The 262,609-nt window shown below is 46.5% G+C and overlaps 1 protein-coding gene, 3 long non-coding RNA genes and 1 other non-coding gene across 60 annotated transcripts; 2 read left to right on the forward strand and 3 right to left on the reverse strand.

Annotated features, from left to right (window-relative positions):
• Nucleotides 1-8,479: 8,479 nt before the first annotated feature.
• Nucleotides 8,480-17,799, reverse strand: LOC132346539 (uncharacterized). The gene is made up of 2 exons (XR_009496364.1): nucleotides 12,082-17,799; nucleotides 8,480-10,209 (listed from the first exon to the last, which is right to left on the reverse strand). It is a non-coding gene; the product is annotated as an uncharacterized lncRNA (long non-coding RNA).
• A 537-nt stretch (nucleotides 17,800-18,336) lies between these two features.
• LOC107132901 (uncharacterized) lies at nucleotides 18,337-57,105 on the forward strand. Of its 7 annotated transcripts, XR_009496363.1 has the most exons (7): nucleotides 18,337-19,136; nucleotides 21,461-21,492; nucleotides 21,832-23,593; nucleotides 33,594-33,714; nucleotides 41,723-41,810; nucleotides 47,742-47,915; nucleotides 48,853-57,105. It is a non-coding gene; the product is annotated as an uncharacterized lncRNA (long non-coding RNA). The 7 variants fall into 7 exon arrangements; XR_009496362.1 differs by having other exon boundaries at nucleotides 21,461-23,593; XR_003037090.2 differs by lacking the exons at nucleotides 18,337-19,136; nucleotides 21,461-21,492; nucleotides 21,832-23,593; nucleotides 33,594-33,714 and adding exons at nucleotides 33,721-34,401; nucleotides 43,767-43,914; nucleotides 44,181-44,322 and having other exon boundaries at nucleotides 41,723-41,830.
• A 14,765-nt stretch (nucleotides 57,106-71,870) lies between these two features.
• On the forward strand, nucleotides 71,871-222,329 carry MAP4K4 (mitogen-activated protein kinase kinase kinase kinase 4). 50 transcript variants are annotated; one of them, XM_024999325.2, is made up of 32 exons: nucleotides 71,871-72,197; nucleotides 72,547-72,612; nucleotides 145,347-145,403; nucleotides 168,180-168,305; nucleotides 169,567-169,677; nucleotides 172,295-172,385; nucleotides 172,797-172,927; nucleotides 173,751-173,805; nucleotides 175,574-175,652; nucleotides 179,871-180,046; nucleotides 181,646-181,718; nucleotides 183,404-183,614; nucleotides 187,589-187,750; nucleotides 190,534-190,620; nucleotides 191,179-191,367; nucleotides 192,192-192,353; nucleotides 194,743-194,976; nucleotides 195,931-196,037; nucleotides 197,684-197,835; nucleotides 198,821-198,918; nucleotides 200,822-200,997; nucleotides 201,570-201,690; nucleotides 202,649-202,840; nucleotides 204,887-205,004; nucleotides 205,299-205,469; nucleotides 207,146-207,289; nucleotides 210,464-210,598; nucleotides 213,182-213,282; nucleotides 214,798-214,971; nucleotides 215,487-215,646; nucleotides 217,085-217,224; nucleotides 219,005-222,329. In XM_024999325.2, exons 1-32 carry the CDS (start codon nucleotides 72,141-72,143, stop codon nucleotides 219,086-219,088), a joined length of 4,140 nt encoding a protein of 1,379 aa, XP_024855093.1. In that variant the 5' UTR covers nucleotides 71,871-72,140; the 3' UTR covers nucleotides 219,089-222,329. The 50 variants fall into 50 exon arrangements, with proteins under 50 accessions (XP_024855093.1, XP_059747646.1, XP_059747644.1 ...); XM_059891663.1 differs by having other exon boundaries at nucleotides 214,798-214,947; XM_059891661.1 differs by having other exon boundaries at nucleotides 197,687-197,835.
• On the reverse strand, nucleotides 89,627-89,699 carry TRNAG-UCC (transfer RNA glycine (anticodon UCC)). The gene has a single exon. It is a non-coding gene; the product is annotated as a tRNA-Gly (tRNA).
• A 5,537-nt stretch (nucleotides 222,330-227,866) lies between the features above and the next one.
• On the reverse strand, nucleotides 227,867-241,568 carry LOC112448746 (uncharacterized). The gene is made up of 2 exons (XR_009496365.1): nucleotides 241,324-241,568; nucleotides 227,867-230,145 (listed from the first exon to the last, which is right to left on the reverse strand). It is a non-coding gene; the product is annotated as an uncharacterized lncRNA (long non-coding RNA).
• Nucleotides 241,569-262,609: the final 21,041 nt, after the last annotated feature.

The following is a 262,609-nucleotide window of genomic DNA, read 5'->3' on the forward strand; positions in this document are numbered from 1 at the left end:
AAACCCCCGTCCATCCGCCTCCCTCCTGCCCTCCCCCCTGGCAGCTGCAGGTCTGCTCTCTGTGTTGGTGAGTCTGTTCCTGTTCCGTGGACAGGTTCATCTGCACCATATCTTAGGTTCTGCCTGTGAGTGATATCACATGGTATGAAATGCGGTGTGCTGATAATACCATGTGCTCAGAACAGGCATCTTTTAACCTAGTATTCATTCATTCATTCAACAAGTGTTTACTGAGCATCAAGCATGGTTTCAGGTGCTGTACAGTCCAAAAAAGCTGTAAGATAATTCTTCTCTTTCATTTTAGCCAAGATAAAACATGGGCTTCCCAGCTAGTGGTAAAGAACCCGCCTGCCAATGAAGAAGATGGAAGAGATGCAGGTTTGATCCCTGGGTCGGAAAGATCCCCTAGAGTAGGAAATGGCAACCCACTCTAGTATTCTTACCTGGGGAATCCCATGGACAGAGGAGCCTGGCGGGTTATTGTCCCATGGGGTCACAAAGAGTCAGACACGACTGAACAATTGAACCCATGACACATCTCACATTGAGAGGGAGGTACTGTTATCCCCTTCATGGGCTGAGTGATGCAACAGACCCAGAGAGGTTAAGTAACTTGTTCATAGTCACACAGCTTGTAGGTGCTGGAGCCAGGATTCCAATCCTGGGAGTCTGGCTCCAGTGGACATGCTGTCAACAACCACAGCCATCTTTCTCTTCAAACTCTTTCATCTTTCTGTGGCTTTGGATTGCTTCCTGCTGGCTTCTTCTCTATGGAGACAAATCTATTCATCTCCCCAAACGCAGCTTGAAGGCCACCTTCCTGCAGAGCCTTCCATGGTCTCCTCCTCAAGGCCAGGCTCGCCCTTGATGTTTCCTGGCTTTTGCTAACCCTAACAAGTCCCTGGAAGTCCCTGGAGGCAGAAACGTTGACTCATTTGTCTGTCTGTCTTCTCCAGGATTGGTCACACCTGAGATCATTGGCAACGTTGAACTGGTTCCAAAGAAGAAGGTAAATCCTAAAGAAATGTTGTCAATATTGACAGTCATTAAAGTTAGAAAAAAGGGAGGCTTTTGTAGTCTAAGTAGCTGGGGGAGGTTTCTGAACGTTCAGGGATGAGCAAAAACATGCATGGCTGAGGATGATGGAGGGTGGCCAAGGTGGGAAAGGTGGGTGGACAGGCCTGGAGGCTGCAGTGCACATGTGTCTCTAGCCTTCAAATCCCTCCTTTAAATCTAGCCTTCAAATCTCAGTCTTCAAATCCGCCAGATTGGAGGCTGCAGGCCACGCAATTGAGGCTTGGGAAGCAAGCATATCCAACTTCACTACGAATGCCTACCTATCCCAGTGGGGACTTCCCTGGTTATGACTGCATGCTCCCCATGGGACTTTGGCTGGCATTATGTGGCAGCCTGGATTCATCTGGGGGAGAATGGATACATATATATGTATGGCTGAGTCCCTTCGATATTCACCTGAAACTATCACAGCATTGTTTATTAATTGGCTATACCCCAGTACAAAAAATAAAACGTTTAAAAAAGAAAAAAGGACTTCGTGCTTCCAGTGTAGGGGGCATGGGCTCCATCCCTGTTTGGGGAATTAAGACCCCACATGCTATAGGGCAGGGCCTTAAAAAAATAAAAATACCTACCCTGGGAATTCTCAAAAGGTTCTGCTCCTTAAGTGAATCCAAAAAAACTGGAATACATATAAGTACAAGAGACCTGGGGGGTAGGGAAGACAGATTCCAGTTTAGCCAGATTTAGATGTTTTTTTCATACTTTTTAATTGGATAATGTGGTATACAATTCTTAAATTTTTAAAGAGATGGGAATACCAGACCACCTTACCTGCCTCCTGAGAAACCTGTACGCAGGTCAAGAAGCAACAGAACAGGACATGGAACAACAGACTAGTTCCAAATCGGGAAAGGAGTACGTCAAGGCTGTATATTGTCACCCTGCTTATTTAACTTATATGCAGAGTACATCATGAGAAATGCCAGGCTGGGTGAAGCACAAGCTGCAATCAAGATTGCCGGCAGAAATATCAGTAACCTCAGATATGCAGATGACACCACCCTTATGGCAGAAAGTAAAGAACTAAAGAGCCTCTTGATGAAAGTGAAAAAACTGGCTTATAACTCAATATTCAAAAAACAAAGATCATGGCATCTGGTCCCATCACTTCATGGCAAATAGATGGAGAAACAATGGAAACAGTGACAGACTTTCTTCTCTTGGGCTCCAAAATCACTGCGGATGGTGACTGCAGCCATGAAATTATTATTTTTTTTTGCAGCCATGAAATTAAAAGACACTTCCTCCTTGGAAGAAAAACTATGACGAACCTGGACAGCATATTAAAAAGCAGAGACATTACTTTGCCAACAAAGGTCCATCTAGTCAAAGCTATAATTTTTCCAGTAGTCATGTATGGATGTGAGAGTTGGACTATAAAGAAAGCTGAGCACCAAAGAACTGATGCTTTTGAACTGTGGTGTTGGAGAAGATTCAGTCAATCATAAAGTTAATCCATCCTGAATATTCATTGGAAGGACTGATGCAGAAGCTGCAGCTCCAATACTTTGGCCACCTGATTCAATCAGAGCCAACTCATTGGAAAAGGCCCTGATGCTGGGAAAGATCCTAATGCTGGGAAAGATTGAGGGCAAAAGGAGAAGGGGACAGCAGAGGATGAGATGGTTAGATGGCATCACCAACTCAATGGACATGAATTTAAGCAAACAGAGGAGATAGTGAAGGACAGGGAAGCCTGGCGTGCTGCAGTCCATGGGGTTGCAAAGAGTCGGACATGACTTAGCAACCAAACAGCAACAAGCAAAAGTTTTATCGGTTGATTAAGACTGCCAAGTTACTGAGCCGTGGAGTCAGGGCCCAGCCTAGGACCTGTGTCCAACTCTGTCCCCCGTGAGAGCAAACATATTACAACATAGTCCTGTTCCACAGAACGTATAAATTTTTGCTGTATAATTTCTATAATTCCAATTTGGAGTTTTCTTATACCTTATAAATATTTTCTCATGATTCAAGAGGTTCTATTTTTAGGTAACCACACAGCGTTTAAGTTGAGTAGCAGTTGACTCATTGAGATCACGTTACATTTCGCAGACTCCTAATTAAATTTATTTCAATTTCAACTTTCTTTTTCATATTTAGGAGCCAATACATTTTTTCCAGGTTTGAAATATTGCCATGGGTCCCAGAAAGGTCACAGGGTACTCAATCGAGCATGCCATACGGCAGAAGGAGCCCTGCTGTGGCTTCCGCAGTACTGAGCCCCCAGCACTGAGGTGGGATGTGAGCAGAGGCTTGGAGGCTGAAAAGCAGAAAGCAGGAAAAGGTGGCCGTCGCAGCCTCGGCTGGCAGGCGCAGAAAGAACAGGCTCCAGGGACAAGCTGGCCTTCTAACAGTCACGTCTCTCTCTGTGGATCTTCTCTGGGACACTCTGGTGCCTCCGTTCAGGAACAGGCTCTGCCCTTATGTTAACCAGGCCATTAATCCACAGAGTGAAGCCACCACCCAGAAAAATGTCAAAGATGATCGACTGGAACGTTTATTCTGTTATGTATGTTAGCAGACCTCTCCCTACAACAAACCTCATGGGATTCAGGGACCCTGGTCCAGACTGACCTCCTTACCCCAAAACCCCAAACCCCAGAGAGCACTAGGATTGGAGACAAACTCAGAGCAGAAGGGAGCCCCTTCTTCTGTTGCCATGGAAACACGCAGACCCACCACCACCACTGACCCTGGGAATTCAACGCTGTTTCCATTGCACCTCCCTGGGCCCCGTCCTTGCTTTATAGGCAGCACATTCCCAATAATTCTGAGTAAGCTGAGATTTTGTGAGATCCATTTAAAAAGCACAGGCCAGGGACACCTAGCTATTTAAAGGGACACTGCTTCAAATTTGTTTAGGAAGGAAAAAGAGAGAAATCTTTAATTGTGGAAACTGTCAGTGACTAGATTCACTCTTTGGATGTCCATATTTTTGTATTCTGCAGGGTTTTATGAAATCAGAACACATGGCCACCGCACTTGCTAAAAAACCTACTGCGTCAGGCTTTGAGATTTAGAAAGAAGACCATGACGTTGTTATTTATGCCACATTTCTTCAGTAATTGAAACACATTTGGAAAGAGAGAAGCCTGGGGATCTGGGTGAGGCGCCGGACTCTGTTCTTTCAGTTGCCATGGAGAATAACAGGTTTAAAGGCACCTTCGGATACAGGCAACCCTGAGTGAAACCTCTCTTGTTGAGAGAGAACATGGAGCGGATTAGTGGGGAGACAAGTGTGTCTGGGCTCCAAACAGCAAATGAGCCCAGGAGACACTCCTCAACTTTGTGCTTATTCAGAAGAGGAGCTCATGGGGAGGACAATGCAAGCTCCTGGGGCGGCATACTGGTCAGAACTCAGGGCCTCCCTCTCAGCCTTGGGATCCAGGCTCTGATCCCTGGCTACAAGCGAAAAGCTGGTTCTCTCTGTGTTCACCAGCCTGCATTTACCAGAACTTTTGCTTCTCCCGCCTGTTGTCCTGAGAGTCCTGAGGACACAGTCCACCCTGTCTTATTGCTTGCCAATATTAATAACTCTCTTTGCCCATCTTATACCCTCTCCCTCTCCTTCAAATTTCCCCTGTGATCCCTCATCCCCGGGGGCCTCCTTTGTTCTGTTTACCATAAAGAAGGAGGGGACTAGCTAATCTAGTCCTAATCCTAAGTGGAGGGTCCAGGATGTGCAGAGTCCTCATGAGCTAATCTAATGACAACTATAATCATAATCATATATATCAAAGAACTTCCCTGGCAGTCCAGTGGTTAAGACTCAGTGAGTCCACTGCAGGGGAGTGGGTTCAATCCCTGGTCAGGAAACTAAGATCCTGCATGCCATTCAATGTGGCCAAAAATTTAAAAATAAAAATAAAGTATTATCATTAAAAAAAAATAATAATATACGTCAGTTAACCACCTATGAAGCACCTAAGGCAATGGCATCCCACTCCAGTACTCTTGCCTGGAAAATCCCATGGACGGAGGAGCCTGGTGGGCTGCAGTCCATGGGGTTGCTAGGAGTTGGACATGACTGAGCGACTTCACTTTCACTTTTCACTTTCACACAATGGAGAAGGAAACGGCAACCCACTCCAGTGTTCTTGCCTGGAGAATCCCAGGGACGGCGGGGCCTGGTGGGCTGCCGTCTATGGGGTCGCACAGAGTCGGACACGACTGAGGTGACTTAGCAGCAGCAGTAGAAGCACCTAATGTGGGGTTTTATCCATGGATTTTAAATTTTTTTCCTCACTTTATCTTCCAACAGTCTTAAGATAGATCCTAGCTTGACCCCATTTTACAGAGGAGGAAATAGTCTTAGGAAGTATGACTGCCTTGGCTACACTGTTGACAGCGGCAGAGTTGGAATTCAGCCCACGCTCTCCAACTCTGAAGTCTCCGCTCGTGTAATCTTCCCATCAAATCACTCATTCACTGATGCACCAGTTACTCACTGAGACCTCACTGGGGTCTCAGCTGGTCAGGGTTTATAGCGGTGATTGAGGCAAAAGAGGTTTCCACCCTTATTAGGATTCTTTGACTCCAGTAAGGGGAATTGGACGAGAAATGAGCAAATGAATTAGGAAATTTTGGAGTGATAGGAGCCACAGAGGAAATACATCAAGGAATGGGGGCCAGAGCTGTCCCATCGAACGTACATGAGCTCCCCTGGGGGGCTTTGTCTTTAGTCACTAAGTCGTATCCAATTCTTTGTGACCCCATGGACTGTAGCCCACCAGGCTCCTCCATCCATAGGATTCCCCAGGCAAGAATACTGCAGTGGATTGCCATTTCCTTCTTCACGGGACCCTCCCCACCCAGGGATCAAACCCGAGTCTCCTACATTGGCGTGCAGGTTCTTTACCACCGACTCACCTGGGAAACCAGCTGAGAAGGTCCTTGGGAGGCTTGCTAAATTGAAAACTGCTAGGCTAGCCTTTCAGAGTTCCTGGTCAAGGTTGGCAGTGAGGCTTGGTGATTTGCTTGTCTAACAAGCTCTTAGCTGAGGCTGATGGTGCTGGTCTGAAACCACACTTGAGAACCACTGGGATAGTATATACTGGAGTTGGGGCGAGGGAAACCTCTCCTGGGATGCATGCTTCTGATCCGAGACGTGATGGATGAAAATGAATAAGCCACCCTGAGACGTGAGGAAGAAGGATTCCAAGCGGAGGGTCCAGGATGTGCAGAGTCCTCATGAGCTCAGACATTGAAGGGACAAAACCAAGATGTGCAGGGAGTTAAATGAGGGAAAGGAGAGAGACAGACAAGGGCCAGCTTAGACCCGACCAGCTGCGCCCTATCTTTTCCTTCTGCTCCACTGGGCTGTGTTTTTTTAATGTAAAAACCAGACCATTTCTAACTGACAAAATAGTGGTAGTCAGGTAATTAAAAATACAAAGCTCCCATATAAGATGCAATGTACACTGGCATTGTATATCTTTTCAATGTTGTTGTTCAGTCGCTAAGTTGTGTATGACTCTTTGCGACCCCATGGATTGCAGCACCACCGGCTTCCCTGTCCATCACTATCTCCTAGACTGTGCTCAAACTCATGTCCTTTAAGTCGGTGATGCCATCCGACCATCTCACCCTCTGTCGTCCCCTTCTCTTCCTGCCCTCAATCTTTCCCAGCAACAAGGTCTTTTCCAATGAGTCGGCTCTTCATATCAGGGGACCAAATTACTGGAACTTAAGCTTCAGCATCAGTCCTTCCAATGAATATTCAGGGTTGATTTTCTTTATATTTTAAAAATCTGGCCATTTGTCAAATCTACTAGTTGTTGCAACAACCCACACCTTTTCTTTCCTCATTCTTTTTTTCTTTTGGCCATGCCACACAACGTGTGGGCACTTAGTTCCCTGACCAGGGATTGAACATACGTCCCCAGCATTGGAAGCAGAGTTTTAACCGCTGGACCACCAGGGAAGTCCTTCATCGCTCTTCCACTTTAGTGCTTTCCTAATACAAATGTGCTTAGAACTGAACTCACCTACCAGGAAAGGGACCTTTATGACAGAAAAGTGCTCTGGGTGAAACTTACTCTTGCCAGAAACCCTTGTCCCCACCCTTCCGCCCACCTACCCTGAGGTGCAGGAATGCCAAACTGGGAAAGCATGGGGTCCAGGCTTCTGCTGGGGTCTCTGCCAAGGTGAGCCTGACTGTTGGGATCATTGTCTGCTCTCCATCTCTCAGCAAACACACCTAGAGCGACTTCTGCAACCAGGGTTTCATTAACTTCCTTTGCTTTGATCTGTTCTGATTAAGCCATGATGTTCTGCATGGTTGATAAAGCCTGCCTGTTCATCTCCTTCCTAAAAGAAATCGGGGCAATCTATCAAGCATCGGGGATTTCCCAAACATGGCGCAGTGGATGGTGGGAGCATCCGGAAACTAACCAATGGTGAGTGTAATGGGCTGAATCTTGTCCTCCCCAATGCGTATGTTGAAGTCCTAGCCCTGGGACCTCAGAATGTGACTGCATTCAGGGACTTTCAGGTTAAAGTGGGTAGGTGCAACTAAAGATGCCGCACTTCTGACCTCCAGAAAAGGAGAAAAGGCATTTCTGTTGTTTAAACCTTGTGGTCTGTGGTACTCTGTTGTGGCAGTCGGAGCAAAGTAATATAGGGAGTACTTGTGTCTTAGATTTTTATAGAAACTTTGTTATCATTTTCATGCCATGCTGTAATACTTTTTTTGCCTTTTACAAAATAAAAATTAAGAAAACCATGCGGCTCCTCTGAGCATATCTTGAAGGTTTCAGTTCAGCAGGAAGTCTGTCGGCCAGAATTAGAGTGTGGAACTCCTCTCTCTGAGGCAGTGGTGGAGGGGGGTCTCTTCCTTCTGCTACAGACCAACCTCAAGCTCCAGTGATGCCCAAACTTGCCATTTCCACAGAAGAAAACACTGAAGCTGCGAGGAAGGCACAGCTGAGGGCCCACAGCAGATGGCATTGGGGTTTGCGGATATTTTTTTATGATTTTCTTTATTTATTTTTGGCTGTGCTGGATCTTCCTTGCTGTGAGGGTTTTTCTCTAATTGCAGTGACCGGGCTGCTCTCTAGTTGCAGTGCTCTGGCTTCTGGTTATCGTGGCCTCTCCTGCGGAGCACAGGCTCTAGAGCGCTCCGGCTTCAGTAGTGGCGGCTCTTGGGCTCAATAGTTGGAGCTCCCAGGCTCTAGGCACAGGCTCAGTAGTTGTGACACAGGGGCTTAGTTGCCACATAGCATATGGGATCTTCCCGGATCAGGGATCAAGCCCTTGTCTCCTGCACTGGCATGCGGATTCTTTACCACTGAGCCACCAGGGAAGCCCTGGGGATATTTTTTAAGTTATCATTTGCTGACGCCTCACTGGGTACCAGGTACTGGCTTGCATGTCTCGTGCTCGTTTCATCCTCACAGCCAATCTTTTATAAGCTTTATTCAGATATAGTTGATACACAAAATTGCACACATGTAACACATACATCTTAATGAGTTTCCTCTTTTTTTTTTAAGCTGGATGTCATGAGGGATCATAGTTCCCCCCACCAGGGTTTGAACCTGCGCCCCTGTAGTGAAAGCGAGTCTTAACCACTGGACCCCTAGGCAAGTCCCCTAAAAGCCAATTGTGCAGTAAGTTTTAGTGGCCCCTATTTTATGAATAAGGAAACTGGGATACAGAGAGGTTGAATAACTTGCCAAAAATGACACAGTTAGTAGAGGAGCTCAGATCCAATTTCATTTCATTTAAGCCCAAACTCTTACCCACTTTGGTCTTGGGGCTCAGGCAGCCCTGCTTCTTTCCAGAGCCTCATACACCTCCCTCCACTCACCTACTCCCTCCCACCTGCTCGGGATCAAGATTGACAGGGTCCAGATGGACGCAGGCAGGTCTAATGAGATGTGAAGGGTATTGCTCACAGGGAGCCAAGAGTGGCTGGGAGAGCATCCCAGACTCCCGCATCCCCGCTTGAGATGTCAGGAGCACACAGCACAGCCGTGCATTAAAGATGAGCGTGGCTCCAGAGCCTGCGTTGTCAGGGAAGCTGTCCAGCTCCCATCCCTCCTGCCTCTGCGGTTGGTGTGTCTGGTAAACCAGGCCCCTCAAGCAGCCCCATCATCCTTCTGGGTTTTCAGGACAAGTGACTTAGTTTTTCAATGCTTTCACTGTTTTTCTCCCTTAAAAAAAAAAAAAAAAAACCAACTTGATTTCAAATAAAGGAGTGAAATTGTGCCATTTGCTGAGACTTGGGTGCACCTAGAGACTGTCATACAGAGTGAAGTAAGTCAGAAAGAGAAAATCAAACATTGTATTGTTGTTCAATTGCTAAGTCGTGTCTGACTTTTTGTGACCCCGTGGACTGCAGCATGCCAGGCTCCCCTGTCTTCCACTATCCTTTGGAGCTTGCTCAAACTCATGTCCACTGCATCGGTGATGCCATCCAACCATCTCAGCCTCTATTGTCCCCTTCTCCTCCTGCCCTCAATCTTTCCCAGCATCAGGGTGTTTTCCAATGAGTCAGTTCTTTGCATCAGGTGGCCAAAGTGTTGGAGCTTCCTTCCAATGAATATTCAGGACTGATGTCCTTTAGGATTGACTGGTTTGATTTCCTTGCAGTCCAAGGGACTCTCGAGTCTTCTCCAGCACCGCAGTTGGAAAGCATCAATCCTCTGGTGCTTGTGCAATCTAGAAAAAGGGTGTAGATGATTCTATCAGCAAGTGAGGCCCTCCAGAAGGCCCAGGTATTGACTTTCCCCACCCTTCCTTCCCACATCTCCTCCCCTCTGGGCCTGATGCTGATAATCAGGTTTCCAGGTTGGTCCTGGCTCTGGAAGACTGGCTGAGGCCCCGGGGCATCTGAGCTCATGATCTTCCTTCTTTCTTCATCAGGAAGTTCTGATGAACAATTCAGTGGCCACCTCATCAAGTCCTTACTTCTGAAAGGCAGCCCATGATTGACAGGAGAGCCTGGCAGAGGCCAAGGCCACGGGCTTTTTATGGTGAATGTGACGTTTTTGTCAGGGACACGTTCTGAGGGGTTAACATCTCACTACAAAGGGACTTCCCTGTCCGTCCAGTGGTTAACACTTAATCTTCCAATGCAGGGGGTGCCAGTTCGATCCCTGGTTGGGGAGATGGGATCCCACATGCCTTGAAGCCAAAACAAACAAAAGAGAGAAAAATATTATAACACATTCATTAAAGACTGGTCCACATTTAAAAAAAAAAAAAAAGGAAAGAAATCTTAAAAAAAAAAAAAATTACACCAAAGAAAGAGGTGTGCAGGTCTTAACTCAGGCCCACCAGCTCATGGACAAAGGAGCCTGGCAGGCTACAGCCCGTGTGGTCACAGAATAGTCAAACGTGATTTAAGGACTAAATAGCAACTAGCTCAGAGACTTGAATGCAACACAAAGCAAAGGGGGTTTGGGTTCTAAAAACCGTGTTTGAAATTTTCCTCCTTCAGGGAAAGCCTGAAACGGTGGGTTCTGAAGAGAAAACATCCCAGTAGTGTGTTGGGAGAAATTATGCAGGCACATTATTAGAATGTATCAGTTAAATGTAATTACATTGATAGCTGTTTAGTCACTCAGTTGTGTCCAGCTCTTTGTAACCCCATGCACTGTAGCCCCCGTCAGGCTCCTCTGTCCATGGGATTCTCCAGACAAGAATATTGGAGTGGGTTGCCATGTCTTTCTCCAGGGGATCGTCTTGGCCTGAACCCTGTCTCCTGCATTTGCAAGTGGGTTCTTTACCACTGAGCCACCAGGGGAGCCCCAATCACACTGATACTAGATTTTAAAATGCAATTCAAGTTTCTTGCTGGTAACAATGGCACTGACTCATCCTATATGTCTTGAATAAGAGTTCTATTTCGGAGAACTTTATTTTAAAATCACAGATTTGAGAATCTGACTTCCATTCAGTCACCTAAACAGTACATGTTGCCCAGAAAGAATGAAATTGCGTTGCAGAGATCTACGTGATGCGGTTAGAGCTTATGAGGGGAGTATGTGGGTTTTAATGGCTCCTTCTGATTTCTTGTTTCCTCAGAGTTGCTCCCAATAAGCTATTCCTCAGAGGACACAAAAAGGTTCTTTTTTGTTTCGGGGAAAAAAAAAAAAAGTAACACATTTTATGAAGAATTATTATGGGGAACGTCACTGGTTAAGCCTCTGCCCTTCTACTGCAGGGGCAATGGCTGGGAAGCTAAGATCCCACATGCCACTAGGCCAGAAACAAAAAAAGAATTATTGTGGTGCCAGCAATCAAGCAAACAGAATTGATTTTCTCATGATTTCCTAAAGTCAGTTCAGACTGGTAAGAAGAATAAAACTGTTACCTGAAGAATACATCTGTCAGGTAACATTCACCATACCTAACGTGTGATCAAGCTGTGATCTCTAAGTGAGTCTAACATTTTAAAGATTAAAAAAAAGAACGGTAATTCATAGGTTCTTTCTCCAGGGATTCCTCTGCCTTCGAAGAAATAGTTGTGTATCTTATAGGTTAAATAGAGCTGAGCTTAGAGAAGGAACTTATGGTTACCAGCTGGGAAGAATAGGGGGAAGGGATACTTAGGGAGCATGGGTTGACATGTACACATTGCTATGTTCACAATGGATAACCAATAAGGACCTACTGTAAGCACAGGGAACTCTGCTCAGTGTTAGGTGGCAGCCTGGATGGGAGGGGAGTTGGGGCGAGAACAGATACATGTATATGTATGGCTGAGTACCTTCGCTGTCCACCTGAAACCATCACAACATTGTCAATCAGCTAAGCTGCAATGTAAAATAAAGGTTTAATAAATAAGTAGAGCTGAGAAACAGAGGCATCAGAACACGCCTGGACAAAGCCAATGAGAAAAAGGCTCATGCTCTTGGTGTCCAGCTGAGTGAATCCTCACAAACCCAATGCACCTGCTTAATCAGCATCAGATGAAAGAAACAACTAGAAGTCCTCATTCTCCCTCCCCAGGAGAACCAGCATCCTACTTCTAACACCACTGAAGAATTTCACCTGCATTTGTGCTTCTTGTAAATGGGATCCTGCGGCGTGTTCTCTTGTGTGCCTGCCTTCTTCCACACACGGCATGTCTGTGAGGCTCATCCATGTATTGAGAGCTGAGAGGCGGCTGGCTCTCTTTGTGCCGGAGGGTATTCCATTGTGTGAATGCACCACCATTGATTTCTCCATTCTACAGCTGATGGACATTTGGGTTGCTTCCAGTTCGGGGCTGTTATAAAGAGCCAGCTGCATGGGTTTTCACACTGGTTGCAGTGTGCTGGCCAGTGCCGGTCCCCCTCCTCAAGTGAAAGCTTCGTGAAGCCATTTGGAATGGCACCGGCCCCCGAGCTCCCCAGACAGCATTGTCAGACTCTGGCAGATGCAGATCTTAGAAGAGAAAGGCCGCAGCACTCCACCTGTGAAAACTGCCTCTTGTTTTCATGGAAAAAAAAAAGTTTCTTTAAAAAAAAAAAAAAGATCAGCAACTGAGAACAGAAGTCAGCATTGTTTGCATAATCCCAGAGTCTTGAGCAGCTGGCCATGGGGAATTTGGATGGGAGATAATAAGGTAACTTATCTTATTGAAACAGGATACAGCCTAACAGTTCTTGAACAAGGACCAGGGTGTACCCAGGGAAGTGGGGAAACGTATAAGCTGGGAGAGGAAATGCTGCCAAGAAAGCCTAACTGAACCATCTCATCTCAGTGGGTGAAGGGTCTAAAATGAGGGCCAAAAGCCAAGATTCTTCATGCTAAAAGTTGTGAGCTAAAGTCTTCCCTGACCGAGCAGGTTCACATCACCACCCTGGACCACCTAGAGGATGCTGCCCGAACTTCCCATGAAATTCTGCTTCTCATCGGCAGAGAAGCGGTGATAAGTGCACCCTTCCAGGACTTTATGGTCAAAGAGACACCAGAATGGAAGTACAGGGAGCACTGAATAGAGGCTGATCAAATGCTATGTCCCCCACAGCGCCCATGGGTTGTGACTTAGATGGGACACAAATGTATTTGCTTAAATAGGCTATAAAGTGAGAATTGGGACTTCCAGGTGGCACTAGGGGTAAAGAACCCGCCTGCCAATGCAGAAGACATAAGAAACGCAGATTCAATCCCTGGGTCTGGAAGATCCCCTGGAGGAGGGTATGGCAACCCACTCCAGTATTCTTGCCTGGGGAACCCCATGAACAGAGGAGCCTGGTGGGCTGCGGTCCGTAGGGTTGCAAAGAGTCTGACATAACTGAAGTGACTTGGCATGCACAAAGTGGGAATTAGAGGAAAGTCAGAAGATTGACCGCTTGTTCCTTTCAAATATGCAAAAGCAAATATGTGAAAAGAACACATTGGTGCCAGGCCAGAGTGGAAGGGTGGGAATCTGGGTACCCCTAAGAGAGCAGATGATAGCCAAGAAATAGGATGGGGGGAGGGAGAAGGCTGTGCATGGGGCTGCCGGCCTGTCCATTCCACTTGGCTTCACTCTCTGCCTAGCTGACTCTGGGTACCAAGAGAAAAGCCTCTACCATTATTTGCATCTTTGAGTATTCTCGCCTGTCTGAACAAACCCGCTTACTGAGGCACTTGACCACCTGGTAAGGTTAACAGGCTAAGTCCTGAGGTCTCTGGATTTAGGGCTTCCCAGGTGGTTCAGACAGTAAAGAAGACCTGGGTTTGATCCCCGGGTTGGGAAGATCCCCTAGAGAAGGGAATAGCTACCTACTCCAGTGTTCTTGCCTGAAGAATCCCATGAACAGAGGAGCCTGGCAGGCTGCAATCCATGGAGGCCCAAAGAATCGGATACCACTGAGCAACTAACACTTTCTCAGGATTTTGGTGGCCCCTCCCCAGAGCTTCTCTGTTTGGGCCCTGAGGTGGTGAGTCCAAGACAGCCCTTCATTTTCTGCTGCAATTGGTGACAACAAGTTTGGATTTCATGCAAAAGATGGTGTTATCTTTGGAAATAAATGGCAGGTAGCACAGTGATGCTTTGAGGTCCTGCTGCCTGAAGCATCTCTCCTGCAGCTGTAGCTGGGTTTGGGGATGCCCTGCTGAGGTTTGCAGCTGGGTAGTCATCCTGGCCCATGAGAGGATATGGCAAACAGAAAAAATGAGTGCTCTGGCATCAAGGCGGGAAAGTCACTCAGCTGGTTTCCCTATCCTGTGTGAGCCTGAGGATGGAATTCCAGCCCCAGTCATAACAATCCTTCATATTCACTCATGGATATGATAATGCTTCCTGGTCCTCAAAGCTACTAATTTCATCCCAACATGAAGGAGATATGGTGCATCTCTTTACACCCATTTTACAAATGCATGCTAAGTCGCTTCAGTTATATCTGACTCTCTGCAACCCCATGGACTATAGCCCACCAGGCTCCTCTGTCCATGGGGTTCTCCAGGCAAGAATACTGGAGTGGATCGCCATGCCCTTCTTCAGGGGATCTTCCTGATCCAGGGGTTGAACCCACGTCTCTTACATCTCCTGCACTGGCAGGCAGCTTCTTTACCACTAGGGCCACAAATAAACAGGCAAACCCAGAGACAGGAGATGATTGGCTGGTGTAGGAAGAGCCGTGGGTCATAGGTCCAGGATTCCTCCCAGAGACAGGAGATGATTGGCTGGTGTAGGAAGAGCCATGGGTCTTAGGTCCAGGATTCCTCCCAGAGACAGGAGATGATTGGCTGGTGTAGGAAGAGCCATGGGTCTTAGGTCCAGGATTCCTCCCAGAGACAGGAGATGATTGGCTGGTGTAGGAAGAGCTGTGGGTCATAGGTCCAGGATTCCTCCCAGAGACAGGAGATGATTGGCTGGTGTAGGAAGAGCCATGGGTCTTAGGTCCAGGATTCCTGGATGTGCTCACCAGACCACACCTTCCAGAAGGACAGACATGAGTCTCTGACACAGGCAGGCATAACTGACTTTCAGTCTCCATATTACCAAACCCTGGATTTAGGGGTCAGATGGCAGTGACTGATGCCCACGTGGGGAGGATTAGCTTGTTGCTTCCTGGGCTTCTCTTGTGGCTCAAAGGATCCACCTGCAATGCAGGAGACTCCAGTTCTATTCCTGGATTGGGAAGATCCCCTGGAAAAGGAAAAGGCTACCCACTCCAGTCGCAAAGAGTCAGACACGACTGAGCTACTTTCACTTCACTTCCTGTCTAAGAAAGTGAGGTTCACACCCACCTGTGAAGGAAAAACACGGGCAGATGTCGGCCCAGCGCTCCACGTCCTTCCTGTTGCCACGAGGTTTATGCCACACGTGGTGTAATGGGACCGGTTTCAAGTCGATTTTTAGAAACGTGTGAATTAGAAAGAATTTAACTTCACACAGCACAGGGGAGCAGTGGAGTTTAAGTTAAGAGTTTAAGTTTAACTGCATTTGTTTGTTTTGAGTTTGAAGTCCCTTTTCACCAGAAGACGGTCCAAAAATCCCTGTGTACCTTTTCTTGCTTAAACCTCTGCCCACTGTGTTCTGTCAGTCCCGGTTCAGACAAATCTGCAAGCCTGTGATATGGGTAATTTGGAATAATTCATGATCATTACCGTTTTGAAGGAAAAGCTATGGTCACTTCTCTTCTGGCTCAGATCAGATCATAGACTATATATAATTAAGGGAGATCAGTCTTGGGTGTTCTTTGGAAGGAATGATGCTAAAGCTGAAAGTCCAGTACTTTGGCCACTTCATGCAAAGAGTTGACTCATTGGAAAAGTTTCTGATGCTGGGAGGGATTGAGGGCAGGAGGAGAAGGGGACGACAGAGGATGAGATGGCTGGATGGCATCACCGACTCGATGGATGTGAGTCTGAGTGAACTCCGGAAGTTGGTGATGGACAGGGAGGCCTGGCGTGCTGCAATTCATGGGGTCGCAAAGAGTCAGACACGACTGAGCGACTGAACTGAACTGAAGAAAAGCCAATGAAGGAATCCTCCGATCGCATTGATCGTGGTAGAAGCAAAAGTCAAATCAGTCCCTCCATGATCAGTATTTCTCATGGTGTACACAATAAACTTGTTAGACTGAAAAAAAAGACAGTGAGGTGAACAGATTTGAGGGGCGTTCGGGTGGTGGAACAAGCAAGAGTCGGTGACAAACTGCTGGTGGGGAGAGAAGTGGAGATGGCCCTGGGTTTGGGTCTGGTTCTGATGATCACCGTCACCCTTGATTGGAGGGGAAAACCAACTTGGTTTCAGCAGTCATCGCTCATTTATTCCATGACAAACCTGAAGAGCTGTAAGCTCGGAGCGCTCTGTCAGAGGCAGAATCACATGGGGCTGGAGGAATTGATGTCAGGAATCAGTTCCCCTGAGGGATAAAGGATGTGCTTAAAAGTCCTCCTGGCTGCCCACCATGTTTGCACAAGATTGGGGCTCCTCCCCAAGAAAGCCCTGGGAGCGGCCTCTGCAGACCTCCCTGCCTCCTCTCCCATTCTCTCCTGACCTCCAGCCTGGGGTCACCGCCAACCCTGCAATCTTTCCAATCTGTGGGTTTGAGGCAGGTGTGGAATTCTCTTCATGGTCCCCAAATATCACCTCCTAGAAGAGACCTTCCCCCACCTCCCTCTCAGGCCGCCCTCTAACCAGTTTCTCTGGTAGGCTTTCTTAACAGTACTTAACATTCTGAGAAACTCCCTAATTTATTTGTCAGCATGTCTGTTAACCACTTCCCCAAACACGTTTGTTTGGGTTTTTTTTTTTTTTTTTTTCTGGAGTATAGTTGATTCACAACCTCATGTTAGTTTCAGATATATGGCAAAGGGATTCAGTTATAAATATACATATGTGTGTGCATGTGTGCGAAGGTGCTTCAGTCACGTCCGACTCTGTGACCCTATGGACTGTAGCCGGCCCCCTTACCCCCACTGCCCCGACTCCTCTGTCTATGGGATTCTCCAGTCAAGAATACTGACTGGGTTGCCATGACCTCCTCCAGGGCATCTTCCCAATCCAAGGATCGAACCAGTGTCTCTTATGTCTCCTGCATCGGCAGACAGATTCTTTACCACTAGTACCACCTGGGAAGCCCCAGGTATAAGTAGAGATCTATTCTTTTTCAAATTCTTTCCCCTTATAACTTATTATGAAATATTGAATATAGTTCCCTAACCAACAGCAGATCCTTGTTGGTTGACTATTTTATATAAAGCAGTGCTGCCCACCACATTTCATGTTCCATGTTAGAAGGCAAAAGCTGAGCAAGACTGTGGGCCTGGGGGCACCCTGGTAGAGACGGAGAGAAGTGCTATACATCTGAAACTAACATGACATTGTGAACCAACTATACTCCAGAAAAAAACCAACAACCACTTTTTAGGGTGACGTGTGGGAGGCAGAGCTGACGGTGTCTGTGGATCAGCCTTCAAGGCCTGCGTGGTTGATGGTGCTCATCACCCACCCAGGTTCCCCCAGCAGAGGGTGAGATGTGGGTAGAAAAGGCCTGAGACGGGCTTTTTGCTTACTGAGTCTGTGGCACTTGAGGCATCCAAGGGGCCCCGCTGGGTGTGCAGAGGGCCCCTGGGTCTGGGCTCAGCAGAGAACTCTGGGCTGGCGTGTAACTATGAGAGTCACGTGTGCTGTTGCGGATGGGCACAGAGGGTGTGGATGATGGGGCCGAGTGGAGGTGGAAGAGGGAGGTAGTGGGGGATCCTGGGCTTGAAAAGGAGTCAAGAAATGGAGGAAGAAAACCAGGCACAGTGGCCAAAGACGGAAGAGTGTGCTGGGGTGTGGGGGGCCTCTCGGGGCTCTAGAGTGGGACCCCTCAGGAAGGTCACTTCCCACCCTGACTGTGGGGCTTTCCAAGTGACATGGCCTTTATGAGTGCTAACATGCCAAGGCTCCACGAGAACCCTGTCTGTTACTTTCCCCCAGGCTTCAGAGGAGGAACTCAAGCACACAGAGGGTGAAAGGCTCCCCTCCGTCACCAGCCAGCGAGTGGAGGTCTCAGGGTTCAGCCCAGAGTCCATGGACTTTATCACCACATGTCCTAACGTCCCATCCCCACCCCCACGTTTTGCAGGCTCCCCTTTTGACCGTGCTGGTCCAATATCAGACAATTTGCAATTGCCAAACATCGTCTTTAGCAATCAAGGCAGCTCTGACTGTAAACACAAGATATGAGCCAATCTCCTCTGAAGACTTTGGTTAAACCTGTGATGCAATCTTGGTTCTTTTTTTTTTTTAATTCCTTTGTTACTGTCTGGGATCATTCTCAAGCCCTGGGAGGCTTTGAAGAAGCTTCTGAAGTCAGGATCCCTTCCCAGGACCCCTGGGCTTGTGGGTCCTCCTTTCCCATCTGGCTCGAGGTGGCAGGAACCCTGAGTCAGATCCGCAGGTACATTCAGGTGAAAGCAGCTGCCCACCCAGCGGCACTGGCCACCCCTGCACATGGCTGCTGGGCTCCTCGACCTGCCTCACTGGGCCTGTCTCAGTAATGAACTGGATGAGAAGGTGCTAACTCAGGCGGTCCCTCATGTCTTTGTTTGACCTTGACAGTTCCTCTTCTTAACAAGCTGACCTTCAGCATCCTTCAAAGCACTCCTTTCCTCTAACACTGATGACAAACATCTCTTTGCTGCCACTCCCCTCACAATTTCAAGAGAGCTTCTTTAAAAATGTGAAAACCTGCAATGTGAATGGAAAAAAAAGTCCTAATGGGCATTTAGTCTTGTCTTTCTCCAGACTCAATAGAAGTTTCCCTTTGGTTTCATCAAATACCAGAATAGCCAGCCCTCGTGTGTAAATTTAGTCCCTTGGTATTCAAATAACACTGTGTGATTCGGTGGAAAATCATGTGTTTCTTATCATGAAATACAAGCGTACTGAAAACATCAAATTGTGATCGTGCAGGCTTTTCTAATAGCCTATTGGAACCTCCTTCACTTCAGAAATGACACACTTTGGGATAGAACTTCCCTTTTAAAAACCACATAAACTCCCCACCCGTTCCCCTTCCAACACTTCAGTGGGATTACGTAGTAGTTTTCTTTCGTGCTTCAATTCTTTACATCAAACATTACCCAGCTCTACAAAGTACACAGGAATGCAGTCATACTGGAGGAGAGTCACTTTGGTAATTATTATTATTATTTTGCTTTTAAAGGTTATATCCATTCACTATTTCTACCATTCGGCTCACGGTAATCAGGATCTGTCTGGAAAATGTGTTATAGCCCCATGATCACTCTTGCCTGGAAAATCCATGGACGGAGGAGCCTGGTGGGCTGCAGTCCATGGGGTCGCTAAGAGTAGGATTCGACTGAGCGACTTCACTTTCACTTTTCACTTTCATGCATTGGAGAAGGAAATGGCAACCCACTCCAGTGTTCTTGCCTGGAGAATCCAAGGGACGGAGGAGCCTGGTGGGCTGCCATCTATGGGGTCGCACAGAGTCGGACACGACTGAAGCGACTTAGCAGCAGCAGCAGCAGCAGCCCCATGATCAGTACCCAGAGAGAAATGTGTTTGCCTTTTGCATTGATGGAATAATTACACGGACTATGTCATTAAACAAAACAAAACAAAAAAGCAACTCGGGACTGGTGGTCCAGTGGTTAAGACTCTGTGCTTCCAATGCAGAGGGTGTAAGTTTGATCCCTGATTGAGGAACTAAGATCCCTCTCACTAGAGGCCAAGAAAAATAGGAAAGAAAAAAAGGCAATTTGATGTTATGACTGCATTTTTTGTAGAAATCTTTCCTTTGGTCAGACTGATTAATCTCACTGACCAATTAATCTGACACTGATTGCTCATTCATTCTCAGAAACAAATTGTAGGGAAAACTTGCAAAACTTCCCTGAAGACTCACCTGGACTTGGTCTGGCTTTTTTTTAAAAAAATCAGTTAATGTTTATTTGGCCGCACCTGTGTCATGTGGAATCTTAGTTCCCTGGTATTGAGCCTCTGCATCTGAGGCACAGAGTCTTAACCACTGGATGGCCAGGGAAGTCCCCCGTCTGGCTTCTGACCCTTTCTCTGAATTTACGTTCATGATGGTGGTTCTCAACCACAAGTCTGACTGGCTGGCACTTCTCTTATGCTGCCAGTCTCAATGGCTGCGGACGCTGAGGACGTGGGTGCAAAATCTTCCTATATGATCAACCATCTAAAGCAGAAACTTTTGTAGAGGGTCTTCCTTGATCTCCCCCTCCCCTGCCTCCCCCTACAGCCAATCAATCACCCAGTCCTATCCATTCTGCCTCTTGAACTACTCCTCTCCCCTGCTTCTCTCCATGGCCTTAGCCTGGCTCAGTCTCCATCACCCTTAGCCTCAACTAGTCTCCCAAGTGGTCTCCTTGCTTCTATGTATGGGATCAATCTATAGAAGGGCTCCTTTAAAAATGTAGTGCCCACCCCGGTATTCTTGCCCAGAGAATCCCATGGACAGAGGAGCCTGGCGGGCTATAGTCCACGGGGTCTCAAGAGTCAGATGTGACTTAGCAACTAAACCACCTGTTGAACAGCACTCCAGGCCATCCATCACCTGTAGGGTACAGCAGAGGTCCCTCTTCATCGCCCTGAAGCCCCCTCTGTGACACGATCTGGCCCTACCTTCTTCCCGGGCATGCCTCCTACACTCCCAGCATCTCACACAGCCTGAGCCCTACACGTGTCATGAGCTGGCTCTCTTTCTGTGCCGTGACCCTGGGCTTCACTTTTACCTCTCTTCCCTGGGTTCCTGGTTACAGCCTCCAGAAACTTGCTCATCTTTGCTCTGTACCCCACCCTACCCCCACTCACTCCTCCAGGTCCCCCCGAGTGCCTGCCTCCCAGGCTCGCCAGAAACCCTACACTTGGAATTTCTCTCTGGGTCTACCTCATCTTCCAGACCAGCATCCTTGTGGATGAGGGCAAGCTGTGTTTATTTTTCCCCCCGTATCTCCAGCCCAGGACAGAGTCTGTCACAAAGCAGGGATTCACTAAACTCTTGTTCCTTGATGATGGGGTTGGGGTTCAAGGTGGTTCTTAGGGTACTGAGCTTCCATCTTTATCCCCTAGAAAGCACCATTCAGGTTTCCACAAATTTTGGTTCAGATTTCATGCTTAAAAAGTTGTTAAGCTATTTTTAATATTGTAGTGTAATAGGTTCAAATGTGTTACTGACAAACATGTGACATGCTGCTGATTGATTGGCAAACTAAGAAGTGTGTTGCAAAGAAAAGTTATCTTTGTAAAGGCTGAATATATGTCATTGGCTGGTTCCTTAAATCCCAAGGTTATAAGGCTGGTTATTTTTAAAAAACTGTTACCGTTTACTACCATTTGTGTGAATTAGAAATTTCTTATTACAATGTGACTACAGCAAACGGCGGAAATCAACTAGACCCTGAGGCTGGTATCAGATTGCAATGGTTTCCCATAACCACAATTTCTATTTTTTCCCATTTATTAAAACAGGCTATAATTCTCACTGGCTGGCTTCACGATGTGTGAGTACCATAGGTCTGAATGGAAATGTGTGCCAATGAAATGTCAGCAGCCCCTTGATATTTTAGGACTTTCCCTAAAGCATTGTTTGAAAGATGGGCTTAGCTATTTCTTTAAGAGTTTGGAAACTATTGGCCAAGAAAAGGGTCCTGGGCTGAGGCTGCCAAGAGATTCAGCTCTCAATTCCCGCCCACCTCCCCCCGCCCCCCCTGAAAAAATAGGCAGCTGCCTGGGACTGGTCTGGAAGGGCAATGGAAGAGCAGCAGAAACTGGGAAGAACTTGTCAGAGTTCTACTGAGAGGGTCAGAGAATAGCGTGGAGCAGCTCTGTATCCCTTCTAGGGGACTTCTAACTTCCTCCAGGATCCCCGACCTCCTCCAGCATCCCTGACCTCCTTCAGCGTCCCTGACCTCCTCCAGCATCCATCACCCCTTCCATTATCCCTAACCTCGAAGAACTGTAGGTCAGCTCATTGCCTGCTTCACAGTGACGTCCGCTCGGCAGGAAGACAAATGATGGAAGGACAGATGCTCACCGCCCACGTGCTGCCTGCTGGGAGGACAGTTCCTGTCCCTCCACATCTGCAAGGGGACTTCCAAAGGAGCAGAGGTGAGAGGAAGCTGGGCCTCAGGCTCTTTAAGGGAACCTGGGTGAGCTAAATGGAATTCAGTGACTGCCAGCATTTGGGGGCAGCACACAGATCCCTTTCTCCTCCCACTGTTCCTCCTAGATGTCAAGCCAAGCTGCTACTGTGGGTTAGCTGTCCACCTGGGCTTGGTGCCCTTCTCCCTGGTTCTGGGAAATTTTGTTCTTTCTCATTTAACAAATGGAAAGTGAGTCCTATGTCTGGAGTTTCTACAGCCATGCTTGTGGTAGCCATTCTCTTCTCCAGGGGATCTTCCCGACCCAGGAATCAAATCCAGGTCTCCGGCATTGCAGGTGGATTCTTTAGCATCTGAGACACCAGGGAGGCCCTCATGCTTGCCCAAGTACTACCTGAAAAAAGTCCTTCGCTCAGGTTCTGGTTTCCCTTCAAGCTACTGTCCTGTCTCGTCCCTGCACTTCAGACTGAAACTTCCTGAAATGAGGCTTCTCCACCCCTGGCCCATCGCGTCATCCTCCTCACACCCTGACTGCCCCAGGTTTCCCCTGCTGCACCAATGACATTATTTTCAAAGGTCATCAGTGACTGCCTGGTGTTGAAAGCCAGCAGCTTTCCGTAAACCCTGCGTCCCCGCTGATGGTTCACACCCCTCCTCCTCCTGCGGACTCTCTGTTCTGTGACTTGAACTCCTGCTTCCCCCTCTGCCTCCCTGACCACTTCTAGCCAGTCTCCAGGGGCTTTTCTGCCTCTTGTTCTCAAGGGTTTCTTAGGGCTGCTGGAATGAGGTACCACTCAGAGATTGAACCTGGGTCTCCTGTATTGCAGGAAAATTCTTTACCGCTGAGTCACCAGGAATACATTTGTTTTTTATTGGCATATAGTTGATTTGCAATGTTTCAGGTGTACAACAGAGTGATTCTACGCCTTTATATCTGCTGATCCCAGACTCCTAATGGATCCCTCCCCCACCCTCTTTCCCCTCTGGTAACCTTAAACTTATTTTCTGTGTCTGTGAGTCTGTCTCTGTTTTGTAAATAAGTTCCTTTGTATCATTTCTTAGGTTCCGCGTATAAGTAATGGTTATTTGTCTTTCTCTGTCTGACTTAATATGATCATCTCTAGGTCCATCCACGTTGCTGCAGATGGCATTATTTCATTCTTTTTTATGGCTGAGTAGTATTTAAAACCAAGCCCGGGGCCCTTCAGAGACGGTCATAAGCCCTAAGGCAGGCCAGCCTCCCCACCCTGTTACCCCTGGCCCCAAGTCCCCCTGCACCCCACCCCCATCGATGTCCTGGGTTTCCACCAGGGCCTCCTGGCACCCCACCTCCTTCCCCTGCCCCCTGCTACCCATCCCTCACCGTCCACACAAGACATCCGCTGCTCAAAGCCTTTGGCATATCCTCACTTCCTCCCACACTGGGCACCGCCTCTCAGGACAGCACTTAAGGCCCTGATTTCCTGACTTGACTCCTACTCAGCCGGACACAGAGCTTGGGGTGAGTGCTGTGGCCCCTCCCCTTGACTGTCCTCTGCAAGGCTGGCCCTCCAAGCCCTGTCTCTCTGAAACCCTACCCCATCCTGTCTGTATCAGCAGAACCTCTCCAAACACCAGGGCCTTCCTCTTCCAAGTGTTTCCTGGCCTCTGACCTGGGTCTGATGGCTTCTTTCCGGTCAGCTCCACGCATCCTGCAAGGGTTGGAGTGCTATCAGCCATTAAGCCTCCCACACCCCAGGGGCAGGCTCCATCTCTTTCCCCGGGGGCTTAGCCGGGCTGGCAGCCTTACGCCTGTGACTTGCACTGGCAAGTGGTAGTCTGGGGCCCCACCCCTTTGGCTCAGCTGCCGGGCCTGTCCCGGGCCTTGTGGGGCTGGCCCTCCTGCATTTCGCCTGAGCCCGCACTAGACAATGAACCCTTAGAAAGAGAAGGATCTTTTTCATCTTTGTTTTCCTCAGGGCACTTGCCTTCAGCCCATATTGTTTCTGTGATGGAGCAGGAAGTTTTGAAACATTGGGTTAGCCCAGGAAGATGTAGTGACCAAATATATCACCTTATGTTTCCAAAAACTCAACCAGTTAAGGATTCTTTGGTGTGACAACAGTCCCTTTCAAAAGCAATGTCCTTCGGGGACCATTCAGGGAATCATGCTTGATTTAACAAATGCCTGCCTGTCTTCCAAATGAGATCCCTGGGGGTGGGGGGGAGGGGAGGGGGGGTCTCTGATGGGAGGTCCAGCTTCCCCGACTCTAACACTTTCATTGAGTTTTGTGTTAACTGCTGTCTGCGTCTCACACTCCTCACTCCCCAGGCTAGGCCATCAAAACTGAAGGAGAAGGCCAGATTTGCTGGTCTCCCGATAATTTCCTTCTCTCTGGCGCTGGGGGAGTCAACTTCTTCCAGAACTTCTGTGGCGCCCAGATGGGAATGGTTCTGTCTCTCCTCCTTGTCCATTTCCTGCCCCAGGGCCAGTGATGCAGTGAGAACTGAGGGAGGCACATGGTCAGCAGCAAGTTAGCGGATGCTCAATGTGGAGACCTCTCTGGTGGTCCAGTGTCTACGCTCTGTGCTCCCAATGCAGGTCCATCCCTGGTGAGAAAACTAGATCCCATGAGCTGCAGCTAAGACCCAGTGCAGCCAAATACATAGATAAATCAACTGTAAAATAATATTTAACAATATGGAAAATGTTCATCAAATATCACTGAGCGAGGGAAAAAGTGGATTACAGAGCAGTATGTATAATAAGATCGCATGCTTATATTTTTATATTTAAATAAATACATGTATATTATACTCTACTCATAGACATTTCAGAAAATATTGTAAAAAGGAAGACAAATTTTCCAAAGATATTCAGCAAAATGTTTTCAGTTTCGGGATAGTAAATTTTGGATGAAATCGTCTTCCTCTTTTAAACACGTATTTTAAAAATTGTCTACACTCAGAGTGTATTGACATGTGTCCCTGGTGGCTTAGCCGTAAAGAATCCTCCTGCAGTGCAAGAGAAGCAAGAGATGCGGACTCGATCCCTGGTTCGGGAGGACCCCCAGGAGGAAGAAAGGCAACCCACTCCAGTATTCTTGCCTAGAGAATCCCATGAACAGAGGAGACTGGCGGGCTACAGTCCACGGGCTCACAAAGAGTCAGAGTTGGACTCAGCTGAGCGCACACACACAATGTATTATTACTTTGGGACAGGTGTGTTTTGCATGGAGTTGGAGACTTGCAAGCCGGTCTGCATCCCACACGGGGGTTTCCTCCTTTGGAGTCCTCTCCTCACCTTCACCATCCCTCCCCGAGTTGCCATCCCCAGAAAGAGGAAGTAGGTGACATCAAAAGTCCTGCTCCGAGGTCGGCAGGCATGTGATTGCCTTGAGGGGCCAGAGCTTAGTCTGGAGTGCACTACTTCCCTCTTGGCGGGAATTCCAGGGCTGAGGTGGTGATGTGGTTTGACCTGCGAGGGTGTGACCGCCCGGAGGAAGAGGGAATTGAGCTGAGCTGTCCTGAGTCCCCCCGGGGCCAACGCAGTTCTTTGTTGCTGGGGTTTTTTGCCACACTTGGGGCTGGGTGACAGCCCAGGGCTCCCTGGCAGTTCCCTTCCTGGGACCATGTGAGGTAAGGACAGGACTAGATGGCTCAGAGCGGGCACCTCCACCCTGCCAGCCCATGCCCCTCCCTGGCCCTCCTGCTCCCCTACTCCAGAAGTCCATCAGCTTCCCTGCTCCCAATCTCTCCTCTGCCCACCAGGAGCTGGCACATGGCTCCTGGAGGGTTGGGGGGAAGGGCGGTATTCTAGATATGCTGGCTTCAAGTTCTGCCCTCTTTCCACCATGCCCTGGGGGTGGGGGGCATCCCCTGAGTCAGAGTGTTAGTCACTCAGTTGGGTCTGACTTTTTGTGAGCATAGCCCACCAGGCTCTGCTCTCTGTCCATGGAATTCTCCAGGCAAGACTACTGCAGTGGGTTGCCATTCCCTTCTCCAGGAGATCTTCCCAACCCAGGGATCGAAATCAGGTCTCTTGCATTACAGGCAGATTTCTTTACCATCTGAGCCAGAGATCCCTTCCTAACTCCAGCGCTCGCCCTCCCTGCCCTGGAAATCCAGCCTGAGAAAACAGGAGGGAGGTCATGTTAAAAAACACCCTATCCCCCCACCTCCATATTCCCTAGCTTCAGATAAGGTGAAAAGTTTTAATGTAAGTGAAGAAACCCATACACCAAGAAGATACAAAAATCATGAAATCATACCTATTAAATAGTATAATCTTAAAATTACAAAGCTAAAATTGATGGATTTACATGGTTAACTTGAAAAATCTACAATCATACCAGGAGATTTTAAAGCTTATTTCTCAGAAACTGACAGATAAAGCAGACCAAAAATTATAGGAAATTAGGGCCCTTCAAATTTGGAAAAAAAAATTAAAACAAACTGTACTCAGTTGCATCAGATTCTTTGCAACCCCATGGATGTAACCCACCAGGCTCCCATGTCCATGGGATTCTCTGGGCAAGAATACTAGAGTGGGTTGCTGTGCCCTCCTCCCGGGGATCTTCCCAACCCAGGGATGGAACCCGCATTACGTAACATCTCCTGTTCTGGCGGGCAGGTTCTTTACCTCTGGCGCCACCTGACAAGCTAACTGTAGTGGATAAGATATAGGTTCCTGTACTTGTCAGATAGACAAATGTTTTTTCTCAAGCACAAATGAAATATTTTCACAACTTGATCACACTAGGCCACAAAGGAAGTTGTAACAAATTTTAATGATTCAATATCATAAAGGCCCACGTTCTCTGAAAGCAATGTGATATTAGTGATTATTAGAAATCACCAAAGGGACTTCCTTTGTGATCCAGTGGCTAGGACTCTGAGCTCCCAAGGCAGGGGGCCAGGTTCGATCCCTGGTCAGAGAACTAGGTCCCACATGCTGCAATGAGGAATTGGCCTGCCACAACAAAGATCAAAGAGCTTCATGCCTTAGATCAAAGATCTGAGATCCAGTGCAGCCAAATACATAAATTAGTTTTTAAAAAATATTTTAAAAAAATAAATTACCAATAAAAAGATATCCAAACCACTTCTCCCACATATATTGAAACCCAATGGCACGCTTCTAAAAAGTTCATAATTTAAAGACAAACTTCAATGGAAATTATAAAACATTTAAAATGAATAGTTATGAAAATTCAACTATAATTCTTTTGGACTGCAGCTAAAGAAACAGCTAAGGGAAAATTAGAGCCTTGTATATGTATATTAGGAAAAAAAAAAAAAGACTAAATTAATGCCTAGGAGTTAAACTCACAAAGCTAAGACAAAACGAAAGTGAATTTAAAATTTGTCTAAAGAAGTGTTACATTTCAACACCATACACAAAAATAAACTCAAAATGGATTAATATCTAAACGTAAGACCAGAAACTATAAAACTCCTAGAGGAGAACATAGACAAAACACTCTCCAACATAAATCACAGCAGGATCCTCTATGACCCACCTCCCAGAATATTGGAAATAAAAGCAAAAATAAACAAATGGGACCTAATTAAAATTACAAGCTTCTGCACAATAAAGGAAACTATAAGCAAGGTGAAAAGACAGCCTTCAGAATGGGAGAAAATAATAGCAAATGAAGCAACTGACAAACAACTAATCTCAAAAATATACAAGCAACTCCTGCAGCTCAATTCCAGAAAAATAAACGACCCAATCAAAAAATGGGCCAAAGAACTAAACAGACATTTCTCCAAAGAAGACATACAGATGGCTAACAAACACATGAAAAGATGCTCAACATTACTCATTATCAGAGAAATGCAAATCAAAACCACAATGAGGTACCATTTCATGCCAGTCAGAATGGCTGCCATCAAAAAGTCTACAAGGGTGCAGAGAAAAGGGAATCCTCTTACACTGTTGGTGGTAATGCAAACTAGTACAGCCACTATGGAGACCAGTGTGGAGATTCCTTAAAAAACTGGAAATAGAACTGCCATACGACCCAGCAATCCCACTGCTGGGCATACACACTGAGGAAACCAGAATTGAAAGAGACACGTGTACCCCAATGTTCATCACAGCACTGTTGATAATAGCCAGGACATGGAAGCAACCTAGATGTCCATCAGCAGATGAATGGATAAGAAAGCTGTGGTACTACACAATGGAGTATTACTCAACCATTAAAAAGAATACATTTGAATCAGTTCTAATGAGGTGGATGAAACTGGAGCCTATTATACAGAGTGAAGTAAGCCAGAAAGAAAAACATCAATACAGTATATTAACGCATATATATGGAATTTAGAAAGATGGTAATGATAACTCTGTGTGCGAGACAGCAAAAGAGACACAGATGTATAGAACAGTCTTTTGGACTCTGTGGGAGAGGGCGAGGGTGGGATGATTTGGGAGAATGGCACTGAAACATGTATATCATATGTGAAATGAATCGCCAGTCCAGGTTTGATGCAGGATACAGAAAGCTTGGGGCTGGTGCACTGGGATGACCCAGAGGGATGGTACAGGGAGGGAGGTGGGAGGGGGGTTCAGGATGGGGAACATGTGTACACCCATGGTGGATTCATGTTGATGTATGGCAAAACCAACACAGTATTGTAAAGTAATTAGCCTCTAATTAAAATAAATAAATTTATATTAAAAAAAGAAATGTTACATTTCAATAGGATGATATATATATATGTGTGTGTGTGTATGTACACACACACACACACATATCTTTTCAAAGAACATACAATGAATTTCTAAGGTACTGTTTTCTATTGCTGTAGCTATTATACTTACTTTGACTTAGCACATATTAGATGCTCAATAAATTCATGATGAATTAATGAAAGAGTGAAAGCCCCCTAAAGTTCCCATTTCCTAGCAGCCACATTACAAAACATAAGAGTGCAAACATAAGGCCTTCCCAAGTGGTGCTAGTGGTAAAGAACCCGCCTGCCAATGCAGGAGATGTAAGACATGTGAGTTCAATCCCTGAGTCGGGAAGATCCCCTGGAGGAGGGCATGGCAACCCACTCCAGTATTCTTGCCTGGAGAATCCCATGGACAGAGGAGCCTGGTGGGCTACAGTCCATGGGGGTGCAAAGTGTAACTTTGTAATGGACATGACTGAGCACTCATGCACAGCACACCCACAAGAGCATGAAACAGGTTAAATTAATCTTAATATTATATTTTATTTAATTCCCTATTTCCAACATATGATCACTTCAACATATAATCCATATAAAAAATCATGAAGACATTTTACATTCTCTTTTTCATACTAAGCCTGCGAAAGCCAGTGTGTATTTCATGCTTAAACCATATCTCAGTTCAGATGCTAAATTTTCATGAGAAACACTTGATTGGTTTTCAGATTTCAAAAAATTAACCATGGAAAACTATTTCCACATACCCAAGTTGTTTGAAACTTATTTCAAGGGTTTTCAGTAACTAACTTGTCAGGTTTTTAATATAAATGTTAAAATTAAATAAAACATTCAGCCCTTCCATCAACACTGGGCGTATTTCACAAGTTTAATAGTACAGGCCCCAGAGACTACAGGACAGAACCATGTAGGTCTGGTCCATATAGACATTCACACAGCAAGGAATTTCCACCTTCCCTTGTCTGTTGGCCTCTGTTAGAATCTGGGACTTTTCATTCTGACTTCAGAGTGAAGCAACTTTCTGCCTAAGCTGCTATGTAGAGGTCAGGTAGCCTGGGATGCCAAGGCACCCCTCCCCCAACAGCTGGTGAAAAATTCTGTGTAGCAATAGTCCTGGTTAGTGCTATTTTCTTTCTTTGTCAAGGATCAGCAGATTACACTTCCAAGAACTATTTAAAAACCTTAAGTAAGCAAAGTAGAAAGCAGTGAGAATTCACCGGGTCACCTCTTTCCCCGGTCTCTACATTGGGCACTTCTGAGAATGATGTGGAAAGAGGGCTCCCGCCCCAAACCCTCCCAGAGCCAGGCCCCATGCATTCTCCTCCCTCCACTAGGCTCTGTCAGAAAGGAGGGCTTATTTCAGCTGAGAAACCGAATATCCCGATCAGGGCATTCTTTACACTTTGGCATAAGCTCAAGACTTGCAGAACCGTCCTCACCTCCTAGCCTTGCAAGGCTGGTCCTCCCAGCTCGTGGGAAGAGAAACAGGAAACAGTTCCAAGGCTCTGCTTCTGGGAGGCCACTGTCCTGCAGTGAAATTTGGGGCCAGTCTTTTTGGCTGAGATCTTAAAACAGGAATCAGAAGGGAATCGGGGTTTCCCTACTTATATCATGGGCTTTTTTCAGGGGGCTTTCCTGGTGGCTCAGATCGTAAAGAATCTGCCTGCAACGCAGCAGACCTGGGTTCCATCCCTGGGTTGGGAAGATCCCCTGGAGGAGGAAATGGCACCCCACTCCAGTATTCGTGCCTGGAGAATCCCATGGACAGAGGAGCCTGGCGGGCTATGTCCATGGGGTCACAAAGAGTCGGACACGACTGATGTGATTCAGCATGAGCACATTGTTGTTGCTCAGCCGCTAAGTCATGTCCGACTCTTTGCGACCCCATGTCTGACTCTACGACTGCAGCACACCAGGCTTCCGTGTCCTTCACTGTCTCCTGGAGTCCACCGAAACCCATGTCCATTGAGTCGATGATGCCATCTAACCGTCTCATCCTCTCTTGCCCCCTTCTCCTCCTGCCCTTAATCTTTCCCAGCATTAGGGTCCTTTCCAGTGTCTCCTCTTCTCATCAGGTGGCCACAGTATTGGAGCTTCAGCTTATATATAATATTTATTGATTTTTGGCTGTACTGGGTCTTCGCTGCTGCCCGGGTTTTTCTCTAGTTTCTGAGAGCAGGGGCTACTCCCTAGTTGCAGTGTGGGTGCTTCTCACTGTGCTGACTTCTGTTGTGGAGCACAGGCTCTAGGGCACGTGGCCCTCAGTAATTGCAGCTCCCGGGTTCTGGAGCACAGGCTCAATAGCAGTAGCAAATGGGCTTAGTCGCTCTGCTGCATGTGGGATCTTTCTGGACCAGGGATCAGACCTGTGTCCCCTGCATTGGCAGGTGGATTCTTTACCACTGAGCCACCAGGGAAGCCCCATCACGGACTCTGGTGAAGGCCAAAGGAGAACACATATTTCATATAAGAATTCCTGGAAAAGTGTTCTTTGTGCACCCAAAGTAACGTTTTAAAATCACGTTGGCTGCAATCTTCCAACATACACCCAGGAAACACTTAAAAAGGTAAGTCCGACAGGTTTTCTTGGTTCTGGTTGGGGATAAAAATCAGAAAAAAAATTTTCTGAAGGAAATTTGTCTGTATATATCAAAATGTTAAATATTCATATCCTTGGAATCAAAAAATTACACGTTTGAGGGTAACCAGAGAAACACTCACTTGTGTTGAAGAAGATGTACATAAAAAGATTTTACTGCAGCATAGTGTAAAAAAAAAAACAAAAACTGGTGAAGTTAGTGCCATTATTTTTATTTATTTATTTGTCTCATTATTTTTATTTATTTGTTTGTTTTTATGTTTTGGCTGCAGGACATGTGGGATCTTAGTTCCCCAACCAGGGATGGAGCCCTTGCCCCCTGCACTGGAAGTGCAGAGTCTTAGTCAGTAGACCTCCAGGGACGTCCCCAGCATGGCTTTTAAAAGCAAAAATTAAAACCTGCTTGAATTTCTAACCATAAGAAGAGTTAGTAAAGAAAATTGTGGAATGATGGAGAAAATGATATATTCCAAATGAGACCATAACATTTTGATGGTTTACAAGAGCAGATCGCAGATAGACTGAGTAAATATATTATTCATATTGCACTAAAACCATGGACAACATCGGTAAGTAGCCCCTTGAGAGATGGACCTAGTGAGATCTTTTTACTTTTTGTTTCTGTATTGTTTAAGGAGCTTTTCTGGCAGTCCAGTGGTTAAGACTGTGAGCTCCCAGCGCAGAAGGCAAGGGTTTGAGCCCTGGTCGAGGAACTAGGATCCTGCAAGCTTCTTAGTGAGGCCCCACCTCCTAAAAAAAGAGGGAGAGAGGGACTAGAGACTGTTACCTAAACAAAAAACATTCTCCACTTCTATATTGTTTAAACTTTGTATTTGTCATATGCTACTTTTTGATAAGCAAAAGAAATAAAGATGTTCCCATTGTCATAAACAATGAAAGAGAAAAATAAGCCTAAAAGCTGTGCTAAGTAGTGAGGATTGGAAATGATTTTAAAATATGGTCCATCTCCTTGAGGGATTCACAGGTTAGCTGGGCATATTTAAAGAAGAAAGACTTTCCCAAATCATTATCTCGGTTTTCCAAATCACTTTGTAAATTTTATTTTTACATGCTTACATGAAACCTTCCTTCCACTAATTTTGAAGCTTTTCATTGCTTTTAAAGTCTCAAGATACACTTTACTTCACTTTTCCCGTTGTTCATTCAGGAAATATTTACATCTCACAGTTCAGTACAGCCAAGGCACTGTGTTATGTGCTATGCAAAACCAAGGGATTTCTGCTTTTGATCTTGAGGAGTTTGCAATCTGATGGGAAACACAGAGATTTACATAAAGAACAATAATGTGTAAGACAAGGACTTCCCTGGCGGTCCAGTGGTTAAGACTTCGCCTTCCAGTACAGGGGGCACAGGTTCAATTCCAGGTCAGGGAGCTGAGATCCCACCTGTCTCTGGGCCAAAAACCCCAAATCAAAAAGCAGAAGCATTGTTGTAACAATTCAACAAAGACTTTAAAAGTGGTCCACATCCAAAAAAAGTCTTAAAAAAATAATACAAGACAGAAAATGATGATAAGTGCCCAAAGAGATGAACTGAATTAAGAATCCCAGGGCTTCAGAGAGCATGTCCTGGGGACTGTAAGAGGTGAGAGGATGGCCAAGGCTTTGTGAAAGGGCCGCTGACCCAGGGTGGGAAGGAAAGGTTTCTCAGTTTAGAGATGAATTGAGAAATGCACAGTAGTTACAGCAAGCACTGAGGCTTACTGCTGTTGTTTTATTTCCAATGACTAGACCTCACCCTCCGGCACACACCCCTGCCTTTATGTTGATAACTGAAGCCTGAGCACACAGACTTGGTGCCACCCATGGTCTGCCGGCAGGCGCCTGACCCGGGGATGGGCTAGGGAGCCATGGCTGAGTGTTGGCATGGCTGTTCAGGGTCACCACCCCTCACCCCATCAAAGCAGCCCTTGAATAGACTTTTTGGCAATTGGAAACCTCTCAGCAAACCCGATCCTCTGAACTAAGTCAAAAGTCACACGTGTGTGAAACCCACGATCCACCTCCTGCATGTCTGAAGGCAGCTCAGGTTCACTGGGGCCCTGACACCAGCCGTGTGAGTGAAAACAGGCCCTTGAGCAAACGCCCCTCTGTGAAACAGCAACTCTAACCATTTCCTCCTAAATCCTTCTTTCAACATTCTCGAATGTCCCTCGATGAAGATGCTCACTTTCTCCTTTTTTATTTTGTTCTCACCACAGTTTAAGAAAGGCTTCATGAAGGTCACCCCTTCCTTTCCTGATAACCAAGAGGAGCTAAGTCATGTGGCTGGTGGTTTTGATGGAGAGCATTCTAGCAAACACTTTGGGAAGCACTGAGATGGTGAGCACAGACGTTCCTGGGCACGGTCGCCAGGGTGGGTCTCTGTCATCCCATTCTGTAGACATTTATGAAGCAGCAGCATATCCCAGGCATGGGAGACACACTAATGACACACCCGGTCCTTAGCCTCTAGGCAGCTGCAGGCTGGTGACAGTGATGTGGCAAATCAGACGGGCAGCTCCCATTATTCGGGATCTCCTCTAGGTCACGGGCTGTGTCAGAGTGGTTTCAATCCTACTCTACCAGCCTGCAAGGTAGGTTTCGTGAGCTTCTTTCCACTGATGAGGCTTCCCAGGTGGCTCAGTGCTAAAGAATCCACCTGCTAATGTAGGAGATTTGGATTCAGTCCCTGGGTTGGGAAGATCCCCTGGAGGAGGAAATGGCAACCCACTTCAGTATTCTTGCGTGGGAAATCCCACGGACAGAGGAACCTGGCGGGCTGCAGCCCATGGGGTTGCAAAAGAGTTGGACACAACTTAGCAGCTAAACAGTAACAGCAACAAAATTCCACTGACGAAGCAACAGAGGAGGTGCTCGGCGCCCGGGTGCACCCGGTGGAGGCTGGGGTGGGGTCCATCCCACAGCCAGATGAGGGCACCTGAGGCCTACCATAAGCATACAAGAGGACACAGAGGCAGAGGGCTCTGAGGAAACAGACAGCACCTTACGACGCAGATGGAGAGATGGGTAAGCAGTTCTGAGCCCAGAGAGATCTATACAGGGGCAGAGTCCCCAGTCCCGGAGCCTGCTGAGGAATGGCTGTGCTTGTACTCAGGAATCATGCGAGGGCCCTGCTTCCAGAGGGGAGGTGTCGTTTTCTTTTAAGGAACTTACATTTAATTCATTCATCCATTTATTTATTTTCGGCTGCAGTGGATCTTCATTGCTGCTCACAGGATTTCTCTCGTGGCATCTCGAGGGTTTCTCTTTGTGATGACTTCTCTCGTTGTGCAGCACGGGCTCTCGGCACATGGACATCTATAGTTGTGGCACACGGGCTCAGTTGTCGTGGTTCCCGGGCTCTAGAGCACAGGCTCAGGTGTTGTGGCCCTGAGCTCAGTTGCTCCACAGCATGTGGGATCCTCCTGGACCAGGGATTGAACCCTTATTGGCAGGCAGATTCTTTACCACTGAGCCACCAGGGAAGTCCTCAGAAATGTCTTGAGCTCTGCCTTCTTCCACCCAAGAGCTTTCTTCCCTCTGGCATCCCGTTTCCCTGGGTCAGCCACTCTGAAGGTGCAGGAGGACACACACAGGAGAGACTTGGAGGAGCATGGCCAATCTCCTTTCTGGGAAGGGCGGTGCTCCCCTGGGAGTGATTTGGCAAAATCGGGGCATATCAAGTAGAGAGCATCGTGTGTCTGTCACAGACCAGGTTCTCCAGGGGGAGGGGTGGGCCCGTGGGTGGTCGAAGATGGCAATGGTCCCGAGAGGTTTGTTTATCTTTTCCGCCAGTTCCCAAAAGCTCTGCATGTAGTGGTCAAACTCGATCTGTGCCATTGGGCAAGACACACTTCCTGTAGAATCTTGTTGATTTGTTTGCATAATGTGTGCAGTGTTGGACTCGATGATTTCCGAGGTCCCTCCCTGCTCTCAACATCCACAAGCCTCCGTCAGCATTTTGAGCAGCAAGATGCATTCTCACAGTCTTCCCTGGTGGCTCAGATGGTAAACAACCTGCCTGCAATGTGGGGGATGGGTTCAGTCTCTGGGTCGGGAGGGTCCCCTGGAGGAGGGATGGCAACCCACTCCAGTATTCTTGCCTGGGAAATTCCATGGGCAGAGGAGGCTGGTGGGCTACAGTCCACAGGGTCGCAAAGAGTGGGACACGACTGAGCAACTAACACTTTCACTTTCGTGCACTCTCACACCTCTTCAACCATGTTAGATGAGTTATTTTTCACTGCAATAATCAAACTTTACTCATGAAAAGAAGTATCCTAGGTCCTAAGCAGCTTGTTACACATGGAGTGGGGAAAGGGTATCCTATGCCCTCATGTACTGACAGAATATGGAAATGTGAGTTTTACAGATTTCCAAAGTAGCTGGTGTTGGAGAATGCAGATTTTAACCAGGTACTTCCCAGGTGGCTCAGTTGTGAAGAATCTACCTGCCAGTGGAGGAGACCTAAGAAACACGGGTTTGATCCCTGGGTCAGGAAGATCCCTAGAAGAAGGAAATGGCAACCCACTCCAGTATTCTTGCCTGGAGAATCCCACGGACAGAGAGTCTGGTGGGCTACAGTCCTTGGCATCTCAAAGAGTTGGACACGACTGAGCATCACTTATTGGCTACTGAGGTTTAGACGCTGCCTGAACCCCACTTTCTACTTCTGTCAGTTCCACAGTGGTCCCCAACCTTTTTGGTGCCAGGGACTGGTTTCATGAAAGACAGTTTTTCAAAGACCAGCAGGGGGTTGGAGAGAGATGGTTTCAGGATGATTCAAATACATTACATTTACTGTACACTTTATTTCTGTTATTATTACATTGGCTTCACCTCAGAGCATCAGGCATTAGATCCCTGAGTCACAGGAAAGCATCGTACTGTAACGAGTTGTTGCAAGGATCAAATAAGATGATGGATACAGAAGAGTTATAGGTAAGATGAGAAACTAGGCCTGTGTACATTAGGAATGGAATTTCCAGTATTAAATTCTTGATGACTGAAGACTCGGCTGGCCAGGCAAAAGACAAGAGGACAGGTATCATGGGTGAACACAGACAATCATGGGTCAGGACCCAGCACTGCGGGGGAAAGTTGCTGATAAAAACAACAATCTGAAGAAGGTGAATTTATTTCAGTTGAGGAGAAGGGTGGAAACAGTGGTGAGCCAATGAAGAATTTTAGAGGAAAGATAGAAATTTGTGAAGCGAGTTCTTCTTTATGTAAACATATCTCCTCCCACGGGAAACCAAGCACCGAGGTCAGAGAGTGCTGGAGTTCACGGGGCTTCTCAGGTTGCTTGCCTTAGGATCATCTGACCGCCCCCAACCCTGGCATTGAAGGATGAGGAAGCAGACCAGGGAAGGTGAGATGACTTCCCTGAGGTCACAGGACAGGGAGCAAACTCAAGGGATCCAGGAAAGGAGCATTAAAGAGGGAGAAGGAGCATTGACACTTGAGCTGGCATCTAGAGTTAGGCAGTGGGCAGATCTCGCCTCACTCCCAAGGTTGTACAGGATCCTGCCAGGAAAGGTTTCCGACCTCAAAGGTCAGAGTAGGGAGGTGGGCTCCTGTGGTTTGAGAAGTAGGCTAGGACTCTCAGGACACAGATGCAGGCCTTAAGGGACTTCCCCTGGGGCTTGGTGGTAAAGAATCCACTGCAGTACAGGAGATATAAGAGATGTGGGTTCGATCCCTGGGTTGGGAAGATCCCTTGGAGGAGGGCATGGAAACCCATGGACAGAGGAGCCTGGCAGGCAACAGTTCTTGGGGTCACAAAGAGTCGGACATGCCTGAAGCGACTGAGTTTGCACCCATGTATATCCCTTAAGCTAAATCAAACTAGGTTGCATGACAGAAGTGTAAATTCATGTATTACCCACCTCTATGCAATATCAGTAGATTCTTCACATTCAGTTCAGTTCAGTTCAGTCACTCAGTCGTGTCCGACTCTTTGCGACCCCATGAATCGCAGCACGCCAGGCCTCCCTGTCCATCACCAACTCCTGGAGTTCACTCAGACTCATGTCCATCGAGTCAGTGATGCCATCCAGCCATCTCATCCTCTGTCGTCCCCTTCTCCTCCTGCCCCTAATCCCTCCCAGCATCAGAGTCTTTTCCAATGAGTCAACTCTTCGCCTGAGGTGGCCAAAGGACTGGAGTTTCAGCTTTAGCATCATTCCTTCCAAAGAAATCCCAGGGCTGATCTCCTTCAGAATGGACTGGTTGGATCTCCTTGCAGTCCAAGGGACTCTCAAAAGTCTTCTCCAACACCACAGTTCAAAAGCATCAATTCTTCGGTGCTCAGCCTTCTTCACAGTCCAACTCTCACATCCATACATGACTGCTGGAAAAACCATAGCCTTGACTAGACAGACCTTTGTTGGCAAAGTAATGTCTCTGCTTTTGAATATGCTATCTAGGTTGGTCATAACTTTCCTTCCAAGGAGTAAGCGTCTTTTAATTTCATGGCTGCAGTCACCATCTGCAGTGATTTTGGACCCTACATGGCTTCCCTGTGCACAGGATGTGTAAATGAGCCACTGCTATTGGTCTGTCACGGTTGTGTGTACGTACTCAGTCGTTTCAGTCATGTCTGACCCTCTGTGACCCCATGGACTGTAGCCCCCCAGGCTCCTCTGTCCATGGCATTCTCCAGGCAAGAGTACTGGAGTGGGTTGCCATGCCCTCCTCTTTAGGTTTGATCCTAAGGGATCAAACCAGTGTCTAGTGCATCTTCCGCCTTTCTTTGGGACTGGAATTCCAGCAGAGCTATTTCAAATCCTAAAAGATGATGCTGTGAAAGTGCTGCACTCAATATGCCAGCAAATTTGGAAAACTCAGCAGTGGCCACAGGACTGGAAAAGCTCAGTTTTCATTCCCATTCCAAAGAAGGGCAATGTCATGTAATGTTCAAGCTACCACACAATTACACTTATCTCACATGCTAGCAAAGTGATGCTCAAATTTTTCTAAGCCAGGCTTCAACAGTACATGAACAGTGAGCTTCCAAATGTTCAAGCTAGATTTAGAAAAGGCAGAGGAACCAGAGACCAAATTGCCAACATCTGTTGGATCATCAAAAAAGCAAGAGAGTTCCAGAAAAACATCTACCTCTGCTTTATTGACTATGCCAAAGCCTTTGACTGTGTGGCTCACAACGAACTACAGAAAATTCTTAAAGAGATGGGACTACCAGACCACCTTACCTGCCACCTGAGAAATCTGTATGTAGGTCAAGAAGCAACAGTTAGAACTAGACATAGAACAACAGACTGGTTCCAAATTAGGAAAGGAGTACGTCAAGGCTGTATATTGTCACCCTGCTTATTTAACTTATATGCAGAGTACATCATGTGAAATGCCAGGCTGGATGAAGCACAAGCTGGAATCAAAATTGCCAGGAGAAATATCAATAACCTCAGATATGCAGATGACACCACCCTTATGGCAGAAAGTGAAGAAGAACTAAAGAGCCTCTTGATGAAAGTGAAAGAGGAGAGTGAAAAAGTTGGCTTAAAACTTAACATTCAGAAAACTAAGATCATGGCACCCAGTCCCATCACTTCATGGCAAATAGATGGGGAAACAATGGAAACAGTGTCAGACTTTATTTCCTTGGGTTCCAAGATCATTGCAGATGGTGAATGCAGCCATGAAATTAAAATTCTTGCTCCTTGGAGGAAACGCTATGACCAAACTAGACAGCATATTAAAAAGCAGAGACATTACTTTGCCAACAAAGGTCCGTCTAGTCAAGGCTATGGTTTTTCCAATAGTCATGTCTAGATGTGAGAGTTGAACTATAAAGAAAGCTGAGAGCCAAAGAATTGATGCTTTCGAACTGTGGTGTTGGAGAAGACTCTTGAGAGTCCTTTGGACTGCAAGGAGATCCAACCAGTCCATCCTAAAGGAAATCAGTCCTGAATATTCTTTGGAAGGACTTATGCTGAAGCTGAAACTCCAATACTTTGGCCACTGATTCAAAGAATTGACTCATTGGGAAAGACCCTGATGCTGGGAAAGATTAAGGGCAGGAGGAGAAGGGGACGACAGAGGATGAGATGGTTGGATGGCATCACTGACTCAATGGACACGAGTTTGAGTAAGCTCCGGGAGTTGGTGATGGACAGGGAAGCCTGGAGTGCTGCAGTTCATGGGGTCACAAAGAGTCGGATACGACTGAGTGGCTGAACTGGACTGAATCACTCTATTGTGCGGCAGAAATTAACACAACATTGTAAATCAACTATATTTCAAAAAATAAAATTAAAAAAAAATCACCATTTCCACACTGTATCTAACTACTGTTTTAGTTCAGGTCACCACTTCCTAAGTTTGGTTTTGAGAGCAAGTGTCAAGGTAGTAAGCAGCCCATTAACATGGAATATGTGTATGACAGGAAAATATTTATTCTCAAGTAACACTAGATGAGTAATTCCAAAAGCACTTTCTGAGCATCAGCAGTTACTAAATCCTGTATACACTACCTGCGAAGGAGTGGTTTCTTTATAAGACCTATAGGTGACACGTAAGAAAACAACAGCTTTTTATTAATATTTGACTAATGCTTATAAAGGTCACCCTTGGTGACTCAGTGGTCAAGAATCTGCCTGCAGTGCAGGAGACAAGGTTCAATCCCTGGGTCACGAAGATCCCCTGGAGAAAGAAATGGCTACCCACTCCAGTATTCTTGCCTGGAGAATCCCACGGACAGAGGAGCCTGGTGGAGTTACAGTCCATGTGGTCGCAAAGGGTCATACACGACTGAGTGCACATGCGCATGCAATGCTTATAAGTGTCTTGGGACTCTTTTTAGAGATCATCTTTATTAGCTGGATCAGTGATTTCATCCGGCTGGACCACGGTAGAGGCGTGGTGAAGTCCTCTGTTCATAACATAATTTAGAAGTCTAGAAGGGAAATAAAGAATGAAATTCAAGCAGTAAGTCTGGAGATGTGAATCAGTTTCTGAAACAAGATGAAGGGAAGTGTCACGGTCCAAGACAGAGCAGTCACTACAGTGTCCGGGAGTTGCCACTGTGGGGATGGCCGGAGGCACTGGCCACAGAAGGCAGCTCCCTGGACCTCTTGTATCCCCAAGGCCACTCCTGTTATCCCATCCCAAATGTAAGGAACCTTGGAAGAGAGTGGCGGCAAGCCAAGCTGGAAACATTCTTGTGAGGGCAGTCCTGGGTCTTAGGAGTCCCTTGACCTTATTTCAGGACTTGTGTGTGTGCAGGCTCAGTTGTGTCTGACTCTTTGAGACCCCATGGACTGTAGCCTGCCACACTCCTCTGTCTATGGGAGTCTCCAGTCAAGAATATTCTCCAGTCAAGGTTGCCATTTCCTTCTCCAGGGGATCTTCCCAACCCAGGAGTTGAACCCATGTCTCCTGTGTCTCCTACATTGCAGGCAGATTCTTTACCACTGAGTCATTGAGGAAGTCCCTATTAGTTTCTAAGGAAAGCAAAAAGTTGGACAAAAAAAAAATGTAGTTCATTTTAGTTAATTATAGTATACCATATGGATTTCCCTGGTGGCTCAGATGGTAAAGAATCTGCCCGTCATGTGGGAGACCTGGGTTTGATCCCTGGGTTGGGAAGATCCCCTGGAGGAAGGCATGGCAACCCACTCTAGTATTCTTGCCTGGAGAATCCCCATGGACAGAGGAGCCTTGCGGGCTACAGTCCATGGGATCACAGAGTCGGACATGATAGTGACTAAGCACAGCACAGTACACCAAGTGGCTAAGTCTTGGGTACTATTTCCATAACTGTAGTAATATAATGCTGTAATATAAATGCTGCATACTGATTTCTACTCATGTATATGCACGTATGCTTAGTCATGTCCCACTCTTTTCCACCCTATGGACAGTAGCCCTCCAGGCTCCTCTGTCCATGGGATCCTCCAGACAAGAATGCTGGGGTGGGTTGCCATTACCTACTTCAAGGGAACTTTCCAACCCAAGGATTGAACCCGTTTCTCCTGCATCTCCTTCGTTGGCAGGCAGATTCTTTACCAACTGAGCCAGCTGGGAAGCCAATTTCTATTTAATAGAGTATTTATATTGGGAAGGGAGTACAATATATGAGACCTAATTGTTTTCTTCCACAGAAGGGAGACAAAAGATAATATCAAAGCAGAACAAATCAAGATATAGCAGCATAGGCAAGTGGTTTTTCAACATATAGAGGCAAAAATTTAAAAAAAAAAAAAAACAACGAAAGTAGTTGGAACTAGAAACCTCTTGATGAGGGAATCGAGGGTGGGCAGGCTGGCTTGGGGACTGCTGCTTCTGTTACAAGCTTGTAAAATGATTTCACTTTTTTTTTTTTTAGCCACGTGGCATATGATGTCTTAGTACCCCAACCAGGGATCAAACCCCTTGCTGTGGGATGGTGGCGTCTTAAGCACTGGACCACGGAGGTAGTCCTTTACTTTCTAATGTATGTGCATAACTTTAAAAATTGGCATTTTCTAAAGTAAAGGGGAAAGATAAGCTTCCAGACATCTGTAGGTGTCTATAGAGACATGAGTACATTAAATGATGCAGGATCTGACACATCTCAAAACCCCTGTCCCGCAGGACTCAGCTGCCCACAAGTCCCCAGGGTGACATTCCAGCCTGCTCAGATCTGCCTCTGGCTCCTCCTTCCAAGTTGGTCTTTAGGTCACTAAAGGCTGACCGAGTTGTCTTTGGAGGTTTCTACCCAGTGACCAAAATGCAAGCTCTAACAACAGTACTCTTTTTTTAGCATGAGAAAGAAATGCATAGGTTGCCAGCGAATGAACTAAATGTTATATTTAGCTGGGAAGATAACATATCCCTAATGTCTGGATTTATCAAAACAAATTCCAGATGGCAGGCAAGCCATAGCGTGGGGCCATCTGCTAAGTTACAGCAGGGCTCATTTTTCTAAAGGCGAAAAGTAGCAAATGTCAAAACTTCTGATGGTGAAACTATCTCTGTCTGTTGCTACTACTGGGGTAGTCATCCTGAGCTCTGCATCCTATATGTGCTAATTTAAACACCTGTCACCGTATATCCTTTCTAATAACTGAATGAGGAACTATGCTTTTTTAAAAAAGAAAAACACTTAGAGGGAGAAAAATCGTATGACAAACTTACATGCGGTATCTAAAAAGAAATGATACAAATGAACTTATTTATAAAACTGAAACAGACTCAGGGACTTAGAGAACCAACTGATGGTTGCCGTGGGGAAGGACAGAGGGGAAGGGATAGAGAGTTTGGGATGGACATGTACACACTGCTCTATTTCAAATGGATAACCAACCGGGACCTACTGTATAGCACAGGGAACCTGCCCAATGTTATATGGCAGCCTGGATGGGAGTGGGGTTTAGGGGAGAATGGATCCATGCGTACGTATGGCTGAGTCCCTTTGCTGTCCACCTGAAACAATCACAACATTGTTAATCATCCATACCTCAACACAAAATAAAGTTGTTTTTTTTTTTTAAAAGAAAAAAACCACTTAGTGGATACAGTAAGTTTCGGTGTACACCTGCTAAACATATATTGTATGGTGACAGCTGTAGGCATTAACAAAACCGTTTAACAGGCTACTGTGACACAAACTGAGAGTAGAAACCACTAAAAACCAGCATCTTTTTTTTTTTTTCAAAATGATTTAGGATGTAGCTGCCATTTTTGATTTAGCGCAACAGTGGTATTTTTAGTGCATATTCTGTTTGACAGGATGTTTCTTGCACATATTTTCTGCTCTCCCCACTCCCACTGTTCCCTCTGAAACTAATCATTACATGCCTGTGTTTATTCAGCCCCCCCCACCCCACCCCCAGGCCCTGCTTGCACACAACTGCCAGCTTAATCTTCTTTAAACATGGCTCTGTTTATATAACTTCCCAGCTCAGAAAACAGTCAATAACTCTCCAATGTCTAGGAGATAATGTGCAGGTTTCTATTCACAGACACCCCTACTTTTTCACCCATCCCTCACGGGAGTCCCCCATCTGCCCAGGCTGCAGCCAGGCTCTCCTCCCCCAAACTGGATGGAGCTCTGTCTCCAACCGCAGGGCATTTGGCAGGGACCTTGATTCTTTCTGATGGGCTCAGCAGCCTTCTCCCCAAGAAGTCTGGCGGGTGCTCTCTCTACCATGAACTGAATCCAGCATGCCATGCCCACCATCAAAGCAAGAATTCTTCCAATACAGAGACTTCTAAGGCTAAGCCCACCCCCAGCTCAGCTTCCAGGGGTGATGTCATTATCCCCAGATCTTGTGTGATGGAAAACATTGGTCACCCCCTCAGGTAACCTCAAAAATGACCTCCTCACAATGTCTATGTCAGGACTTCCTTGGTGGTCGGGTGGCTAAGACTCCACACTCCCATTGCAGATGGCCCAGGTTGGATCCCTGATCATGGAACTAGATCCATACGCCACAAATAAGAGTTCACGTGTTGCTCCTAAAGATCCTGCACAGGGCAACAAAGATCAAAGACACCGCCACTAAGACCCAGTGCAGCCAAATAAATAAAATAAATGTATGTATTTTCTTAAAGGTCTATGTCTTAATTCCTGAAACCTGTGAATGTTACCTTACAGAGGCAAAGAGCCTTTGCAGGTATGATTAAATGAAGGCTCTTAGGACGCGTAGAGATGGTCCTGGGTTATCCCAACGTAATCACATGAGTCTTTATAGGAGGGGAGTTGGGAGGGTCAGAGGCAGAGGAGGTGATGAGATAACGGAAGCAGAGGTCAGAGAGAAAGAGAAATTTTGAAGATGCTCAACTGTTGGCTTTGATGATAGAAGGAAGGGACCATAAACCAAGGAATGGAGACAGCCTCTAGGAGCTGGAAAAGGCGAGGAACCCACTCTCCCCTCGATCCTCCAGCATGACCCAGTCCTGCTGACACCTGAAGACTGACTTCGGCTTCTGACCTCCAGAACTGTAAGACGATAAATAACTCTGTGCTGGTTTAGGCCCCTGAATCTGCAGTCATTTGTTCTGGCATCAACAGGAAATTAATACAGCCTCTTGTGGCTCTACTAGGTCCAGCCCTAACAATCCTGGCCCAAGTCCATCTCTCTGCGGACCCTTAGTGAGGTCCCAGCAGGCTTAGGCTGAGATTGGTTAAAACCTGCCTGGTCCAATGTGGTAACCACTAGTCTCCTGTGGTGATTTACATGTAGATTTCACTTGTTTAGTCGCCAAGTCATGTCTGACCCTTTTGCGACCTCATGGACTGTAGCTGGTCAGGCTGCTCCAGAGTCCATGAAATTTCCCAGATAAGAATCTGGGAAAATGGGTAGCCATTTCCTTCTGAAGGGGATCTTCTTGACCCAGGGATTGAACCTAGGTCTCCTGCATTGATTGGCAGGCAGATTCTTTACTGCTGAGCCACCAGGGAAGTCCCAAATTTCACTTAATTTAGATAAAACACTTAGTTCTTCTGGTATACTAGCTACATTTTTAAGTGTTTAATAGTCCCGTGTGGTTAGTGACCACTGGATGGTGAAAATACAGAAAAATTCCTTCACCAAAGCAAGTTCTACAAGATGGTGCTGGTTATAATGGTACACCATGTGCCACTAGTTTTTATAAGCCCCCAATTTTTTAATTAATCTAGTTTGACTTTCCCCTTATTGAGCTATAAGGTAAATGGTGGAAGTTTCCTGGGGGACTTTCCAGGCTGGGGAAACAGGGCTGAGAAGTTGGGTAAACCTAGAGTCAGTCATAGGAGAAGGCAATGGCACCCCACTCCAGTACTCTTGCCTGGAGAATCCCATGGACGGAGGAGCCTGGTAGGCTGCAGTCCATGGGGTCGAGAAGAGTCGGACACGACTGAGCGACTTCACTTTCCCTTTTCACTTTCGTGCACTGGAGAAGGAAATGGCAACCCACTCCAGTGTTCTTGCCTGGAGAATCCCAGGGATGGAGGAGCCTGGTGGGCTGCCGTCTATGGGGTCGAATAGAGTCGGACATGACTGAAGTGACTTAGCAGCAGCAGCAGAGTCAGTCATACAGAGTGAAGTCAGTCAGAGGAAAACAAATAGTGTGCATTAATGCATATGTGTGGAATCTAGCAAAGTGGTATAGATGAACCTATCTGTGGGGCAGGAGTAGAGACGCAGATGTAGAGTGACCAGTGGACATGGGGTGGGCAGGAGGAGTGGGATGACCGGGGAGGTTGGGGTTGACATGTGTACACAACCATGTGTGAAATAGCTCGCTAGTGGGACCCTGCTGTGTAGCACAGGGAGCTCAGCTCAGTGCTCTGTGATGACTAGAGGGGTGGGATGGTGGGTGGGATGGGAAGGAGTTCCAAGAGGGAGGGGATATACGTATACATCGAGCTGATTCACGTTGTCGTACGGCAGAAACAATTATTTTGATACATCACATTAATTTATGGTTACCCTATGTTCAGGCTTTTATTTGATAAGATTTCATATGAATTACCAATAGAATGACTTAGAAAAATGGGAACGGAGGGACACTTTCTGCACTTGTTGTTTAGTTACTGAGTCGTGTCCAACTCTTTGTGACCCCATGGACTGTAGCCCACCAGGCTCCTCTGTCCATGGCGTTTCTCAGGCAAGAGTACTGGAGTGGGTTGCCATCTCCTTCTCCAGGGGATCTTTCTGATCCAGGGATTGAACCCAAGTCTCCTGTAGTGGCAGGCAGATTCTTTACCACTGAGCCACCAGGGAAGCCCCTGTAAAGCAATTACAAAAAAAAAAGGAAGTGGGTGAAGTGAGGGCACCTGGGTGAGCGTGAATCTTGAAATGCTCAGAGCTCCCCCACCCTGCCCTCCCCTGCTGCTGGGGGAAGGTCCCCCCAGGGCATCCCCCAGTGCTGGGTGTGGGCCAGGGGCCTGCCACCTGCCTCCAGGGAGCATGTCTGGTTTTCCAAATTGCTTAATAAGTCTGTCCCTATTAGAGGATAAAAACATTCTTCATTATTTCCTTCTAACAAGCTCAAAAGCTTTTACTTTAAAACTTTCTGTAACTCATCTGAAATTTGTTTTTGTATATGATATGAGACAGCGACCTTTAAGTTATTTTCCCCTGTGGATAGCAACGGTCTTATCATTCTTTCCCCACAATTGAAATGCCACTTTGGTTGTGCGATAAATTCTCATGTATAAACAGATGTTTTTCTACTTATCTACCTCTGCGTGACTATCATTCCATTTTACTTGCAATAGCTTTGCAGGTATTTATTTTGTCATCTAACAGAGCAATTCCCTCTCATTGTCCTTGTTCTTCAATATTTTATTTTTTCTTTTCATTTCCTCCTTCTGAGGCACTTCAGCATCAATTTGCCAAGTTTCACCTAAATATCCAGTGGATTTTTTTTTTTTTAGAATTATTTTGGATTTAGGTTCATGAGCTCACTGACATTTAAAAAATATCAAGTCTCTCAATTTAAGAACAAAATTTGCTGTTCACTTATTTAGGTGTCAATTTTGTACTTCTTGAAGGTTTTATATGTGTCTTCATTGGAAGTCAACGTACAATGCAATAATAAACAATAATAAGGCATTTGTCATTGCTAAAGTGAAAGGCTTTTTCCCCCATGGGTTTTTTAATTGCTTAATATTAGTATATAGGAAACAGCTGATTTTTGTGTATGGCTCTCTTAATTGAACTCTTTTTCTATTTTAACTGTTTTTCTGTTGAGTCTCTGGGATTTTCTAGATAGATTATCATCCCATCTGCAAACCAAGGCAGTTTTCCTCTTTTATCCCTAGAACCTTTATCTCTCACTTCTTTTTCTTGGCTTGATTCATTGGAATATCCAGCATGCAGTTGAATACCAGAGTTAATAGCTAATATTCCTGTATCTTCCTGGGTTTCCCCCCCGCTGCTTTTCTTAATTGGAATATTTCTATTATCTCACCATTAAGTACAATGTTGACTGAAGAAATTTTTTTTTCTTTTTCTGATTTACTCAAAAAGAGGTGCTGAAATTTAACCAGAATATTATTTTGCATTTGAGATGATTATGTGGTTTATTTTCTTCTTTAAATCGTAAATGTTGAATTACAATAACAGATCTCTTAGTATTGAGCTAGCCTTATAGTTCTGGAATAAACCCTATTTGGCCAATCGCATTAGAATTAGCCTTTAAATAAACTGATAAATTTCTTAGGGGTTTGTCCTGTCCAGTTTATGTTAGCCTTGGACCATAATTTGGGAAACTTTCCAACTTTTTCTATCCTCTGGAACCTTTATATGTTCTAAAAGTCTGGGAGAACTTTGCAATGATTGTCTAGGACAAGTTGGTTTTTAAAGATAAAACTTTCTCAACCTTAACTTCTTCTGTAGTAATTGGTCTATTCTGTTTTCCTACTCCCACTCCAGTGTGCATTGCACCATTGTTCCCAGTAACCAAAATGTGGGAACAACTGGTGTCCATCAACAAATGAATGCTCTATACAGACAATGGAACATATGGGACATCATTTGCCTGTAAAAATGAATACATTCGTGATACATGCTGCAACCTGGATGAACCCGGAAAAAGTACTAAGTGAGGTAAGCCAGTTACAAAATGATGGTGTGATTCTACTTATAGGAAATGTTGCTGTTTAGCTGCTCAGTCATACCTGACTCTTTTGTGACCCCCGTGGCCTGTAGCCCACGAGGCTCCTCTGTCCATGGGATTCCCCAGGCAAAAAACACTGGAGTGGGTTGCCATTTCCTTCTCCAGGGGATCTTCAACCAGGGATCAAACCCTCGTCTGTTACGTTGGCAGGCAGATTTTTTACCACTGAGCCACCAGGGAAGCATGGCAAATTTGTAGAGACAGAAAGTAGGGTAGAGGTTACTAGGGGCTGGGAGGTGAGGGAAATGGGAGAGATTGCTCTCGTGTTTCAGAGGAGGCAATGGCACCCCACTCCAGTACTCTTGCCTGGAAAATCCCTGGTAGGCTGCAGTCCATGGGGTCACTAAGAGTCGGACACTACTGAGCAACTTCACTTTCCCTTTTCACTTTCATGCATTGGAGAAGGAAATGGTAACCCACTCCAGTGTTCTCGCCTGGAGAATCCCAGGGACGGGGGAGCCTGGTGGGCTGCCGTCTATGGGGTTGCACAGAGTCAGACACGACTGAAGCTACTTAGCAGCAGCAGCTCTCATGTTTATAGTTTCTGTTTGAGGTGATGGAAAAGATTTGGAAACACAGAACACAGTGATGGTTGTACAACAGTGTGAATGTAATTAACACACTGGATTGTACACTGCAAATGATTAAAATGACATATTTTACATCATATGTATTTTATCACAATAAAAATTTTAACTCACATAAAGTACTTTGTGTTTAAAAAAAAGTTATTTTTGGTAATTTGCATTTTTCTTAGACTATCTCCTATTTCCTCTAGATAGTGAAATGTATTATGTGAATTTATAGTTTTGTTCATTTACTTAATTTCATTTGTTTATACGCCTTTGGGCTTCTCTGGTGGCTTAGACGGTAAAGAGTCAGCCTGCAATTCAAGAGACCCGGATTCGATCCCTGGATCGGGACGATCTCCTGGAAAAGGGAATGGCAACCCGCTCCAGTATTCTTGCCTAGGAAATCCCGTGGACAGAGGAGCCTGGTGGCCTACAGTCCATAGGGTCACCAAGAGGCAGACACGACGGAGCAACTAATACACACATGTATGTCTTTGCATATTTTGTTATTCAGATTTGCCCAAAGCTTTGCCTAAAACTTACTATTTTTTACCCTTCACCTCCTAGGAAATAGTTTTGAGTTTGGGTTTCTTTTTTTTTTTTTTGGTTTGTGTTTGGCTGCGTTGAGCAGCATGCAGAACCCCAGCTCCCCAACCAGGGATCGAACCTGTGCCCCCTGCAATAGAATTACCAGGGAAGTCCTAGCTTTCTGTTTTATTGATGAAAATATACTGTTTTTTTTTTCTTTTTTTTTCAATGAACTCCTCCTATTCTGTTTATAAATTTCTTTTTTAGCAGTTATTTCATTGTCTTTTTAGCTTCCTGTCTTGGATATGTAGTCCCTCACTGTCCTTTACTTCAAAATAACTCACAATTTAGTTAAATTTTCTTTTTATCTTGGGGGTTAGACATTTTTAAAAAATTGCAATCAAATTGATTTCTTTTTTGCTACCTTTTTGCTGTTGCTTATTTTTAATTTTACTGCCTTACTGCCTTATGGCTGGACAATGTATCCTGATTGTATGACTTGAATTTTTTGAACTGCATTGAGGTTTTCTGTATAGGCTAATTCAGAGTGGCTTTTATGAGTGTTTTAAAATCACCTGAAAAGAATATATGTGAATATATAGGTGTGTACGTATTTGTAAATATAAAGACATGTGTATGTGTGATTCAGTGGTTGAGCTATGTGCCAAGTCACTTCAGTTATGTCCGACTCTTTTCGACCCCTTGGACTGTAGACCGCCAGGCTCCTCTGTCCACAGGATTCTCCAGGCAAGAATACTAGAGTTGGTGGCCATTCCCTTCTCCAGGGGATCTTCCCGACCCAGGGATTGAACCTGCATCTCCTGTGTCTCCTGTATTGCAGGAGATTCTTTATTGTTCAGCCACCGAGGAAGCCCTGTGATTCAGTAGTTAATTATATTATTTAACATCCCACATCCATTCAGAATTAACTTTTTGTCTGTTTAGTCTTTTCATCTGGAGGGAAGGCATATTAAAATATCCACCTAAGATTTCTGATTGTCATCTTTTTGTGTATTTGCATCCATGCTAAAGCTATGTTGTTAAGAGGACAATGCTTCATGACAATATGTTTTCTTGGCAGATAGTAGCTTTTACCACTACAAAATATCTTTTGTCTTTCTATCTAGTACATTAGTTATTTTTAAAATTTGGTAATTTTATTTATTATGATAATTTTACAAATTGAATGTTTGTGGCAAACATGTCAAACAAGTCTATTGGTACCATTTTTCAACAGCATTATTTTTAAATTAAGGTCCATTCATTATTTTTTTAACACATAATGAATCGTATACTTTGACTACATTACAGTGTTATCCTAACTTTTTTAATGTTAGTCTTAAACTTTATTTTGTCTGATATTAATATTGCCATACTTACTCTCTTTAAATTACTTTTTAATTTCCATAGTTTATTTTATATGGGTGCATGGTTTTAAAAATAATTTTACAAAATTTGTAGCAAAATAAACTTCTTGCCCCAACCCTCCCACTCTGATTTTTCTTTCCCTAGAGGCAACCACTTACTACCCTTTTCATAGTTTCTTCAGATAATTGCTTCCACATTTTTAAGTAATAACCTTCCTGCTGTTATCTCTCGATTTTTCAGTTTTAGATTTTATCCATTTCCTGTTGTGGAACATTATTATTCAGCTCCCTTACATGACTCCATTCCCAAATCCTCCCCAAATTGTTACAATTTGGGGGTTAGGTCAGTATTCAATATTCATTATTATGTTTATGAAAATATGATTCATAGCCAAGTTCTTTAGTATATGATGATTATATATCTTTTTAGGTATAACTTTCTGTTTTCCCTGGAGTTATTACATTTCTCCCTTCGCTTCGTTGTTTAAGTATCACCATTTCATCCCCAGTTTTCCACCAGAAGTTAAACCTGTGTCCACATTATACAGTCTTCTCTCTGCCCTCTGGTGACACTGGTGGATCTCAAGGCCTGTTGCGCTGCTGGGCTTCTGACTCTCTGAATCTGGGTGTTCCCTTGATCATCCTCCTGTGTTTTTATTCCCCAAGTGGCACCAGTGGTAAAGAATCCACCTGCCAATGCAGGAGATGCAGGTTCAATCTCTGGGTCAGGAAGATCCCCTGGAGAAGGGCATAGCAACCCACTCCAATATTCTTGCCTGGAGAATCCCATGGACAGAGTAAGACATGACTGAGCGTCTGAGCACAGTCCCACGGGGGACCCTATGCAAAGCTTCTTAGGACAGGGTACAGGAGGGTGAACAGTCTGAAACCATCTTTATCTACTCTTACACGGGATTGAACAACATTTGGGGGGGTCACATGTGGGAACTCTAAGTTGGAAATCATTTTCCTTTGGGATTTGGAAGGCATTGCTAGTTTCTAGTCTTGCTGTTGACTTGTGTTGCCAACCTGACTCCTGCTCCTCTGTGGCCTGTTTTGCTTCCTGGGAGCTGTTAGGACCCTCCTGCATCCTGGGTTTGCTCTGAAATTTCACAAGGAGCTGCCTTGGTCTGGATCTCTGTTCATCTACAGTGCTGGGCACTAGTCAGTGTTCTCCTTCTAGAAACTTGTGTTTTCTATTTCTGAGATTTCTCTTGAGTTGATGATTTGATCACTTCTCATTGATTTTCTCTCTGTAACTCCAATTTCTCAGGATAATGATCCCATTAGATAGATGCCCTGATTTTCTATAATTGCTCATCCATTTACACTCTGTTTCTTATGATCTTCATTTATTACTTTTTGGAAGATGTTCTCCAATTTCCTTTCATTGAATTTGTCATATATACTATGGTTTTTAACTTCCAAGGCAACTTTTGAATATCCCTTTGTTTGCAGTCTACTGGTCTCTTTTTCCGTGGGTACGCGTATCTACGGATTCCACTTCTCTGGAAATACTGCTTTGTTTGGCTTTCTAAACTTCTGCTTTGTTTCTGTCTCCCCCACATATAACTTTTCTCTTTTGTTGAACTTTTGTTTTCTGCTTTTGTGGGGAAGCTTTTCCTCAATTAACTGGTGATCCTTAGATGATCTTTCAAGGTCAAGAGGGAGTCACTTAAAAGCTTTTTGGAGAAATTTCCCTGGTGATCCAGTGGCTAAGACTCCATCTCCCAATGCAGGGGGCCCAGGTTTGATCCCTGGTCAGGGAACTAGATCCCACATCCCACAATTAAGAGTTCACATGTCATGACTAAGACCTGGCACAGTCAAATAAATAAATTAAAAAAATAAATAAAAGCTTATTGGAAACTCTGAGTGGATGCGCTTGTCTCCTAATGGGTCTACTGTAAGGATGTCTGGCTGGGCAGGATAGCTAGAGAACCCCAACCACTAACATCTGAAAGGCTTTTCACGTAGGTGAATCAGGCTCCTGGGAGACAGCATGTCTAACGCCTGGGCGTAGAAGAGCAGACTAGCTGCAAGCTTGGAGCCAAGTGGAGGCGGAAGACTGGGGTTGTACACCTCGACTATGTGACGTCGCCTTTAACACCATGGTGTGCAGTGTGTTCCTCTCTCCTTCCTCCCTGAAGTCCAGGGTCACTCTGGTTCATTATCTTTCCAGGTATCTGTGGAGGTGGGGAGGATAGTGGAGCTCTAACTACATCATGTGTGGACTTTAATCAATAACCCCATCTTTAGCCTCACATATACCACAATGTTCATACTCAGACTGTTGCTTCCTTATGAGACTTTCTGATGGTTTGTGGCACAAAACTGCCTACTTCTGGGTTCCCCAATTGCCAAATGGGCATAAGCTTTTTTTCGTTTTTTTTTTCCACCATTCACCAATTAGATGTCTAACCATCTCCTTCTTCTAAGACATCATTGCATCCCTTATGGGTCTGTCCCTATATAAGAACATTCACCTTATGGCATCTTCAGGGGGGTTTCAGATGGAAGTGGAAGCACCTTCAATCCATCATACTTAACTCAGTGCTCCCTGTTAATTTTCATTAGTATTTGCTTGCTCTATCTTTGCTTGTTCCTGTATTTTCAAACTTTAAACCTGTCATTCTGTTTCAGCTGTCTCATATAGTAGCAAGGGCTGATACCTCTTGACACTATCTGCTAGGCACTTACATATACCTGTGTCTTATTTATGACTCATGACAACGCTCTGAAGCAGGCCCTGCATAGTATCCTTATGCTCACGTTACATGTATCTAGTAAGCAGTGGTGTGCCCAAGATGCAAACCCACAGCCCGCACCACTGTACTAATCATCATAGTACCAGTAATGGCACCTGGGTTTTTTTTTTTTTTTTAACACATTAGAGTCTTTGTCCTTTAATAGGGGAATTTCAACCCATTGCGTTTATTGGGCTAAGGTATGTATGAATGTATTCTTACTGTCTGTGGTGTCTTACCATGTCTTTATCATTAGTAGTAAATATTCTCTCTCTTTTCCGACTGAGGGATGGTTACAGTCCAGTGTGCCTCAGATGCTGAGTTTAGACATGTCTTCGTTTTTAGTCCGCTGAATGTAGGTGGCTTCTCTCTTCTTTCCCCTTTGGCATAAACAGGCATATCTCAGATAAGAATGCTCCTTCATGGCAAGCCCCAGAGTGAGAAAACAAAGGACAAGGCCCACAGCCTGAAGTAGAGCCATAGCCAACCCATGGCCCTCATACAATGTGAGCTGAAAATAAATGTTTACTGTCATACGATATGGAACTTTTTGAATTGTTTGACATGGCAGCTCTTTTAGCTTCCTTTAAAAACTTGTTTTCTCTTGCTGAAGTACACTCTTAAATACTGTCTAAAGGGCTGATGAGATATAAAATTTAATCTTTGAGTGTCTAAAAATGTCTTTATTTTGCCCTTTTACTTGAATGTTAAGTTGACTGGGTATAAAATTTGACATAATTCTCTCCTGGAATTTTGAAATTATTTTTTTCTTTTCCCTCTTTTGTGTCTATTGTTTCAAATGCCAACCTGAGTATCACTTCTTTCTGGATAACCTGTTTTAGTCTTCTGGAAGTTTTAGGAATGTCTCTTTATCTTTGGAGACTTAAAATTTTAAGATGACACTTCTGGACTTTTTTTTTCCTTTTTGTCTCGCTCTGCACACAGTGAACTCTTAAATATGAAAATTCATATTTTCCACCAGTTCTGGGAAGTTTTCTTCAATTATTTATCTTTTTTCCCTTCTTTTGTCTCTTACTTTCAAAGTCTTATAGGAAAAAATGTTCAGTTCTCTCTCTTCCATGTCTTGTATTTTCTATCTCCTAATTGAAAATTATTATTATTTTATACTATGACACTATTTTGGGGGAGAATTTCTTGGGTTGATTGTACACTTTCAGTTGAATCCATGCTTCTATTTAGCCCATTTATATTTTTATTTGATGAATTTTATAAGTGTTGGAGCCAGGATTCAAATCCAAGCTGGTGCTATTAGTTACTACATGACTAGTAAATGGTATAATGAACTTTTTTTTAACCCAAAGAGAGTCTTTTTCCTATAAGAAAGAAATTTTAACCCACCAACATTTATTGAACAATTGATATGTATAAATGTACATTAACAATCTTGATTTAAGAACATGAAAACATTTCTCTGAGTATATCATTTATAAAGATTTTTCCCCCCTTCCTCTAGTGAGGCTGTTTGCTCAGGGTTTGTTTTTTCCAGTGGGATGACTTTGATGTATTTCTTTCCTCACTGTTACTTTTTCACAAGTAAGTATTAGAGTGTTCATCCTTGATTCCCTCTTCACCTGTCATTGAATGTCTTGATTAGGATAGCCTGCCTCCTTCTGATCATGAAGAAGAATTGGAATTTAGGATTCAGTGTGTGTGAGGGGCTGGCTTCCGCATCTCCATCCCTTCTGCATTTTGCTAATTTTCTGAATCGTTAGCCCCATTACCTATGCTGTGGGTCTCTGGTGTAAGATTCCCACATAGGAGAAGTACTTTTATCCTCTGGAAATAAAAACTGAATCAGAACTTTTCATGTATTTCCTCCAATGTCCCTGCAAGGCTCTGGAGGTGCATCCGAGTTCACCTGTATCTCCCTTTGCTGCTAAGTCACTTCAGTCATGTCCGACTCTATGCGACCCCATAGACGGCAGCCCACCAGGCTCCCCCGTCCCTGGGATTCTCCAGGCAAGAACACTGGAGTGGGTTGCCATTTCCTTCTCCAATGCATGAAAGTGAAAAGTCAAAGTGAAGTCGCTCAGTCATGCCTGACTCCTAGCGACCCCATGGACTGCAGCCTACCAGGCTCCTCTGTCCATGGGATTTTCCAGGCAAGAGTACTGGAGTTGGGGTACCATTGCCTTCTCCATCTCCCTTTAATTCACCGCAATATAATAAATATCTCTGCTTTGAGAACACTTCTAAGGGCTCTAACCCGGGAGCACGCGCTGCTGCCACCACCGGCTATGCAGAGTGAAGGAATGGGAAGAGAGAGGACCTCTCGGATTAAATTCACTTAACTGATTGCCCTGCCAGTTGATGGAGGGAACAGGGCTGTTTATCGTAATCGTTTACACTGAGTGCAGAGACATTTCAGAATTGCTTCTGCGGCCCTGAATGTTAAACAGGATTTTTCCTGTGCTTGTTTCGCCATCCGTGCGGTCTTTAGTCCCTCTTTGTCTTCTAGGAATCCCTAAAATGTCGGGACGGTGGAAATTTCTTCTGTGTTTCTTGTGCTATTCTTGTTTTAGCTGTTTCTTTAATGGAGAGAGGGATAAAACATGTCTTCCATTTTTCCGTTAGTCACCTTGACTCAGTACTCGCTATTTCATTTTGAAAACATTTTTTTGGTCTCTGAAACAAAGGAAATAGGGGAAGAGAAAAAGGGTATATTTGTGGGTAAATTGCCTCATCACAGCCACTCCTGAGGGCTCATCTGAGGGCCCTTTCTCATCAGTCTCATAGCCCACACCCAGTGGAGACTCTGATGCTTGGTCAAACCAGCCAACTAGCTTTTTGATATCTTAGAGCACTCTCCCTTCTCACTCATTCTTCTCCCTCCACTGCCTTTCACTTCACTTGAATGGTCAGAGTTGTCAAGTAGCCTACTTTCTCCTGTAGAGCAAATCATCCGAGACACCAACTTGCATTAAAATGTTAGCAATTTAATATATTTTCCCTACCAGTCATATGGAGAAGGCAATGGCACCCCACTCCAGTACTCTTGCCTGGAGAATCCCATGGACAGAGGAGCCTGGTGGGCTGCAGTCCATGGGGTCACTAAGAGTCGGACATGACTGAGCGACTTGACTTTCACTTTTCACTTTCATGCATTGGAGGAGGAAATGGCAACCCACTCCAGTGTTCTTGCCTGGAAAATCCCAGGGACGGGGGAGCCTGGTGGGCTGCCGTCTATGGGGTCACACAGAGTCAGACACGACTGAAGCGACTTAGCAGCAGCAGCAGCAACCAGTCATATGCATTCTTTGAAAGTGATGAAAGAAGAAAGCAAGGCTCACGATAAGGGATTGCTGTGGACTGAATGCTTGTGTCCCCGCAAAATTCACATGTTGAAATCCGAATTCTGACTTCCCTGGTAGTCTAGTGGTTAAGAATCTGCCTGCCAATGCAGAGGACACAGGTTCAACCCCTGGTCCGGGGAGCGACTAGGGCGATGTGCCACAAGTACTGAAACCCATGCACCCTAGAGCCTGTGCTCCGCAACAAGAGGAGCCACTGCAGTGAGAAGCCCGTGCACCGCAACTAGAGAGTGCCCCACTGCTACTGAACCAGCATGCAGCAACAAAGACCCAGCATTTCCAAAAAAAAAAAAAAAACTAATGCTAATGTGATGGTATTAGGAGGTTGGGCCCTTTGGAAGGCAACTAGGTAACAAGGATGGGATGAGGCCCAGGGATGAGATTAGGGCTTCTCTGGTGGCTCAGATGGTAAAGAATCCACCTGCAATGCGGGAGACCTGGGTTCAGTCCCTGGGTTGGGAAGATCCCCTGGAGGAGGGCATGGCAACCCACTCCAATATTCTTGCCTGGAGAATCCCCATGGACAGAGGAGCCGGGCAGGCTATAGTCCATGGGGTTGCAAAGAGTCAGACACGACTGAGTGACTAACCACGGCACAGAAATGATATGAAAGCCCTTGCTTTCACTGCCTGTGCTCTCTCTGCCTTGAGGACGCAGTCAGTCAGCAGTCAGCAACCTGGAAAGAGGCTCGCATCAGAACCTTGATCTGACTTCCAGCCTCCAACTCTGTAAGAAATGAATTCCTGCTGGTTATAAGCTACTGGATCTATGGTCTGTGGTTATAGCAGCCAAGCTGAGACAGGAGTAAATAGGCATTAATGACAGTGGTACTTCAGGTATTTTGGAGGGAGAGCTCATCAACGCACAATTTTCAGGCCACTGTCACTGTGCCTGCTCTTAAAGGTAGCTCTGAGACTTCCCTGGTAGTCCAATGGTTACGACTCTGCACTTCCAGTGCAAGGGCCGTAAGTTCTATCCCTAGTCGGGGAATTAAGAGCCCACATTCTGTACAGGTGCAGCCAAAAAAATTAAAAAACAAAGGTAGCCCTGACTCCTGCCTTCTAATGAGAGTCTACAGGGTGGGTTAAACTGCTGACAATCATTTATGTTCTCTCTTTAGTCCTTTGTAGTTAAGGATAATCATGTTTAACTATGAACATTTTAGCAAAAAGTCAGGGGAGGCCCCTGAATACTTGTTGGGGTGACCTGTTGGGTAGTTATAAATGGGCAGCTCTGGGCGGGTGGAAGGCATGGTGGGTGTGCTGGCGGAGGTCGGGCGGGGTGAGGAATGTTATTTTTATTTCCATTTCTTTTGACTTTTCTCCAGAAGTGAAACAGAAGCCCCACTCCCTGCTTTGTGGTTTCCCATCGTAGGAATCTTCCTGTAAGGAGGTGATTGCACTCTGTACGCCTGCGGTTGGGAGGAGGAATTCATATGAAGTGGTCAGCCTATCAGGTGCATCACCTCGCTGGGCTAGGCACACGAAACATGTCAGTTACTCCTGATAATTCTCCCTGGTTATTGGATCCCCTCTGGGCTTCCCATGTAGCACTAGTGGTAAAGAACCTGCCTGCCAAAGCAGGAGACATAAGAGACAGAGGTTCGATCCCTGGGTCGGGAAGATCCCCTGGAGGAGGGCATGGCAACCCACTCCAGCGTTCTTACCTGGAGAATCCCATGGATAGAGGAGCCTGGCGGGCTACAGTCCATGGGGTCCCAAAGAGTTGGATACAACTTAAGAACTAAACAACAACCACAAAATATAACACAAACAGTTACAGCATCTGTGTTAGCCATACTGTTTCGCTCGTGCCCCTCCCTTGCCCCCCAACAAAGTCAGCATCAATGGTCAGGACAGTCTTTTCCCCTCTTGGGTGCCACCACAGTTATATCAGAGGCACCAAAACCCAGGCATCAGCCAAGCGCCTGCAGAGCTGCAGTTACAACTCATCTCATTTACCAATTGTCTCTTGCACTTTAATACCATGTAAGGGAAGAAGGTGTTCAGCAAAGTTTAGATCGTATGTGTGTGTTTCTGTGTGTGTGTGACATATCAAACACATCTGAAATGAGCAGGCAAATCAGGGAGTACTTTCCAAGGTTATCTTTTTCTGCATCTTTAGTGAATTTAAGTGTACATCACACAAACTGATCCCTGATATTCCAAAATGGCGCACGGAGTCACACTTACGGTCCAATCTGTTTTGCCTTTGTTCAGACCAACAAACTGGGCATTGTCTTTGCACAGTCAGTCAGAGCTCCAAATAGCTGGCAAGAATGTGTAACTAGACATGTAATTACCCAAAGTGCCCCCTTTTCAAACAGCCACGTTAACGGAGTGCTTTCCCCTCGTTTCTCACGTTTGCCAGCCTTGCTGGCTTCTTAAGAGTGAAAGCCCAAAGGACCAGAACCATCTGTATCTAGAACAGCATCTATTATGTGGCTGGAATTCATCAAATGTTGAAAAATAATGGTAATAACATGTAGAGCAGGTTCAAGGATTCCTTAATATAATGCCAAGTATTTCGCTTGTCAGGCAACCGAATCTCTGACATCGAGGCTTTCTTCTTGATGAGAGGCAGTCAATGGGCCACAGCGAGACAAACCAGATGTGGTCCAGGCTCCTTTGCAGAGAGAGGTGTGAGTTTCTTCTCTAATTTTTATTTTTTAATTGAAGTATAGTTGATTTGGGGCTTCCAAAGTGGCACCATCTGCCAATGCTGGAGAACCCACCTGCCAATTCAGGAAACATAAGAGACTCGGGTTCAATCCCTAGATGGAGAAAATCCTTTGGAGAGGGGAATGACAATGCACTCCAGTATTCTTGCCTGAAGAATCCCATGGACAGAGGAGCCTGATGGGCTACAGCCCACGGGGTCACAAAGAGTTAGCACTGAAGCGACTTAGCACACATGCAACTTGGTTAAAATGCATCAGATACCTAAAGCTTACTGATCAGAAGCATGGGTTGTTCACATGAATCTGGGTTTTAGTCCTGGATTTGCTACTTTCTGAAGGTGCCATCGTGGTCACATGACTTCATGTCTCCAGGTCTTGGTTTTCTCTTGTCTGTGAAATTATGAAAACGGGAGGGCTGGCTGCACAAGTTTGTGTGAGGCTTAAATGAAATGAGCAGGAAAAGTGCTGAGCTGAGTGCCAGGTGCAGGCAAACACCAGCCAAGGGGAGCGGCTCCTAGGAAGACTGGTGGTGCCTGGACAGCCAGCCTTGCCTGGGCAGTTGGTCAGTTTAACTGTGGCCCTTCTTGCAGAGCCGAGAAGAGGAGTCTAAGAGTCCAAGGACTCGGGAAATCCCGCATCCTGGGCACACAGCGGGGAGAAATAATATTCTTTGTATCTCAGCAGACTTCACTGCCCCATGTAACTTTTCTGACATACCACGTTCAGGGTAGGCAAACACCAGCTGCTGGGAGAGCAAGTCCTAATTTCCTGGCGTGTGTAGTGAAGCTGCCTTGCACTGACATGGCTTTGTGTTTAATTTCCTTAGCTTTTTAGACACAAAGCATTGTCTGCAAGAAAGTGGAACTAAAAAGGAATAACTGCACAGTGGGAGACACATGCTGATCTGAAGATGTCACCGAGAGTCTCAAAAACACTCATTGTGTAAATGTGTGCATGTAACCGATGAATATTTTTGCTTCTGCAGGCACAGAGCAGCAATGGAATTGTCTTTAGAAAATATAGTCATGCTTGCTTTATCTGTGCCATACTATAGTCCCTTATTTATATTTTTATATCAAGCAAAGTCTGACAAACTTAGCAAAAGACAGCATTTTTTCGAAAAATTAAATAAACATGCTGAAATTTCAATTAAAAAAAAATGAAAATATCTTCCACCATGCTGTGGGTAGAAGTCCCCCAAAATAGTTCAAAGCCAGTAAGACACTATTTTAAAACATTTAGCTAATTCCTAAATATCCCAAACAAACCCCAAATTACTCAATGCTGAAGAAATATTCTATCTTTACAACAAGCAAAATTGATTTCTACTTGGACCTATTTCTACTTCAGTTTTTTTCCTTCTTTTTTTCTCTATCATCCGTTTTATATTTGTAAGGTCTAAGAAATTTTCTGCTACAATCTAACTTAAAGGTAATTCTTTATAGTGATTTGTAGACTGAAGTCATTGATTATAAAGTCAGACTGCTTGAAAATTACTGTGTAGATGAAAGCAACTTGTTAGAGTTTCATGTGATTTTTAATTTTGATAGATCTACACAGTGCTATGAACTCAGTACGAGCTTAAAAAATACACGTTAGAGACTGAGAGGGGGTGGCAAGAGAGAAGCTGAGGAAGTCTTAGCAAAACCTACTAAGGCGACCCTTCCTGAACTTACCCACGTGCTAAAATGTGGAAACCACTTTATCACAATAAGAACGAATAACAGTTCTCAACTTCTGTAAAAACCTCAAAACTGTTAACATGGTTTGAAAGGATACATGCATCCCAATGTTCACAGCAGCACTGTTTACAATAGCAAGACATGGAAGCAACCTAGATGTCCATTGACAGAGGAATGGCTAAAGAAGATGTGCTATGTACATACAATGGAAAACTACTCAGTCATAAAAAAGAATGAGACAATGCTATTTGTAACAATATGGATGTACCTAGAGACTGTCATACTGAGCAAAGTAAGTCAGACAGAGTCAGACCCGGACAGAGAACTATCATGATATTGCTTATAGGCAGAACCCAAATGATACAAATGAACTTACTTAGAGAACAGAAGCAGACTCACAGACTTAGACGAGGAACTTGTGGTTACCAGGGGAGGAGGATGGGGGCAGGGATAGTTAGGGAGTTTGGGATGGACATGTACCACTGCTATATTTAAAGTGGATCACCAACAAGGACCCACCATATAGCACAGGGAGCTCTGCTCAGGTGTGCTGAAGATGGGCAGGCTGCCCCTGATTAGCCAGAAGAGGTAAGGGAGGCTCAAGTCCCCTGCAGGTGTGGGAAGGATGTGGCCTGCCAACACCTGCTTTCAGACCCCTCACCACCAGAGCCCCGAGACAGCACATTTCTGTTGTCTGATGCTACCCAGACTGTGGTACTTTGTTAGGTCAGTCCTAAGGAAATGAAGCAATTAGTCTTATTTATTTAAACAGTGGTTTCTCTTATTTATTTAAATTTTTATTTTATTAAAAAAAATTATGTTTGGGTTGTCCCTGATGGTCCAGTGGCTAAGACTCCATGCTCTTAATTTAGGAGGTCTGGGTTCCATCCCTGGTTGGGGAGCTAGATCCCACATACTGCAGCTAAGACTCGGCTCAGCCAAATAAATATTTTCAAAAGAGAGAAAAGTTTAACACAAAATTTAAAAAAAGTTTATATTCTTTATATCATAAAATAAGACATGGTAATAGAAGAAATTTGTAGAATTATATGTCCTGAAAAAAAGAAAAAAAATCACAATTTCAACCTGTCAAAAACTACTATAATTTGATATATTTCTTCCTTGTTTTCCTACACATAGTTTTAAATTTTCTGCAGCTATAACTATAACTTCATACCAGTTTTGTAAAATGATGTTTCCAATTAACATGACAACACACATCTCTACATTACTACAAACGTTTTGTAAATACCTCTTCTTCAGTTTTTCAGTATAAACAATGCCCAGGTTATTGTTGGATAACTCTGCTATTTTCATCTTTTCAGTCAGTCTTTTGGTGCTAAGGAATTAAAAATATTTTTTATTATCTCATCAATTCTCTGTAAAGTGTGCTGTGAGAGACAGGAGTTAGGTGATTTTGTAAAAAAAAAAAAAAAAAAAACCAGGCCCTCGAATAGACCCTAATAGGTTTCAAGTGTACAGAAAAGTGATTCAGTTATATATATATATATATATATATGCAAATATTTTTTCCAGATTTTTTCCCTCTTAAATTATTACAGAATATTGAAGAGTTTCCTGTGCTATACAGTAGGCCCTTATTAGTTATCTGTTTTATATATGGTATGTGTGTGCGCATGCTCAGTTGCTCAGTCGTGTCTGACTTTCAAGACCCTATGGACTGTCGCCCGCCAGGCTCCTCTGTCCCTGGGATTCTCCAGGCAAGAATGCTGGAGGGGGCTGCCGTTTCCTCCTCCAGGGATCTTCCTGACCCAGAGATTGAACCCACCAGTGTACCACATCTCCTGCATTGGCAGGTGGATTCTTTGCCACTGAGCCACCCTGGAAGCCCCATCATAGGCTGTGGTCACACTCAAATAGTTGAGACACAGCTGACCCTCACATCTGTGTGTGAGACCTCGTATGAGACTGAAGCTTGTGCTAATGACTGAAACAGCAGTTAGTGAATATTTGGTCCCGTGACACCAGGCTGCCCCCTGACAGCACAGATTCTAGTAGCACCAAATCCAGGGCCTGGGTTCCCAATTCCTCCTTGGGTATCTTCTCTCTGTCTCTGCTCAGGTCATAGCAATGATTTAAAAAGTGTCTCTAGGGCTTGGTTTTGAACTCAGCAGAAAGAGATCTCATAGATACGTGCCATGGGATCATGGAAATCTGGTTCCAAGGGTACTTTAGCTTGTGATTTGCAAACTTTTCTTAGTGGTGGAAATCTTGTCTCGGTAAACTATTACTCATATTCCCAACGTATAAAAACATCTGAAAGCAGAACCTTGGTGGTGGAAGGAGAGAGGACTGAGCGACCAGCTCAGTGGTCCCCTTACTAAGTCCCTCTGACCCTCCTTGGGAGACCCAGGGAGACCCTGGGAACCCAGTTTGTAGAACAGAGCACACACTCCAGTTCTTTATCCACTCTGCACAAATGGCCCCACAGAAAGGAACTTTCTTAAGGCCCAGTGTGTGTAAAGAATTAATAGTTATCACACATGGCTTTTCAGTTTTTCCGAGGCGCTGGTTCTCCCTTCTGAGTGATTGCCATGTTCCCATTTCCTGGAAATTTCAAGATGGGGGTTGACATATACAAGTGGGTGTCTGTTGAGTCCACATTCACATGGCTCCCTTTTCAATTCCTCTTGCCAACTACTGACATCCCACCACCTCTGCGTTTCTCCTCTGCTAAAGAGCTAAGCTGTGATTCTAAAGGCCGTTATTGTGTAGAACTTCTCCACAAGTACTATTTTAACTCTGAATACATTTTTTTACAAGTAAGGCAGCTAATAATAATTATATATTCTAAAGCCATTAAAGATGCAAGTTTGTGAGAATAAGTGGTCTTCCCTTTTTGTGACCCTGAGGTGCATTTACAGAAGTCAAGACCCTCCACTGATCCAGACACACTTTCTTGTCCAACTCTTCCCCTCTCCCATTCCTCAACCTCCAACAACCTCAAGGAGCCGTCTGTAGCCAAGAATTAGGGCAAATCTGGGTGATCCAAGTCAATTGGTCAAGGCCAGCCTCTTGACCTGGCCCTGACTATATTTTCTAAACTAGCTGGCTATCGAATATGGGATACAGACAGGGAAAAGAAGATGAAGCTGGTAATTACCTTTATTTAAGAGAACGGGACAGGCATCACAATTTTGTAATTCATCAATGACATGTATGGTTCAGAGTTTATCATTGGTGTATCGCCACTTAATCTTTTATCATAGGATGTAGTTTAGGAGATTTTGAGACTGGAGTCAGTATAATTAATTTAGAACTACAAATCAATAGGCCTGGCCAGCTTGCAGGATCACTAATGGAGCCTTGTGGTTCATTCATTTTTAAAGGGATAAACTTGATTATGACTGACTCCTCTCCAATGGCAGTGCTGATGCAGGCTGATGTGTGTTAGATCCCAGAATCTGATACATCCTATTCAAACTCCAGATTCTTTCTTGGTTGTGACATACTCAATGGCTGAGCATCAGAGAGGCCCACTGCTCAGGTCACTTTCTGAGATTTAGCTGCAGAGGCTTAGGACACAAATAGGGACTCAAGGATAGAGAAGCCTGTTGTCTCTTCAGCTACCAGGCCTGACTTGCCTTTCCCTTGTCAAAGCCTGTTGCCCACTCAACTTTTGAAACTTGACAAACCTGCAGACTATTTAAGGTCCCCATCCAGCTCCTCCCAACCACTTCCAAAGGCTCCTATCTTGATTTCTAAAACTGTAAGGCTACCTCTGGGCTTCTCAGGTGGCTCAGTGGTAAAGAATGCTTGCCAATGTGGGAGTTTGATCTCTGAGTTGGGAAGATCCCCTGGAGAAGGAAATGGCAGCCTGCTCCAGTATTCTTGCCCGGGAAATCCCATGGACAGAGGAGCCTGGTGGGCTACAGTCCATGTGATGGCCAAGAGTTGGACACGACTCAGCAACTGAGCATACACACACATACACAAGACTACCTGTGACCTCATTTTTGAGGCCCCTGGGAGATTTTTGCAGGTTATGGCTGAACTTGATTTAAACTATCCTTACATATAAAATAGAAACTTACAAAAGAAACTGAGACTTCCCCAGTAGTCCAGGAGTGGAAGTCCATGCTTCCACTGCAGGGGGTATGGATTTGATCCCTGGTAGGGGAACTAAGATCCTGCATGCTTCATGGTGCAGCCAAAAAGAAAAAAAAGAGAAAAATGAAAGGCTAAATTAAGGAAAGTACTTCTCTTTACAGAAGATTTCGAATAGGTCTCTAAATAATTCTGCATGCAAAGAGCCAACTCATTGGAAAAGGCCCTGATGCTGGGACAGATTGAAGGCGAAAGATGAAGGGGGCAACAGAGGATGAGATGGTTGAATAGTATCACTGACTCAATGGACATGAATCTGAGCAAACTCTGGGAGACAGTGGAGGACAGAGGAGCCTGGCATGCTGCAGTCTGTGGGGTTGCAAAGAGTCAGGCATGACTTAGCGATTGAACCACAACAATGGTATTTAAAATACCATTTAATGTTTACAAAACCCTTTTCTGTGATCACAGGTACACATAAAGTAAGGTCAATCGGCATTTTCTCATTTCCTGACCAGCTAAATACATTCAGCCCAGCTGCCCAGTGATAACCTGTCTGTGAACACTCTCCTTGTTGATGCGTCTCCATCCCAGGCTTCTCTTTCCCTTTTCATTCACTTATGTTTCCCGGCATTGCCTCGGAGATAAACCACCAGAACCCAAACTGTTGTCTCAGGATCTGCTTTTGGGAGACCTCTGAGCTCACACCACTTCCTCATGACGGAAGTGGCAACCGTAGGGCCCTGGTACCGTGTCTGTCTGGCCTCTGGCCTGCTTCTTCTTTTGTTGCCCTTTGATCTGCTTCTGCACCCCACGCCTTCCATCCTGTTGTGTACTAGAAGAGTTGCTTCCTTTTAAATCAACTGATCAACTGGTTTAAAAAGATTCTCTGCCAATGCTCAAAGATAGCCTTTAAGGGTTGAGCTTGGCTGCTAAATCTACAGCATGCCATGGGTTCTAGCAATTTCCACTGGCCCCATCAATCCTCTTCTACTCAGATAGGAGGGGTGAACAGTTCCAGGGCTGAGGCCAAGGTTCTAGAAATCCGAGTCTCTAAGTTCCCTAGAGGACCTTTTAATCATTTCCACCCAATTCCATGTGATAGACAACTGAGGGAGGTGGGAGGGAGGTTTAAGAGGGATGGGATGTATTTTAGCTGATTCACAAGGTTGTGCTGGAGAAGGCAATGGCACCCCACTCCAGTACTCTTGCCTGGAAAATCCCAATGACGGAGGAGCCTGGTAGGCTGCAGTCCATGGAGTTGCTAAGAGTCGGACCCGACTGAGCGACTTCACTTTCACTTTTCACTTTCATGCATTGGAGAAGGAAATGGCAACCCACTCCAGTGTTCTTGCCTGGAGAATCCCAGGGACGGGGGAGCCTGGTGGGCTGCCGTCTATGGGGTCGCACAGAGTCAGACACGACTGGATCGACTTAGCAGCATTGTTGTGCAGCAGAAACCAACACAATATGGTAAAGCAATTGTCCTCCAATTAAAAAAAACTGAGCAGCAGGGAGGGTGAACATTTGCAACACTTTGTCCATCAGAGAGTCAGAACTCAGATCTCTGACCCCCCAAATCTCTGCTTTTCCTTTTCTGAGCTTCTGAACACACTCCACCATCATCTCCTTGTTCTACTCGGTTCCCCTTACTGATCACTACTTCCAGCATTTATTTCCGGTTGCTCTAAGGCTTCAAAGACCCTGAACCCTTGAATTACATTCATGTAGTTCAGTTTCATGGCTCTGCAGCCCCCCTTTCCCTGCCCCATTCTGAGGTTGAAAATCAATTGCTACCAATATTTTTGCAACTAAGAAAAACTAAGAAATAAGTAAAGTGGATGTCCAAGGGACTGTCTGTATAGACTGCTTCCATAATTAAGCTCCCCCTGGAATTTCTGTGACTGGAGGGAGATTATTGCTAGTCTGGTCCACTGTACCCTGAGGAGATGCAAATGTGCCTCCATGGCCTGCTGAACTCTAGAGCATCTCACCTGCCATCTGAGCTCCTCAAAGCCAATGCTCAGCTGGTTTTCCCTTGACTTGGCTGATAATCTCAGGTCAGCCAAGGCCTTGGTTTTGTCCCCTGTTCCCACCTGGCTTTCTCAGAACTGAGTCCCCCTAGCCCAGAGTTGGAGAAGGCAATGGCACCCCACTCCAGTACTTTTGCCTGGAAAATCCCAATGACGGAGGAGCCTGGTAGGCTGCAGTCCATGCTAAGAGTCAGACATGACTGAGCAACTTCACTTTCACTTTTCACTTTCATGCATTGGAGAAGGAAATGGCAACCCACTCCAGTGTTCTTGCCTGGAGAATCCCAAGGACGGCAGAGCCTGGTGGGCTACTGACTATGGGGTCTCGCAGAGTTGGACATGACTGAAGTGACTTAGCAGCAGCAGCAGCAGCAGCCTAGAGAGTAGCCAGTTTCCTCATTCTTTCAACTTCTCATTCTTTGTCTAAGCAAGCTGTTTTTTCCTCCAACCTAAAATGCCAAATTAGTATTTATTTTCCACATTCTTATCTTGATCATCTTTTGGGTGGGTTTATTTGTGTTCTCAGATGCTGGAGGACAAAGCCCTGACTTTGATCTGCTTTCTGGCATCACATATAGCTTGTTAGGGACCAAATATGTCTCTCCCACCCCCTTCCCATGCTGAAATCCTAGTTCCAGTGTGGCTGTATTAGGTGATGGGGCCTTCACAGAACTAATTAAGGATAAATTCATAAGGTCATAAGGGAGAGGCCCTGATCTGATAGGATGGGTGTCCTTATAAGAAGAGACACCAGAGAGCTTGTTCTTTCTGTGATGGTAGCACTGAGGAAAGCCAGTTTCCAGACAGAGTAAGAAGGCAGCTATCTACAGGCTAGGAAGAGAGCCCTCTCGCCGGAACCAAATCAGCTGGAATCTTGATCGTGGACTTCCAGCCTCCAGAACTATAAGAAAAGAAATTCCTTTTACTTAAGCCACCCAAGGTATGGTATTCCGTTATGGAGCCTGAACTAATACACAGCTGTTGATTGAGAATGTGGTCCCCAGCCTCAGAGCTGCTTCTGCATGAAAAGCTAACTAACTTTGTAGAGTCCCAAACCAAACCTTTCTCTGCTACCATCATTCAGGAATTCCCATCCTTGCCTCGCTGTTTGTGACAGCCTCTTCCCAAGTGTGAACAAGGATCTGTGCTGTGCTAAGTTGCTTCAGTCATGTCCGACTCTTTGCGACCCTGTGGACCGTAGCCCAACTGGTTCCTCTGTCCAAGGGATCCTCCAGGCAAGAATACTGGAGTGGGATTGCCATTCCTTCCTCCAGGGGATCTTCTCGACCCAGGAATCGAATCTCTATCTCTTATGTCTCCCGTATTGGCAGGTGGGTTCTTTACCACTAGCACCACTGGGGAAGCCCTTCCCAAGTGTGAACCAGGTTCTGAACCACAAGCAAATCTTTTACCTCTTTGTCTGTGCTGCCTCTGGCATTCCATTAGATGCGCCGTCTTCAGAGAGTCTGGCCAGACACCTCTTGTATCTCCTTTTTCCAGGCCTTATTACCCTGCCCTGTGCTCTTGAGATGTCCTCTTAGCAGTCCTCACTGCCATCTTTATCTAGCATACAGAAGAGGAAACGGCAGGGGCTCAGAAGTAACACGTGCCAGCTTGCATAACTGATAAACAATAGAACTAGGTTCAGACCTAGTTCAGTTTTGCCCCTAGTCCAGGATACTTGCTGCTAGACTTGTTTAGTGCTCTTTCTACAGCGCTAGACTTTTTAACCTTCTGCCTTTAACTGGAGTGATTTATGAAACTGACCTACACCCGTCAGCAGATGGTAAACTCTTGGAAGGTAGCTTGTCCTGATCGCCCTTATATCCTGGGTGGTGGCTAAGCCCTTGCCCTGGGGAGGGACTTAAGAAAAGGTACTGAGTTGAAACTAAGAGACAGTCATCACAATGCTGATACAGGGGAGAGTAGCGTACGAGATTTAGAAGGAGCTGGTAGAAAGAGGAGTTGGTTTCTGGATTAAACTGGAGGTGATGAAGAGAATTTGGCTAGGCAAAGAAGGGGGTGGTCTGGGGTGGGCCTCAGTGTCACGAAGTTACATTTGAGGCAGACAGCAAACTCGTGGGCTTCCCTGGTGGCTCAGGCAGTAAAGAATCTGCCTGCAATTCAGGAGACACAGGTTCTATCCCTGGGTCGGGAAGATCACCTGGAGAAGGAAATGGCTACTCACTCTAGTATTGTGCCTGGAGAATCCCATGGACAGAGGGGCCTGGCAGGCTGCAGTCCATGGGGTCGAAAAGAGTCGGACACGACTGAGTGACCAACACACTAACAGTGAACCCACGGAAGGAGGCTGACTTGATGGACCCTGGTGTTTCTGCATTGGGTTCAACTGTGAACACCGGTGAGCACCGAGCAGATCAATTAATTTCTTTAGATGCTGGTTTTCTAATGCAGGGGTCCCCAACCTGTGGGATCTAATGCTGATGATCTGAGGTGGAGCTGATGTAACAATAATAGAAATAAAGTGCACAAGAAATGTAATGCATTTGAATTATCCCCAAACCATCTCCTCCATCCCCCGTCCATTAAAAAATTGTCCTCCACGAAGTTGGTTCCTGGTTCCCAAAAGGTTTGGGGCCACTTTCCTAATGTGTAAAGTAAGAAAAGTAAGAGTACCTACCCTTTTGGGTTAATGTGAAGAATAAGGAGGATAGCACACGTAAAGGATTTAGTACATTGTTTGGACCCAATACATATTGAGTGAGTGAGTAAAGTCGCTCAGTCGTGTCCGACTCTTTGTGACCCCATGGACTATAGCCTACCAGGCTCCTCCATTCATGGGATTCTCCAGGCAAGAATACTGGAGTGGGTTACCATTTCCTTCTCCAGGGGATCTTCCTGACCCAGGGATCAAACCTAGGCCTCCCGCACTGGAGGCAGACACTTTAACCTCTGAGCCACCAGGGAAGCCCTCTTGTTAGTAAGAAATACTACTAAAATATTATTACTAATACTACAATCTGAAAGTTCACACTGACACCAATCTAACTCTCTGAGTACATTATTTACTTTATACTTATAGACAAGTCCACTGCTGTTGGTAGATTAAAAACCAAAACTATTTAAAAGCACCACTAAGAATTCCCTGGCAGTCCAGTGGTTAGGACCAGGTGCTTTCACTGACATGGCCTGGGTTCAATCCCTCGTTGCGGAACTAAGATCCCACCGGTTGTGCAGTGCAGTGCCACGCCCCCCTCCCCCCGAAGAAAGGCACCATTAAATTGACAGAAATACTTTGCTCACTACGATTTTCCTGATCAGTGGATTCCAGGAGTCCCTGAATATGTTTTAGCCTTATGAGGGAGTCTCAGAGTTGGAAATCTTGGAGTTTTGGGAGACAGAGGAGTGGGAAACACTGTCTGGTCCGAGACTACCTTGGCTCAGGCACTTGGTTTGGGAACAGGCTGGTGGGAGCCCCTGCTCCACTTTACGGGCTATGCCTTTAAAGACTTTAGGAAGATCCCTTCTCTTTCAATACTTTGGCCACTGGATGTGAAGAGCTGACTCGTTGGAAAAAACCTGATGCTGGGAAAGATCGAGGGCAGGAGAAGGGGATGGCATCCCTACTCAATGGACATGAGGTTGAGCAGGCTCTGGGAGACAATAAAGGATAGGGAAGCCTGGTACGATGCAGTCCATGGGGTCACAAAGAGTCTCTCAGCCCTGACTGAGAGACTGAACAACAACTTCTCTTTCAGCTTCCTCAGCCCTAAAATGAGGTTAACATCATCCTAGGGCCATAGGAGGGGTTCAGTAGACACTGTGTGTAACCTAAGGATTGGTAGATAATGATGCTCGTTAAGCCCGATCACAAGGGCCTTGGAGTTTCATCCTGTGAGGCCCCAGTTCTCAAACTTCCCATCACAGCAACTCAGCATCACCTGTACAGAGAATGAGGCCTCTCAGGCCTACCCCACGCTTGGTGGATCAAACTCTGGAGGTGGGGTCGGCAATCAGCGCCTTTGCAATCCCTTTCGCCCTTTCGGTGATTCTTGGACCCTCACGTTTGAGACCCCGCTGTGAGGGAATACGGAGCCATTAGGGTGTTTGGCCAGTGGAGTGACAGTGCTACAATGACTGCAGACCATTTATTCACGTTAACCAGGATGAAACTAACTGCTGACTGGCTTCCAAAGTTGGCGGAAGAAGCCTGTCCATCGCTCCTCAGCGATCTCTAGGCACAGAACTTGGGGCAAGACTCCTGGTCCACGCCTCGTCCACAGTGAGGGACTCGGCACAAGGCAGTGAATGGAGCGGTTCGGATTGTTTCCGCCCAAAGTCTCGGGACGCGTCGGCCGAGTGATGCTCGGCGAATCCCCAACTACAACCAGGTCACCGGTTCAGCCTGGAAAAGAAGAGAGAGGACCAGAGAAGCCCGTAGGGAAACCGGAAACGAGGGTCTTCAGGGGCCAGACTCGGCGGTGGGGGATGCGATGGGAAGAAGCGGGGGCGCGGGGGCCAGGAGGACCCTCTCGCTCGGGGATCCCGGCGGGGCGGGGCGCGGCGGGGCGGGGCTCCGCGGGGGCGGGGGTCGGCCCGCCCCTCCGCCCGAGGCAGGGAGGTGGGGGGTCCGGGCCGGCTTCCCTTTGTCCCGGGCGCGCCCCCCTCCGGCCCCGCGTGCGGTCGCCGCCCGGGCCCCACCCCTGCTGGAGATTCGCGCGGCTCCCCGCGCCCCCCGCCCTGCCGCCTCCGGGCGCGAGCGCGCTTCCGCCCGCTTTTCCTGCCAGAGGAGGAAAGGGGGAGCTGTTCGCTCTCCTCCGAGTGCGATTTCGGTGTCCCGTGTCTCCTCCTCCCGCGCCGCCGCCGCCCCCGCCCCCCGCTCATCTTTGTCTGGCGGCCTCGCGCTCCGGGCTCCACACTCGGCGGCGCCGCGGCCCCTGCTCCGGGCCGCTAGTGCAGGCGCGCGCGGGGCGCGGGGCCCGGGCCTGAGGCGCGGGCGACGCCCGGGGGCCTGCCGGCCGCCCCGGCCATGGAGTGAGCGCCGCCGCCGCCGCCCGCCCGCACTTGCCCCGCCCGCCGCCCCCGGCCTCGCCCGCGGGCCCGCGCCGCCGGCCGGGCCTCCGACGCCCAGAAACACGCCGGAGACCTACTGATCGTGGCCGATCCGCGGAGGCAGAAAGGGAAGATGGCGAACGACTCCCCTGCCAAAAGTCTGGTGGACATCGACCTGTCCTCCCTGCGGGTGAGTGGCGGCCCGGGAACACCCGGGCGCGGGGCGCGGGGCGCGCGGGGACCCGGGGCCGCGCCCTGGCCGCCCGGGCGCTCGGGCGCCGCCGCGGGAAGAACCGCGGGCACGGCGGCCCCTTTGTCTGCCCGCGTCGACGGGTGCGGGGGCCCCCGGGGCGCGACCCTTCGCCGGCGCCGCCGCCGCCCGAAACCCCCGGCCCCCGGATCGCGGCCCTTGGGCTCCGGCGACCCCACTGCGCGAAGCCCACCGCTGGGGTCGCCGCCCTTTCTCTCCGGCTGCCCTGCTTCTTTATTCATTGTTGTGCTGCTTTCCGACGCTCACCCCTCCCCTCCTTCTCTTCCAGGATCCGGCGGGGATTTTCGAGCTGGTGGAAGTGGTGGGAAATGGCACCTACGGACAAGTCTATAAGGTCGGTGCGGGCGCCTCCTTTGTTTCCCGGGGACGGGTTGAAACTTCTGGTCCGGGGGCGCGGGGGGATGGACACGCCGCCGCCCGGAGGCCACGCCGCGCTGCTGAAGTTGGGAGAGGGGGCTCGCCTCGCCGTCCCGCTGTTTTTTAAGCAGAGTTTATATTCACACTGGCCTGAAAAGACCTCATTTCCTGGCTCTCAGATAAGGAAATAACGCTCCACTCTCAGGCATGCACTTCCATAAAATGGGAAAGCGTTTTTTTTTTTTTTTTTGCATCAGACAGCCTACATGTCCCCTCACCACCCCCAACCCCGTTTTTCCCAGATCTGGCCTTCGGAGTTGGTGTGTTCATTAAAATTCAGAATAGGCAGGCCTCGCCTGTGATTATCCCAAAGCACTGCCTTGGCCTCCTTGAGAATTGTCTTCGTGTTGCCCCGTTTGAATGCTCGCCGGGAGTCCAGGGAGCGGAGTTTGCTGATACCTGATTCTGCTTTATCACCAGCATACGTTCTACCGATGGGCGCATATTTTGGGAAACAGGGGAGGGCTGTGTGTTTGGGTAGCAGGAGCAGGAAGAATTACAGGGTGAGGATTATACAGTCTGAATTCCAGGAATAACCTGTTTGACAGGTGTGTAATTGAAACAGAAATGAGACAGAGCTCAGGAGTGGCGAGGGTGCCCAGATTTCACACCTACCCCAGGTCTTTTTCTCTTTTTTTTTAACATGATTCCCCCCCCCCCCCCGCCCCCGCCCCCAACCCCCAATCCCTTCAAACTAACAATTCGGAGACTCTGAGTGGGCCCTGAGTAATAGGCACCTGATGAGACTAAGGGTGTTACTGGTTTTGTTCAGTGCACACTGGAGATTACCCAGAGCTCTGGCTAATGGAGGCAGGGCCCTTGAATGTTTGAAACAGAATGTGAAATTCTCCATGTTCTGATTTGTTTCTTATTACTGAAGGCTCTCTCCAAGTTATCTGTGCCCCACTGGGGGTGTTCCATAGCTGTTCCCTGTTTTCTAGTTGGATTGGGATAGGAAAAAAAAAAATCTTATGAAGCAGGGCTTTGTGGTTCGCTGTGAAGAATTGTCATTGTCTGGTGAAAAGTGGAGGAGGGGGGTGTTGGAAGCTGACTGTAGACATTTTCTTCGGCCAAATTAAGTGTGGATCCCATTGTCCCTTTTTCTGCTTTGTGAATAGGGTTTATCTATCCACAGCCCCAACTTTCCCCCGATCCCGGCCGTGTACTGGCCTGTGGTCTGAACTGGATGGAGTCCGTCTTTTTAGGTGATCTCAAGTGAATCAGCATGTGTTCTGTGGCTAACAGTTGGGGCCAGGGCCAGGTTTTTGAATTTGAAAGAGAGCCCTGTTAAGCTCGGCCTGCCGGGCTCAACTGAATTTGGAAGCTTTTGGAAAGTTTTGGAAACGGTCGTGTTGCAACTCCCTGAGTAGCCTGCTAACTGGCTCCGAGACTGTCCTCCCCAGCCTCAGCGTTTGTTTAAGCACTGGTCGGTTTTTCCTGACCGAGTTTTTTTGGCCAGGTCCGAGTGGTGACCATCTTCGTCCAAGTGAGTTAGCCAGGGCTTGTTTTTGACCTGGTTACACAGAAGTTGGATTGTTTGGGTCTTCAAGGGTCAGCACGAACGTGAAGGCTGGTGGAAGTAGACCAGAAGCTGTTCTTGTTTTTAAACTGTAAGAGAAAAAGAGAGTCAACCGTGGATGTGTCTTCATGGGTTTAGGAGCTGGGGGTTCTTAACGGGAGCAGCTGGGGCAGGTTCACTCCCAAGGTTTCCCCTGCTTCCTTCCCTCTGTTTCCACACTCTCCCCCCCAAGCTTTTGGGATCGATTTGCTAAGCACCAGGTTTGGGAAGCCATTGGGATTGGGCAGTAACAGGCTCTCTGGCTCTCTTCTTACAAAGTACAATTGAGAAGAAATTCTCAAATTATGCAAAGCTGAGGAAACTATAGGAAATCTGTGCAACAATGGCCTGCAGTCTGAAGCAGGAGCACGACGGGAGCTTTTGCTCGCTTGCAGTTGTTTTATTATTACGGAGAATTTGAAACAGACACCGGAGAGAGAGGGAGAAGAGGCAAGCACGGGCCTCGCAGTGACCAGCACGTGACTGATCTGGTTTTTTCTGTTGTCCTTCCTCCCACCTCCATTATCTTCACACAAAACTCAGATGCCATTTCCCCATAAATACTTCAGTTGGTGTCTTTTTTTTTTTTAGGTAGTCTCCATGCTCTTCTCACACCAAAAAAAAAAAAAAAAAAATGAATTCCTTCCTAGCACATGTTCAGTTTTTTTTTTAATTGAAATCTGGTTGATTCCCAATGCTGCGCTGGTTTCAGGTATACAGAAAGATGATTCAGTAATGTGTATATATATGTATGTACGTAAATATTCTTTTCCAGATTCTTTTCCCTTGTAGATCATTACAGAATCTTGCGTTACCTGTGCTGTGTACTAGGTTCTCATTAGCTGTCTATTTTATGTATAGTAGTGTGTATATGTTAACCCCAAACTCCCTAATGTATCCCCCGTCTCTGCTTTGGTAACCATGTTTGTTTCAGATGTTGAGCGCTAAATTTTCCTGATCGTCTCATATATGTTTTCTTACTCTCATGATAAAGTCTTTGGTATTTTTGAACTGACCCTGGGAGGTGGAGAGAGCAGAAACTGCTAACATCTCCATTTCCCCCCTCCCTCTGTTGTTGTTTCTAGAACCATTTTCAGCATGCCTAGAAGCGTGTTCAGGGTTTCTGCTGGCATGATTTGCATACAGTGGTTTTGTGATTAGATTATTGACACTCTAGCATTTGTTTACTCTTCCTGAACTTCCATCAGTGTGACTAGTGTCAGAGTTTGGAAATTAAAAGAACAATTTTAGGTGAAACACCTGTAAGCTGAGCAACCTGTAGGCCTAGTTTATTTCATTGTTATATTTTCTGTTTTTAATTTTTTTTCTGTGAACTCTTTTAGTGATTAGTGGTTGCTTGTTTTTAGAAGATTGTGTTTACATGAAGTGAATGAGTTGAGAGAGGGAGTTTGCTGAGTTTTGAGATGGTCTATGAAAATGGCTTTCTTGGGGAGTTTAGAATTTTCTCCATTCCTGACTAAAATGGTATAGCTGAACAGTACATAACTTTATTTTTAATAAAGGATGTGAGACATAGGCTGTATTCTATTTAGAGAAACTTAGTTTTTGCTTTAGGTTTTTGAGTGATCATAGGGAAGGATACTCATAAATTAAAAAGGGGAAAACATTGTGAATTTCTGTTTGCAGGGTTTCATTCGGAGTACCATACATTTATAAAAGAAGTGTCTGTAACATGTTCCTGTGCCTGTCGAGTAGTGAATGTAGTAGATGTAGTGAATTTTAATTATTGTCATCAAAAGCGGGCAGTGATAATGGGAAGAATCCAAATCAGGATTGATAGATCGAAGTTCATTTTTGTGTCATTGGAGTTTGTTATTTTTAAATTTGGCTGGCTGTGTTTCTTTTCTTGGGGTAGCTACTCTTATTTTGCTTTTTGTGTGCATTCAGTGGCCAGTGGTCCAAAATGTCTTGACTAAAGACAGGAAAATCCTGCACCGGCCTGGGGCATGGGGGTGGGGTGAGGGGGTGGTTAGGGAGCTGAGAATCCAGCAGCCCCCTTGCCTGGAGTCAGGGCTTCCTCACTAGAGGGACGGATGAGCCTCTTGACTTTGACCCTGTCCTGGGCTGGAGGCCTTGAAGGTTGAGGAGGAGGCTCCTCCAGGCCTGAGGATGGGGAGTAGAGTTAACCTGAGAGTTGGCTACCTGTTAGGCGCTGTGCTAATACCGTCCCCCTCTTTTATTGAAAGTGGGGTATGTGTGGCCAAAGGTGACCCTCTGGGAGTGGTAGGAGGGCTAGGGAGTGGTGGGCATCTGGAGGAGGGTTTATTCCTGTTGATGTTGAGGACGCCCCTCATTCCTTGGCATCAAGGATCCACTGGAAGTTTGGGGGTCTCTGAGAATAGGAGGCTGGCTCAGATGAGATTTGGAGAAGGAGAAGGTGAGATGGTTGGCCTGGGGCAGCAGTCCAGGGGAGAGGAGGGGAAGGCCAGGCCTGGGCAGGGAGGGCATCAGAGAGAAGAGAGTTGGAATGAGTATTTAGGCTTCCTTCCTTGATCAATTCACTTCGTGTATGCAAGCTCTGGTGTGGTCCTTTACATGGGTCCACTGTTTGCCCGCTGGATGACAAGGAGCCTTGGGATTTTTGAAAGTGCTGAAATTGCTTTCGATTGCTCAGCAGTAAAAGTGCCATGTAGATTGTGTAGCTTTGAAAAATCATGAGTGTAACATTTTGGAGCAGGCACTTAAACTTTTGTTGTGGGGGTGGGTTTCTGCAAGTGTTACCTTGTCAGGATAGCGACTCTTGCTCTTAATTGAGGTGGAGACATTCACTGGGGCACAATGAACTTTGTAGAACTGCATGTTTTCCTTAAGAGGAGGGTTGATCAGCCTCTGAGTGGCATGTACAGACTTGTTCAGAGGCACAGAGTTCTTCCTGCTGGTAAGATTCTGGGCCTGAGTTGAAGGGAGGCGGAGAGGACACACACAGGCGAATGGCTCTCTTAGAAAATAATTATCAACCCGAACTTCCAAAAAGTGTTTTGAAATGAAACTAAATCAGGAATGTCAAAAGCCTTGCAGAAAAGCCAACCATCAGATGACACCCTGCTGATGATAGTTTTTTTTAAACTCCTTATTGTTTGAAACTTTGTAATACAGTGTTTATTTCTGTAGCTTGCAGACTTGCATTTTGTCTTTTTCCCCCCCTTAATGGATCTCAGATATATGTCTGTTTCTGTGTATTGACATCATCCAAAAATATTATCCGGGGGCCCTTTTGGTACAGTGTGTGTGTTCATAGATTTTTGTGGACTGACCCTGGAAAAGCAAAGATGATTTTTGGAAAAACAGATCCTACTTTGGAAGTAATGAATCCATGAGCAGGTGTGCTAAACCAAGGAATAAGGTGGTTGTTTCATCCCTAGGGAACAAAAAAAAACTATAAACTAAAATGCATTTTAATCTAAAGGTGGATGCTTTGACACATGCACTTCATATATGGTCTTTTATTTTGTTACTTCTCTTTCTTAGTAAATATATACTTTCATCTTGTTATGAATAGCGGCTTGAGGCAAGGTATAAATCCAGAATTGGTTAAGAAAAGGGCAAAAAATGCAAGTTTGCAAGCCGAAGGGCTGCCTGCCCTCAGAGCTGTCGGGCGTGCTCTGTCTCTCGGCCGCGCTGACTTTAGGGTGCCTGTGCTTCTCATCGTTAGCAGCAGTGCTTTCCGCTGTCTCTGTTCTGATGACTTACATTGGCAGACAGCAGTGCATGCAGGTTATCTCGCAAGTGCACGGCTCGCAGACCCAGGAGGCCCGGGTACCAAACGGGACTGTTGCCCAGAGTGCAGCACTGGGAGCTTCACTCTCTATCTTATAAAGGAAAATGTGCAAGAGTGCAGACCAAGAATTGATGGTAGTGGAGTCAGGAACTTAATCCGCACTGGGTTCTCAAAATCGAACACTGCCTGTTTAGAACTTTTTGTGATGATTTTAATGGTCGAAACAATTTTAGGTCGTCACCTTACTGTTTGAAAATCAGGGTTTTAAAAACTTTATTTCTCCCACAAGTAGCTAGATATTTAGCTAGTGGATCACAGGTCATCTTAAAGGTACTTGCGAATAATTGCTGTAAATATTTAGTATAAACAGATTTTTTGTGAATTCAGGTTGGTTTTAATACCGCTCTGAATTATCAGTGTTAACATATTAAAAAGCTGTGTTGAACTTTTAATTTGGGACCTGATTTTCATCGGAACATGATTATCAGGGGGTAGAGATTCCCAAGTACTTTTAGAAGATTCTGTTTACAGTTATTAATATTTTGGGCTCATAATATGACAACACAAGAATTGAATCATCAGGATACATTTGTTGGTCACAACTGAACAACGACATTTTTCGGACTTAGGGAGGGATGGTGAGGAAGAGAATGGAGACCAGGGCAATGTTAATGTCACCAGTGACCAGCGTGGCAGCTGAAAGAACGGTCTCAGGTTTTTATGATACTCTGTTAGGAGGCTGGCTCAGTAATAAACGTCAGCTGGCATCGTTCACAAGCAGAGTGCGCGATGTGTTGGCAAGCGCTGAGTTGCGCGGCAATGTTTTCTGTAAGAATTTCAAAAGGAAGGACCAAATGGTAAGTTTTAGAACTTGTCAGCTTTTAAAAACTGGGATCTTAGAAACTGACATCTGTGTAGCATCATGAAGAACTTGGAGCTAATTTCGGGAGACAGGTTAACCATATGGGGCTGGTGTCCTGCCTCTCAGGGCACTCACTGCCCTGCAGCCCGAGCTGGGCCCTGCCTGATGGTCAGGGTCCATGCACGGTGCAGGCAGAGCGTTCACCCTTCAGGAGCACAGGGAAGACGGGGTGGACACTGTGTGCCAGACGTGTGACATCCTGAGACGGCTCTGTCTCCCCAGGCCTGCACCCAGACACAGCCCATGCACCCAACCCCAGCTTTCCAGCCTCCACGGGGCTTGGGCCATAAGATACAGTACCAATTAGACAAGGAAAGAGACAGAAAATCAGGTACAGAAAATACCATCCCGAATCTTTTTTTAAAAATTTAGTTTATTGGAGTATAGTTGATTCTACAATGTTGTGTTAATTTCTGCTGTTATAGCAGAGTGATTCAGTTTTATAAATATATAATACACATCCTTTTTCATATTATATGCACATTCTTTTCCATTATGGTTTATTATAGCATATTTAATATAGTTCCCTGTGGTATATAAGGTACTACTATTTAAGGTCCTAGAAAGATAAACAGTTTCGAAACTTAGAGTTGTCCTATTCCAAGATGATTTTAGTTGATCCATCTGAAATTGACTGCCGTATTTTTAAATTATATGCTTGCATGACTTTTTCTTGGTTTATTAGTTTTGTACACTTAACTGACTTCTAGAGATGGTAGTTATGGTTTTTGAACTACTGTTGTGATCTTTTGTGAAGAATTAGCTGTTATACCTGCCCGCTTCCCTTATATGAGTATATCATAATTTGGGGTTAAAATGATAATTGCATTATACCGCTTATCTCTGAGCCAAGTAGTCTAATAGGATTCCATTTTCTGTTTTAAACACTTGAAAAGTTACATCAAATGCCTAGCAGAGTTAAGCTTTTATCAACAGTTTTTTTTTTAAAACACTTAAGTATGACAAATGACTTATTATTTCAGATAACTTATTTTTTGTTGTGTGTCCAGCTCTTTGCGACCCTGTGGACTGCAGTATGCCAGGCTTCCCTGTCCTTCACTATCTCTTGGAGTTTGCTCAGATTCATCTCTGTTGAGTTGGTGATACCATCCAACCATTTCATCCTCTGATGCCCACTTCTCCTTTGGCCATCAAGCTTTCCCAACATCAGAGTCTTTTCCAATGAGTCAGCTCTTCACATCAGGTGGCCAAGGTATCCGAGTTTCAGCTTCTGTCCTTCCAATGAATATTCAGGGTTGATTTCCTTTAGGATTGACTGGTTTGATCTCCTTGCTGGCCAAGGGACTCTCTAGAGTCTTCTCTAGTACCACAATTAGAAAGCATCCACTTTTCAGTGCTCAGCCTTCTTTATGGTCCAACTCTCACATCTGTACATGAGTACCGGAAAAACCATAGCCTTGATGATATGGACCTTTGTTGGCAAAGTGATGTCTCTGCTTTTTAATACGCCATCTAGATTTGTCATAGCTTTCCTTCCAAGGAGCCTATAGACTCACTTTTTTCTCCCTGGAGGGGAGCTGTTCAGGTATACGTGCCCCAGCTTTGGTGTGTCATAGCTCTGGTCCCCGACCATCTATTTCTTGGATACCGCAGCCTTTTTTTGTTTTTGGTTTACTGCCTTAACTTTCCTGAAGCACATCCTCCAGGTGCAAAACTTTTGTCTTTGGAGAGCTGAAAATGTTTGCATTCTATCTTTGCATGGGATTTATATATTAGCTGGTGGAAAATACTGTTGGCTGGAAATCCACTTTTCTCTTGGGAATTTTGAAGACACTGCTCTTCTATTTGAGTGTGACCTGTTGTAACTTCTTTGGGGAAGCTTTTAGGATATTCTCTTTATTCCTGATGTTCTTAGATTTTGTGGTTGTTGTGTATTGTCACTCACTGTTCCAAGAGCTTGGTTAATTCTTTTCATTAGGAGCTGCCCTTTTCTTCTGGGAAATTTTTCTTTTTTTCCCCCTCCAAATTCCCAGCCTTCTCTTTCTGAAAGTCCTATTAGTCACCTCTTTGATTTATTTTCTTATCTTTTCCTCTATTGTTTTGTAGTTTTCAGTCTTTTTTGTCCTACTATTATGAAATGCCTTTGACTTTCCATTTCAATGTTTCTATTGAATTTTAAGCCTTGTCATATTTTTAATTTATGAGAAGCCCTTTTTCACAGTTTTTTTTTTTTTGTAAACTGCATCTATTCTTTCTTGGATTTATTTCTTATCTCTCTTAGGGTGTTGGGTGTAGATATTTTTGGTTGGTTGGTTTTCTTGAGCTCCTGTATTATTTTCCCTTTTCCTCCAGACTTCATTTTTCTTATTTATTTATTTGGGTCTCTATTAGTGTGTATGTATTCTTTTTCAGATTCTTTTCCCTGATTTATTATTATAAAGTATTGAGTATCGTTTCTTGTGCTATATATTGGCTATCTGTTTTATGTGTAGTAATGTGTATACGTCATCCCAGCCTCATAAGTTATTGCCGTTGCTCTACACCAGCCTCGTTCAACAGGTTTGTTCCTTTAACCAGCTCTATTGAGGTACATTTTATGTATTCTGGGGTTCACCCACCGCATGCCTGCATTTCAGGCATCTTTGGTAATGTGCTGAGTGGAATGACTGTTACAAGTCAGTGTTCAGCACGTCCCTTGCCCTCGCAAGGCCCCCCTCCCCTTTCACAGTGAACCCCCCTGTTCCATCCCAGGGCCCCAGACAACTGCCCACCTATTTTCTGTCTATAATTTGCCCTTTTTGAACATCGTGTATAAATAAAACCATGCCGCATGTGGTCGCTGGTGTGTGCTTCCTTTCGCTTTGCATGATGTTTCAAGGTTTGTCCCGCTGCTGAGCGTGGTGGTGTGCCCCTTTGGCAGGATGGCATTCAGGCTGCCGACAGGCTGTGTTCTGTCTACCGGTTTGCCAGCTGACGGACGTCACGGTTGTTCCTAGGTTTTGGCTGTCTGAGCCTCGCCTCTGAGAAGCTTTCCGAAGAGCTCCACCTGGAGCCTTCCGCAGAAGAAGAGAGGGGGCGTTAGTCTGCCTGGGTCTCCCGCCTCCTTGTCAGCATAACTCATCACCTCCTGGTTCTGATGACCCAGCCCCTTCCCTTGAAACCATTACCTTTCCCTGCCTCCGTGTTAGTCATTGCTGTAAGTTTAGGTCATTCCTTTAAGCATGAAGAGTTTCTTATCACTGTAAAGACACACTGTGCACTATCAGTGAGGTCAGTGGTATCGGGAACTAGACCAAACCAGTTCTTCCTTCTCACATGTGTTGGGGGATTCCCTTGTCCAGAGCCAGCCATTTGCCATGTGATGCTGAAGACTGGAGTTTTCCTTTATCTCAGACAGAAACCATTGACTCACCAGGATTTTAAAAAAACATAACAAAATCTATTATCCTTGGTCAGAAGGGTGTATATGAAGTTAAAGAAATGATTTGTTGCATTTTGTGCGGGAATACAGGACTTCCCAGGTGGCTCAGTGGTAAAGAATCCGCCTGCCAATGCAGAACATGCAGGAGTCATGGGTTCGATCCCTGGGTAGGGAAGATCCCCTGGAGGAGGAGGAAATGACAACCCACTCCAGTATTTCCAGCATTCTTGCCTGGAAAATCCCACGGGCAGAGGAGCCTGGTGGGCTATGGTTCATGGGGTTGTGAAGACTTGGATGTGATTAAGTGTGTGCGTGCGCGCACACACACACACGGGGTTGGGGGACATACAGTTACTCATTTGATTATCCTCAAGTGTACCTTTTAGGGTATTTTTTTCATCTTTCATTCTAAAGAACTCTTATGCTATCTTTTATTAGAGACTTGAATGCATTCAGGTCAAATCTAAATTTAATACTAGGGTAACTTTTGGAAAATTCTTGTACTTAGAGCTTTCAATTTTACCTGCTTATGATACTGACAGTCCAGAGAGGGTTGCAAAGAGTCAGACATGCCTGAGCACACACACGTAGATACTAATAGAATGCTGTGAATGGGGACTTCCCCGGTGGTCCACTGGTTAAGAATCCATGCTTCCACCCTAGGGGCGAGGATTCGATCCCTGGTCGGGGAACCAAGATCCTGCATGCTGCGTGTTGTGGCCAAAAAAAGAAAAGAGAGTACTGTTGGCAGTCAGAACCCACGCCACATCAGCGACTCTGGGACCTTCTGTGTAACTGCGGGGTGGTTTGCTGACTATTCAGTTGGGAAGTCTCAGATCAAAGACTAAGTGTTACCCTGGTCAGGTCTGTGCATCCAAGGGACATAGGACTTACTGGGGCCCCGAGTCAGGCAGTGAGGACGGCCCGGGGTTGAGGTTGTGCACTCTGGTGGTGCAGGCTTTTCTGGCTGTATTCATTCACCTGCGGGGGGCCTGCCTGCTGTTTTAGGGCCTTTCCTGTTTGAGCCTGGCGAGTGAGAATACCTGTTTTCTCTCTGTGTGTCTCCTCCTAATTCCCAGAACAGACTTGTAGATGTTCAGCTCTTTATTCTTCCTGACTTGGGGGCTTAGCGTCTGTGTGGTTTGTTGCTGTTTGTGAGAGATCTGAGCCTGCTTTGCTAGCAGCAGCCCTTTCTCTTGTCTCTTAGCCTATTGCTGGCTGTGGACATGGTGTGTCAGGCACCGTGCCGGCCTCCTTCTTGGTTTTGTTCAGTCGGTCAGAGCTCAGACTCTTTGCGACCTCATGGACTACAGCACTCCAGGCTTTCCTGTCCTTCTTTGTCTCCCAGAATTTGCTCAAACTCATGTCTGTTGAGTTGGTGATGACATCCAGCCTCTCATTTTCTGTTGCCGCCTTCTCTTCTGGCCCTCAATCTTTCCCAGCATCAGGGTCTTTTCTAATGAGTTGGCCCTTTACATCAGGTGGCCAAAATACAGCATCTGTCCTTCCAATGAATATTCAGGGTTGATTTCCTTTAGGACTGACTAGTTTGATCTCCTTGTTGTCCAAGGGACTCTCAAGAGTCTTCTCCAACACCACAGTTCAAGAGCATCAATTCTTTGGCGCTCAGCCTTCTTTATGGTCCAAGTCTGTATGGACCTTCTTGGTAGAATTAACAAGAAAAGTGGTCAGTGCGCCATCAGGCAGCAGGTAGCCCTCAGTTTGAGGCGGGTGATGTGGCCGGTGGGAAAGAGCAGGGGGCCGTGGGAGCCTATTACTAAGCTAGATCTGATAAAGTAGACATTGTGATATACGGTGACACTTTATGATTTAAATTCTGTCTCTGGCTGAGGCAGAGATGGGTGAGGAGCCTTGGAGGTGATGACTCATCGTCCTGGTTAATGGAATAGAGATAAGAGGGGTGTGTCCCATTGATTATGGTAATTGCCAGCCCTTTCTGTTTTCCCGGAGCACATGTCTCTTTGGAGACCTTGCATCCTCTGTCTGCTGCTCTTGTCGTGTCTGGACTTTGCCGAGTTAGCAGCTCTCCGTGGAGCCCTCCTCAGCACCCCCATGGGGAGTAGGGTGGGGAGGGCGTGCTTGTCAGACCTCGGGGTGCCCTGTGAGCAACCTGCGGTGCTCGTATTTGGAGATGAGCGACATCTTCTGTCATTTTTTTTTGCCTCATCTGTGTTGTAGTAGGGCTTCCCTGGTAGCTCAGCTGATAAAGAATCTGCCTGCAATGCATGAGGTCCCGGTTCGATTCCTGGGTCGGGAAGATCCCCTGGAGAAGGGATAGGCTACTCACTCCAGTATTCTTGGGCTTCCCTGGTGGCTCAGCTATTAAAGGCTCTGCCTGCAATGTGGGAGACCTGGGTTTGGTTTCTTGGGTTGGGAAGATCCCCTGGAGAAGGGAAAGGCTACCCACTCCAGTATTCTGGCCTGGAGAAGTCCATGAACTGTTTCACGGGGTTGCAAAGAATTAGACACAGCTGAGTGACTTTCTCTTTCACTGTGTTGTAGTATGTATTGGTACTTCATTTCTTTTTGTTGCAGAATAACATTCCATTGAATCTAAGTACTAGTTTTATTTGTTATTCAGTTGAGGGTCTTGTGGACTGTTTCTACTTTTGGTCAATTAGGAATACTGCTGCTGTGAACACTTGTGTGCAAGTTCTTGTATAGACTGCTTTCATTTTCTTGGTTGTCTATCTAGGAGTAGAATTGCTTTTACTGTCACATGTTAACTCTAACCTTTAGAGAAATTGCTAGTTTTCCAAAGCAACTGGACCGTTCAGCATTCCCACCAGCAGTGTATGAAGGTTCCAGTTTCTGTACCTCCTTAGCATACTTGTAATTATCTAATTATCTATTTGATTAGAGCCATCCTAGTGGTATTTCATTTTAGTGGTTTAGATTGTTTTTCTTTGATAACTAATAATGTTGAGCATCTTTTCATATGCTTGTTCGTCATTTGAATATATTAGGAGGAATGGTATTCATATCCTTTGGACATTTTTAAATTGTGTTTTTTGTTTTTGAAAGTTTTTCGTTTCTAAGAATTGTTTATGTATTCTGGATACATGTCTTTTGCCAGATGTATGACTTGCAAAGATTTTCTCCCATTCTGTGAGTTGACTTTGGTTTCTTGATGATGTACTTTGAAGCACAGAAGTATTTTTAATTTTGATAAAGGTCAGCTTACTGTTTCTCTTGCTTTGTGTGCTTGTGGTGTCATATCTAAGAACCTACTGCCTAAGCTAAGATTATTGAAGATTTCCTCTTATGTTTTTCTTTGAAATTTCATAGTTTTGACTCTTATGGTTAGCTGTTTGATCCACTTTGAATTAATTTTGTGTGGATTCGGAAGTAGGGGTGCAGCTTCATTCATTTGCATGTGGATATCCGGTGGCCCAGCACCCTTTGTTGAAAGGACTATTCCTTTTCCATTCAGGTGTTTTGATACACATGTCAAAAACCATTGACCTTAAATGTGAGCATTTCTGAACTTTTTTTCCCTTATTTAAATTTCTGAACTCTGAATTCCATTCCACTCCATCCCCTTGATCTCTGTATTTATCCTGTTGCCAGGGCCACACAGCTTTGATTACTGCAGCTTTGTGGGAGGTTTGGAAATGGGGAAGAGTGAGGAGTAGTCCTCCAAGCTTGTTCTTGCAAAGGACTACTGAATTTCCGCGGCATATACTTTCAAGACGCTTTTCTGGCACTTGACAAAAGTTCTGTCGGTTAGGACTCACTCCTCTCATGATGGAAGAGCTATTTTGCAGACTAATGTGTCTGTTCATGTGTGTGTGTGTGTTCACCTCCTCAGTTGTGCCCAACTCTTTGTGACCCCATAGAATGTAGCCCGCCAGGTTCCTCTGTCTATGGAATTCTCCAGGCCAGAATGCTGGAGCAGGTTGCCATTTCCTACTCCAGGGGATCTTCCTGATCCAGGGATTGAACCCGTGTCTCTTGCATTTGCAGGCAGATTCTTTACCAATCAGATCACAGACAGTTCCCACCCCATCCCCCAGTATTGGTGAGAGAACATCTAGAGATACTCTCGGTTCCTCCTGCAAATGCCTTAAGGAATGACTTGATAATGTCACTGATTCTTTCAAAACCTTTATAAATTAAGTACCATACAGTACAGCAGAGGGGAGACAAAAAAAAGAGGCAAGGAAATGGAACCATGCCAAGCTGTCTAGATATGAAATAACTCTCCCTAGATTATTATATCATCTCTTACAAAATTTTCACTGTGGAGAATTTCACTGTAGAAAGTCTATTCCAGATATGTACAAGTATATACTTAGGTAACATACCTATCATTATCAGAAGCATAGAGAACTATGTTTCTTAAGGAAGATCAAAGACTCTGGCCCTGAAACACTAAGAATAGTTTGCCTTGAACCTCAAGGGTTGATGAATCAAAAATTTCTGTTACAGCAGAATCTTTGGTATGCCTAAAATATGTCATCTAAGAGGAAAAAATGTGCATTGCTAGTGCAGTATTTCAGTTTGAATGATAAATGAAGAAGTTCCTACCTCCCATCACCAGGAGTAACAAATACCCAAGGATCTTTCCATTGCAATTACAGTCTGGAAACTCAGCTGGCCTTGGGACAGAGCAGGTTGTTGAAAATCTTCAGGGCTACTCATATATGAGTGCAGATAAATCTCAAATCCAACCCAATGCGGTGCTCTAAGAAACAGTAGTGACTTCAAGGCACTTTGGAAATCTGATGGTGCTGCGTAAATGCTACGTAATGGTCTTGTCAGATTTAGTTTAACACTTACTATTCTTATACTCTCAAAACATAGTTTTTAACTTTTAAACTGCTTGTTTATAAATAACTAGCAAAAGAGGAACTACCCAGATCACAGATTTCACCCGTGCAACCTGCTCAGACTAAACTACAGGGAAGGGAGCTTTTGCTAAAATGCATTTCCTCTACTTGTGAAGAAGCCTTTGAGAAATGAACTTTAACTCTGAGAAGATTATGCCATCTCGTACAACATGTTTTGGGCTTCCCTGGTGGCTCAGTCAGTAAAGAGTCTGCCTGCAAGGCAGGGGATCCAGGTTCAATCCCTGGGTTGGGAAGATCCCCAGGAGAAGGAAATGGCAACCCATTCCAGTATTCTTGCCTGGAGAATTCCAAGACAGAGGAGCCTGGTGGGCTACAATCCATGGGGTCACTAACAGTCACACACGACTGAGTGATAACACACACACACACACACAATGTATTTATACTTAATGGTTGTAATTATCTTATGTTTCAAATGAGCCCCTCTTCCCCCAAAAACAGTTTAAGAAATATATTCCTCAACCGTCTTCTGTAATTAATCAAAGAAATGTGCTTTCATCAGCAAATTGTGGGAAAGCTATGAAATTCATCATTGATATCAATCAACCCTGAATAAGCATGGAAATTAGGCATTTATGGCATTAGTGCCCGTATAAGAAGAAGAGACCAGGGACATCCCTGGTGGTCCAGTGGCTAAGATTCCACACTCCCAATTCAGAGGGTCTGGGTTTGGGTTTGATCCCTGGTCAGGGAACTAGATCCCACATCCTACAACTAAAGATACTGCGTGCTGAAACTACAATCTGGTGTAGCCACATAAATAAAAATGTAAAAATCTTCATTTTACAAAAAATGTCTAATCAGTAATTGCAGTGTTATCAGCTGAGAGTTAGGAGTTTCATCTGTGTGTTTGAATGGATGATAATAGGAAAAGGATAAGTCAGTCATGGGGCTTCCCTGGTAGCTCAGATGGTAAAGAATCTGCCTGCAATGCAGGGGACCCAGGTTTGATCCCTAGGTTGGGAAGATGCCCTGGAGAAGTCAGTTATATGTCAGCTTTGGTTTTAGGTGGTCAGATGCCTGGATTCATATATGGCAACACGAGACCTGCTTTACTTAGCTCAGCAGGAAATGAGAGTGGGGCCTGGAGGAAACCATGCGTCTCCGGCATGTTCTTTGCAAGCTTCTCATTGGTGTTGAGGAGAGTAAGTGAAGTGTACTTCCTTCCCTAAAATGCTGATGATGAAGTGGAAATAAGATCTATATACAGGTGAATTAACCAGATTGTGTCTGATGTTTACATGTCAGAAGATGGAATTTGGAGATGAGTTCCAGTTCTCAGGAAGAATAAAACAAATGATGAGATTTGAGGGTTGAGTGCCAGAGATTAAGGTTCTCCCACATTACACTTAATTTCTTTACGTGGATTGCTTTTTCATGTCAGCGGGTCACACAATGGGGCAATGTCCAGGGTGCTTGAGAGCTGAGGGTATTCCGCACACTGATTTTGGTGGGTTTAGGGAAGAATCAGGATGTGCTGAGCCCAGCGAGGACTCCTTAGACTTTGCTCTAGAAATGTGACTGTATAAATGAATGGGAATGTGCAGATGAACACTCACAAGAGAAAACAGGCTGGACATTGGAGACTGGACGGACCTGTGGGAGTTTTGGAACCGATAAGATTTATTTGGGTTAGTAAAGAGAGGGGCCATCTTGGTGGTATGTTAAAAAGATAATTGCCCTCTTGAGTACTGACTTCATGAGATCTTTTGTGTATATATTTCTTAATTTTAATCCTTATTTCCCATATGAATAATATGTAAGGTTAAATAATTTGCCTACAGTCACATAGCTAGCAGGCAGTGGAGAAACTGGGTGTTAAGGCTTTTCAGTTGACTTAAGTTTAGCACTTACCCATTTTCCAGGCTGTTTCCCAGAGTATTGGCAGGTTGATTTGATAGGCAAGGTGTGACCAGGTGGGAGGGCGTGGGGCCCTGGAATCCCAGTGGGATGAGGGACGGATGGGAGTTGGGCTGGGGTTGAGAGGCAGAGCGCGCAGAGGTTGCCAGCCCTGAAGGCCCCCTTCCCCCCCGCCTCGGTTTTCTGTGCCTCCTTTATTGCTGTTGTTCAGTCACTAAGTCGTGTCCAACTCTTTGCAGCCCCGTGGACTGCAGCACTCCATGCTTCCCTGTCCTTCACTATCTCCCTCAGTTTGCTCAAACTCTGTGCATTGAGGTGGTGATGCCATCCAACCATCTCATCCTCTGTCACCCTCTTATCCCACCTTCAATCTTTCCCAGCATCAGGGTTTTTTCAGCTCTTTGCATCAGGTGGCCAAAGTATTGGAGCTTTAGCATCAGTCCTTCCAGTGAATATTCAGGGTTGATTCCCTTTAGGATTGACTGGTTTGATCTCCTTTGGTGCTTTTCAGCCTTTTTTGAAAAAAAAAAAAAAAAATTAAAAAATTTTTTTTTTATTTGGTTGCACCGACATTATTTGTGGCAGGTGGAATCTAGTTCCCTGACCAGGCATCGAACCCAGGCCCTCTGCGTTGGAAGCGCAAAGTCTTAGCCACTGGACCACCAGGGAAGTCCTGGTGCTTCTCAACCTTTAAGGTGCACTTGAGTCAGCCGGGGAGCTTGTTAAAATGCAGGTTGTCATCCAGCTGTCTGGGATGGGGCCTTGTGTCTCTAAAATGCTTCCTGGTGATGCTATAGTAGTTTTGCACTTGGCTTACTAAGGACCTAGAAAGAGGTTCCAGGGGGAAGTCTTGGGAGGCAGCTGACTTAGACCGACCTTTCATTGGAACACAGCTGTTAGGGTGGCCTGGTCGGGCGGGGATTCTGTCTGATCTGTGTGGTGTCACGTGTCTTGTGTTGTGGTTTTGTGAAGGGACCTTGGGCTTTGAGCATCACAGAATGTGGAGGTAGAAAAGGTTGCTAGAGATTCTGCCTCCTGACCCCGTGGGTGACAGGTGAGCGCAGTGAGGGATCTTGGGGCCTGGTCAGGACTAGGGTGCCCCTCCCCCCCACCTTGGGTGCTTCCTTTCCGTCTGTCTGGGTTGAAGGCAGTGCAGTGGGGCGCTGCCCCGCCCATCCGGTGTGGTGATTTGGTGACATGATGAGAATCAGAATAGGAAACCGATGATGGTTCTCCTCACTCCATTTCAGTTTGTAGCGAGCTTCCTGACACAACAGTAAGTGTTTCAGAGGGTAAGTGAATAGAGAGAGAGCCAAGTTTCTGGATGAGGTGGTCATGGAGTGGCCGGCGGCTGGGATCATGCCGGAGCCCTGGTGCTGGTTCCCGGTTAATGTAGACCCCACAGTGGGGGCTGCGGAGCCTGGCAGGAGCCTGCCAGACGGAGCTGGGTTCTGACTTGGGCTGGGGCAGGTGTGACTATAATCAAGTGGAGAGCTGGGGAGAGACCTGCTCTTGATCGCGTGCTCTTGCAGAACTGGGGAGCAGGCAGCAGACGGTGTCCTCTGCCTGTCGGTTGTTGGAACAGAGGGCGGGCCGCTGGAGGGAGGGTGGGCAGAGTGTGGATATGTAAAATGCTGTGCAGAGAGAAACGAGAGAAATGGGCGGAGTGATGTGTGGCTTGGTAGTCTTTAGGTGTGGGTCTTTTGTGGGGCCTGTGGGTGAGGCCAGTGGTTTTTATGCTGATGTCTCAGAATCGTATTCATAGGATGGTACTGGGCTGGCCAAAAAGTTCATTAGGCTTTTTCCATGAGATGCTGCAGAAAAACCCAAATGAACTTTTTGGCCAACACAGTAAGTAGTTCTGGGAAGAACCTGAGGCAGCCTGTAGTTCCGTTAGCCCAGAAAACCCCACTGAAGGACCCGAGAGGTAGGGGGCACAGGGGTTCACAGTAGGAGAGGCGGACAGGCCGAGGGGGAGGTTGCCATAAAGGACGTTGACCTTTTTTGCCTAAAATGGCTTGTTGCCACTCTCACTCTTACTGATTAAAAAACAAAACAAAACACACTTTTGCAGAGTGCCTGTTACACACAGGCACTGCCGTAAACATGGCTCTTGCTGTCATGTTCCTTTGACTTTTGGATGGTGCTTCCTGAAAATTCAGGGATGCAGGCTCATGAATTCAGTCATCTTTTGTGACTGTTTGCTTAATATAAGAATAATTACTACAATTGTCTTAGGCTTTAATTTGGAAAGCAAGTGGAATTTCTGGTTTTGGCAGAATTAATAGCATATTTTTGCAGTCTGCTGCATCAGGCTGGTCTTTAGAGACCATTTTTTTTTTAATTTAAATTTATTTATTTTAATTGGAGGCTAATTACTTTATAATATTGTGTTGGTTTTGCCATACATCAGCATGAATCCGCCACGAGTGTACACATGTTCCCAATCCTGAACCCCCCTCCCACCTCCCTTCCCATACCATCCCTCTGGGTCATCCCAGTGCACCAGCCCCAAGCTTCCTGTATCCTGCATCGAACCTGGACTGGCGATTCGTTTCTTATATGATATTATACATGTTTCAATGTCATTCTCCCAACTCATCCCCCCCCCCACCCCACAGAGTCCAAAAGACTGTTCTATACATCTGTGTCTCTTTTGCTGTAGAGACGGTTTTTATTACTTGATTTTTCTGTGAGGCACATTAATAAAAACCATGTTTAAAATTCTGTCCTTTGAAAGCTTGGTGCTCTAGGTGGATTGTCTTTAGCACTAATCGTAGGGGCTTTCTTACCATGAATTCAGCAACCTCAGCATCTAAAAAGCATAGAAGTAACTCTTCCATTTTACAGATGTGTGCTCAGCACTCAGTCGTGTCCGACTCGTTGTGACCCCCGTGGACTGGGGCCTGCCAGGCTGCTCTCTCCATGGGATTTCCCAGGCAAGAATACTGGAGTGGGTTACCATTCTCTTCTCCAGGAGATCTTCTCAACCCAGGGATTGAACCTGCCATTCTTTACCACTGAGCTACTGGGGCTTCTCTTATGGTTCTCTTGTTGTTACTGGAGTTCGTTTATAATAACTCACTTCAGGGGAACACAGGGCTTCCCTGGTGGTTCTTATGGTAAAGATTCTGCCTACAGTGCAGGAGACCAGGGTTTGATCCCCGGGTTGGGAAGATCCCCGGGAGGAGGAAATGGCAACCCACTCCACTATTCTTGCCTGGAGAATCCCATGGACAGAGGAGCCTGGTGGGCTACAGTCTGTGGGGTTGTAAAGAGTTGGACACAACTGAGCGACTAACACTTTCAGGGGATTGTGTTCACAGTTCAGTAGATTGTGGAAATCTGATTATTAGCTATTTGAGAGTCAAAAGTAAAGCAAAGTCTGATTTTTTCCCCCCTTCAACCCATTATCCACCGCCTCCCCGCCCCCCTATCCCCTGGATGAGAAGTTCATGAATTACTGTTAATTTTCTGACTAGCTTAGTTTTCAACTGTGTTATGTTGGAGTTCCTCCCTTTGGGAGTTTGCTGTTGATTTCTGTGGTTGATGTAGACCTCTCTCGTCATAGCTGTGACTATATGTATTAATATCAGTGCCTTTATTTGAGGGTATTTCTGGAGGGTGCCTGTTCTGCTTCTGGGGGAAGAGCTGTGGAGTCTCTGGAATAAAAAGGTTTCAGAACCAGCCATTTCCTGCCCACGTTCTCTGTGATCCATGAGATGGGCTTGAGCTTGCGTGCACCCAGCCTTGACTCAGTGGTGGACGTGCACCCATCTTATCTGAGGATGTTGCCCCATGTTTCTTGTGTATAATAAGCATCTTGTATAAACTAACATACTAGTAGTTGTAAATACCTGTAGTAGACATGAAGTAAATGAAGATGTTCAGTTGTATATAGTAAGAAAAATAGGCTTTGGATAAGCAGACAGCATGGGTCAGGCAGATTATGATCTGCTTTTTTGCACAGCCTCTCAGGACTCCTAGAATCACCATTTCTGTTTCGAGGGGGCAATGCCTGCAGCAGCGTGTGCCCTGTGTGGCTGGTGTGCCTTCTGTGTGGACCCCTCACCTGGAGGGTGCAGCCTGCAGGCTTCAAAGGTTCACGGCATTAACTACTTATTGCCAAATTCTCCGTTGCCAGCCCTGTTCTGTTCTCTCAGCTTAGTTGGGAGAGGTTGAGAAGGAAGCCGTAAGTTGCCGTGACGGTGTCAGATGGGCTCAGTGGCGGAAGGGCCCTGAGCTAGCCTGTGCCTCCCCTCCCCACCGCCTTCAGAAAGCCCTCCCCAGCACAGTGTTCTGGCTGGCCCCTGGTCCTCATTCCTGGCCAAGTCAGGGTCCGGAGCTCACGGTCGCTGTCGTGTGCATCACTCATGGTTGGAGATGCGGGCTGGTGTTTTCTTCTCTGCAGCCTCTGCCCTGGTGCGTGATGACTGACTGGCCAGGCGATGGAATCCTCATTCCTGTGTCCCAAGGGCTCCTTAACATTAGACTGGGCATCTTCAGTCCTTCCAGCGCTCTTAGTGTGTCTGCGCGTCCCTTGTAGGGGTGATGGCTCTGAATGTGTTCCAATGGATCACAACCTTGGTGATGCCCATGGTGCTCAAGAGTGGACCTGTGTCCATGGAAGCCCTAGACGGCCCTGATGGACTCCCATAGCAGGCAAAGCCCTGAGGTCCGTGCCTGACAGCTTCAAGGTCAGGGATTTCCTTCAGTGCTGCGGTGATAGGATCAATTGTGTTGGGCTGGTCATGTCCCCTCCCTGGGCCTCAGATTCCTTTTCTACAGAAGGAAGGGGTGGGCCGGTGTGGGCCTGTTCATTTCTAAAATGTGGAGTGCTTACAAAAGGCAGCCTTTTTTTTTTTTTTAAGCTTTTCATTTTGTATTGGAGTAAAATCAGTCAACAATGTTGTATTTCAGGTGAACAGTGAAGGGACTCAGCCATACATATACATGTATCCAGTCTCCCCCAAGCTCTCCTCCCATCCAGTCAAGGCGGCCTCTTTTGAAACCTCTAGTACAGGTTCATTAGTGGGATTGAGACTTAGGGTACCCGGTTCCACTCACAGGTGGTCGGTCTCCAGATAGTGTTTTAAGTCTAAGTTGGTTTCTTGATTTGGTATTTTTGCCACATTTTCTGCAGTCCAAAGATTCTCTCTTTGGAGGGAATGACAGACAAATCAGCTTTGGGTCTAGAACTTAAAGGATGGTTCTGCTCAGCTGTGGGACATTGACCCTAAGAAGTTACAAAACCCGCCCCCGCTCCCTCCCAGACCTGTGGATGAGATGAGACCCAGAAGTGTTTTTTTTTTTTTTTTTTTTAAATAAGGCTCAGTAAAGTACTCGGAGAAGGCAATGGCACCCCACTCCAGTACTCTTGCCTGGAAAATCCCATGGACGGAGGAGCCTGGTAGGCTGCAGTCCATGGGGTCGCTAGAGTCGGACACGGCTGAGCGACTTCACTTTCACTTTTCCCTTTCATGCATTGGAGAAGGAAATTGGCAACCCACTCCAGTGTTCTTGCCTGGAGAATCCCAGGGACGGGAAGCCTGGTGGGCTGCCGTCTATGGGGTCGCACAGAGTTGGACACGACTGAAGCGACTTAGCAGCAGCAGCAGTAAAGTATTGCACATGGGCTTCCCAGGGGGGCACAGTGGTAAAGATTCCACCTGCCAGGGCAGGAGATGTTCGATCCTTGGTTTGGGAAGATCCCCTGAAGGAAGAAATGGCAACCTACTCCAGTATTCCTGCCTGGAGAATCCCATGGACAGAGGAGCCTGGTGGGCTGCAGTCGCTAGAGTTGGACACGACTTAGCGACTGAACATACACACGCAAAGGACTGAGCAGCCAGGTTCGGAATATCCTCGCTTCAGATGCACTTGCTTCTTCTAACTAGTGAAGTATTTGAGTATGAAATGAGACCTGTCTCAGACCGACTGCAGACTAGCCCAGTGCGAGGAGGAGGTAGTTGGGAGCAAAGAAGCCGCCATCACCGCTGCATGTTGATGGTGATTAAAGCTGGGGGTCTCATGGGTGTTATTTCCCTGCTGTGCGTTTGTGGTATGTTTGACGTTTCTCAGACTAAAAGGTAAACAGAAAAAAATTCTACTTTTTGAAACCATTTACTCTCGCCTGTCTTGTTGATTCTGTAGTCACGAGAGGTAAACAGTAAGGTAGGCCCCGGGCTCATCTCACTCGAGACTGGAGTCGGGTCTCCTGGGTCCAGCCTTTCTTTCCCTCGGCCCCTGCACACACGCTCGGGCTGCGTTACTTACTGCCAGGGCGGGTCAGCCCATCGCTGTGTTGGCTTCAGGTCTCCAAGATAATGTGAAGAGAGACGTTCTCTCCCACGAGCAGTGCCCACACCGGCTTCGCAACGCTGTTGGGTGCGAAAGGAGACCAGCTGGGTGGCACGTGTGGTTGATGGCTTGGGGAGGAGCCAGGACTCCTGTGGTCACGTGGCGTTTGCACTCAGGCTCAACATTTTTGCAAGACCCAGTACCTCTCTCAAGATTGTCCGCTCCTCAGAGCCTGTTTTTTAAAAAATTATTTATTGGCTGTCCTGAGTCTTGGTTGCTGCTCAAGGGCTTTCTCTAGTTGTGATGAGCAGGGACCGCTCTCGAGTTGCAGTGTGCAGGCTTTTCTGGTTGCAGCTGTAGCGCACAGGTTCAGTGGTTGTGGTGCAGCGACTGAGCTGTTCTGCAGCATGTGGGATCCTCCCGGACCAGGGACCGAACCCGTGTCCTGTGCATTGGCAGGCGGGTTCTTATCCACTGCACCACCAGGGGGTCCAGCGCCCGTTTCTTGGTAGCCACCTTCTGTTTCTGGTGGAAGTCTGGATAAAAGTGAGTGTCTTGGCATGTCCGATGACCCACGTGGGGACCTCTTCCCCAGCCCTTTCTCATCTTCACAGCGTCCTCGGGTTTGGGTGCCCCTGATGTGATTAACTTGGACTCTGACTGGGGTAACTGAGAGCCCTTTTGTCTCTCACACATTGTGGAGATAAGCCAAGCAGATGGATTTCTATGTTAGAGAGGTGTGAACTTGAGAGTTTTGAAACAGCTTTATTATCTCTGGGTGAGGATTCAGAATTACAAGGGGTCTTTGGGACTGGCGTGTGTTTCTGGTGGTTTCTTTGTAGGAATTGTCATGAAAATTGCCTTTGAGTTAGAGCAGGTTCATCACTTTGCTGCCACAGGTCAGTAGGTCTTTGTTAGGTCGGCAGGCAGAGAACTGCCAGTAATCAGCTAATTTATGAGCCATTCCCTTTTCGCATTTTAGTTGGGAATTTATTGTTGACTGAAAACCCATGAGCTTTAGCTAAATAGCAGCTAACGTTAGCTGACTGTCTTGGAGTTAATTGTGGGTTTTTACTGGCTGTGGGTGGAGTTTTCTGCTCTGTTTTCTGCTTTGCAGTTGGCCTGGCTGGGACTCTCACACAACATCATCACCAAGGCTTCAAGGCTTCCTTAGGACACAAGTTACTTTATTTTGAAATTAAAGGGTCTTTGTGGACAGGATTATAGAACAAGTTCCTTACACCAGGTGGGAAGGGCAGGATGTTCCTGTGATGTGTTTGGCCTGATTCATGAGATAGAGGAAGAATTAGCCTATAGATAATCTGTAGAAACAAACAGAACACTCAGCATCAACTCATGTAGTTGCTGTTTTCAAAAAGGAAAATTTATTTCTGTAAAACTCAGTGGAGTGTACTTTAAAGGTCCTGTGAGAATTTAGGAAAAAAAATATTATTTCAACAAACACTGTTATCTCAAAATACCTAGAAGTATAAAGAACCTTGAATAAGTCAGTGAGATTTGTCTTTAGATAGTTGCTGAACTGCTTAAAGATAAAGCCAGTTTTATTTATTTTATCTGAAAAAAACCAAAACCAAAAACAGTACTTTTTGTCAAACAAAGTGTAGTGCTAGTAACTCAGTTGTGTTGTCCAACTCTTTGTGACCGCATGGACTGTAGCTGTCCAGGCAAGAATACTGGGGTGGGTTGCCATTTCCTTCTCTAAGGGATCTTCCCAACCCAGGGATCGAACCCAGGTCTCCCACATTGCAGTCAGATTCTTTACTGTCTGAGCCACCCGGGAAGCCCTTGTCAAACACAGCTTATTGTCAAATAAGTGATCTCTGTTTTAGACTCTATAAATTCTTTTTTTGTTAAGTACAGATGAATAAAGAACGAGAGGACTAGGAAGACTTGTTTGTTGGTTTGGCAGTTAGCGCTCGTGTTAAACATGGTAAAACAGAAAAACAGTGGTGAGGCTGCAGAAGAATACATTTAGGGCTCCACACAGGAAACGCATGGAACCAGAGAGCTAGGAGATGATTGGTTCGGTTTGCTCCCATGAAATAGCCAAAACACCCAGGGGTGGTGACTTTAAGGTTACAGCCGATGCCATTTCCCCGTCTAGTCGTGGCTGGGTTTTGGGTCATGCTGGTCTGTGCGGCATGCTGGGACCGTCCCCACCAGCGTCCTTCAGCAGGTGCGAGTTGCATATGGCTCACCAGGCCCCCTCCACAGATCTGGTACAGTTGGTCAGCAGTGGGTTTAGAGTCCAGTTTCCCACAGGCTGCTGTGGAAGCGGCTGGTCTGGGCACTGCACTTGGAGGAAGTGTCTGTATGTAATCGTCTGGGGAGCTTTCCTTCCAACATTTTATTAAGAAAAAAAATCTAAACCTACATGAAAGTTAACAACTATAAAATGAACACCCGTCCCTATCTACTTCCTAGATTTTATAACTAATGTTTTATAACAGTTATCCCACCTGTCTGTCCATCAGTCTTTTTTTTTTTTTTTTTTTTAATATTTTAATTTATTTATTTGGCTGTACCGCCAGGTCTTAGTTGCAGCATGTGGGGTCTTTTTTTTTTTTTTTTTGGTGGCGTGTGGGATCTAGTTCCATGACCAAGGATCTAACCTGTGTCCCTTGCATGGGAGCTCGGAGTCCTTGCCACTGGATCACCAGGGAAGTCCCCTTTTTTGTTTTTTTAAAGACATGATTTTCTTAGAGCAGTTTCAGGTTCACTGTAAAATTAGAAGGTCCAGAGATTTCCCATAGAACTCCTGTCCCCTCCCCTTCCAGCTCATTCCCTGTATCAACATCCTCTCCGAGGTGGTACCCTCTGTTACACTTGATGAACCTCCATGGACACATCATTGTTATCAGAGTCCAGAGTTTACCTTAGGGGTCACTCTTGGTGTTGTGCATTCTCTGGGTTTAGAAAAATGTATAAGCTGTGCATCTACCATTAGGGTATCTAACTTAGTGGGGTTTTTTTATTTTAATTTTTTATTAAAAAAAAAAATTATTTGGCCCACGCCGAGTGGCGTATGGGATCTTAGTTCCCCCACCAGGAATTGAACCCTCACCCTCTGCATTGGAAGCATGGAGTCTTAACCACTGGACCGCCAGGGAATTCCTGAGATTCCTTTTAAATGAAATATGCTTTGGTTCCTGTTGGTGGATTTCACCTTTCTTGCACCGTCCAGAAATGAGTAGGAAAATGATTAAAAGTCCTGTATCTCATGTGGTCTCACAAGTACAGTGATTCCTCCCCTTGGTGTTGAGTTACTCTTCAGAATTGGGGAAGGAAAGCTGGTTCTGCAGGTTTCTGTGCTAATACGTGTAATCAGACCAGCCTTGGAGTAGGTGTGGATTTTAATATATATTATCGTTAATTTTAAAGTCGGTGGGAGGGACTTCCCTGGCAGTCCAGTGGTTGGGACTTGGCACTTTCACTCCTTTGGGCTCAGATTTGATACCTGGCCAGGGAACTAAGATCCTCCAAGCTGCCTGGTGCCGCCAGAAAGACAAGAAGAAGGAGATGAATAAGCGGGAGATGAAATGGGCTCAAAGTCTGCATGGCTAGCTGATGTGTGATGCGGTGCTGTGCCGAGGTTGGTAGAGACCGCATGAGGGAATTGATTCATTATCTATTATACAGGATACAGGGACTCATACTGTAGTTTCTTTAATAATAGAGAAGATCGAAGTTTTGAAATTACTTTTGTTTGAAAATCTGTATGAAATCAAGCACTGTAAAAATAAAACGCTGACCTGGTACACGTTGTTTACCTCAACTCCTTTATTTTTTATGATTGTGTTTACTGTTGTATTAAAAAAAAAAAGACCAGAAGACTCACAGGCTCAGTTTGAGGCACATATTTATCTGTGTGGTGCTTCTGTTTTTGTTGTTCAGGCGCTAAGTAGGGTCTCACTCTTTGTGACCCTGTAAAGTGCAGCATGCGAGGCTTCCCTGTCCTTCACCGTCTCCTGGAGTTGGGTCAAAGTCACGTCATTTGAGTCGGTGATGCCATCCAACCAGATACCCTCTGTCGTCCCCTTCTTCTCCTGCTCTCCATCTTGCCCAGCATCAGGGTCTTTCCAGTGAGGCGGCTCTTGTGCTGAGTGATAATTTAGTCCAACCATCAGGCAGTTTACTTAAAACATTATAGTTAGCCTTATCACACAGTCATGCAGAATTCATACATGTGCACACACACTGTGTGCATTTTTCCCTGCCCATTTCCATTCTGTGGTGTCTGTGCTCATGCCCCAGTTCAGCCATCACTGATTTGCCAGGCGCACAGGGCGTGGGGAGCTCGGGGAGACCTGGGTGACGCTCCCAGGACTGCCTGCCCTCCCCATGCTCCTGTGGCCCTGCCTGCAGAGGGTCACCTGATTGGTCTCTCGCCTGCTTCCCTGCTGGCCTTCCTAGGCTGCTTAGGGAGAGAGGTTTTGGGTCTGTGCATGGGTTACACTGTTCAAGCATGGTCACACTGTGTTTGGCTGGAGCTGAAATGAAGCCTGGGGTAGAATTCTCAGCATCCCAGACGCTCAGAGTGTTTCTAGTGAGACAGTTGAGCTTCTGTGGCCCCTCGGGGAAGGGATAGGGGTCAGAAGTGCCAGGCCCAGTCAGCTTAGGTTTGGACTTGTTTTTGTGGCCAGGGTGATGTTCAGAGAAGGCACCAGGCTGAAATGGCACCTCCCGTCTCCCAGGCCAGAACCAGAATGTCTGTCCAGCACCGAAGCTCTCTGTGTTCCCTTTATATGCATACTACAAAAGGCTCAGCACACAGATATGTGGTGTAGCGGCTGGGTTTCAGTTGCTGTTTAAACAAGATAAAGAAGGCTGAATGCCGAACAATTGATGTTTTCCAACTGTGGTGCTGGAGAAGACTCTTGAGAGTCTCTTGGACAGCAAGGAGATCAAACTAGTCCATCCTAAAGGAAATCAACCCTGAATATTCATTCATTGGAAGGACTGATGCCGAAGCTGAAACTCCAATACCTTGGCCACCTGATGTGAAGAGGTGACTCATCGGAAAAGATCCTGATGCTGGGAAAGATTGAGGGGTGGAGGAGAAGGGGACGACAGAGGATGAGATGGTTGGATGGCATCACAGTTGGATGGCATTCGACTCAATGAACGTGAATTTGAGCAAACTCCAAGAAATGGTGAAGGACAGGGAAGCCTGGTGTGCTGCAGTCCATGAGGTCGCAAAAAGTTGAACGTAACTGAGCAACTGAACAAGGCATAAATAAGATCCCATTAAGATGGCACCGAGGAGGGTTTAGATTGGAAGTTCTAGGTCAGAAATGGGGGGTGATGGGATTATAGGGGCATTCTTGCACAAATGGGGTCTCCTGGGGCAAAATTTAATTGGTCTGGCCCTATTTATCTTTATCTCTGTGCTAGACCCAAGATAGTTGGCAGAGGGGAAGGGTCTTTATCTCTCAGACAATGGCTGAGCAGGAGGCCTCTTGCATAGCCTGGCCAGGGCACTGACTGGGCACCACTTGCATTATTTCTGTACTTGGGTTTCCTGCTAAGGTCAGATGAAAAATCTGTAGGTTTTGGAGTAAACACTTCCCAGAACACCCTACGTCACCCTTAGTCATTCCTTGGTGGGTGGGGCAGGGCTGAGGCAGAAAGGCAGGCAGGGCCAGTGGCCCTTAGGAGGCCCTGAGCGTTTTAGCCAGGGAATTCAGGCTTCGTCCCGAAGTTACAGGATGAAGGCTTTGAAATGGGAGAAGTTTGTACTTGGGAAGACTGCTCCATCTGCAGAAGGCAGATGGCATGCGGTGGAGTATGGCTGAAGGCAGGGAGACCAGCGAGGATGCTGTTGGAATGGGAACCAGAAATGGAGTAGGCACTTCCATTTACACCTGTTACACCTTCTGGAAGCCTGCTATTTGCAGGTGTTTGACTCCACTAAAAGCACATTGATATCAAATCCGTTCAAAGCTAAAAATCCTAGAACTGCTGCTGTTCTTGTTCATTTGCTAAGTTCTGTCTAACTTTGTGACCCCATCAACTGTAGCATGCCAGGCTTCCCCGTCCTTCACCATCTCCCACAGTTTGCTTAGATTCATGTCCATTGAGTTGGTGATGTTATCTAGGCATCTCATCCTCTGTCACTCTCCTCCTGCCCTCAATCTTTCCCAACATCAGGGTGTTTTCCAGTGAGTCAGTAGGCTTTTCACATCAGGTGGCCAAAGTATTGGAGCTTCAGCATCAGTTCTTCCAGTGAGTATTCAGGGTTGATTTCCTTTAGGATGAACTGGTTTGATCTCCTTGCTGTCCAAGGGACTCTCAGGAGTCTTCTCCAGCACCACAGTTCCTTCCCACTGGTTCACACAGCCGCCAGCAGGCGCCTTCATTCTAACCAGCTTCTCTGAGAGCGTCTGATCTGTTCTCTGCAGCTCAACGGGAAGAATCTGTTCAGAACAAGACACGGGTGGTGTCATCCTCTTTGAGTGGTTGCCCATCACTCATGGGATCCAGATGCTAACGTGACTCTCGGGCCAGGCTCTGCCAGGGGCCACCGTCCCTCTTCACCATTGTGTCCCCCCCACACTGGTCTAATCGTCCCGCTGCCATCTCCAGACACTTAGGACCCCCACCCATCTTGCCCCGAGGCCCCCAGCTGGGTCCTGGTCACAGACGTATGCTCTGAGCACTTGCTGTCATGGCACTTGGCAGAGTTGCGTTTTCACATTTGCTGGTGGAATCTTTTGGTTTTTGTGAGAGAAGGATCACTTTCCCTGGCCTGGCACATACCTGGTCCTTATGTGTTTTGAATTCACCTCCAGCGCATTAGAGTAACTCATGCTATTCATTGCAGACCCTCAGTCATTCCAAAGGGTGTGTAAAGTATGTTATTTTTCCCTGGTTGAAACTCCTTTGCAGTGACTCCCCAGTGCCCACTCTAACTTGGTGCCCCCGCTCACAGTTTGCTGAATCCACGCCCACCCCCCGCCCGCGCCTCTCCAGGATGTCAGCACTCTGAGGGCTTCAGACTTGGTGCCGGACACTTGCAGCACTGTGTCCTGGTGGGTGCTTAGCGCAGGTTTGTTGGCTGAAATAACACTAGAGAAAGATATCCACTAAAATAAAAGTAAGGTAGAGTCCTGGCATTAAAAAGGTTAATCAGTCCCTCTCCCCCTCCCCCTCTCCCTTCTTCCCTCTGCCTTCTCCCCCTCCTACTTCCTCCCTTCCTCTCTCCTGACAGCTCATCTTTACTCTCACACTTCAGCGTGCCTGACTGCGCCATCCTGAGCTGTCCGCACACAGGAAGAAGGGTCCATTGGGCAATTTGGAGTTTTGATTGTGAGAAGTTAGTCATCATGACAAACCCGTGAAACCCAGATGATAAAGCCACTAATAGAGCTTAATCTTGTGAAATGATGTGTCACCCGGAAGATATCCAGGGTCCTTTCTTGAAGTGGGGGTGTGCCTTTCCATGGGTTGTGAACTGCCTTGGGCCCCTGGGAGATGCGAAGTGGGGTCAGGGCTGTGCTTTAGTGCTGCGGTGATAAGCCGCCATCCTCCCTGGGGTGATGAGATGAGCCAGATCCTCTTTTCAATTCTTGGATTAAATTAAGTTGGTTCCGTGGTTCCAAAGAACTTAATGAATGTATGTTGTTGGTCCAAATGACTTTAAGTTGTGGTAGTGGTTTAGTCACTAAGTCATGTCCAGCTCTTGTGACCCCATGAACCATAGCCTGCGAGGCTCCTCTGTCCACGGGATTTTCCAGGCAGGAGTACTGGAGTGGGTTGCCATTCATTTCTCCAGGGAGTCTTCCTGACCCAGGGATCAAACACGGGTCTCCTGCATTGCAGGTGGATTCTTCACCCAATGAGCCACCAGGGAAGACTTATTTACTGTGAGCTTTCTCCCCCTGTTACTAACATTGTGTGTATTTCCTTTTACTATAATAAATCTTGTTCATGGATCTGAGTGTGAGGTTGGGGAATGTTCAGAAGAGAGCTGGACCAGGACCGTCCTGGAGCAGCCCGCGGGCTGGGCTGCGTGGCGCCGCGTAAAGCATGCGGTGAGCACGCACATTAAAGACCGCGGGCGAGTCTTTCTTTCTCTGCCGCCTCTTGGGAGTTGCTCCAGGCTGGAGGCTGTGTCTGAGCCGGGTGACTCAGGTGAGAGAGAATTTGAAAAGGAAGGAGCCTGTCATTTTCTCCTTACTCACGACCATTCAGGCCTCAATTACACCTTTGTCACTCCTCTTTCCTCTCCTTGCTCCTTCATTTATCTTTTTTTTGTTTTTCTTTTTTAACTGTTTATTTTGTATTGGGGTATGTAGCCCATTGACAGTGTCGTGATAGTTTGAGGTGCGCAGCTAAGGGACTCAGCCGTACGTATACATGTATCTGTTCTCCCCAAACTCCCCTCCCAGGCTGCCGCATGACTTGCTCCTTCATTTAGATTTGTGTCTCCTCGAACCTTTTCTGCGCTTTTCCAGAGTTGACCAGTAATGAATGGAAATGGGAAAGGAATGCCACAGACGAGTATTTGTTGATCCCTTGCTCCACTGTGCCGGCCTCACACAGCTTGTGGGTGGTGGGGTGAGCTGATCTGGACTGGGGTGGGCTCAGGGCTCCCCTGGACCACATGCCCACTCATCGCCAGGGAAGATCCATTCACTGACAAGTCAGCAACGGCCACTGCCGGCCCTGCTCATTTTTTCCACTTCTCCTCTGAAGTCGCTAAGATATACCCCCAGATAAAGACTGGGATTTTCTATTTCCAGTTTTTTAAGGAATCTCCACACTGTTCTCCATAGTGGCTGTACTAGTTTGCATTCCCACCAACAGTGTAAGAGGGTTCCCTTTTCTCCACACCCTCTCCAGCATTTATTATTTGTAGACTTTTGGATCGCAGCCATTCTGACTGGTGTGAAATGGTATCTCATAGTGGTTTTGATTTGCATTTGATCCCACTGCTGGGCATACACACTGAGGAAACCAGAAGGGAAAGAGACACGTGTACCCCAATGTTCATCGCAGCACTGTTTATAATAGCCAGGACATGGAAGCAACCTAGATGTCCATCAGCAGATGAATGGATAAGAAAGCTGTGGTACATACACACAATGGAGTATTACTCAGCCATTAAAAAGAATACATTTGAATCAGTTCTAATGAGGTGGATGAAACTGGAGCCTATTATACAGAGTGAAGTAAGCCAGAAGGAAAAACACCAATACAGTATACTAATGCATATATATGGAATTTAGAAAGACGGTAACGATAACCCTGTATACGAGACAGCAAAAGAGACACTGATATATAGAACAGGCTTATGGACTCTGTGGGAGAGGGAGAGGGTGGGAAGATTTGGGAGAATGGCATTGAAACATGTGAAATGTCATGTATGAAACGAGATGCCAGTCCAGGTTCAATGCACGATGCTGGATGCTTGGGGCTGGTGCACTAGGACGACCCAGAGGGATGGTATGGGGAGGGAGGAGGGAGGAGGGTTCAGGATGGGGAACACATGTATACCTGTGGTGGATTCATTTTGATATTTGGCAAAACTAGTACAATTATGTAAGGTTTAAAAATAAAATAAAATTAATTAAAAAAAAATAATAAATATGAAATTCCTTAAAAAAAAAAAAAAAAGACTGGGATTTTCAAACACCAAAAAACAGTGGCATAAACCCGGGTCCTCTCTTAATCCACCGAATCACAGGATTAGAACCTCACCTTCCGACCAGGAATTCACTTGGGCTCCTTGCAAACACAGGCTAGCCAGAGGGATAAAGACATCCTCCACCCGGCATCCTGAGCGAGAAGTGCCTTTGGTCAGATCGGGCAGAGCAGTAACTTACACACTGATTGACAAAAAGGCAGCAGGATGCCTTTTTTTATACAGGGCAATTAAAGTCAGTTTCAGTTGAACAGAATTGATAGTAGTTGCCTCTGGGAGGCGATTTAGTGCTTTGAGATTCGTGGAGTGAAAGAAACGGGATAATGATCAGCAGAAGGTTTTTTCGGTTCAGTGATTTTTTTTTTTAGACGTCTCGACTCTCTCTTCACCCTGTCCCCTCCTTCCCTCATGTTGGAGTGCCCTGGGGACCTGGATCCGGTGCCTGGTATCCTGTGCAGTGTCTAACCACCTGCCTTTGCTGTCTTGGCCCCTGCTTCCCTGGTTGTCCTGTCCTTGGGCTGATGTAGGTTAGAGGACTGGTGGGGAGGAAAGGTGACCACCTGGACTGCCATCAGATGGGTGGTGACCTGGGGAAAGAGACTGAACCCCAGGGCCCATCTTTCAGCTGTGAATCAGGGTTCGTCACAATCGTACCTATTGTGTGAGGTGGTGAGGATCGTCAGTGGTGAACGGAGCCAGACGCTGAAATGGACAGAACAGACTTTGATCTGTAATAACGGGTGTGACTACAAGGAAAAGAGTCCAACATGAACAGGACCTCAGGTTTTACAGAAGTGACCGGGCATTTTAAAAGGAGGATGAGGACTTCCCTGGTGGTTCCGTGGTTAAGAATCCACCAGCCGGTGCAGAGGAGGACATGGGTTCGATCCCTGGTCTGAGATGATCCCACATGCCATGGGGCAACTAAGCCCATGCATCATAGCTAGAGAGTACCCCTTGCTTGCCACAACTAGAGGAAGCCCACATGCAGCAATAAAGACCCAGCACAGCCAAAATAAAGAAGTTAATTTAAAGAGAATGAGGGTGTCAGGAAGGGGTGAATGGGCCCTCTCTGAAGTCCAGCAGGTGGGGGTGTGGCCATGGAGCTCCTGACCAACGCTTTCTGAACTCGGCTCCCACCCTCCCTCGGAGCCCAGGACAGGCCCACTCTCCAGGCGTTGGCTGAATGGTCAGTTCCCTTTGCAGCAGGTGCTTTTCAGTTGGGGGTGGGCAGGGTCTTCCTCGGGGTGTGTCCTTGAGCTGTTAGAAGCGATGCTAGTGTTTGTTCAGGCTCCACAGGCCTAGTTGAGAAGAGGCTCAGAGCAGCCGAGGAGGGGGTCTTTGTTAGCGTAGACAAGGTGGGCTTGAGATGGGGTGTGTGTGTGTCGTGTGCTGGCCGCTGGCCATCTTGGCTGGTAGGACATCTGCCTGACTGTGCTTTTCCTGAGGCTTCATCCCGGGTGTGCAGATTCTGTGATGGTACCTGACCCCAGAGGAGGCAGGACCGGAGGCTGCACTCATGGCCCCTGGACAGGCTTCCCCTAGCGACTCCGCGTGTGTGTGTGCTAAGTTGGTTCAGTCATGTCCGACTCATGGACTGACTCCTGTCCGAGTCATATGACCTATGGACTGTAGCCCGCCAGGCTCCTCTGTCCATGGGATTTCCCAGGCAAAAATACTGGAGTGGGTTGCCATGCCCTCCTCCAGGGGAATCTTCCTGACTCAGGGATTGAACCCATGTCTCTTACGTCTCTTGCATTGCAGACGAATTCTTTACCACTGGTGCCACCCTGGAAGCCCAAAAGTTGGCAGGTAGTGGTCCACTGCAGTGACTCTCGAATCAGTTGGCGATCAGCATGGTAATTGCTTCCATGGACAGAGCTGCTGTTCTGTGATTAAGCAGACACGTGAGGTCAGGATGGTGGGCCTCTGTGCATAGATTTCTGTGTGGCCCCAGGTCCTGCTGCCGTGAACTCCAGCCCCAGTGCTGTCCCCTTGGCTCTGAGAGCTGCTCCTCTCTCAGGAACGCGCTGCCTCTGTCTCTTCAGCGGACAGCATGGGTGACCCCAGAGAAAGCGTACGTGTGAAGACAGTTGATATAGCATAGAAGTGAAAACATTACCTTCTTCATGGATATTAGTCCTAATCTTTCTTCCCCTGAAATAGCATTTGATTTTAAAGGTTGTTTTTGGGTTTTTTTGCGCTTTACTTTTGTAATAATTCAGTACAATTTAATAAAGCAGAGGGTATGGCTCAGCGGGTAAAGAATCCACCTGCCAATGCAGGAGACACAGGAGATAATGGGTTTGATCCCTGGGTCAGGAAGATCCCCTGGAGGAGGAAATGGCAACCCACTCCAGTATTCTTGCCTGGGAGATCCCATGGACAGAGGAGCCTGGCGGGCTCCAGTCCATGGGGTTGTAAGAACGGGACTCGACTTAATGGCAAAGCACGCACACACTTCTGTATTAGTGGGTGCGCCGTGCCTCTGGTTCTGAGTTGTTGAGATTTTAAGTTCCCTGGAGGGCGCCTGCTGCTTTCTCAGTCTGAACACTTCGTGCCTTATTGAATTTGGGTTTATTATATAGATTTCCCTTTCATAAACTCTGTGGACTCAAGGTTAAAAAAATAAATAAAGCTGACTCTGAAAACTTGTTTCCTTTACAACATGGCCAGTTAGGAGAATTTGTCTGTAAGTTATGTAAACTCCAGAAATGAATTCAGAATTCATGCAGACAGTTAAGAATTGCTGATTACTTCCAGGTTTATTTGAGGGGTCAGCTGTGGACGTGTTGGGGAACAAGGCTGGGCCCTATCAGAGTGGTTTCTGCCTCCTAACCTGTAAGTGAAGAGGCCCCCTGAACCTCTGTTGGCAAAGTCCTTCTCCCTCCGAGTGCCTGGGCCTCTGGCCTATCCTGTGTTCTCTGGGGACCCCAGGACACCCACCAGCCTGACTGTGGAGCCTTCAACACGGTATCTCTCACGTCTTTGGCTTCCAGTGATCTATATCATCACCTTGATGTATCGTCCCTTGGCCCTTCAGTTGAAAGCCTACTTTATTGTCCTGAGCCTCCAAGGTCTTATCTCAATTGGAACCCCACATGGTTAAGGTCATTTGCCATCTCCAGCCGGTGAAGGAAGTCACCAGGACTTGAGGGTGCTCTCTGACCCCGATGCCTGTGGTAGATTCTCTTTTCCAGCTCCCTGCAAAGGTGGAAGGGAGTGTCGGCCTCAAATGGGAAAATAAATATTTGCAGATAGGGATTAGTTTTCTCACTGTGCACTGTCAGCAGCAGCAAAGCCCTGTCCCTTATTTGCTCTGAAAAGAGCCTTATTTTTAGAGGAAGGAGGAGGAAACGTGTCTGTTGAGAAAATCTTGTTGTCTTGTGGAAGTGGAAACAGTTCTGCCCTCAGCCCTGCTTTCCTTTCCTGTGGCTGACGATAATAGCGGTGATCGCAGTCAGCATGTGAGTGTTTGTGAGCCAAACGTTATGCTGAGGGTTTTGCCCCGAGAATACCTTTTTAGCTGTTACTCCCATAGTGCAGATGAGAAGACTGAGGCCGGTGGAGGTTACTGCTCTCAACTGAGGCTGTAAAACGTTTAAGGAAAAAATGAAGGGTCTGAGAGTCAAGGATGCTCGTGGACTCTTAATGCTGTTCTAGTGTAAGCTTTGCAGTTTTGACTTTCATTTTATACGGGGAGGGGTGGATATTTCCCCCATCAGCACGGGTTCTGATGTTCCTGAGCTTTCTGTGAGGAGGTGGAGAGGTCTGAGTTGGCCCATGGCCTTTGCCCTGCGCCCCCATGCACCTCACGGCCGAGAGTGGCCTGGTGGCTCTGATGTCACCCGAGAATGGGTGGAGGTGGCATTTTCTGATCATCCGCTCTTTGCTGATCTCACTGCTTCTAAGAGCAAAGTTGCTGCTGCTGTTCAGTTGCTGAGTCATGTCCAGCTCTTTGCCCCCCCATGGACTGCAGCTCGGTGGGCTTCCCTGTCCTCCATTCTCTCCTGGAGTTTGCTCAGATTCATATCCGTTGAGTCAGTCATGCCATCCAAGAGCAAAGTTGGGTGTCTTGAAACTGCAGTGCAGTGACCATGTGATTCTGAACCCCTGAAACCTCAGTTATTTGAAAAAGGCAGGAAATGAGTTATTCTGAGTTGTCAGTTTCTCAGAGATTGGCAGAAGTTTATTTAGTAACTTTTTTGGTGAGAAGAGTTCTAGGTTCTCTAGAATACTTTTAATTTCACTCTGTTGCAAGTGTAACACTACTTTTTAAATAGTCTAGTGGTTCATCAAATGAGTAGCTAGTATAGCAGATTGAAATAGTGTGAGACAAAGTTGCGACCTTGATTAGTGGAAAAAAATATTTGAGAGTGTGTTCCTTTAGTTTATTTGTGTCTTTTTTGAGTATAAAATGTAGCATATGCAGCCTGTACAGATACATGTTTTCAGGTTACGTGTCACCAGGATATTTTCTGTAGTAAGATTTCACCTTATAAAATAGGTTGAGTCAGAGGAGTAGCCAATGATGGAAAAAAGCATCTCCTCCCCAGTGATACTGCTTCCCTCCTCCCTCCCCCTCCCGCATAACAGTGCTGGTGAGCAGAGTGAGGGTGTCTTGTCTCACACAGCGCTCGTTCACTCCAGGTAAAAAGAAAAGTAATGGGGCGACGGCGGATGAGATGGTTGGATGGCATCACAGACTCAGTGAACGTGAGTTTGAGTAAACTCCGGGAGATGGAGAAGGACGGGGAAGATTGGCATCCTGCAGTCCTTGGGTTCGCAAAGACGCCACTGAGGGACTGAACCACAGCAGCAAAGAGAACTCACAACTGTGAATCCTGAGTTCCTGCTGAGTTACGTAGTTAGCTTTGTGTATGTAACTCTCTGATGTGTCTAAACCTGGAATGCGGCACACAGGCACTCACTCACTCAGCCACTCACTCACAGGGGCTTTTTTGAAGCTGTGGTCTGAAGTGCATTCCAAATATCAGGGCAGGGTGTGTGTAGACCTGAGCACTTGTGTGTGAGAGCGGTTAGAACGGTCCTTCTGGTTGTGAATTGGGTTGATTTCTGGAACCATTAACTCGGGCAAGCAGAGCCCTGGGGCGTGGGCGCGCCCTCCGCCCACTTGTGTTGCCTGGTTTTTTCCCTCCTAAGTGGGCCTATCACTCAGACTCTTATTGCGGTGCCCCTGCCCGCAGCTGGCTTCCCTGCCGTTTCTACTGCCTGGCATCTGCATTCAGGCCAGATGGCTTGAAATCCAGTTTTCACATGTCCTTTGTTTTCTTCTTCTCACTGAATAAAATTGTATGCTGATATTTTTATTGTTGGTACGGTGGATGAACATGGTGTTCATTGTTTCAGAGCACTTGAAAGAAACTTGTTTCATCTTTTCTAAGTTTCAGAAGTGGCTTTGTTTGTGGCTTGATTTGTTGATCTGGGGCTTCCCTGGTGGCTCAGTGGTAAAGAATCTACCTGCAATGCAGGAGACCTGGGTTTGATCCCTGGGTCGAGAAGATCCCCTGGAGAAGGGAATGGCAACCCACTCCAGTATTCTTGCCTGGAGAAGCCCATGGGTGGAGGAGCCTGGTGGGCTGCAGTCCATGGGGTGGCAAAGAGTCGGACACAACCAAGGGTCAAACACTCTTTCACTTCTGTGTCTGCCACCATGATGTATATTATATTCAGCAGAATTGACTGCTTCTCATGGACAAGGAGCTGATTTGTACATCCTGTCCTGGGATTTAATTTGATGGGGTAACTAACTTTCCTTCCTGCAAGATGAGGGCTTACTGTAAAAATGCTGTTTTGGGAATCTTCTACATTCCAGACTATGCCTTTAAGTATAAATATTTATTTAAGGAATGGCTCAATGGTGAAGAATCCACCTGCCAGTGCGGGAGACCCGGGTTTGATCCCTGGGTTGGGAAGATCCCCTGGAGAAGGAAATGGTAACCCACTCCAGTATTCCTGCCTAAGAAATCCCATGGATAGAGGAGCCTGGTGGGCTGTAGTTCATGGGGTCGCAAAGAGTCGGACATGACCAAGCGACTAACACTTTATCTTGTTTTTAATTTTTTTTCTTTCTCCAGTTGTTTATTAGACACTTGAGACTTCTAGCATGGGGTGTATTGTTGCTAAAGCATTGAGGAACCCAGGTTTTACTCAAATGGCTTTTTGTCAGCAGCAGCTCCCTTTGTATGTAAACACTATGTCCTCATGTCCCACCCTTTCCCACCAGCACATTTTGGTATTGGCATCCGAACAAGAGTTTAGGATGAGCCCAGGAGAGAAATCTGAAGACTTGTCCAGGGGCCGCTTTCACACACACACTCTTGGTCAGAATCAGTGTCTGCTTTTGCTGGGTTTGAGAAGGGAGAGTGCGGGGTTAGGTGCCCGTGGCACAAGGAGGCATTTCAGGCGTGGCCTGATTAAAGACTTCTTTAAAGGAACAGCTTCCCACCTTCTAATTAGAGACAGTCTGCAGAGCGGGGACCACAGACAAACAGCTCATTTGGGACAGGACCGTGGATGCTGTATCTTCCAGCAGCCTCATCTGTCTTCCTTTCAGGAGATTTTTTCCCCCCTTCTAAACCTTGATGAAGAACTAGAAAAGTTGACAGAGGAAGTGAACAAACTAACCAACAAACAAAAAGTCCCTGAATGTCATTTCATCCCTAGATGTGCCACATTTGGAATGTAATGTGGGCTTGGTCAGTCTTTGCAGCAGCCTTTGGAAATGACTGGAAACACCAAGGAGAGTCTTGCTTGCCTGGCTGCCCGTGGTCCTGTGGTGCTACTGGGAGATGCTTTCAGGCACCTGGAGCCCCAAGAGACACCGTAGCTCTGTTCAAGCTTGGGGTGAAGTTAGTGCCTTTGGGGAAAAGGAAGGACTTTTTATGTCTTTTTAGTACGTTGGGGAAAGCTATGACAAACGTAGACAGTGAATTAAAAGAATTAAAAAGCGGAGACATCACTTTGCTGACCAAGGTCTACCTAATCAAAGCGATGGTTTTTCCAGTAGTCATGTATAGATGTGAGAGCTGGACCGTAAAGAAGCCTCAGCACCAAAGAATTGATGCTTTTGAACTGTGGTGTTGGAGAACACTCTTGAAAGTCCCTTGGACTGCAAGGAGATCTAACCAGTCCATTCTAAAGGAAATCAACCCTGAATATTCATTGGAAGAACTGATGCTAAAGCTGAAGCTCCAATACTCTGGCCACCTGATGCAAAGAGCCAACTCACTGGAAAAGACCCTGATGCTGGGAAATATTGAGGGCGGGAGGAGAAGGGGACTTCAGAGGATGAGATGGTTGGATGGTATCACCGACTCAATGGGCATGAGTTTGAGCAAACTCCAGGAGATAGTGAAGGACATGGAAGCCTGGCCTGGGGCTGTGCATGGGGTCTCAGAGAGTTGGACACAACTGAACAGCAGCAAAATGTTGGATGTATTATGTGTTTTCTAGATCATCTAGTTCAAAGGAGCAGCTACAACCTGAGTCTTGAGTGGAAAGCAGAGCATCTTAGTGTTCTGGGGGGGTTTCTAGAGAAAGTGGGTGGTATTGCATGTAAATAACGTGTAAATAATGGATACTGCTGTTTGACTTCTGAATAAGAGTCTGGAGTCCACTAAGAAGTTGTTCAAAACTGGGCAGTCAACAGAGTCGGTTCCCATATTTGTACAACCGCCTTAAATAGCTCGTAGTCACAGGAATGCGCCTGTGTGTGCACCTGTGCATGCGTGGGAGTAACACACGCTCAGGTGTTTTCCTTGTGAGAGCACAAAAATGTAATAACAAAAACCAGCTGCCACTGTTCTGCTTTGGGATTGAAATTATTTACTGTCAGATGAGAAATTTATGGAAGACCCTTGCTAGGTCCACTTGCTTTATGTTTGTCACTTAAGAAATTATTTATTTAGGCTGTGCTCGGGTCTTAGTTGTGGTACTCGGGGACTTTCGTTGTGGCACGTGGGATCTAGTTCCCTGAGCGGGGATCGAACCTGGGCTGCCTGCCCTGAGAGCATGGAATCTTAGCCAGTGGACCAGCAGGGGAGTTCCTGTGTTTACCATTTCTTGATGCTGGACTTGGGCTGAAGTTGGGAGAGTGCTTTAGGAGCGAGTCGTGAGGGGACCTGCCCAGGGTCCGCAGGCCGGCTTCAAGAAGAGGAGGGGTCCATCAGCAGATGAATGGATAAGAAAGCTATGGTACATATACACAATGGAGTATTACGCAGCCATTAAAAAGAATACATTTGAATCAGTCCTAATGAGATGGATGAAACTGGAGCCTATTATACAGAGTGAAGTAAGCCAGAAGGAAAAACACCAATACAGTATACTAACGCATATATATGGAATTTAGAAAGATGGTAACAATAACCCTGTGTACGAGACAGCAAAAGAGACACTGATGTATAGAACAGTCTTATGGACTCTGTGGGAGAGGGAGAGGGAGGGAAGATTTGGGAGAATGGCATTGAAACATGTAAAATATCATGTATGAAACGAGATGCCAGTCCAGGTTCCATGCACGATACTGGATGCTTGGGGCTAGTGCACTGGGACGACCCAGAGGGATGGTATGGGGAGGGAGGAGGGAGGAGGGTTCAAGATGGGGAACACATGTATACCTGTGGCGGATTCATTATGAAATTTGGCAAAACTAATACAATTATGTAAAGTTTAAAAAATAAAATTAAAAAAAAAAGAAGAGGAGGGGACACACTGCCAGTGCCCAGTCCTCTTATTCTCCTGAGTCCCACCCCCAGGGCCCTCCACCTGCCTGCGGCCCCGTGCGCCGCCCAGCACCTGCTTCTGGGGTCCAGTGGCCTCCCGTCGTGTCTCTGTGCCTCTCCCGCTGCTCTGCTGGGAAGCGTAGAAGGGCTTCAGTCGCGGCTTTCCTGCAGGGAAGTCAGGTGTGTGTGTGTGTGTGTGTGTGTTGTGTCCGACTCTTTCATGACCCCATAGACTGTAGCCCACATGGCTCCTCTGGCCATGCGGTTGCCCAGGCAAGGATACTGGAGTGAGTTGCCACGTCGCGGCTTTCCTGCAGGGAAGTCAGGTGTGTGTGTGTGTGTGTGTGTGTGTAGTTGTGTCCGACTCTTTCATGACCCCATAGTCTGTAGCCCACATGGCTCCTGTGTCCATGTGGTTGCCCAGGCAAGGATACTGGAGTGAATTGTCATTTCCTTCTGCAAGGGACCTTCCTGACCCAGGGATTGAACCCGCATCTCCTGCACTGCAGGTGGATTCTTTAGCACTGAGCCACCAAGTGAGCCCTCCGTCTTCGACAGGAACCCACAGTCACATTCTCATTGGATGGCGGAGCACGAAGATCACAAAAATAGGAAAGGAGAAAACGAACTTCAGAAACCGAAACATTGCAGTATATATTAGGAAGAATCCCAGCTTTGTAGGCTTGCTCCCCCCATTTGTTTTCGTAAATAAACTGGGAGACAGAATACTTGGTCAGGAGACTGGCTCTCCGTCTTCCCGGGCTGCATCCCATTCTTGCCTGGGGACCAAGAGATGACATGGTTTAGCCAGTCTGCTTATCGTCTGCAGGGTGGGACTCAGATGAGAGACTCCATGGGCCAGTTCCTGGTGTCCCTGTGGTCAATCAGCAGAAACTTAGAGGGTCCCTGCTGAGTGAGGCACGGCCTCTCCAGGTGTTCAGATCTCGGGACAAAGGGAGCAGATGGTGGGAAACGGTAGCCAGTGATGCTATGTGGGTGTGAGGGGCTGCTCAGAGGTTTTGGAACTGTCCCCGGGACTGGCGTGTGTGAGAAGACAGGCGACTCGTCCTTGGAGCAGGAGGGCCCTGACCACAGGCGGTTGCAGGTGTATGAGATGCTGAGGATGATGTGAGGGGCATCGGTTCTCTTGGGACGCGTACGATCCTGTTCGGGTGCCCAGGTTTGTGTGTGTCTGAAGTTCCATGTCAGCTGCCCACAGCAGAGGTGTTGGTGGGGCTGCCGCCTTGGTCACCCTGTCACTTCTACCCAGGTCACTTGGGAAGATTCCTCTTTTCCTGAGAGGCAGGCCTGCTAGTTTGTAGCGGACGGAGGCTGTGTTTTCTTTGGGTTTGTTCTTGTTTTTTGATTTGCGGCTTGACTCACTGCTTGGAGAAGAACATTCACAGCTTCAAGGATAGTTCTACCCAGAGAGAATTACCTGCAGGTCATCAGACTAAGGTGCTTGTGTTGGAATTTGCTCTGCAGTGACAGTGGTGCAGCCTCTACATCCTCGCGGGTGAAGGGCCGGGTCTGCAGGCCGTGGCGGGAACTGTGGACGGTGCTGTGGCCTGTGGGCAGGTCCCACAGCAAGACAGGGCCGGGCTAGGCGTCTGCAGGCCAGGGCTCGCCTGCCGAGTTGTGGGGTAGGCAGTTAGCGCTGAAGTTTCTCCGTTGGATGCAGTGAAGACGAGGCACTGCCCTATGGCCTCTCAGGAGGAGGACCTTTGTGAGCAGCACCTTCCGTGTCCGGGTGTCTGGATGGTGGTCTGGGCGTCCTCTTCATTGTCCCAAAGCCCAGCCACGCCCGGCCCGCTCCGGGCCTCGAGAGGTCAGCAGTGCCACGTCTGGGGTGTGTCTATGGGACTGATTTTAGGTCTTTAAATAGCACAGGCTCAAAGCACATATCTGGGAACAACCCATGGTTTGGCTGGGCTGGGGGCGGATACCGTTTGTCAGGCTTGAGTGGCCTGTGGTCGGGACTTCTCTGGAGGCACTGTCCTCCCTGGGGACCAGCTCCCTGGCCTGGTGCTTCCATAAGTGATGCTCTTCAGAGCACCCGTCCTTCCCTCTCAGGTCCTTACTTGGACAGCGAGGGAGAGACGGGCACAGAGGAGGAGGCATCTCTTTCTTCCCAGAGTCTTTTTTCTTTCTTTTTAAAAAATCTTCTTTCTTACATGGGGCTTCCCTGGTGACTCAGATGGTAAAGAATCCACCTGCAATGCAGGAGACTCAGGTTCGATCCTTGGGCTGAGAAGATCCCCTGAAGGAAGGGCATGGCAATCCATTCCAATATTCTTGCTGGAGAAGCCCATGAACAGAGGAGCCTGGCGGGCTACAGCCCGGTGGGGTCACAAAGAGTCGGACACGGCTGAGCGGCTTTCTTACCCAGCTTTCCCAGAATGGGGTTGGAGGGACTTGAGTGCAATTTGGGCAATGAGAAGGTGAATTTGGGTAATAAGGGGGTGAACGGTGGAGGGGGTAGGGTGGCTGGGATATTTATATGGAACTGATTCAGTAAGTACCTTCAAGCTGCTTTTTGTTACTGAGCTGTTGAACCTTGAGCCCCTCAGAAGTGAGTGTCACGCCCACCTACACACTTTCCACACACACCAGACTCCACCTCTGTGTGGTCCTGGAGGAGCCGATGGAGGGCAGGCATCAGCTGTCCTCACCGGACTGGTGGCTCACCATCTCCTCCCAGGACAGGTGACCCAGGGTCTGGCAAGCCAGCCTGCGACTGTCCTCACGGAAAACAGCACTTCCCAGGCTCTGTGGGGTTTGGTTCTCTCTGTGTTCTCTGTTATCTTTTCTTCTGAACCTCCCTCCCTTCCAGGGTGGTCATTCAGTTGCTCAGTTGTGTCTGACTCTTTGCAACTCCATGGACTGCAGCACGCCAGGCTTCCCTGTCCTTCGCCATCTCTTGGAGTTTGCTCAGATTCATGTCCATTGAGTTGGTGATGCCATCCAATCATCTCATACCTCAGGGTTGTAAAGTGGGTTCAAATTAATTTTCCCTTGGACTTTAAAGTTTTATGACATGCCGTCACCCTGAGGTACTGAGCCTGGTCTGTGAATGAAAGATAAGTTGACTGTCAGTAGTAATAAAACAAACAGCCCCGGAAGAACCACGTGACCACCCAGGTTTAAAGCTCTCAGGCTGTGTTCACAGGACACCAGCCAGGCTTTTATTGAACAGTTAGCTTCTCAGAGCTTCCTGTTCTTATCTGACAGGCTGACAGACTCGTCTATCTGTCTCATTTGTGTGCTGTTTCATTCTTGGCTCAGGGCAGAGTGCCACGCCCTACACCAGCCTGCATTTTCCTCAGGTCCCTTTCTTCTTCATGGAACAGCCCGCCCAGGTTCTGATTATCAGGGTTGACAAGCTCCCGCCTTGTGCCAGAGGCGCTGGCATTAGGAAGTGTAGGGAGGAGGAGGAGGAAGGAAGGAAAACGATGCTTCCGTGCACCGAGCCGGGTGCTGCACCGTCACCAGCGGGGATTCGCTTGCACCCTGTGATCTGGGTCCCCATGTAGCCCGAGAGAAGACGGGAGGCTTTCAGCAGGGCTAGTAAGTTAGCTGTGCGTGGTTGTGGACTTGAAGGTTCAGAGTTGGAATGCAAGTTCATCCCCTAAACTGAACTGAGAGTTGTGTATGGTCATCACTGCCCTGCATCCGACCGTGAAACCATGTCAGTTCCAGAACTCTCTCTGTGGGTGCTAGGCTCCTGCGCCGGGTGCATCAGCAGCTTCGCCCAGAGGCCTGGCGTTGCAGGACACTGCCAGCCCTGTGCCCGTTGCAGAGTGAATGGTGACAGTGACCCGCATTTACCGCGTGTTTTCTGCCTGCCAGGAGTCGCTTAGCTGCAGCAGTGGAGCTTCCTTGCACACGCTATTGCATCTAGTCCCTCCAGTTAATGCCAGGAGGCGAGCACTCGTATTATTTCCATTTTTTATGTAGATGATGAAACTGAGGCTTTGAGATGCTTTTTCAGTTTGCCTGAGCTTCTGTAGAGCTGGTCAGTGGCAGAGCTCTGATTTCCTTGTTAAACTCACCCGCTTTCCCAAATCGGCCTCTGATGAAAACAGTCTCTTCAGCGCACACTCCCGCCAACATCCCCACGCTCTTTCAAAGCAAGTCTTTGTTGGAAATAAGAGTTTTTGAAATGTGCCTTTGGCATTTTGCACAGAAGCATTCTCACTGTGCTGCTCACAGGAGGCCGTGGAAACACATTCCCCAAGGACTTGGTGAAGCAGGGTCCGTATCCATCTTCTTTATGGAGGTTCTGGATCCTGAGATATCAAGTCACTGGCATCCTGGGGTTTATGCAGCAGGGGTGTGGGTTTTAACAAGTAGGTAGAGCACTTCGAGCATTTTATTTTAGACTTCATTTCATGTTTATTATTTTTTCTTGGCTGTGCTGTGCGGCATGTAGGATCTTAGTTCCCTGACCAGGGATCAAACCCATGCCCCATGCAATGGAAGGTGGATTCTTCACCCCTGGGCTACCAGGGAAGTCCCCACTTTCAGCATTTCTAAGTGTTATTCCTTCCAGACAGTTTTGTCTGCAAGGATCCACTTGAGGTTTGTTTAACCCAAACGTGTGACTGTAAGATACCCAGTGAAAACATTTCTAAGGTCCAGTCTAGAAGGCAGTCCATTTATTTGAAGCAATACTCACAATAGAAATTGCCAACACACTAAAGGATTTGGGTGATTGCTATGGATTTAATCAGTTATGCGTCTTTTTAAGACAGATGTATAACTGATTAAATGTGGTTTAAAGAGTTAAGGGCCATTTGCACCAAGATGATTTAACTCTTTAAACCACAGAAGGTTGAGGCAACAGTGTCTTGTGGGGGTGAGGCTTTATTGTCGGTTCCCGTTTCTGGTGAAGTGAAGAGGAAGGGCAATTGACCAGCCAGGTGTGTGTGGCACTTTGAATTTTTTTCTGTTAATGGGAAAGTTTCAGTTAGAGAGTTCATTGCTTTTGTTTTCCCGGTGTTGGATGAGCATCTGATGCTGTCTGCATCTTCTGTTTGAGTGGACGTGGGCTTGCTGTCAAGGGTGGAGAGAACCCGCAGGTCATCTCTCAGCTTCAGGCACTGGCTGCGCATCATTCATGCTCCATTGCTTCAGTCATGTCCTGCTCTTTGCGAACCCATGGACTGTAGCCCGCTAGGTTGCTCTGTCCGTGGAATTCTCCAGACAAGAATACTGGAGTGGGTAGCCATTTCCTTCTCCAGGGGATCTGCCCCACCCAGGGACTGAACCCGTGTCTCTTGCATCTCCTGCACTGGCAGGCGGGTTCTTTCCCTCTGGCGCCACCTGGTTTTGTCCTGGTTGCAGTATACTGGGGGCTCTCAGTTGGGGAAAGCATTGTTGATCTGTTTCCACTAAGCAGAGTAGATTCAACAAAGCCATGGAATGTGGGGTGGCCTGTTGGCTGGTTCTAAAGGGAACAGCGTCCCCTAAGTCCTCACCAGCTGACTTTGGTTGATGACGATTTGTGCAGGAACGGAGCGGGTTGTGAACATGGTTTGGTGGGGGGGTGGTTACAGGACAGTGTTTGTCATGGGGACAGAAACCCGGCAGCTTGCTTGCCACCTCTAGACAGCGTGTGTGCTGTGGCCACGTGCATTGGTGTTCACTGATGGGTGCCTTGCTCCAGGAGTTTAAGATGACTGTCCTCTGTCCAGTGAACCTGCTCAGATGAGACGTTCATGCCAGTGAGTGGCCGCTCCCTTAGGAATACGATGTTTGCTCAGAAAACCCAGTGCAGCGTGGACCTTACTGGCTAGATTTGGGAATCACTCGTGGGTAAACATTACTTTGGCCACCTGATGCAAAGAGCCAACTCAATGGAAGAGACCCCAGTGCTGGGAAAGATTGGAGGCAAGAGGAGAAAGGGGTGGCAGAGGATGAGATGATTAGATAGCATCGCTGACTCATTGGACATGAGTTTGAGCAACTCTGGGAGATAGTGGAGGGTAGGGGAACCTGGCAAGCTGCAGTCTGGGGTTACAAAGAGTTGGACACGACTTAGTGGCTGAACAACAACAAGTAACACTAATCACTAATGAGTTAGTTTTGTCAAATGCTTTTTAAAATTTTAATTTGCTCTGTTGATGCCTTTTTTTTTTTAGAGCAGAGTGAAAAATTCTCAATTCTAAGCTAGCATCCTTAAAGGTTCCCTTGTGGACTTCCTAGTAAAGGCCCTTTGTGTGTCATGCAGACTGAGTTCACATGACCGGTGCTGGGAATAAATAGCCCTCAGAGGTCCGGAGTGGGGAGGCCGGGCTGGCCTCTGCTCCTTTCATGCTTGTTTTTACTCCCAGCCCCCACCCAGCCACCGTCCTCATCCGGGAGCGCAGTCCAGGGCACAGAAACTCCAGAACACGACCCTTTGCACCTCATCCCTGTGTCTGCAAACTGCAATTTTTTGCAAATTGTTTTGCATGACTCCTTTCTCCCCTGGCTCCTCCTCATCTGCCTTTTTATGTTTCCTTGTTAAACAGAGGCGCCTGTTAGTGGGAAGCATGCTGCAGTGGTGCGGAGTCCTGTGGAGTGGTCTTCCTCTTTGAAGGGGCCAGTGCATCGGGGCCTTGGTTTGGGCTCCAGGGACTGCTGGACGGGGTGGCTTGCTGTCTGCCTGTTCTTTGCCTGGGCGACGTTACTAAGTGTGCATCTGCCTGTAGTGACTTCCCCCTAGCTTTGTGCATGTCTGGGCAGCTTTATTCATAGCATGATGCTCACATTTTGTTGTTGTTCAATCACTGAGTCGTGTCCGACTCTTTGTGACCCCGTGGACTGCAGCACACCCGGCTCCCCTGTCTTTCACTGTTTCCTGGAGTTTGCTCAAACTCACGGTGCACTGAGTTGGTGCCGTCCAACCATCTCATCCTCGTCACCCTTTCTCCTCTAGCCTCACATTACAGGTGGCCTTTATTCTCTTGGCCCTTCTTCTGATCTGTTCATCTGAGTTGTAGGTTTGCAAAGTCTTTTGCTCCAGAACCAGAAATTTCAACCTAGGGCATTTCCCCATCACCCTTCTGCTTTTCCTTTTCAACAGTTTTAGTGTGCTTTCTTCTAACTAAGAAGCAAAGCGTTCATTTCTAACTCAGATCTTGTTATGGACCTGTCTGCAAATTTTTGAGGGGGATTCTTTAAAATTATCATGAGAACATTAAATGTATCGTGAAAGGACTTAAAACTTAATTGTGTATCTTAAATCAGCCGATTAACCTCTGAGCCTTGTCATTAACCTCTGAGAAGGATCTGATTGTAGCACACTCTTACTGAGACCTCTTCTTTAGTAGGAAAGAGGGATTAAAATTTGTTGTTCAGTGCAACCCCACAGACTGCAGCACGCCAGGCCTCCCTGTCCTTCACTGTCTCCCAGAATTTGCTTAAACTCATATCCGTTGAGCCAGGATGCCATCCAACCATCTCATCCTCTGCTGCCCCCTTCTCCTCCTGCCCTCAATCTTTCCCAGCATCAGGGTCTTTTCCAGTGAGTCACCTCTTTGCATCAGGTGGCCAAAGTTCTGGAGCTTTAGTTTCACCATCAGTCCTTCCAGTGAATATTCAGGATTGATTTCTTTTAGGCTTGACTGGTTTGATCTCTTTGCAGTCCAAGGGACTCTCAGGAGTCTTATCCAGCCCCATAGTTTGAAAGCATCAATTCTTTGGTGCTCAGCCTTCTTAATGGTCCAACTCTCACATTCGTACATGACTATGGAATTACACAACTCAGCATTTTCTGTTGGAGGGGATATATTTGCCCGTACGCACACTTTCGTGCTTGAGCTGTAGACACAGCCTGGGCCCCTTTTTGGTTGATGGCCTGGGGGGGCCTGGGTGTGTCCATGCTGTGCTGCTGTCTCCATGCTTCATGGGGGTCAGGTCGCCGAGGGCCTCTCGACTTCATTGACGGACCCACTCACAGTGAGCGTGGCTGGAACGGGCTGAGCTGGGCTTTGTACCCAGGCTTTCTGGGTACATGAGAGAAATTTCCGGGGCTCTGCTCCTCTCTGAGAGACTGTTCAGTCGTGTTTCTGGTTGAGATGGTGTTAGGAAAGGTTGTCCATTGTGTTGATGAGGTTTCTTTCAAGTAAGCGCACTACAGTGGATAATTTTGAGTAGAAAGGTCTGGTCATTTTCAGTTAAAGGCAGAGTCGTGTGCATCACCTCCACCTGTTTCTGAGGCAGCTGTGTGTCAGAAGCGCCGTGAAGACACCTTGATGTGATGAGCTCACAGGATCCCAGTGCTGCTTCGATTTCAGCATGAGCCTTAATACAAGGCTCCTTAAAGCTAAGAGGAATCGCTGATGCCTTCTCATCTAAACTCTTGTTGTTTTGCTGCTGGCCAACACCAGCACCTGCCTCCTAGCAGCTGAGAGAGACTGCTGAAACAGCGTTGAAAGTCAGGGGTAAAGAGGTGGGTGGAGATGGACTGAGGTCCGAGCCGTGTCTGCTGGGGCCCCTCCTCTGTCACCAAGCGTGTCTGATCTCTGCCCGGCCTCCCTCACTTGCAAACTGTCCCAGTCTGTTCTGGAAAATGTTCACGTCAATATTTACTCCCTGGGTTGTTTTGGGGGAAGGTCCTGAGTGCTGTTGCTATTTATTCTTCCTTTTTTTTGACTTCATGAAGAGTGTGATGGGTTTGTTGGACTTTTTAAAGGACACATGATTAAACAGCAACAGATTTCACCTTTTTAGACCATCTTCTGTTGGTGACCTCAGAGTATTTTGTACAGGATATAAAACAGGGAAACTTCTTTCATGTGGAAAACTTAGTGCATAAAGAGCCTTGGGACTTTGCTTTATACAGTGATGTTGTATACAGAAAGTATACATCTTATACAGAAAGTCATTGGAATAATTACAGTTTGACAAGTACTTTTTGCAATAATGATAATCTTCATCCCAAAATGAAAAAGGCTTTTTTTCTTTTTTTACAATTTTATTGAAAATGTTTAAAATATGTTTTATACAGTTTTTTTTTTTTTGGTAATGTGTGTCAGAAAATTTGAAAGCCACCAAATAAATAGCAAAGGAGATTTTGTATTCATTTCCTTTTCTGGTGTAAGGTTAAATTGTATAGATTATTAATGCATGTCCACTGAATATAACTCTGGTTTCGTGATATAAATGCTTAGATTTTATGGGTGACATTCTGTTAGTGGTTGCATTAAATAACTAAATTGCCATTGTGGTGATTGAAATTTGTCTGTAAGCACCAAGTTATTTATGAATATAAGCTTTGTCCTTAGCATATGTGTTTTTATCTGTCGTTATGAGAGGATATAAACTCTTTGCATCATTAGTGAAAAAAATAAAATGATATAACCTTAATAAATCATGAAGGAATGGCAACCCACTCCAGTATTCTTGCCTGGGAAATGTCATGGACAGAAGAGCCTGGAGGGCTGCAGTCCATGGGGTCGCAAAAAGAGTTGGACATGACTGAGTGACTAAACAGCTAACAATTTTTTTTTTTACCTCATTTTCTGTTGGGAACCTCAGAATGCTTTGTGCAAGATGTAAAAAAATGCTGAATATAGTGTCTGTTTCTCTCTTTACGTGAAATTTGAGAATACCTTCCTGGTAATTAATAATTGTAAGTAGATCAGATCTGTAGAAAAGCGATTGGTAGCTTGCATGTGGTGAAAATCAAGACTTGAACACAGTCCAAAGGCTTTTGTTCAGTAAACAGACGTGGCAGTGATAGGTCATTTAATACAAACTCCATGGAAAGACAGAACTTTGAAAATAGTTTTTCTAGTGGTGAATCTAGTCGTGGAGCCCTCAATTCTTGGACGGTGATTAAATCAGAGCTATCTGTGTGCCAGAATTGTTGCAACAATAGCCATCTTACATACTTTATTTGAAGAGGGGTTTGGGGACTCACTGGACGTTGTCAGGGTTGTCATGTTCTGCGTTTATTTTATGTTTCAGTTCAGGTAGGTACCAAGAGCTGTAGGGTTCATTGCTGACTGCAGATCTCCCAGGACTTGGGTTTCCCAGCCACTCTCCCTTGATCGCCTTCACACTGCCTGATGCCGCAGCTCTACTGTGAGTGCTCATCCTCTTACAATGAAGCATGTGCACCAGTGGGCTTCTCAGGTGGCGCTAACGGTAAAGATCCCCCCTCCCAACGCAGGAGACACTAGAGATGCAGGTTTGATCCCTGGGTCGGGAAGATCCCCTGGAGGACAGCAGGGAAACCCACTCCAGTATTCTTGCCTGGAGAATCCCCACGGACGGAGGAGCCTGGTGGGCTGCAGTCCAAGGGGAAGTGGCTTAGCATGCATGCACGTGATCCAGAAGGAGGAAAGCAGACACCTGGGAAACCCGGGAGAGGTTAGAGATGATCACACCCCTCGGGCGACATGTTCTCTGGGGTCAAATTGACCTCGTGGAAGCTGGACACTGGAAAGGGGTTGTTGTAATTTTCACTTTGGATGTTTGAGAGTTGTGGTTTAGTTTCCAGTGGGCTGCAGAGGCTCGTTAGCTAAGGCTAGACTTTGCTCTGTTTGAACATAGTTTGCTTCCTTGGGTTTCCGTGGGCATTTTTCTCCTAGAAAGAGGTCTTACCCATTTCCCTTTTCCATGCGGAGTCTCGCATGACACCATCTCCTTGGCATTTCCTCCCAGTTTGCTGTCTGGAATTCTTCAACCTTAGTGGACTGGGTCGGTCTGTGAAGAGGAGATGTAATAACACAAGTGAAAATCAACTGAGCTTTTTCTTCCATTCCTTTAAAAAAAAAATTAGACTCTATTTCACTTAAGCCTTTAAAACATTTTTGGGTTTTCATGCCCTCTAGGTTCTTTATGAGCTGGCTCCCAGACACAGAGATGCCTGTATACAAACTATCAATAGATAAGATGCTCTGCTTAAAAAAAAAAAGTGGTGGCAAGGCAGGCGTCAAATACTATTATAATAATACAGATTTTGTTTTTTAAGCTCAAAATGGAGTCTTCCACCTTGTTGGCACTTAGATAGAGACTAGATTGACTCCAAAGAACCACCTTTCAATCTTAGGAATTGTCTGAACTCCAGGAAACAAGTGATCATGAAGCAGTAGTAACTGGAGTTTTGAAGTGAGGCATTTGTGTTTTGTGAACTTGCTGTAGAAGATCAGGTCCTGTTGTGGCAACACGGGTGTCTTTTCACTTGTAAATTAAAATTTGGGGGGTTTGCTGTCATTAGACGTTTTTCCTCATACTGTTCTGTGGTTTCGTAGGTCATGGAGATGGTGATGCTCCATCTTCTCCAGTGATCTGCCTGAGACTTCGCTCCGGCCCAGACATCCAGCAAGATTGCTGCGGCATCTTTGTGTGACTGTCAGTGGGGTTCCGGGGTACAAGTGTGAGAGGGGTTCAGCCCTTCCCCCCAAGATGATCTCACTTTGCAGGCAGCTATTAAGATTCCAGCACAGAGCGGGGACTTGGAGAAGAAAGGGGCACTGAATCTCTTTAGCTGTCACTTCCCAGTTGCAGCACCTGTGCGGAGGTGAGGGGGTGAGCCTCTGTGCGGAGGTGAGGGGGTGAGCCCCTGTGCGGAGGTGAGGGGGTGAGCACCTGTGCGGAGGTGAGGGGGGTGAGCACCTGTGCGGAGCTTAGCGGGTGAGCCCCTGTGCGGAGGTGAGGGGGGTGAGCCCCTGTGCGGAGGTGAGGGGGTAAGCCCCTGTGTGGAGGTGAGGGGGTGAGCACCTGTGCGGAGGTGAAGGGGGTGAGCACCTGTGCGGAGGTGAGGGGGTGAGAGCACCTGTGCGGAGGTGAGGGGGTGAGAGCACCTGTGCGGAGCTTAGGGGGTGAGCCCCTGTGCGGAGGTGAGGGGTTAGTACCTGTGTGGAGGTGAGGGGAATGAGAACACCTGTGCGGAGGTGAAGGGGGTGAGCCCCTGTGCGGAGGTGAAGGGGGTGAGCCCCTGTGCGGAGGTGAAGGGGGTGAGCACCTGTGCGGAGGTGAGGGGGTGAGCACCTGTGCGGAGGTGAGGGGGTGAGAGCACCTGTGCGGAGGTGAGGGGGTGAGAGCACCTGTGCGGAGCTTAGGGGGTGAGCCCCTGTGCGGAGGTGAGGGGTGAGTACCTGTGTGGAGGTGAGGGGAATGAGAACACCTGTGCGGAGGTGAAGGGGGGTCAGCACCTGTGCGGAGGTGAAGGTAGGTGGCTGCATCCAACTGACTCCCAGTGGGTCTGTTAGCCTGGGCGAGAATTAACCCCTCTCCATTTGCTTATTTGTCTGGAAAAATAGACCCGGGGGTCCCTGCCAAGCAGAATTGTTTGCAGGACTAGAAAGTGTGTGCAAAGTGAGTTGACCTTTCATTCAGTATTAGGTAAATGGTGTCTCGATTCAGGTCATAACCTTGGCATCAGGAATTGTGACAACCAAATTTCCAGGTGCTATGTTTTGAAAACCTACAAGAGGTCCTCCCGGAGAGACGATGGAATCTGGGAACTGCCACTTCCCGATGAAAGACTGGGTGTGCCCCGGCCTTGCTGGGGTGGTGGGTTCATGGCCAGCTCCGGTAGCTCGGGGGTGCTGTCCCCTGCCCCCCGGGGCAGAGAGCCCCCCTCCCCCTCAGTGACTCGGGTTCCTGGGGGTGTGGAGGACCAGGGATGCTGTCAGAGGAGGGCCGTCTGAATAGACCCTCTGTCTGCTGGGCCCTCATAGTCCCATTCAGGCCTGAGCACAGAAGTACTTTTGATCCCGACTGCTGAGTTGTCAGCGCTTGTGGAGGTGAAATGGCCAGAGTGGTGCAGGGGCGGTCAGCAGGGGCTCAGGCCGTCTGACTGGGGGCTCTTTTAACAAAAGCCTGGCAGGGGATGGGGTTTCCTTATTCCAGATCTCTGTGCAGAACCCCCAAGCATGTGGCGGACAAAGCAGCTCTGTTGCCCGCTGAGACGCCTGTGACTCGACAGCTCCCCACCCTGTGCGGGTGTGAGTGGGACTGTGCCGAGACAGGATGCTGAGAAGCAGAGGCCTGCTTTCTGCGGGTTTCTAGTGTTTCTGATGTTTTAAATGTTGACTCCAGGCATTAAATAATCAGCTCTTCATTGTATTCGGGGTCATTCCTTCTCCTTTTCTGTATGTTTAGAAATTTCACAAAGAAAACTGGAGCAGTACTTCCCTTTTTGAGGCAGTTAGTCTTTTACTTTTTAAATTTATTTTTACTTGAAGGATACTTGCTTTCCAATATCGTGTTGGTTACAGGTTGTATTTTAAAATGTAGACTCATACTTTTAAAGGTGGTTCCTTGCCACAAGTGACTTTTGGCCTTTTTAAAGCTGACTTGTTTAATGTTTCACAGTAAAAGAGAGCACCCCCTCCTCCAAGGAATGGGAGGTGGGGAGTGCTCTTGGCAGCCCCCCACGGGCCCTTCTTATCCTCTACTGCTGCCGAGGAAACTTTCTCCCTTTAGCCCGTGAATTAAACTGTTGTGAGCGTCTGTGTAGTGCAAGTCTTTGAGATGAGGTTACAGAAAAGTGAGGTTACTGGGCTGACTGGCCCTCCTCTTTCTGAGCAGGTGGAGGCTGTGAGGCTGGTGGGGTCTTATGGGTAGCTGGGTAGGGAAGTCGGGGGGCTTGTGAATCGGGGAATTTGATTTGGTTTTTGTGTTGGGGGATCATATTCATGTCTTAGAGGTGGGTCGTGGGAACTCTCAGTTTTGTGGGGTTACCTTGGCATCATCGACTCCATGCACATGAGTTTGAGCAAACTCCAGGACATAAAGAGAAGGACAGGGGAGCCTGGTGTGCTGCAGTTCATGGGATCGCAGAGTCGGGCATGACAAAGTGACTGAACAGTAACAGCCAGGTGTCTTTCAAGTGACCTCTCAGCAGTAGAAAGAGACAGCCAATTTGAATCCATTGGCAAGTTCTGAAGGAGATTCTTTTTAAGCCTCCAGTTTCCAGCAACAATCCGATTTAGAACTTTATTGTTTAAGAGTTAGATTTTTTTTTTCAAGTTTTCTTAAACATTGCGCGTTGTTTCCTAACTTGTTTCCGGCTTCACTTTGTGTTTCCCTTGCTTGGAAATAATTCTTGCAAGCTCTGTCTGGTTGCAGAGGTTGAGGTGACTTCTTTCACAGGAGAGATTTGTTGATGACAGAGGGGGATGACTGGATGGAACGGTAGGCAGGGGACCCCATCTGGAGAGGAGAATTTTGGAGATGTGTTTGGGACTGTCTTTCAGAAAGAGCTGCTGCTGCTAAGTCGCTTCAGTCTTGTCTGACTCTGTGCGACCCCATAGACGGCAGCCCACCAGGTTCCCCCGTCCCTGGGATTCTCCAGGCAAGAACACTGGAGTGGGTTGCCATTTCCTTCTCCAATGCATGAAAGTGAAAAGTGAAAGTGAAGTCACTCAGTCGTGTCCGACTCTTCACGACCCCATGGACTGCAGCCTACCAGGCTCCTCCGTCAATGGGATTTTCCAGGCAAGAGTACTAGAGTGGGTTGCCATTGCCTTCTCGGGTCAGAAGGCCCTACTAGCTAACATTTGTGAAGTGCTTGCCCTGTAGCAAACAACAGCAAATGTGAACCCCGACTGGAAGTAGGGAGAGATGCTCTGAGTTTACTTAGAATTAAAGAAAATTTTTTTTTACATTGTAAAGCGCTTCTGTCTTCTCCCACATGTAAGGCTTTTCAGAAGCTCTTCTTAAACTTGGAGTTCAGGAATTTTCTCCTCCTGGCATATCTTTGGCTTTCAGTTCAGTTCAGTTGCTCGTGTCCGACTCTTTTCGACCCCCTGGATTGCAGCATTCCAGGCTTCCCTGTCCATCACCGACTCTTGGAGCTTGTTCAAACTCATGTCTATTGAGTCGGGGATGCCATCCAACCATCTGATCTTCTGTCGTCCCCTTCTCCGCCTTCAATCTTTCCCAGTCCCAGGGTCTTTTCCAGTGAGTTGGCTCTTTGCATCAGGTGGCCAAAGTATTGGAGCTTCAGCTTTAGCATCAGTCCTTCCTATGAATAGTCAGGGTTGATGTCCTTTAAGATTGACTGGTTTGATCTTGCAGTCCAAGGGACTCTTAAGAGTCTTCTCCAATACCACAGTTCAGAAGCATCAATTCTTTGGCGTTCAGCTTTCTTTATAGTCCAACCCTCACCATAGCCTTGACTAGACGGACCTTTGTTGGCAAAGTAATATCTCTGCTTTTTAATATGCTGTCTAGGTTGGTCATTGCTTTTCTTCCAAGGAGCAAGCATCTTTTAATTTCATGGCTGCAGTCACCATCTGCAGTGATTTTGGAGGCCAAGGAAGTAAAGTCTGTCACTGTTTCCATTGTTTCTCCATCTGTTTGACATGAAGCTGATGGGACCCGACGTCATGATCTTTGTTTTTGAATGTTGAGTTTTAAGCCAGCTTTTTCACTCGCCTCTTTCACCTTCATCAAGAGGCTCTTCAGTTCCTCTTCACTTTCTGCCATAAGGATGGTGTCGTCTGCGTATCTGAGGTTATTGATATTTCTGCCGGCAATCTTGATTCCAGCTTGTGCTTCCTCCAGTCCAGCGTTTTGCATGATATACTCTGCAGTCTTTGGCTTTGGTTGTGCTGAAGTGTATTGTCTCCAGGTTGACCTTGTCCGTGAACTCTCAGACCCCGGGAGAGATCACCAAATACTGAGCACTTGGTGTGAACACGTGTCTCACCTTTGGAGATACTTCTGCCTGTTTTCATCCAAAGCAGAGTCCTTCTCGGGCAGAGTTCTTGGGTTACCTCAACTGAACTGTCCCTTTTAAGTGGAACTCTCTGTACTTGGGGTACATGGTAGGTTGTCCCAGCCTCTCATGAGGCAGGAAATTTGCTCTAATAATTGCTGTGACAACTTGGTTTACTAATAAGTGGGTTACAACAGAGCTGTAATATTCTGTTGCTTGTGCTTAGACCTGTTATTTTTTCCCCCTTTTTCTTACTTTCCCACAAATAAAACAGACTTTTAGATTTGGTGGCTTACGATAAAGTGGTACTGTTGTTCCAATAAAAGTTTGACTTTCAGACATTTTTGGAGTTGCTCATTGAAACACAGATTTTCTTTCCTTTTTTTCTTTCTTAATTGTTTTACTTATTTGTATGCTTTCTCTCTGCACGTGGTTTATTACTGCAATTGGGCCACGTGGTTTATTACTGCAATTGGGCCTCTCCCAAGTACATGATTTTCTTGCATCATGATTATAGTAATATTTTAATACCATAATGATTTGGGGGCACTAAAGTAACTTTGTGTTTGCATCCCCACATCCAGTTGGGAGGTACACTTTGTCCTTACCAGTAAGATTTCCACCTATTTCCTCTGTAATTGACCAGTGGGCGTCGGAGACAGAGGACATTACAGTAAGTCCCCTGCATACGAGCCTTCACGTCTCACACTCGCAAAGATGCGCCTGTGCATCCCGTCAGTGTCAGGCGTGAGTGAAACTGCAGCTCTCCCTCTGTCTCCTCTTGCTGGTGATCCTTCAGCTCCTCTGTCTCCCACCTCCCCTCCCTCTTCCGGGAAGTAACTCTGCTTTGTTCATTCGAAGCCAGCCCCTGTACTCCAGCAGTTGGACTGCTATTACTCTACTTCTCAAGGTACTGGACTGTAAGCTTAGAAAGTTTTTTGTTTGCTTTTAATGTATTATTTATGTGAGAAGTATTATAAACCTACCCCAGTACAGCACTGTGTAGCTGACTGTTAGTTGGGTACCTAGGCTGACTTTGTTGGACTTTGGAATGCATCCTCTGAACAGAACTCGTTCATATGTGGGGGACTTACTGTATTTAATGTAGGCTGCTTCCCTTTTAAGAGTCGAAACTGCTTTTGCCAAAGGATAAAGTGTTGGATTAGAAAAAACAAAGCGAGCTTTTCAGTGAGCCAAAAACGCTTGCATTCTGACCCGCGGTGCTCCATGGCCAGATTCGGCTTAGCCACGATGTGCTTTCGGTTATGGGCTTCCTAGAGACCCAGGTTCAATCCCTGGGTCAGGAAGATACCCTGGAGAAGGGCATGGCACCCCACTCTAGTATTCTTCCCTGGAGAATCCCTCGGACAGAGGAGCCTGGTGTGACTTCCACAGAGTCTGACATGGCTGAAGTGACTTAGCATGCACGCACGCTTTTGGTTAGAGGCCCACATTTGAGACATTTCCCGATTTCCCTTAACATTAGTGTCTCTGCACAAACCCCACTGCCTGCTTTTGTGTGTGTGTGCCTAGAGAGAAGGCAGTGACACCTCTGTCCCCTGCCCCCAAACCTCGTGTGTGTCTCCTCTGGTGGAGGAGGGTGGGGAGCAGGAGGAAGAGGTGTTCACAGCTGGTGACGGGCAGTCTAAACTTGAGGTTTTAAGAGCTGCTGGGCTTCCCCTGGTGGCTCAGACAGTAAATAATCTGCCTGTAATGTGGGAGACCTGGGTTTGATTCTTGGGTTGGGAAGATCCCCTGGAGGAGGGCATGGCACCCTACTCCAGTATTCTTGCTTGGAGAACCCCATGGATGGAGGAGGCTGGTGGGCTACAGTCCATGGGATCACAGAGTCAGACAGGACCGATGGAGTAAGCACAGCACAGCTGCGTGTGTGACACAAGACAGCCTCTCCTGGCCTGCCGGTGCTCCTGCTGTTCCTCTCCAGGAGCACAGAAGCCTTTTGTTCACTCCTGGTGAGAAATGCCAGTTCTCCGGAGGAGCCTGGAGCCAGTGCCCAGCTGCTGTCAGCCTGTCCAGACCCTTCCTGTTTAAAGCTGAGGTGGCGTTCGGTTAGAAAGCTAAAAGAAGAAGCTGGGGTTTTATGTCTTACGTGCTACTTTTTTAATTTTAGATGAAAGAGAACGTCTTTGCTTTTTGCTTTTGCCAAAATCTTGTGCCTGGGTCTGCTGCATGGCTTCTTGAAAATAATTGTAATTAATTGAATCTTAAGTGCTGTTATGTGGCTTGGCTTTTTTTCTTGCTCTTAAAAAATTTTTTTTAAATTGAGTATAGTTAATTGGGGCTTCCCAAGTGGCTCACAGCTTATTAAAAAGTAGAGACATCACTTTGCCAACAGAGGTCCATATAGTGAGAGTGAAATGGTTTTTCCAGTAGTCATGTACAAAAGTGAGAGTCGGACCGTAAAGAAGGCTGAGCGCTGAAGAAGTGATGCTTTTAAACTGTGGTGGTGCAGAAGACTCTTGAGAGACCCTTGAAGAGTAAGGAGATCAGACCAGTCAATCTTAAAGGACGTCAACCCTGAATATTCATAGGAAGGACTGACGCGGAAGCTCTAATACTTTGGCCACCTGATGCGAAGAGCTGACTCATTGGAAAAGACCCTGATGCTGGGAAAGGTGGAGAGCAGGAAGAGAAGGGGGTGACAGAGGGTGTCACTGACTCAATGGGTACGAGTTTGAACAAACTCTGGGAGATGGTGAAGGACAAGGGGACCCTGGCATGCTGCAGCCCATGGGGTCTCAAAGAGTTGGACACAACTGAGTGACTGAACAACTGCAGTAGTTATCTGAAGTTGGAGTTCACACACGTAAAAAAAGGACACCCCCAGTGGTTCCTCTAATTTGGTGGACTTTAGTGAATATTGCAAAAAATTCTTCTAAGTCCCAGTTCAGGGAACAGGCCTACTAGTTGAGGAGAGGCACGCCTGTAGAAGTACTAGTCTCTGGACGAGCTGTGTCCCTTGTGAATTGCTGGGACCCCCTTTCCAGAGATCCTGGTCTTCTGTCCAGGGAAGGATGAGAAAGAGAAGTTGCTGCAGAGTTTTCTCTGCTGTCTCCCTTCCTGGAGGTATCGTACAAGATGGAAAAAGTAGGGCAGAGAGCAAAAGCCAGGGAGCCAAGGCCGCTGGGATTGGTGTTTCCGTGTTTCATCACTTTCATACCAAGTGAGGCATCGTGTGTGCGTTTCTGCATTGTGGCATGTGCTGGGCTTGCCACGAGCATCCTGGGAGGTGGACAGTGCTGCTGTATTTGGTCGGCAACATTCAGTCTTGTTGCCTTGGGTTTTCACAAAGCTGGTGCCCCACAGATGGGGGGAAGGTGGTCCTCTTTTGTAAATGCTGTACAATCTCTGGGCCCTCAGGGGTTCTCCTGGCCGCCAGCGCTTCCTTTTCGATGGCAGCATTCAGGACTGGAGTTCAGTCCTGCCCTGGCATACAGGTTTTACCCTGAAATGCGACTTTCTGGTGTGGGGACGTCCTGAGACGAGGAAGACGGGAGGGAGTAAGGACAGTGAGTGGTAACAGAGCAGAAGCCCTCAGTGGGTGTGCCTGCCTGCTGCCTCCCTGCTGCCTGCCTGCTGCCTGTGGGGCCCCTGAGCAAACAGGAAAGAGGCCCCAGGTCCGGAAGTGTCCTGGGTTTTAAATCATCCCTACTTCCCTTTAGGATTTAAATGTTACTTCGGAAATTGTCCTGAAGTTGACTTCTGTTTTCTTTTGCGCGTGCGGCTGTGAGTGAATTCATGTAACCACAGCCGGGACGTGGGATGAGTCACCTTGACCCCTCGTGCAGTTCCTTTGGGTTCAGAATTGGGGGTTTACAGGACCCCCTCCCCCAGCAGTCTCACCCTCAAGTTTCCTATGTGTTGCTGGGAGGTGACAGTCCAGGGCTCCTGGAGGGTAACAAGTCAGGAAGGGACGTGCCTGGGGGCTTCTGTCCTTTAACCAGCCTGGGGTATGGCTGTTCACTTGCTCCGGGAAAGGACAGCCCTGACTGGCCACCCCAGAGCCCTGCACCTCGCAGTGGGTCAGCTCGGGGTCGTGTTGGCCTCTCTCTCTCCTGCACTGTATTTTCTGGGAAGGGCTTGTATCTCCCAGTTTATCTGTGGAAAGTCTATTGAGGTGGGGCCAGCGTGGTGGACTTGCTGGGCAGCTCTCAAGGGACTTGAAGGATGGGCATCTATCGGAAGGTGGCTTGTGAAGGTCATGCCTACACAGTAGTGAGTGATCCATCACACACGCATTCACCACTCATGACTCCTCACTGGCCCCTGAAAATCTTTGGCTGGGTCCTGTGGTGTGTAGACCCTGGCCACGGTACCGGGTGTGGGGGATGGGGTGTTACCCTCCTGGCCTCTGACTTAGAGTTTCATAGTTAGTGATCCATCGTCTTGGGTGGCTTTTTTTCCCCCCTAAAAGCAGAACATCTTACAGCATGCTTGGTGGAGGGTGTGCAGACCATCTGGGGGAGGGGGTACAGACCGCCTGCGGGGGTACAGACCGTCTGGGGGACAGTGTACGGACTGTCTGCTGGCCCCAGGGGGTACAGACCGTCTTGGGGAGGGTGTACAGGTCGTCTGGGGCAGGGGGTACAGACCGTCTGCTGGGTCCTGGGTCACACCTGCTGCCCTGGTAGCCTCTTGGCAGCTCCCGATCCTCCTCCTCCTCCTAGGTCCTGTTCAGGTGATGGATTAGCATGGTGGTCCTGGTTGGGGGGTGAGTGGGGGGCGGGTGCTGCCAGGGAGTTCATGGCCTGGTGTTCCTGCTGGACCATGTGTGGTACCCGATGCTGGAGTTTCGTCCTGCTGTCACACTGTCACCTGGTTGCCCAAGACCGGGAGGTGACAACCACCCATTCATTAGCTATAGTGTAAGGCTGAACTTACTATATAGCCTATGATCTAGGGTAGGGGTGTTTTGGGGGTCTTATAATTTTTTTATTGGCAAAGAGGGTTTTGCTGGTGCCTGCTAGGGGATTTTAAGGACCTCCCAGATGGCGCTAGTGGTAAAAAACCCACCTACCAAAGAAGGAGACGTAAGAGATGCAGGTTTGAGAAGATTATGAAGATCTCTTAGAGGAGGCCTTGGCAACCCACTCTGGTATTCTTGCCTGGAGAATTCCGTGGACAAAGCAGCCTGGCGGGCTGCGGTCCCTGGGGTCACAAAAAGTCGGACACGACTGAAGCAGCTTACCATGCTGGGACCTTTCTGCCGTGACTCCTCCTGAGGCCATGCTTAGGGTTATTCTGAATTATTTAGGGGAGATCACAAGGTACAGATGCCCAGGCCCCACTCCTTAGAGATTTTGATCCAGCAGATGTGGGTGAGGCCCAAACATGTATAATTACAAACAAAGCAGAAAACCCCCGCCAGCAGCAACAGACGCTCTCCTGGTGACTGGTCGTCAGCCTCAAGTCTGCTGCTGTAGCCTGTGAATTGAGGACGCTGGGTCCAGACCAGCGAGTGCAGGTGTGAAGGTCCGGGTTGGGGGCTCTGTGGTAGATGGAGCACCCCTGCCCGCCCCAGGGGCCGCCTCCACTCAGCCTGCTTCTAATCCACGTTGTCTGCCGGGGCCCCAGGGCCCAGCTTTAACAAATCTGTTTTTCAAGAGAAACTATAAAAGTCTGGGTTTTAGAAACGTGCAGACTCTTCATTTTTAGAGTGTTCTATTGAAAAAGACAAAAGCAACCATTTCCAACCCCGTCCCACCCCCACACCCCAAAACCACTAAAGGAAAGGGATGTCCAGTTGAGGCGATGAGTTATCAGGGAGAGCCTGATGTGGGCATCTGGAGAGTGGTTTCTGGCTGTAGAACTCAAAGTTTTGCCTTAAGATACCAGGCTAATCAGAGATGGTAGAAGTGCGGCCACAGTAAGACAGCACACGAGCTGGTTTTAAAACGACTGTTCCTTGGCTTTCGCTCTTATCCAATAATTGAATTTTGAGTTTGAGCAAGCACCGGGAGATGGTGGAGGGCGGAAGAACAGGTGTGCTGTGATCCAGGGGGTCACAAAGAGTCGGGCACAACTGAGCAAGTGAACAAACACAGCTTAGGTAGCCGCGTCGTTCAGCCGCTCGGTGTGTTCACTCTTGTGACTGTGGACTGAAGCACACCAGGCTTCCCTGGTCTTCACCATCTCCCGGAGTTTACTCAGAACTCACATCCATCGAGTCGATGAGGCTATCCAACCATCTCATCCTCTGTCGCCCCATCTCCTCCTGCCCTCAACCTTGCCCAGCATCAGGGCCTGCTCCAGTGAGTTGGCTCTTCGCATCAGCTGGCCACAGTGCTGGAGCTTCAGCTTTAGCATCAGTCCTTTCAGTGAATATTCAGGGTTGATTTTCTTTAGGACTGAATAGTTTGATCTCCTTGCTGTCTAAGGGACTCTCAAAAGTTTTTCCCCAGCACCACAGTTGAAAAGCATCACTTCTTTGGTGCACAGCCGTCTTTAATACTTGGTATGTGGCTAATAAAGTATCAGTATTCAGTGATGTGGACCATCAATCTAGGGATTTATTTTTCAGTCAGAAGCATCTTTTCTCCTCTCACTGTTGTCTTGAGAGAAAGAAGGGAGACTGGTTTCAGTGCTGGGTTGAGAGATCACAGCCAGGCTCTGCCAGCGGGGGCCTCAGACCTCAACGATTCAGCAGAGTTTTGCCGAAGAGAAGCGGTATAGGCGGGTGGTCAGTGGGGAAATCTTGTAGCTGCTCTTGGCTATAGCCTGTGGTCCTGCCTCTCGCCACTTCCTCTCTAACTCAGCTTTGCAGGAGGCTGTGGGCAGTGCTGGGTCTGGCTTGCCGTGCCCAGAGAGGCCCTGCCCTCCTGTGTGCTGGGCAGGCCCATTTCACAGACACCCTGCAGTGGGATGTCCTTGGAGCTGTTGACAAGAGGGCATAGAGCATGTCACCGCTGTGGAAGCCACCTAGGACCTTCCTGTCACCTGCAAGCCACCAAGCGTGTGGCTCTGGCTGAGGAAGGGCTGGCAGCTAGCGCCTGCGCGGTGGTTTCTCTGTAAGTCAGTCGTGGGTCCCAAGATCCTGCAGGGCGAGTCGTTGATCACTCCTCCTCCAGCTCTGCCCAGGTGACGGGGTGCTGGAGAGGCCTCCCTGGCTACCCAGGATAAAACAGCAGCCACCCCCACCCCTGGCACACCCTCCGCTCACTTGGCTAGATTTTTCTCTAGAAAAAAGGAGAAAACCACTAGTGGATTTCCTCGTGTATGGCTTGTGTCTCCTCTTAGAATGAGGGCAGAGCCTTCACTGCTTCATTCATGGGGCATCTCTGTTGTGTAGACCAGACTGGTGAACCACAGTACCAGCCCGGGGAACCGCTCAGAGCCATCGACATCTCATGGTGAGATGGCTGTGCTTCTTGAAAGTTAAATTTAAGTGAGCAGTTGACTCAAGTGATCAGAATTTCTTTCTGCTTTGAAAGTCATGGGTTTATCAGTTGCTGAGCTGTGTCCAACTCTTTGCAAAACCATGGACTGCCAGGTGCCACACTCCTCTGTCCACAACTCTCTCCCAGAGTTTACTCACATTACTGTCCCTTGATTCGGTGATGCAGTCTACCCATCCCATCCTCTACTGCCCCCTTCTCCTTTTGCCTTCAATCTTTCCCAGCATCAGTCTTTTCCAGTGAGTTGGCTCTTTGCGTCTGGTGGCCAAAATATTGGAGCTTCAGCTTCAGCATCAGTCCTTCCAGTGAATATTCAGGGTTGATTTCCTTTAGGATTGACCTGGTTGATACCCTTGCAGTCCAAGGGGCTGATTTATCTTAGGGAAGCAGAATTTGGTGTATTTGTGGCTTGGAGAGTTTCAATTCAGTTCCATGGGTTAATTTTGGATGCTTGTGGCTGTAGGTTGAAGAGAGGAACTGCCCTGGATTAGCAAGTCCTTTCACAGATTTGTCTCCTCAATGGGTTGATGAAAGGGAAGGTGGGCTGCAGCTCTGTGTCCCGGGGAGGAAGCAGTGGTGCTCGAGTTAATGGCATGGATGCGTCATTTCCGGTGAGGGATCCTGTCAAGTGGAACCTCAAAGGGAAACTTTATAAAGGTGGGTTTTCTCTTTTACCCCCTTTTAAAGGAGGAATGGGGGAATTATGGATAATGAACGAAGTATCTAGTGCATATTCAGCAGAGACAAGTTAGGAGATTAGTATGTAGAACAAATCTGTTACCTCTTTTTAGGAGAAAGAGTGGAGTTGTGAATAACCTTGTGAATTTTTAGTACAGGCGAATTGAGTTGTATGCAGACGTTGAAAAACAGAAGAAAAACAAACAGCGCCCCTAGAGACCACATGCCAGGGCCATAGACACAGCAGCGGGAGTGGTTTGGGTTCAGAAACCGGGTTATTCTTGTATTTAGAAGTCATTCAGTAAGACACAAAGCTGATTTTATATAAATACTGGAAATACACCCAGGCTCAAGGGTCATGTTATTTTGGAGTCAGCATCTTGAAGGGCTGAGAAAAAGCAAGGAACAATTTGAAAACCTTAATTGAAGGTTGGGTTGGTGATGACTGGGAAGGTCCGTGGGCGGAGCAGGAGCCCAGAATGGAACAGAGTCCCTTGCATCACTTAACCTCTTGCCTTTTGACTTGTGTCTGAAACTTCTAACCTTTTACTCCAAGCCAATGACACGAGCTCAGTTTGAGTGCTTTAATGATGCTTAAAAGTATTATTTCAATATTGAAATGACTCTGTAGGTGTAATTCGAAACATTGAGTGTATTGTGAAGTCACAGGGGAGAAATGTAGGAAAACATCTTGAAGGGGTGGGGTCGTGGTGGGAGAAGGAAGAAGACGACACAGAATCCCATCTCTTCTTTTGCTCTAAGTGGTCAGCTGCTATGCTGAGCAGTGCGTGCGTGCTAAGTCGCTTCAGTCCTGTGAGACTCTTTGCGACTCCATGGACTGTAGCCCACTAGGCTCCTCTGTCCATGGAATTCTTCAGGCAAGAATACTGGAGTGGGTTGCCATTTCCTCCTCCAGGGGATCTTCCTGACCCAGAGATTGAACCCTCGTCTCTTAACATCTCCTGCATTGGCAGGTGGGTTCTTTACCAAGAAAAGAGACAATATGCCCTAATTTGAAATAGGGGACTATGGATTACCCTACATTTTGGCCAAGGGAAGGTTGAAGAGAGAGGTGTTCACACAAAGAATTATAGATAAACATGGATCATTACTCTTTCAGCAATTGAAGTAAAAGAACTTGACTTGAAATAAGAAAAATATATCAATATCTGATTAGATATATGTATATGGTATGCATATATATCAAGTGCTATTCATTTGACATCATTTTGCTGACAAAGGTCCATCTAGTCAAAGTTACGGTTTTTCCAGGAGTCAGGTTACGGATGTGAGAGTTGGACCATGAAGAAAGCTTAGTGCTGAAGGACTCTGGAGAGTCCCCTGGACTGCAGGGAGATCAAATCAGTCAATCCTAAAGGAAATCAACCCTGAATATTCACTGGGAGGACTGATGCTGAAGCTCCAGTACTTTGGCCACCTGATGCGAAGAGCTGACTTATTGGAAGAGACCCTGATGCTGGAAAAGATTGAGGGAAAGAGGAGAAGGGGACAACAGAGGATAAGATGCTTGGATGGCATCACTGAATCAATGGACGACATGAGTTTGAGCAAACTCTGGGAGATAGTGAAGAACAGGGAAGCCTGGCATGCTGCAGTCCTTGGGGTCACAAAGAGTCAGACGACTTAACAGCTGAACAACAAACATCTTCATATGTGAAATAAAACAACTAGTGAAAAAATAGTTTTTTCTTTAAAAAATTAACAGACATTTTAATCATAAAAATATTGATAGCATAGAAAAGTAGAGAAAGAGGAACTTATTATTTTTAGTAGCTTCAGACAATCAGCAAATAGGAAAATAATATATTTCATATGCAGCTCTTCCTGCGAGAGCCTGTCAGTAAGGGAGTATGTGTTTTATGGGTCGTGGGTGTCTCCTTTGGTGTCTTTTCTTTTATCCACTGCAGAATCATGTCACCTTCAGGAGAACGGTATTTGAATTTATCTTGTCCGAGTCCTGTGATGGATGTTAGGTGTAGCGTTTCCAGAGTTTTGACTGATCTGCTCACCTGTGGAATAGGGCGCCTTTTCTGTTAGTGACTGAGATAGAAGGTAACTTCATACAGAGATTGGCCCCCAGTAAAGGGTTTGGAGTTCTGTGTGTGTGTTTATCCTGTGCTGTTAAATCCTTTGTTATTTTAAAGTTGTTCAGTCTCAAGTCAGTTGGGTATTTCTGGTGAGCTGAGGAAAAGGCAACTCAGCCCAAGTGTGTAGTAAATGTTGAGACTTCCCAGGTGGCTCAGTGGTAAAGAATCTGCCTTCCGATGCAGCCTTTGATCCCTGGGTCGGGAAGATCTCCTGGAGAAGGAATGGCGAAACCCACTCCAGGATTCTTGCCGGAGAATCCCATAGGCAGAGGAGCCTGGCCTCCTGCAGTCCATGGGGTCGCAGAGTTGGACACGACTGAGCAGCTCGACATGTGAACTCTTAGTTGTGCCCTGGCGTGTGGGATCTTGTTCCCTAAGCAGGGTTAGAGCCCAGCCCTCTGTATTGGGAGCATGGAGTCTTAGCCACTGCACCACCAAGGAGGTGCCAGACACCAGGCATTTTTTATAGAGCAGCTGCCCTCTCTTCCCACCTGACCCACTGCCTGGACAGAGACAGGAAGGCACACACGCACAGACTCACACACACATGCACGCGTGCGTGCACACACACACACAGACACACATGCACACACACACATATACACGTGTGTGCACACACACACACCCCTCCTCACCTCCCAGGACACTTGTCTCCTCCCTCCGGCCCTTTAACTCCATGCACACCCAGGCTGTCTCCACTTGGCAACCGAAGAAGGTGTTTGCTCCAGTGAGAGCTCACATAACTGGAACTTAGCTTGCTGTCTGGCCAGCCCCCACCCCATGTCTGTTCTAGAACACAGCTAAAAGCGACCGAACAGGCCTGCAGAGCCCAGATGACTGGGCCTTTTCTTTGCTGAAGTATTCCTGCCTGACGTAATATTCCCTGTGGCTCTCACTTAATTGCAAGGACAGGATAGTAATTGATGTTCATAATGATTTCCCTGAGCCATTAAGAAAAGCATCTTTAATGTACTCAAGATTTCAGGCTTTAGGAAGATTTCCATCCAGATCAGTCTCTTAAAAAAAGATGTGGTGCATAAATTATTTCACTACCTGCCAGCTCAGCTGTGCAGCGAGCCTCTCCTTCGTTGCCCTCTCATTCATTACGGGTGGGCACTGGGTCTCACTGTGCTGTCGGTTTTGGCTGTTTTAGTTTTTGTAGAAGTCAGAAGCCTGCACATTCTCTGCTGCTGCTGCTGCTAAGTCACTTCAGTCGTGTCTGACTCTGTGCGACCCCATAGACAGCAGCCCACCAGGCTCCCTCATCCCTGGGATTCTCCAGGCAAGATCACTGGAGTGGGTTGCCATTTCCTTCTCCAGCACATTCTCTGCTATTGAGGCATAAATTTCTTTAAAGAGAGCATTGTTCTCCTTGCGGCACCTCCAACCTAAGTCAAGCAGAATTCTGTTGTTGTTCAGTCGCTAAGTCAAGTCTGACTCTTTGCAACCCCGTGAACTGCAGCACGCCAGGCTCCTCTGTCCTCCACTCTCTCCCTTGCTTGCTCAGGTTCATATCCTTTGAGTTGGTGCTGCTATCTTACTGTCTCATCCTCTGTCGTCCCCTTCTCCTCCTGCCCTCAACCTTTCCCAGCATCAGGGTTTTTTTCCAGTGAGTCAGCTATTTGCATCAGGTGGCCAGAGTATTGGAGCTTCAGCTTCAGTCTCAGTCCTTCCAGTGAATATTCAGGGTTGATTTCCTTTAGGATTCCTATAGAATTTAGAATTCTCTATGGAGATCTTTTAATTTTCAAGGAATAGAAGCTCGGTTTTCTTATTAACTCACGCTTCTTGACCGCATGCCACTCACATTTTCCTATGTTTTTCTCCTGCTCACCCACAGCCCTGAGCGTGGAACAGAGGGAGAGGCAGATGGACAGGTCTCGATTACAAGATGGTAGTTACAAGGTCGCAGCGCCTACCTCACTGTGGGTCTGTAGGACTGTGATGAGAAAGTGTGTGCCCTTATCTGCTCTGGTGTCAGGAGATGTTCAGGCGTCTGAGCTTCTTCCTGAAGGGCCCTGAGCTGTCTCTCTCCCAAGTTAACTACCTGGTGCCTTACCTCAGGTGGCTTGGGGATGCTGTTTGGGTAATATGCCCTCTTCCTCTGTTGCATTTTTTGTTTTTTTTTTGCAGATTCTTCCTGGAAAAGAGCACTCATAAGTGGGGTGTGGTTTGGGGGTTTTCAGTGCAGAACCAGGCTGGTTTTGGCTTAGGGGTGGATGACCATGGAGCCTTAGAAAGTGGTCAGTGCATCGCTGGGCGCTGAGTTCTTGCAGCCCATCACATGGTCAGCTAGGTTTCATGTTTGCCTGTTAAAGTAAGGGCATGTGAGGGGGAATTATCCTTAGAATTAAAACATTTTTTTAAACACTTTTTTTTTTTTTTAGAGCAGTTTTAGGTTCACATCAAAATTGAGAGGAAGGTACAGGTATACCTGTTTTCACACATACATATCCCTTCCCCATTATTGGCGCTCCCCTCCCGCCGCAGCTGTTAAGACTGAGGAGCCTGCGTTGACACATCATAGTCACTCGCTTTACACTGCGGGTCACTCCCGGCATTGCACAACCTGTGAGTTTGGATAGATATGTGGTGACATGAGTCTGTCATTAGAGTATCATGCAGAGGGTTTTCGCTGCCCTAGAAATTCTCTGTGCTCTGCCGGGTTCGTCTCCCATGCGCAGCTGGAATTCTTGGGAGTGAGACGTCTGGGGAGAGAACTGACACAGCAGGCTGAGCCCCTGGATCATCTCCTGTTTGCATTGTGGGTTGACTTTCTCATCTGTTCATCGACCATTTTGATGAACTAGGCTTGCCTGTCCTTTGAGCTTCTGAACCTTTCAGAACATAGTTCTGTTTCTGTGATAAACATAATCAACATTTGTTAGAGCTCATTTGTTATAAGTCTGACCTTTCCATATCAAGACCTCAGCTAAGACGAGTGTGTATCTTCTGGTAATAAATACCAGAGAGGATATGAGAACTTGAATTTGGGCTTTTTCATGCAAGCGTGGAGAAGCGATTTTCAAAATTCAGAATGCGTGAGAATCGCTAGTCATGGACTCCTGCACCTCTCTTAGAGAGTTCTTGTGTTTGGTCTGATCTTTGGGTTCTCTCCTCTCCCCTGGTGACACTTGCATGTGTGTTCCTCTCTGGGATTTGGTGAGGATGGTCTGCAGCTCATATCTCAAGGGGACCCTTCCTGCCCCCTGAAATCTTCAGGCTTACCAGGCAGTCCTCGGGCTCTCCAGCACTGGCGACATGGTGTGTCCCATCTGACTCCACCTTTAAAGGTCCTTTGTGTCACCCAGGGTGACCCGGAGCACTCCGCGTCACCCTGTCCCGTTGGCTAAGTGTTTCTGCTACAGACTGCAGTGTTTCTCTGTCACTACGTAACGCTCCTTCTTGCGGACCCTTCTGCAGCCCTCTCAGCACACCCCCCCCAGCTCCCTGCATAGGGGTGGTGGCTGTCCCCTCAGCCTGCAGCTCACATCCTGGCCTCTGGTTAAGAGCAGGCCGCCCTCTGCTTGCCCAGGCTGGTGTTGATGGGCTTTTTGTGCTCTATCGCTCAGTTGTGTCCGACTCTTTTGTCAGCCTGTAGCCCGCCAGGCTCTTCTGTCCGTGGAATTCTCCTGACAAGAATACTGGAGTGAGTTGCCACTTCCTCCTCCAGGGGACCTTCCCAACCCAGGGATTGAACCCAGGTCTCCTGCATTGCAGGCAGATTCTTTACTGTTTGAGCTATCAGGGGAGCCTGATGATGGGCTTTGCTCTTAAGCAAATAGAATGTCAGTTTCAGGCAGTTAATCTGTAAAGTTGTCTCAAATTAAACTCAACAGAAAGCAAAAGCATTCTGATCTCCAATATTTATTGAAAGAAAATTTGTGAGATAAAAGAAGGAACCAAGAAAAACACATTTTAGTTTCCCAAATCTGTGGGTGAGGGGCTTGAACTTTGCTCACACTCGCCTTCACATTCCAGAGAGGGTTCTTCTGGGGTGTTCTTTCATCGACTTTTCCTGATTTCTCATGGGAGAGAGGAGGCCAGGGATTGACAGCCAGCTTTTATTTTTGGCTTCTGCATTGCCAGTTATGTGGAAGCAACTCCACTGCAGGAAGGTGTTCCCCGATGGCTCAGAGGGTGAAGAGTTGACCTACAGTGCAGGAGACCCGGGTTTGATCCCTGAGACAGGAAGATCCCTGGAGAAGAAAGGGAATGGCGACCCACTCCAGTATTCTTGCCTGGGAAATCCCATGGACAGAGGAGCCTGGTGGGCCACAGTCCATGGGGTCACAAAGAGTCGGACATGACTGAGTGACTAAACACAAACAGCTGTGGCAGCCTGGCCTTGTGCTGTGCTGAATGCAGGAGGATGTGATGGGAGCATGAGGCTGGTGACTCAAAGGGCACTTGGGGACTGGCAGTGGGGTTGGGTGACAAGTCTGGAAGCAGGGCTCCTGGGGCTGGCCCACGAGAAGTGCTCTTCCCTCCCCGCCCCGTGCCACTGCAGAGGTGGGGCTTCTACGGACATTTGACAGTGGCTCAGGTAGGGGTGAGGTGGCGGGTCTGCAGGTGGGGGAGGTTGGAAGGAGGCTCCGGGCCTGTGGGCTCTTTATGTCTGGCTTCCCTGCATCCAGGCTGTCCCCAGCCCTGCTCAGAGAGGGACTCCTGGAGCCCATCCTGCCGAGACCGCAGAGAGCTGAGACTCTGGTAATTCAGTGTCATTTTCATGGAGTTGTTTTGTCCGAGTTGGAATTTGAGTCCCTGCCCAAGCTTTCCAGAATAAATGGAGAGCTTCCCCTCTCGGGTTTCAAGTTCTAAAGTTCATAACTCTTTCCATCACGAGGCCACAGTGAGGCAGCCTCTTGGAAACTCTGGGGACGTGCCTTCTGTTTCACATTTGCGGCAGAAGGACCGTTTCTGCAAAGCCCTTAAGGAGAGGGCACTCACGGTGCAAGGCAGCACATTGTTGCTGGCTGGGGAGATGCCGGCATAGCAGAGCCAAGAGGGATGGGAGGAGAACCAATGGCGAGGAAGCTCCTCGTCAAGGCAGGGCATAGGAGAGCAGCGTCCAGCTTGTCTGAGATGCTCGTGATACATGAGTGACAAATGCTTATGTCCTGGGCCGGGAATTGTGACACAGCTGTAAGGCAGTGCTCTCTCTGCATGCACCCCCGCCCCCCAACCTTGTTCTGGGTAACTGTGCTGGAGCCTCCCTGCGTGGGGACCACAGGAAAGTGTCCGGGAAGATTCTCCGTAAACTCTTGGAAAATCCAGTGCTATTGGGGGGTGCATCAGCAGAAGATGACATTTTTAATGGTAAATAATATAATATCTGGGCTTCCCAGATGGCAGTATGATATCTAGACCTTTTTTTTTTTTGGTTATTTCCTTCATGTGGAATGTTGAGAAGACTGATCAACCTGAGGTGTGGAAGGAAAGGTTTAAGATGTTTTGATTGAAAGGTAATGATATGTAAATGAAACCCAGGAAAGGAGGGAATTGATTTTTTTTTTTATCAAAACTTGTTTGTTATGCTGCTTGTTTGGTTCATTCAGTGCGGTTCACGAAGTCTTACAAAGCAATAGAACCATATGGTTCTCTTGGGAGAGCCTGGGACTTGGTCATCATCACTTTTGGGGAAAAAGAGGTGATTTGTCGAAACTTCAGCCATTCTGTTCTCATCATGGTGCAGAGCGTTTGTGCCAATTATCTTTCCTTTTTTTCTGTTTTTCAGGGTCGACATGTTAAAACAGGTCAGCTGGCAGCCATCAAAGTTATGGATGTTACCGAGGTAAGGTTGGGTCACAGATGTTTTCAAAGAAATCCTTAGATAAAAAAACAAGGATCCCCCCCGTCCCCCTTCAGCCTCCCCCTATTGAAGAGGAGTTGTTCTGTTTGGAGAATCGATCTTGAGCAAATTACCCTCATGTGACACTTTGGGTTCAGAAGGCTCAGCAGACAAGCTGGTTTAAGTTGTTGCAGATGGGTCCCAAGTAACTAAGAATCAGTAGCGTTTTCTTAAGGAAAAAAAAAAAAAAAGCACATCGGAATGATGTCATCCTTGGCAGCATAATGGACCATAATTGGAAACATCTTCTCTAATGGAAAAGATTTGAGAAGTCATCATGGAGGTCATATGAGTAGGGAGGTTGAGGGGGCGGGTGGGGAAGAGGTTCTCTGGGGTATTGGGCCACATTTGGGCCATTTCTTTTATTTTTGACATGGGGGAGAGAAAACAGATCCAGCCAAGTTCCCAGAGGTTTGCAAACAGAAACATCTGCTAGAATGCTGAGCAGATTGTTGGCAAAATTTAGTAGCAAAAAATAGTTTTCAGAATGGCCACATGAGGATTTTACTGTGTAGCTTTGGATGGGAATGAGGAGAAGTGAACTCCAATGAAAGGTAAGTGTGTATGTGCCCATGTGTGATCATGTGCACATAGGCATGAGTCCACATTCAGTTTATAAAAGCAACCACGGGGTATGATGAACCAAATCCATCTTCTTTTAAATTTTCATGTGAAACTTTATCCTCTCGTGATTGCTTTTAACTTGCTTAATTATGAATAGGGGCTTCTCTGGTGGCTCAGATGGTAAAGATGCTGCCTGCAATGCAGATGCAGGAGACCCGGGTTCGTTCCCTAGGTTGGAAAGGAGAAGGGAATGGCAACCCACTCCAGTATTCTTGCCTGGAGAATTCCACAGACAGAGAAGCCTGGTGGTCTACAGTCCCTGGGGTCTCAAAAGAGTCAAACACGACTGAGCGACGTTCAGAGAGAGAATTATGAGTGAGATTTACATCATAGATCACAGATTCTAGAGTGAGCTAACCAGAAACCATGGGGATTTGGGGTGTCTAAATCAAGCTGTAATCTCCCCAAGTGTGGGACCCGTTGAGGGAGAAGATGGCTGAACTGTTCCTGGGTGTGCAGTTGATCACCACTTGGAAGGTCCCCTCCTCTGCCTTCTCCCCTCCGTCTCTAGTAACGCTGATTGCCAGCATGTGGGTTGCTTAAGTGAGAATTAGAAAATGTCATCTCTGGACCAACCACCAGGCAGCTGGGAGAACTTTATGGAAGTATGTGAAGATATGGTATTTGATGCAGTGACTGCTCTCTTCTCTCTCTCTCTCTTTTTAATCTTTTTGGCTGCATCTTGCAGCACTTGAGATCTTAGTTCCCCAACCAGGGATCGAACCCATGACTCCTGCATTGGAAGTGCAGAGTGTTAACCTCTGAACAGCCCAGGAAATCCCACTGTCATCTTTTTTTTTATAATAAAAAGTACCATTGTTTGTCTGGCCAGAGGATTCTTGTAACCTCCTGGGTGATTTCTATTGTGTTCTAGTGATCCCATTGGATTCTTTTCCAGTTAAATGTTAATTTTAAGATCACAGAGTGGTGAGGGAGCTGCAGATGCCGGCTTCCTGTGATTGAAATGGCACAGCGGGTTACTGATGAGGTGCCCCCTGGACAGACCAGTGGGCCCCTTCCCGCCAGGCCGTTCTCGCTGCCCGGTGCATCTCCAGCCTCTGACATTTACCAGTGGCCCTCCTGACTTGGTTGTGGGCAGACTCTGGGTACCGTTGTAGACATCATCTCTGGAAATTCTGTGAGGCATCTGCCGCCCCCCTGAGAGCTGAGGCTCTTCACTGGCTTCAGCCCACGCTGCCCTGGCTGCTGTCTCCGGGAGCTGTCGTGAGCCTGTCTGCGCCGTGGACATCCTGTTCACCCCTGCAGTGCACACTGCATGTTGTTTCTGTGCAAGGAGCAGTTGTTGCTTGTTGGTTTGTTTGTTTTAAAGTGTAAAATTCAGGAAAGTAAAGGGCACAGTAAGTCCCCCTCCTTCCCCCGTGCAGCAGTCGCCATCGTTGGTGCCCTTGTGCATCTCCTCACCAGCACCTCTCTGAGCACGGCTCTAAAACACAGACCCGTGTGGGTACCAGACACTTGGCAGTGAGTTGCGTGCAAAAGGTAGGGCCTTCCCAGGTGGTGCTAGTGGTAAGGAACCTGCCTGCCAGTGCAGGAGATGCAAGAGACATGGGTTCAGTCCCTGGGTCAGGGAGATCCCCTGGAGGAGGGCATGGCATCCCACTCCAGTATTCTTGCCTGGGAAATCCCATGGACAGAGGAGACTGGCGGGCTACAGTCCATAGGGTTGCAGAGAGTCAGACCTGACTGAAGCCACTTAGCACAGCACAGCACATTCAAACGGTATTTCCTTGCCTGAAGAAATCAGGCAGCATTGGACAAATGCATTTTCAAGACTCCTTTAATAATAATTATGCAAAACCCATGTGTTCAGGTGAAATGAAAACCAGATGGTGAGTCTTTAGAGCAGATAAAAACCCAGCCAACCATTTGCTGTGTTGCCTCTCAGTAACGTTTCTCGTGTGCTGTGTCAATGCAGTGACCTCTGTCCAGAGGGCCCTCTGACCTGCGAGCAAATGTGATGGTGGGTGGAGAGCTGGTGTGGTCGCCGCCCCCCTTCCCTTCCAGAGGCCCGCCTCCCTGCCCTTCTTGCCGAGCATTGGGAGCAGGAGGGAGAATTGGCTGCGGGCGTTTCTAGGAGGGGCTGTGGGAGAGGGCTCGGGTTGAGAACAGGGTCCTGCCTGACTTCTGAGTGCACTCGGGAGCAAAAGGTGTGGGTGCTGATCCTTAGGAAGAATCCCAGACTGGTCCCGCCTGTCGAGCCTATTCTTTGAGTGACACTGAGAGGCAGTTGGTAGGCTCCTGATTGTTGCTCAGGCTCTGTAAAGGCCAGAGGAGCAGCAGCTGTGGGGAGCGGGTTGGCGGGGGTGGTGCTGTCCCCAGCTGTCAGCTGTCCTCAGCTCTGAATGAACCCCTCCAGGCTGGCTGCCCGAGTCCGCTTCATCTGCTGCACTCGATTGTGTGACCCTGGAAACCAAAGCAGATCGAGAATCCCCACTTTGCCCTCGTGCTTTCTGGGAGACAGAGGGGTCTGGGAGGAAGCCCTTTGTTTGCTGGAGGTGTACACATGTCTTTATGTTTCTTCTCGAGTTTGAGCTCTCTCTCTTTTTTTAAGAATTCCTTTTCTTTAGGATTTGAAAGAGTTCTTTCTAATGAAAGCGTGTCATATATCTGATTGCTGGTGGAGAGGTTTTGAAGGGTGTGTTCAAACAGGACAAGATCTCACCAGGCCGTGAGATCTACAGTGCATAACTTTCGTGATAATTACAGATTCACAAGAATTTGGAGAAAAATGTTCAAGGAGGTCCCACGTATCTTGCACCCAGTTTTCTGCAAGGGTAACATCTTGCATAACTGTAGTACAGTGTCACAACTGAAGTCCTGCACAGAACTGACCTGGACTCCAGTGTCTGCCGGCATGGCTTAGATCTAAGGTGAGCCATGGGGCTCGGCACTGATCCAGTCCATATAGCTTATTCGGAATTCCCCATTGTGACCGGTGTGTGTTTGCATGGTGTGATACGTTTTGAGGGTTACTTGAAGTGGTTGAATTGGCTGTTTGAATTCTTGATATCCCCTTCATTTCAATCCTTGTGTCTATATATATGTGTGTGTGTGTGTCAATTTTTTATATCTTTTGTTTAGTGGGAAATCATTGCCCTTTAAAACCCCATGTGCCATGCTAAGTCACGTGTGGGGTGTTAGCTCCCTGTGCTGTGCTTAGTCACTCAGGCGTGTCCGACTCTTTGCGACCCCGTGGACTGTAGCCCGCCAGGCTGCTGTGTCCATGGGATTCTCCAGGCAAGAATACTGGAGTGGGTTGCCATGCCCTCCAGGGAATCATCCTGACCCAGGGATTGAACCTGCATCTCCTGTATTGGCAGGAGAGTTCTTTACCACTAGCGCCACCTGGGAAGCCCCCGTAAAACCCTGCTATTTAAGCACAAATGATTATGTTTACAAAGTATTAGCAATTTTAGTTGTCTTCTTTCATATTTTAAAATACATCAGCTCTCCGGTAACAATCCTAAAGGCGGCAGCAAGGAAAGTCTGAGCCTCAGGAGGCTCACTGCAGCCTCCGTCGCCCACCCTGCACCCTCCAGTCACCGCCCGGCCGCAGTCCTGTGTCTTCATGTCACACTTGCATTATTCCTGTTACACACAAGAGCCTGATAGTTTGTCCCTTGCAGTTGAGGTACCTCTTGTTTTTATTTAACACTCTGGAAGGTAAACAAGAATTATCTAAATCAGTAATTCTCAACTTGGGGTCCTTAAATTCTTTAGGATTTGTTTCTAAGAAGTGAAATTTATGTTTTTATTTAAATACTATGCAACCAACTCTTATGAAAATGTTCATAATTACAGCACTGTTCAGAAAATGAACACACTCTACCCTTTGCTGAACTCAGGAACTTCAGCATTTCATTTGTGTGTGTGGTATGTCTGTATTGTGATACCAAGACTCAACACTTGTAAATACTTGAGCACACTTCTCTTAAAATAAAGCCATAATTAAAATACTGCTTGAGACAGGATGAATCCTTTCAGATTGTCACCTAATGTGGTCTATTTCAAATGTACTCAGTTATGCCAAGGACGTTTTTATAACCATTTTTTTCCAAGCATGGTGCGATGGAGGTTTGTGCGTTATATTTGGTTATCTTATCTCTCTTTTTTAAATATCTTAAAAAAACAAAGTATAGTTAACTCACAATGTTGTATTAATTTCAGGTGTACAGTAAAGTGGTTCAGTTATACATGAAGTGAAGTGAAGTCGCTCAGTCGTGTCCGACTCTTTGCGACCCCATGGACTGTAGCCTACCGGGCTCCTCTGTCCATGGGATTTTCCAGGCAAGAATACTGGAGTGCGGTGCCATTTCTTTCTCCAGGGGAGCTTCCCGACCCAGGGATCAAACCTGGGTCTCTCGCTATATCATCTGAACCACAAGGGAAGCACAAGTTATACATACATACATACATATATGTTCTTTTTCAGATTCTTTTCCGTTATAGGTTATTATAGAATACTGAGTATAGTTCCCTGTGCTATACAGTACGGCTTTGTTGTTTAGCTGTTTTATGTATTGTAGTATGTTTAAGTCACTCCCCACCATCTAATTTATCATCCCCCTCAATCCTCTTTGGTAACTATAAGTTTATTTTCTATGTGCATGAGTCTGTTTTGTAAATAAGTTCATTTGTAGCATTTTTTAAAAAAGATTTCACCTATGAGTCATATCATATGATACTTGTCTTTCTCTGTCTGACTTACTTCACTTAGTATGATAATCTGTAGGTCCATCTAGGACCTAGAGATTCTATGTTGCTGGAAATGGCATGATTTCATTCTTTTTTATGGTCAAGTAATATTCCATTGTGTGTATATGTGTGTGGGTATGTATATCCATTGATAGATGAATGGATAAAGAAGATATGGTGTGTACACACACACACACACACACACACACACACACACACACTGGTTAGCTTATCTCTTAAGTCACTTTTAATCTAGGTCAGTCCCTCCTACTTTTTTTTTTTTTTAATAGAGAAATTGACTTTTGGAAGAGCCCAGCCAATTGTTTGGTGAAGTAGCCCCCATTCTGGATTTGTCTGATAGTTTCCTCATGTTGTGCTTTAACTTGTCCCTCCTCCTATATTTCCTGTAAACTAGAAATTAGATCGAGGCTTAATTAGATGCAGAATAAGTGTTTTTGGCAAGAACACCGTGGTGGTGTTGGATCTTCCTGTTGCGTGACCTCAGGGGGCACGTCCATCCTGATTGTCCCAGTGTTAGTGAAGCCATTTGATGGAAGAGGCAGAGTTCCCCGTGCTGTTGGCTACAGTCCATGGAAGTAATCTACATGTAGATACTGTGTTAATAATTATGACTGCCAGGTGTTGATTTTCAGATTCTATCTTCCAGGCTTCTTAGCGTGCATCAGTCAGTAAAGAAGAGTTTCTTTTCTTACCTACCCCACCCTTTCTTGTCTTCTTTCTTCTAGATATTGCCATGGACATAGGCAGTTTTATTAATATTTCTTCAATGTGTATCCATCAGTTGCAGCTGCCATTATTATTATCTAATGAAAGCATGCCACATCTAGCCAGGGGAGCTCTTTAAAGACTGCCTTCTGCAGCCCCCTGACACGGCCCAGTAGTTTTTGAATATTTCCTTGTCTTTTGGGACAAGTAGCTATTTGAGGCTCATCTTCCAGAATGCAAGTCCCTTCCTCTGAAGAGCCTTAGTTCCTTTCAGTGGGAAGTGCACTCAGAAACCAGCATCTGGACGCTCAGTGAGCTCATTGCTGCAGAGGTTTTCTGCTTTCCTGTGTGGCTCACATTGTGTCTTCACTAATCGTGTCCGACTCCTTGCAACCTCATGGACTGTAGCCTGCCCGGCTCCTCTGTCCGTGGAATTCTCCAGGCAAGGGTACTGGAGTGGGTTGCCATTTCCTTCTCCAGGGGATAGCCAGTCCCTTCTCCAAGGGATTTTCTCAACCCAGGGACCTAACATGGTTCTCCTGCATTGTAGGCAGATTCCTTACTGTCTGAGCCACCAGGAAAGCCCTTTTTGCTTCTAGACCCTCTCAGTAGATAGAGCTTGGAAATATATTTTTCAGAATCATTTTTTCCCTTAATTTCTAAAATCTTGTGTATTTTATAGTTTTCTCTTTGCCTAGACTGAAAACTCTTAGTTCCTAATAGAACATTACATTTACTTATTTAATTTATCCTCCAATAAACATAGATCTGCTGGAGAAGAGAATGGCAGCCTACTTCAGTATTCTTGCCTAGAGAATTCCACGGACAGAGGAGCCTGGTGTCCTGTCTATGGGGTCACAAAGAGTAGGGCTTGACTGAGCGACTTTCACTTTCAGCAAACATAAAATCATTTCAGAATTACAACACCGAGGTTACCACTTAGCAGTGAACACAGAGTAGAGTTTTATTTGTCTGAAGCTGTTTTTGTCCTTAGACTTTTATCTGTCAAGGATTTGCAGAGTGCTATATTCAGACGTTACTAGGAATACTCATCTCCTTGTGGGGTTTATCAATCGGGCGTGTAGCTGCTAGCTTCAGTTTCTATTTTAATTCATTCATAGGGTTTCCTTTTTCTCCTGATTTAATTTTCGAATGTGTGAATCATTTACATGGTTTGCAAGTCAAAACTATATAAAAAGGCGTATATTTCAAAAGCAGTTTTGGAAAGCTTAGGCCAGCCTGTCTGGATGGTGAACCACATTAAACCCAAATACTGCTGTGCAGTTCAGGGCCCTTATGTGTGTGTAATAATTGTTTTGGGCAAAGGAGGTCTATCGTCTTGTGATGATGTGGAGAAAACAGAGATAAACAGTATATAGTGCTTTATGTCGGAGAGAGAAGGAATGGTGCTCTGTCTGGCTTGGGGGCGTCTCCCTGCCACTCATCACCCACCCAGTCCAGTCTTCTGGTCGGAGTGGTCCCATGGTCCCTGGCGTCAGATGGGGTTAAAGTGGTGGATTCTCTCACAGCAGCACACCTGGAAATCTGTTAGAAATGCAGTGTCTCAGGCTCTACCCCAGACTGTTGCATCGAAAGTGCTGGATTGGGGCCCAGCAGTCAGGGTTTTAATAAGCCCTCCAGGGGATTTGCAGCACCCTCAAGTTCAAAAACCCTTAGGAGAGAAGATATCCCCTCAGGCCTGCAAGTGAAGGATTCCAGCTCGGAGACACTGACCTTCATGCTCAGGAGCACATGGCTAGTTAGGGGGCAGGGACTAGAGCCCAGATCTCTTGACTCTCAACTTACAGAACCTTTGAAAGTATTAACAATTTCAGACGCTGGCTTCTCAGTAGGCTGTTGGGAGAGCTGATATGATCCTGACCTTAAAGGATGGGTGGATAGAGAGTGTAGATTCAGCCAGAGCAGACTTTTTTCCAGTCCTGATGACCTGAGTGTTGGTGATGAGACATATTCCTTGCAGGTTGGGAGGATACTGGGCCCAATGTGCGCTGGGGTGCAGGGTGCTGGTTGGCAGGATTTGGTGGGTGCCGTCCCTACTTTTGGCACCATGCTCCTACAATGAGAGCATGGGAGAGTTAAAGCTGTGTAAAGCCTAGCCACTAACCCAGGTGCCCCAGAAGAAGCGGCCTGATGGTCAGCCACGTAGGTCAAATCTGGGGAACAGGACTATGAGCATCGTCTTGAGCCAGCTCCACGGAGCAGACAACAAATTCTTGCTCCTGGGGCGGTCACACTCTGGCAGGAGGGAGCACACACGCTCGTTCCAGAGACCAAGCAAGGCCCTGTGAGGCCTCCCAGCTTTACCAGTTTCCAGCTGGAGGTGAGCACGGCGTGATGGATGTGTGAGAACAGGAGGGAGGTGGGGAGAGAGTGCTGTGGACCGGGACTTACTTCATTCTGCTGCTGTTCGGAAGACACTTCGATACTGCAGCCTTACAGCCTGCTCCTGGTTCCTTCTTCCCACCACCTGCGACTCCCACAGGCCATCTCCGTCTTCAGGGAAGCGGTCACTGCATCAGAGTCAGCTCTCAGCTTCACACAGCTGTGTGCACGCTCCTCCAAATATTCTTTTTTTCCCTTAACTTCTGTTTTTCACTTGCCTTAACAAACCACTTTCTTTCTCTCAGCTTGTTGTTCATTCGCTGAGTCGTGTCTGAGTCTTTGGGACCTTATGGGCTGCAGCACGCCAGGCTTCCCTGGCTTTCACCATCTCTTGGCGTTTTCTCAGACTCATGTCCATTGAGTTGATGATGCCATCCAACCATCTCGTCCTCTGTTGCTCTCTTCTCCTCTTGCCCTCAGTCTTTCCCAGCTTCAGGGTCTTTTTCAGTAAGTCATCTCTTTGCATCAGGTGGCCAAAGTATTGTAGCTTCAGCATCAGTCCTCCCAGTGAATATTCAGTGTTGATTTCCTTTAGGATTGACTGGTTTGATCTCCTGGCAGTCCAGGGGACTCTCCAGAGTCTTCTCCAACACCACGGGTTTGAAAGCATCATCCTTCAGCACTGAGCCTTTTTTATGGTCCAGCTCTCACATCTATACATGACTACTGGAAAAATGATAGCTTTGACTGTACAGACCTTTGTAGGCAAAGTGATATCTCTGTTTTTTAATACCCTGTCTAGGTTTGTCATAGCTCCTGAGAGAGAAACTGATGTGCCAAGTTTGTGGGATGCTGAATTTCCTTATCTGGCATTTTCTTATCCTCGGTAACTTCTAACTTAATTTAAATGATTTTCATATTAGATTTCAGCTTCCTAATTTGGATTGTCTTCCTTCCTTAGCCTTCTGTAGATGAAGGTCACACGCTGTACCTCTTCATTGATGTTATTATTTTAATAATGGTGTAAGGCAAGTCCTTGAAGAAAAGCCCTGAAAGTTAATTAGAAATTGATTAAGCTTTGGCTAATTTTAATTTAAAAATATGACAGTAACTTTGAGAACCACTAGTCCCACTGTGGTGTTGGAGAAGACTCTTGAGAGTCCCTTGGACTGCAAGGAGATCCAACCATTCCATCCTAAAGGACATCAGTCTTGGGTGTTTATTGGAAGGACTGATGTTGAAGCTGAAACTCCAATACTTTGGCCAGCTGATGCGAAGAGCTGACTCATTGGAAAAGACCCTGATGCTGGGAACGATTGAGGGCAGGAGGAGAAGGGGACAACCGAGAATGAGATGGTTGGATGGCATCACCAACTTGATAGACATGGGTTTGGACACGACTGAGTGACTGAACTGACCTGAACTGAGTTCCACTGTGTTCCCAACAGATCATGCCCTCATTTTCACAATCACCTCCCTAAGAAGACTCATAAGATTTTCTTTCTAATCATACTAATGGAAACAATAGTCTGCATGTGTGTATCTTGTGCTTTATACATAAAAGTGGTAGGTTTCTTCCCCCACCACTTGGAACCACTTCTCATCCCCTGGGAGGGTGATTGGAATGCTCAGATGCTCAGTCGTGTCTGACTCTTTGCGACCCCACGGACTGAAGGCTCCTATGTCTGGGATTCTCCAGGCAGAAATACTGGAGTGGGCTGCCATTTCCTTCTCCAAGGAATCTTCCCAACCCAGGGATCAAACCCACATCTCTTGTGGCTCCTGCATTGGCCAGCGGCTTCTTTACTACTAGGCCACCTGGGGAGCCTTGGAGGGTGATGTCACCCCCATTGTGGACACCTGGTGTAGAGTAAATAAACATGGACCTATTACAAAAGAACCAGAGGGTGCTTTGTACTATTTATGATACTTTTATTTTTTAAGAAGTTCTACTAGAATTAAAAAGATACTAGAATTCATCTTTGGTGATAAAGTATAGAGTAGATGAAGTGAATTGATATTTGTTAAGGACTTGTACCAGGCACTGGGTGTGCCAGGCTCAGCTGGAACGTGGATGCCCTCCTCCCCTGCATCTAATGGAGGAACAAAGGCTGGGACCACAAGAATAGACTGACTGTGAGTAAGTGTAGTTGATTTGTAGTGAATTGTGTTAATTTCTGGTTTATAGCCAAGTGACTTAGTTTATACATATATATATATATTCATCCTATACATTAATGGTTGGCATCTGCTAATCCCAACCTTCTAGTCCCATCCCTCCCCTGCTGCTGCTGCTGCTGCTATGTCGCTTCAGTCGTGTCCGACTCTGTGTGATCCCATAGATGGCAGCCCACCAGGCTCCCCCGTACCTGGGATTCTCCAGGCAAGAACACTGGAGTGGGGTGCCATTGCCTTCTCCAATGCATGAAAGTGAAAAGTGAAAGGGAAGTCGGTCAGTCGGGTCCGACTCTTAGCAACCCCATGGACTGCAGCCCACCAGGCTCCTCCGTCATTGGGATTTTCCAGGCAAGAGTACTGGAGTGGGGTGCCATCGCCTTCTTCCTCCCTCCCCTAGACTTACTCTTCTTCCTTCTGAATGCCACTATCCTCCTTTCCCTGAAAATAAATATGAAGTTAACTTGGGGTTAAGGCCAAACTGCTCAACAAATAAGCTCCCGATTTAAGGACTTCCCAGGTGGCACAGGATTAAAGAACCTGCCTGCCATTGCAGAAGATGCAGATTCGGTCCCTGGGTCAGGAAGATTCCCTGAAGAAGGAAATGACAACCCACTCCAGTATTCTTGCTGGAGAATCCCATGGACAGAGGAGACTGGGGGTCTACAGTCCATGGGGTTGCAAAAGAGTTGGACACGACTGAGCAACTAAAAAACAACAAAAAATGGAAAATGTGTTTGAAAAGTAACAGAGTCAGACCTGACTGAGCCACTTCACTACTGCTACTACCACTGCTGGTGAGGATGTAAATAACGGTGAGATTTTTGTAAAGGTTTAGTTGCTTGGTTTTTTGGTGGGGATAGAATTTGTTTTTATCTGTGATTGATTTACTCTAAGAATGTAACTAAGGATTTACAAAATACGAAAATTCTCGTGTACTGTTCTTGTCTATTTCGTGAGTGAGTAGAGGAAGATTAAGACTGGATGAACTGTACACCTCAGATCTGTTAGGTTTGTCACGGTGCCTTTATATACGGACGACAGCACTTGACGATTAGAACGGAGATTGACTTGCCTGGAGTTCATAGCTCCTTACCAGAATAGCACCCTGATCTTTACATTGTGCTGTGGTATCCCCTAGTTCACTCTGAGAGTATAGCTCTGCGTCCTGTACTTGGGGTCTGCCTAGCGCCAGATAATCAGAGGCGATACCCAGTAAGTTTTGTAGGCATTCAGATCTTTGAGTTGAATGGAATGTTCTGGTTTTGGTGGGCACTTGGAGAAACACGTAATAGATACGTAGTATTGGTTCTTGAGCACCAAAGAATTGATGCTTTTGAACTGTGGTGCTGGAGAAGAGTCTTGAGAGTCTCCTTTGGATTGCAAGGAAATCCAACCAGTCCATTCTAAAGGAGATCAGTCCTGGGTGTTCATTGGTAGGACTGATTTTGAAGCTGAAACTCCAATACTTTGGCTACCTCATACAAAGTGTTGACTTACTGGAAAAGGACCTGATGCTGGGAAAGATTGCGGGCAGGAGGAGAAGGAGACAACAGAGGATGAGACGGTTGGATGGCATCACCGACTCACATAGTACTGGTTCTGAGTGCCGAAGAATTGATGCTTTTGAACTGTGGTGCTGGAGAAGAGTCTTGAGAGTCCCTTGGACTGCAAGGAGATCCACCCAGTCCATCCTAAAGGAAATCAACCCTGAATATTCAGTGGAAGCATTGATGCTAAAGCTGAAGCTCCAATACTCTGGCCACCTGATGCAAAGAGCCAACTCACTGGAAAGGAAATCAACCCTGAATATTCATTGGAAGGACTGATGGTAAATGTCTAATACTTTGGCCACCTGATGTGAAGAGCCGACTCATTGGAAAAGACTATGATGCTGGGAAAGATTGAGGGCAAGAGGAGAAGGGAGCGGCAGAGGATGAGATGGTTGGATAACTTCACTGACTCAGTGGACATGGGTTTGAGCAAACTCTGGGAGATAGTGAAAGACAGGGAAGCTTGATGTGCTGCAGTCCATGGGGTCGCAAAGAGTTGGACATGACAAAGCGACTGAACAGCAACAACAATTGATTTCATTGTCCAAGAAAATTCTAGTACTATTTTGTTGTAGTAAAATACTCTTGGGGGTATGGCCACTTTTTACAGTTCTCATATTTTTGTAATAAAAAATGTTAAAAGCAACCATAGGTATTGTACATTAATCATAAATAATAGTAAGACCTGCCCTTCACACTTGAATTTCATCCCTCTAGGAAAGAAAAGAAAGGAGTCTCTTAAAATTATTAGTGGTTAGAAAGAGTGAGTACGTTTCTGGCTTTTGTTTTTAGAATGGTCACTGAACTAATAAAATTGATTTATTTACTTTTCGCCTTTTTCCTGTGAACAGAAATGTGAGGCCCATAAATATTTTTCAAAGTGAATTTATACTTTATGAGCCTCATCGAAAGTCAGCCGTGTTTATTTAATAGTCATATCTTGGCTTTTACTCTAAGACAGTGTTAATGTCCTTTGGCAGGCTAGAGCCTAGAGTTAAATTTAATAAAGCTCCAGTTTCCTCATCTGTAAAATGGAATAATAATTCCTACTTCACAGGCTCTCATCAGAATGAAAATAACATAATAGATGCACAGTGGCCAGCATGCAGGTTCTGCGTGTAAATGGTGGCTTCTTTGTTCCCTTCTCCTCGTTAAAGTTAATAAAATAACATCACTTGTTGCTTCTGCTGAAAGCCTTCCGACACAGCCGCCTGCCCGCCCAAGCAGCTGCTCTCTGGGCTCTGCAGGCGTCCTGCGCCATCTGCCTCCTGCCTCAGGAAGCGTCTGTGCCCCGGTATAGTCACACGGTCTGGGCCTTGGCGACCACTTCAGTCCCGCCTGTGAGTTCTCTCCTCGTACTGTTTCGATGGGTACCTAGGGAGCAGTTTCTTCATGTTCGTTCCATGCTTAATGTTATTCCGTCCTGAGCTATAAATGCTGTGGGAAGCTGACTGTTAAAGGGTTCTCCTCGCCTGTCCAGGCCTAGCACGGAGTCCTTCACATGGGTGGTGCTCACCTTCTATTTTGCTGCAATGTCCTGCCAACTTTAAAAGAGAATTTCCAAAAGCATTTTTTGAGTGTTGGCAAATATATATATTCCCTTTTATAACAATGGAAACAGCGCTTATTTGCATACGTATTATTTCTGTCGCTGCATGGGTTAGAAAAAAAAAATCGGAAAAGGAAACTATTATCATCCATTCTTAATGGAAGTAAGAAAAAGTGCTCTTGATTTTGGTCAGGTGCAGTGGGACTGGAAAGGGAGTGTGTCAGCCATGGCTTCTGGGCTTTTGTTCTTGTGCCTTTAAATGCTGTTCATGCACTTGCACTAATTCATTCATTTAAACAATTACTGAACACTTAGTCTTTTAATGCAGGCTCTTCTCAGAGGTAGGGTGGAATAGAAAGATTAATTATGCTCCAGAAGGAGCTATTCTTGAGCTCCTGGTAAAATAAAACTTGCCGTGAAAGGGAGCCCTTTGTAATTGTTGATGAACCATCTCCAGGCGGATACGGCTACCTTGTCACTTCGTGAATCGAAAGCATTTATCTAAGGAAAATAAATAGTTCAATTGAAAGAAAAAAACACCCACCAATTTTTCAATCACATAAATTGCTATTTTTTAAACGTGGGCACTGTTCTGTAAAAATCCTGTCCTCCCTCCCCACCAGCTTTTCTTTTTTAAATTTACTGGAGGGCTATAAATGCAAAATTCTACTTCTTATCTCTACACTTCCCTTCTTGCCTCCATTCCTAGCGAACTTACTTAAAAAGATGTTCATCGGCATGGAACTCTGCTCAACGTTAGGTGGTAGCCTGGATGGGAGGGGAGTTTGGGGAAAGAATGGGGAAATAATTGTGTTAATATACATATGGCGGAGTCCTGTTGATGTCCACCTGAAACTATCACAACACTGTTAATCAGCCCTGTTGTTGTTCAGTCGCTAAGTCCTGTCTGACTCTCTACAACCCCATGGACTGCAGCACGCCAGGCTTCCCTGTCCTTCACCATCTCCTGAAATTTGCTCAGATAAATTCATGTCCATTGAGTCCGTGATGCCATCCAACCATTTCATCCTCTGCCGCCCTCTTCTCCTTTTGCCTTCAATCTTTCCCAGCATCAGTCTTCTCCTGTTTGCATCAGGTGGCTAAAATATCGGCCAAAATAATTGGTTATACTGTGATACATAAAAAAAATACATATGTGCATTGGCGAGGGCTTCAAGACCATCCTCAGGCTTAATGGCTTTCTAGGAGGACTCAGGAGTCAGCCTATAACTGGCCTCAGCTGCGATTTACAACCAGGGAAGGACGTGAAGCAGAGTCAGCAGAGTGCAGAGGCGTGTGGGGTGAAGTCCGAAGGAATCCAGGCACAGACTTCCAGGAGTCCGGGCCCCCTGAAGTCATCATAAAAGACAAGCTTAACTCCTCCAGCAGCAAGAAGTCCTCCCATGCGGGCAGCGCTGTCCACCAGGGAAGCTCCTTGGACACCCAGTGCCTGGGGTTTTATTTGGAGATGGTCACATAAGCACTGTCTGCCTGGCATGTCCCCCAACTTTCACTCTCCCCGCTGGGAGGTAGGTGTTCAGCATAAACCCCATTGTTTGTTCAGACAGCCAAGGAACAGGCAGCTGCTCTTCTCCATCTGAGGGGTGCTGGGTACCCTCCCTAGTTCAGGCCCCAGGTGCCGGCTCAGGGCTGCTGGGCTCACAAGCCTCTGCAGGGTAGCTGCCCCTGTGTCCACACTCTCGTGGTCACTGTGATGTCTGGGGCCTCTGGAGGCTGGGCGATCTCTCCCGGCCCGGGAGCTCTGTGCTGTTTCTTCGCTGCTTTTGTTTCTCTTACATCCAGACCTTCTCGGGCCTGTTTTTTTTTTCTCTTTAATGTGCTGTGCTGTGGCCACAAAGTGGAGAGGCTTGGTAGCGGCCACTTCTCAAGGACAGCTGTGTCCAGTTGCCTCTGTGTGTGTAGTGTGACATGCGTACAGAAAAGTGCACAAATGATAAACCCCAGACATTTCCAGAAACTGAACTCACCCCACCTACGAGTCGGCAGCTAAGTGAAAAAACAGCATTGGTAGCAGCCCAGGAACGTGCCTGGCAGCCCCTCCAGTTACCAGCCGCTTCCCCTGGGAGGAGCCATTCGCCCGACTTCTAACACGATTGATTATTTTTGTTTGTGTTTGTGGTCGATGTAAAAAGTCATAGGCTCGCATTGTGTCTGCTTCTTTGACATCCCCTTACGTTTGTGGGAGCCATTCGCGCCTCTGCACGTAGTGGTAATTTACTCTCCCTGCTCTCATATTCTTTGATGTCCCACTGGCTTCTGAGAGAGCAGTCTCATCCATGGGTGTCAAGCTGGCCGTGCAGCCTCCAGGAGTCTTGCATGCATGTAGCAGGTGCTGAACTGAAATTGCTGCAGACACAGAAGGAAATCCACCTGTGGAAGAACTTCTTGAACCGAGAAGAGATGCTCAGGTGCCTGTCCTAGGGAAAACAGACCTTGGCTTTTTAATTTCTTATGTTTGGGACATGATTAAGTATTTCTTTTCTGATTTAATCTTATCCATTTCACTGCAAGAGTCGAGAGAAAAATCAGGAATATTGCTCACTTCTGATGACTAGAGACCCAGTGTTCTGTAGGAACTTCTCTCAAAAATCCCATCTTCCTTGGCGTTGAATGTCCCTGCAGCCACTGCTCTTCACCAGGGACTTCTTACCCAGTGCTCCTGGGGTGTCTCGATATCACACCGCTGTTGACTGTTCATTCTTTTAGAGCCACTGGTCACTTTTCTGCTGACTCTGTGAGCTTGAGTTCCAGGCCAGCCTGGGTTCTTGCCTGCTGCTTCACTGCCCTCCCCTCCCCCATGGTCCCCAAGACACCTTGGGGGGAGACCCTCTCAGCCCTCTTCGTCCTTTCTGATTGATAATAGGGCTGTTTTAAAATAACACACACCACCAAAGCCTACCTGTAAGCTTGTTCCTAGTGTGTGTTTACACTTTATAGTTATGTAATGTAATCAGAACACTCATTAGCTTTTAGCATTTTCTTTATTCCTTCTGTATTTTTCATGATCATAATCAATGATGAATCTGATGTAATGACCCTCAAAAACAAGATAAAGTAGTCTACACTATCAAGGGCCCCACTTCCTGTAATGAAAACGATCACAATTGGATCTCATAAAGTTGGATCAGTTGAGATTGGCTGAATTTAAGTGAACAGTGGTAAAGAGCCCACCTGCCAGTGCATGAGACTCAGGTTCAATCCCTGGGTCAGGAAGAAATGGCAGCCCACTCCAGTATGCTTGCCTGGGAAATCCCATGGTCAGAGGAGCCTGGCGGGCTACAGTCCGTGGGGTCACAGAAGAGCTGGGACACAGCTCAGCGACTGAGCAACAAAGTGGTCACTCCTGTCCATGTATTGTGTATGGACAGTGTATCCTTTAGATCGTGAGCTACTACAGAACAGGCCACTTCAAGTGACTTCATGATACCATGTGACGAGAAGCACTTCCTACTTTTGTTTTTAATAAGATCTTGAAAAGTGGGCACTAATCACCACTGTACATTCTGATGACTTAATATATTTTCCTTGACAGATGCTCCTTAAATAACAAGGCATTTGCCATCATATTTATTATCATAACTCATCTGAGTTATTTAACAGAACAGTGGAACTGTTCCTTATGGAACAGTGGAGTTAGGGAAAGGAAGCAGCGTAAGACTTTAAAAAGCCTGACTGAAACATATGTACTGTTTGAAGCTGCTGGTTGACTCTGTATCTCTGTTGCCACTTGACTTAAATCTCCCATCCATCGCATTGTCACCGTGGCTCAGTCCCAGTGTCTGTTACTGTATCGTTTCCAGCATCTGTTGCTTCGCTTGCGTGGGAGGGAGATGCTGGCTGCCAGGCAGTCTCCGAGTGGAGCTGTGACATCATGTCTGATCGATGGACACAGCTGTGGGGTTTCCATGTGTGCTTGGCAGCACCCACACAGGCACATCTGGTCTGAGCATGCAGTTACCTTCTCCTGCGATGCTGTGAAAATTATTCTGCGTACGATGGACTAATGCCAAGGGTATTATTGGTACTTACTTGATGTAGAAGACACGAGTGATTTAAGAGCCCAGGATGGTTTTCTGTGCAGACTTGAAGATTCTGGTGAAATCAGACTACCATCGTCTTACCGAGTTTTTGCCTATAAATCACTTAGTCCAGTGCTGATGGAGACTTGCTGAGCTTTTCCTTGTTCTAAGTTTAAGAAATGGACATTTTGGTAAAATGGGTGGTGAAGCAGCAGTGCAGACGGTGGCCAGTCAGAGTGAATTTCGTTTGGTTCCAGTCTCTGAAGGTTTGCTGTGTCTGAGATGCATTTCTTAGCAGCTCCTGTGCATTTGTGGGGTGAATGCTTAGGGAAGATGTCTGAGGATCACTGGGTTTTTTCCTTTATATAGTTGTAGAAGGTGTATATGTGAATTCAGCTTCCCTGGTGATGTGGTAAAGAATCCACCTGCCGGTCCAGGAGATACAAGAAATTCTGGTTTGATCCCTGGGTCAGGAAGGTCCTCTGGAGGAGGAAATGTATTTTCCCTCTGGTATTCTTGTCTGGAGAATTCCATGGACAGGAGAACCTGGCGGGCTACAGTCCATGGGATCACAGAGTTGGACACAACTGAAACAGCTTAGCACATAGCACATCACTTGGCCTTTTTCTGTTGGGGCTTTTATCTTGGATCTTGTGAGATGGACGCTGATTCATTTTAAAGAACGTGTCCTTCCTTCCTCTGACTAGATTCCATACCTTCCTTCTGCCTGAGAATCTTCCCTGCAGAGTTGTGTTTGCCTCTGTCTGGTTGAATTACTAGTGAATTTTTGTAGGACTTTTCATGTATCTGAGTCAGAAAAGTTAACTTTGGTTCATTCACTTTGCTGTGGTACTGAGTAATATTCTCAGATGTCACTGGGATTTTCAAGTCAAAGGTGATCTTTCCTCATTTCTTTACCAGTTAACAGTATCATGAAGAAGGGTTTGCTGGTTGTTAACTAAAACAAACTTGTAAGCTGTTTTTTTTTAATGGATATTTTCCTTTTGAGTATATGTGTGTTTATACACTTCAGTGGTGAAATCTGCTAGAGGTATTTGCATATGTCATTTTATTATGATTCTCTCCATCTAGTAAAGAGAGTGAATAATGAATTGTCCTTCCTGTTTTTTGTTGTTCAGCTGTTACTGCATAGGCTTCTTTCTGTAAGCGGTGTGCTGGGAGAACATTCCCAGTCCTCTTGGATCCTCCCAGTCAGCTGAGGTCCACTTCTGTCTCTTCACGTTACTGCCATCAGTGGAAGGAGACAGAATTCAAGTTATAAGAGTTTAAACAGCATTTTGGTGCATGTGTGCTCGGAGTCCGAGCATTTTAAAGAGTCATTAAAAAACCCCGCTAGTCGTCTGCCCTGCTCCACGCTCAGAGTGTGGAGCGGACAGGACTCGTCAGGTGACTCCCAAACCCCTGGCTGCTTTTAAAGATGACCACGATGCTCAGATGTCCTCAGTAGCCAAGGAAGGCAGTGGGAAACTCCTCCCCAGCCTTAGCCCAGCCGAGACAAAGGCCTTTTCTGTGGGAGCTTGCTCCCAGTGGGAGAGTCCAAAACTCGACTTGGCACTAGCTGCCTGGGATCACAGGGGAAGCGGGGCGGGTCTGGCAGCTGCTTGGTCCCCGGAGGAGACCAGGAGCGGGCCTTCGCTTTCTTCTCTGCATGTCCCCTTTCCTCTCTCAAGTGACACTTCATTTTTTTTTCTTCTTCATCTGTACATTACTGTGGCCCCCTAGAGACGAGCTAGGACTCAACCGGGTTACTTGCCGGTTCCCCTTTCTTTGCAAATGTGAGGTTTGTTAGTGGTTTAGAAATTGTTAGCCTGCTCGGAGTTTGTTTTCTGTGTATCTTCTCTGGCAAAGTGAGGTGTGTGTTTGCGGTGGTGATATATGTAAACATATACTGGGGCGAGACCACCAAACCTGTATTTTACTAATGACCGATGGGAGATCTGAACTCGCATGTTGGTTCATTATTATCCTAAAGACTCATACACTTAAAAACACTGTACTAAAAGCATTGGCTTCCCAGATGGTGCAGTGGTAGAGAATCTACCTGCAAATGCAGGAGACACAAGAGATGTGGGTTCAGTACTTCACATTGGGGAGATCCCCTGGAGGAGGAAATGGCAACCCACTCCGGTATTCTTGCTGAAAATCCCATGGGCAGAGGAGTCTGGTGGGCTACAGTCCATGGGGACCGTAAAGAGTCGGCCTTGACTGAGCACGCGTGTGCGCATACACACACACACATGCATGTGTTGTGATGAGGGTCCCAGGTGTACCTGGGTCAAAGCTGTTGAGAGACACTACCTTTCTGATGCTTAGACAGGGCCTGACAATTAGTGGTGCTGAATGCCTTTTTATTTTATAAACTGTACAATAACCTTCTATTTTAAAACCAGAGAAGCCAGAGAAGGGATGATTCAAAGAATATACAATCCTTATCCTAAAATGGTGATTTGAGAGGACAGTATGCCTTCCTCTGAACACCCGTTTCATCTGGCTTTCATGATTTGACTACTGAAGACTCAGAAATACTCTGGCAAGTGACATTGATCTGATTACTATATGTCAGAAAACATTTGGATGTTTCAGTCATATTAGAAAAGCCGTTCCCAAACTGTGCTGAAGCTGTTCTTAGGTCATATGTCATCATTTCTAACTTGCAGCCCCATTTCAGACCTGTGACTGTATGTCTTACAGTTGGTCGTGAATCATAGTTTCATTATGAAATGTGATGGAGCGGCTGCCTCGCTGCATCTTAGGTTCAGGGAGCTGCATTGTGTGTGAGGGTCCACCAGCAGTGTGACCTGTCTGTATACTGAGTGCTGTTCACACCCACAGACAGCATTCAACTCACGTCTGTAAGGATTTCTAAGCATGTAAGATGTGTCAGGGTTTTAACTTGGTGGTCTCGGCAAACATCAGGTGCCGTTGGAGGGTCTTGGTTGTTCTTATAGAGAGAGGTGAACGAGTTAGAAGACGCTGCTTTGTGCAATCGCTAGAAAGAAATATGTAAAAACCAGTCACATTACGTTGTTTAGTCGCTCAGTCAGTCTGACTCTCTGTGACTGTAGCCCACCAGGCTCCTCTGTTGCAGGCAAGAGTACTGGAGTCGGTTGCCATTCCCTTCTCCAGGGGATCTTCCCAACCCAGGGATTGAACTTGGGTCTCCTGCATTGCAGGCAAATGAGCCACCAGGGAAGCCTCGCTTAGTCCATGACATGTTTAAATCATGCATTTGGTATGATTTGCACATGCGTGAGGTTTCAACGAGAATTACCACACAGCCCAGTGTCTGGACTGCACTTGGCCGTCTGGCTCTGCTCCATATTCACGGCTGTCATCTGTCAAAGTCACGTGACTGCTGTGCCCATCAGCAGCGTGCTGTAGCGTCCTCATGGTTACATCTCCGGACTGAGCCACCACTCGGTGGCTGCAAGCCGCTGCAAGCCACCACTGTGAGAATCGCTGGTGGTGGATGATTGTGTGTTCTGGTGTGTATTTGGTTTATAAGCAGTAATGAACAATGGCAAGTTCTCTTTTTAAAAAGACACTTTCTTTTTCATTTGGTCTCCTGGACAATATCTTAATTGTTCCCCTTTCATGGATCACAGCCTTATCATGGGGAGGAGGCTGGCATAATTCAGTAAAGCGTTGAGCTATGCTCTGCAGGGCCTCCCAAGACGGACGGGTCGCAGTGAAGAGTTCTAATGATCTTGGTGTCTTTTATCTTAAAGAACAGTGTTAGTGAATCAAACTTAGGTTTGTTCTGTGAGGCTGTATGGAAGGTTCCTGGAGATGCTTGGCTGCACCAGTAGGTTTCGTGTGTGTGTGTGTGTGTGTGTGCATATGAACACACACGCACCTCCACGGCTTGCAGTCTTCTGTGGAGAGGGAAGGGCAGCACTAAAGTGGAAGGAGCCTGTCAGTGTAGACAAGTCAGGAGGTCTTAGAGAACCGCTCGTCACTTCTTGTTGAAGATACATGAAGCAGAGGGAATTCTAGAGGTCTGGCTATACGAAGCTTCTCTCAGAGCTCTTCACCTTCCCTCAAACGTCTCTTTCCTAACCAAGGCTCGCTTCCTCTCTTCCTCTCTTATTTTCTCTCTTCCGTTTTGCTCTCCTCCCGTTCTGTTGGTTGTCTGTAGTCTTCCCTCAGATGACTCCCTGAAGGTGTTTGGCGTCACCCTGTCTGTGTCCAGGCTCAGCAGGGGACAGGACGCCTCGAGGAAGCGGGGACCTTGGTACACTCACAGGAGTGACTTGTCTTTATTTTTCCAGACCTGTGTTACCACCTGTCTCCTTCGCGCTCGCTCTGATTATCCCTCACAGGCTCTTCCTTCCTTGCTCTGCTCATCTCATCTCAGTGTAGTGAGAGGCCCGGGAGTGAGCCCAGTCCAGGACAACCTGCCAGCACCCAGTGGCGCTTGTCTCCGGGCCCCCTGCCTGGCCTCATCTCCTGGGGGAGCCCCCCGCTCAGGACTGGAGGGCTCCTGCGCTCAGCCCCTGCCTGTGGCCCCGACCCCGGGGATGCTCCTGTGACAGGCTCTCAGAGGTGAACCTCCTCCGCCTTAAATGCTCTGGACAGTTTTTACTCACAAGTGTTCTCTAGAAAAGAAACAGCCCTTCCTGGTAATCGGTCGAAATAATATTGGCCAGTTGTTACCCCCTTTCCTCCCATTTTTACAGGTGAGCAACTTGAGGCTCAGAGAAGTGGAATGAGCTGCCTGGGGGCACGTGGTCAGCGAAGGAGCCTGGTCTGCACATGCCCTCTGCTGCCTGTTAATCTTTACCTTGTGTTCTTGTTGTCTTGTTTGCTGAGCTTGTGATCACATTGCAGAGGGTGAGCCCCCAGTTCTTGGCAAAGGTCACAGCAGCTGTCTCCCTTGCTGGAGGGGCCGGGACCCTCTGATGGCCTGCGTGTGGAGGAAGTCCAGTCATGCCTGTCATTCAGACACTGCATGTTTTATTTTTTTCTTAAGGATGAAGAGGAGGAAATCAAACTGGAGATAAATATGCTGAAGAAATATTCTCATCATAGAAATATTGCAACGTATTACGGTGCTTTCATTAAAAAGAGCCCCCCAGGACACGATGACCAGCTTTGGGTAAGCAAGCGTCTCCTGCGTGTTTTGTGGGGTTTCCTTTTTGGTTGTACCAGAAGGGCATTAAGAACCTTCCAGAGGAAGGGGAGAGAAAAGCAGAGGGGTAAAGTCTGGTATCTTCCCTGGACTTCTCAGTGGAAGGCATCCTGAATGTTTATTTTGGTGTTGATTTCACGTTGCAGGGAAAAGAGTTTGTGTTTTGGGAATAAGGTGGCACAGTGAGAAACAAGGGAAACACGCAAAATAGCAAGGAAGTTAGGAGCTTGAAATCAAAAGCAGTATGATAAAAACTTTATGGAATTAGTGTAGTATCTCAGCAACATGCATTTTCTTTACTTCCGTGGGAGTGAGAGACAAGCTGCAAGACAACAAGCTTAGTTCTGTAATTTACTAAGAGCGGTGGATTTTGGGTAAATTCGTGGAACTTACACATGTTCAATCTCACCTGTTATTGAACATGTTTCAAGATGTGACACTGAGGTAGTGCTGGCTCTGTAGTGATCACGTTAGTTCTGCCAAAAGTACTGGATTTACAGAGTGGGAAGATAGATGACTACTCTTCTGATTTTTTTTTTTTTAAAGTCATTGTAGAATATTTGCAAAGTTAGGAAAATAAAAGGGAAAAAAAATACCTTTATTTTTATTACCCATATCTAAACGTAGTTAAAATTTTAGAATAGTTCAGTTCATTTTCTAAGTACTTTAAAAATATGCTTTGTTCATATTGTTCAAACATCTAAGTATTGTAAAGAGTGTCTTGTGAAAAGTTCTGTGCTGCTTAAAATTAGTCTTCCACCCCAGTTAACATAAAATAGTTGGAGAATCACAATGTTGTGGAAAATAGAACATTTCTGATGCTGGCAAGTGAGAACGCCTGTTGGGGAGTATCTGGGTCAGGTTTCTGACGACTGGGCGTTGGTTACGGACAGACGGCCCACCTGTGCCTGTGCTCTGGAGACGGGCTGCAGGGCCTCTGCTCTGGAGACGGGCTGCAGGGCCTCTGCTCTGGAGACAGGGGCTGCAGGGCCTCTGCCCGGGCTGTGCTGTGGGGTGAGGACCCCAGTGTCCTGGACCCGTGTCCGTGCCCAGGAGATGGGGTGGTGGAATACGCTCTCAGGAATTTGGTGCCTCCACAGTGATCACTCGCCCAGACCTTTAGGAAAAGGGCGGGAGTTAGACCACCCCCGGCCTGCCCGGGGAGGGTGCTGACGCCTGCGACGCTCTGACCACCGGCGGGACGCGTCTGTGTCTTGTCTCCCTCCAGCTCGTTATGGAGTTCTGTGGGGCCGGATCCATCACGGACCTGGTGAAGAACACCAAGGGCAACACGCTAAAGGAAGACTGGATAGCCTACATCTCCAGGGAGATCCTTCGGGTAAGCCGCCCCGAGCTCCGCTTTCTCTGCATTTGCTGCTTGTGCTCAGTCGTGTCCGTTCAGTCGCTCAGTCGTGTCCGACTCTTGGCGACCCCATGGACCGTAGCACGCCAGGCTTCCCTGTCCTTCACCAGCTCCCAGAGCTTGTTCAAGCTCATGATCATCGAGTCGGCGATGCCATCCGACCACCTCACCCTCTGTCATCCCCCTTCTCCTGCTGCCCCCGATCCTCCCGGCATCAGTTGCCACTGTACAGATTACTCTTTGCACAGCAACCAAGGATTCTTTGTAGCCAGTTGGCTTCGACAGTTGAAGCCACATCATGATGTTGACTCTGGCCTGTATCTAAAGAAACCAGACTTTTAAATAGTTGTGTGTGTGTTTTTTTTTTAAATGTAATTTATTTCCCTGAATTCATCCTGCAGTTTTTCAAAAGAAAATCAGAGTACAGAGGAGGAGAAATAATCTCTTAGCTCGTGTTGTTTATGGAAATTCTGTGTCTGAGCTTGTAAATCAGTATTAATGGTGCTAAATGCTGGCTTTCAGAGTCATCTTCTAGGCTTTGGCATTAACAGAATCTGCTGCAGTATTTACGAGGGAAAGTTCTTGTGTTTAATGTTATTTACAGCCAGTTGGAAAGCTGGTTTATGGAGCTACCAAATGATTTTAGCAGCTTCTGAGTGATTCTTTTCAGTAGTGGGGCCATTGTGACAGCGCAGTGTGTCTGAAAATAATGTATTTGAAAACTGCTTGTGAGTTGCCCACAGGCTTCTTCTCTTTGGTCAACTGTCACAGTTTTCTCTCTACTTTACCTGTAAATAAATCACACACTTAAATGACTTGGTTGGATTTCATTTGCAGACCACATTTTGGAAAATAAAGACTGTGGAATTGAATTGGAATCTAATTGTAAAAAAACCCTGTTACTTTATTTTTTATGTATAGGTAAATTTATGTTTAAGCTTCACAGAGGACTGCAGGTTTTTAAAAATGCTGTCTAGAATTCATGGCGACAGTTTGAATTTCTTTTTATTTTGTTTACAGAGCCCTTGAAAATAGATAATTCTCTTAAGACAACTAGTTGGATAGGGAGAGGTGGGAGACCTGTCTTTGTATCATCACATTCACATTTCACTATAAAAGCGTGAGAACTCTTCTGTGGTTACTAAAGGAACCTTAACGTGTGAGACTACGCCCCCCACCTCCTGCCGCTGTGGGGGACTTCAGTGAGTGGGCCCCTGCAGTGTCCTGAGAGCAGTTGTTGTTGCTTAGTCACTAGGTTGTGTCTGACTCTTTGTGACTCCATGGATTGTAGCCCGACAGGCTCCTCTGTCCATGGGATTCTCCAGGCAAGTATACTGGAGTGGGTTACCATTTCCTTCTCCAGGGGATCTTCCTAACCCAGAGATCAAATCCGCCTCTCCTGCTTTGGCAGGTGGATTCTTTACCACTGAGCCATCTGCGAAGCCCCATGATAACAATAAAACCCCACTAAAATGTTAAACACGAAAAATCAAGTAAACCGCATTCTCATATTGCCGCATCTTAGACTGGATAGGTCAGTTGTGCCTTGGGAGGCAGCTGCACATTAGGTTCTCTGGCAGAAGTCGGGACAAGTAGAGTTGTGAGAATGCTGCCTTTTTGTCTTTCTGACCATATTTGGATGCAAACTGCGTTTTTGTTCTCCCACCACCTCTCATCAGAGGCATGCTCTGGGCTTCATTCCAGATACGAGGTCATCAAAAAGTGCTGTGTGCCCATTAGGGCTTACTTCCTTGGGAGAAAAAGAAAGATGCTTGATTGGCACATGAAGCTCTGTGGATGGCACAACGGTTGTACCCGTGGGATAGAGGTGGGGTCAGTCAGTAGTTCACAGCTTGTGGCTCTTTGGTGGGAAAACCAGGCTGGGTTCAAGGGCCAGACCTTGAAGCCCACTCTCACCCTTGCCTTTCCCCTGGAGTGCATGCGGTTCACATCCCCCCCCAGGCCCACCCGCTGCACAGTGGGCGTGCGGCGTGGGAAAACAACCGTCCCGTACACAAATAGCACACACTGCAGGAGAGACGCTGCAGATGGTCCCTGAACACGCGCCTTCGGGAAAAGCTAGAGACTGGTAGTGCTACCCTCAGCCTGGCCCTGGCCCCTCGGGACTGGGGGTGCGTCTCTGTATGGTGTCACTGGTGATACCTTGCTGGACACGCGCTGAAGTTGAATTCTGTGCACACTTTATTTTTCAGTATTTGTTTGTTTGCCTGCTCCGGGTCTTAGGTGTGGCACGTGGACTTAGTTACCCCGCAGTGTGTGGGGATGTTAGCTCCCCAACCAGGGATAGAACCTGCGTCCCCTGCATTGGAAGGTGGGTTCTTAACCACTGGACCACCAGGGAAGAACCAGAGAATGTTTTTTTTTTTTTTTTTTCCTTTCTTTCTTTCCTTTAATCTTTGGCCACACTAAGTGATATGTGGGATATTGGTCCCCTGACCAGGGATCCATTCCATGTCTCCTACATTGGAAGGTGAATTCTTAACCCCCGAACCATGGAATATTATAAGGGGTGCATTCTGGACTGTTCACTGGCAGCATCAGACAAGTAAATCTCTCTGTGTCTTGCCTGTAGGGCCTGGCCCATCTCCACATCCATCACGTGATCCACCGCGACATCAAGGGCCAGAATGTGCTGCTGACCGAGAACGCAGAGGTGAAGCTGGGTAAGTGTGATCTGATGCCCGCCGGGGTGCATCAGATCTGTTGGCATCACTCCCGTTTCCCCTTCCGTCCTGTTGGAGAAGTGGGAGCCAGGCTTACCTGTTAGCGTGGCTCCAGGCCCACTTCATCCATGCCCCAGACTCCCCCAGCAGTCTCTCTGGTGGTCCCTGTGGTAAACTCAGGGACCTGTGGGTACAGGCCCCTGGGGAAACCCCCAGGCTGGTCGGGCGTCTTGGCCCTATGGTGACTTGGCTCTGGAGGGGCGCTCCTTACCCGTGTTGCTGGAGGGTCACGCATCCACGCCGTGCTGGTGTGTGGTTTACTCTGAAGACCCTGTTCCGCTCCGTGTCTGCGTCCTGTTGTGTACTGGTTTGCTCACTCTGGTCCCCTTTCCTTCCTTCCTCTGGCCGCAGTGGACTTCGGGGTGAGTGCCCAGCTGGACAGGACCGTGGGGAGGAGGAACACGTTCATAGGCACCCCGTACTGGATGGCCCCTGAGGTCATTGCCTGTGACGAGAACCCCGACGCCACCTACGATTACAGGGTAAGGTGTCACCAGCCCTGCCTTGTGGGCTCTGCCGGTCCTGGGCACGGGTTCTGCCCCCATGTCCCCCTCCCTGCTCCAGCGAGGACCGCATGGACTCCTGCTGTAGGGCACATCTGCCAGGACAGTATTTTGAGGCTTTGTGTGTGTGTGTGGTCCATTTCTGCATCAGCTCTGTTCTAAGTCAGGTGCTGCTTTCAAGGTGGGAGGGGTCACTCTCAGGCTCAGAAATTTTTTTGTCCCAAGTCAGTTCAGTGCTTCTGCTCTGTTTACTGTTCTTTTTAATTTGAAGAGTATCAGGTATTTATTATTTCAGAAATACTGTCAGATTACATAGCAAGCACCTTGTGAAATTTCAGTCTTGCTAAAGAGCTGTGCACCTTTGCTTTGGTCACAAATGTGTTTAAACTCTGAGAGTGACCTCTAGAGACGTGTATCAATAATGCAGTTCTTGGTCCTGATGAAAAGTCTTGTTTGATCATCAGACTCTGGCTGAGAGTTGGATCATAGGTACGGCAAGTGGTTCTAATTAACGATCATTATTATCATTATTGCATAACTTTTTACAAAGCTGTACAATACAAGGCAGATTGTATAGCTTTTCCATCACCCTCTTCATGAGTTGACTGAACTTTATGAGCTGATCATTTATTTACTTGGAAGGTGTTCTTCCAGATGTGTTTGTGCTCGTAATTTCTTGGCAAACTTCCTTTTGGTTCGTACCCCCAAGAATGGATTTATGTGGTTTGTGTGAGTGCCCAGTGGTGGCGAGTACCAGGCCTCACAGTGAGGATGGTGCCCTAACATCTGCTTTGTTCTGCAGAGTGACCTCTGGTCCTGTGGCATCACTGCCATTGAGATGGCTGAAGGCGCTCCCCGTAAGTAGCCTGCCTTCCTTGTTAGCCCAGTTCTATGCAACGTAAACCTGGTCTCTTGGCTTCAGAAACAGTGGCTTCATGAATGGAGTTGTTCCTGGTGGGGCGTTCAGATGAAGGAATCATAAATACAGTGGAGTTTTAGATGTGAAAGGAGTTCTTGGCACACATCAGTCCTTCTGAAGGTCTCCCTGAGGTTCATGGGCCGCATTACCTTTTAAGTTGTAATTAGATGTATGACCTGGATTTGTTCTGACATCAGATAATGACAGCCCACTCCAGTATTTTTGCCTGGAGAATCCCATGGACAGAGGAGCCTGGTGGACTCAGTCCATGGGGTTGCAAAAGTTGGACAGGACTAAGCATGCACACAGACACAGTAATAGGTGATAATTTTTCTTTTTACAGTTTGAACTTAGTATTCAGTGAAACTGGTCCTAACACAGGAAATTTCCATTTTACTTATGTTTTAACTTTAAAAATAGAGGCACAACCTTTTACCCATGGAATTTATTTATTTTTATTGGTATTACCTGTGAAATTTTGCTTCTGCTTTGGATTAAATCAGTGACAACTTCGTGAAATTGATTTTTAATGAGGAATAGAGTAGAATCGAAGAAGGAGATGGCACCCCACTCCAGTACTCTTGCCTGGAAAATCCCATGGACGGAGGAGCCTGGTGGGCTGCAGTCTGGGGTTGCGAAGACTCAGACACGACTGAGCGACTTCACTTTCACTTTTCACTTTCATGCATTGGAGAAGGAAATGGCAACCCACTCCAGTGTTCTTGCCTGGAGAATCCCAGGGATGGGGGAGCCTGGTGGGCTGCCGTCTATGGGGTTGCACAGAGTCAGACATGACTGAAGTGACTTAGCAGCAGAGTAGAATTGCAGAGAGCAAAGGAAAAAAAGAAACCCATTCTTTTCTGCTGGTCCCCCTTGAATATATAACATTTGGTACATAGCTGCTGACTAAATACTTGGTGAATGAATGATCCCAGGTTGCCCCCAGCTAGGGATTGGGTGCGCTGCAGAAGTGGCTGTCTCTGCTGATCACCCTGTGCTCCATCGTATCCCCTGAGGGGCTGAGATGGGGCAGGACTGCCCCATGCTTTGTCCGGTTCCCTTTTGCAGCGGGAACAGCACCCTCCTTTCTTTGGCCCTATCTCCCAGCTGTCTTGTAAGGTGCTTGTGAAGGTAAATAAACACACAGAAATACCTGTTGTGACATACTTGTGTGTCCAAGTGCACCTCTCACGCCTTCACTGGGCCAGTGATCAGAGGGTAAACAGTCATCGAACGAAATTAAACAATCCCATTACTCCCCGATTTCAGGAACACTCACTCGTAAGCAGTGAGCATGCCTGCTAGTGCTCCTGAGTTCAGGCATTGTGTGAAGGCCTTTACAGCTGCATCTCGTTTAATCCTCATGACAGTCCTATGAAAATAAAAATATTTTTGTTGTCGTCCAATAGCTGACTTAAGCTGTTAACTCCTTTAGGACTTTGAATCAGTATTTACCTTTGATTTAGGAACGCTTTCCAGTGTCTGTTCGAAATGGTCTCTTCTCGTTGCTCCGGTCCTCCTCGTGTTTTGCTGTGCTTCAGTGAGGGGTTCGGGGTATGTTCTCAGCTGCATAACTAGATGTGCAGGCTGCTTGACATGAAGCAAGTCAGTCATACAGCAGGCAGAGTGTGTGATGCCCCGAATGGGTCCCAGAAACGGAGACCGAGTGACCGAGTGTGTAACTGACACGCCTCTCCTCTCCCCAGCTCTCTGCGACATGCATCCCATGAGAGCCCTGTTTCTCATCCCCCGGAATCCTCCTCCCCGGCTGAAGTCCAAAAAATGGTAAGATGCATGTGCTTTGTTGTTGTCATTCTGTTGCTTTAAAAAAAAGTGTTCCTTTTTAGTTTGACTTCAGGACAGAATCCTGGCCATTCTGACTGCCAAAGAACACAGGAGTCAGTGTTACAAAGTGTATTGCTTTAGTTTTTAATGTTTTTTTTCCTCTTGATCCATTGTCCGTGAATGGTAAAAATAGCACCAAGTGACTCTATGAAACACCAACACATTATTTTAAAAAAGGTTCAGTTTTAATATTTAAATATACCTCTCAGTGTAATGGGCTTCCCTGGTGGCTCAGACAGTAAAGAATCTGCCTGCAGTGTAGGAGACCCGGGTTCCATCCCTGGGTCAGGAAGATCCCCTGGAGAGGGGAATGGCAACCCACTCCAGTATTCTCGTCTGGAGAATTCCCTGGACGGAGGAGCGGGCTGTAGTGCATGGGGTCGCAAGGAGCTGGACATGGCTGAGTGGCCAACACTTGGACTTCAGCAGCTGTTAGGTCTGCTGTTCTTGGGGGCGTGTCCTCTGGTGTCCTGGAGCATCGGTCCCCAACCTTTTGGGCACCAGGGATTGGCTTCATGGAAGACAGTTTTTCCACTGACTGGGGTTGGGGGGAAGGTTTTGGGGTGATTACTCAGGATGCAAGCTCCTCTGAGAATCTCACGGTGTGGCTGATCTGCTGGGAGGCGGAGCTCGGGTGGTAGAGTGATGAGGAGCGGCAGGGGAGGCTTCATCCCCCGCGCGCCGCTCACCTCTTGCTGTGTGGCTGGTTCCTAATGGGCCGTGGACTGGTATGGGTCTGGGGGTTGGGGTGCCCTGTTCCAGAGTCCCTCTAGTCCACTGGTATAGACACACACATGTATGTTCACCCTCGTTGCTCCTCTGTTCCCCTCTGTCTTCCCGTCTTCCCCTTTTCACCTGCTGGCGAGATTTCCTTCTCCCTTCATCCTTTCTTTCACCACATTCAGCTCCAGGGAACCAAGGTGGTCTGGTTCCACTTACCAGTTCTTGGAGAGGTTCTTTAAGGCAACGACTGAGCCCCAATTGGTCTCCTGTATTAAAACATGACAAGCATATGCGCCCATGGGTGGCCAGCCCTGGAAAACCACGTGTGAACAGTAGGTGTCACTAGGGAGTCAGCTGTGGGGCTGGGTGACACTTTATCCGGCTCACGCTAAACTGAACAACACTCATTTTCTCTTTGCCTTTTCTCAGATTTTACTGAAGGGAGTTAATGCGCCATCTTCAGGGTATTTTCACAGTTTGTAAGTCAGTCGGTTATTCCGTCCATGACTTGCAGGCGTGGATCAACCGCTGTGTGTACAGCATGGTGAAATAGAGAGACATGTGTAGGTACCAGTGGAGTCCCCCGTGCTCTTTCACCAGACTGCCTCGAGCTAAGCTGGATCAGACGCATTCTCAGCAGTTCACATCACTGCCTCAGCTTCCCCGGGCGTTCCGAAGGGTCGAGAGGGTCACAAACGTGAAGGCCTTTTTCCTTTATGGATGCAGTCTTCCTGTCCACAGGTTGTGAATTTCCACGACCACTTTGGCAGAAGTGGCCTTTGGAAAATGATCAGCGAATTCTCAGCAGAAGCTGACAGTTGTGTTTAAAGACTATATCGTAGCTGATCGTTTCTCTGCTGTTAATCTGTACATGGCCCGTGAGAAGCCCTTTGGAATTCTTTACCTTAGGGCTCCATCCTCAAACTCCCCAGTGTGAAGGTCTGAGGAGTGACCCAGGCATTTGTATTTTTAATAAACTCCCCAAATGATCCTCCTGGGCCCCGGGGTTTGGGAATCCACGTGCCGTAGCGTTCCTCTACCGCTGTGTAGAATCCCGTGCGCTCCTCCTTAACCACAGAGCAAGGCCACAGCTTCTTCAAGTGACTGAGGGCCCTTCTTTGCCTTGACCCTGACCTAGTTCTTTTAACTCTTTTTCCACTTTTCATTGCAGCATCAGAAAGCAATTCACTGTCCCACTTGGACTCTGCTGCCTTGTCACTCTGGAACGGTGGCTTTTCTTGGGAAGGTTAAATATCCTCCTTTTTCTTGATATTGGACCCACTCCACTGTCTCAGTTCTTTTTTCTTCCTCACAATTTGATTATACATCCGCTATTGAATATACATACACTGTTTCCTATATGTATGTCTTACAGAGCCCAGCATAAACAAATGTAAATTGTTGACACATAAATATTTGTTGGATTGAACAAGAATAATAAGTTCTGAGTACAAATAGAAGACAGTAGAACTGATTCTCTCTTTTCCAGTTTTTTTTTTTAATATTTAATTTTATATTGGAGTATGGTTGATTTACAATTATCATGTTAGTTTCAAGTGTACAACAAAGTGATTCAGTTATTCATATACATATACCTAGATAGCATATTGAAAAGCAGAGACATTACTTTGCCAACAAAGGTCCGTCTAGTCAAGGCTTTGATTTTTCCAGTGGTCATGTATGGATGTGAGAGTTGGACTGTGAAGAAAGCTGAGCGCCGAAGAATTGATGCTTTTGAACTGTGGTGTTAGAGAAGACTCTTGAGAGTCCCTTGGCCTGCAAGGAGATCCAGTCTATCCTAAAGGAGATCAGTCCTGGATGTTCTTTGGAAGGAATGATGCTAAAGCTGAAACTCCAGTCCTTTGGCCACCTCATGCAAAGAGTTGACTCATTGGAAAAGACTCTGATGCTGGGAGGGCTTGGGGGCAGGAGGAGAAGGGGACAACAGAGGATGAGATGGCTGGATGGCATCACTGACTCGATGGATGTGAGTTTGAGTAAACTCCGGAAGATGGTGATGGACAGGGAGGCCTGGCATGCTGCGATTCATGTGGTCGCAGAGTCGGACACGACTGTGCGACTGAACTGAACTGAACTGATACTTGCCTTTTCAAATACGTTTCCCATTTAGGTTATTACAGAGTATTACACAAAGTTTCCCTGTGGTATACAGTAGGTTCTTGTCGTTATCTGTTTTATTCATTTATTTAAAACGTTTTATTTTATATTGGAGTGTAGCCAGTTAATGTTGTGATAGTTTCAGGTAGACAGAAAGAACTCTTAAGGCATGAAGTAACTGGAAAGGACTGAACTCATTCTCTCAATCACATTTTTAAAGACTGAATAACTCAATTCATTCAACAAAAATTTATTGCGTACCTATTATAGTTGACATGCTCAGAGCTGGGCCTTGCTGAGAAATGGGAAAGCGGGAACCAGTCCTGACCTGTACGGTTATAAACCAGGAGAGACAGAGACATAAATGTGAAGTGTGCAGTGTGTGACATGCAGAGAGCCCTAAATGAAGGGCTCCTAGCTTAGGGCGTGTGTGGTGCAGTGTTGCCAGGAAAGGTTTATGGACAGGAAGCTGTCTGAGCCGAGTCTCCAATAACAGGGTGGCTGAGAGTGTCTCCGCTGAGGCCGCGGAGGGGTCACCATAAGACAGAAATGGAGAAATGAGCAAAAATAAAGTGTCTGGTAGGGTAGATGTTGGCAACAGGGTCACTGCCCTTCTCAGCACTGTTACTTCTGCCTTTGTCCATTAAGTGTAGGACTTCCCTGGTGGCTCAGTGGTAAAGAATCTGCCTGCCAATGCACGAGACACGGTTTGATTCCTGGGTTGGGAAGATCCCCTGGAGGAGGGAATGGCAGCCCACTCCAGTATTCTTGCCTGGGAAATCCCGTGGCCAGAGGAGCCTCGTGGGCTATAGTCCATGGGGTTGCAAGAACCGGACATGACTTAATTGCTAAACAGTGACATTAAGGGTAGAGAGCTGACGCATAACTCAGCCTAAAACTGATGCACATGTTACCCTAACAAGATCCAGAGCCTCAAATCACTTACTTGGGTCCGTCTCTCACTCTGTGTCTGTCCTTGTCTGTAAGGATCCACCATCTCTCCTCTGTCACCTTCAAGTTAGCGAAGACCTTCGTGCACTCGCTTTCCTCTTCCCCTGATTCCGCGATCAACAAGCACCATTAACTCCACTGCCCCTGTGGCTCCCCATGTGCAGCGTGACTCCTAAACTGTGTTTACGGGATGCCCTGGCCCCCAGGGTCCCTGCTTCGTTCCTGTTTTATCCTTGTGCATTGCAGCGTTGCTCATAGTGAATCCTGAAGCCCCGCCTCATGTACCAGCTTGTAAGTTACTGATACTTTGGAGCTTTGCTCTTCATAGTAGAAATCTGATGATCTTTTTTTTACTTTCTCTTTTAGGTCCAAGAAGTTTTTTAGTTTTATAGAAGGATGCCTGGTGAAGAATTACATGCAGCGGCCCTCCACCGAGCAGCTTCTGAAGCATCCTTTCATTAGGGATCAGCCGAACGAAAGGCAGGTTAGAATCCAGCTTAAGGACCATATAGACCGGACCAGGAAGAAGAGAGGAGAGAAAGGTATGAAGTCTGGTTTTATTCTCATCTTAAATATTCTTTCAGTTTTTTGCCAGTCAAAGTAGGTTATTCCTTTCCTGCTCGAGTTTGGGCTCATCTGGCCGGGGCTTGAGTGTCTAGACCAGGTTGGTCTAGGGGCCACCCTGGCTCCGGCAGTGGTTACCCGGGCTAGCGGGGCCCTGCGGCCGGTCAGTACGTGATGCTGCCACCTCAGGTCACATCTGGACGGCGGTGCTTCTTACTGCGCTGGGGGGTCTTGCGCTCTGTGTGGGCCATGCAGAGCTCGGCGTGTGGGCGGCAGCTGTCCCCATTGGTCTGTTTCACACTTCTCTCCTGCTCAGGGGTTTCCAGAGCCTTATGCTGCTGTGGGGGCTGTGACAAGCCTGTGCTTTTGTCTCCTTTTGCTGGTCTATTTCATCAGTTTTTCCCTGGTCCCACCTTTATACTTATTAGCTTATTTATTTTAGTTGAAGTATAGTTGATTTACAGTGTTGCATTCATTTCTGATGTAAAGTGATTCAGTCATATATATATATATATCCTTTTGCATGTACTTTTCCATTATGGTTTGCTGCAGGATATTGACTATAGTGCCCTGTGCCGTTTAGTAGGCCCTTGCTGTTTACTTTACGTATAGTAGTGTGTATCTGGCGGCTTCTCAGGTGGTGCTAGTGGTAGAGAAGCTGCCAGCCAATGCAGGTAGATGTGAGAGACTCAGATTCAATCCCTGGGTTGGGAAGATCCCCTGGAGGAGGAGGGCATGGCAACCCACTCCAGTATTCTTGCCGGGAAAAGCCCATGGACAGAGGAGGCTGGTGGGCTACGGTCCATACGGTTGCAAACAGTCAGACACAGCTGAAGCGACTTAGCACCCGCTGTGTAGTGGTACCTGCTAATCCCAAACTCTTAATTTATCCTGTCCCTCTCTTTCCCCCTTGGTAACCATCAGTTTGTTTTCTGTGTGTGTGATTCTGTTTCTCTTCTGCATGTAAATCAGTTGATTTGTATCATTTTTTTAGATTTCACAAATATGTGATATCATATGGTATTTGTCTTGCTCTGCCTGATTTAGTTCACCTTTATAATTTTAGGGAACATGTGATTTTGGTTTTTTGCTCTGAGTACCTACTTTTTCTCCATCCAGCAGACTTTTGTCTGCTCTTGTCTAAGATGATCCCTAAGTGCTAAAAATTACTGAATATATTCTTTTATTGCCTTAGTTTAGGCAATTAAATCTCTTTCTTTTTTTTGTTTTGACATCAGAATGGACTTTGTGAATTTGTTGATGCTCATGGTCCGTTTTTCTTTCATGTCTCAGCTTCTGTAGCCCCTCTCCCAGCCCTGCGCCCCCTGAACCAAGCATCCCACAAGGGACTGTCACGAGTATAAGGGAATCAGCTCTTCTGCTGGCCCAGGGCCTGAGCACCCATCACAGTGGGACTCACCGTCAAGGTCCTCCTCTCCGCGAGTTCCCCACACACGTCACTGTTTTCTCCAAGAATATGTGGTTTATACTCAGTAGTGATGCCTTCGGAGGTGCTTGCCCTACATGCAGCGTCGCCCTTTGTGAATGACCCGTTCATCCTGTCCTTTTCTTTACAGATGAAACCGAGTATGAGTACAGTGGGAGTGAGGAAGAGGAGGAGGAGGCGCCTGAGCAGGAGGGGGAGCCCAGGTAAGGACAGCGCGCTGTGTCCCTGCTGGGGTTAGGGTTGCCCGAGACACCCTGGTCGTGTGAAGGAGTCATTGGTTTCTCTGAAAATGCCTTAATATCTTCCCTCCTTCCGTTCTTTCAAAGACTCTTGTAAAACACTGTCCCCGCTCTGGAACTCCCTGCTGATTCTTTGCTGGGACTGTGCTGCTTCCTCTCCTCATGGTTTGGAAGTGGGCAGCTGTGTTTGGGTAGACTGGGGCAGGGCAGCTTACCCACGGCCATTCTCACTCCAGGAGGTGTGGGTGGAAAACGTCTTGTAGCTTGTGACTCAGTCCTGCCCAAACTGAATTGTCCCGCTCACGGGCCACTTAGGGCCTCCACTGAAAACGCTACAGTCTTCCCCAATACATGTCTGTTGGTTAGTTGGTTGGTTTTCCTCTTCCCACCCGTGTGGTCACCAGCATTCACTGCCTTTATGAGGATGCTTTCTGGGCTGATCCATTCTGTAGTCTGTTTTGGCCCTCTCTGGCTCCCCAAGACACAGGGAAGCAGAAGGTGGAAGATTTGGTAGCAGGAACCTCATAGTGACTCGTTAATCAAGGAAGAGAGGATTTAAAAGCTTTAATAATGGTCTTGTCTGCCTGATGTCCAATGTAGCCGACTAGCTGGACACAAGGAGGGCCGGGAGTGTGGTTGAGAGACCACGTATGCAGAGAATGGACGTTTGAAGAGAGCATATCAAGACAGAAGAGAATTTGGGAAAAACTCCATCATATCTTTTTGTAATTACATGAAAGATTTTAATCCATTTGAGGCAAAGTTTTAGAGCATTGTGAACTGATTGCACAAGCAGTATAATTGTTTGGAGTTAGGGACGTGATATAATGGAAGAAGCAGTTGAGGGAGATTTCTTTGCCATGTGATTCTGGGGGTTTGAGAGTGGAGAAGTGACTCTCCCCCGGGAGACCAGCTGGGAGGGATGTGGTTCAATTTCCCTGTGCAGTGGTGCATCCTTGGGACCCCTTGGGCTGGGAAGTAGAGAGAGCGAGGGGGAGTAGAGAGAGCAAGAGGGTTACATGGCAGGGAGCAGGGGACCAGATGAGAAGGTGAGGACCTGTACGTGCTGACGGTAACTCTGTTGTGACTACCTGTCTGGCCCGAAATGTGATGATGCTGTTCCTGGTGGGAAGTCAGGTGGTTACAGAGGGTCTAACAACGGGTGGAAGATGGTGGCTTCAGCTTTCCACTGCACAGTTTGAGTGGACGTGAGAATCTTACCTAGATACCTCCTGTCAAATCAGATACCCAGGACAGAGTTTTATGGTATTTATGACCATATGAAAGAAAGATGAAAGGTGATGATATTGAACTGTGCGTGCTAAGTCGCTTCAGTCGTGTCCGACTCTTTATGAACCCATGGAGGCCTGCCAGCCTCCTCTGTCCGTGCGATTTTCCAGGCAAGGATACTGGAGTGGGTGGCCATTCCCTTCTCCAGAGCCTACCTAGAGATGTCCTATCTCTCTTAAAACTCAGGACTGAGTTTTAAGGTATTGATGATGCAGATGAAAGAAGAGGTGATGCTATTTAACTGTAGGCTTTACTTATCCCCGTGGGTTTGTCTGCCGGGTCTCGGGGCGGGGCGGATGTAGATGTGGAGGTGGACTGGCTCGCGCCCCTGAAAGCCCCTCACCTGCTTCCTCCCGCAGCTCCATCGTCAACGTGCCGGGGGAGTCGACGCTGCGCCGGGACTTCCTGCGGCTCCAGCAGGAGAACAAGGAGCGCTCTGAGGCCCTGAGGAGGCAGCAGCTCCTGCAGGAGCAGCAGCTCCGCGAGCAGGAGGAGTATAAACGGCAGCTGCTGGCGGAGAGGCAGAAGCGGATCGAGCAGCAGAAGGAGCAGAGGCGGCGGCTGGAAGAGGTAGAAGAGGACAGTGTTCCAGCCGGGTCCCGCTGTCTAGTCCCAGGGGCATCCCGGCGTTCTGAGGGCCGTTCTCCATGGTCCTCACCCCGGCTTGGCCACTCCGGGCGCACTGATTCCCTCCGGCAGGACTGTACACGCCCAGAGGCCCCAGGAATGTTTTTCTCCCTTGTATGGTTTTTAGGGACCTGCCCCGCCCCGTTACTCATCCTCTCTGTGCAGGTCGTGGGTGGCATCACCCTGGGTCAGCGGAGGCCGTGTCCACTGCGGTCAGAGTCGCCTGGCTCAGCCTTGACCTCGTTTCACTTTCACTCTGGGCCCCGGGGTCCAAGTTGGTGTGTCATAAATATTTCCCTAGAACTTTTAGACCTTTCCACCGGGAAAACATTTGTTTTCTACAAATGCCTTCACTTGACATACATTTAAGGGGGAAGGATAAAGAAAAGAACAAATGCTGTTTTGTCATCTGGCGGTTGTGTGGGGTTAGTCCTTGTGGGGGACACTTTTTGTACCACCGGCTCCTTTAACTCACTGAGACTGTCAGCACTGGTAATGTGATTACTAGGCCTTCTTCCTTTGTACTTCTCAGAGACACTGTTCCCTATATTTCACTTGAGGCTCAAAAGACCCTTTTTCTTTTTTAATCTAATTTTAATTTGTTTCCCTGACTGCCATTTACTGTATGCTTCACAGCTTCGGATTTCTCACTTACAGTAGTTTATTTCCATTTACTTGATCTTATTGTTTCACCTTTATCCTTGATACCAGAAAAAGAACCCCAAAGGACAGTCAGCCAGTTGATACTGTACAGTGGAGTTTAATAACAGTACATGGTGGTTTTTTTTTCCCCCAAAGTTTTTTTTTTTTTGGTGTGGATCATTAAAAAAATTTTTTTGTTGAATTTGTTATGGTATTGCTTCTGTTACATTCTCTTTTTTTTGGCCAAGAGGCATGTGGGATCTTTGTACCCTGACCGAAGATCGAACTTAAACCCCTGCATTGGAAGGCAAAGTCTTAACCACTGGATCGCCAGGGAAGTCCCACCACACATGCCTTTTCCCAGGTTACTTAAGGGTGCATTTGGTGGAGAAAATCTCGGCTTTGTTCTGTGTGTTATCTGGTAGCTCAGTAGTGAAGAATCCACCTGCCAGTGCAGGAGACGTAAGAGACGTGGCTTTGGTCCCCTGGGATTGGGAAGATCCCCTGGAGGAGGAGATGGCAGTCCGCTCCAGTATTCTTGCCTGGGAAATCCCATGGACAGAGGAGCCTGGCGGGCTACAGTCCACGGGGTCGCAAACGAGTTGGACGTGACTCAGCGACCGAGCCTGCATGCACACGGCTTCTGTTAAAGTCACTAAGCCAGTGGAGTATCTGTGAATGGACCCCACTATTATCAGCACCGACCTAGTTAGAAAAGTTAGACTTTTGAGATGAAAGCATTGCTCTTAAGTGTCGATCTGGAAAGAGAACTTCAGCATAATTAAAGCATAGTTGGAAAAGTACATATTTACTCAGGCATGCTTGGAAAAATTTAAGAAGGAAATGTCTTCATAATTTGAGAGCTTTGGAAATCACTTTCCATGCAGGTTTTCAATTTGTTAGATTTTGTTTTTAAAGGAAGAGTGATTTAAGAAAATAAGAGTGACATCAGTTTGAAAATACTTCAAAGGGTTTTCATTATGTTTATCATCCTTAATGGAGTAACCTGAGCAGGCATGCTTCTTAGACTGTCTTGGTTTTGTTGTTTGGAATCACAGGCATAAGGTTAATCCAGGGTGGACTGATGTTGCTGAGGTGGTGTCTGATGGTGTGTATGTTTAATTTTGGCCATTTTCTTTTAAAGTTCTATTGTAAGAGTCTAGCTTTTCACCTTAGTGATCTCTTAAGGTATTTGTTTACTAAGGGCCTTCTTTAACCTTTGATTACCCACCCCCACCCCCCCCGCCCCACACACACGCCCCCCAATTAAGGGCCTGTTCTGACTGTAGTGGTTTGTACGGTTGGAGTTTAAATGTTGTCTCTCTATCCAGTTTACAGCTTCAAGTACTAGCACATGATGTGGAAGAGGAATTGGTGACTGCACTGTTCTTTGCCGCGGCCATCAGCCTCCCGGCCAGGACTTATTTAGTGAGTTAGTCAGGGAAATGTACCACGTGCCACATTTTCCTGTGGATTTCTAAGAAGTGTGTGGCTTATCTTACCTATAAGACTTGGATGAGAGGGGCTGTGTCTGATTCATTTTGTGTTCCCACGATGCTTTGTGAGTATTTCTCAAATGGAGGAGTCAGCATTTGTAGTTTGGGTGTAAGTGTTCTGGAAACTCGCACCCGTTCTTCATTGAACTTTCGGGCTTGAGATCTCTTGAGTTGAGTTCCAGAGCCACCTTTTTTGTTGTTTAGATGCTCAGCTGTGTGCAGCTCTTTGCAATCCCGTGGACTGTAGCCCACCAGGCTCCTCTATCCATAGAATTCTCCAGGCAAGAGGACTAGAGCCGGTTGCCATTTCCTTCTGCAGGGGATCTTCCCAACCCAGGGATCCAACCTGCAACTCCTGCATTGGCAGGCAGATTCCTTATTGTTGAGCCACCAGGGAAGCCCTCTAGCCACCTTAAAGGACCTGGCAGAACATCCTTAGCCACGAAGGATGTGTTACTTTTTCTCTGAAACTTTCCCTTGTCTTCTCTGGAGACAGGAATTTGAACCCTGAGGCTGGTGTGAGGTGGACCCTTGACCTTGTCTGGACTCAGAGGCTGTGTGGTGGGCAGGGTGTGCAAGCGCCCAGCCCTGCTGCTGCTGCAGCCTGTCTGACTGACTTGGAGGGGAATTGTTACATATCCACAAGCCTTCCTCTGTTGTGGTTCTTGAGCTATGCTAGACTTTCCGTCACTAAGTTGCATCTGGCTCTTGGGGACCCCATAGACTGCAGCACTGCCAGTGCTGGAGAGTGATTAAATTAGCTTTAGTGAAATAAAAGGGAAAGCTCAGTTCCTCCCAGTTTAGGTGCTGGGTAGCAGCCTGGGGCCAGTGGCCGCTGTGCTGAGATAGGGTACCTCCCCATCCCAGGGGCGCTGCAGGCCAGCGTTCTGCACGTTTGTAGGAGGAGTTGATCTGTACTCCACGTGCTGGCCCTGCTTTACTGACAGATGCATGTCTGGGGCCGGATGAGAAGTGGCCAGATGTGCACCAAGGGTCACACTGGTACTCAGAGGTTGGCCGAATGGTCTGTGTTAGGAAAGGCTGTGAGAGCAAGTCTGCTGCCTCAGTAGCACCTGTAATAGCAGGTAGGGTGCTGTCTGGTTAACGGTGGGAGTCAAATGTGGTCCTCGACCTGGAGCCTGCCACCCTGTCAGCATTGGACGTGTGACTTATGTTTTCTGGACCTGTTTCCTCTGTGGAGTAGGAGTGAAGGGCTTCCTGGGTTTGTCCTGAGAATTGTAGTAGGTAAGGGGACATGGAAGGAAGATTGTCAGATACTCAGCACCGTGCAGAACAGAGTGAGCTTGAGCTACGGTGGCTTTTATATTCACGATAATAATCATGACATCTCTTAATTTTGTTGATGTCACTTCCTCTTTCCCCAATGTATGCTTCTTTTTTCTCTCTTTTAAGTATTTCTCTCTCTTTTTTTTTTTTGCCCTATTTCTGTTCTCCTGTATTCATTTCTCTACTTTTCTTTCTGACTTAAGAGCCTTGGGTAACCCTGTCAGTGATACTCGGGTACAGAATTCGTCATTCCCGCGTGGCTGTGGTTCAGTGAAGAACAAGGAATAACTGATATCAAAATGAAACCCAGCTCTAACCTGTGGTTATGAGGATGCTGGTGTGTGTGGGCACGGGACGGTGTGGAAATAGTTGGCTGGTGGAGGCGGGGTCCCCCAGCTCCCGCTCTCGCATCTTGCTGTAAGCGGACAGCACGCCGTCCTGGGCACCGTGGCCGGGCAGTCTGCTGACGACGCGCCATCTTGACTTTTGCAGCAACAGAGGAGAGAGCGGGAAGCCAGAAGGCAGCAGGAACGTGAGCAGCGGAGGCGGGAACAGGAGGAGAAGAGGCGGCTGGAGGAGCTGGAGAGACGACGGAAGGAGGAGGAGGAGCGGAGGCGGGCGGAGGAGGAGAAGAGGAGAGTGGAGAGGGAGCAGGTCAGTCCTCGGGGGTGTTCTGGCCAGGACTTTGGGACTTGTCGCTTGGCAGAGTTGGGGGATTGGGGGCAGAAAGCATGCATAATGCACACGCGTACATGCGCACAAGCACACATGCACACACACAGAAGTTTAGGACTTTAGAGGTTTGAGAATGCACAAACAGTTGGAACCATTCACTTTAGTAAATTGAATCTCTTGTCTTTACCAACAGGTACATAAATCATTGCACTTTAGACACATCCCTCAAAACCAGCAGGGTGGTCTCCACTAGTATGATGCCTGAAAGATTGCTAAATGTGTCCTCTCAGGTTTGGCTTAAATGCTTTGAACCTCAAATATCTGGATAATAAAAAGTGAAATTCAAAACCAACCATGAGACATTTCCTATGAGAAATGTTTGAAGGATCCAATGACTAACTGATTATTTTACGATATATTTGCACTTATTAATAATTCAGTGTGTACATATGTAACATTAGAACATTAGCCAAACAAATGCCATCGTGTTTTAGTGATATTTATAGCATGTTAATGTCCGATTCAGTTGTCTTTGGGAATCTGATTCCTGAACCACCTCTGCCAACAGAAACTCTGCGTTCTGTTGCCTGTGTCGTCTGTGTGAATCCTGTCATTGCCTCCCTGGCTTGCGTGCCATTGAGTCCATCAGTCTTTGTTACAAGCTTTGAATAAAGGAAAAAGGATATGAATGGGGACCAATTTAAATGATACCTGAAATTCATGCTTAAAATGCTTATAAACAATGGTATTATCATCCAAATTTGATTATTCAGCTACTATCCTTGAGACTCATCCTTTGTCTTGGGTTTTCCTGGTGTTGGATCTACGTAACATTTTTTTGTTGCTGTTGGAATTCAAGTTATTTTATCTCTTTCTTTACTGACTTTGTTGGCCAGCTGACTGTGGTGTGTTTAGGTTTCCTATTCTGACTTCTACTTGGGAACTACAAAGAAGAGAAAATAGACGCTTGAAAAAATTAAGTCACCGAGGGATAATTGTTGAAACTTGATTGGGAGAGGAGGGTGTGACTCCAGTACTAACCTTCATTATTCTAACAGAGTCACTGACTTTCATGTATAGCACATGTTCATCACCTCCTCTTTTATAAAAATAGCATGAAAGGTCAGTTTTCTTCCAAAATATTCCCCGTGTCAGCTTGCTGTAGAAACGCATCATTTCTGTGTGAACGTCGGTGTTTGTATACATGTGTCCTTGTCCAATTGTCCCTGTGACGTGAAGGCAAAAAAACAGCGATGTCCTGACTGGAGCTTGAGGCTGTGATTCAGTTCTGTTTGGTTTGAAGAAGTGGGGAGCCGGGAGTCAGGGTCCTCTCAGTCATTAGGGGCGGGGGGTGCAGTGGTGGGCACACGCCCCAGGGCAGGTCTTGGCCATCCTGAGGGTGTGGTGCAGGGGAGCTTCCGTGTCCAGGACTGGAGCCTGGATTAGAATCCAGGGGCCTTTGCCCACTGGCCTGTGGATACACTTTACCCAGATTGAGTTTTGGTTTGTAAAGAAAAACTTGCTGAGGAAATTTATGCCATGATTTCTGCTCTCTAGCGTTCTCTCCACCTGTTCAGCCCAGCTATATGGCTGCTTTTAAGGTATACAATCCGTGGTAGACACTGTAAAGAAATAATCTGAATAATCTGAATTTCAAAATAAAGTCTCTGCTCCCAGACCCCTCAGTCTACTCCTTTATTAGAGTAGTGAGCTTTTCCCCTGTTGAAAGGGAGCATTTTATTTGTAAAATCTTTGTGCTTTTTGAAGTAATTTCATGTCTGTTTCATATATGAACCTCATAAAAAGTCCTGAGAGTTGGGAGAGAATATTCTTGGTGCTCATTTCCCTAAAGAGAAGACTGAGAAAGTGGGTGGTTGAGGCCTTGTTGGAAACTCGTCTGATTGTTGGTAGGTCAAGGTCTCCTGATTTCCCATCCCTTCAAGTACGCAGCCAGCTCCACAGTTGGGATTTTCCTCTTTACATCATATATTTTGGATGTGTTTACCTGGTTATTTTTGTTTGTGTTGTTATAGAGGTTTATCATTCTCTTCCCATTGAAAAGAAGTCACCCCTTCCCATAGACACACACAGACACACACAAGTCAGCTTACCCCATAGACACACACGTACACAAGTCAGCTTACCCCATAGGCACACACACACACACACACACACACACGTCAGCTTACCCCATAGACACACACACCCATCACTGTTCATCTGGGAGAAGCCTCCTGTGTCTGGTGTTCCCATGCCAGGACTTTCAGAATGTACTCGTTGTCTTTGTGTGTTAGAGAAAAGAACAAAGCATGGTCGTTTAATATTAAACAGTTTTTGGTTTGGGGTTTTAAAAATTAGCAATTCATGCTTGTTATAAATAATAATTATCAGACATATATTAACATGAACACTCTGGTCTCCTCATTAGACTCTCGGTTGCTCGGGGCTTACCTTCTGAAGAGGAACAGCCTGGGCCTTTCAGAGCTTCCGTTTGTGTACAGCAGCCGCGTGCAAACAGAAAAACTCAGCCATGCCTTTGTGGTTGTCATTGGCGTGCATGTCGTTATTTATGAGACTCTAGGTCTCGGAGGCCAATTCAAAGTTCCTGGGGGGGATAGCCTTAGCAGTGGGCTTTTTCAGCCATTTGTGACTAAATGAGTCACCCCCAGATGGTGGGGGCAGACAGCTGTGGGCCCCGCACGCAGGGAGTCTTGACGCTTCCCTCGGGGATCCGCTGATTGTGGGTGCTCTCTGTGTGACAGGAGTATATCCGACGGCAGCTGGAAGAGGAACAGCGTCACCTGGAACTGCTTCAGCAGCAGCTGCTCCAGGAGCAGGCCATGCTACTGGTAACGCCCCGCGCGGCCCCACCCTGCAGCTAGGGCATCCCGAGCTGGGCAGGGCCCTGCCGACCCTCTGGGCCCCTGTGGCCAGTGCCACAGGGCTGGCCAGCTCTCACTGACACGTCCTCTGGGCTCCCACTGCTGTTGGGCACACCTAGAGGCAGCTTTTCATCCCTTCTTTCCCGTTGCTGAGTTCCCTGTTCTCATTCAGTAGATAGACAAGGTTTTGCACAGCACACCTGGCATTTGGTGAACAAGCTAGGATGCTGAGAGTGGAAGGTTCAAGGCTCATGCCTTAGGGACTTTTACCTAGACTCTCGCAAGTGTCTTTTGAAGCCACCGAAGCCAGCATCTCCGGGGGAGGGGTTTCTCTCTACCTGTCCAGTGACCTTATGCGTAGTGGCACGCGGTCAGATTTTCCTGCAGGTAATCCGCCATTCTGCATCCTGGCTGATTTGCTTTGTCATGAAGCCAGCGTCAGCGCACGCTGTCCTGGGGAGAAGTGGAACCAGGGTGAGGCGGCCGCCCCAGGGCCCTGGACTGAGTGTCCCCTCTCCCCCCAAGGAGTGTCGCTGGCGGGAGCTGGAGGAGCACCGGCAGGCAGAGCGGCTCCAGAGGCAGCTGCAGCAAGAACAAGCCTATCTCCTGTCTCTACAGCACGACCCCCGGAGGCCGCCCCCGCCGCCAGACAGGAGCAAGGCTGGCCTGCACGAGCCCAAGGCCCCGCACGAGCCCGCTGACCGGGCCCGTGAGGTATGGTGGGCGCCCCTCGTCCTGTGCCCTCCCCAGGGGGTGGTGGGCGGTCAGGGGCTGGGAGGGGCCCCTTCTCTGCTTGGTGTTGTCTCGAGAGGACCCAAGCGCCTCTTTGACGGTTCCCAGACCTAGACGGGAAGACAGGAGGTTGTGTGGCAGCATCCTTCTGTCCCTGTACACGGGGAGACGGTGGCCTGCTCAGCTGTTTTCCCAGAGCTGCTGAGTGAATGAAGCGTCCCTGGGCCTGACTCACTGGATTTTCGGTGATAAGGGTTTATTTTCTGAATTGGGGCATGTGGGCTCCCAGGGCCTCTGGCAGGGATGTGACAAAGCAAGACGGTTGCTAGGATATGGGCAGGATGGACTGGGGGGCCCGTAGGGTATGGATGCTGGCCTGTGGGGGGCATCCTCCAACCAGGCCCTCATGTAGCACCTTCTAGGAGCAGATGTCCTGCTTGTTCGGCAATGCCTTGATTTTTGCTGGAATGAAACATGCTAGATTCCTGGTGATATTCAGTGGGTTTAGTTGGTTGCAAGAGATTAATTTCCTTTCTTGGCTTATCTTGACATGCACTCCTAGCATCCAGCTAGTGGGGGGAGGTCTTAAAGGCTGCCTCTCTCAATTTTGATCTTTGTGAAGATTTCTTGAGTCTGCCTCAGATCGCTGTCCTGTGCTGTCTGCCTCTGTCTCTTTTCTTGTGGTTGGAGAAAACAGAAGGCTTCTCCTTAGGGCCTTTCCACTTTCAGGCTGTCTCCAGCGTCTCTGCTTTTTTTTTTCTTTCTCCTACTAACCCTGAGTTCTGTCTCCTGATTCTCTGACGCAGGTGGAAGATAGATTTAGGAAAACTAACCACAGCTCCCCCGAAGCCCAGTCTAAGCAGACGGGCCGAGTGTTGGAACCTCCAGTGCCTTCCAGATCAGAGTCTTTTTCGAGTGGCAACTCCGAGTCTGTGCACCCTGCCCTGCAGAGACCCGCCGAGCCACAGGTAGAGTGGCCCGTGGGCTGTGTGGGTCAAGGAGACGCTCACAGAGGCTCGGCGAGCTACCGGCCTGCTCAAACGGCTCAGTTTGGTTTGTTTAGAAAGAGAAGACGTTAGCAGAGTGAGTTAAGACTAAGGAGAACCCGGCCTCAGCGGGTAGGGAAAGCCAAGGTTCTCTTTGTTGTTCTTACTAAGAACATCTAGATTCGGTGATTTCTTCTTTCTGCCTAACTTTTCGTCCTCACTGACTCAGATGTTTGTAAAGCAGTGCCTCCTTACCGAATGCAAAGACTTTTCTGTTTAGGTTATAGAAAGATACTGTTCTAAGTATGCAAAGGGAGACCTTGTCTCAACCTGGGGAGTTCCGTGAGTGGGAGGCCCTGAGATTCTTTTATTTTTAAAAATTTTTATATAAACATACGTATTTTTGGAGCGGGAAAGGGGAAGGAGACTTTTATCAGACTCTGAAAAGGTTCAACATCCAAAAGAAGTTTACGACCCAAGTGGGTTGGGTGTGGGTTTCCCTGATGTAGGTCAGGGTAGAGGCCACTGGGTCGTCCCTGGCATTCGGCCCTGCCCAGCTTTGGGTGGAGGGGACCTCCATGCTCTCTGGAGGATAAAGCAGACAGCAGAGACGACCCGGGTCGGAGATCTCAGAGATCCTTAAGACGCTGGTCCCCACTCTCCCTGAAGATAGCTGGCCTTCAGGCATTTCGCTCCCTGCAGCCGTGCAGTCCAGAGTACTGGACACTTGAGTCCTTGAGGCTGCGTTTACCTGTCAGCTGCCGTTGGCCTGGGTTGGGGGACGGTGGAGGTAGCAATGGTGTTCAGACAAACCCAAATGAGGACTGGAGCGTACTTTGCCGTAAATACACTTGATTTGGAACAGTTTTACAGGGAAAAGAAGACCTGGGGTGAAGCTCAGTGGGGTCAGTGTTGGGAGGCTGGTGTTTATGAGACGAGCAGTGTCCTGATTCACAGAAACACTGACCCAGAAGCCAGCAGGCAGCTCCAGAAAGTGAGGAGTGGAAACAGAGAGGGTTTTAGAGGAGAGCAGGATGGATGACGGGGGGAGGAGGACGGGGAGAACAGGTTTGCTGAAGGTTAAACGTCCCCTAAATACAGACTCTTTATGTGGCCACTACCAGTGCAGAGAAAAGGAGCTCCTGCATTGTGCAGACTACTTCTTATACTGATGATTAATTAACAAAGTGCCTGGAAATAGGCTCTATTTTCCCTTTTCTGTCTAAAGTGACTTTTAGCCAAAACCTGCACTTACGAAAACATGATTTGGGAGAAACCTTTTTTCATGTAGGACTTCATTTTAAAACCTATATTTTATTACACTTACAGATGATGCTTTTAGTTACATGCTTTACGAAAATCTTAAATATTTTGGAAGTCTGGGATTATACCAATAACAGAACTTACATGACTCTCACCTAGAAATCATGAACTTGGAACTATTTCTGGATCTTACACCTGGCAACGTTGAATCAATCCTGATTGAATATTTCCAGCTCTCATCAAATATGATGATGTAATAGCTAGAATTATACAAATTTTAATACTGGACCATTATTTTAAAACAAAAAGTGTAGTCTTAAGAAAATACAGATTGTTTCAGAGATGGCTTTTCCAGTTTAAAAGTGACCAGATGGTTTCAGTTGCCAAGGCACTGTCTTATTTCTTCCAGTGTCAAGTAGACTGAATACCCCCTCAGCAGTCCATTTAGGGAATTCCACTTCTGACTATTTCTAAAGAAATTGAAGTCCTTTTCTTTTTCTGACTAGTAGAAACACATGTAAAGTTCTCAGGGGATTGGAGTGTTTTAAGCTGTGGGACAAAAAAGAAGGGAAATGGTTGGTGTATTTGACAATCTGGCTGTTTTTAAGTTAAACTCGTACAATCTATCAAAACACGCAGGGTTGGTCTTTGCACAGTAAGCATGTGACTCTGTTGTTACTTGCCCTGCCAGGCCATGGGAGGATGGGCAGACAGCTGTGCACGCGTGGCGATGTCCATCCTGTGGTCTCCCCACTCTCTGCCTGTCCAGCTGCTTTGACGCAGAAATGCATGCTGCACGTTGTCCATCAGACAAGAACGCTGTTTCTTTTTTTTAATCTTCACATTTACCACTCTCTGTAACGTTTGTCTGGGTACTAAGAGTTTTCCTTATAAATGTACATTTGTTCTTCTCTGCATATTATGCTGCCCAGACCACCTTGTGCGCCACCCCCACCAAAGCATAGCTGTTGTCCGCTTGGCTGACCTAGTCCTAAGCCGCCCCGTTTGGGTCCCCCACTGCCCTGGCGCTCTCTCTGGATTTGATATTTACCAGAAAAGCGTTTTCTGCAGAACGCATTGAATGTGTTGTGTTTTGTTTTCTCGGAAGGTACAGTGGTCCCACCTGGCATCTCTCAAGAACAATGTTTCCCCTGTCTCGAGATCCCATTCCTTCAGTGACCCTTCTCCTCCCAAATTTGCACACCACCATCTTCGCTCTCAGGACCCCTGCCCACCTTCCCGCAGTGAGGTGCTCAGTCAGAGTTCTGACTCTAAGGCGGAGGTGCCCGACCCAGCCCAGAAGGCTTGGTCTAGATCAGACAGTGACGAGGTGCCTCCACGGGTAAGGAGCAGAAAGACAGACGGGTGCTGCTTTTTCCTTTTCCTTATTTCCTTATTTATTTTTTAATTAACTGATTTCAGTGAAGGGTGTGGTGACGTCACCAGAATTAATGGGTGATGAAATGGCAGAGGAACTTCTCACAGTGGGGAGAAAATTCCGTAGTGAGGCAGCCACATTCAGCCCTCAGCCAGTTAGCTCTTCATTGGTGTCTCTCACTCTGTACTGAAACACAAGATGCCAAAATAATTGAATAAGAGTACATCTACAGAGAGTATGCATCTAGAACAGACAGGATCAAAATATATTTTACCAGCTGTCTTATCAAGTTTATACAGAAGCTATAAATGACTCCGCACTGCTAAGTAATACCAAAACTTTCAGAAAAGATCTCATAAGGGAAAAAACGAACATAAATGTTTCCCAAAACAGACTTTTTTTTTTAAATTGAGGGATTTTGGGGTTTGTTTGGGTCCCCCCCCCCCGCCAATTTTAACGTTTCTGAAATTTTGGGTTTGGTCATTAATGTTGAAATTCAACAAAAAGTCACATTTTAATTTTTTTTCCCCCTCCACTCGGAACTTGCTTCCTCTGAATATTTTCTTGCTTCCGACACCCTTTGTTTCTCGCCCATCCATTTGTAAGCCATTGTTTGGTTTCTTTGAGCTTATTTCCCTGATTCTCACATTATCGCAGCAAAATGCTTTTGTATGTCCCCTGCCACCACGCTTCACGCCAGCACCATTCAGACGTGACGGGGCTTAGAAAGGCGGGCCTGGCGCCTCTGCCCACGTTTCCTCTTTCTGTCGCGTCACTGGAGGGCAGAGAGGCTCGGCGGGCGGGGGTAGGAGTGTGACAGAGGGTGGCGAGCTAGGACAACCTTAGAGGGGTTTGGTAGGAAAGCCTCTGTTCTTCTCATGTTTTCAGTAGTTTAATCGCTGTATTTGGTACCCAAAGGTCCCTGTGAGAACAACATCACGGTCCCCTGTCCTGTCCCGCCGGGATTCCCCACTGCAGGGTAGTGGGCAGCAGAGTAACCAGGCTGGTCAGAGAAACTCCACCAGGTGAGTGACGAGCGAAGCTCAGGACAGGCCTGCCGCCCCGTGTCCTGTGGTCTTTTTTTAATCGGAGGATGATTGCGTTACAATGTTGTGTTGGTTTCTGCCGTACAAAAATGTGAATCAGCTTTAAGTATACAGATATCCCCTCTCTCTTGAGCCTTGCATAGCGTTTTTTGTGCTCTTAAACACGGAAGTTCTGGGGCAAAGAGGGGATCCTTTTATAAAGAAAATGCCATAAAATCCATTCATGTGAGTAATGTCAAATTCATCTGTAATGTCAAATTGATGCAGGAAAGAGATGAAATCTGACCATGTATTGTGGCAGTTTTAAGATGAAAAATCCCTGCCTCTGGGAGTTTTAAGTGGGAAGGGTAGGTTTCTAAGGGCACTGTGACCTGAGAAGGTTTGTTATCCAAAGGGTGTTGGGGGGCCCTGGGAGTGGCATATAAATTACACATGGGCCACGAGAGAAAGACAGAGGTTGACTTTGAGTTGGTGGTAAGCTTGTGGATTAACCACAAAATGTTTTCAAGTTCTAGAGCTGTTGTATAGAGTAGCTGTTAGCCACATGGGTGTTGGTAGCAGTTTAGTCACTAAGTCTGTCCAACTCGTTGCGACCCCATGGACTGTAGCCCACCAGGCTCCTCTGTCCATGGGATTTTCCCAGGCAAGAATACTGGAGTGGGTTGCTTTTGCCACATGAGGCTGCTTAAATTTGAAGTTTATTAAGATTACATAAAATTAAAACTTAATTTCCTGAGTTGCACTGGTCACATTTGAAGGGCTCCATAACCTCATGTAGTCGGTGGCAACCATGTTCTCCAGCTCAGCAACTCACAAGAGGTCGTGTGAAGGGTTTTGTACCCTGATCATCACTGAGCCTCCAGACTTGGTGTCACGGGATAACCTGAGGCAGTGGAATGGGTGACAACCCAGGAGCTTCATGGAGAACTTTCTCAACTGTCAGCAGTCAGGGTGGGCTGCAGGGTCCTCCTGGGCCCGAGTCCACGTGTTAATTCTTTAACCTAGAAAGCCGGTGCTGTGGTGTGTCCACGGCAGGGGTATGCCACAGCCCATGGGCTGTCACGCTTCCAGCCCCGATCACCGGAAGAGGACTCAGTTCTTGACAGCAGCAGGTACTGGAAACAGTATGATTTTGTGTGTAATCACATGGGTGGAATTTTTCATAATAAGAAACTGAGTTTGTAGCTGAGACAAAATAGTGACACTTGTAGACGGAACAGTAGCATTTCCTCTTCACACCCAAAGAAGATTTGGGGTCCGCCAATGGTTGCAGAGACCCCCGGAGGAGATGATGGCACCCACTCCAGTGTTTTTGCCTGGGGATCTCGTGGGCAGAGGAGCGTGGCAGGCTGCAATCCAAGGTGTCGCAAAAAGAGTCAGACGTGACTTAACAACTGAACAACAACGGCAGAACATCTTTCACATTTTCGGTGTGTTCAGCTATCTGAGGTAAAACCAATGGACAACACTGCTGTCGCTTCTGGTGACTTTCATGTTACATCTGTTTGTGGGCTAATGTTCTCATTACTGCTGCATCTCAGTGATGACACGGTGCTCGTGCTTACCGTCTGACACTCTGTCTTGGGACAAAGCCTGAGTGGTTCTCTTGTCTTCTTCTCCAACAGTAGCATCGAGCCGAGGCTGCTCTGGGAGAGAGTGGAGAAGCTGGCGCCCAGGCCGGGCAGTGGCAGCTCCTCGGGGTCCAGCAACTCGGGGTCCCAGCCCGGCTCCCACCCAGGGTCTCAGAGTGGCTCCGGGGAGCGCTTCAGAGTGAGATGTAGGCTGCCTTTCCTTTCTTCTCCCTCTCCATGCTCACACACGGGGTGACCCTTGAACACCCAGGGTTTAGGGACACCCCCCTCCCCACCTCCACCCAGCAGTTGAAAATCCTCTTGCATAGTCAGCCCTCCATCCCTGGTTCCTTTGCCTCTAGTTACACCCCACGGATCCAGCCATCTGGGGGTCCTGCAGTACTGAATTACTGACTTGCTGAAAAAACTCCACGTGTGAGTGGACCTTGAGAATTCCACCCCATGTCGATTCAGAGTTGACTGTGTTTTGGAAATCCTTTTCAGTCATGGAAAAGACCTGGAGGTTTTCACAGCTGCATATTACCATACAATGTTTTGGTGTAGGTTTGCTAGAGACACAAATAGTCATCATAATTTTAACAGTAAGAGTTAAGTTTTGAGAGTTCACACTTGCGAACATCTTCCCACTTAATCCTTATAGCAGCCCCCAGGAGATGGATATATATTGTGTCTCCATTGTATACGTTCAAATAACTGTACTTTAGTTCCCTGACTCGTCCAAGGTGTTTAGCTAAACGTCCAAACTGAGCTTTGAACCCACTCTTCTCAGCATAAATTCCATCAATGTTGTCATTGATATTGGTTATCCTCACCTACTCTTTTTTTTTTTTTTTTTTTCAATTTTAATTTAAAAAAATTATACATGTGTTCCCCATCCTGAACCCTCACCTACTCTTAATAGTAGGTTAGCGGAAATTCCCTCTACTGTATCATTGATGTAATGTAACAAGTTGTGAACACGTATTAGTGCAGTATGACAGTCAGGGGTTCTCAGGAAGGGTCAGAAACCTGGGGTTCGGACCTGTGTGTGGAGGGAGCCCTTGCCGTGAGCATGGCTGACAAGCGGGCAGGATCACCAGGAGGTGATCATGGCCCGGTGGGCTGGGCGGCCTTGTGGGCCACGCTCGGATGTTCATGTGTCTCTGTCTTTCTCATCTCTGAACCTCACAGCATCATCCAAATCTGAAGGCTCGCCATCTCAGCGCCTTGAAAACGCAGCAAAAAAGCCTGAAGATAAAAAGGAAGTGTTTAGACCTCTCAAGCCTGCTGTAAGAATTGCACAAAATCCATTTTACTCATTTCAAGCTCGAGCGAGAGCTTTCTTTGAAAGCTGTGTCACTGCGAAGGCTGCAGGCCTCCCTGTGGGGCCTTGCAGATTTGAGGGGTTATAAGGAAAGCTGTAAACCTCAGACACAGTGTGCTCTGCGCCCCGCTGCCCGCCCAGTCGTTTAAAACGATGCAAAAGAAAAGCCTTCTCTCTCTTTGCTTGGCATCGACCTTTACATGTTCTTGGTGAGTGGGCATCTAAAACACTGGCTTTAAGAAGAGATGTTTTCCCTCGCCTTCTTAAGCTCCCCGGGGTTTACGTCCTGCCCCTGGCCCGTGGGGCAGCGGTGTGGCTGTTCTGTCTCTCTTGTCCTCGATGCGGCAGCTGCCCTGTCACTGGGCACACTGGGGGTCTGAGACTTCCAGGGTTTTGCCTTTTGCTTGCACTGATTTCTTTGCCCCCTCCCCCTTCTCTCCTCTCTGCTCCCTGTGCTGTGCGTTCCTTCTCACCGATGGCTTCTCTGGCTCAACGGACCCCCGCCGACGCAGGGTGAAGTGGTAAGCCCCGTCTAAACAGCTCAGCACCTGAGCGCATTCTAACTGCTGTTAAACTCGGCCTGTGTTCCACCTGCATGCCTCTTCCTTCCTCAGCTTGCTCTCTTCTCAAACTAAAAAGCCCTAAACTTTTGTTTCATCTTTCTCAACACCCCAAATTCGCCTTGTGTGCTTATTATTAAATACAGCTTTAAAAAAAAAACTCACTATAACAAAAAACCGCAGCTGTACTCCTGAAGTTGCGAGCAGGAGGCCAGGCCAGTCCATGCTTACTTGTCTGAGAGGCTCAGGCGCAAAGGAAAGAAGCAGGTTCTTAACTGGTGAGAAGAGACTCTGCCAGAAGGAAGTGGGGCCACGTAGTCTGCCTTCTAAAAAGAATTTTAAGTGGACAGGTACATATTTCGAGCTTCCATATGAAGATGTAGAATAGAGATAACAATCAAGCTCGAAAGTTGTATTTGGATAATTGATAATTGATTAACTCTAAAAAGTCTTCACATCGAAGAGTAAAGGGGGCTGATGCGCTTGTGAGTAACGCCAGGCAGCTTTCCCTCCTGCGCGCATGGTCCTGTCGGTGGTAGGGAAGCCTGCCCAGCCACACACGCTAGGTACTTTCTTACCTAACACGTCAGGAACTTTGTTCAGGAACGTGGCAAGTGGTTGACAGTCTGAAGCCAGACGTGAGGCGTACACCGTAATCACGTCACCGCCTTTCACTTTTCTGCAAGTTGGACATTTTTCTAAAGAAAAGTTGGAGTTAAAAACCTCCAAAAATAAATAGTTTAAATCACCCCTCTTTAACTAGAATCTTCCTGCTTTTTGGAACATCTCCTTAAAAGAAGACTTTGCCACAGGGCCAAATATCTTGATAACAAACTACCAAGATCTATCTTGCAGACGTTTGTTGATTTAGAATTTTCTGTCTAGCAGAGAGGAAGAAGCAATTGCTGTAGTTATGCCAGAATGCAGCATACATTTTTTTTTTGAATGTTTTTATTTTGGTAAGATATATATATATAATGTAGAATTTGAAACAAAAAATAGAATTTGATAGTTAGAAAAATATTCTCAGCTCATCATAAACAGATGATTGTTTTTTATGGCCGTCAGGTTTAAACTGAGTACAGCATTTTGAACGTCTAAAAAAATCTTCTGTTTCTTCCAGCTTTTTGACTTTTCTTGGTCTTTCCTATCAAAAGCATTAAGGGCTCCACTTCACAATACCAGTAGACTCCCTACAAGACAGTTTTGCAAAAGCGAATGGCTGTTTGATGGATGGTTGGGACGAGGCGCTGGCCGCTGTGCTCTGCCCCTCCCGCCTCCCTGACCCTCCTCTGTACCCTGCGCTAGGACCTGACGGCTCTGGCCAAAGAGCTGCGGGCCGTGGAGGATGTGCGGCCGCCGCACAAGGTGACAGACTACTCCTCCTCCAGCGAGGAGTCGGGGACAACGGACGAGGAGGACGACGACGTGGAGCAGGAGGGGGCCGAGGAGCCTACGTCTGGCCCGGAGGACACCAGAGCTGCGTCAGTCCCACTGAGCGTTAGGGAGGATGAGTGTCCCCGTGGGCTTCCCAGGGGGCTCGGTGGTAAAGAACCCGCCTGCCAGTGCAGGAGATCCCTGGGTCGGAAAGATCCTCGGAGAAGGAAATGGCAATCCACTCCAGTATTTTTGCCTGGAGAGTCCCATGGACAGAGGAGCCTGGTGGGCTAGAGTGCATGGGGTTGCACAGAGTCAGACACAGCTGAGCATGCACTCCCGAGTGTCCCCCCCTGGGCCTTCTTTCCGGTTGGGACAAGGTTTCTAACCCTGGCCTCTGATCCTGTGAAATTGAATGTGTCACTGTGATGGAGCGAGCCTGTCTGTCTCCCCTCCTTTTGGTTGCTGTGTGTGTGCATGTCAGTGCCTCTCTCCAGGGCTCCTGGTGTCTCATTTTCTCTGTTTAATTTGAGGCTGTGACAAAAGGGAAATTTCAGTTCATTTTCCTTGGGGAAACTTTATACCTGTAGCCTTAGGTCCCTGAGAAGGTGAAAAACGTAACAACTGTATCTTTGGCTTGTGGGTCACGGCTCCTCACATCTGGATTGTGTCTCAACAGATCATCTCTGAACTTGAGCAATGGTGAAACAGAGTCCGTGAAAACCATGGTTGTCCATGACGACGTGGAGAGTGAACCAGCCCTGACCCCGTCCAAAGAGGGCACGCTGATCGTCCGCCAGGTACCCATGTGCTCCGCGCGGTTAGAGGCCAAGCTGCTCCTGTGGTCATTAACCCACTTGCTCATCCACTCACTCATGCTGTTTCTGCATCGTCATCTGTTCTCACATTAACCAGGCCCGGAGGGCAGCGGGGCCGGGGTGTGGGAGGCAGGCGTGTGCCCCACACCCCCGGGGCGGCCGGCAGCGTCCCCCAGTCCTGCCCTCTTTGCATGTTGTGTGGCAGCCCCCCTCCCAGCCCCATGCGAGCCCCACAGTCTGTGTCTGAAGCAGGGCAGCCGGGAGGTATGCACAGAGCTCTCGGCTCCAAGAGGCCGTGGGCTGAGGCGGGAGCGGCCGGGGCAGGCAGGAGCCACCCAGGAGCCAAGAGCCTCCTGGAGCCAAAGGGGATAGGGGGGCGGTCTCTGCTCTGTGCTCGGGTGTTAGTCTCCTCCTACATGGAATATTTAACGTGTGCCCCCTGAGATGTGCTCCTTCTGCCAAGTTTTACAACTGCCTATTCACTTCGTAGCTTAGAGGGAAGGAAAGTGATGCTCTTCTCGTTTAAGCAGAGCAGGGTTCCTGTCTAGAACTGCAGGCCTCTTCCTGAGTGTGTTTCATGCTCTGGCACCACATTAGGATGGAAGGCGGGACGTGGCCCAGGAAAGATGAGGGTTTAGAGAAGTGATAGTGCGCTTTCTAAGGCTTTAGAGAGAAAGAAAGGAGACAGAGCCAGTAGTTTTGGTAAAGCAGCTCCCGTGGCAGATAAACTAGCATGGCGTGGGTTCTGCCGTGGCTTCCGCTGGCTCAGCTGAGGCACTTGGCGAGGAGGCGGGAGCAGACCCAGCTGATGCCTTCCAGTCTTGCCTTGATGGCTTGGCAGAGCTTGCGGAGCCACCCAGCACCACAGCAGGCAGGGTCAGTAGGGTCTTCGGCATTGTCAGCGGTGCTGAGCGAGACCAGTGTGCCTTTTTCTCTGCAGAGTGCAGTTGACCAAAAGCGCGCCAGCCATCATGAGAGCAATGGCTTTGCGGGTCGCATTCACCTCTTGCCAGATCTCTTACAGCAAAGCCATTCCTCCTCCACTTCCTCCACCTCCTCTTCCCCATCCTCCAGCCAGCCGACACCCACCATGTCCCCACAGACACCCCAGGACAAGCTCACTACTAATGAGGTATGTCTCGCACCACAGCTGGCTGCTCTCCCAGGGTTAGACCAGCACCGCTTAGGAGCTAGTTTGCAGAGACCTTCCCACGCCCTGCCCTCACCTCCCCTCCCTGCCCGCCTTCTGTCACCTCCCCTTCTCTCCCGCCCCCCACCCCCACCCCCAGTAACATATTCAGGTCTGTATACAGACCCCTTAACCCTAGAGCGATTGCCCTCCAGACTTGCCAGTTCACTGTTTGCTTTTCCCTAGATAAGTAGTTGCATGGCTTTTCTGATCCAGTTCGTTTTTCAAAAAAGTCTAAATAAAACGATTGTTGTGTTCTCAGATCCTTTATGTATTTGGCATGAAATTCTGGTAGTCTTTTGTGGAATCTGCCCTTTTCATTCTTTTTATCCAGTAAATAAAACACAGAAACATTTGGTTGAGCAGATTTGGCCTTATCAGGACAAATGTGTCGCTCTGTACAGGAAATTCCCTCAAAAAGGGCTGGATTTTTTTTTTTTTTTGGAGAGGTATTATTGGTTGGTTACTCTTATTTATTTTTGCCAACCTTGTTGAAAGAGTTTCTCTCCTTGAAATTTACAATCACTCATAGTTTAAGAGGCCAGATACTTGGAGGGGGGAACCTAGAAAATTAAGATGTTAAACAAGAAGGGCAGAGAACTGAGCGTGCTTTTAATTTCAGCTTTTGAATGGGAAATCCTGTGTGCTTATTGGAAGACATGGCTGTGGTCTCAGTCTGGGTGCTGGTGGGTGATTCTGTCTCCTGGGGAGACAGTCACGGCCCCGAGTGCAGTGACAGTTCACCACGGGCCCCATCCCTGGTCACACAACTGACCGGCTTCATGGGGGGGTGTGTGGCTTAAATGCCTTTGTTGAAGGTTGCAGTAGCATGTGGCTTCAGCCGACCTTGTCAGTGTAAGCATTGAGCTGCCGGCCTGCCCACCTGCTCCTGTTTTCATTCTCTTATTAGAATAATCCTCTCCCCTTGAGGAGCCAGGGGAAATCAGCGGCTTCCAAGGCAGGCTCAGCATCAGACTGATTGCCACTGTGTGGATGGGCCCCAGCTGTAGACCTGGGGATCGGGGGTAGTGCTCAGGGGCAAAGCCTGCCAGGAGACAGCTGTGCCAGGTGGGAAGCGGGGAGCTCAGGAGGGGGTTGAGGGGATTGGTTGCAAGACTTGTGATTTCAGCTGCCCCGGGGAGTGAAACGGTTACAGGACAAACACAGCAGTCAGACGTGTCTTTCCCTCCACTTATATACCCCACCTACAATTACATTCCTTCTTACGTTTAAACTCGGCTCCATTTTGCTCTAATGTACAGTATGTACAATAACCCTTAACTCACTAAACTGGCAAGTTTATATTTCTGTTTGTTTTTAATTGTCATTACATTTCCACTTAACAATTTGTTTCACTCTCTTTGTGTTTTCTTTTTTTTTTTGTCTTAAGCTACATTATTAACCAAAACACTCCTCTTCCTAAAAGAGCAAAAAATATGCCTTTGCACCTTTCACTAATGAGCCCCGCTGTTTGATACGGAGTTGATGATATACCTCAAACGATGGTGGCCGAAGCTTCTGTAGTTTCTGGCAAGAGGCTCACTTTAAAACAAGCGATATAAGACTTAAGATTTGCCTGTATTCCAACATACAGTCATTGGACTTTTGGGGGGCAGGAGAGCAAACTCGAAAACGGATGAATTGAGATCAAGACATATCAAACTTTCTTTGGGAGTCTTCATTATGATTATTTATTAAAAACCCGAGGAGCTCATGAAGTATAGATGTTGCTGGTAGCTTGCGCGTTCTGTCTTACTGGAACGATGTTTCTGGAAAGAGGGGTTGCTCTCTTTGGCTCCTGGTTAAATAGCCTGTTTTGGGGGTTGTGGGGTGCACACACAGAGGTGCCTGCAGAGCATTTGGCGGGGGAAGAAGCAAGGGGACCAGTCTTCTGTACTGGGAAGCAGAGCAGTGCAGCCGTGGGTTGAAGTATTTTGTGTTTGTTCTTTTACTGTCATTGTATTAATACGACTGAAATTTACATTGCAGACTCAGTCCGCTAGTAACACACTCCAGAAACACAAATCTTCCTCCTCCTTTACACCTTTTATAGACCCCAGATTACTACAGATTTCTCCATCTAGCGGGACAACAGTGACTTCTGTGGGTAAGTAATACAGCAGCAAGCAAGCAGCCACCGGCAGGGTGCTTCTCACTCTGGTGTGGTGAGCACGCGTAGTGGTGGTCGGCAGGCTCAGACTGCAGACCAGGTGCACACCCCACTGGCACTGTCTTTTGCAATGAGCGCCATAGTCTTCGTTTTTCACATCCGTTTCTTACGAGTCTCTCTTCCTCGGCAAAGAGTGGGTCTCAACATGAATCTTTCATGGACGCTTATTGGGGAAGGGAGCAGGCCCAGCCCTCACGGAGACAGAAGTAATTCCAGTGTCATATGTTTCAGTGGGGTTTTCCTGTGATGGAATGAGACCTGAGGCCATGAGGCAAGATCCTACGCGGAAGGGCTCAGTGGTCAATGTCAATCCCACCAATACTCGGCCCCAGAGCGACACCCCAGAGATTCGCAAATACAAGAAGAGGTTTAACTCCGAGATCCTGTGCGCAGCCTTGTGGGGTAGGTGTCTCGGGGCCACTCCAGCCCTTCTGCTTTTATTCTCAAGGGTGGACCGATCATTTGGAGAAGTACAGCTTGGGATGTCTGGGGGGCTTGGGGAGCATTGTTTGTGGGTGAGGTGGAAGACTCTTGACATCCCTTGCGCACCCTGTCCCATGGAATCCTGCAGGCATCCAGACCTGCCCTTGTTTCAGCCATCATGTACTGGACAGAGTGACTCATCTCCATCACTTCGTATAAAAAAGAAGGAAAAAGATGAGAAAGGCATTTGATTTGGCCCATATTTATAGGGAGAATGAAGAAATCTGGCAAATTGCTTTTCTTTAAATGTTTCAGTTTAACAGTCTTTCCTGACTCTTTGTGACTTAAGAAGACATCTAAGTGAAACTTTGGGGGGTTTTGTTTTTGTTGTGTTTTTGTTGTTGTTTTTGATGTGGACTTTTTAAAAAAATTTATTCTTTAATTGGAGGAAAATTGCTTTATAATATTGTGTTGCTTTCTGCCATACAACAGTGAGAATCAGTCATAATTATACATATGTTCCCTCTCTCTTGAACCTCCCTCCCCAACACCCACTACTCCCACCCAGTCCCACCTCTCTAGGTCATCACAGAGCACCAGGTTTGAGCTCCCTGTGCTAGATAGCAGCTTCTCACTAGCCATCTATTTTACACGTACCTGGTGAAAGTGTTAGTCGCTCAGTCGTGTCCAACTGTTTGTGACTCCATGGACTGTAGCCCCCCAGGCCCCTTTGTCCATGGGATTTCCCAGGCAAGAATACTGGAGTGAGTTGCCATTTCCTTCTCCAGGGGATCTTCCGAACCCAGGGATCGAACCCAGGTCTCCTGTGGCTCCCGTGTTGTAGACATTTACCCCCGAGCCACCAGGGGAAGCCAGAGCAGGTGTGGGGAAATGGGGAGGGAGATGGGACACGGCTGGAGAGAAGGGGCTGGGGTGTGCCTGATACATACTGCTCCTAAGAAAAGAGGGACCGAGGACCAAATGCAGCTGTTGGAGGATGGTCTTTAAGAAAACCTGAAACTGAGTGATAGATGCTGGGTTGATCACAAACTGTTAGGGACGAAGGGGGCTGTGTATGGCTCGTTCTAGAAGATTTCCCGAGCAAAGACAGATGTTGAAGGAAGCAGGTGGGGATCATGACACTGGACAAAGGTTTGTCTGTCTGGTTGTTTGATAGGATAGATAAGATGGAGAGTCTGTGGTACCCAGGAGATGGTGGGCTCGGATGTTCTGGGGCTACTGAGGAAAACCCAGAAGCTGGAGGATCAGGAATGAAGCGAGCTTATTGCCCCCTTAGATCCTTTTTACATTAATGAGTAAATGAATATTCCATCCTCTCCCCTCCATGGTGATTTGTTGCAGTTTGGGTACTTTAAGCTCTGACCATCCTTAGCTTTGGAGAAAAAAATGGCAACCCACTCCAGTATTACTGCCTAGAGAATTTCATGGACAGAGGAGCCTGGCGGACTATTAGTCCATGGGGTCCCAAAGAGTCAGACATGACTGAGTGACTGAGCGCACATATCCTAAGCATCTCTGTTTGTGGGTGACTTGAGGAAACCACTCTCATCCTGAGAGGTGGCGCTGTTTGCTCCATACAAGGCCATCTGCCACGCACAGTGTAAAATTGTGGTCTTTCTGTGGCCTTGACATAGGAGTGAACTTGTTGGTGGGTACCGAGAGTGGCCTGATGCTGCTGGACAGAAGTGGCCAAGGGAAGGTGTATCCTCTGATCAACAGAAGGCGATTTCAGCAGATGGACGTCCTGGAAGGCTTGAACGTCTTAGTGACGATATCTGGTAAGTGTGGGTTTGGGAAAGCAGGCCACCAGCACTGTTTAAAAGTGCGGTGCTTCCCCACATGGAACTTGAGTGAGCTCGTTTTCCGAAGTGATAGCTCAAAAACAGAACCGTAGCGGGATTTTACAATAATGTGATAGGAAAGCGTATTCACACGGGACCCACTTTGTGCACTTATGATGGGGTGGGGCTCCTCTGAGCTGTCCTGGAGCCCGCTCCTGCGCTTCCTGCTCGACGTCTCCATCCCTCCCCACACCCTGCACGCCCACCCGCCCCCTCCATCCCCATCTGACCGCCACCCGCGCAGCCTGTCCTGGTTAGGGTGTAGGTTTGTGTCCACTTCTTCCTACAGGACTCTTTGATGCAAAAAGAACTGTTCTTTGCCATTGCCAGTAAAACCATGGTGTTTTTTTGTTTTTTCCATGTCTGTCAGCACTTGCTCTAAGTTTCTTTTTAGGAGGAGCATTTTTCTTGGTATAAATTATATATGTTGATTGTAGAAAGTAAGAAATAATGCAGAAGAGCAAACAGGAGGAATAAATCGTAAAATCAGTTCATCCAAAGAAACTGTAAACTTCACTTTGACTTCCAGTCTTGTAAGCATATACACACTCAAAATACATACTCAGGGGAGAGAAGGTCTCTATAAAAATAGTTACGCTACATATTGAGGGAGTACTGTGATACCCGTAACTGATGAGATGGTTTCACCACATGTGTGAATACCCTGCTGTCCATACAGTTGGCGTCTACTCAGGCTTGGTAACCTCTGTCTTGAAGTTGAGGTGTATCCCTGCCATTCTTGTTTGTCCAAACCTGTGGGCTGTTTTCCGTATTCCTTCATGATAGCCATTCTGTGCGGCTGCAGAATGTTTCTCTGCATGGATGGCACTAAAGTTTATTTACTTCTGTTGTAACTTCCATTTATTCCTTTTTTCCCCCCTCCTGTAAACATTTGCATAAGTATCTTTGTAACTCACTTAACCATTCAGCATGTGAATCCATGTTGCCTGGATCATAACGTCCTAATCTGCATTTTTGCTGGGGTTAAAGAGTATGCAGAAGTGTTAAGACCTGTCTCCTCATTACCCACAGGGATTTTGATTTAATCGTCGGCTAACTCAAACTTGCTGTATTTATTTATATGTAACAAATTTCTTGCAATAAGTTTTAGTTTTCAAATAGGTTTTTGGTTTTAAGTAAGATGTCTGTTGAAATGCAAAAATTTCACCATCCATCTTCTACTTAAATGAGGAACCAACCATTTAAGACTTGAGTGCTGATGGAAAATAGGTTTTTGAATTGGAGGAAAAATAAATCTACAGCTGAAAATGGTTGAAGCTTTACTTTGTGATCCAGCGAGCAAGGTGATTTGTGTGGATCAGTAATCAACTGATACCGTTTTTTGGGACCACTTTTTTGGTATTCTTTTTATAGCTTTCATTGGTTTTCAAAATCATAAAAGCAATAACACGACAATTGTAGGGAACTTCAGAAAAAAGGAAGCTTAGGAAAAAGAAAATAAAATGTAACCCCTATCTGAGAGAGATAGTTGTTGTTAACTTTCTAATACATTTCCTCCTCATTTCTATAAATGTATCTCACATAATGGGAATAAAACACTGTACATAAAACAATGTTGTCTTTGTTTCACTTAATGTATTGAGTATCTTCCCACATTCAGAAATTCTTCAAAACTTAAGATTGTGTTGAAGAATAAGACATAATACAGAAAGTGCACAGATTATAAAGAATTACAGGTCCACGAAGAGTCACAGTTAGCCATGGTGTAGCCCCAGCTCCTCCACCCGCCCACGGCGCTCCTGTATTGCCTCCATCGTCGGCCACCCCCCCCACCCCCACCACACACACACACACCGCCCCCCGAGGAAATGCTGTCCTGACTTTGAACACCTTAGTATATACTAGGTATGATTTGATGTCTGTTTTTTTGCCTTCATTGAAATAAACTCAAATAAATGGCAAAAATACTTCTTTTGTGTCTCACTTTTTTTTCTAGAGTAGTTTTATGTTTACGGAGAAAGTGAGCAGAAAGTATAGACAGTCTTATATTGGCCCCCTCCAGTTTCCCCTCTCCTCTGACACTTGTTACAGTGGATGGACCAGTATTAATGCATTATTGTTAGCTGAAATCCACAGTTTAGGTTCTCTCTGAGTGTGTCCTCTGGGTTGAACACATGCATAATTTTATCTACCTTTACGGTGTCATACAGATGAGTTGCATCACCCTAAAATTCCTCTGTGCTCCATCCCTTCCTCGAAGCCCATGGCGACACCTGGCCTTTTTTTGCTCTCTGTTGCCTTTTCCAGAACGTCCTGGGTGGGCTCATGCAGTGTGCAGCCTTTTCAGACAACTGAGAGCAAGTACCTCTTTATGAATCAATGTGATGACTTCTTTTGTCTGTTCTGGGTGCTTGCTCAATACTTCTGCTAGGTTTGTTGTTGTGGTTCAGTCGCTAAGTCATGTCTGACTCCCTGCGACCCTATGGACTGCAGCGTGCCGGGCTTCCCTGTCCTTCACTATCTCCTGGAGTTTGCTCAAAATGAAATTATTTAGCATTGTGTGCACACATGTCCATTGAGTTGGTGATGATATCTAACCATCTCATCCTCTGCTGCCCCCTTCTTTTGCCTTCAGTCTTTCCCAGCATCAGGTCTTTTCTAGTGAGTGAACTCTTTGCATCAGGTGGCCAAAGTATTGGAGCTTCAGCATCAGTCCTTCCAGTGAATATTCAGGGTTGATTTCCTTTAGGGTTGACTGGTTTGATCTTCTTGCTTGCTAGGTTCTCTCTCTTCTAACTGACATATAGGAGTGCTTCACATGTTCTGGGTAGGAGTCTTCTGTTAGCTCTGTGTTGTGTCCATTAGTTTATGGCTTGCCTTTTGCTGGACTGAAGTCCCCAAGTTGGGTGATCTGTGAAACCCTTCTGTGCTCTTAAATGGGAAACCATAGTCACTCCAGAAGGTTTTAAGAATCAGATGACCTAATAGCTTGAATTGAGTGTCTAGTGAAACTGATACAAAACAATTCCCTTGCAGTGGGGGGAGGGGGTGGTATTTATTGTTTATTGCAGTTTATTTTGATTACTGTTGTTAACAAAGATACCTAATTTTGAATATGCGTGTAAATTACTGATTTATTTGTTTTGCTAGGCAAAAAGGATAAGTTACGTGTCTACTATTTGTCCTGGTTAAGAAATAAAATACTTCACAACGACCCGGAGGTTGAGAAGAAGCAGGGCTGGACGACAGTGGGGGACCTGGAAGGCTGTGTGCATTATAAAGTTGGTAAGTCCGCCACGGCCGCAAGGGCTCTGCTTTTCAGAGGTTCAGTTTATCTTTTGTTTAAAATTTATGTGTTTTTGAAGCTTTTAGTGAGAAACCTGTCTCTGATATTCCCAGCTCATTTGAAGCACCTTCTAATCATGAGGTCCACAGGGCTCAGTCTGGATCATAATCAGGTTCACTTCAGCCGTCCCCGACCTCCATCACCCTGACCTTGGACAGTCCACATTCTTCTCTGTAAGATGGGGTTCAGAGGAGCCCCGTTAAGGAAGCATTGCCTGAAGAATGCCAGGCCCCTTGGGTTCTTCCTTGGCCCTGCAAGCTGGTTCTCACTCGAAGCACTGTGGGTCCTTGGCAGTCACTGATGGAATGTTTGAGAGTTTGCCTAAAGAGTTTTGGCCTTTCGGTTTGAATGAAATGCGCTGTGCACAGCTACCGTGCTCATCACTGAGGAAGGAATCTTGCTAGCCGGGCAGCATTTTGTGGCAACATTTTTGTTCTTTTCTCTGCAACATTCATGCCCTGCTTCTCATAAGATTTCACAAGAACAAAACCAAAATACATTTTTTGTGTGTGTTGGGAAAAAAAAAAAAATCAAAATACTGGCTCTAACATTGGAAATTAAGGAGGAACGATGGCATTTAGCCCAGTTACAGTTTTATAGATGAGATGGTGTGTTCTAATTGCATTTGAAATGGAAAGTTGAGAAGATGAGCAACTGGTGTCTCTATATATTTAAGACTGAGGATGTGAGGGGCCTATTGGAAGTTGATTTCTGCTTGTGTGTTTTCTGTTCTTCTGGGTTTATGATATGACATGCGGTGGTCAGCGCTTCTTCTCTCGGGGATATTCCAGTCCTTGGTGGTGTCATCTTGTTGGTGTAATCTGTTCGCAGCCCTCAGCTCACTGGTTGCTAATGAGTGTGAATGCCACCCCGATATTAGAGTGATTCTGAGTGATCCTTTAGGGCTCTAGCCCCTTGGTGTAGGCTTGGGGCTTAGGATTTTCTGTGTTGTGGTCTTCTGTAACATTTTTCCTTGTTGAGAGTGGTAGCTGGAATCATCTAAGGCTGAATGTAATGAACTGGCTTATAACAACTGAAATGTCCCTGAACAGATGATCCACAGGGGAGCGAGTGCAGATGCGTTAGACTGAGTTGGACTTTTCCCCAGGACGGAATGTCCACCCTCACTCGGGCCCGTCGTTCATATAGGATGAATCACAAGCATCCATTTGTTACGTTTAGACTTCTGTTGTTCAGTCGCTCAGTCGTGTCCAGCATTTGCAGCACCACGGACTGCAGCATGCCAGGCTTCCCTGTCCTTCATCAGCTCCCGGAATTTGCTCAGACTCATGTCCATTGTGTTGGTGATGCCATCCAACCTCTGCTGCGCCTTCTCCTGCCTTCCATCTTTCCCAGCATCAGTGTCTTTTCCAATGAGTCGGCTCTTCACACCAGGTGGTCAAAGTAGTATTCAGTTGACCCAGACGTGTGCTGTGTAGTATGGTTGCCATCAAGAACAGGGAAGGTGGGAGTGGGTATTTAAATTTATTTGTAAATTAATTAACGTGAATTAAACTTTAAAGTTTCGATCCTCAGTGACACTAGTACATTCCAAGTGTCCCATAGCCCCATGTAACATAAAACCTTTCCACCGTCACGGAAAACTCTATCCTGTCAGCACTGGATGGCCTCTTAGAATCGTTTGTATCATCACAGTCCTGTGATTCATTTGAATAGTGACAACACATGGAATTTAACAAGGAGAGTTATCAAGTCAACAAGCTGAGTCTCACGGTCAAAGTCAGGATCAAGTAGCGCTGTGGTTTAGAGTGGCTGTGCAGACACTGGGGTCTACACCAGCCAATAAGTCAGATGCGGCCAGGGCCATCTGGGTGTCTGCTTTTAGCAGACATGCTGGCTGTTAGAGAACTGAGACAGCTGTGTAAAGAAGGCCTTCATATGTAAGTATAAATTTACAGCGAGATTTTCTTTACTTTTGGTACAGGATGTAGAATCCTATGTAGAATCCTACCAATTACTACTATCTCTATAGCTGGAAGTGCTGTAAAGTGATACTTGGTCTTACACACAGAAACAGATAGAATTCAAATTCAGTTGATGAGTATTTTGTCATAGTTTTTCCATCTGTAAGCTCCACGTGGGACTCGGGAAAGCCCACGTGGAAGATTTGACCTCTTGCTGATATTCAGGAACCTCTTGGCTGGTAAATCACATCATTATCCTTTGGAATTAATGCTGAGTCCTCCGGACAACAGGGTGGAAAGGTCGACGCTGTCCTTGATTATTAAATACTAAGAACGGTAGTAGCAGCATTGAAATTGCTTATTGATAGTAACCAGGGTATGGAGTGGAGTCCAGCACAACATTGAGGAAGATGGGGACAGCCTGAATGTATATTCAGGAATCTGGAAAGTGAACCAGTGCCTGGCCTGCCAGCATTGTTCTCTTACTGGTTTGGATGGATCAACAGGGAAGGGCATGTTTGCAGAGTTTTCAGAAGGCCGCAGAAGGGACTGAGAGGTCCACCATGATACTGACCTGTGCTCTTCTTACTGTTTCAGTAAAATATGAAAGGATCAAATTTCTGGTCATTGCTTTGAAGAACTCTGTGGAAGTCTACGCATGGGCACCCAAGCCATATCACAAATTCATGGCCTTTAAGGTAATAACGACGAGTGCGCTTAAAAATAGTATCAGCCATGCACACTGTGACCAAGAGCCAGGGAATAAGTCAGCTGATCATTTATTTAAAACTGCGCTGTTAGAAGGGGGACAACAAGCCAAGGAATCAAAATTGAAATATATGTGTATGTCTGTGATACTGTGGGCTTCCCTGGTAGCTCAGCTGGGAAAGAATCCTCCTACAGTGCAGGAGACCCCGATTCAATTCCTGGGTTGGGAAGATCCCCTGGAGAAGGGATAGGCTCCCCACTTCAGTATTCATGGGCTTCCGTGATGGCTCAGATGGTATAGAGAATCTGCCTGCAAGGCAGGAGCCCTGGGTTGGGAAGATCCCCTGGAGAAGGGAACTGCCACCCACTCCAGCAGTCTGGCCTGAAGCATTCCATGGACTATATATACAGTCCATGGGGTCACAAAGAGTTGGACACGACTGAGTGACTTTCATTTTCAATTTTTTATCAGCAGTAGGCAGCTTCCAGGTACATCTGTTCAACAGAGGACTAATTAAGAGCGAAGTTACAGAAATTTTTAATGACTTAGTGATATATATTATACATTAAATAGAATAAGTACTAAAAATATGTATACTGTTTTTTGTTTCAAGAAAAATACTGTAGAGAAATACTGGCAGTTATTTTGTGGGTGTTTTTAATATGTTTTTGTAATTCTAGACTGCACTAAATACAAATTTTATAAACTTTTTAGTTAAAAATGATATTACTATGACACAAGATATTATAAATCACTTAATAAATATTTCTGATATTAGACACAAAACTTTAAGCATCACCCCTGGGCCTGTTTTAGTGCAAGGTGAGAAATTAATAAGAGTTTTTTTTTTTTAAATGATTATTTACTTATTTTTTAAAATAGTTTTGACATATTAAGGGTAGGCCTCCATTATCTGGAAAATTGACATATTTAGATAGCTTATTTGATTCTCCAGTACAGCAAGATAAGTGGGATTATCATATTTGCTTTAAAATAAAGCCACATATTATTGACTAAAAGCAATTGATTGTAAAGTTAAAATTATTTTTTGAGATCTGATCTTAATCACCTTCATGGACCAAGTACTGTACTCATTATTTTATACATAAATAGCTTATTTGGATCTGTCTCATGAGCTATAGGTATTGACGTTACAGGCCACCCAGGCTGTTACAGTACATGGTAGCCTCTCATTACCACTATTAAACGAGTTGGAGAGTTAAAGTGGAAATGTGAGTAGCTCTGTAGAGACTGTGATGACCACACTGATAAAAGTCTCCATATGTGTTTCTTGCACCGCCCCTCCCTCTCTCCATCGTCTGCATTAGAGTAGTTGCTGCTAACTGATAAGAGCAAAATAAAGACTCACTGTATTTTTGCTTATGGTTTTGCCAGGGTGGTTCAGTCACTGAGTACTGAGTGCCTGGCTCTGGCTTCTCCAGTGGGAACCGTCAGGCCTAAGTTTTGCTCATCTCACTGCTGCTTCTCGCCTGCTCCTTTGCAGTCATTTGGTGAGCTGGTGCACAAGCCGTTGCTGGTGGATCTCACTGTTGAGGAAGGCCAGAGGCTGAAAGTGATCTATGGATCCTGTGCTGGATTCCATGCTGTTGATGTGGACTCAGGATCGGTCTATGACATTTACCTACCAACACACGTAAGAAAGAACCCACACTCTATGGTTGGTTGACTGGCTTCATTTTGTTTTGACTTTTCTCTCTGCTCTGCTCAGTGCACTAACACGGGCAGGGGCTCCTCGCTTCCCCTTTGCAGTGGGGGTGAGTATTTCAGTGACGTGCCCTCTTCAGTAGCTCTCTGCTCCTGTCTCTGAAGCCCTCCCGAGACCCGCCTAGCCCTGCTTTCACTAACCCGGGATGGGAGGGGGCAGCTGCTGGCAGGTCAGGACAGCCACGGGGTGGGGCTGGTTAGAGGAATGTAATGTATTGAATGGAGCCCACAGTCCAAATATATTCCAGGGGCGTCAGGAGATGTGAATGAGTAGCATATAGGGCGTATCAGAGGTAGACTTTCAGATATATCTGACACCACGTGGGTTCTCCACAATGTTGTCCAGTTGCTGTATTTATCACCAGGAAGCTGAGCCAGTGCCTTTGCACAAGACACTCTTATTAAGCCCACGTGCAGGAACAGAGGTGGCCACCAACGTGCTTCCTTGTGCTTTTTCCCCTTCTCCAGATCCAATGTAGCATCAAACCCCACGCAATCATCATCCTCCCCAACACAGATGGCATGGAGCTCCTGGTGTGCTATGAAGATGAAGGGGTTTACGTGAACACGTACGGGAGGATCACCAAGGACGTGGTTCTGCAGTGGGGAGAGATGCCAACGTCTGTAGGTACGTATCCCTGAGCGGAAGCAGTCGTGTTTGTTAAAGTAGGGCCTTTCTTGAGGATATGTGTGTTTCAGATACTGGTGTTACATGGTGTTCAGACCGTTTGACCATTTAACAGAGTGGTTGGCAGTAGGTGTTGGGAAAGGTGGATTGTACACTGTGATGCGTCATAGTCTTATGTTAGGACAAACTCTTAATAGTTTTTTTTTTTTTAATCAATTCATTTATTTTGTTATTTAGTTGCTAAGTTATGTCCAGCTGTTGGTGGCCACATGGACTGCAGCACGCCAGGCTTCCCTGTCCTTTACGATCTCCTGGAGCTTGCTCAGATTCATGTCCATTGAGTCAGTGATGCCATCCAACCACCTCATCCTCTGTTGCCCCCCTTCTCCTCCAGCACTCAGTCTTTCCCAGCATCAGGGTCTTTTCTAATGAGTTGGCTCTTCCCATGTTTTTTTTTTAATTATTTATTTTCTTTCTGGCTGTGCTGGGTCTTTGTTGCTGCAGGCGTTTTTCTCTAGTTGTGGCAAGTAGGAGCTACTCTGTACTTGTGGTGTGCAGGCTTCTCTAGTTGTGGCTCACAGGCTTAGCTGCTCCACAGCATGTGGGATCTTCCCAGATCAGGGATCGAACCCATGTCTCCTGCATTGGCAGGCAGATGTTTTACCACTGAGCCACCAGAGAAGCCCCAAGTAATCATTTCTTAAAGCTCTGTCTCCACAGTTCTCCATTTAATCCAAGGCAGCCAGGGACAGTAAGACAGATGTAGTTGTGACTAATGGGTGGAAGGCGAGGGGAACAGGAAGGTGAGTGATGCTGTGGCGGTCTCATGGCCCACCGCAGTCCACACACAGCCTCTGACCTTCTCTGCACATGTCCTGAAGACTGACGTCTGGAACCCTGTTGGCTCCAAGTTTATTTCCCCAAACTACTTTGGTTTTATAGCAGCCAAGTCTCTGGCTCTGTCCACTTGCCTTTTCTTCTCCCTGGTAATTGGTGTGAGGAAAATAGAAGCCAAACTATGGACAGGGACTGGGGGTAATGCTCCAGCATGTCCTCCTTGGAGGCATCAACAGACTCAGCTGATAATTTAAAACATCACCTTCCAGGATGACCCACAAGGTTGCACGTGTAGAGTCCCTTACATCAGTGGTCCCCATCCTTCTTGGCTCCAGGGAGCAGTTTTGTGGAAGCCATAGGAGAGGAGGGAGGGTTTGGGGATGAGTCAAGCCCATTATGTTTATTGTGTACTTTATTTCAGCTCCACCTCAGATCATCAGCCATTAGATTCCGGAGGCTGGGGACCCCTGTCTTACAAAAACCTCCAAATGCCAGCTGTTTAGTGGGGTGGTGTGTGTGTGTGTGTATGTGAAACCTGAGCAGCTTCTTTCCATGGCTGTTTCCTCATCTTTAACAATATGTGTTTTCCTCTCTCAAAAAGCATATATTCGATCCAATCAGACGATGGGCTGGGGAGAAAAGGCCATAGAGATCCGATCTGTGGAAACTGGCCACTTGGATGGCGTGTTTATGCATAAAAGGGCTCAAAGGCTGAAGTTCTTGTGTGAACGTAATGACAAGGTAACAGTCTCCTTAGGGATTCTTTTTAGATGTTATTTTTCAGCTGTGGTTTATTTTCCATGGAGTTCTGTGAAGCCTTTCCTTGGCATGGTGATAGATTTCTGAAATAACTTTATCAAGGAACTTTTCAGTAGTGACTTTTTAGATCCATTAATGGAGGTCAGGATATATTTTATTTTGTTTTTGTTGAGGGGGTGGACATGTTTATCTCTGCAGAAATCATTCTGTGTTGGGTTTTTGTTGTCTTTTGAGGGTTTTTGTTTTTTTTTTCCCCATTAGGTGGCCTGTCCGGGCTGTGTTTAGTTTAGGGATAGAAAAGGTTGAAGCTCCCAGTTTAGATGGATGGAACTCTTTCATGATTAGAAAGAACCCTCATGCACTTTTAAGTAAGAGGGGAAATTTTCCTTCCCCTGATATATGTTTGAAATACACCACTTGTTAGTCTATCTTTCGAGTATTGACGTAACTGCATTGTTTTCCTGGCGTAAGTGCCTAAGAGGAGAAATTATTTTATGCAAAAGCTGGAGTGCTGCCTACAGGTGAGACCTGTGAGACCCCAGAGCATCAAAGCCCAAGTTAAAACTTTTGCTTTTCCAAACTGGCCACATCGTTTTCTTCTCTAGGACTCCCTTCCTCCCCAAACCAGCCTTGGAGTGGAGCAGACAGCTGGCCAAGGGTGTTGACCCCTCTGGCCTTTTCTAAGCTTAGATTTCTCTCTTTTCTGTCACTTGGATGAAAATATGACTACCTGAGGCAGCCCACTACAGCCTTAGAAACATTCCCACCTCTTGCTTCACACTGAAATACATTAAGCCTTCCAGTCACCAGACCTCAGGTTGACTTCTCAGATGAAGAGGAGCTGTCATCTCCCTTTGGCAGGTGGGCCTCCCGCCCAACGAGGTGCTCCACTCCATCCACATCCCCCCGGACCACTTCCTCCACAGTCCAGTCCTCTGGCTCATTCACCGGTGCACTTGACCTACATAATATCTCCGAAATCTTTTATCTTGGAAATCCACGCAGCCTCAGAGCTAACCGAGGATTTTACCAGCTTTGGGGTTTACATTTTCCTAAGTATGTTCAGTGGAACCATAACCACGGTATTCTTTGAACTTCAGGCATTTAAATTTTTTTTTTAATCATTCATGATGTCACACCCATCAGGGTTTATTAATAAAAGGCGCAAAACTAAATTATTTATTTTTTGGACAGTAGAGTCCTATGAAATAACCAAAACATTCAGTTTCATTTTTTAAAAGAGAAAAACAAGGCACTGAGCCGCCTCCCCACTGATCACTGAGTTTGCCAAACACGTTGATCTTTCGGAAAGTGTTAAGGGTGGAGGTGAGCACAGATGGTCCAGTTTGGGGAACATCCCCTTGTTTCCTCTGTGTTCTCACAATAGGGCATGGGGTGCACAGAGTCACCCCTTGGCTAAGGAGTCTTCCTAAGTTAAGAAAATGTTAGTCGTTCAGCCTCCTCCAGCTCTTTGTGACTCCCTCCCTGGGCTGTAGGCCCACCAGGCTCCTGTGTCCATGAAATTCTCCAGGCAAGAATACTGGAGTGGGTTGCCATTCCTACTCCAGGGAATCTTCCTGACCCCGGTCTCCCTGCACTGCTGGCAGATGGCTTTACTGTCTGAGCCATCAGAGAAGCCCTTCTAGTGGAAATGAAAACTGGCTCCTTGCTGATGAATGGACATCACCCCAGATTTCCTTTGGGAGGGGGCCTCCAGGATTTCGGGGTCCCCCTCACTCCTCTCCCCGCTCTCCCCCTGCAGGTGTTCTTTGCCTCCGTCCGGTCTGGGGGCAGCAGCCAGGTTTACTTCATGACTCTCGGCAGGACCTCTCTTCTGAGCTGGTAGGAGTGGCGGGCTAGGCTGCGGCCCTGGAGGTGTCGACCATGAGAACCCGGAGATCCTGGCAACTGGAGCGCGGACCTGCCCGGGCCGCGTGGGCAGGGGTCTCCTCCCCGCCCCCACCCGCTCTTACCAGTTCATCCCCATTCTCTTCTTGTCCTGTTCGAAATAAATCGAGGCTGCATCGCAGCTGGTGCTGTTGAGACTGCCATCAGGTGCTATCCGAGCTGGGATGGAGCGGCGGGCAGAACGCATGCGCATTCCCTCCAGCTCCAGTGTTCCTTGTCTGCGGCTCCATGCTGGGGCGTCTGCAGGTGGAGACCAGACGCCGGCGGGGTGGGGGTTGGCAGGTGTAAACGTGCGCTCGGAGGAACAGGTCGCTGAAGCCAAGAGCAGATTTAATATAGTAACATTAACAACGTATTTAATTGACATTTCTTTTTTTTTTTGTAATGTGACCATATGTGGACAAAGAAGAAGGTGCAGGTTTAAGAAGTTAATATTTATAAAATGTGAAAGACACAGTTACTAGGATAACTTTTTTGTGGGTGGGGCTTGGGAGGCGGGCGGGTGGGTTTAGGGACCCATTTGGTTTCTTGGGAATATTTTTTTTTTTTGGCCAAGAACTCAGTCGTTTTTCTGTGTACCAAGTTTTGCCTAAAATCACGTGCAGATGATTCTTTTAAAAAAAAGGAAAAAGAAAGGGTGTGCATTTGTATCCTGCCCAGAACCTTGTTGTGTGACAGTATTAGCGCTGCCTCGGTCAAAGGTTTAATTTTTGTTTAAACCTGGAAGTGCAACAGCAGTTTCACCACGATCGGCACTTGCAGAGGGGAAAAAAAATCTTTTTCAACCACGTGTTTATTTTTTCGCCTACCTCATTGTTTTTAATGCATTAAGAGGTGGTTTAGTTTCTATGTCTTTGGAGGAAAACATTAATGTTTAACCTTAATACCAAAATGATCCAATTGAAGTTTGACTGTTATTTTGTCACGTCTCAGTAGGCACAAGAGAAATTGTCCCCGAAGGTGGGAAACAGCCACGAGGCTTGTCCGCTGATGGGCACGTCTGCTTTCTGAGCTGAGAAAGCAGATCACGTCGTTTTCCACCAGATTCATCAGGGGTGGTGGTGGATGGACAGGCGGCCATTGCCCACAGCACACGAGGCCTCGCTGTTCTCAGCTCGGAGTTTGCAGACAGGTGGTCATATGGGGGACAACCCCACGAACTGTCGACAGTGTTGCCGGAACCTTTCCTTGGGGCCGGGGGTGTTTCCCTTTTTCTAAAAATGCAATGCACTAAAACTATTTTAAGAATGTAGTTAATACTGCTCATTCATAAGATAGCATCTTCCTGCGTTTCGGGTGTGATATCAGAGCCCTGGCTTCTCGAGTGCTCTCCCTTGCTCACTCTCTGCGCGCTCTCTCTGTTTTTTAAACCAGTTTTACTTTATGAATATGTTCATGACATTTGTAATAAATGTCTTGGGTAATAATTGGTTTCATGGCTTCTGGTCACTGGCTTCCTCTGAGCATGTTGGTTATATTGATTATTTGTTAAAGGGTGGCTCAGCTGTCGGCCTGTCCTCTGGCAGAGTTCTGATGGGAATCTCATTCACCAAACAAAAGCTCGGTGTGGCCTAGGCTTATTCCTCCTCCGTGGTGAATTTGCTTTTATGACATCAAAGCGGAGGTTTTCCACCTTGAGAAATTAACAATCACTTGCACCTGTTTGCTGAGTCTGCCCCCACCCCCCACCCCCAAAGCCGCATCCCATTGGGCATATGCCTTGACCTGTTGTTCTCTTCCTCCTGGGTCAGCATTTTTGCCAGAGGCTCCCCCTTTGAATTTCAAAAATGTAGTGAAGAGTACACAGGCTCACAAATGCAGAAACAACAGCTGGTCACGTACACCCACCACAGCAGCAGCCGCTGAGAAAACCTGTCTCCATGTTGGAAGGATTCAGGCTGGGGAAACAGGCTTTCCATGCGTGTTGACTTCAGCGTAGTGCTGGCGTCTAAGGCAGAAAGAACCAGTTCTGTTCTGGTCATTTGTACTTAAAGGAGAGAAGATCTGGGCACTAATCCTGCCCTTGGCAGGAGTTCTGAGACTGGCCAGACCAATCACTGTGGGGCTGCAGTCCTTGCCACATCACTGCTGGTGATTCCCTTCTCGGGTTGGCTTTTGACGGGAGACAAAATGTGCCCCAGCAAACACATGCACCAGGAGGAGAACGGACGGCATAGTGGGGTCAGTTGTAGCCCCTCCCATGACTTCAGCAAAAGGCCAAGTTGGGCAGGTGTCTTTCAAAAAAATACTAAACTTCTGATGCCAACATGAAAGATATAAAAAGGTTGAGGATGATGGGCTCTGAGCTCAGGTCAGCGTGGGCCTGTCCTACCTGGGCAGCAACTGTTGGTGTGGGAGTTGAACGTGATTGAATCTGTCACTGGGCTTGGCTGACCGAGGTCAACCAGCCACTGGTCCCCTGGTCGGGTGCCTGTGGTCTCCTTCCTTGCCTGGGGTGTCCCTTCCTCCTTGGCCTTCCCGCCGTGCAGACCAGCTTAGGTTGCTACAGCTTCAAGCAGACGCCAGGTTAGCTTTCTCCATGGAAGATGGCAGGCTCTCTCCATTTCATTGCTAACAGGGTAGTGACTTCACTCAAGTGCCAAGATGGCAAAATTAGCAGGAGAATTTAGTATTGTGCCGATACCACTAAATATGGAACCTAGAAAACCATGACAGTTCTTCCAAACAAAATACCAGTATGGCTCTAGGTTTAGTTGAAGCTTTAATAAGTGATACTTTTCTGTATTTAAAACGGAGTCTTTATATTGAGTGCAGTTTTTTGGGGTTTTTTTTTTTTTTTTTTTTTTTACTTTTTCTCATGCACATGTTGTGTTGAAGAAAATGTTTACAAAAAATAGTTTTGTTACACTAATGGGCATCACATATTTATGGTCTATTTTTAAGTGATTTTCTATGGGTTATTTAGGCTTTTGTTTTAGTTGTAGTCCACTTAAATGATGGTTCATAATCCCTAATTTTGCCAATCATAAATTTGCTAAACAGTAATGCAAATGACAAGCTGCATTAAGTTTACTAATCAGAACTGCGAAGCAGACTGGTGGCAAGTACACAGCCTTCTTTTTTCAGTGCTAACTTGTCTTCTGTGTATTATGAAAATGACTGTTGTCCCTCTTCTCCCCTTTTTTTGGTCCTTAAATAAAGTAAAAGTGACACCTGTTTCATGTGGCATGAGTTTCAAATATATTCAGTTCCTGCAGAATGTTTACTTTCTATAAGGATCCTCCTTCCCCGGTGCCACCCCAAGGCCCGAGTGAGCAGCTCCCAGATTTTGCCACCTCCCTGAAAGGGGTGGCCCAGGGGATTCCCAGGCACAAGTTACAAAAGCGGCAAACATTTGTTCAGAGATCTTACAATGAGGGACTTCTCTAGGGGTCCAGTAGTTAAGAATCCACCTCCCTTGAAGGGGACATGGGTTCGATTCCTGGTCCAGGAAGATTCCACTTGCTGCGAGGTGACTAAGCCCCTGTGCCTCAACTGCAGAGCTGGAGCAACCCACTCGAAGGAAGCGCTTGTGCCACAAGGGCAGCCGTGAACCGACACAGCTAAATAAATAGATACTTTATTTAAAATCTTACAATGAAGTTGATAGTGAGCTCTTGATGGCCATGTTTCTGAAACCGAAAGCACAAGTAAAGCTTCTTTACTTTTCTTCTTAGGAAGAAACCGGCTTGTTTTTCCAAGCCTGAATTGAATCAAGAAGTAAAGTACATGCTGTCTGTTCTGTAGCTAATTGGACGTTGAAAGGAACCCTTTCTCAAATTGGTTCGTAAACAAGAACCTAAGCCTGATCATTGGAGCTCCTCCAGTGCTAAGTCATCATGGCCCTGCCGTGGATGTCCTCCGTCAACACCCATACACCCCCAGCCCGTGGCTTGGCAGGAACGCTCCACACTGGGTACATCCCAGGTCAGCCGTGGGTGTCAGCACTTTGCCAGAGCCCCCGAGATGGGGAGGAATAGCCATGCAACTTCATCATCAATTACACGTTGGTCAGCTAGCTCCTCTCTGCTTCATGCTAGAAACACGTTCCTGCTCTAAGGTGAAAATAAACTTGGAAATACCTAGGCCACCAGATGAACGAGTTACCTTCCTCATCTGTTGCAGCTGGTGTGGGTGACGGGGAATAAACCCCCGGTGGTCTGTTGTTCCGGCTTCCCTCCGTTGGTGGGGGTTCACGGGAGGTCCAGTGGGTCAGGCCATCCCCTCTAAGGATGACTTGGTGTCGCTGCTGCTGTCTGCCATCTAGACTCAGACAGTGCCCATGCTTCGCTTTATCAGAAGTAGGTGCTGCGTTTTGCAAAGTAAAATCGCTAAGGATTTAAGCCGTTTTCTCAGGAGGGAAGTAACAGGTGTTCAGGTCGGAGATGCTCACATCTGGTCTGGTCCACCCTGCCCTTCGCTGTGAGATGCTCGTATCATGTGGGATGTGCGTTTCAGAATCTGCCTGGCACTCCTCCACCTCTGCCTCTGTCTGACCTCACTTCCTTGTGCTCATAGTTCACCTCACTTCTCTCTGATTCCCTGATGATGGCCCGACGTTACTTTGTTCGTTCTGTTTGTATCTGTATACAGACCCAGCATATGACAGTATTCTGGCAAATCCCATGGACAGAGGAGCTGGGGGTGGGGCTGCAGTCCATGGGGTCGCAAGAGTCGGACGTGACTGAGTCACCAGCATGCATTTGAGCTGCGATTGGTTCTCACTGGTTTGCTCCTCTAATTTCCTTCCTGTTCGCTTTAGTAGCTTGAAATGAAACCTCTGATCATCTGAAGAGGAGGCCAGGCCCCTGTGCAGCATGGGGCTTGTAAGGAAGTGCCCTGGGGCAGCTAGACCTCCGGGGGGGCTGCGAGCCCCGCCTCCTCCAGCCACGGACCACCCAGTCCTGGAGCAGACCTCCAGCCCTATCGGCTGCATCTTGGCTTCTTGTGAAGACACTGGGACCTCGATGCCTAGGTCTTATCTCCTCGTTTCCTTGGTTACAGGAAATTTGAATTCGATGGTCCAACACAAGATTATTGTTTTTCTTACGGTCTGAATTATACAGTTCTGGCAGCTTCTCCCCTCAGAACTCCTGCTGCAGAGAGATGACGTGGATGGAGCATCAGCCAAGCAGCGCTGCTAGTTCCTTACGTGGAAACCAGTATTAAACAGCTTTTCTACAATAAACTATATTAAATACTGCCTTTGATTACTTTATTGACAATTTTATTGAGGTGATCCATACCACACAATTCACCATTAAAAAAATGCATGTAACTCAGTGGCCTTTAGTCCTTCAGAGTTGCATATACATCCCCACAAATCCTGTCTTTATACGTGGTTATCACCCCAAGAAGGCAGCCTGTACCCCTCTGCCGCCATCCCTTGGTCTGCCCCGCTCCCATGCCCCTGAACGCCATGCAGTCTGTCCTCCACCCTCTCGTGATGTGGGCGCGTCTCTTGGACGTTCCACGTCACTCGTTTGTCACTGGCTCCTTCAGCTTAGGACGTCTGGAGCTGCAACCCCGTTTCTTTCTCTGTGTCTGTCTGCCTTTGTTTTGACATCCTCGGTTCATCATAGTTGCTATTGCTGCTTTCTTTCAGCCTTGGGATTGAGGGACCACCGCACTGAGAGCAGAGAAATTCATTTACTTTTTTTTTTTTTTTTCACACCAAGACTGAAATTGTGGATTTCACCCAGCACACCTCAGTTCCGAGTCACTTCCTAAGTTCTCCATTCCACCTTTGTGTCCAGACTCTGATTCCGGCCACTGTGCGATTCACACAAGCACGCATCCCGTGCAGAAGTTGAGAATCCGGTAGTAACTACAACATTGTGCATCACGGCACGTTCGTGTATGGCCCGGTGACTAACAAGAGCAAACAGTTCCATTCCTCTTGACTACCCCTGTCCTGTGGCTGGAATGCAGGGTGGGGCAGGTAACTGTCGCTAAGAGTTCAGGTTGTAATCTCCCTTTTGTTGAAGTACAACCGTCTTGTTAAACTCCTGATGCTTTGATGGGCTTCCCAGCTGGCTCAGTGGTAAACAATTCACCTGCCAATACAGGAGACACAGGAGATCCCTGTGTGTGTTCAATTCCTGGGTTGGGAAGATCCCTAGGAGGAGGAATTGGCAACCTGCTCCAGTATCCTTGCCTGGGAAATCCTATGGACAGAGGAGTCCATGGGGTCGCCAAGAGTCGGACACGACAACAAATGCTTTGATACCATTCTGGAAGGTCAGATGCAGTCGTTCCAGCACAACATTTATGTTGAAGCCATTGTGGTTGTGAACCGGGTGTAGCCTAAGTGAGTGCTTCTGGAATCTGCCGGAAGTAAGGGCTTCTTGTGGAGGACCAAACTCTTGTCTTAGAAGATAGTTCCCCAAGATCAGTTCATCAAGTTCGACTGAGAGCATATTTGTAACCTCCAAGTATCTGCATCAGAATAACTCGCTTTACACACAAAACAGTTGATCCTTTCAGTCAGTGCTTCTGAAGCACCATACTTTGAGCCACTCACTGTGTTGCTGCTGAGCTTACTGTATAACATGAAGGGAGAGGATCCAGTTGTGGCTCAGACTCCAAAAGGAAGTTTATTATAAAGAATTGGAAAGAGGTGCTGGCCACCCTGCAGCCGTGGTGTTGCAGGAAGGGGGACCCTTTCCAGAGCCCCAAACTGGGCTTTTGGCTAACACTTGGAAATGAATTGTCCGAGGAGACACATGGGCTGACAAAGCAAGAGATTTTATTGGGAAAGGGCACCTGGGTGGAGAGCAGTAGGGTAAGGGAACCCAGGAGAACAGCTCTGCCGCTTGGCTCGCTTGGTGATGGGATTAGTTTCCGGGTGGTCTTTGGCCAGTCATTCAGATTCAGAGTCTTTCCTGGTGGCGCACGCGTCGCTCGGCCAAGATGGATGCTAGCGAGAGGGATTCTGGGAAGTGGACGGACACGCAGTGTCTCCTTTCGACCTTTCCCGAACTCTTCTGGTTGGTGGTGGCTTATTAGTTCCGTATTCCTTACCAGGATCTCCTGTCATAAAACAACTCGTGCGAATGGTTACTAAAGGGCCTGACCAGGGTGGGCAGTTTCAGTCAGTGCTTCCCCTGACAATGGAGCACCCCAAGGCACCCTAAGGACCCACAGGGTTGCAGGTGTAGACACCTAAGTCCTGTAGCAAATTCCCACCCTGTGTCACATCACCTGGAGGACTTGTTAGAACCCATTGCAAATTCCAAGCCCAGAGTTTCGGGGGCTTCTGATGCTGGTCTGGGACTACGCTTAAGAACCCCCCCTTCTATAGAAGTTAGTAAAAACAAGAAAAGTAAGGACAGTGAAAAATGCATAAGATTTAGCACAGTTACTTGAGTCAAGTTCCACGATCAGAGAGAAGTACAGAGAGCACCCAGAGGGGAGATGGGCTATCACTTGCCCTTGTTTTTCCTAATCCCTCTTTAGAAAAGTTCTTAATGAGAAGGAATCAAGGGGCTGACACCCTGGTGGTTTACTTGGCATATGTACATTTATTGATACAATGGATGTTTTGCTCTTGAAATAGAAATCCTACAAGGGCTTGTTTTGGTCCTCTCACCTCGAGGCAGCCAGGTGTCTGCCTCTCACTTCCCTCCAGGGTCAGTGATGGGTTTGCGCTTTAGGCTGGATGGAGTTGTGTGTGTAATTGGGACTATGGGTCTTCAGTTTTGTTCCATTCGTCTACTTATGCACAAGTACTACACTCTTCATGGTAGAGACTTTATAACTTTTTAAAATGCCTCTTGATTTATCGACTGTAAATGTTTATTTGTTGTTAAATTGCTAAGTAGTGTTCAACCCTTTTGCAACCCCATGGACTGTAGCCTGCCAGACTTGTCCATGAGATTTCCCAGGCAAGAATACTGGAGTGGGTTTCCACTCCCTTCTCCAGGGGATCTTCCCAACCCAGGGATTGAACCTGTGTCTCCTGCATTGGCAGGTGGACTCTTTACCACCGAGCCACCTGGGAAGCCTTGTAAATGTTTAACTCCTTATCAAGAAAAACAAGACTTTGCCTGATTTACTCCCCCTTTCTCAGTCCTTTCTCCAGCTTTTCAGAACTACACGTTTATTCTTCTGTTAGTTATATTTTAAATTGTAAAATATATTTCTAAAGGCAGATTAAATTCTAAAATGTTTTTTAATATTTTAAATTCTAAAACGAGAATTAGTTGTAAAATTCTGGCCTCTAGGGTGCATGTGCTTCAGTAGTTGTGGCTCCCGGGCTCTAGAGCGTAGGCTCAATAGTGGTGCCTGGGCTAGTTGCTCCTCGGCCCTGTGGGATCTTTGCAGGTCGGAGACTGAACCTGTGTCTCCTGCATTGGCAGTGGTTCTTTGCCACTGAGCCACCAGGGAAGCCCATTTTGCTATTTTCTACCTCTCAAATTTTGCTTTACAATTTTTTTAACAGTTTCATGCTTAGTAACATTTTTCTATGGGTTGATCATGAAATTTGAAAATGGATGTATAGTGTATACATCAGTTCAACTCTAAACGCTATTCTCTACCTAGTCGAGGAGTTGCTAGAACTACTTTTCCCTCCTTAAAGTCAAATGTTATGTCCTCTCTTCCACTGAAGGGAAGATATTTCTTGTATCTGAATCAAATTGATGATCTTTTTCCATACTCTATTAATTGCTCCAACTGTGGTTCTTATTTTAGCCATGGTTTTCCTACATAGATTCCCCGCCCCCCCCCCCCCCCAGAATCCCCAAATACTTTTAAAGAAAGATATCTTCATCTTAACTTTCAAATCTTCCAGACTTTCATTGATAATCACCTACAGAATACAATCCACTGTTCCAAGTGAGAGACATCCCACTTCCTGCTCTAGCCTGGGCCTGTTGCTGTCTAGGACAGCTGGCCATTTCTCATTCTGAGACTTCCCTCTGCTGATCACTGCCCCTCCCCCTGCCTGGGTTCTCCTGTTTTCTGGATTTCATTTCCTTCTCTTTCTTGTTTTCCTTCCTTATTTTCTTGATATCCTTGAGTAACTTTCTCAGAAAGGGTATATGGGAGGAAACTTTTAGGTCTTTGTCTTTCTGAAAATGTCTGTGATCATTCCATCTCTATTATTTGATTGATAGTTTTCTTGGGAGTAAAATGCTATATTAACATAAACTTCCCTCAGAATTGTGAAGGTATTTTTCCATTGTCTTATATTATTTGATTGTTGGAGGTGTGAGGACTTGTTTTTAGTATGATTCTCATTCTTTGATACTTGAAAGTTTCTCCTTCTGGAAGCATCTAGAACTTTTCTTTTTGGTATTCTGAATATTCATGAGTCTTCTTTCCTTTATGGATTTTTTCCCAATTACTCCTTTAGTGGTGCCTTTCGGTCTGAAGTCTGGTGACTTGATTTGGCACTGGGCCTTTTTTTCCCAGTTTTCCCCCCACTTTCACTAGCTCTGACATCAAAGGGGCGCCTATGAGCTGGATATTCTGCTTCTTGGATTGACTCATTTTTTTCCCTTTTTTATTAAAGACTTTAGCATTGTCTTTCAGCTTACTTATTAATTTTTCTTGACCTTAACTTTCAGCCTGTGTACTGATTTTTTTTTTTTAATTTTAGAAATCATGGTGTTATTTTAAAGTGAAGGTGAAGGCATTAGGTAATGGCAGAAAAGCATATTCTAGACCACTGAGAACAGCTACAAGTGCCATGCTAAGTCACTTCAGTTGTGTCCGACTCTGCGACCCCAGAGACGGCAGCCCACCAGGCTCCCCCGTCCCTGCAATTCTCCAGGCAAGAACACTGGAGTGGGTTGCCATTTCCTTCTCCAATGTGTGAAAGTGAAAAGTGAAAGTGAAGTCGCTCAGTCATGTCCGACTCCTAGCGATCCCATGGATGGCAGCCGACCAGGCTCCTCCGTCCATGGGATTTTCCAGGCAAGAGTACTTGAGTGGGGTGCCATTGCCTTCGCCACAAGTGCCATAAAAGAATACAAATCAAACGAGTTCAAAACCACTGGAGAGCTATTAATGCAGGCAGGACGTAAGGGACCATAATGCTATAGATTGAGTTGCATACAGGTAAGCCCAATATTCATTGCTTCTACCCTTGAGGGATTTGCTAATTAAAAAGTCACATGGATCCAAGATTGAGGGTAGGAGAAGAGGGTGACAGAGGATGAGATGGCTGGGTGGAATCACCGACTCAATGGACGTGAGTCTGAACAAATTCCAGGAGGTAGTGAAGGACAGGGAAACCTGGAGTTCTGCGGTCCACGGGGTCACAAAGAGTCAGACACGACTTAGCAACCGAACACGAACAACGTGTCCAAGAGTAGAAGATAGCAGCTAAGAGACTGGGAAATGGAGTCAAGCTTTCGGCAATCTCCTAGGAACTGAAGAGACAAAATGTTAGGGTTATGAAAACAGCCAAGACTTCACAATCTACAATCCCAAAGGAGGAAAAAAACAGCTACATCAAGCTGAGCTCAACATTTTGTTCCACTGTTCCCTTCAAACATTTGTTGATTCAGAAGCAGTATGGCTGGAGAAGGAAATGGCAACCCACTCCAGTGTTCTTGCCTGGAGAATCCCAGGGACGGGGGAGCCTGGTGGGCTGCCGTCTATGGGATAGCACAGAGTCGGACACGACTGAAGCGTAACTGAGCTCATCATAGTCGAGGTAATTCAGTATAACCACCTCTTTGATCACAAGTGTAGGGAGAAACTGGAAGAAGTCACTGAAGCCCTGGAGGGGTATTTGCTCCCCTGGTCACACTCTGCAAGCTGTGCAGGGAGGGAAGTCTGAATAGCTGCTGCCTGATGGTTTCTTAATGCCTTTTATGTCTGTGTCCAAATCTGCAAAGTGTTACAACCGTCATCCGACTAATAACCACTTTTCGTAACTTGAGATTTCCCCAAACCCATGCTTACCAGGGGCAGTTGTACAGTTGTGGGAAATGGGATCTGAGGGGAAAATGGTGCTCCTTGGGGTGGGTAGAAGTTAAATCTCTGTAACAAGAGACACGATGTCAGTCATTTCAAACATTAAAAGACTTATAACGATGAACGCATCATTTGAAAATACAACCAGAAGGTTACCCGAGCACTGGAACTTCCTCCAGATTGTTGAAGCTTGTAAGAAACAACAGCAACAAGGTAGAACAACACGAGGCAGTGCGTTATTCATTACTAAGAGATTTGCTTCTAAATGAGAAGGGGCCTCAAGCCACTATCGAGCATTATACTCATCGGCAATGTACCTTTCCCTCTGGAATAAAAAGCAGTTGAGTCTAATGTATAAACTGTTACATTTAAAATGGATAACCCCCAAGGGTCTACCGTGTTGTACAGGGGACTGCTCAGTGTCATGTGGCCGCCTGGATGGGAGCGGAGTTTGGGTAGAATGGATATATGTGTGTACGTATGACTAAATCGCTTTGCTGTCTACCTGAAACTATCATAACATTGTTAATTATACTCCAATATAAAAAGTCTAAAGCAAAAAAGCAAAAAAAAAGAAGCAGTATGGGTGCAAGCAACTAAGAAGCTGGGAACCTGAGCAGAGCTTTTGGCAGTTGCATGAGTCTGGGGAGTCAAAAATTTCAGTTAATTGCCCAGTAAGTAGGAAAAGCCTTGGTGAATACCCCAGGCTTTCTGCTGATGCTGTGGGAGGGCTGCACTTGAATTAAGAGCAAACCAGACTGGATAAGGTGGTGTGCCTCTACTTTTACTGCCTGCCAGAAAATATGTGATTTGCGGGGAACGTAACACTAGTGAACCTCAAGTGTGTCTGCTGCTGCTAAGTCGCTTCAGTCGTGGCCGACTCCGTGCGACCCCATAGACGGCAGCCCACCAGGCTCCCCCGTCCCTGGGGTTCTGCAAGCAAGAACACTGGAGTGGGTTGCCATTTCCTTCTCCAGTGCATGAAAGTGAAAAGTGAAAGTGAAGTCACTCAGTCGTGTCCGACCCTCAGCAACCCCATGGACCGAAGCTTTCCAGGCTCCTCCGTCCATGGGATTTTCCAGGCAAGAGTACTGGAGTGGGGTGCCATTGCCTTCTCCAAGTATGTCTACTTATACATTATGTCCAGCATGCAATAAAAAATTACCAGACATTTCAAGAAATAGCAAAAAGTTTAACAAACTAGGGGGAAAAATGTATTTGAGAACCTACAGGTACTGCAGATTTTGGAGTTACATTGGATCATATGTTTAATAGATGAAGAAAGTGAAAATTTCTACAGAGAACTGAAACAGTGAAGTAGAATTAAAGTTTCAATAACAGAAACCACTGTCAGAATCCCCATGGACATAAGAAGGCAACCTATGGAATGTGAAAAAGTGTTTGCAAATCATTTATCTGATAATGATAGCAGATAATATTATTATCTGATATACTTTACATATCCAGAATATGTAAAGAACTTGTTTAACTCAACAGTTTTTTAAAGAAAACCTCAGTTAAAAAGTGAGCAAAATCTTGAGTAGATTTTTCTCCAAAGAATGTATACAAGTGGGCAATAAATGCATTAAAAGATGGTCAACATCACTATTCATCAGGGAATTGCAAGTCAAACCACAAAATGCCACTTCACAGCTATTAGGATGGCTGTTATTTAAAAACAACAACCAAACAACCCTGAAAAATAACAAAGCTTGGCAAGGATGTAGAGAAACTGGAACCCTTGTGGGCTGTTGGTGGGAATGTAGAATGATGCAGATGCTATGGAAAACAGTATGAGAGTTCCTCCCCAAAATGAAAATGAATTACCATATGATCCAGAACACATCACGCAAAATGCTGGGCTGGAGGAAGCACAAGCTGGAATCAAGATTGCTGGGAGAAATATCAATAACTTCAGATACGCAGATGACACCACCCTTATGACAGAAAGTGAAGAACTAAAGAGCCTCTTGATGAAAGTGAAAGAGGAGAGTGAAGAAGTTGGCTTAAAACTCAACATTCAGAAAACTAAGATCATGGCATTCAGTCCCATCACTTCATGGCAAATAGATGGGGAAACCGTGAAAACAGTGAGAGACTTTCTTTTCTTGGGCTGCAAAATCACTGCAGATGGTGATTGCAGCCGTGAAATTCAAAGACGCTTGCTCCTTGGAAGAAAAGCTATGACCAACCTAGACAACATATTAAAAAGCAGAGACATTACTTTGCCAACAAAGGTCCATCTAGTCAAGGGTATGGTTTTTTCAGGGGTCACAAATGGATGTGAGAGCTGGACTACAGAGAAAGCTGAGCGCCAAAGAATGGGTGCTTTTGAACTGTGGTATTGGAGAAGACTCTTGAGAGTCCCTTGGACAGAAAGGAGATCAAACCAGTCAATTCCAAATGGGATCAGTCCTGAATATTCATTGGAAGGGCTGATGCTGAAGCTGAAACTCCAGTACTTTGGCCACCTGATGCAAAGAGCTGACTAATTGGAAAACACCCTGATGCTGGGAAAGATTAAAGGCAGGAGGAGAAGGGACCGACAGAGGATTAGATGGTTGGGTGGCATCACCGACTCAATGGACATGAGTTTGAGTAAGCTCCAGGAGTTGGTGATGGACAGGGAAGCCTGGTGTACTGCAGTCCATGGAGTCACAAAGAGTCGGACATGACTGAGTGACCTAAACTGAACTGAACCATATGATCCAGCACTTCCACTTCTATGTCAGTTCAGTTCAGTTCAGTTCAGTCGCTCAGTCATGTCTGACTCTTTGTGACCCCATGAATTGCAGCACGCCAAGCCTCCCTGTCCATCACTGACTCCGGTATACACCCCCCAAAAATAAAAAGCAAGGTCTTGAAGAGATATGTGCATACCTATGTTTATAGTGATATAATTCCCGACAGCTAAAAGGTGGAAGCAACCCAGTGTCCACTGGTGGATGAATTGATAAGGAAATGTGGTGTCTAATATGCTGGATAATTATTCAGCCTTAAAAAGGAAATTCTGACACACGTTATGACACGGATGAAATTTTCAGGACATTAAGCTAACTGAATAGCCCCAAAAGACATGTATTACATGATTCAGTTATGTGTGGTATGTAGCTGAGTCAGGTTCAAAGATGCAGAAAGCAGAATGGTGGTTTCCAGGAGCTGCAGCAGGGGGTGGAGGTAGAATAGGAAGTTACTGTGTCATACACATAGAACTTCAGTTTTGCAAGATGGAGATTGACTGCATAACAATGTGAATGTACTTAACCCTACTGCTCTGTACACTTAGAATGGTTAAGATGGTCAATTTTGTCATATTTTTTAAAATACAAAATAATTGCAAAAAATACAGAGGCAAAGTAACTCCACAGATGAGTTTAACAGTAGGTTAGAGACAGCAAAATACAAGATTTGTAATCTGGAAAATAGATCAATAGGAAATATCCAGAAAGAATCACAGAGAGGAAAAGCATGGGAAGTACAGAAAAGAGTGTAAGGGACATATGAAATGCAGTGTAAAAATCTAAATATGTGGAGACTGGAGTCCCAGAAGAAGAGGAAAGGAAAACTGAAGCAGTATTTGAAGAGAGGACAGGTAACAATATTGCCAAGTTTATAAAAAGACATAAATGACTCATTGAAGAAGCTCCGTATCCCTGCTGCTGCTACTCCTGCTAAGTCGCTTCAGTCGTGTCCGACTCTGTGCGACCCCACAGACGGCAGCCCACCAGGCTCCCCTGTCCCTGGGATTCTGGCAGGGAGAAAAGCACACCTAGATACATCATTATAAACCTGCTAAAAACCAGATGAAGAGGAAATCTTAAAAGCAGGTGGAAGACAAATTACAGCACATGCTCATTATTTTCAGTATGCATATTTGTGAATTTGCCTAATTGCTAAAATTCATTTGTAACCTCAAAAATGAACTCTCCTGGTGTTTTCAGAGACACACACGTAGGAGCAAAAACCCTGAGCCACCCCAACACCCCGAACCTCATGACTAGGCTTTTTTACTGTCAGCATAGTTTTGCCTTTTCCAGAATCTCATGGAATTGGAATCATAGGGCACATACCCTTGTAAGACTGGCTTCCTTCACTTAGCAGTTTAAGATTCTCCCATGTCTGTCTTTGGCTTGATGGCTCTCTTTTTTGTGGGAAAATTTTTCATTGTATGAATTTACCATGGTTTCTTTATCCAGTCACCTATTGAGGGGCATTTGGATTGCTTCCAGTTATTGGCACTTGCGAATTAAAGCTGCTGTAGTGCAGGAGACCTGGAGAAGGAAATGGCAACCCACACTGGTTGTACAAAATTCAACTCAACATGTACCATGAGCTTCCATGTGAAACATAAGAAATAACACTTTTGTAAGAAAACAGAGGAGACAACATTTGGCATTTAGGACTAGATGAAGAGTTCTTAGACATAACATCCAGCACGTTTTGAAAAGGTTCATTGATTAAACTTCTTCAATATTAAAAACTTCTGCTCTGCAAAAGACCCTCTTCAGAGGATGAAAATATAAGCTTCAGAATAAGAGATTGTAAATCTTATAGACAAAGGACTCATATCTAGAATGCATAAAGGATTCTCAGCAATAAAAACACATACCATTCAATTAGAAAATGGACAAAAGACATGAAGAGACATTTCACTGAAGAGGAGAGAGAGCAAATAAGTACTTGAAGTTATTTTCAGCATCAATAGCCACTAGGAGGCACAAAACCAAAATGAAAGATCAGTATAAATGAACCTATTATAGCTAAAATACAAAATAATGAAAATACCAGAAGCTGGTGAGCATGTGGATAAACAATCTCTCCTATGTGACCAATAAGACTGTAAAAAGATTGTAACCACTTAGGAAAAGAATTTGGCCACTTTGTAAAAAAAAACCAAAAAAACAAAAAACCAATATGACCTAACACTTGCACTTCCTTATTCTGGGGAAATAAAAACTTATGTGCACAAAGAGACCTGGACGTAACATAGCTTTTTGCTTTATTTTGTTGAAAACTATTTATTGGAATATAGTTGATTTAAAATGTTGTGTTAGTTTCAGGTATATAACAAAGTGGTTAAAATATATATACTTTTCTGGATACTTTCCCATTATCTGTTATTACAAGATCCCAAGTGTAGTTCCTGTGCTTTACAGTAGGTTCTTGTTCATTAACTATTTTGTATATAGTAATGTGTATATTTTAATCCTAAATTTTTTAATATAAATTTATTTATTGTAATTGGAGGTTAATTCTTTACAGTATTGTATTGGTTTTGCCATACGTCAACATGAATCCACCATGGGTGTACATGTGTTCCCCATCCCAAACCCCGCTCCCACCTCCCTCCCCGTACCATCCCTCTGGGTCGTCCCAGTGCACCAGCCCCAGCCCAAGCATCCTGTATCCTGCATCGAACCTGGACTGGTGATTCGTTTCTTATATGATACTATACATGTTTCAATGCCATTCTCCCAAATCATCCCACCCTCTCCCTGTCCCACAGAGTCCAAAAGACTGTTCTATACATAATCCTAAATTTTAATCTCAAGCTCCTAATTTATCCTTCCCCTATTCCCTTTCCCCTTTTGTGACCGTAAGTTTGTTTTCTGAGTCTATTTCTGTTTTGTAAATAATTTCATTTGTTTCATATTTTTAGATATTTGTCTGTGTCTGACTTACTTCACTTAGTATGATATTCTCTAAGCCCATCCATATTGCTGCAGATGATATTATTTCATTCTTTTTTATGGCTGAGCAGTATTCTTCTGTGTATATATACCACATCTTCTTTATCCATTCATCTGTTGATAGACATTTAGGTTACTTCCATGTCTTATCTATTGTAAATAGTGGTGCTGTGAACATTGGGATGCATGTGTCTTTTTGAATTATGATCTTTTTGTCTTTTTGAATTTTTTCTCTGGAAAAAAGAGTAAATCTAATTTTCCTGGTGGCTCAGAAGGTAAAGCATCTGCCTACAGTGCAGGAGACCCAGGTTCAATCCCTGGGTCGGGAAGATCTGGAGAAGGCAATGGCACCCCACCCTAGTATTCTTGCCTGGAAAATCCCATGGACGGAGGAGCCTGGTAGGCTACAGTCCATGGAGTCACAAGGAGTTGGACACGACTGAGCGGCTTCACTTTCACTTTCTTTTCTCTGGATATATGCCCAGGAGTGGGATTGCAAGATCATATGGCGACTCTATTTTTCGTTTTTTAAGGAACCTCCACACTGTTGTCCATTGTGGCTGCTGCCCGGATTTACATTCTCACCAGTAGTGTAGGAGGGTTCGTTTTTTTCACACCGGCATTTATCTGTAGGCTTTTAATGATGGCCATTCTGGCTGGTGTGAGTCGCGCCTCATTGCAGTCTTGATGTGCGTTTCTCTAGGAATTGGTGATGTTGAGCATTTTTCGTGTGCCTGCTGTGCATCTGTGTTTCTTCTCTGGAGAGATGTCTGTTTAGGTCCTCTGGCCAGTTTTCGATTGGGTTGTTTGTTTTTTTCCATAGTGAGTTGTCTGTGTATTTTGAAAATTAATCTCTTATTGGTTCCAAATATTTTCCCCCTTTCCATAGGTTGTCTTTTCATTTTGTTTATGGTTTTGCTGTGGAAAGGCTTGTAAGTTTAATTAGGTCCCACTTGTTTATTTTTGGTTTTATTTCCATTACTCTAGGAGATGGATCCAAAAAATTTTTGCTGTTATTTATGTCAAAGAGTATTCTGCTTATGTTTTCCTCTGGGAATTTTATAATATCTGGTCTTACATTTAGGTCATTAGTCTGTTTGAGTTTATTTTTGTATAGGTATTAGAGAATGTTCCAGTTTTATTTTTTACTTATAGCTGTCCAGTTTTCCCAGAGCCATTTATTGAAGAGACTGTCTTTCCCTAGTGTATATTCTTGCCTCCTTTATCATAGACTAATTGACCAGAAGTGTGTGCTTTTGTTTCTGGGCTTTCTTACGTGTTCCATTGATCTATATTTCTCACATGTTCCATTGATCTGAACTTTGTTTATAATAGATAAAAATAGGAAACAATCCATATGTCCTTGAGTGAGTGAATGGTTGAACTCTGATACATCCCATGAAATACTTCTCAGCGATGAAAAGGAAGAAACTATGGATTCGGGCAACAACTTGTATGGATCTCAGAGGCATTTCACTCAAAATATTACACACTTCAATATTTATTTGCTGCTGCTGCTGCTAAGTCGCTTCAGTCGTGTCTGACTCTCTGCGACCCCATAGACGGCAGCCCACCAGGCCCCACCATCCCTGGGATTCTCCAGGCAAGAACACTGGAGTGGGTTGCCATTTCCTTCTCCAGTGCATGAAAGTGAAAAGTAAAAGTGAAGTCACTCAGTCGTGTCCGACTCTTTGTGACCCCCTGGACTGTAGCCCACCAGGCTCCTGCGTCCATGGGATTTTCCAGGCAAGAGTACTGGAGTGGGGTGCCATTGCCTTCTCAATATTTATTTAATATGACAAAATTTAGAAATAGCAGAATAGTAGTTGCTGGTGTTTAAGGATGTGAGAGGTGGGTTCGCATGATGATAGAGGACCCGCTCGAGGGGCATCTTTGTGGTGATAATTCAGTTCTTGCATCTTGATTGTGGTGGTGATTATGTGAATCTGCACATGTGATAAAACACAGAGAACTTTCAACACACACATAAATAAGTGCATGGAAATCTGTGAAATCTGAGCAGATTCTGTGGATTTCCCAGTTTTGATATTGCATTATAGTTAGGTAAGGTGCTGTCATTGGAAAAGACTAACCTGGAACCTGTACTATTTTTGCAACTTCTTATGAAAGTATTATACTTATAGTGCCATCATTGTTTAAAAACAAAAAGGTTTAAAAGATCAATTATGTTTCTATTTAGCAGCAGAAATTCTAAGCTGAGAGGAAACGAATATAGTATTTTCAATAGCTTAAAAAATTAAACTCCTAACTTCATTAAAGTGCTAATAGTTCCAGTGAAAAACATGCACGTCCTCTACACAGAAAACTTTTTAAAGAATTTTAGAAAACTACATCAATGAAGTAATACGCTGTGCTTGTTGATCAAAGAATGAAAAAGATGTCAATGCATCCTAAATTAGATGGATTTAATACAGTCAAAATCAAAATCCCAGTTTTTTCTCTTTTTTGTGTGTGTATGTGGAAGTAACTAACTGACTCTAAAAAGCATATTGAAATGCAAATGGTCGATGTATCCAAGACGGTGATGGAAGGAGAAAACCTGTAGTATTTCCACTTCTCTCCCACTTATTACAGGGGCTTCCCTTGTAGCTCAGTTGGTAAAGAATCCGCCTACAATGCAGGGGACCCAGGTTCAATTCCTGGGTCAGGAAAATCCCCTGCAGAAGGAAATGGCAACCCACTCCAGTGTTCTTGCCTGGAGAATCCCATGGACTGTAGCCTGCCAGGCTCCTCTGTCCATGGGGTTGCAAGAGTCGGACATGACTTAGCGACGAAACCACCACCACCACCCACTTATTACAGAGTGACAATGTGATATTGATACAAGAATAAGCAAATAGACCTATAAAGTAAAAGTTCAGAAATACACTCACATATATGCACCCTGAAGTTTATGACAATACAGAATATTTGCAAAAGAAAGTCCTTTTCAAATAGAATTGGATCACTTTTGTATTTCACACATGAAAAAATAAGTATTCATCCACACCCCAAACAGTACACAAAATCATTTCTAGATGATTGTTGTTCTACATGCAAAAGGTAAAGACTTCTACAGCGAGATACAAAGAGCAGTGTGTATTGTTTCCTTGAGCTCTGTATGGATTTTATTCTTTTCTTGTTCTATGGATATAACGTCTCCTCCGTGGTGATAGAAATTAGAATTTTTAACTTCTTGATTTTCCAGGTTCAGTTTTTTTGCTTGTTTACTTTTTCACATTCCTGGTGTCCACGTATGTCTGATGATTCTAAGTTTTCCTCGGAGTCGATTGCTTATAGGTAACTGATGTAAGTTTTCTCTGCTGTTGTGTAAGCGCGTTTGTTTCCTCATTAGGTCTGAATGAGAAGGCTGATGGGGAGCTCAGGGTACATGGCTGAATGGACAGCCCTTTGGCTGGGAATCTCCAAAATTTCAGATTTCCTAAACCACTAGCCCATCCCCACCCAACCAGGTCCACAAATCTCTTTGACTTCTTTGCTTGGTGGGAAACACTGGACTGCCAGCCTCTGGAACCTCACTATCTTTGGGTCTGAATCTCTCCAGGAAGGATCTCTTCCCTGGCTCCCTTTAGTCCTTTTTTTAAATACAGCCTTCTCTCTGGCTTCCTCATTATAACTTCACCATCATACCTTCATCCACTTTCCTTCTCTCTAGTAATATGTCAAAACCTCTCATCCACTGAAGACCCCTTCTATTTATTTAATTATCATTGTTGTTCTTTAGTGGTGACAAGTGGAGAAAAACGTGTTTTCAATCTACCCTCTTAAAATAGAACCTTCTAACTTATCCTTCCTTTACCTAGCCTAACCTAGTGTTTGCCAACTTGACCTGGACATAGTATCTTGTTGTTGCTGTTGTTTAGTCACTCTCTTGTGTCCAACTCTTTGTGACCCCATGGACTGCAGTCTGCCAGGCTCCTCTGTCCATGGAATTCTCTAGGCAAGAATACTGGAGTGGGTTGCCATTTCCTTCTCTAGTGGATCTTCCCAGCCCAGGGATTGAACCCACGTGTCTTGCCTTGGCACGAGGATTCTTTACCACTGAGCCACAAGGGAAGCCCAATATAGTATCTTCAGTTCAGTTCAGTCGCTCAGTTGTGTCCGATTCTTTGTGACCCCATGGACTGCAGCACACCAGGCTTCCCTGTCCATCACCAACTCCCAGAGCTTGCTCAAACTCGTGTTCATCAAGTCGGTAGAATCTTAATAACATGCAAACAGAACATGTATTTAGAAACAGTGTTATATGTAGTTGTGAGGGGATCATGCGAAGGATGACCCCAGAAAACCAGGTCAGCATGTCCACTTGTAGACTTTTTGATTGTTCTACATATTTCAGGAGTATACCTTAGGCCTCCTGTTGTTCTCAGGCTCTGGGATGTGAAATCCTGATCCATGAATACTTTTCCCAGGTGGTAAAGTGAATCTAAAACTGGTTCAAGAAAACTTCATGTTCTATTCACTGCTACTCAATTCTCTTTAAGGCAGGAAGCCTGGTTAGGCTTCAGAACTTTCACAAAAGAGCACCAAGTCACTTAGTCGCTTAGCACTTCTCTCCATCTGACTCTCTGCCTTCGGCCACATGGAAAAGCAGAACCCTGACTTGTCTCAGAGAATCTAATCTCCGCCTGTCAGTTTGGCCACTCTGATTAAAATCCAGGCTGAGGAAGATATCTTTAAAAAGAACATCTAGAGTAGGATTGCTACATATAAACTACCATGTGTAAAATAGACAGCTAGGGGGAACCTGCTCTACAGCACAGAGATCTCAGCTCGGTGCTCTGTGATGACCTAGAGGGTTGGGATGAGGGGCTAGGCAGGGGGTTCAAGAGGGAATGGATACATACAGCTGATTCACATTGTTGTACAGCAGAAACCAGCACAACATTGTAAAGCAGTTTTCCTCCAATTATAAAAGATAAACTGTACAGGTTTTGAGATGGGCTTCCCAGATGGCGCTAGTGGTAAAGAATCTGCCTGCCAGTGCAGGAGACTCGCGTTTGATCCCTGGGTTGGGAAGATCCCCTGGAGTAGGAAGTGGCAATCTACTCCAGAGTTCTTGCCTGAACACTTCCATGGACAGAGGAGCCTGGTGGTCTACAGTCTCTGGGATTTCAGAAGAGTCAGACACAACTGAGCACGCGCACACACACATTTGAGATAAATATGAATGGACTTATGTTATCTTGATTTGTGAGACAATTAATACAAATACTGAATTTAAAAAAAATTAGAAAGCAAGAACGTCTAAAGTGAGTTTCCCAAAGGCTGTTCTATGGGACACCTGTTCTGCCTGATGCTAGGAGGTCTTCATGGACCAAAGTCCCATGATTAACCAAATGCCTACTGAAGAGTCTGAAAGGAGAGCCCCATAGGAACCAAGCTGTTTTAACTTGGTTTAAACTGGCTATTCCCCACAGTATCTGACTAGGGACCTTTCCTGGGGGTTTTACCAGAAGCACACACAGGAAATCACTTCTCCATTTGTTATGCAATGCTGCTGGAAAAAAGAATCATCTCCTGTGATACTTACTGTCCAAAACACTCCACAAAACCAGCATCTTTCTGAATTTTGCAGATGAGTGGGTGGGAGCGGGTGCTTTTTTCTTTCTGATGAGCAGAGCTGTGTAACTTCTGTTCCCCTTTTTTGCTCAAGGAAGCTCTGAGTCAGACTTAATATTTAGTGTTTGTGAAGCTATCAGGCTCTGTGATTAACATACTTCCTTCCTCTTTCCATGTTCTTATTGTTTTGATTTTATTTAACCCTGTTACTATGTCCTTTGGGGAGCCCTCTCAAACACATTTTAGGAACAATTAAGGTCACCTGACCAAACTATGACATTTTGTTAATATATGATCGTATCCATGATCATATACCCATTCAGCAAGACAATCGTTATCTAATCACACATGGTGACCGGTTATTCAGACTTCAGCTTTATGTGGGTTTCCACTGGGAGAAAATAGTTGGCTGTTAAAAAATAATCACTCCTATGTTCTTGTGCCCTGGTGATGTATTTGATGGCAAAAAGGAAAACCCTTGGGAAGTGATAATTTTATATTTCCATTTCATAGGGGAACATGGACTACATTTAACTAAAAGAATCATTTCGACTGGTTTTATTTTATTTTTTAAAGTAGAGTTGATTTACAATTAATGTTAATGTCTGCTGTACAGCAAAGTGAATTATTTATATATGTAAAAGAATATGAATAAGAAAATAATATGAATAAGAACGTGTGTATATAAACACACGTTCTTATTCTTTTCCATTATGGTTTATCACAGGATATTGGATATAGTTCCCTGTGCTACACAGTAGGACCTTATTGTTCATCCATCCTACATATTAATAGAGTTGTTTCTCTCTGCTAATCCCAAACTCTTAATCCTTCTCTGTCCCACCTCTCTCTCACTTGGCACACACATAGCCTTGTTTTATTCAAAATACAAATTCATCCTCTGTCAGGTGGGGGACTGTTTCTCTAGGCTTCCCTTGCATGTATTACCACACATGGCATGCATGTTGAGGTGTTCTTAGGAAATGCCTTCAGTTAACTCTAAAGTGACAATGCAGAATCCTGGCAGGTGGGGGAGGGCTAGCAAGGAAGGAAGAAGAACATTCAGAACTGAGGTCTTCAGTGACAAGTATGGACACATTAACTGGCCACAAGTGCATAGGTTTATTTCTGGGCTTTCTGTCCTATTCCATTGACCATCTGCTTTTGTGCTGCTACCGTATGTTTTGAGGACTGTAGCTTTGTAGTATAGTCTAAAGTCAAGGACAATGATTCCTCCAGCTCTGCACTTCTTTCTCAAGATTGTTTTGGCTATTTGGGGGTCTTTGTGTTTCCGTGCAAATTAAATTTTTTTGTTGTTCTATTTCTGTGAAAAATGTCATTGGTCATTTGACAGGGATTGCGTTGAATCTGTAGATTTCCTTGGGTAGTTTAGTCATTTTAATTAACAGTATTGATTCTTCTAATCCAGAAACATGGTATATCTTTCTATCTGCTTGTGTCATCTTCAATATCTCTCATCAGTTTTCTCTCTTAATTTTCTAAGTTTTTTCTCTTCATTTTCTCTTCAATATCTCTCATAGTTTTCAGTCTTTTTGCCTTCTTAGGTAGGTTTATTCTTAGGTATTTTATTAGTCTGCTCCCTAGAGTTCATATGGAGTTCAACCATTTTATGCAGGACATTCAATCATGGGATATTGCAGGGATAAGCCTAAACATTGTATAATATGGTACAAGTGAACAGTTTATGGTGGAAATAGATCAAATCATGAATATGACCTGAGGATTGGGGCTCCGTTGTGAAACCATCTAGTCCCAGGTACTCTTTTCAGTAGTGAAGTTTTAATTGCCGTCTCAGGTTCATCTGTAACGTTGATTTATTCAAGTCCGCCTTTTCTTGGTTTAATTCTGGTCGATTTTGCATTTTGCGAGGAAACCATCTGCATCCACGTATGTTGCCGGCAGCTTGTAGTCGTGTTGTTTTACAGTGGATCCACTGTCCCTGGTCTATGATTATCTGATATTCTCATTCTTCTCATGCGTACTTTTGCTGTGTTTCTTTTTGTCCTTATCAGTCTCACAAGAAGATCATCAATGTCATTGGTCTTTTCAATGAAATGCTTCTGGATTTGTATATTTTTATTACATAGATTTTAGCCCTTACCAATATTAATTTCCTCTTCCAGCTCTTTGTGGTTTGATATTTTTGTTCCATTGCTAATTTCTTTTTTTAAGAAATATTTGTTTATTTGGCTGCATAAGGACTCTAGTTGCAGCGCTGGGGCTCTAGAGCACACGGGCTTCGTTGCTCTGCACGTATTGGATCTTAGTTCCCGGAACAAGGATTGAACCCAGGTCACGGGTTCAATCCCACATCTTCTGCATTGCAAGATGGACTCTGAATCACTGGACCATCAGGGAAATCCCACCAAGTCCTTAAAATGAGTTGAATTGTGTCCCCACAGAAAGAACTGTTGAAGTCCTAACCACGTGCTTCAGAACGAGACCTTATATAGAAATAGAGTCATTGTAATTGGTTAAGGCCACACGGGACTTGTTTGGGCTTAGTCCAGTATGATTGGTGTCCTTGCACAGAGATGGGCAGGTGAAAATGCAAGGGGTGAACACCTTGGAAAATGGAGGCAGAGAGTGGCCTATTTATGCTGCCACAAGCCAAAGAACATCTGTATCCACCAGAAGCTGAAAAAGGGAAGATCTTTCCCCAGAGACTTCGCAGGAAGTCTGGCCTGGTTAACACCTTGGTTTCAGATTCTAGCCTCCAGAACTCTGAAACAATAACTTTCTGTTGTTCTAAGCCACACAAGGGTAATTAGACAAAGAGAAGAATGGAAAGTAAAAGTCAGCATACCTAAATTTATGGGATACAGTGAAGGCAGAGCTCACAGAGAAATATATAGCTGTAAACACCTACATACAAATATAAGATTCCAAGTCAATTACCTATTGCAAAGTATAGAAAATTCTTTAAAAAATCCACAAAAATTTTTGCAGCTAATAAACTGATGCAGCAAAATAGCAGGATATAAAATTAACAAACTAAAATCAATTATATTTCTCTAGATAGAAATGAATGATGCAAATGAGACATTAAGAAAACAATTTCATTTATCAGTTCAGTTGAGTTCAGTTCAGTCGCTCAGTTGTGTCCGACTCTTTGCAACCCCATGAATCGCAGCACGCCAGGCCTCTCTGTCCATCACCAACTCCCGGAGTTCACTCAGACTCACGTCCATCGAGTCAGTGATGCCATCCAGCCATCTCATCCTCTGTTGTCCCCTTCTCCTCCTGCCTCCAATCCCTCCCAGCATCAGAGCCTTTTCCAATGAGTCAACTCTTCGCATGAGGTGGCCAAAGTACTGGAGTTTCAGCTTTAGTATCATTCCTTCCAAAGAAATCCCAGGACTGATTTCTTTCAGAATGGACTGGTTGAATTTCCTTGAAGTCCAAGGGACTCTCAAGAGTCTTCTCCAACACCACAGTTCAAAAGCATCAATTCTTCGGCGCTCAGTTTTCTTCACAGTCCAACTCTCACATCCATACATGACCACTGGAAAAACCATACATTTATAATAGCATCAAAAAGGACAAAATACTTAGGAATAAATTTAACTAAGGAGGTGTAAGGCTTGTACACAGAAAATGACAGAACATTGCTGAAAGGTTAATGGATGCTTAAACAAATGGAAAAAATCCTGTATTCATGGCTTGGAAGACTTAATATTGTTAAGTGATAATACTACCCAAACTGACCTAAGGATTCAGTGCAGTTCCTACCAGAGTCCTAGTGGCCTCTTTTTTCTTCTTCAGAAATGGAAACACTGATCCCACAGTTCACATGGAAAGCATGTGTGCATGCTAAGTGGCTTCAGTCCTGTCTGACTCTGTGACCCTGTGGACCGTAGTCCACCAGGCTCCTCTGTCCATGGGATTCTCCAGGCAAGAATACTGGAGTGGGTTGTCATGCCCTCCTCTGGGGGATCTTCCTGACTCAGGGATCAAACCCACATCCCTTATGTCTCCTGCGTTGGCAGGTGGATTCTTTACCACTGAGCCACCTGGAAAGCAGTGATAGCCAAAACAGTCTTGAAAAGATGAACAAATTTGGTAAAATGGATTGAAGACTTAAATTTAAGAGCTAAATCCATAGGGCTCTTATAAGAAAATATGAAGTTAAATCTTCATGACCTTGGGTTTGGACAAAAATTCATAGATAGGACACCAAAAACACAAGCAACAAAAGAAAAAATAGATAAGTTGGGCTGTATCAAAATGAAAAACTTTTGCATATCAAGAAAATGAAAATACAACCTGAACAAAGGAAGAAATATTTCAAGTTATAGAACTGATAAAGGTCTAGAATATAGAACTCTTAAAATTTAACAAGAAGGAAAAAAAATTAAAATGAGCAAAGGATTTGAATAAATATTTCTCCAAAGAGAATATACAGATATGCAAAAGTGCATGAAAAGATGTTCAACATCATTAGTCATTAGGGAAATTCCATTAAAACCACAATGCGGTACTTCATTCTTTGAGGCTAATTCTGCTAGAAACAAATTCTCTTACTTTTCCTTAGTCTGAGGATATCCTTATTCCTCTTTCATTCTTGAAGAACAGTTTTGCTAGATGTAGTTCTTGGTTGACAGTTCTTTTCTTTCAGGACTCGCTTGCAAAATGTGCCGGTTCTTCTGGCTTCCATGGTTTCGGATGAGAACTCGGCATCTTGCCAATCACTGTTTCCTTCCAGTGTGCTGTATTTCTGTGGTGGCTTTAACATTTTTGTCTACGTTTTCAGTTTTTAGAAGTTTAATTATAATATATCTTGACATGGATTTCTTTAGGGTTATATCCTGTTTTGTATAAAGTCAGCTTTCTACATCTGTAAGATATTTGTCTTTCACCACATCTGGGCATCTTCAGCTTCCCTGGTGGCTTGGTGGTAAAGAACCTGTCCAGCCACTATTTTTGTTGAATAGTTTTTAAATCCCACATTTTTTAAAGGTGTTTCTTTTATTTATTTATTTCCTTTGGTCCTGCCACAAGGCACGCGGAATCTGAGTTCCCTGAGTTTGCATGCATGCTCAATTGCTCGGTTGTGTCCAACTCTTTGTGACTCCATGGACTGTAGGTCGCCAGGCTCCTCTGTCCATGGAATTTCCCAGGCAAGAATACTGGAGTGGATTGCCATCTCCTTCTCCCGAGGATCTTCCTGACCCAGGCAGGGATGGAACTCACGACTCCCATATTTGCAGGCGGATTCTTTACCACTGCGCCATCTGGGCAGCCTGACCAGGGATCAAACCTGCAACCCCTGCAGTGGAAGAGTGGAGTCTTAAGCATTCTGTGGTTAAGGACAGGCAAGGCCTTAAAATTCCACATTTTCGCTCCTTTCCTTCTAGGATTCTGATAACATAAATGTTAGATCATTTGCTGTTGTCCCACAGATTCCTGAGGCTTTGTTCATTTTTTTTTCAGTCTATTTTCTCTATTGTTCAGACTGAATGAATTCCATTGATCTCTCCTCTAGTTAGCTGATTCTATCTTTTGTCACTGCACTCTACTATTGAGTCAATTCAGAGAGATTTTCATTTCAGTTATTTCATTTTTCATTTAGATCATTTCCACTTCATTGTTTTTATAACTTCTACTTTGCTGAGATTTTAAATGTATTCATTTGTTTCAAATTAATCTGTAATTACTTACTGAGGCAATTTTAGGATGGCAGCTTTCCATCTTTGTTAGATGAGTTCAGCATCTATCTGAGCGTTGCCATCAATCCTGATTTCCCGTTTCCATTTAGGTTATGGCTTACCTGGGTTTTGGTATGATGTTGTTGTTCAGTCGCTAAATAATATCCAACTTTTTATGATACCGTGGGCTGAAGCACACCAGGCTTCCCTGTCCTTCACCGTCTCCTGGAGTTTGCTCAAATTCATGTCCATAGAGTCAGTGATGCCATCCAACCATCTTGTCCTCTGTCATCCCCATCTCCTTCTGCCTTCAATCTTTCCCAACATCAGGATCTTTTCCAATGAGTTGGCTCTTCGTATCAGGTGGCCAAAGTATTGGAGCCTCAGCTTCAGCATCAGTCCTTCCAATATTCAGGGTTGATTTTCTTTATAATAGACTGGTTTGATCTCCTTGCTGTCCAAGGGATTCTCAGGAGTCTTTTTCACTTCTATCTTGGACATTTACCTGTGATGTTAGGAGAGTCTTCCCTTGTGGCTCAGCTGGTAAAGAATCCACCTGCAGTGTGGGAGACCTGGGTTCAGTCTCTGGGTTGGAAGATCCCCTGGAGAAGGGAAAGGCTACCCATTCCAATATTCTGGCCTGGAGAATTCCATGAACTGTATAGCCCATGGGGTCACAAAGAGTCAGACATGACTGAGCGACTTTCGCTTAGGAGAGTCTTGATCCTACTTACATTTTTATTCTAATCAGTCATTATGCTTTGGTTTAATGTTTAGGTTCTGGTCTTATTTTATGGGCTGTAATTCTAATGACGACTTAGTCGCTGAGCCTCTAAATGCTATTCTGGTCTGTTTTGTTTTTCTGGCTCCGCTTAAGCTCCTGTTTAAGTCCCTGCTGATGCTGCCCCGGGGAGTAGAGGTTGCTTCCCGGGGCCTCCTGGTGGTGTTAGGTGGGGGTGGGCCATGCTGTATCTGGTAGACCTGGTGCCAAGGGGCTTTGCACTCACTCTGCCGGTGCTGCTATGGAGGGAAGCCTCACTTGGGCCACCTTCTACCACTGGGTGGAGGACAAGAGTCATGGAGTTTAAGACGCTGCCAGTCCCTCAGTGGAAGTTTGGAAGACACTCGGCTGTGGGCTTCCTGGGTGGCTCAGCTGGTAAAGAATCTGCCTGCAATGTAGGAGATCCGAGTTTGATCTCTGGGTCGGAAAGATCCCCTGGAGAAGGGATTGGCCACCCACTCTAGTATTCTTGCCCAGAGAATCCCATGGACAGAGGAGACTGGTGGGCTATAGTCCATGGGGTGGCAAAGACTCACATATAACTGAGTGTGTACACGCAGGCCAGGGCCCGCTGGTGCCCCTGGTGTGTACAGATGGGCTCTCCTCCCCCTACCTGGGGAGGGGATAGGCCCTCTGCCTGGGCTGCATTGTTGCCATCCCTGCTGCAGGCAGGTCAGGGCTCCTGCTACTCCCTCTGGTGTTCCCACCCACACCTCTGTGGGGCTGCTCCTTTCCTGGGCCTTTGGCAGAGACCATGGCATTTTCGTATGTTTATTCTTTTTATCTTGTCTTTGTTGTTTGGCAGTTCTGAGTTGCAGGGCTCTCCAGTGCTCAGTTGGAAGGTATATAGAAGATTAAAAAAAAAAAAATTGGGAAACTCAGGGAGCTCCCCAAGGTGGTGTTCCTAATGCCCCAAGACCTCCATTCAGGCTGCCTTCTTTCCAAGTTTCATAATCCTTCGATGATTGGCAGTTGATCTGTGTCCAGAGAATTTAGTTGTATTTAGACAGAGCAATAGTAGTGCTTAATTGCTCAATCGTGTCCTACTCTTTGCGACACAATGGACTCTAACCTGCCAGGCATCTCTGTCTATGGGATTCTCCAGGCAAGAATACTGGAGTGGCTAGCCATTCCTTTCTCCAGAAAATTTTCCCAATCCAGCAATCAAACCCAAGTCTCCTACACTGCAGGTGGATTATTTACTGTCAGAGCCACCAGGGAAGTCCTGTATTTAGATGGAAGGAGCAGGGAAAAGTGGGTCTGTGCCATCTTGTCCCCCAAATGCTAGATAATAGTGTTCTTATTAAGCTCTCCTATTTATGTTATTAAAGGCTTGCTTCTGTATTTAATCACACAACTTGTTGTTAACTTGTCACCCAAGTTGGGATCACTCACACCAATTATTTGGTTTGTTAATTAGAACCTTAGCATTTCAGAGTCAGTGGGGACCGTACAGATAAAAAAAATCTTGTTTTATTTATTTTTTACTGGGATATAGTTGATGTATATTATGTAAGTTTGAGGTGTGCACCATAGTGAGTCATGTATTTGAAGGTTACATTCTGTTTATAGTTATTATGAACTATTGGCTGTATTCCCTGTGTTACATAATATGTCCTTATAGCTAATTTATGCATAGTATTGGGTTGGCCAAAAAATTCTTTTGGATTTTTCCATTATATCTTATGGAAAAACCCGAATGAACTTTGTCACCAACCCAATAATTTGTACCTCTTAATCCCTACCCCTGTCTTTCCTCTCCCCCGCTTCTTTCTCCCCACTAGTGCATAGGTCTATGCACGCACCTTTGTCGGCAAAGTAATGTCTCTGCTTTTTAATATGCTGTCTAGGTTTGTCATAGCTCTTCTTCCAAGGAGCAGGCATCTTTTAATTTCATGGCTGCAGTCACCATCTGCAGTGATTTTGGAGCCCCAAAAAATAAAGTCTCTCACTGTTTCTATTGTTTCTCCATCTATTTGCCATGAAGTGATGGGACTGGATATCAGGATCTTTGTTTTTTGAATGTTGAGTTATAAGCCAGCTTTTTCACTCTCTTCTTTCATCAAGAGGTTCTTTAGTTCCTCTTTGCTTTCTGCACAGGTTATCTGAGGTTGTTGATATTTCTCCCAGCAATCTTGATTCCAGCTTGTACTTCATCCAGCCTGGCATTTTGCATGATGTACTCTGCATATAAGTTAAATAATCAAGGTGATAATCTATATAGCCTTGACATACTCCTTTCTCAATTTTGAACCAGTCTATTGTTCCATGTCCAGTTCTAACAGTGCTTCTTGTCCTGCATACAGGTTTCTCAGGTAAAATGGTCCGGTATTCCCATTTCTTTAAGAATTTTCCACAGTTTGTTGTGATCCACACAAAGTCTTTAGCATAGTCAGTGAAGCAGAAGTAGATGTTTTTCTGGAATTCCCTTGCTTTTTCTATAATCTGGCAGATGTTGGCAATTTGATCTCTGGTTCCTCTGCCTTTTCTGTTACTGTAGTTTGTGACAGAGTCCAAATTCTGGAGCTCTTCTAGCCTCCTAGGCAACTAGATTTTGCCACCAGATTCTGAAAGATCCTGATATTAGCAGAGGGCTTAACCCATGTAGGGCCTTCATTGTTTAATCTGAACAAGAGAAAACATCTTGAAAATTGCTGTGCTGGGCAATATTCCTGCTGGGACCCATCCCGAGCTTCTAGGAACATGAGTGATGGGCCTGACTGCATCATTTCTCTCTCCGTTGTCTGGGAGACGTTTCAGGTGACCTATGTGGGGAGGGAAATTGACAAGTAGGGGGATACCTGCCCTCCCAGGAAGACAGTGGGTTCAGATGAAATGAGCTCCTCCCCACCACCGCTGGTGGTTCAGCGGTAAAGAATCTGCCTGCAATGTAGGAGATTTGAAGGAGATGCAGGTTTGATTCCTGGGTCAGGAAGATCCCCTGGAGTTGGAAATGGCAACCCACTCCAGTATTCTTGCCTGGAAAATCCTCATGGACAGAGGAGCCTGACAGGCTACAGTCCACGGGGTCTCAAAGAGTTGAATACGACTGAGCAACTGAACAACAACAAACATTCCAGAGAAGGGGATGGATCCTTTTGAATCCAGGAAATAGAGTTTGGGGGAGAAATATTTTTCCCACCCTTGCTTCAGGAAGGAAAGTCATATCTTGAAATATCCCCACTTCTCAGAACTAGTAGATCATGCTCACCGAGAAATGCATTTTTACAATGTGAATTGCGTTGCTTACAGGTTCTCAGAATTTTCCCACCAGCAGGCAGCTCCTGGTCAGAAGGGGATTCCCTCAGTGAGGGACCAGCCTACCGTGTCTGGGAAGTGATGCTTAGTGAGGCAGGAACTGCTAGACCCCCTGGTGCAAAACTCTCAGGGCTTATGAAAGCAGCTTTCCAAGGGCAATGCCAGAGAGCCAGGGGGTACTCAGTAGGCACAATGACCTGACGTTGGAGCAGGTTATTCCGGATGGGCCCTTGGAGTGAGCAAAAGCCCCCAGCTTTCCACTGACCCAGTTGCAGGAGAGGCTAGTTGGTGAGTGAAGGTGGGTAGTGTCATGCATGGAGCCCCCCTCCCTTTTTGACCAGTGTCACCAGTGGAAATTGTTTGCTGGGCGGTTAAGAAGACAGGATTGTATGCATGCTTTTGGGCTGCAGGAGACGGGTCGTCCTTTCTCTGTGGACCCTTGCCTGGATCTCTCAGCCTGGAGCCAAAAGTCAGTGACTGGGAAGAAAATGCAGAGACACTCAATGGGCCAAGGCCTCCCACAACCCCCAGAAGCCAGGTGTTACTGTGCCTGGGGGCCGTTCTGATTAGGACCCACCACAGAGGCTGGTAGGAAGAAATCATCTCCTTCTTTGGACACTGGCCAGAAGACAACAATGCCTTTCTGGGTGGTTGGATCATCAGGCACTTGGGAGGCCAGTGGAAACCAGGCTCTCAACCCTCGGGTGGCTTTAAAGAGCGTGCCTGCCCGAGTGCAGTGCGGTTGTTGGGTAATTGTGGTGTGCAGTCAGAGGTGAGGATGGCCAGGCTCCCTCTGAGCATGGGGGGCGGCACGGGGACAGAGGGGGCATCTTTCCAGCCTGTGAATGGGAAGAGAGGATGGAGGCAGTGGGGGCTGGACCCCTGTCCTTTCTGTAGCTCACTTCATCCCCCCAACTCTGCATGCATGACGTGGCTTTTAGAAGAGTTTAACACCCTTGTAGAGAAGGGAACCTTCCTGTGCTGTGGGTAGGAATGTAAGTTGGTACAGCCACTGTGGAGAACCATAGGGAGGTTCCTTAAAAAACTAAAAATAGAGCTAGCAAAATACCCTGTAATCCCACTCCTGGGCACATACCTGGAGAAAAACATGATCTAGTGTTCATTGCAGCACAGTTTACAATAGCCAAGACATGGAACTAAATGTCTTGGCTAAATGCCCATTGACAGAGGAATGGATAAAGAAGATGTAGCACAAATTTACGATGGAATATTACTCAGCCATTAAAAAGAATGAAATAATGCTATTTGCAGCAACATGGAAGGCCCTAGAGATTGTCATACTGAGTGAGGTACATCAGGCAGAGGAGGAGAAATATCAGATGACATCCCTTACATGTGGAATCTAAAATGGAATGATACAAATGAATTTGCAAAATAAAAAAAGACTCACAGACTTAGAGAATGAGCTAATGGTTGCTGGGGGGTGGGGTGGGAAGGATGGGGAGATAGTTAGGGAGTTTGGGATGGACATGTACACACTGCTATATGTAAAACAGATAGCCAAGAAGGACCTACTGTACAGCACAGGGGACTCTGCTCAATGTTACGTGGTGGCCTGGATGGGAGGGGAGTTTGGGGATGAAAATGGATACATGTATATGTGTGGCTGAGTCCCCTCACTGTTCACCAAAACTATCACAACATTGTTAATCCGTGTCGTGTGTGTGTGTGTTCAGTCGCTTCAGTCGTGTCTGACTCTTTGTGACACTATGGACTGTAGCCCGTCAGGCTCCTCTGTCCATGGGATTCTCCAGGCAAGGATACTGGAGTGGGTTGCCATGCCCTCCTTCAGGGGATCTTCCGAACCCAGGGATTGAACCCACTTCTTCTGTGTCCCCTGCTTTGCAGATGGATTCTTTACCGATGAGCCACTAGGGAAGCCCGTTAATTGGCTATATCCCAATACAAAATAAAAAAGTTTAAAAAATTTTTTTAATTAAAAAAAAAAAGAGACACCCTTCCCTCATCCTTATCTTCCTGGTTTTGGTATCTGAGCAGTTGCCATCTGCAGAGTGGATTCAGTTGGCTAGAATCATAAATTAAAACTAAGAAGATGACTGCCAGGTTTTATGACCTCCGATGATTTACTCACCCCGACCATTTCTAGGCCAGGTGACCTTTCTAACCAGGAAGGAGCTCAGGTTTGGAAGGAAAGGGGAATTTGAAAGATGATCCCATTCCCTTCCCACACACTGCTGCAGGCTCTTCCTTCCTCTCCAGAGTAGAGCTGGGAGGTGGGCCAGGGCTTGGTTCTCTCCCATTGGGCAGGCTGAGGGTCTGGGGCGAGGAGAGAGTTCTTGAGTGGAGATGCTGGGTCTTCCCAAGGGGCAATGATAGCTGGTGAATGGGAGTCTCTGGGGATGGCCTGCTGGTCTCCCTGCCCTGGTGTCCCACCTGGAACAGATTAGACATCTGAGTCCCCTTTTTCCCTGAGGCTTGTACAGTAAGAGGCTTTGCAGCAGGAAAATCGTCGTTCTAAATGTTACTCTAACTGTGGTCTGGGGACTGTGCTAAGCACTTATATTAGCTCAGTGAGTCGTCACCACAACTGCATGAAGTTGGGCCTGTTATGATTCTGTTTTACAAAGGAGGGCAGTGAGGAACAGAGAGGGTCAGTAGTTTACCCAAGGTCACACAGCCAGCACACGGCAGAGTGGGAACCCAAATCTGTGAGTGTGGCTTCTAAGCACTATGCCATGTTGGCCTTCTGAGGTCTTTGTGATTTGCAGTTTATTACCACCAGCCACTGATTGAAAGAAGATACATTTAAACTTCTTCCTTACTCCATATGCAGAGAGAAACTCCAGATAATTTAAATGCTAAATGTAAAAATAAGTTAACCAAAAGTCATGAAAGAGAATGTAAGTAACTGTTTTACCCTTAGGATGGGGGAGAGTTTTTAAGTCAAGACAATAAATCTGACAGGCGTATTAGAAAAGATAGATACGTTTGATTATATAAAAATTTCCTAGCGACTTCACTTTCACTTTTCACTATCCTGCATTGGAGAAGGAAATGGCAACCCACTCCAGTGTTCTTGCCTGGAGACTCCCAGGGATGGGGGAGCCTGGTGGGCTGCCATCTATGGGGTTGCACAGAGTTGGATATGACTGAAGTGACTTAGCAGCAGCAGCAGCAGCAGCAGTGACTAGTTCTACTATAAGTTAATCCAACTTATAGTAATGATAAAATTGTGTGTGTGTGTTGGGGGTGGTGGTGTGTGGATATGTTCAATACACATTGAAAGATTGCTATAGGAAAGCTTTTAAATTTAAGAAAAAATGAGAAAATGTGTAGAAAAATGGGCAAGATATATTAATGAGCAGTCCACAGGTTCATAAACATATAGAAAATAGTAGACCTTCATTAGTAATTAGCTAAATGCAAATCAGAACAATGTGATTATCAAAGCTTAAGACGAGCGACTCCAGTATTGACAAGAACTAGAGGAAAGCTCTCAGGTAGTAGTGGTCGAAAAATGGATTGCGTAGCCTTTTAGAAAAGCAGTCTAGCAATAACTGCTAAAGTAAAAAGTAGGACATATACCTCTTCCCAGTGACCTTACTCTTGGGACTCTATCCTATGGAAAGAAAACCACCAACATGTTAGGATTCATGTATATCAATTGGGCTGAAAACTAGATACAAGATCAATTATCATCAGTTAGAGAATGCTTAAATAAACATTGTTTAGTTGAAGGAATGTTATGCAGCAACTGAAAACATGAGTTAGATCCATACCAGTGACCAGGAAAGATTGTTTCATGCTGTATCCCTTTTTTTTTTTTTTTTACATTTTTCTATGGAAAAAATTGCACCCTTCTGTTAAGTTGCAAAAGTAATGCAAAGAATTCCTGTATTCCCCTTCACTCAGATTCTCTAGTTGATAACTTTTTACCGCATTTACTTTCTCTCTATGGGTAGATATATAGATAATTTTTCATGATATTTTGTCTTTTTCCTGAATATTTCAGTATGTGTTTCTCAAGAAAATGAGGGTATTCTTTTACCTAATCCCAGTGCAAGTTGCAAAGTCGGGAAAGGAACATTGGCATAATACTATCGCTTCTTCTGCAGGCTTTGGACCACTGATATCCTTTATTACAACAACAATATAAAACTCAATGTCTAGGATACAACCCAGGATCCACCCAATTTAGGATCCACATTGCGTGTATTTGTCTTGTCTCTTTCATCTTCAGCCTGGGACACTTCCTCAGCCCTTCACTGTTTCCCTTGACCTTGACATTTTTGAAGAGTACAGGCCAGTAGAGTGTCCTCCGTTTGAGTCATCTGATATTTTCTCATGATTAGATGTGGGCCATGCATCTTTGGCAGGAATGTCATAACTGGATGTTAACCTTTCTGAATGCCATGATACATTAACTTCATATTTTAAAGTACATTCGCAAAATTGGACGACTATTGTCGTTACCTCACTTGAAAACCTTTTTGTCAAATGTTTCCTAATAAGAAATCCCATACTCTTTAGCCTTCACCCCCAAATCACCCATGCTCCACTAAATCCACTTCCTGTCACTGTATATTTGCTTATTCTGAACATTTCATGTAAACAGGATCATGCATGTGGTCCTTTATGTGTCTGACTTCTTTTCACTTAGCATAATACTTTTAAGAATCGCCCATGTTATCACATGTCAGTACTTTCTTCCTCTTTTTGTTGAATAATATTTTGTTGTATGGATTTGTCACATCATCTCTATCCATTCAGCTACTGATGGACTTTGGTGGTGTTTCCACTTGCTGGCTCATGTCAGTAAAGCTGCTGTGAAAATTTGTACAAGTTTTTGTGTAGACATGTTTTCATTTATCATGGGTATATACCTAAAGAATCCGCCTGCCAGTGCAGGAAATGAGAGTTCAGTCCCTGGGTTGGGAAGATCCCCTGGAGGAGGAAATGGTAACCCATTCCAGTATTCTTGCCTGGAAAATTCCATGGACAGAAAGCCTAGTGGGCTGCAGTCCATGGGGTTGCAAAGAATCAGACACAACTTAGCAAATGACTCTCACTTTCACTTTTATATACTTAAGAGAGGAATTGCTGGATCATACGATAATTCTGTGTTTTAAGCAATTGTGTTTGTTAGGGTACTCTGAAGAAATAGAACCAATAGGATGTGCATATACAGAGAAAGATTTATTATAAGGGATTGGCTCATGTGTGACCCCATGGACTGCAGCCCTCCAGGCTCCTCTGGCCTTGGGGTTTTCCAGGCAAGAATACTGGAGTGGGTAGCCATTTCCTTCTCCAGGGGATCTTCCTGACCCAGGGATCGAATCCAGGTCTCCCACCTTGCAAGCAGATTCTTTGCCATCTGAGGCACCAGAGAAGCCCTATGACCATGGAAACTGGTAAATCCCAACCTGCAGTGTGGGCTAGTAATGGAAAGTTGGAGACCCAGGAGAACCAGTGATGCAGACAAAGTCTGGAGGCATCAGCTGGAGGAGTCTCTCCTGCTTGGGGAGGCTGGTTTTTTTTTTTTTTTTCCTGTGCGGTTACTTGTCTCTCCTGGTTCCTCTCTTTCATGTTGGCACTTTCCTGAAATGTTTGATGATTCATCAGTAACCATTCATGTTTCAGAAGGAGGTGTGAGATGGCAATTAGGAGCCTCCTGCCTTACGTGGACCTCAGAGGGGTTTTGTTAGGTGACCAGATGGACTTTCATCAGAAGATCCTCAAAACTGGAGATGCTGTCTCTGGGGGATTTGAGATGTGTTGAATTTCTTACAAACCCTCTGACTCCTGGTGGTGGAGGTGGTATAGACTTGGCTAAGGGAATTCTGGAGATAGAATTTTGTCTTGATCAGGTTAAAGTTTACTTCTCTTGTCTTTTGCTCTGAAGTTTTACTGCTGTTAGTATCGCAGAGGGGCTTCCCCAGTGGCTCAGTGGTAAAGAATCTGCCTGCAATGGAGGAGATTTGGGTTTGATTCCTGGGTCAGGAAGATCCCCTGGAGAAGGAAATGGCAACCCACTCCAGTATTGTTGTCTGGGAAATCCCATGGACAGAGGAGCCTTGTGGGCTACAGCCCATGGGGTTCCAAAGAGTCAGACACAACTGAGCAACTAAACAACAAGAAGTATCCCAGAGTCTGGCACCTCCATGGTTCAATCTGCTCAGTGAATATACCTCTTTCTGCTGTGGGCCGGGTTGCAGGTGGAGAATGGAGTGTGGAAGTCAAGAAGTCACCTTACTGGGGTTGGAGGAGGCACCTGCCATTCTTGGTTGGTGATACTCAACTCAGCCCTTACATGTCCTGCCATGGGCTTCTCTCCAGTGGTTTTTGTCTGTCTGCTCTCCTCAATGAGCATCATTCAATCCAAGTTTTTATTGGGATGATTCCAGGTGTTGGGAGAGACCAAAAGGAACAGATAAAGTGCCTGTTTTCAAGGAGGTCAGCATCATAGAAAAGGGACTGAATGTGGATAGCTACAAAGGCAGATGTGTGTCCCACCTGCTGAGAGAGAGAAACTGAAATGAAGCTGTAGGGGTCACAGAGGAGAGAGTGCTGCCAGCATGCCACTGGGCAAGGTTTCCTGGAGGACGTAAGATCTGGCTGAGTTGTGAAGGGTGAGTCGGATTTCAATAGGCAGAGATGGGCATGGGGCAGAAAGTGAGGAATGAAGTGAGAAGAGGGCCTGTTGGTCTCTTTCCATGTCTTTCTCCACCTGGCTCAGTGGCTCCTTTCCTCGTGGCCGTGGTGTCAGCTCGGTCATTGGCACGTGCGGGGTGTGTGCCAGTAGAGGGGCCAGAGCAGGCACTAGGAGAAGCTCCATCTTTGACTCCCAGAGCATCTCTGTAGAACTGGCCCACCAGGGCGCCCGCTGCCTCTGCCATGGTCAGGCAGGTATGAAAATCTGGAGACCAGCCCTGGAACCCTTGAGTTAATGGCTTGTCACACAGTTTGATCTGGGAATTGGAAAGCTGTCCCTGTAGACACTGCAACTAGCTCTCACTTGTGAGTGGTCCCTGGAATGCTTTTTAGAAAAATTCAATGTCTCTTTGGTCATACTTGCCAGAAACAACACTGGACAATGGCTGTTGTTTGCTGTTCAGTCACTCAGTCATGTCTGACTCTTTGTGACCCCATGGACCCTATGCTTCCCTGTCCTTCACTGTCTCCTGGAGTTTGCTCAAACTCATGTCCATAAAGTCAGTGATGCCATCCAACCATCTCATCCTCTGTTGTCCCCTTCTCCTCCTGCCTTCAGCCTTTCCCAGGGTCTTTTCCAGTGAGTCGGCTCTTCGCATCAGGTGGCCACAGTGAGCCTCAGCTTCAGCATCAGTCCTTCCAATGAATATCCAGGGTTGATTTCCTTTAGGATGGACTGGTTTGATCTCCTTGCAGTCCAAGAGACTCTCGAGAGTCTTTTCTAGCCCCATAATTTGAAAGCATTAATTCTTTAGCACTCAGCCTTCTTTATGGTCCAACTCTCACATCTGTACATGATCACTGGAAAAACCATACCTTTGACTGTATGGACCTTTGTTGGCAAAGTGATGTCTCTGCTTTTTAATAAACTGTCTAGTTTTCTCATAGCCATAGAACTATAGCTATCGCACCCTTATTCCTTCAGAACCATGAAGAAATGAATCTAATTGATGGGACCTAATTTGCGTCTAAAAGAGGCTTTTATTTTATTTTTTGGATATGATGCATGGCATGTGGGATCTTAGTTCCCTGACCAGGGATCAGACCTGTGCCCCCTGCATTGGAAGTGTGGAGTCTTAACCACGTGACCGCAGGGAGGTCCCACAAAGGCTCTTAGAGCTGCAGTTCAGGAAGGCAGGGGTGGGTACAAACACCATGATCTTAAAAATAATGTGAGTGGTCCTGGGCCTCTGTGAGTCCATTAACAGTGTTTCTTGCAATATCTACTTCAGCTTATAAAGAATATTTATACTGATAACTGGGGACTTCCCAGTGGCTCGGCAGTACAAACTCCACCTGCAATGCAGGAGACCCAGGAGCCTTGGGTTCAATCCCTGGGTTGGGAAGATCCCCTGGAGTAGGAATGGCAACCCACTCCAGTGTTCTTGCCTGGGAAATCCCATGGACAGAGGAGCCTACATAGCTTGTACATGGCTACAGCCAGGAGTCAGACACTAATACTTGTGTCCAAAGTTATGTATTGAGTCCTGCAGAGCAAGGGCTGGGGTCCAAGGCTTCTGATTCTCTGTATTTCCTTCACAACCCCGGGACTAGCAGCATCTTGCTTCTAGCTAATAAGGTTGTAAGGGAGATGCCTTTTTTTTTAAAAAAACAAAACAAAACAAAACAATTTGTAAGAGCAGATGCTGTGATCTCCAGCTTTCTATGCCTCAAGGTAATGTGGAGCCACCTGGACACTCCCAAGGATGCTGGCACCTTCATGGCAGGGCGGGCAGGACTTGCTGGCTGTGCCTTTTGCATGTGAGAAGGTGAGAACCCAGGGAGGCAAAGTGACTTGCTCAAGGACAGATGGTAGAGCAGGCCACCTTCTGATCATGATGAAGGTCACAGTGTCTGCTTACCATCCTGGGAACACACAGCTTCCTGAAAAATGGCTGATAGTTTCCTTGGAAACTGGCTCCCACCCCAATCCCGGCCATGGCCCTTTGTGTCAGGGGGCTTGTGAGCTGACCTCAGAGTCTAAGGAATCTGAGGCCTCTGGGCCAAGGCTCATGTAATGGCTTGGCCTAAAGCAACATTTCCAGGACCCGTCCTGCAGCCTCTTCCCTGGAGCTGGGGACAAACGGTAGCCACCTGGGCTCTAGCTCTTGGATTTCACAACGTGTTTCTGTTTTGCGTCGAGTAATCTGCACGCTCTTTCTCAATCAGGCAGAGAAGTTCTGGGCTTCGCTTCTTTGTAAGCATGCTGCTGTTAGGCAACCCCTGTGTCGAAACAGCCTCTGAAGGAAACCCGGTGGTTTTTGGCTTTTGTCCCAAATCTCAGCCCTTCACATGCGGTCAGCGAAGACCAGCCTGACTCTGAAGGCCCAGAGACATCAAGAGAGCTGACAGACTGGGCCGCTTCCTGGTGGGGGCTCGGTCAGGTCACTGCACACCCTCTGGCTCTCAGTCTCCCCATCTTTAAAATGGGGCTCAAAGCACAGGCTTCCCAGGCGGTGCTAGTGGTAGAGAACCCCGCCAATGCAGGAGACATGAGATCAAACCCAGGGTTTGATCCCTGGGTTGGGAAAATCACTGGAGGAAGGCTTAGCAACCCACTCCAGTACTCTTGCCTGGAGAATCCTATGGACAGAGGAGCCTGGCGGGCTACAGTCCATGGGGTTGCAAAGAATTGGACACGACTGAGCACCCATGCACAAAGCACACAACCTGATGAATGCTAGAAAACGAGTTGGTTCATGTCTTTGGAGCACCTGGCTCTGCTGACTCCCTTTCCAGCTTGCCATCTGCAAGCAGCTGAGTCCCCAGGTCTGACCTTGTGAGGGGTGGAGGAGAGTCACTCATGCCAGCCAGGGTGGCTGGTGCTGGGTGGTAGGGGACAGGGCGCAGCACACAGACCAGGAAGGTCCACGCTGCCCCTGCTGCTGGGAACAACTCTGTGGGAGGGCACGCACCTGGGCAGTGAGATGCCAGCAGCTGGAGCTGAGAGGCAGACGCAGGTTTACTTCTGGCCGGGTGGCGTGGTCAGACCCCTGGGGCCAGCCAGAGTCCCTGGGGAAGCAGGTCTGTCCCAGGTGTTTCTTGGATAGGAGGGCTGCTGTCCAAGGGATGTGCAGGGGTCAGAGAATGGGGACCCTGGAGCAGCCAGAGACCCGGAGCAGGGAAAGGCAAGCAGAGCAGGAGCGGGGATGCCCGCCTATCTCCTCTCACCTGCTGGGCCCCCTGAGGGCTGCAATGTAGTGGGTGGGCTCAGCATCACCGACTCAACAGATAGGAATCTGAGCAAACCCCGGGAGATGGTGGTAAACAGAGGAGCCTGGTATGCCGCAGTCTCCGGGGCTGCCAAGACTTAGCACGCAACCTAGCGACTGAACGAGTATCTTCCATGTGTATGACTTTGGTTTCATTTATTTGTTGGTGTGTTTTGAGGTTTATTTTTTAAAAATCATTTTCAAAGAACATTCACAGACTCCATGCGATCTGATCCCCACCTCAGCCTGGTGAGTCAGCTGACGAGGAACACAGGTATTGCTGTGTTTTCTTTGAGGGAGGAGACTCAGAGAGGCTGTGATTTCCTCAAGGACCACGTGCGGGGTGGGGAGTGGCAGGGCTGTGCCTGAAACAGGAGACTGCTCACTCCTGTTCCCAGAAAAGGCCAGGGGAGCCAGAGCCCAGGGGGCACTGGCAGGGTTGGGGGTCTCCAGATCCTGGCTTGGGAGCTCAGGGGCTGGTGGCATTGGGTTGGCCAGAAAGTTTGTTTGGGTTTTTCCATAGGATGTTACAGGAAAATCTGGATGAGCTTTTTGGCCAACCCAATATTTGTGTATATGGTCTGGCGGTTGTCTGTCTGTTCAGTCTCTCAGCCTTTCCTCCTCCAGTAGATCTGAGCCCATTAAGAGGATTCATCTGGGTTGATCCAGATGTGGGAGGGATGAGTATACAAGGGTGGAGCTTGGTGTGATTTGCTTGAAGTAAAACAAGTTGTGTTTCAACGGGAAACTGGTTTTTGTTCAGTCGCTTCCATTCTTCCATCCTGAGGTACCAGTTTTCAACCCCATTAGTGCCCTAGAGTCCCCCAGATGCTCAGTTGTGTCCAACTTTCTGTGACCCCTTAGACTGCAGCACGCCAGGCTTCCCTGTTCTTCACTATCTCCTGGAGTGTGCTCAAACTCATGTCCTTTGAGTCAGTGATGCATCCAACCATCTCATCATATGTCACCCCCTTTTCCTGCTCTCAGTCTTTCCCAGCATCAGGGTCTTTTCCAGTGAGTTGGCTCTTTGCATCATGTGGCCAAAGTATTGGAGTTTCCGCTTTGGCATCAGTCTTTCCAGTGAATATTCAGTGTTGATTTCCTTTAGGATTGACTGGTTTGATCTCCTTGCAGTCCAAGGGGCTCTCAAGAGTCTTCTCCAGCACCACAATTCGAAAGCATTAAATCTTTAGCATGCAGCCTTCTTTATGGTTCAGCTCTCACATCTGTACATGTCTATTGGAAAAACCATAGCTTTGACTATACGGACCTTTGTCGGTAAAGTAATGTCTATTCTTTCTAATATACTGCCTAGGTGTGTTATACCTTTTCTTCCAAGGAGCAAGCGTCTTTTAATTTCATAGCTACAGTCACCTGGGAATTAATTCCTGTCCTATAGGGATCTAACTAACTTCCCCCTATCCTCTTGGGGAAAAAAAACAGTTTTGTTTCCATTTACAATTCATCCCATCATTGCCTTTTCCACACACATCTGTGCTTTTTTGACTTTTCCCTTGATCTTGTTATAAAATCTGCATGCTTCCCTCGTATCTTTTAAATACATATTTATTTGTGTATTTGTATGAGAGTCATGGTTTTACCTTTTTCTTTTAAGCCTGTGTGTTTGTATATGTGGGCTTCCCT

This window comes from Bos taurus, chromosome 11 (genome assembly GCF_002263795.3).
Source record: "Bos taurus isolate L1 Dominette 01449 registration number 42190680 breed Hereford chromosome 11, ARS-UCD2.0, whole genome shotgun sequence".
Lineage (NCBI taxonomy): Eukaryota > Metazoa > Chordata > Mammalia > Artiodactyla > Bovidae > Bos > Bos taurus.

Excerpts from the sequence above, each read along its gene's own strand:
- MAP4K4 (XM_024999325.2), top strand. The coding sequence starts at position 72,141 with ATGGCGAACGACTCCCCTGCCAAAAGTCTGGTGGACATCGACCTGTCC. Across the intron at positions 72,613-145,346 it reads CCTACGGACAAGTCTATAAG|GGTCGACATGTTAAAACAGG; the intron begins GTCGGTGCGGGC and ends TCTGTTTTTCAG. Across the intron at positions 201,691-202,648 it reads GCACGCTGATCGTCCGCCAG|AGTGCAGTTGACCAAAAGCG; the intron begins GTACCCATGTGC and ends TTTTCTCTGCAG.